The sequence below is a fragment of the Megalops cyprinoides genome, chromosome 12 (genome assembly GCF_013368585.1).
Source record: "Megalops cyprinoides isolate fMegCyp1 chromosome 12, fMegCyp1.pri, whole genome shotgun sequence".
NCBI classification, from domain to species: domain Eukaryota; kingdom Metazoa; phylum Chordata; class Actinopteri; order Elopiformes; family Megalopidae; genus Megalops; species Megalops cyprinoides.
Window position 1 is genome coordinate 18,825,347 of NC_050594.1, and position 288,358 is coordinate 19,113,704.

At 42.6% G+C, this 288,358-nt stretch overlaps 1 protein-coding gene across 1 annotated transcript; it reads left to right on the top strand.

Moving 5' to 3' along the window:
* The first annotated feature begins 8,793 nt into the window (after positions 1 to 8,793).
* On the top strand, positions 8,794 to 131,037 carry LOC118787531 (MAM domain-containing glycosylphosphatidylinositol anchor protein 1). Its single transcript, XM_036543122.1, has 18 exons — positions 8,794 to 9,076; positions 10,522 to 10,611; positions 44,837 to 44,976; positions 56,470 to 56,644; positions 82,059 to 82,255; positions 84,147 to 84,279; positions 91,124 to 91,393; positions 92,342 to 92,671; positions 94,816 to 95,112; positions 98,984 to 99,253; positions 100,264 to 100,409; positions 106,147 to 106,336; positions 106,706 to 106,729; positions 107,282 to 107,434; positions 108,122 to 108,283; positions 115,641 to 115,771; positions 125,556 to 125,664; positions 130,305 to 131,037. Exons 2-18 carry the CDS (start codon positions 10,545 to 10,547, stop codon positions 130,394 to 130,396), a joined length of 2,886 nt encoding a protein of 961 aa, XP_036399015.1. The 5' UTR covers positions 8,794 to 9,076; positions 10,522 to 10,544; the 3' UTR covers positions 130,397 to 131,037.
* Positions 131,038 to 288,358: the final 157,321 nt, after the last annotated feature.

Below are 288,358 nucleotides of genomic sequence, written 5' to 3' on the forward strand. Positions count from 1 at the left end.
TGCCACACATTCATAGCTCTAAACAGTCCTTGCTTTTTGATACCAGTGGGAGAAAGATTTGGCACAGACAGTACATGAGATCTTCAGGAACAGCTTGTGGATGGACAAAGAAATGTAGCTGTTGTCTGTGGGCCCTGGACTTTCCATTATTCCTGTACCCCATCTTCAAATTCATAGAATATCTTGTCTTGTTGATAATTTGCTTTATTTTTAGCTTGAGGAGTCATGCAGCTTCTTTTGAACCCAGCATGCTAGGGAAAGTCCCTCACTCATAGGGACAGGCTAGCAAGTTTGAAAGCACTGACCCAGAAAGGCAATTGACCCTTTGCATGCTATGTGTGTCATATACCACTTGAAACATATATCATGCAATAAACATATAAATTTATGATACATTAACAAAAATATGAATATGCAACCTTAAGTTGTGGGCCTAGAGGGCTTTGGAGGTCTCATTTCTTGAAGACAAAGAAGAGCAAACCACTTGTTTTGATGTTAATCAGCTGCTGATTGAGAGGCGATGATAATAATGGCAGGGTGAATACCTATCATCTTTCATAGCAGCGAAAGTGTAATTTGTTTCATCCTGCTGGATCGCGGCCCTTGAGGACCAAGGCTGCCCAGAACTAACGCGTGCGCACACACACACACACACACACACACACACACAGGTGCACGTCTCCAGAAATAGTGTTGAGAGTGTGAAGAGAGCCGGCTTAATTGCGGTGTGATGGGCTGGGATTGATTTTTATCACTCTCTTCTCTCTTGGCTGTTTGTACCTCGGATAGGGGAGATCTCATTGGTGGATTGCTAATTGAATTAGTGCTCATTTAACACATTGGAGTACATGCACCCACGGGTGTAATCGCTGGCCACTGATTGATGGAGCTGTTTGGCGTGTGCCAGGTGTTTAGTACAAAGGGTACTGCTCGAAGCCTCTAGGGCCTATTATCTTTTTCCATGTTTATCATTCCATCTGAGCCCTCATGGTTGTGGAATGAATCTACCTACCTCTCCTTGCTGGTTTCTCTGTTATCCTTCTTTATCGGTGTTCTGAGGCTGTGGGCCTGGCAGGCTGGGAGATCTGTGGGTGGGTCAGTCTCCCAAAGCCTTTAGTCAACATACTGCACTAAAATTTATTTGACTGGGTGAGTGAAAGACTGAAAACTCCAGTCTCCATCTTCGCTCCCAGTACGTTGATGTGTCCTACACATAATGCCTGCTATCTCACCCATTCAAACCCTTAAAAGAAACCTGAGATCATTTTAGACACTAATTTGCATTGGTATTGTAATAGGTAATATTTCTCTCATAAGTAAGGCTCATAGTTTGGCAGCAGCCCGTGTGCTATCAATATCAATGAATATCTTCAGGCACATTTTAGTCATACCCCCTGAGATAAAGGCAACAGCAGCTGTCAATCCATAGTTCAGTTTTAGTGCCATCTATAGGCTGAATTTGCCACATTTTATAAATAAATCAAGGCCTTCAAGCCAACCCATGTTGCCTTCTCTTTCAGTCCTGAATGATTGATGGATGTTTGCATTTTAGTCCACCTTTTTAAAAAGTGTAGCTATGTAAGAGACCGGTGGGGGGGGGGGGGGGGGGGGGGGTTGTTATTGCAGCCCTCTTGGTCTGGCTAGTTTGGCCAGCTGTGGACATGGGCCTTGTGGGGTTGAATCCTCAGTGGAAAACTGCTCTTGTTCCATTCCAATAACTTTATGCAAATCCAGATATGTAAATTGGTTGCAATATTTAAAATATATGAAGCTGTAAGAAATATAAGTGAGCCTGTATGACTGTGTCTGGCAAATAATTTAACAAAACTTTAGGTGCTGTGAATTCCCTCCTAACAATCTAGCTAACAAACTACCTTGTCATTTTTCCCCAGTGACAGTGGTGCAAGTCATACATTAACTTGGCACCCAGACAGAATCTCTCCCTGGCAGGGGTTGGAATACGAGTCACGATCATCACCGGCATCATCGTGGCCCCTGTTTAAAGTAAGCCATCTGAGCGCGGCCGATTCCTGAGGCTCCACACTGATGAGGCTGAATGGCACTCCCGCTTACAGCGGAATACTGATGCCCTTTATAATGGAGATGTTGGAACGCATCAGCTTCCATCACAGGGATGGGGTAAAGGAAAACTGGATGACAGAAGAAACACACCATGCCGCGTTCTTCCTGCCCTAACAGGTCTGGTGACACTGAGCAATGCTCCAAGAGGGGCTAATGGCACACACGCAATTTCACAGCCATTTATTGTGGGGAGCGCAGCTGTTAGATTGTGACATCAATTGCCTGGGATGGCACATTTCTCATGGGGAGATGGTGAGGGTGTGTGCCATACCTGGGTCTTTCTAGCTCCTTCTTTCCCCGGGTTCTGCCTGGCCCGGTTGGCCCTGGTCTTAAAACTGTCTGATCCAACAAAAGGGGCCTAGACACTCAAGAGTGCTAGAATCCTCAACATTCACAGGCAAATGGTGTACTGCGTCAGTGTGGTTCTAAAACCACAGCATTGATACGATGAACACCATGATTGTGAAAAATGAGATCACTTTGGTACTTATCAATACAGTGTAGTGTTTGCGCAACAACTTGAAGAGGGGTACAGCCACACTGTACGTAAAAGGTCTATAACGGCATTTATAATTGATGGGTTCCTTATTTTTTCAGATCAGATCTTGTAACGAGGAACACTTGAAAAGTAGAATGGCTGTTACTTGTGGCACAGCAAGCAGTACTCAACACTTTGGGTACATGAAGACAGTCACCTGCAAGGCAGAGAGGGAAAATCACGGTCTGGTTTATAACTCACTCTGAGGTGCAAACATCAGTCATAACAAAGGACAGCCCGAGAGATGCCAATATGCATGTAAGACCTAACATGTCATGAAAGGACATCCATACTGTCAGCAAAAAGCAGCCCATGACTGTATTGAAACAGCTTCTGCCTGGTTTGAGCAGATATCCCTCAGCACTGAGCTGAGGCTGGTTTATGAGGTACACAATCTAATCTTTGACTGGCTGTATGAGGCAGACAGTACTTGATGTTACCATGAGTGTATTGTGCAGTCAGTTGCTGAGCTGTCCACTTGTTAATTGACCTAATGAAAAAGCAGACCTTTGGGGAGCTATGGGGCTGACTGGGTAGGATTCTAGTTAGCAACTATGCTGCTACATAGCTTTTTTCCCATAATACCCTTGTTGTGTAAACTTCATTCCTCTGTTTATTCCATTTCCTGTTTGTACTTGTTTTGTGCATTTTGGTATTGAGTGGACAAGCAAGGAAGCTGTCACAGAAAATAGAACACCAGAGAAGCAATCACAGCTTATTGACCAGACATTGTACTTAAATTGATCTCATGTCTAACAGAGAAGCATAATTTTGCAGAAACTCTTATGCATTGCTCCTGTGAACTGTAAACCACAGGTCATTATTCAATTTATCATGACATGCCCATTACCTAGAAGATGTTACTAGTTGATGACTTTCACAGCTTAAATATTTTTACATGCTATCCATTTAGCTGTGTATTCACTGAGGCAATTTGGGTGAAGTACCATATCCACAGGTATCTCAGCAGTAATGTGAATCAAGCCACAAACCTTTGTTTTAAGAACCTTGCTCTTTATCCCTACCCCACCTCTGCTGCCCAAATTCCTTTCTGCATTTTCATGTGCTGTTTGGAAAAGCTGTTCTTCATGGGGGAAAGTATATAGATTTCACTGTACATCATGCCATTGCCTAGAGTAAGGTAGGTAAAGTATGTAGGATTTATAAAAGGTAATCTGTGTAGTTATACATTGTTACTGTGAATTACAATGTCCTTTGGGTACATTGTTTTACATGCTGGGTTGATCAGGCAAGTAGTGGTGAAACTGTCTATCCAGCCACACAAGCCACACAAATAGCTGGCTATCTGGAATTGCAATTGTTTGCTAAACTGCACGCTATTAGTATACGTTTTGTGGGCCAATCCATGTGACTGCAAAGTATGACATTGTAACAAAATGTGTTTGTTTTCTCTGTTGTAGCTTTACTTTAGATTTATCGGGATTTTATGCATTTTATGTGGTGAGACACACCTCCCTACTAGCTGAGAGGGGTGTGTTTGGTTGGGTTTTTGTACTTAGCCAAATAGCTAGTGCTAACTCTCTTATGTGAAAGTGAAATTAAAAGAAGATTAGAAGATTTTTTTTACTTTGTAGCTGTCTGCAGGATATCAGCAAATGACTGCTAATTTCACTGCCAGTGCCAGAGTGAAATGGCTTGTTAGTGCCTATGCGTTAAGTTGTTGTGACAGTAAATAGATCCCCAGTCAGGAGTAAGTGGAGCAGACTTTTCACTCTGGGGTACTGCTCACTGTGGTGGTTTAAAGCAATCACATTTGTCTGAGGCTCTTTTCTAAAAGTAATGGTATATGTGGCTGACTTGGTATTTTTGTCTGCAAACTCAATTATAAATACTCAGCCTTTGCTTATGATGGGCCTTGCTTTCATAAAATGAGGTTTCTTATCTTGAGAGGTTCTCCCCGCAAGCCTTTTCCACATCTTTAAATGTGCAGAAGACCTCTGGCTAATATGAATAATCCCGCTGTGCGCTGACATCTGTATTCACAAAGCAAGGCAAAGAGCTGACCCTCCGCAAGCCTGTACACAATACTAATCCCTAAGGGTCACACTCCCTAAATTTGTCCCCTCTGTGCTGCCTCTAATAGGCCTGGGCTAGTTTGGAAAGCTGCAGATAAGGGAAATAATTGAAAGTGCAGGGCTTTGGGAGTGTTAGCAGCGTGTTTGTGTGCGGGGTTTGCGATGGAAGCAAACAGGGAAGTGGGAACAGGAATGATGACGCGCTTCCCCTTGCTGAATAGAGGCTGTGGGGACACCCGGGGGTGCATGTCTGTACTCCCCCCCGCCCCCCCCAGGTCTTCTTGACAGATTTTGCACATTCATCATTCCATATATATTCCCCTGTGAGAACACAAACTCGCTGCACCAAAAGACCCAGATCTCTGGCGTGAGAGGCAAGAGCATCTCTGCGGACATCAAGGCGTTAGTGACAGTGCACACGAGGGGGGCCCCTTTACACATGTTACCCCAGGGGAAAGCTCCCTACCCAATGTTTGATGTCAAGACTTATGTGAGGCGGAGAGAGAAGAAGCCATGGTGAACTGGAACATCCTGTGAGAACGGAGGTGTGTAATGTGCGATAAGTAGGTGGTGTAAAAATTTCTGATCTGGCCTTGATCACGTAGCATGTCTGTCTTGGATTTCCCTTGGCAGCATTATCAGTCCGGCTGATGCCTTTTATCCAAGGTGGCTCACGACTCGCCGCGGCTTCACTTATCAGAACGCAAACATGAGGACTACTTCAAACTGGGCTGTGACACCACCACCTGGGATCACAAACGGAAATCAGGTACAAGTGCTTTCAGTGTCGGGGTGGTAAGTCGAAGCGAATTTTCCACAAAAATAGCATAGGTATACGGAGCAAGCTGCCCTGCCATGGTATTGAAGCTGCTGCTTTGGACTCCTTCAAAGAAATTGCTTTGATGAGACTCGTGAATCAATACACAACTGAGCTGCCAGATGACCAGACTCTAATGAATAAAATATATCTATATAAATTCCTGCTGTGGTGATTATGGATTTTAAAGATGTGCTTGGTAGATATGAGTACCTTGACTGCTGTAGTTTTCTGCACTTGAAATGGAATAATCTGAGACAGCTTTATATTTTTTGTTTGCTTGTTTATATATCAGCGCTCAAATAAAAACATTCATACACATCATGCACTCCTTCATACACAAACTAGCCAAAGGCTACCTTGTAGTATTTTGTAGTTTTATAGTCCTGGGCCAGGTGGACTACATACCTAACAGAGCAAAACATGAGAAAAAAGACAAGCTGGCAGACAAAAAATGTCAAGACATAAAAGTGATGGTGCCAATACAGAATGCTAATACACTGCCTAGTTAAGACTAAAATCATGTAGAGATTAATATAATGAGAAAGGGTGACAACTATCAGTGTTGTCTAATTGCAGAGAGAGGGGTGGGCCTCCATTCTAAAAAGGACAGGAAATAGGACACACAACAGCTGAACCCGGGCTTATCTTCCTCAGGCCCGCCCTGTGGAGGCAGCATTTCCTCGTCTGCTCCCCGTCCCTCGCCGGTGATGTGTGAGCGTGCTTGTCCAGCGGGCCGCCGCCCTCCCCATTACCGCGGCCCTCTAATGAGGATCAGTGTTGTTTTAAACATGAAACCGCCATCCCTGGCGGGAAGAATCAATACAGCCCATTACCTTGCTCTCTAATGACGCGCCCGTTCTCCACACTATACTGTTTCACACCATTTCGCAGCATCCGATATTGGATGTGAAGAGGTTATGAAATATCGAATCCTGGGACACTACCCCGGCCACCAATTACCCTGTGAAAAATGGCCTGGGCGTGGCCTGCTGGTGTGGGGAAACATTCTACCGCTCGTCCCCACCTGGGACAGGACAAGCTGCAGGCGAGTGACAGTCACTTTCTAGAACAGACATCTGGTGTAACTCTCAACTTTGGTAGACATGAACTGTTGATATTTCATGGAATTTTCATGCATTTTGGTAGGACTGGTACCAAAATCCTACATCAATACACTAGCAACCTAACAGCAGGGTGCAGCTCCGGCACAGCATGTTTTTTTGACAATCCATTCTGCAAGTTCAGATTTTTTCTCTCTCTCTTGTGCCATACTCACTAAAGAAACCTGATTCACTGCATCACTCTAAAAAAAATAAAATAAATGAATGTATCTGGGTCTACATGGTGGGCCCTGGATCAGTGTTGTCCCAAAACACATTGTTGTTTGGGTGATAGAGAACTGGTTTACTGCATCCTGGATAAATGATACTCAGCTGACACTGTGAATGCCTCTAACCCTCTCGCATCTCCTCCCCTGTTTGCAGGAGCTGACCTGTGACAAGAACAGCTATGAGCAGTGAAGGGACCTGAACACTGACCTGTTACTATTGGCCTTTTTTGTGCATTAACAACCCTCTAGCCACAAAGTTCTCACATCCAAACTTATCACTCTTTGTTAGAGTCACTGGTTGACTCATATTAATGACTAACAGACATATAACACGTCTTTTGATTACAGGAATTTACCTAGATCACGGTTTGCAGGGGGTAAGAGAATATTTTGTTGTTCACTTTTTTTTCTATTCAGCCTTACTTCTTTTTCCTCAGTTCTTTTTTATTCCCTCCATGGAGATATTGCACTACAGTGCGCTATACCAAATGAAAGCAAATAAAAGCTCTGATAGGTTTTGTGTCAGAATGATGACTCGTTTGACTAAACAACAACACCAGTTCTTCAGATATTCAGGTCATTCATGTGACCTCATGCGAGGTCTATGGATTAAGAGTCTAAGTGTGACTTTTGCATTGCCTACTTGAGGTATTGTAGACCTGGGTCTTTTAGTACCACTGAAAAGCAGATTTATGATTTATCCTATCATTTATCAAATATATCACCTCTGGCGTTTCTCCATTTGTATGATATGAAACCTTTTTAGAGTCATATTCAGCGATAATAAGCCTCTTTTCCTAAAACAGACCCATAATAACTAATCAATGAATGATTTGCATATGTATTAATGATTATACAACGATTTGTATAAACAGCCTTAAGATGTTTTAAGTATAATTATTGCATCTATATACTTACGATTAATACGCTTTTAATACGTGTCGTTTCTAATCTGTAATCTTTGTATTCGTGTTAACTATAAATCTGCTATAATTCTGGATAAGGCTACATAAATGTCACCACTAGTAATAATACCAATACTAATAAATAAGAAGGAAATTTTAAAATATAACAGTGCATGGGCCAGTAAACTAAAATTGGCTAATATACGCCGCCTAGTGGCCGATATCCAGAGTTTCAGTAAGTCTTGCAGTCATTCTGAGCGACACTGAAAGACTGATGGAGAGGGAGATGGAGAGAGGGGAGGGAGAGAAGGAAGGGAGGGGGTGACAGAAAGATTGTGATTTTTCTTTCGTTTCCTGGCCTCTTTCTTATTTAATTGGTCCTCGGGGAACTGGGGCGAGTCCTCTGTAGGCAGGACCCGTTTGCAGCTGCATGGCTTTAATTGGCTGTCTCCACCGGCGGAATCACACCAGCAGTATTCGACCAAAAAAAAAAACAATTAAAAACCAGGAACGCACATTCTCTCCCTGTCCCTCTCTCTGACTCAAGTCAATCGTCCGCACGCCTCTCTTGTCACAACTGCAGAACGCACTAACTTGTGAGCGTGAGCGCGTCCGACTACAGACTTGGAACAGCGGAGAAACGAGCTCTGGCTTTGGCAACCTGTTCATCGGGAAGCGCATCCTTGTCGTCCTCGTCCTGTCACGGTCTATAGCAGACGATATCTTTCTCAGTCTGCGCACACGGTACTACTGAAAAAACGAACTGGGAGCTGACGGACAGGACACCAAAAAGAAGTGCAATTTAATCGAGAGGACAAAACTCGAATTTCTACAACGAATGGTCTAATGTTAGTTCTGCAGTCGGGCTCTGATTTAGACATGCATTCTCGGGAGATACTATGATTAAAACTGTAAAAATAATTAGCCGTAAACTACGTTTTGTTTTTGACAGGATTCAGAGTCGAAAAGAAGGAGAGCGATCTGGGGCTGCTTGGCAATGAGGACGCCGCTTTTGTGGAACTGAGGAGCGGCTGCGAAGATTCCGCTCTAACGGCTCAGGCTTCAAAAGTTCTGTGGTCTTTTTGTCCGGGTTTCAGCCGCGGACGCCGTGGATTATTGAAACAGAGCGGTTTTCTGTGGAAATTCGAGTTAACATAATATTTTTTGGGAGCAATCGATAACTACGACTGAGACAGGATAAGTAAAGGATACTCATATCCCATTCTCTCTGTGCGGTGCTTTTGAGGGGGACTTTTCCAGGAATTACACAGCTCCATCGAAATAGTGAGCGCCGAGGGTGTACGGACTACCAGCATCTGGATTGACATCAGCGGAGGTGTTCTGCAGCACACCCCAAGGAGTAAGGTAAACCACTGCCGAAAGCTTGTCCTCTCAAATTTTTGAATCTATTTAAAGGCAACAATAAATTTTTAAATACTATGAGGAAAAATAAGCAGATTTTTGTGCTATTGAAGAAATGAACAGATCTCTGCTGATGGTCAGAAACTGGAAATGAATAACCGTAAACTTTAATTACAGACTAAATAATAAATAATACAAGGTTATTCGGAAACAACAACAGAACCTCTTGCACTATGTCAGTATAGAAAGTCCCATGACACACCTGGCTAAACTCTTAACAGAAGCAGCCTACTTCCCCGTTGCTTATCACCGATTAATCATGCAATTAGCATCAGTGGCAGCAAGATGAGGTTCACGAGAACCTCGGCCCTTCCGATTCTACGGTCTCTGTAAACTTTGGATGTTTGCCCAGATACTACCCTCTGGGTACCCAATATAGTATAAGACGTTTCATGTAAAGTTTATAAATATAAAGTTTAGCGAATTCAAACCAAGCGCCGTGGACGAGTTATCCCCAAGCGCCAAGTTCCCAGAAAGAGTAGGGAAAGGTTTAGAGTCGCGCGTGCAGCCCAGACACGACAAGGTATCGCAGGTAACGCTCAGAGGAATATAATGATGTTTAATGTTCATCCAAGAAAAACACAATGGTACTTTTACTGAAAAGGAACATGACCGATGACACAAAATGTTTTATAACCGTGTCATAAACGTTTTAATTAATTTGTAGCGTGATTTTGTTTGTCACATTTTACTGTACAACATCATGCACATCAAACTGAACTCTTGTTTGTTTAGCGAATTAACCTAATTTTTATGGTGATATGAATATGAATATGAATAGTCGAGCTGTTGCTTGTTTTCACAGGGGTACTTTTCACCTTTGTTGTAGCCTACACTTTGTTACGCGGATTTCATAAAACATAAACATTTGCATTCTCGTAGAACGCGACGCGTTTTTATGTCCCACACCAATATTTTTCGCCTCCTGACATCCCTTTCGGTAATTCTGTAACCGTAGTACCTTTACCTGTCAGTCAGCAATCTCGTGAACAACCGGTAATTACTTAGATCCTGTCAATCACAGGAGCAGTACAACTGTACAGTCCTGCAATCCTTTGATAATCCAAGGTTGCCAAATGCATTAGAGCTATCTGAAGCGGTTGCTCCCTATACTCTCAGATTAATACGAGTGAAAACAGTTAATCAGAAAATAACATTCTCCGTTTAATCTGCGGAAGAATGAAGCAGTACTTCGCAGCAGACTAAATATCTCTCTAAACATCGTGCACATGTCCAGTTAGTATCTTCTCCATCGACACGACGATCTGCTTGTTCCCTAACCGCGAAGCAGCGCACATTCGGAGGTGGCAGTTGGTCTCCGCGCTCCTAGCGTCCGCTGAAACATTCGTGCGGACTGAGAACGCCTCTCTTCTCGTTTGGATTTACAGGTTATGACGGATCTGAGCTGAAGATGGAGCTTTTCTGGATTTTATTATTTTCTGTCATCCACCCGTATGCGCGAGGGCAAGGAGTTTACGGTAAGGGATTTTGAAAATTAACCGAAGTGTCTGGCTGTCCGCCTGAGCATGCTTTGTCAAGATCACACGGGTGGATGAAAGTGTGTTTAAATCAGACGAATGCGCATATGCAAACTTGTATATGGAATTCGTCGTATTTGATGCCGTTTCATAGTTATCTAAACCCGCAGATTATGAATAAATGAATACAATTTTTAGTCTGTTGACTCCAATTATGTTGTACAACTTAATACTGCACCGTTAGGGGAAATATTAACACGACTTTGGAACAGTTGCATTTTCATGCAGCTACTACTAGGATAACAATATTCATCAAGAACATGACGAGCTGTGTCTCTCCTTTATATGCTTATTTCCACAAACCGACTTCTTATTCGCAGCGCCTTAGTTTTTTTTTTTTTTTTTCCCAGAACTTCTCTTTGGCCTTTCGGTAGAGCTGAAGTTAGCTACGCATCCCTAGCCTCTTGTTCACATGCTTTCTCCTCTCTGCGTCTTCTTTCAGCAGTTTACCGCCAGAATATCACGTCAGTCCCTTATTTTTCTGTATTGTGTTTCTGTGACACACAAATGGAATTTGGCTATCGCATTAATAAAGTTTGATAGGGATGTATTCAAAAACTCATGTATGCTGCCAATGTGAAAAGAAATCATCTGAGTTGCTAAGAGCAATGTGTTGTGGTTTTGTTCACGCAGGTAGTTTCTGAGCAGATTCCACCTAGGCATGTAAGGAATTATGTGATTTTTTCAGTGTCACTTCGGGCAGACCTTTTTTTTTAATGAACTCCAACTTAAAGAGACTAACATTCTCTGGGCCCAAATCATTTCACTTTTCAGAAAGAGATGCCGACCTGACATATACAGCGACTTTCTACTGGCGTGGGTATTATCAATGTTTTTAAGGGGTTAACTCATGTCATTCCACTCATTTATCAGCTTTAAACGTTAGCCACCAGTACTATCTGCCAGAGGTAGTAGTTTTTCGTACAGCCCAAAAATTTACCTTTCACAAAGGACTACCAACACATGCCACATATGCTGATTTTGTGGTCACACAGGCATTTTAGTTTAAGGGGTTAATCCATGTCGGGCTAGCTGTTAAAATATCCATTTCAGAAGTAGCCATAGTGACTTCTTCTGGCCGATAACATCGGTGCCTTGAAGCGTGAGCTAATAACAAACTAGTCTTGTTATTAGCTTCCTTAAATACATTGAAAATGCCTTTAGAACAATACGAAATAAGCATAGGTGCCAAGCTTGTATTTGACAGGTAAAATAATGTCAGGTCTGTAAAAAATAACTACCCCTATTACAGAATGTCAGTCTCTTCAAGTGGGAGTTGATAAAAACGCTTGCTTGACCACAAGAGATCACATGTACCAAAATGGTATTTGCGCAGAACCGACCTGCGTGAACACACCCACAATAAGGTGCCCCTCACATATAAAAACGCAACAATTTTATTGCAGTCGGCTTCATATCGCTGATCAATCTTAGGTTTTGAATCAACAGTTATTTCCTATGCAATACCCAGTTTCCATTTGTATATCACAGAAAACAAAGCGGAGAATACACAAACAAAACGTGACGTTGCGGCGTGAAATTGCTGAATAAAAACACTTCGAGAAGAAAGCATCTGATAATGAAGTTGCAAATACGAAACCAACCGAATGAGACACTGTGAATAAGAAGCCAATAATAATAATAATAATAATAATCATCATCATCATAATAATAAGCGTCCATAAGTACATTTCACGATGACTTCACCTCAGCGAAACTGACAGCTCTACTTTCGCACTGTTCAGAGATGAGCGTGCCGCTCAGTACCTCCCTGTCACTCAGCTGTACTAGGCGGGGAGCCTGGCAGAACGGAGGCACAATTTTATTTTAATTAGGGAGTACAATGCTTTTTATTCGAGTTATTCGTATGCAAATTCATTAAACACGATGAGCCTATAGGGTAGATGCGAATTACATCGTTACAGTATTAACCTTTTGCAACCCGCTACTCCATAGCATTTTACTGCGCTGTCAAGCACAGCAACAAATGAACAGATAACTTAATGAATAGCTGACTTAAAGTGAATGAGACTATCAATGTTCAGACAGGGGAGGAACGACAGAGTGCTTGTGATGAGACTAAACCACTTACACCACTACAATTAGGCTATTACTGCTCTACAATTATGATAAACCATACATTGATGAAATCATCACATTAATTCAAAGAGTAGCTTGCTGTTGTAATTTGGCAATTTAAAAATTCTAGGCTAATTCATGACCCCACCAGGGAGAGCAGATAATAACAAAGCTTTCCAAAAGGTGGGAAAAGCACCATTTCTGTTAATCGATAAGATTATTTTTGTGTGTAGCCATGCGACATGATTTGCATACACATTATGGGTTTTAACTGGCCAAGGTATTACCAGCAGGAAGACAGCTGCTGAAAACGTTTCTGGTGTAGGTCTCATAGGACGTGTTTCATTTTGTATTTGGGACCACGAATCGAGATGTCCGTAGTAGTGGTCTTGAAAACATGCCAACTCGCACAATCGTACCCAAACGACAAGTATTCCCCACCTCTCCCCTGATTCCACCACACCCAAAGGGGAAAAGAAAGTGAGAAGTGAACACTCAACATTAGCCAATGAAAACACAAACATGTTTAATCAGTTCTCTGTCCGCTGACGTGGGAAGAAAAATTACTGTAAAATGAATGAACCGATTTTGTGTGTGTGTGTTTTTTTTAACAGTTCATCCAGACTTGTGGTAGAGTACATTAAGTGATTTCAGGATAGATCTATGTTGGAAAAGTAAAGCAAAAAGGGAAAGAAATACAAATACAGAGAAAAAAAAAAACAAAAAACTTTAAAATGAAAAATTCTACTCATTTGCTTTGTCAAAAGCTGTATTGGGCCACACAGCAAGCTTGGGTAAAATAATACTCAGTGCGGTAGGCATTTATTATTATCATTATTTACAGATTTATTTCATGTTGTGACCAGTGTTGCATCTCTGTCGGGGATTATTCCCGTCACATTGCAGTGATGAGTAGTCTCGACTCATAATATGGATGAAGGCTTTGTCGCTCTGCGTCGCCCTGATGTCCGCTTCAGCCGCACAGAGGAGGGTTGTGGGTACATGCAGGCGAGCACATTCGTCCAATCAAACTCATAGCTGTCTATGGAGCGCGAGCAGCAGGGAAATCCAAAGGCAACAAAAAGTAAATATGTCACTTTGAACGGCTTCCTCATACCGCCTGGCACAGCCAATAAAGGGAGAGTGAGATGTATCAAATTTCACTAAAAAGGTGGCAGACATCTTCATGGTGAAAATGAGAAAGAAAAATATTTTCCGTTTTTTGGAAAAAAAAACCTGATTTTTTATTTGATTGAAGTACTGAGTATTTTCTGTGATTTGTTATTCTCCAGCTTTGATATGTCCTCTTAGACAGCTAGAATTGAAAAAGTTCTCTTTTGCAACTGCTTCCTATAAACGGCTGTAAGACCTGCCACTGTTCACCATGACCGCTCTGGAGGGCTTGTTTTTTCTGGAACAGCTGTCAGTTACACAAATGCGGTTTCAAAAAGTGGCAACAGTGGGTGAAACAATGTGTGAAGTATTGCTGATGAGAACAGGGGAGAAGCTGATTAGCTCTGTTTGAGAATAGAAATGAGCAATGCCGTTAAAGTACATATATTTCCTTATTTGTTTCCCTTTTGCACCCATTGGCCCATTTGTTTGGTTCTGTGACTCACTACCACCAGCTCTCTATAGACAGAAGTGCTTCTCTGTGAGCCCTCTCTGTAGACTCTGTGCACACAGAGTTTTCCAGAAACAGAAAAATCACATACTGACCACTAGGGTATACTGAGGGAGCTTAGACACTCGCAGCGGGGACAAGACAGTGAGCAGTCATCTGCTGGCATTATGGTAAACAATCGCAATGGCAAATGTTGGAGTGAACAACCATTTTACAATTCTAGTAGATTGGAGTATGTGCATGTGATTGAGCTGGCTAGTCAGATGATAAATCAGATTACTCCATACTTTAATTTAGTGATATTTCTCCAAAATAAGTTCTTTACCCTTCTCATTTTCATCAGCAACTTGTCAATTATCTTTTTTGTTTCCTTGATGTACCTTTATGTATGATGAAACCTGGTCCGTAGGACTCAGACTGCGTTCAGTACGAATGGTTTAACCACTGAGCTACTCAGCAGCCGTCTGTCATCCTTTCAAAGGACATTTGGTACCTCTCTCATTCCCATGATTGGCTGTCACTGAGATAGGTGCACATTTAAGTGCAGAAAGCTCTGCACCTCAATGCTTCCAGCACTTCATAGACAATAGAAAGTGATATACATTGCTGTATTGCTGCTTGCCTATGTAAACCCTGTTATAAATAGCAGAGACATTGTAGGTGATGAGGTATGGATGCTCTGCATATGTGAGATGGTGTGTAGACATTTATTTGCAGACCGCCTCTGGTTAAATGTAGCGATGAAGAAATCAGGGGTGGCGTAAATCAGTATAATAGCTGCCGTGTTTATTTTGATTATATTACATTGATTTCACTTGATTATTTTAAGTACCTAACTAATTATCCACCTACTTAGATATTCCAGATGTCATACAATTATGAAAACAGCAAGCTGGCTCCCTAACGTGATAGGAATTTTAGTGCTGTAATTTTAAACTAGAATAATGTCATTTCTGAGTACATCATGCAGGTCAGGACACATACACAGAGTGATGAGGTTTTCCTCCATCTTTTTTGTGTCCTTTGCCCCACTGTCATCTGATTGACCCTGTACACAGCTTTGGCTTTGGTGCATGGTGAGCCTGGTATTTATTCCACCACCTCAGCTCCATTGAAAGACATTTACCAGGCGAATAGCGCCTACAATGCCCCCCCCCCCCCCCCCCCGTGTCTATTGCTGGACACTGTGGGATCAGTGTGTCAGCTCACTGCAGATATGTGAGGTATATTTTATGGATCTGTCATTGTGCTAACGATGCAGAGGACAACCCCTGATGATTTAAAAAGCAACAACTTTTGTAGCTAAACTTTAAAAACAACTGAAGGTGGAGCTTAAGCTTTTCTTCTTAATTTAATCTAAATGTTGACACAGACTAGGAATGGTTCATATACAATTCCTTGTATATGTAACACACGCATGCAGCAATTGCATGTTTTCTTGTCCATCTTGTACATCGCCTTTTCTGCTTCATTTCCCTTGAGTAGTATAGTGCTGTTTGTTTAATCTCAGAGAGAATGTTAGCTGTCTCTAATCAATGTTTGTACACTGTACACAGCTGCTCACCATGTTTTTTAATCTTATATATGTCATTGACACAGCTTGTTGAGCATACACAGCAACACTGTAGTGATGGGTAACAGAAATCATAGCCTCTTTAACAAACATAGCTGAGAGACGGGTCCGATACCCCGAATTTTGTACTGTAGGTCCGGGATCTTGTTGCACACTTGTTTCGCAGTGGCAGAAGAACAAATGGCAAATCCTTTGTTGGGAAAAAGCGCCAATCCAGTTGGCACGCTGGGTGGATGTGTAGTGTAAAGTGGCATTCATTACTTTCTCCCCATGGGACTGGTGGAACTCATTATCGGGCGAACAGATGTAACTCACAGGCAATGCGATCACAGGGAATCGTTTCCGGACGGGGTTCACAGCGGAGGCAGCGTGCAGGATGGCGTGCACAGCCGCCGAATGAGGGCACTTCCACAGAGTCAAGGTGGGAATCGAGGTCCCACGCAGTGTAACGACCGAAAGGAAATGACCAGCGCCCGGCTGACTTGGCAAGGGTTCAGACAAGTTGGCCTCTTTTTTTTTTTTTTTTTTTTTATTAAAGTCTGAGACATAAGATAAACACTGATGAATGAGGATAATCATATAGGTTTAAATGTTGTTGGGGGGAAACAAAGTCAGCTGAATTTTTTTTATTATTATTTTTTTTTCCACACTTCTTAAAGGGGCCAGTAAAGGTAGCTTTCCACTTCAGACCATGGTAGCAGTTGCTCTTTATCTCAGTAGTTTTTGTTGGTTTTTTTGTTATTTCTCTTGCCTCTGAGTTTATTTTGGATGCTGAATATTGCCCTTTTTTAATAAGCATTCATAATTTATTTGTGGCTGTGAGGCAGTGGATAGAGAGAGAGAGTGGAGCTGCCTGAGCTGGTAATGAAAATCTTGTGGTGCTCTCTAGCTCCCCACCCTCTGTTCTCTCTCACTCACTGTTAACCTACATGCCTGGTATTTACACGCCAAAGCACTTTTAATACTCATTATTTATATTAAAGAGTATGTATCTGTATTAGCGTAATCAATGCTCCCACTATGAGAAGTACACCACATTAGGTTTCACCTGGGGGGCTGTGGGTTGATGGTTTTCCTTCCCGTTGGCCATGGGACTGCTGTCAGACATCTTCTGAGTCTTCAGAGAAATCCAGGTAATCTAGGAGAAAACAGTAAATTACCTGAGACTGACAAAATGTGATAGCAACGTCTTGTGAGTAGTGGTTGACAGTCCCTTTACCCTCCATATTCCATAGTGTCTGTATTTTCAGCTCTAGCAGATTTCAGTCCCTCACAGTGATGTCTACATCTGCCCCTACCCAAATACCTGGGTAATCAAACACACACACACACACACACACAGACACACACACACGCACAGACACACACTGTCTCTCTCTGATGAGCACACACACTTACACACACATGCGCAGACACTCACACACACACACACACACACACACACACAGACACACACTGTCTCTCTCTGATGAGCACACACACTTACACACACATGCGCAGACACTCACACACACACACACACACACACACACATAGACACACACTCGCTCTCTGATGAGCACACACACATACACGTACACACACACATGTGCACACACTCACACACAGACACACACACACACACACACATACCAGTTTTCTTAATAAAAATCCCACAATGCATTTTCTCACACATCAGTGTCAGGATTGTTCACTGACCTTTTCATTTTCATTATGTTTAATTAAAGTCCATGGAATTTAATTAAGTGGCATGGACATTTTGGCAGAACAGGGAAAAGTGGAGTAGGACACATCCTTTCACAACTTTCACACCTCTGATAATTAAGGATCAGACACCAGCGTAGCACATTGTTCTTTTTTTGGAGTGAGGAGCATTTTATTTCTTCATGGCTTTTCTTCCCCTTTATGCATCCTTATTTTGGAATTGCCAATTGCATTCAGGAGCGCTGAAGTGAGACGAACACAATGCTACGATACACTTGCCAGCGACAATTTTTCACACTACAAGTCACACAGCACACTATAGCGGAGTGGGCGCTCGTTAGAGGATATTTGGAGAATACTCCCCTACTCTGCTCATAGGAGCAAGTTATGGACACCCGACAAATCGCAGGTTACGTGTGAGCGGTGAGACAGGGAAACCGTGCCTGAGCTACCCGCCTCTATCCCTGGTGGAATAAAGTAAATTTGTTCTGCCTCTGTGTAGAATCCAGGCCGTTGTCAGCAAATGACATGGCTGGTTTTGGGCCATATGACACAGCTCCAAGTGAACACCTTGTCAACTGAGCCACTTGGGACCCTGAGTGAGTGTTTTCATGAGCTTTTTTCCATTGAGCGACAGCTCATATTTGATCAAGAGAAAGCTAATTTACATTTTGCGTTGAATTACCTCTTTGTCTGCCAAGAGTGTGAGGATTTTTCTAAAAGACCACTATTTTAAATGGTGCACTCATGCACCAATTGCAGTGCCTGAGTGGAGCAGAACCTCCTTTGGCTGTGCTAGAAGCAGTGCCTGAAGGCCTCGCCAGGAGCTCAGCTCACACCAGGGTTATTTATTTTGCTGGACACCTCAACCAAATGGAATGAACCAGAAAAACACAGGTGATGAAAGGTTATATTGCCTACCCTGTGCTCGGCAAGTACATTTTATTTCAGTTGTGATATCTTTTTAGTGCCGCTTTGTTGTTGCCGGGTTAAACAGTGGTTCAGGTTACCATGTCTTCTCTGCAGACCGTTCCTTCACGTTCACTGTTTCTCTCCGTCTCTCTCTCTTTTTCTCTCTCCTTCCCCTTTTCATTTAGATCCCTGGCCATCTCTCTGTCTGTTCTCTGCCTGCATGGCTCTTTTTTTCCCTTCATTTACATCCTAGCCCCTCGTCTCTCACTTCCTCTGGCCCATAGCTCAGTCTCCCCTTCTGTTTCTGACTCAGCTCCTCTGTTTCTCCCACGGTCCTCTCTCGGTCTCCTGCTCCTCTCCCCCAGCTCCATGCCCTGTTTTTATGGCACCGCTATATGGCTGTGTAAAGGTATACTGAAATCCTATTAACCTCTGGGTCAAAGTGAAAGGATGCGGTTGGCTGGAGTTTATTTTGGTTTGAGTGCATGGCTGAGGGCTGTGGGCAACGTGGTGCTGGGTGTCAGCGCACAGGGTGATTTCCCCAAGTTGCTACAAATCATTTTGTGTTTCTGAACTGAATGTAACTTCTGTGCAGTGAGGGGAGGAAGGAGGTCGAGTGATTTTGCATGTGTTTATGTGGGTGTGTGTATGTACATGTGTGTGTGGGTGTGTGTGTGTGTGGGGGGGGGGGGGGGGGGGGGGGTGTATGAGTTGGAGATCCAGAAGGGAAATTACTGTCAATTTTTCAGCTGCTCAAAAAAGAGTAAGGCACACTCCATGGGAGAGAGTGAAGCCACTTGGAGAAAACAGACACATAACCCTCAGATTAGAGCTGTCAAAAGTTTCTCCTTTCAAGTCAGCCAGTGTTATTAGTGACTGTACCTTCAGAACATTCCAAGTCCAAGGGGCAAAATAACAAAGAGCTCTCAGTGTGAACAGTTGGTGTGCTATAACTTATACATGAGTGCTACACAACAGCATGAGGAACTGTGAGGCTATGGTTGACATCAGAAGCCTCCCATTTCATCACACTCTAGCTCTCTCTTTCTGTCTCACATTCACTATCTTCCTCTCTCTGTAATTCACTTCAGTTCAATTCAATTCAGTTCAGTTCAATTCAATTCTATTCAATTCAGTTCATTTCAGTTCAGTTCAGTTCAGTTCAGTTCAGTTCAATTCAGTTCAATTCAGTTCAGTTCAGTTTATGCTGTTGGCATGACCATTTACAATACAGTTTTGCCAAAGAAACAATTTAGCAAACATGAACATAAATGTAAAACACACAAATCAACCATCCATAGCACAACAAATCACACATACCCACATATCTCATCTACTATCTTGCTCTTTCTCTCTTTCACTTTCTCTGTCTGTCTGTCTCTGTTTCTGTATCTCTCTCTTTCTCTCCCTGAGTGGACAGCAGACGTGCCTCAGGCAACTTGCCTTATTGAAGGGTGACTGGCACCAGTGCCATGCTGCCTGGATCATATTAAAGACACACAGACCTGCTCCTGCAGCTCCATCAATGCATTAAACTCAGAGCACAGGAGGTAAAGCCTGAGATGGATTAAAGTTGCTGAGGAACTGGAGTCCCAATGAGTGGACCTGGAGAGGCATCGCATCACAACACCACTTAACCAGCACCCCTCTTTGCACTTAAAATCTCTAAGCCTGGGGTGTCAGCCCAGTTGCCTGAGGGTTGCAGTGTGCGCTCATTCTTTTTCCAACCTCATTATTAATTACTCTCTTCACCAAATTATTGATATGTTTTAATATATGAAATAGAGACAAGATTTCATTATAAGCTTACATTATGCTCCTCTTGTTCTATGTAAAAATATTAACGTATAAGTATACTGTGTTCTTTCTGAGTGTGGAAATTAATTGAATGATTAGATGAATTAAGCCTCTGGCTAACTGCATGCAATAAGAAGCAGAATATTCTGTGGAAGCCCAGCAGGAACTAGGTGCTAGTCCTTTCAAGTCTGTGAATGTGAACAGAACTGGCATACTCTGTAGTAGGTATGAATTAATTGTGTCATACATCACACGCATCTCCTAGATGGAAATTGTGGTCATTGTAGATATTATAAAGTTATATAACCACACAAAGTAAAGGACCCTGCATTCAGTCTTTTGCAGGGAAACCATTGGTGCCTCTGTACCTCCAAGTAGGAGTCCATGTCCTCCACAAAATGTTTTTCTGTGCTTTCCTTCCTACAGCACAAAAGTTCATGTTCACTTGTTGAGCATCAAGTGGATTTTTTTTAGCTTCTTCCTGTGCCACGTTATGGAAATCCTTGCATTGATGTAGGGAAGCAGCAGCATTTTTTATGCCGAATTTTGAAGGCGGTGAAAGAGTTCCAGGCCCCCATGTTTATGTTGCTCCCTGGTTCTCTGCTGTTGTGAGGCAGATATTTATGTGTGGTTTCTCTAAGTACTAATTCCTTCCAGGTCCTAGGTCCTAAGTCCTATGGTGGGGGGCGTACAAGCCACTTAACAGGGAGGCTTTTTGCAGTCCTCACTCACCTTAGGTATTCCTTGGTGCTCCATGCCATGCTGATGGAAACGGGTCATTATGATTAGCCTAAAGTGCCCTTAATTCATGTTTGCAGCAGCAGGACTGGTGGGGAGAAATAGACTTCTTTTAAAGTTACCTGAAAGAAACTAGGTGCTTTTTATTAAAGGTTATGGTTACCTTCACGTGATCTCGAGGGTTCAATAAAAATCACTGTGAGGGTTCAATAAAATAAATCTTCAAAGCTCTCATGTGCTTTTTCATGGTAAGAACCATAGGGGCTGTGAGAGTTTTTAAATCAGAATCCTGGTGTTTTTTAGAGTGTGGTATCCCGTACGATGGAGTGCAGTGGGTTGCGACCCCTGTGACTGGCTCTGTGTCTGCCTCCATGCCTGCGTGTGGGAGTTTCTAAGCACTGCAGGTAACCGTCTGCTCAGGGCCTGCATTTCTCACCTGTCACAGAGCCTCATCCCACCCCTGCCTGTGCTGGTCGTTGCTACAGAAACAGCAATAAGCTCTGGAGCTCGTGGGCACTCATTTAGCTTTGAAAACCACAGACGGATGTTGTTGTTTCAGCTTGTACACCATCGGAGAGGCAAGTGTTAGGCTTCGCCAGTTTTCTCTGGGAGTAGCGCTGGACTGGCAGGGTGCTCTGCCTGTCTGCAGCCAGAACTTTGAAAGCACCGAGAGCTCACCTTGGAAAGCGTACCTCTGTATGCACAGTTAATAATTAAGCGCTTAGCTTGTCTGGTTGTTTTTCTTCTGCCGTCGAACATTTGTAAATTTAAAGTGGGTCTGTCTGTGTGGGTGTGTGTCCATGTGTTTGTGTCAGTGTGCATGTTTGTGTTTGTCTGATCTGTAGATATGAAGAAGCAGCAGAAAAAAAACTGAGGAGAGAGAGGTTAGAGAGTGAAACCCTGGGAATGGGAATGAAACAGCAACACACTAAAACCTGGACCTGTCTCAGGCCATTCCCCTTGTCCACTCCACACTTATCCTCCTTCAGTACTGGCAGTCCTTTAGTCATTTCTGCAGACATGAGACTATAGTTAACAAGGCCTAAGCTCACAGATTCAGAATGTCAGTCACACGGTGAGCTTGTGTGGTTGACAGCCAGGGTCAGAGAGTGTGTGTGCGTGAGCGAGTCTTCAGAGCGATGCCTTTTATGCAGATTTGAAAGCTCATGCACAAGGAGAGATGAGGCCAGACTACGGCTTGCATCGCCAGAGCTCCCTGGCCTTTTTCGGGGGCTCTCCGCATGGCTCCGCGCTGCCTCGTTTGTGCCTCGTCTCAGGGATGAAAGAGGGCCATCTCCTCTTCTCTCTTCCTCAGCTGTCTCTCCCTCTGCCATCTCTCCCCTCTTATCTCTCCACGTCGTTCCTTCTCGCCCTCTCTCGCTTCCAGCACACTGCAGTGTAAACACAACCTGTTCTGAAGGTGTGTGAATAATTGATACCACCCTGTCACTCCTTTTGCGGAACTGGGGCGCATGCGAGGTGGGGAAGGGGGACACACGCGGCACGGCTTTAGGTGCAGTGCACTATTGGCACCTCAGATGTATGGCCTTATTACGCCACGCTTATAATTTGTCTGGAAATAGAGTGGAAACAGCAAAAAAAGTTTTGGTGAATCTTTCAACGGATTTAAAGGTTTAAATGTCCCTGAACAACCTTATGTGTTTGCCTGTTAGGGGACTTTAACAGCCTGTATGTTTCTTCAAGTCAGTAGACTTGTTTACGTCATATCCACATTTCCTGGCAGCTATAATTTTGAATTTTGTTTCCCAGAACAAGAACAATCCCTGAAGGAATCATGACCCTCTTGGGAAACACTTTGTTAACCCTCATGGGAAACACTATATTAACCACAGTGTGCTAACCAATGTTGACATACAATGTGCAGGAAATGAAAGTATGTTGAAATCCAAGGAGTCATTTGCTAGCTGGATGCAGAAATCACTTTGTCCCTGTCTCTGGTCAGTCCCTAGCAGGGCCAGCTTGGTTCACCTATGGGATAGGAGCAATTGACATGGAGACGGATGGAGATTGTGTCAAAAGCAATTGTCCATTGTCAGAGATTCCAACACGCATATACAGACAGCCACACATTGACATATACATCCTGACTGAAAAGTAAAGGGAAAGCAATGCTCCGTGAGCCCCAAAATGAGTGGAGATTATAGCAATTTATTGCTGACCCTCAGATTTGATTTGGGTCTTTTGATTGGTTTAAACAAGTTGGTGAGATGCAGCACCCAGTAGCTCTGCCCGTTATGGGGTTCACAAAGCCTTCCTCTCCAATCACTAATTCAGACAATGGGGCAATGCAGTCTCTGTGTGTCATAAATCAAGTGACATGACGCTCCCTGCCATACGGTTAGTTAGAGACACTCTTCTCCGAGGGGTAGCCATAGAAGTCCCAGTGCAGGGCGGATTGACCCACTTTTGGAGCAGACCCGGTTCATGGAGCAGCGAAGCCATACATCCTCAATACCTTCAAGGTAACAAGCTGTAAATCAGACGGTGACTCTTCTGTTGAAATTGTCTAGGTACACTCTGTATAAATTTTTCGTTCCAATTTTTATGGCTATTTGTGTGCAGCATTAGTAGTGCAGATCAGTCCACACACAGATTCAAAATCATGGGTAACGATTAGCATCAGCAGTGCCATCTCAGTGTTACAGCACACTACAAACTTCCACCTATCTGTTAAATAGAAACCCTACCCCTCATGGCCCTGTTCACGTTTTCGCTGTCTTTGTGTTGACTGAGCCATTGACCCACTCTTAGCCGAAAGCATGTGTACGACTCCTGCTTGTTACCGGCGAAGTCAACGAACACGCAGGTGGCTGTGATTTATTCAGCCTTGAGGATGATCGCTCTCTCTCTGTGCCTGAATCATCTCTACACAAGCACTTTTCCCCATGCCATTAATCAATGCGGGGCTCTCCATTGATTAACTATTGTTGTCTGCATTTTTTGATGAATTAATGTAGATTAATTCCAGTTACACACCAATCACTTGTGAGGTGTAAATATTCTGCACCTGCACCTGGCTGTAAAATGAGCCCACAGGGTGTAAAACTGAACTTGATGAAGCTGTTGTCCAATCGGAGGCTGTGCTATGCTCTCTCCCTCTTTGTCTTGTTGGTGCGGCTGTAGAGCTCATAGACTGGGTGCTGCATTCCAGACCACTCCCTCAGCCCTCTAAATCCCTGAAGGAACATGGGTATATAACATATCTGATTGGACAGTGAAACAATTGCGTCCAGGGAGTGATTCAGTCACATGCCTCTGTCCCAATCCAAGGTGTTGCAAAGGGGATCTGAGAGTGGGCAAGGGCCTTTGATAGCCTCTTCATTTCAGTGTGACTGTCAAGGTGCAGATGGTGTTTAACATATAGCCTGTTTAGAGGAGTTATTTAAAAACTGAGTGGAGGATTATGGGTAATCCATCAGAGCGATTCCAAAGGAGTTGAAACATTTACTGTTGCCACATTTACTGCACTTTAATTAACCATCTATGGTCAGTTCAATCACCTCAACTCCACCAGGTTGCTGCTGTCAAAGTGCAACGCCTTAATAAGACAGAACATCTGTTTTCTGTTTAGAGGAGGCAGAAGATCTACAATACCCGCCCCCCCACCACCATTTCCTTCTTGCGTTTCCATAGCGAGCAGGCCGCTATCTGGGCTCCCCTGTGATCCTGATAACCAGCGCAGCTCCACTCTGTAGGGGCCAAACTCATTCCAAATGACTTTCATTTTTAATAGGGCACTTTGCATCTGATAAAGAACTATTTCAGTTTATAATTAGCTGCGCCAGCGATCGCTCTCACTCACCCTCAGCTCTTTTTTTGTCCCAGAGTAAAAATCACAGTTTCACCGGCAGATTAACTTGGCTCCAGTACTGGTGGTTTTTTCCATGTTGAGTTCACACTTGGAGAGCTCTTTGTGTGATACATGTTTCTAACTGCTGTTTCTAAACAGAGCTGGGGAGGCCACAAGCTGTGGATTCCGTGACTTGATTCCTCTTTGTCTTCTCCCTGCATGCAACTGGGCTCATTAATGAATAATGAGGCCATTACCACCACACAAACTGGTGAATTGACTTTTTGAAGCCGTTTTGTTGATGTGCTCATTTCCTATTCTTTACCTGGGCTTGCGGCTGGTTAGACACTTGTTTGTGAGAGAAGTGTTTTGCTCGGAATGTTGGCAGTGCTATAGCGACCATGGATTTATCTTGTGCTCTCACAGTAGTTTCCATGTCAGGTTGTCTGAAATGTCTATTGCGTATGACAGCCTAATCACACAATGAGCTACCATCACAGAGTAAAATGAACAAAGACATATTACAGCATCAAGCCTGTGTATGAGAGACTGCGCTTATTGTTCCTGTATGTGATGCGCGTCTGTGTATGTGTGTGTCTGTGTGTGCGTATCTGTGTGCGTTTGTGTTTGTCTCTGTGTGCTGTGTGTATGTGAGTGTGTGTAAGAGAGAGAGAGACAGACTGTTTCTTCTTTGGTGTGTGTGACAGTGCTGTAGTCCTGGCAGGCAGCAGGGAGTGACCCAGCACAGGGCTTCACTGATCCTCAGCCTGTGATGTCGGGACGTGTCAGACAGAGTGCTCACATGTAATCTCCCCGCCACACTTGTGTAAATCTGCTGTGTGACTGGCAAGCTGTCCTAGGGGAGAGGGCCCAATCCGGCAGCTCAGAGTTCTGTGCACATGCCACTGTGTCTGCAGATTGTGAGACCTTTAATGTGCTGTGATAAATATAAATATAAATAGGGAAGAACGTACAGCAATGGAACAAAACCTGTGACAAGATTACCCTTTCGTGTGCACAGTTTAGGAATGCACAATTCTGAATTAATAGCCTGTTTGCTATGCTTGAATTTCATATTTCACAAATTGATATGAGACACCGTTCAGCAATATTGCTTTTATCAGCATCTCCTAGAGGCAGGAAATGAGAGTGTAGAGCTGTGATACTAAAGCACAGGGATGAAAAATCTAGAATCCCGGGCCTTGTGAAGTATTTGAAGATGGGCTTTGAAAACAGTAAGTCATCTCAACAGAATCAAGAATCCTGTGCTGTGTTGAGCTGATTGCCACTGCTAGAGCCAACACAGCCTGCCCCTCACACCCCTCTATAGCTGTCTCTCTCTACCCAGATTTATTCCTTTCCTCGACTGCATGGCAGTCGTGTCTTATGCTTTCTCTTTTCCCAAATGTATACAAAGTGACTGGGCGGACAGCCATCTGAAAGAGAAATGAAGGTGGAATACTTACAGTGTGAGACCATTATCCTTTTAGACTTGATAACAATGGGAGCACTGTGGCTCAGAGATTTAATTTTCAGATAAATATTCTTTAATTTGTAAAATAATGCACAGAAACAAAGAAACAGGGGTAGTCTTGCCGCTCTGTGCTGAGCTGCACAGCATTTACCAGAACCAGGCTGCAGTCCTCAACTGCAGGGTATGAAGCAAATTCAGTTAGAGCGATGAGTGTCAGTGTTTCTAGTTAGCTCCTTTTTCACAGTGGTCAGAGACTAGCAGCATTCAGTAGAACACTGTAAATATTCTGTTTCACAGTGTTCACACACTCATTGTGCTCAGTTTTTCACACTGTTCTGTGACTCAGTGTGTTCAGCAGATCAGTCAAAAAGTAATGTGTCTCTTTTCGGTAGACTCAGTTCTTCCCATCTCTCTCTCCCCCTCTCTCTCTCCCTCTCCCTCTGTTAGTCTCAGCATTTGGAACCAGACAGACTATTTTTTGGCTGCTGTATTATTGCTTCAACAGTAATACATATTTATCACCTCCTGCAGCCCCCCTTCCCCAATGTTCAGCAGGCGTAAATCTAGTTTCTCTCTAACGGACGACCTCGCCCCTGCCACCGACACACAAACACTATTATTTATTGTTTGATTTATTTATGAATTAAGTCTTTTAACTTTACTTACATCAATTTCCTGGGGAAGGAAGAGGCTGATTAATTTCACAGCGGTTCTGCACTCTCTGTCTCCCCTCCCTGCGCTTCCCCGTTTTCTCGCTGCGGCTGCAGTGTGGAGGGAATCTGAAACAACATCACCCTCCGAAGGGATCCCGTCTGCACTGATGTTCCTCCGTATCACGCCGGGAGTCTCTGGAGCTCGGCGTCTCTGGAGCTCGGCGTCTGATCATTAAAGAGGCAGATGATGGAATCGTCTGCTTTGGCAGCACCGCACTGGGGCGTGGAGACAAGACAGCCCCACGGCCTCTGGGTGGGCCAGGGGCTAATGTTTTTGCCCCCGTGTTAAAAAAGGTCCGGACCAGAGAGGGGTATAGCAGGGAACATTCTGGACATAGTAGGTTGGTTATTCCTGCTGGACAGTGTGCCCTGAGTGGTGCAGCGGGTGGATGGGATTTGTGTTGTGCACATCGGAGAGGTAGACGAGCGCACAATCCTTATATGTGATTTGTCAAGTAGTGTTCTGGCATCATACAGAGCAGTGCTCGCAACCATTTATAAACCTTTTGGAATGCTCCTGTTGTTGAGCCCCCCGCTCTACCTGGGTGCTTCGGCAGATTTGCAGTTAAAAGAACTGTGAACAGTAACGCTTTGTGTTAAGCCTCCCGGTCACCCATAAAGAACTCAGTGCTTGGCGCTTTCAACCACAAGTATCATCACAGTGCATTAGGAATGCACAAACAGGCCGGTGAGGATTTGTTATATTGCAGTTGCGAGGATGGCACCAGAAAAAAAGGGTAAAAAAGGCCTCAGTCTTTGCTCGCAGCTCTCAACAAATAAGCTGATGGTGCTTCCGCGTGCATACACGAGCATACGTGTGCATGTATGCGTGCAGACCTCATGCACGCATGCACGCCTTGGCGCACGCACACTCCTTGAAGAACTCTTTATTCTTTCATTAGCTAAACTCTGTACTTATCGATCACATTATGTACACAAGCCCATGCCGCTGTTAAATAATTCAGACCAGTTAAATGGGGATATTTAATTATTCAAAACCTGTTCTTGTGTAATTAATATTGTAGAAATATGTGACAACCTGGGTGGCATTGGAGTCTGTGGCTCTGTCTTTCTTCCCCCTGTCTCCTGCTCTTTTGCTGTTTTCCCTGTTTCTCTCACCTTCCCTCCCCCTGTCTGCCTCTCAGTGAACCTCAGACAAAATGGACAGGAACAAGGGGATATCTGGTAAAAAGCCTGACCTTGCTGGCGGTTGCTGGAGGCGGGCTCTCCTGTAACAGGTTTATATTTAAAGCTCGGTCATGCGGGGCCCTCTGTGGAACACTTGCCTGGTTTTCTGGAGGTGGGAAAAGCTGGTCATGAGAGGATGTGAAACGGTGCACTCGGCCTGACCAGGGCGCTGCGCTGCGGCCTTGCGGTGCAGTTTGAATTGCAATGGATTTGAATTATGCTGCGCATTTCTTTCCATGTCCAACAGAGCTCTGTCCACCCCACACCGCCCTCTCAACAGATGAGCAAAGGTTGCTCGTGACAACCGTCAACGGCCCGATTATGAGGAGGGGGACAGCGCTCTCGGCCCATTGTGTGGACGCTCATGCTCTGTTAAAGCTGAACTGATGGGAGGCTCTGGGAAGCCAGGCCTGCTGGCAGATAGCAGCAGTCTTTGAGCGCTTGGCAGTGGACGGCTCATTTCGGCCGGGTCCTAAAGCACAGCTGATGCTCTCGCCATCTTTACAAGATCCTGCCCGAGCTGCTGTCTCCTGCTAGGACCGCTCTCCAGATGGATGGCGGGGCCATCATGAGACGTGTTAACTTTTAGAAACTTTTATGCCAGCTCTCCTTCATGGTGCACTGAGCATTCTCTTACAGAGTTATCCCGTCCATTTTAAAGCAGGGAACATCAGAAAAGCACCAAAGAACCCTAAAAACTTCACACGCAGCTTAACTCAGCAGTGGAAAAAAACACAACTTCTGAAGACATAAAACAACAATGCTTAGCAGCTGCAGGGTGTGTGTGTGAGTGTGTGTGGTATTTGGTGTGTGTGTGTGTCTGTACTATAATTCGTGAGCGTGTGTGTGTGTGTGTTCAAAAATTGGTATGTGTATATGTGTGTGTGTTTGTGTGCAGTAATTGCGGTGTGTGTTTGCGTGTGTGTGTGTTTGAACTAATTGATGTGTCTGTGAGCGCATTAATTGGTGTGTGTAGGTGTGTGTGTGTGTGTGTGTGTGCGTGCAGTAATCCCTGTGTGTGTTTGAGTGTGTGTGTGTGTGTGTGTTTATATGAAGTAATTGATGTGTGTGTGCAGTCGGTGCGTGTGCAGTGCTTGTGAGTGCAGCCAAAGCAGTATATCTGTTCACGCTGTCACAGCGATGTCTCAGCACAGAGTGAGGTTTACACCAGCACAGCACGCGTGTCAGGGCCGTGGCTCAGAGCAGGAAGCCCGCATTGTTCCCGCGCGTGTGGTGTTGACGCGGGGAGCGGCGGAGCTGGAGGCCTTATCTCTCTCAGACCGTGAGCTCCGGGAGAATGCTGGAGGTAAAGTTTGTGCTTGGAGAGCTCATTACTGAAGCTTTGACTCCAGGCGGCTGGCAGACAGTCTCAGGACTTCATTAGAGAGCCACAGACATCACAGTCCTTACAGATAGGAGTGGACCTCTCCAAGGACGAGAACACTCGCAACCCCCCCGCCCCCCCCACAACACTCCCCCATGCGCTCTGATGATGACTAAACCAATGGCACTGAGTGGTGTGGGATGCGTCTCCGCTGGCTCCCTTTCATCCCCGCTCCCTCCCCAGCAGCCCTCGCTGCCGAGCATAACGGCGGAATAAAGCCGAAGGGAACGGGGGAGACGGAGGATGCAGCCGCATGCGCGCGTGTCCTGCGGGACACCGCAGCTCTCCCAGCTCCTCTGCCTTTTATTTTTTACACATCTGTCGCTGTGGCAACTTGACTTCAGGAAAGGAGACAAAAGGACAAGAGCTTAGGAAGCATGCAAGCACCCCCCTCTCTCCTCCACTACTTGCCATCCCCTATGTTGCACAGCCCCCCTCAGTATTGCTCCTCCTAGTGTTCCTCTCACTGACTATCTGGCTCTCTGGTCTGTCTGTGTCACTCTTTTAGTCCCACAGATGCATGACCCTGACTTTTAAAAAATTTTTTCTGCCACCACACTCCATGCTGAGGACGTAAGGACTTGAAGGCTGCGTTATGTACGTGTGTAGATGTATATTATATATACATATATACATAGTACCCTCCCTCAGGACTCTCCACTCATCATGCTACATTATTTGTATCATGCTACATTATTTTATATCTTTCATGCAGATGCTCACTCACTCCATCCTCCACACCCTCTTTGAGAACCTTATTTGCTTTAGTGGTCCCCCTCCCCACTCCCCCGTGGTTTTAATTGGATATGATTGAAGAATACAGAGTACTAATTAGTGGCATTGTGCTATGATCACTAACACTGTGGGCAGTGCCGCAGATGTATTCATTAAAGAGGACTTACTGAAGGTTTCAGTCATCTCTATTTAACTTAACACAATTAAACATGTTACTCATTGTCAATGCAAGCACAGTTATTTTCATCAGCTTTGGTGAAGCTGAACTCACTAAGCTGTGTTTGCAGGAAAAAAGTAGCACTTACTATACATTTAATTGTGTGTTAAAGGCAAAAGTAGATTGAATTCAGGGGATAATCTCATGATTGTCTGAGGTAATGTTCTCTCTGATTCCAGCTTTGTTCATCCATTTTTTTCAAGACTGTTTTCTGCAACCCTTTCCACTTTAATCAGGGAGATTGCCTCATTGGCCCGTTCTGTGAGATTATGTGCTGAAGAGTCTATCTAGTGTCTGAAGATGCATTTTTTAGTAATGATCTTAATACTGAAGAATAAATTATGGAGACAGTTCGCTGTCAGTTGAAGTTTCCAATGTTCCGATTCCGTTCATTTTTTAGTTCATGTTGAATATTTGATCATTTTTAGGATGAACCTTGATTATTTTATCACAAAACCAGATTGTTTGGCCAGATGGCTTTTTGTAGTTGCTGTTATGTTAAAGCAGAGGAGATGATGGGAGCTGTAGCTTTCCAGTGTTGGGCTGCATGTGAGTCCAGTCCTACGCAGCGAAATTACTGCCAGGAGAGGCCATTTTGTTTTTTAGGAAGGCATGGAATTTATCAAAAAAATGTGAGAAAAGCAGACCCATCCAGCATGGGGTAGAGTTTAAGGTGTTTGGTTATTTAACTTTTAGCTTCCACTCTGATTGATCAGTGATGTAGAGGCTTGGACAATGAAAATATAGAAAGATTGCATACTGTGCGGAGGGTGGAATGCACTGGCATTCCTGTTGCTCTGTGCCGCGGCTGGTTTGAAAACAGCTCTCCGCTCTGTATGGAGTCCGTGACAATCAGGCTGCCAGCCACGCTGTCCTCTGACCCTCCCTCCCCTGCTGCGCCGTGTCAGCACCGTTATCATCTGGTTACTGTCCGTGACCCCTCCCACACCACGGCCTCGCTCCGCCGCCACCGAAATCAAATTGCCAATCTGACTGATTTATTCCCCCTTCCCGTGGCGGGGAGCGTCGGCGCCCCGCTCCTTGTGCGTTGAAGTGCCGGGGTCCGTGACTGCGGCCGGGCCCCCGTCGCAGGCTATTACCGGCCGGGGGGAGATTGCTGCCATAAAGGCGTGGCGCCTCTAATATAAATCCTGGCACTGCACCGGGGGCTCGCGCTTGTGTGAAAACTCCCCCGGCTTTATTGGCATAATGTATTCAGACCCGCGGCCTTATTTTCTTGCTGGTAATTGCCCAGAATTGGGCTTTGACCCATGTATTTTATTGCTTGTTAATATGCACTCCTCACAAACACGCGGCCGAGTGTGTTATTGCGAGAGCAGTGGTGGAGACACCCGCAGCGGGGAGTGATCGGAGCCCTTGTCGGAATCTATTGGGGAGGCCGAGCCCTGAGTCACAGAGGGAGAGCTCGTCACCGCTGAGAATGGTGGGTCATAGTTTGGTTTTTTTTTTTTTTTTTTGGCTGTGTTGGCCAGCTTGTTGAGATTTTTTAAGCAGGACCCTTCTAGGCCAGCCCTGACTGATGATTCATCTTAACTGATGTATCTGAGTTTCGAAGCCTCCTTTGCCACTCGGCTCCCAGAAAGTAAGCTTTAGCGGCAGTTCTGTTGCCACGGACAATGCTGCTGAATGAGGTAATGGCTGAACCCCAGTACTCACTCCAGTGCAGCCTCCCACACCCCCTCACCCCCGACACACACACACACACACACACACAAACACACACATACACACACACATACATTCTTTGGACTGCATTGGTCCAGAGTGGGCACTGTACCAGCCCACTATCTCCCGCATCTTACAATATTGTTCAGGTCCAGAGAATTGCACCCTGTAGTCTCCCCTTCTCCCATTCTGTGGCAGTTCAGGAATAGTAAATGAACGTTATGGCGGCACTAATTTTGGAGCAACCTTGTGACACTTCACACACTGTGGTTGATGCTTAGAAGAGCGGCGCGCTGCAGTTCACTGCCTGTACTGTCGGCCTTTCTGTGGCCTCTCGGCATGAGCTTCCTGTCACTGAGGCTGTTTGCTTGGGCACTGACGGTTAGTTGCATTCTCACTACGCAAGCTCTTATTCAGCTGCACAGCGGTGGGGCTTCATTGAGGCACTGGCTGTCATCCGGTCCAAGAATTAATGAGCTTCACTGTTTTCTTCTGTTAGGATCCACATGGAGAGCATCGTGGAATGTGATCTTGACTAACACAGGGCGTAACCCATCCCTCTTATGGCTTGTACACTGCCATCCCCCTCCAAAAAATCTTGGAGAATTGTTTTGAGATTTATTTGTGGGTTCACAGGTACTGACACTTAAGTGCTCAGAGCTGTAATGTATTATGTTCAATGTGTTGGTTGATTGTCGCTTACAATCGTATTCATTGAGACTGGTGCTCACACGTACTGCAGGCAGCTATGTAGCTTCATCACAGGCTGCCTGCAGTTAGTCCCTATACTGAACTCTCTCAGATTTTACATTAACACCAATTCTACACAGACTGGCAACCAGCTGTGTCTCACAGCTGCAATGGATGTGTGAGAGTCTGAAAGTGAGTAAAATAGTGTTTGTGTGTGTTTGTGTGTGTGTGTGAGAGAGAGAGAGAGAGAGAGAGAGGGAGAGAGAGGTGGTACGAAGAACTTTGGCGACAAAGTTTAATGACCACTTACATTAAACGCACACACATAATAATCGATTTTTAAGACTCTATTACACTCTGTATTGTTGATGTGAGTCCAGGGTGCTCACAATCACCTGGGAACTCAGAGTGAGAAATAAACTTTTGTCTGTGTAAATAATAAATAATAAAATAATAATAAAAAAAAAAATAAAGAGACATTTAATTTTTAATGCCTCCAATAGCTGCTTGTTGTATCTTACCATTTCCAAAAAAAACATGCACATACCCACAGTAACAAAAACAGCAGCAACATATTGAAGCATTCCATCTTTGGTCTGATATTGGATAATTGTATTAGAACGTTAGGGCTTGACTGCTGAGGGTATGTGTACCCATTTAAGTGGGCTCTGGGAATATAAAAGCCAGCCAGAGAGCTGATGATCAGATTCAGCCAGCTTGCAATCCCTGTTCATTAGATGTCTTTTCTATATCAATACCAGCTTCGGTTTTCCATCGCTGCATGAATACAAATGTCTTTCTCTGTGTGTGCTTCCACACCAAATGCTGGAGAAAAAGCCATGCTGTTCTCCCTTTAAATAGCAACACTCCACCCTTACTATCTAAAATATGCTTGCACCTTTTATAATGGAGTAATTTATTAATGTGTCATAAATATTGAATTGACCTTCAATAAATGAAATGTGACACATTAATAAAGCATTATTTATCAATTAGTAAAATGTTATTACGTTTCTTTTCCTAAATCATGTAAATGAATGCACTGAAGTGACATTCTGTCCTGACATCCCCACACGGTGAGCCACTGATCTCCCAGACAAAGAGCTTTCTTCGTCTCTCCGTACCCTGCTCCCTCCCTCCTCCTCGCTCCCTTTCTCTCATCCTCACGCCTTCTCTCTTGAGCTGACCTTTTAAATCATCTCCCACCATCCCGTGTTTCAACATCTGCAGATGTGGAGAGTCAGTCAGCTTCAGTTTCTAACTTTAGTCTCATCGTTTTTGCGGTCGCTCGCCGTTAAAAGAGGCCATGCGAAATCCAGCTGTTTCGCAGTTGCTCTGACAGGCGGACAAATGAACTGGATTCTGATCCTGGTGCCTCCCTTCACCTCTGTGTTCCCATTACCATCCAGCAGTGAGCAAAATTGATTAGAATTAAAAGCACATTTTGCACCTAAGGTGATGCATTGCCGGCTCTTTAAAGAAAAAACCAAGGGCTTCTGTTAGCAGCCTATTTTTACACAGACCAGCTGTTTCCTTCACCTGCCTCTGTTGTTTTGTTTGAAGCAGATGTCTGTCTTCATTGTGTGAGAGTGCAGCATACTTCAGGCTCTTGGTTAACTGTGTTAGGTTGGAATGTTTTGCTTGCATTATGTTTATACTGCTTCTATACCTGAGAATAGCTTCATCACTCTGTTGAAGGACCACCTGCTGCCAGTGGTCTTCACAGGGTTTGGTCAGCACAGCAGTACAGTCCTTGTGAAAAGGCATGCATGGTCAAATGGATAGATGACTGAAGGAAAAAATCTTTTTGGGAGAACAGAAGCAACCTTGTATGAAACAGTATTTTCTGCACTGCATTGCAAGCTAGGTATGACATGTGAGACAGGTTACCCTCATTGGTAAATGGACTTAGAAAGTTACAGACTTCTCAACATTTAACAGCTGAAATAAAGGCAAACAGCCTGTGTAACGTAGGCAGTTTATTCACAAAGCTCTGAATGAAGAAATGTGGTCCTGCTGGAATAGGTTTCGCCTCACAGAATCATAACCCTCTGAGCGAGAGGTGGGAGGAGAGTTTGACAGGAAATGACAGGACATGGGAGTGTGATGGGAGAAAATGGGAGTGTGATGTTGACAGAGCCAAAAAGCCACATTACAGAGAAAGTAAAAAAGAATGCAGAACTTCCACGCACTATGGACAAATTAAGTAAATAAATCAAATAAATGAATTACTAACTTCCTATTTATTGAACTGTGGTCTTTATTTGAGTGGGCACCATCTGTGCACTAGTTTATTGGCATATGGAGCACTTCTGTCATTGCATTTTGAACTCTGTGAAACTGCAGTATACAGCAGTAGAGAGGTAAAAAAAATCACACCATAAAACAGACCTGCATTGTAACACTGATCTATAAAATAATTTTAATATAATAGCAAACATGGCAACTGCTCATGTCCCATCAGGGATTGATTTCAGACTTGCGGTGCATCTGGCTGTGACATTGGCAGTACAGTGGTGAATATCTGATGGAGCAGGCTGTTTGAGTGTAACACACACAAAGAGGACGCTACTCAGATGTCCATGCGTTCGCCCCCCTCTCTTCCCCCCTGCTCTGTCAGTCTGAGGCTGAGATCTGAGGCTCAACAATGGGTTTCATCTCTTTGACTGCGGATCTTCTCTCCTGCATGTGAAACGAGTCCTGGGTTGTAGCGTGTGATCTGGTGTCGTGCCCCCTTTTGCTCTGTGTCACCCCCCCGATGTCTACATCACTGCCTGACCCTAGCGCTGGATTTCATGCTAATTTTAATCAAAGCACTTTGTTACCATTTTCCCTCCAAATTTGGTCTGAAGAGCTGTAATAACTGTTTAATTCAGCGCTGATGTCCCTCTGCCCCAGAACACCGGGGGAGTGCATGGGAAGGAGCTTGCCTCTGGCACAGAAAGAAAGAAATTGCCTTCTTCATACTAATTCACCCTGGCTCTCAGCTAAGGTGCCATTGAGCCCAGCTCAGTGCCACCAGTCCACACAGCCATTTGGAGACGTACAAAGGACAGCTTGGCGTGGGGTCTTAAGACTTTATCATGTGACACCTCATCAAGCACGGTCATTTGCTGAATAAATATTACACTCTGACAGTAAATGTTATGTCAGAAGGGAGGGGCGAGGTAATACTTGTTGGCTTGTGTTGATGTGTGAGGCAGGGCAATGTACTTTTACTGGTAGTGTAGTACCAGAAGTGCAAGTGGAAGTTGTGTTGCACACTCCTACACACACACACACACACACACACATACACGGGCCCATCACCTTTGTGTGCCCTTGTTGCAGGGTCAGCCTGGTGCTATGCGTTGTTTGAACAGGCTTGTCCTAATCCACTCAACCGCAGCCTGATTCAACACAGGCTGTTCATGGCTCGGAGCCGTAGGCCTGTGTGTATGTGCCCGCGGATTATCTCCCACTGCATGGAAGAGCTGCGAGAGCACGTGCAGCCAGGGTAAACAGACAGGTGAAGGAGCTCCAGCACCGCCCAGCAGGGACGCCAGCGAGATTGCTCAGTCAGATTACCACAGAGATCCTCAGTGCAAACACGCCCTTGCGCTCCTCCCCACGGATTCCCTCCTCGTTCTGTCTTCTCCTCCCACCTATCTGTTCTCTTTGCCGTCTCCGCCCTGCCTCTCTTCTCCTTTTTTATTTTTTTTTTTTGTTCAGCCCAAACACTCTCCCACCTCTCCCCTCTCATTCTCTCTCTCCCTTTGAATCTCTGCTCCAATATTCCCAAGTTACTCTTCCTCTCATCTCCCCTGTCTCTTTCCCACAATCCCTTGCTGGTTCCAGATGCCCATCATCTGAATGTCTGTGGGTTGTCAGCCATGATTTATCTTATTCTGACACCATGATTAGAGTTCAAAACACATGCCATAAGAAGGGAAAACAGGGCATCAGTAGTGTGTTGGCACACACTGCAGTTTTAAGAGAACAGTTTTAAGTGTCTTTAAATTTGTATCACTGCTAGGTATGGCTTGCTGTGTTAACTGTTTATATCTGTGTGAGAAATCATGAGGCATAGTCATTAAAAATTCATGGTGAATAAATTTAAAATTCATCACCAGCACACAGAATGTGTGAAATGTCTACAGTTCAGCAAGAGCACATTTGGGGCACTTGTAATACGGCAATGCTAAAGAATTCAGTAACAATACTGTCCAGGTGAGAAATCACCTCTACAAAGCCTTAAAATTAGCTGTAGTGCCTTCTGTACAGACAGGAATGCATATTGTCACAGCATCTCATAAATCTCTGAACCTGGGAGTTCAGTGCCTGCCCTCATACAGGAAGACCTTTTTTCGTTTTACAACATATCCATTTATATAGCTGAATATTTACTGAAGCAATTCAGGTTAAGTACCTTGCTTAAGGATGTAACAGCAATATGCCACCTTGGAGTCAAATCTGCAAGTGTTTGGTCAGAAGCCCAAATCGTTAACCGCTATGCGAAACTGCTGCCCCCTATGGGTAAAATAAATGAACTTCATGATTTCTGTATCAAAATATGAATAAGAGGACATTATGTAAAATGTGTGCTGCTGTTAGTTTATTTACAGGCTGATGAACCCAGGTCATAATGTGCCCTGCAATGCTGCCTCACCCCAGGGACACGAGAGCATTGACTGTAGAAGCAGTCCATTAGAAGAGACTGGAAGCTTACAGAAATGGAAAAATCTGTGATCCTATGCTCACAGTGTGCAAATGGTTAGATGGGAAAGCCGGTGCATTAATGAAGCCCATTGAACGGAGCAGCAATATCAGCAGACAGAGATGAATATGCAGCCAGTTAGGTGTTTGTGTGGTGCTGTCAGACGGTGAGTACAGCCTCACTGCGGGGACCTGCACTGGCAGAGAGTCCAGACCCATTAGGGTGGTCCCACAATGGGAAGCTGGAGAACCGCTCTTCCCTCTTTCTGGTGTACAGCGGATGAAAATCCAGTAGCTGCCATCCAGTATCATCTTGTGTCCTTGAAGGGAAGTTTAAAGGCCATTCGGAATGGACCAAGGCTCTCGTATATTAATTTGTCCAAGGAGGATTTTGCTTCTTCCTTCTTTTCTGTTTTTTCTATCAAGTGCATTTGCTGACACTAGGCAAGATTAGTATTACATACCTTTAAAGATCTTTCTGTTTTCCACTTCATGTGTGTAGTCTGTACACATGCCCACAGCAGTCTGATGTCACTCCTAGTGATGGTGAAGTACCAGTATAACACCTTGCAAAAAAAGGATATCGCTTAATCTTAAAAGCTCACAGAGGTAAGTTAGGTGTTAGGGTGGTGGCGTGATATGGTAGTTTATCCAGCATTCAGGTCCAGGGATTACAGATAATAGTAGTTGGTAAGAGTTTCTGGGAGAGGTTTGAGCTTTCAGGGTGAGGGGGTACTCAGTTACTTGGTTAGTTTGCCCCGTCTCCCTCACTCAAGAGCTGTTTGGTAGTTTCCCACATTAAGGCGTCTCAATTCAGAATTTACCACAGCGTTAAGTACTGCTGACTTTATAAATCTCTCGATATAATCTTACAAAATGATACCGCCCCGTGAGTATTTGTCAAAGGCAAGGCCAGGTCAGACCTCAGTGAGGATGGAGACAGTTCCCGGAGACTGGTTCACAGTTTCCACTGTTAATTCCGAGGCGGCAATTACCTTTTTTTCTTCACAATGGTCATTTAATCAATTTCTGTCAGAGCAGCTTAAAAAAAGTCAACGCTGCGATCCTTTCAGGGACTCACACTCCTGTGAGCTCCTAACATTGTTTATATGCTATATTGTGTCAGTAGCTTTAACCTGCAGACTCCCCTGCAATCCCAACATACAGGGTAAGATCAGTTCAGCTTCTCCATGACAGCCTTTCATTTTTAATACTGGCAAATGTGTGCCAAGATGGAGCAGTCAGTTGGAATATCTTGATGAAATCTATTGAACTGCATTCAGCTGGAGGCTGTGATTATGAGCATGCCCATGTATTGAGGCAATGACCATTTGTAAAATGAGCACATGGCTATCACACATATATGTCCTCTGTGTCTAGCGTACTCTATGGCTCTTGCTAAAATGAAGGTTCCCATTGGCTCACACTCCGTCAGCATAGTGAGACCTCTGGAACAGAAAATGTTTGTAAAGGTTCACTCGACGACGGACTGTTACCTCAGGGTAGTGGGTGTAGTGGGTTTCATTCTTATGTTGTTGCTTACATTTTGTGACTTTTCTTACCCTGGTGGCACTTCTCCAGACAGGGGATTTTCAACACTGGAGCGTTTGAAAGCTGTCATATCTGTGGTGAATTAAGTTAATCTAGGAAGGATCTGCATGCATCAGCACATGTGAGACAATAGGTTAAGGCATTGATTGTGGCCTGTGCTGGGTATCAGCTGCAGGACATATGACCATGAGGACTCAGTTTAACCTCTGAGTGTATAAACTGAATTTTGCCGGTCACAGCCATGCCATGCTTTGACATGATTGGCTTGCTTGGCTATAGACCCGGGTCTCTGGCAAAGGCAAGTATTCAGATTGAAGTTCCATCTCATGGGCGGACATCACATTATGCAGCAGACCCACATGCATTTTTAAGACACGTTACCCACTTGAGCTGCCTAAGCTATTCACTGATTTGTGTGCTGCAACACACACATATACAAATATATCACTGTCAAACATAAGGTATATCAGTGTACCTTCATCAATGATGCTTGCTGTGAGTCGATTGGGCAAGATACTAGTTAACAGGATACTGTAATGAAAACAGACTGGGATCTAAGAGTGGTCAACAGTTTAATGACAAAAGGCAAATCGTAGTCAGGGACAAAAAACTGGTCGTTAATGAGAAGCAGCAGTACAAAAAACAGATCCAAACACGAGCAAGGTCCAAAGAACAGGCAAGGGTCAAAAACGGCAGTCAAAACACAGGATGGCAGAGTACAGGCTTGGTAGCGTTGCAACAAATACCTCACAATGAGGCAACATAAACTGAGTCCTTATGTAGCCAGGACTTGATTGAAGAACGAGTCACAGGTGCATTTGATGAGTGGGTGAGGTTGAGCCGGGCTGAACTGGGCATGGCTGAGCTGGCTGACAGGGAGTGTGTGTGACAGATACAGGTCAATTGAAATGAGCTGTGCTCCGGCACAGCAATGGTTATGTTTGCCTCTCTGTAGATCTGTATTGAGCTGCAAAGATATTGACAGTGCCCAGTTGAATCTCTAATAATTCACCTCTGATCTTCATTAGTGGTTGCCAGAATGAATTAGAGTTCAGTAATCCCAGAGAACACATCATCACTAAATAAGATAAATTCAGTATTTAGAGCACTGAATATTTATGGACCAAAATAAGTTTGTAAATATGTCTATTTATGACTATTTTGGAAGAGGGACGGTAGTCTAGAACTAAATGTTTTAATTTGCTTCACAAGTGGATTGAAAGGAGTGCTCCATTTTAAGAGGGAATCTATAAATAATGGGCTTAGCATGGCTCAGTTTGGAGGAGGAATGGGAAGTACTTGGGAGTGAAATTAGGCTAGGTGGAGCTCCAGACGAGAAGCAGCGTGTCAGTGATTTATACCAAGGCCAAGCAGGGTCAGAGAGAGACAGACTCAGAGAACTGGAAGCGCTCTGGAGAAGGCTGGAAACTGTGGAGACAAAGTGCAGGACAGTCACAGGTGGGGAGAGTGCCCCAAGGAGGCAGCTGGCTCTCCATAGACTCACAGGTGAGTGCCTCCCCCCTGAGGCTGGGGTTCGGGAGAAGGGGGCACGGCACCTGCACCACGGCAAGCAGAAGTTTTGGAGGGAAAGCCCATTACTGTGCATAGCACATTTAAGATTTTATAAGCTCATCGTGTTCTCTTTTTCCACTTGTGGACAGCGAGCTTTTGTTTTTCCTTCTTTTCATTGAGACCATACATCACATTGAACAGGGGGGAAGGAGAGAAGTAGAGAGGGGAGAGGGAGGGAGAGTGAGAGAGTGAATGGGGGAGGGCAGGAGAGACAGCAGGAGAGAAAGTTGAGGAGATCATGGGAGAGGGAGAGACAAAGAGAACGCAAGGGAACAGAAAAGGGGAGGAGATAGTGGGTAAGGGTATTTTGTATTGTTGAGAGGATGCAATGCTGCCTTCAGACTTAATTTCATTGACAAGTGATTAGCTCTTTTCATTTTCTCAATCGTAAATGGGCCATACATATATATTTACAGGGTTCCTAACTTGTACCCACACAGACCTGTAAAGCAGCAGTTTCTCTCAGCTTTCTTTCAACTTTCCCTTTTCACTCCTTCAAGTCATCTGCTGTGACAAATCCCAGTTTCTTCCTCCTCTCTTCTCTCACATTCTGTGCTGTCCTCTCCTCTCCTCTCCTCTCTTCTCCTCTCCTCTCCTCTCATCTTTCCTCTCCCCTCTGCCATGCCTTTTCTCAATCCTCTCATTCCTTGCCGCTTGTCTCTGCACCCCTTTCCCTCCCTCTCTCTGTACGCTGTGCTCTACCTGCCTTCCTCTGTATCTGAGTCTCGTAACGTCAAGTCAGACTACAAAGCCCGCTAGCCGGAGGCGGTGAGGGGCCATGTGGCTCCCCTTCCCCGGGAGAACACCCTGGTGTGGATGTGCTAACAAGGTGAAAAGCGACAATTATTCTCCATCTAAATGCAGTGCTTCACCTCTGGGCTGAGTCAGCTCTCCAAATGCACTCCCCCCCGCCCCCCTCAGCTCTCCCCTGCTATTGCACCGGAGCCACAAAACACAAGAAGTGGTGCATCCCGGTCCATGGCCCTCAGAGCACCATTCCCACGGTCCAGCACTGGAGACCCCATTTGCTCTCGTATCCACGGTCTGCCCTTCAGGCAGCACAAGGGGACATTTGCAGCGAAAACTGATACGCGCAAGGGTTCGACCAGAATAATTACCGAGTGCAACGCTTGAATGGTTGAACGATGTCCCCAGTGCGCCGTTCCCTGAATGTGGGGGGACAGACGATCACTCAAGTGCATCTTTATTCAAATGAACTCCGCAGGAACCCTGCTTCACCGTCTGCCGGGTTGAGCACATTGTTGAAAGAACACTATTCAAATATGTTCTTTTATCAAGCATTTCTTCTCTACGATCGCTTTGGATTTCATAGCAGGATGAGCACATGCTCTCTCCAAGAGAGAGCTCTGAAACATCGAACCAGTTCTCCTCTTGCGGTCAGTGAGCATATATAGGTTTTGGAATCAAATTACAGATCCTGGATCGGTATCCAACTTTCTCAAGCAATGATCGGGTAGGTTTAGAGGTGGGAAAGCTGATCCTGTTAGGGGGAAGGAGGATGGTCAGAATGCCGATAGTGCCCAGTGGTTCAAGTGTGCAGCGGGGCGAAGGCCTGAGGAACGCGTGGCCGTGTCATACCGCACAGCCCCTCACCCAGCTGGGGGGAAGGCCTCCCGAGGTGCGCTAATGTGCTAATAAACTGTAACGACAGGGTAATTTATGCAGTTCGGAGCAGCCGGTTTGTGTGCATGTTCACTTGTTAACGCGTGCTGTAATTTCCTGCAGATGTTAATGCTCCAAATGCACACGGCTCCCTGCAGATCAATAATAATCGCATCATTCCGCTCTGCGTCCAGTCACCATCTCTCACAGGGCTCTCTATCACCCTGTGCTTTCTCTGCCCCCCCCACGCTGCTGTCCCTCTCCCTCTGTCTCTCCTCTCTGCTCTTCCTCACCCTCTCCCTCATCTATCTCCCTGTGCTCTCCCTCTGTCTCACTCCTTTTCTTATACTTTCCCCTCTCTTTCTGTCCCTCTGCCCCCTCGCAATGCCTGTGCTTTCCCACTTTCTCTTTCTTCTTCACCAAACTTTCTCCTCTTTTCCTCTCCTTCTCCATCTCTTCCTGTGCTCTGCCTGTCTGTCTTCTTCTCTTTTTGTCATTCTCTCCCTTTTACCCCCCATCTCCCTGCTCATGTTTGCATTAGCTGCTTGTGTGTGTGTGTGTGTGTGTGTATTTTGTTTTCCACTGAGATAACCTTGGTGTATACCTTAGGTGGCAGTGAGTCTGGTTTATGCCAGGTCACTTTCTAGCATGAAACTCTGCATAGCCACATACTGTACTGTTTTGTGACATGAGGTGGAACTTTTCCCTTGTTTTGTGGGATGGGGAATTGATATGTTTTTGTTTGAACACAACTCACATAAGTAAGCAATGGAGCAACAAAGTGCCTTTGCATTCATTTTATTATGCAACTGTGAGGGACGTTGCCAAGCGGTGCGCAGATGGAGATCTGAGCAATGCTTAAGTTTAATGCTGCCTTTTGATGTTGCTAGCTTGCTAATTACCTAATATTGATTTCCTCAAACAAGCAGACTTAAACTCATTTAAAACTAAGTTTTTGTTGTGGAACTACAGTTTTAATGCTGGCAGCCAAAACTGGTGTATAGCAGAAGCAGCAGCAAAAAGCATAACGATTGCATCTCTTTGGGTTTTTCTTAGGTAATTTTCAAACCACTTTGTAAGCAGTTGAATAAATATAAATATAGGTGTAGTGAGGGGCAGTTATTCTCTGATTCTACTGGAAGGAGTTCTGAGTCAGATATTCTAACAATAATGTGGATGGTTTTGTCAAATGGTTCCGGTTAACACTGTGTGACACTTGAATGTGGCCAGAAAACATGACATACTGTCCCCTGTCCTCCTCTTTCATGGTCTGTCTGTGCTCTCAGTTCACACAATGTCTGCCTTCGTGTCACAGACCTGTGTTCATCCAACTGTTTGACAGAAGAGCATGACAAAAAAAAAAAAAAAAACCCTTTAATTAAGACACAGACCATCTCACACCGTTACAAAGGCAAAGGCCTTCACCTTGACTGTACCCGACTGGCATGCATTTGTGTGTGTGTGCACGAACCTTTCTCTCTCTCCCCCTTTCCATCTCACTCTCAATTTCAGTTTCACTTCCAAGGTGCTTTGTTGGTATGACCTTAGCAGTATTGCTGGAACAGCTGAGAATAACTTAATAGCAAGAGCAACAGTTGTACTAAAGTTAACCCCCCTAAAACAAATAAATAAAATAAAGTCACTGGAATAACTTCCATTTATTCCTACACATTCCATTATTCTTACCATCCCTCTCTGTAAGTACGGAAGCTCAGTGCCTCTCAGGAAGAATGAGGATACCACCCTTTGTTAGCCCAATAGGTTTAACTCTCCCTGTCTAAGACTCATTCAGCCATTCCCTGTAGCTCTATGTTTGAGGAAAAATGAGCTTATTTTCACTAAGAATGCAGGCCTTTTTGACTACTCATTGGCAAACAGGATAAGGTGCTTCTCTTGCTCAGCCTCTCCCATCTCATATTGATTACAGTGATCTATTTTTCTTGTGACCAGCTTTGCCCATGTCATCCTTTTTAAATGGAAGAAAAAAACTACTTTTCACTGAGTGGATGTGCTTTGTATTTTTCTCTGCTTCATATCTCTGACGGTGAATAGATACCCTGTTCTGTAGCATTTTTAAAAGCTATATAAAGTGTGTGTGTGTGCGTACGTGCATGTGTGTGTGCGTGTGTGTGTGTGTGTGTGTGTGCGTGTGTGTGTGTGTGTGTGTGTGTGTCTGTGCGTGTGTGTGTGTGTGTGTGTGTGTGTGTGTGTGTGTGTGTGTGTGTGTGTTAAAGTTCCAAATTAGACTTTTCAGTTTGCTTTTGCTTTTTGTTTGTCTCTGGACTCTTATCAGTGCTAACTCTTGGGATGCAATGGCCTTATATTGGAGAGAATGTGGGGCACTTTTATTTAGAGGTCTGTAAAATGATTTCGCTCTGTTTCTGTGTGTGTGTCCACAGCCCCTGCCAATGCCCAGATCGTACACTCGGGTCAGGCCTGTGTGGTGAAGGAGGACAACATCAGCGAGAGGATCTACACTATCCGCGAGGGGGACACGCTGGTGCTGCAGTGTCTAGTTAAAGGACACCCACGACCACAGGTATACGCCTGACACCTGGCAGCACACGGTCTACCACAGTGTGACACTAATACCCCAAAGTACACTTTCTCCCACTGGCACGTAGCTGATGGTATGGTCCAAGATACTTGGAAAACACTGAGGTTCACACTGTCACATCATACCGAACACTTGGTGTTAAAACAACTGTGCTACAACTCGAATGACCGTGGATCTTGCCACAGGACATGACACCTGGCTGTCCTGTCTCTGGAAACGGGCTGTGTGACAGGAGTCCTTATGTGTGCCACCAAGTGACAGAAACAGGGGCTTTAAATTTCCCCCCTCCCCAACCAGCGATGCCCCTTCTCATAGCGGTTGTGGATTGCCTTTCTGTTAGGCTTCATTTGTGTGATGATCAGTGCTGTTATTACAGTTATTAAATCCAGCGTGTAGCCAGACAGTGCCGGAGTGAGGCTGCCAGCATGGGCCACCAGTCAGTATGACTCCCTCACATTAATATTCTGCCCCTGATTTCACTCCTCGTGAGAGAATGAATACAGAATGAGTGTACTGTGGGACAGGAGAGCAGGAGGATCGGAAGGTATGAAGCACAGAATCCCTATCCAGTGGCATTGGGTCAGGATGAATTAAACTTGTCGTGACCGCTATGCTTAAATTACCCCCACCAATACTGCTCCCAATCCCCATAGTGACTCAGTGACACCTGAACCATCTCACCCCCCCCCCCCACCCTTCTATCCGAGCTCTCAGTGATGGCTCATTCCAGCTCCCGATTCTGGTATGTTGCTTGTTCAATTTTCTCTCTCTTTACACATGCTTTCATTTGTAGTTATGCTAGAGTCCTTGCTGAGGTCAGGTGTGGGGGTTTAGAGACAAATGTTGAGGAGGACAGGTAGGAAGGAGACTCTGTGATTGTGTGTCCTCACCTTTGACCTTCACTGAGACCTCAGTGTGACCCCCATGCTCAGAGATCCAGTCTCAAACTTTACACAAGGTCATGCTCTCTTGAACTTGGGGTAGAATGAAAAATTTGAATTCAGGTTATGAACAACAGCAGCATCTATCTGGGTATGTACTGGAAATGTTATGATTCAGAAATACGAAACAACATTTGTATGTACCCTTTTCGCTTCTCTTCATGTTCAGCTCTGAATAATGATTATACAGTGATACACTCAGAATGTAAAGCATATAAACCACAGTGCTCGGCTCCACTCAGTTGCACTGCAGTCTATAGCCACACTGATGAAGTTACTGTGTGTATACATTTTACTTTCATGCTCCCCATTATCATTTTATATCAAATGAATTAGAATGTTGTGTTAAAGTGTATATGTGTTTGTGTGTACATGTGTGTGCACATCCTTTCTAGGATATTTTGAAGACTTTATAAGGCTGCTGTTAGCCATAAGAATGAGAGGGAGGCCGTGCTTTGGGTGCTGGGGTAGGAACAGAGACGGATTGGCTTGTATTGCTGCAAGACTACTTCCATTCGCCATCACTCAGCTCCAAATAAACAGAAAAATCTAAGCGATTCTGTCATTCTTAAACCTTTTATGAGCCTTACTACAGTTTCACACCAGTAAGATTTTAACTTGTCTGTCTATCTATCTGTCTATCTACATGTTTGTCTATCTGTCGATCTGTATATTTGTTTGACTGTCCACCTGTCTGTAAAACCATGAGAGTATAAGATTAGTATGTGCATGGCTGTGAGAATGTATATATTTGTAAGAGCAGTTTCCGAGACAGAGGAATCTGATAGAGGAGATTCCAAGAGGGGTGGAAGTGTGCACCATGGCACCATGGCGACCGTTCCCCCATTCAGTGCTTCTCTGAGCTTGGCTGTGCTTGGAAGTGCGTTGTCATGGCGCCCTGGCACAGCACCTGCCTCCCATTCACTCCGTGCCCTTGGAATACCAGCCCATACACACACAATCACACACACACATTCACATAGTGGGGTTGCCCCCTTTCTAGTGCACCCAGCCCCCTTCTTCACCCCCCTCTGCTTGAGGTTGTTAGGGCTGCTTTTGGCTCTCCCAGTGGACAGTGTTGGAAATTAAGGCGCAGACAAGCAACGGCCTGACATGCATCAGTTTGTGGGAGAGACCGTCAGAGAGGAGTGGAGGACAATCCAAAACCCCTACACAGTTTGATGTAGAAGAGATCACAGGGCAGTGATATGGGGTAGAGCTTGTGGGACCATTTCACCGTGGTCTTTGAATCCTGTCTGGGGCCTGGCGTCTGTCACCAGGGACAAGCCTGGAACTGCATCAGAAATAGTTCTGCTGTTTTAATGCATATAAAAATGCAAGCAGCGTAAGAACCCATGGATTCATAAGCATGGAATCAAACGTAACTACTTTAATGTGTAGTGTTACTTCTTTTTAAGTACGTTTTTGTGCAGGGTTTTTGGCAATGAAAGAGACAGGCTGTCCATATAGTTTAGTGCAGTGTAAAATGCCTTCTGCAAGGCACTGTTAAATCCTGATCTGATGATGGGCAGGTGGCTGACTGCTGTTCTGCCCATGGGGGATGGCATTGCCAGCAGAATCTGGCTGAAAGAATGTGGTATTGCTGTGAAAACCGCAGTTGGTTTAAGTGAATGTGTGTGTGTGTAGGTCTGAGTGTCTCTGTGTATTTTTATATGACTGTGTTTCTATACATCCGTGTCCATGCATGCATATGAGTGATAAGTGTCTATATGTGTGTGTCTGAGCTTATTTGTGCACATGTGCGTCTGGTAGCCGCATTGGTAGAATGCGCGCTATGGTGACGGCAGTGTTGACGTGGTTCTGCAGCATATCGCACTCTGTCCCATTGGGGGTGCTGGGTTTCTCCTGCAGTGTCACTCTGGAGCAATTTACGAAAACATGATCCCTGATCCCTGATGCCTTGATTTGCCCCTGTCCTAAGAGTTGCGGTCAGCAGACTTCTCGTCACCCTGACCGTCTGAAAACCTCTGGACAGACAGGCACATGCAGACGAATGGAGAGGTGGAGCTGTATACGCTGACAGCATAGCTCTGTACAGACAAGCAGAACGTTCGGCCATAAATCTAAAAGCTATTTTCAACTTTGCGCTTATGGAACTGAATGTTGAGAATGTGGTTTGGTGAGAGAGTGGCGCCTTGAACACCACTACAAATTGAGCATTTATTTCTATTTACATTCACTTTGCAAATCTGTTCTCATTCTTCAGCCACATTTTTAGACTCAGAGCATTCTAAACCTATCCTGTGATGGCTTTTCTGTTATTCCAGAGCAATTTTAATCAGTCAATAAGGAGTGCTGCGGTTTCCGAAACAAATCTGTTTTGATTTCCCGATGTAGACAAAGGCATGTTATGGATCATGATCGCTGGCAGCATAATTTGAATCCGAGTGTAGTACGCTTAACGGACCGACTGACTGACTGACTGACTGACAGACAGGCATTTGGAAAGGGTTGTGGAAGCACCCAGGAAGGCAATGAGACTGGGGTCCTGGTCTTTCTGTCAGGAGGATCCAATTTAGAGGTGTGAGCCTCAGTAATAAAGGGTGCTTTGCAGAGAATGAGTCTGATTGAGGATTTATCCAATCCTTTATCAAGACTGATTGTTTACCTTAGCTCCAGAAGATTGGATTGAAAAAGGGGTTGTGCTGTAATCCATACAGAACAGAGTGAAATCTAATCATTTCTTTTTTTTCACCGGGAGACAAAGTGCAAAACTCATATATCAAGTCAAAAGCGGTTTAATTCACCCAAAGCGACCAGGAAGGGGCAGGCCTTCGTTGTGGTCGTTGTTGTTGTTGTTGTTGTTGAGGTGGTGGGAGGGAGAAATAGCAGCAGAGGGAAGGGGGTAGCAGAAAGATGGAGCATACAGCATAATCAGACAGAGCAGACCCATAGTGCTGCACTCAGCACTGATGGCCTGCAGCCCACTCCTTGGGAGTTCCCTCCTCTTTGGAACCACAGCATGTTCAAACAGTGAACTCACAGTGACTGAGTGCATCAATCACACTTTCATATATCTTAGTTAACCCAGAGATTGATTCAGTTCAGTAACTGGCACAATCTGAGGGCACAAACACTGACTTAAATGTGTCCTTACTAAAGATACAGTGTGGCTGAGGTTTGATTCGATTTCTCAAACACCCTCATTCAAGGTCAAGGTACAGCGCTGACTTTCACACATAGATTTTTTTTGTTCTGGAAATTCAGGTTAAATATTGTGGGCAATAACTCAGTGTCATAACCCCCTGCTTGCAGGTTTCATCCTAAGAGTTAGCTGCACAGTATACACTATCACATATCCCACCACATTCTCCACACTACCCACTGTAACACACCCAACACATTCTCCACACTACCCGCTGCCACACACCCAACACATTATCCACACTACCCACTGTCACACACCCAACACATGGGCACACTACCCACTGTTGCATACCCCAAACACATGGTCCACATTACCCACTGTCACACATTCCAGTGCCTCTTAGACCATGTTTTAGGGATGTCGGTTTAGATGTGTCGGTATCGACTTTGGGCAGGTGAGGTGTGTGGGTGTAGATGTGATGTGTGGAAGGTGAAATGTGTGGATATAGATGTGTGGAAGGTAAGGATTGAAAGATCAGATCAGACAGTCTAAATGAACAAATAACATAGAGGCTAACAAGGCTAGAAACTGAGATGACAGACACCAAAGCAATGTGACCTGATCCTCTCCATGGTGTCTATCTCTGAGTGTGTGTATTTACACAAAGACCTTCTCTATGGGCCTACACAAGCCCTGCATGCCTTTATAATCTCACCTGCTCGCGGCCTGAATCGAGCACGGGGGCAGTGCCTATATGAAAGCTTGGAATTTGTTCGTGCTCAAACGTTTCTCAGTGGCTCTGTTGCATTCAGTCATTTCATAGAGCTCTCACGGTCAATGTTTGCTCACGGCAATCACCGTATATGGGCAAGGAATAGCAAATAATGACAAAATGTTGAGGAACCTTCTAGAATGTGGGCATCTTTTGACGTTTAATGTTTGAGCGAGTGCCTTTGTCAAGAGAAGTGACACAGTGACCTGCTGCTGAATGATGCTATCAGTGACCGGAGGGTTTTAAAGAAGGGCTGAACAATATATTTTTTTTTCTTTGTAAAAAAAAAAAAAATGTACGGTAAGGTCAGACTGAAGGATTTTTTAACATTGTGCAGAGTTGCGGTAGGGCAGTGCTTTTAGTTAACTTAGCGGAATGAGCTGATTTACTGCATCCTATAGCATTTCTGTCCAATTGCTCCTGTCTGCTGCACGGTCCTTTAGTAACACAATAGGATGGTAAATGGCTTTTCTGAAACCGATCTTTTTCCCTCGGATTATTAATTCATGGGACTGGTCACTGTAACCTTGAGGTCTGCTGGGTGGGCTGTACGGCTGATGCAGGGAGAGCTGGGGGATGGGGTGACAGGGAGGATGGGGGACTGGATGGGGACGGAGGACCGAAGGGGCGGGGGGCGGGTCAGGTCAGATTTCCCTCTGTCCTTGAGGGGTGAGTGGAGGTGGATCGATAGAGGTCTGAAACTGAGGAGGATCACATGCCGGTGAGACTTGGGAGAAACACTGACTGCACCAGGCTGAGACACAAACAAGGTCACTCTCTGACCCCTACAAAGAGTGAGAGGAAGCAGGGGGTTGGGAGTTCGGTGCACTCGGGTCACTCAGTATGCTCGGTCACTCTGCGTTTGCAGTTGAGAGAACTAGACTGGAGTATATGTAGTTCCACTCACTGCATTCAGTGTGTTCAGTGATGTGCTGTGTTTAGTGAGGGGTTACTGTGCTAAGTGTGTTCAGTAATTCATAGTCAGAGTGCGGGACTGTCGAGCTTGTATTCTCACAGCTGCGCAATGACAGGTGAAGAAGAAAATAAGCAAGGGTGTGTAGTATGCCATGCCAGTCAGCATGGCATTGTCAACTTGGAGCACTGGGGTGGGCACGGTGAATGGAAAAAAAAACCTGGTTATAACAATGCCATTGATATTTGGAGAGAAACAGAGAGACTGAAATGCATATCTGAATATACTAAACAATAAAACATAACAGACTTAGCTTTGAAACCCATTGGGACCCTGAAACAAACACATGAATAAAACTTGACTACTAGCGGACCCAAAGACAAAATGACACATTGGCTGATGTATCTGCATTATCTGAGGTATAAAAGAGAGGCAAATCTTGACTAATCTCAGTGACCACAGCACGGCCATTATATATAAAGTTGTAGCTGCCAAAAGGGAAAACCTACATGGTCACAGGTGAGATGGAGAGTATTCTCTTAAATTGTCACACTTTTTTGAAACAGAAAAACAGTTGTTTCAAACAGAGTAAACCATATGATCCCCCTTTTAAAAAAATGAGAGAGACACAAAGAGTGTGAGTGCCCCTGGGAAAGACACACAGCCCCAGTGAGTGCATGTTATATGAGTGAATGTCACAGACTGAGGGACAGTACAATAAATACATCAACTGGGCCCAACTTAAGTCATAACTTTCATACGTCTTTGTTGGTTTTTATGTACCTTCATGATCATTCATGTATTCATTTAATTGTGTGATTATTGAATATAAATCATATATAACAGAGTGAAAGGGAGAGAAAGCCAGCTTTACTGAGCTCTCTCAATTGGCCCTCTTCTGTCTGCTGCCCCTGGTAACACAGCAATCAGCTGGCCTTCCCACAAGGGCAGCCTGGTATGCCCTCCTCTCTAATAGCCATGGCCCTGCATAGATGGAAACACAGAACAACTTCAACTGCTGAGCAGAAATCTACTCTGAAGACAGAAAAGGTTCAAACTATAGCCAGACCGCATTCACTGAAAAAAACAGGGCAGGTTTTTTTTTTTGTACCAAGTTGATTTTTCAATTCAAATCAACTCATATTTCTGAAACGCTGAAGCTGTATGAAATTCCAATAACCATAAATGGAGCCCTCCTGACCCAGTAGAAAGTATCTCATCAACCATAGGAACTGGAGTTGAGAGTGGCGGAGGTGGTACAGTATACAAACATAGGTCTCTTCCCAGCATGTGTAAGAATACACGCAGTACTGCGTCACACAACGCCCGCTCCAGAGGGAATTGAACAGATCCAATTTTGTTCGCTTAGCAATCTGCAGTTCATCTGATCATCGCTGACATCCCCCCCATCTCCTCTTTCAGCCAGGCTTTCACTTTGTCCTGTTTATGGTTTCAAAATATTATGTCTAGTCCACACTCCGCAGAGCAAATCAGGTGATGAGAGGGACTAAGAGAATTGTATTGATCCAGGTTGTCAGGTGTGGATTTTATATCAGTGCTTAAACGTGTTAGTGCGGATGATGTGAAGATTGCTTCTGTTGTGTATGTCCAGAGGTACTGATATAATCTGTCAAGTAACAAAATAAAAATGAATAAGGGTGGTGATCTTATTTGGAGCTGTTTATACCTGCCACAGCTTCCTCTTACTTGTGTATTGTGTCCCCATAGAAGTAGTCCATGGGAGTAATCCCAACTCATCCCAAACTCACTCATCCTAAGTAGTCTCATCCCCAACAGATCCATCTCAAATTCACACATTCTAAACTGATCTATCCCCAGCTAACTTATCCTAACCAGACTCATCCTGAACCTAATTATCCCCCAGCTAACTCGCCCGAGACCAGCTCATCCTGAACAGATTCTCCCCTGACTTACCTGTGTCCTGCTATCTTTCCCTGCTGGGTTTGACTCGGATTTGGAACTTTTCCAGCCGAGGTTTTTGCTCTTCCGTTCTTCCTGTGACTGCCGCCATAAATTACTTCAAGCTGAACGACACCAATTCAAGTCAGGATCCATAAGGAGACATTTATTGCTTAATGTCTGTCTTCTTCACTTTAATCTTAGAGTGATGCTTTTTTCCCAGAGACAGATAATGAAAATGGTTATTGCCACAGTAAGTTTATTTTAGCTTAGCGCAGGATTTTATGAGTGAGTGTTTGAAATGGTGAAGAATGATTATGTGAACACAGCATTGCTCATAATCTCTGCCGCCGTTTATTAGGATACACTGTGGTCTCCACCTCCTCCTGCATACAGTACCTCCCCGGCTCAATGGCTACACACACAAGACTGTGCCTGTCTCAATTACTCATTCTAAATACTTTCACATAATTAACGGGTAATGACTGCAACTCAGTTTCTTCCTTGTGGTTCTGGGAGGTGAATTGCTCATTGGAACAGAGTCGCTTTTTTATTGCATGCCGTCATAAGAGGCTGTAGATGAAAGCGCATGCTAGAAATGCAATGCAAGGAATATCATGGCTGTTGCTGAAGAGGCGGCAGATCAAAGTATGCATGTCAAATGTGCGATGCCTGCACTCTCAGGGATGAAGCTAGTTAGCAAAGTCTGACTGCCAAGGTGTTACGTAAATGTTCAGATTGTTAATGCTGCTGAGACTATGACTTATCTGTGGTCTGATGCCACTTGGTTTCAGGAATGCTTTTGCCAGTTCAGAGACCTGAATGCACGTAATTCTAGTGAGCGCTTTCGTTTTTTTGCATGACCTTGATGTCGGAAGTCTGCGGAATGCCCATGTCACAGCCATTAGGGCTGCTTTCCAAACCACTTCATCTGTTCCTGCTCCTTCCTTACCACTGCTCTGCAAGTGAGCAGATCAGTAGCCGTTCCCTCTACCCCTCACGGCGGTGCCAGTGAATCCTTTGGGTGGCGTAGCCCCACCCCCAAACCTTCCTTGGTGTGTAAGCCATTACTTTCTTACTACTTCTATGGTATGCCACTCACCATTTTAAAGAGGCACCCGCTGACCAGTTTGTGAAGGAGCGTCCCTTTTTTGCTGAATCCATGCCTGAGGGTTGTGCTTTTAGATCAGTTCTCATCCCCTACAGCCGACTTCGTCTGAGATACAGTAGATCAGTGTGAATGGGGCACCGGGCAAAGGGTTGTAGGTTCAGATCCTAACTGATGTTGTACCCTTGGGCGAGCAACTAAAATTCCAAGCAATGCATTACTCTCTCAGTCTGTGCCCCTGTGCAGTTCTAATCAGCCATTCTTCACTTGTGTCTTAGAACTGTGAACGTCGCTGTAAGCAATACAGTCACATTGTAATGGGCAGACAGGAGCATAGTCCACAACAAATACATACATACAGTGTGTTCAGAAGTCTGCTAGATGGGGAGGTGCTGAACAGCTGTGAGCCCCGTGCCCTCCAGTACTCTTGAAATGTAAACGCTTGTTAGCTCCGCAGACGGCTGCTGGGGTCAGCGCCCCTCTGAAATCCAATTGGCACCATGCCTGTTTCTGTCGGACAGATGCTGAACCGGTCCTGTTCTAACAGGAAGCTTGCCTTTGAGTTTTTGCTTGTTGTAATTTTTTTTTTCAGTGCTCAACCTGTTTGCTCAACATTCACCTTTGCAGTCTGCCTGAGATGGCAGCAGTCCATAACAAATATGCATAACGAGTTCTTGCTTCCCTAGGTCAATGCAGTTTAAATGATCGTATCCACAGATAAGTGAACATTATGCAGGGCTGCTTTGATAGATTTGCATGTTAAATGAAACGCTGTCAGGCTGGCAGGGTGAACAGGCTGAAGAGAACTTTCTGGTGACAACGCCCTCTCACTTACTATGTGGTGACATGTCTGAAGGTTCCCCTCAGTGATGACCTCAAGTGATCATCACCTCAAGTGATGAAACCTAAGTTCCCAGACGTTATGCCTAACAGCATCTCACTGTACTCTTTCAGCATTTCAGCCTGATTGTTCATTTTCGAAACATAGCAGTAATTTTTCTGTTTTATGTAAACCATATGATCCTAATTTTTCTTTTATGTGAGAGATGGGATTTCCTTCTGGTTTTTACTGGTTGAAGTTTATGTTTTTGCATAAGTCTAAATATTTACAGGCCACTGCACTAATGGCCTGGCTCCACTTGACAGCCTTCCGTTCAACAGGCATACTGAAAACATGTTCTCAGTCTAAATCAATAGTAACTTGCATTTCCTCTCCTGTCGGTTCGGGCAGCGAAGTGTAGAATCACACTGTCGGCTTGAGAAAGCCACGAGAAGCGGATTGTCTACAGTGCGGGGGAAAAAACATGAAAAGGGGAAAAAATGAAGTGAAGAAAACACAACTGAAGTGAAAGGGGTGTCGTTAAGCAACAGCCTGTGTCGGAGAGAAGATTTCTCAGCTCTCTCTTTCATGTACCTCATCTTCTCTCTCGATCTCCTTCTCTCCTTCTCTCCTTCTCTCTGTCTCTGCTCACCCTCATGCGCACGCTACAGCTCTACCAAAGCTCAATTTTCCTCAGTAGACACAAAATTCTTTCAAACCCCACGCAGCACCACCTGATTTACACCTCCCATCAGACACTCTTCCCACGGCCAGATCTGAGAGCGCCCTGTCACGGCAGCACACAGCAAGTCAATAACAACATGGTGTTACATGACCATTTCAATTTCTCTCTGCTACTGTGGTCAGAGTGCAGCCCTGGTTATTACAGTCATGCAGTGCCCATTTTCAAGTAGGAGGAGAATATGAATCATACCTCCAAGCACTACAGAACTCCAACACCCAGAATGCTCCTCTTCCAGGTCTTGATGTGTGACATAGTGGTCTCAATTATCTCGGCAGGACCTGCGGCATGTACAACAAGCATTTGCTTGAGTCTCATCTGGTTTGTTTTTTTTTTTTTTTTTTTTTTTTTTGGTAATGACACAGACTTAGTTGCTCAGGACAGATCCATCCACAATTTGTGTGTCAAAGTCCCCTGGCCGGTCCTGCGACAGACTTGCATCGCTGAGAGGCTGCAGTGCAGCCAGCATTCGTCAGGGGTTCATCTGTATGCAGGCCGCTCAGTTTTCCATTCCCCAGACCTCTCTGGAGGGAGTCGCTAACAATTGACAAGCCGCACTTAATTCTGCTCCAACCCAGTCTGATCAATGGGAGGCAGCTGTTTCTAAATCCGCCAACAAACAAACCTGAATAAATAAAGTGCCATTTACACAAACTGGGTAATCCAATAATCCCAAATATATACGTCCTCTCCCCGCAGCGCGCATGATAATATGTGTTCATTCAGTGGACGCCTTTATTAGAGGCGACCTTTTGATAATGAAATGTGGTTAATCATTGCTGGAGGTTAATTGCTGACGGGTTAATGAGCCTTCCTTAATGTTGTTGTTGTGATGTTACTGTACTCCAAGGCAATCAGCCGTGGCTTATAAGTATCATGGCAAAATGCTTCATGCTTGCATCACAACGCAGACAGTGAGGTTACAAGGAGCGGTAAGTGATTGAATTACAAGGGAACGGTGCTGGAAAGCATTTGGTGGAACAGATCAGGAGGAGAGAATTACATGGGCGACATTTCCCGTGCCAGTTATGTTTCAAGTATTATATAATATTTAACGCTTTTTTGGAAGGTACCATATATCCTCTGCACCAAACCAGTTGTGAGTGATGGCGGCTGAGGATAAAATTGTGCATTCGCTTCCCCCCTACAGGTGCGATGGACCAAGACGGCGGGCAGTGCCTCGGACAAGTTCCAGGAGACGTCCATCTTCAATGAGACGCTGCGGATCGAGCGGATCCAGAGGGTGCAGGGCGGCCGCTACTACTGCAAGGCTGAAAACGGGGTGGGGGTGGCTGCCATCAAGTCCATCCGGGTAGACGTGCAGTGTAAGTCACAGGTCCACGATCCCTCCACTTCCCAAAACGAGCCGCTCATATACGAGGAGACCAAGCTCCGCAGGAGTATCTTTTGCCCCCCCCCCCCCCGTGGTCGGTCTTCTGCGGGCGGGTGACTGGAGCAGGTGGCATGGCTGTGGATACTCCTGTGGAGGGAGGGGCTGTGAAGTGGGAGAATCGAGCGTGAGTATTGGAGTCCGCCCAGGCAGCGCAGGCCCTGTGTGGACCTACGAGCTGTCGGTCACCACTGTCCCTCTGTCCCTCTGTGTCAGGGGTCAGCTCAGGGGCCTTTGCTGGTCCCTCTGTCGCCTCCTCTGGTGCCCAAATAAGTGGTTTCCGAACACATCCTCAAGCTTTTACTTCCAACACGCTATCACTTTCACCCGATTTCACTGCTTCAGCACTGTCTCCTTCCCCCTACCCAATCTCACTGCTTCAGCACCATTCGCCCCACCCCCTCCTACCCAGTTCCATAGCCTCAACACGGTCCCCTCTCTGTACCCATTCTCACTGCCTCAACACTGCCACCTCCCCCTTCCCATTCTCACAGCCCCACTGGCCCCTGTACTGACCCACTCTCATCTCTGCAACACTGCATTGCACAGTAAATTCCAGCCTTATCTCAACATTCTGTAAATTCCCGTCTTGTACTGAGGTGTCCTCAGGACACTGTCCTAGCTTAACTTCAAGGACTGCTTCTTACAATCAAAGCAGTTTGAGCCCATTAAGTCTTGTCTTGTCTATGGTTATAGACCATTAAGTCTTGTCTTGTGTATGGTTTATACACTGCCTGGCCAATGTAAATTTCTCTAGGGTCTTTTCTCGTCATCAGCGTCTGTGTTTTTCCATTTGCTTTCTGTTAGATTAACACATTCATACAGACCCAAGTTACAGGAAATGAAAGGCAGGCTTTATTTGGAACATGTCTTATTAGGTTAGGCAAGAAGCAGGCAATCTGGTAGCAGCAGGCTACCTCTCATAACTGCGAGTATAATTTAGCTGTATGAAATTTTCTGATGCCTGTGATTTAGTGAAAAACGGACACCAATTAACAATGCTGACGTATGTTATAAGTATGAGGGTTGATTGGAGGACAGAAATAAATAAAAAAATGAGAGGTGGATAAGAATTTCCCTGGCAGTAAAGAGGAATGGACTGGATTTGAATAGTCTAAGTGCCGAGGGATCATGGGAAACAGAGGAGTGGAATGAAATGCTGCTAAATTCCTTCAGTGGGAGGGTCCCAGACAGAGGAGACAGTAGGGTGGTGAACAGGAGGCTGTGCACAGGCGTTGTTTTGGCAGAGTGCCGTGGGGAGTCCCCGTGAGTGGGGGGTATGATTTCGTGCGCCGTTAAAGACAGGTCTAGCGGGGTGGTAAAGATGGGTCTGCAGGGACCTCGCATAGGGCAGCTGCTGCATGCAGTCTTGGCCCGACCCTGCGGGACACTGTAATGGAAACCTATTGCTTGATTGTGTTATCCCTGCCCCCCTGGGGAACAGTAATTGCAGAGCGAATAAACAGGAATGGCTGACAGGGGTCTGAGTGTAACCAGTACTGACGGGTAACGCTTGTTCAATTTTCTCTGCCGCGCTGATCGTGCTCCTTGGGTGACTTTGGCACTGGAGCTCCAGTAATTAGAGTGGGTGCATAGCTTGCTTCCCCCCTTTACCCCACACCTCATCCTCAGAGAGTGGGGAAGAGAGAGAGAGGGGGGGGAGAAAGAGAGAGGGGGTAGGAGAAAGAGAAAGAGAGAAGACTCAGCGAGGGGAGAAAGAGAGAGTCAGAGAGAGAAAGAGGGTTAAGAGAAAGAAGAGACACAGGGAGAGAGAGAGAGAGAGAGAGAGAGAGAGAGAGAGGGAGAGGGAGAGAGAGAGAGAGGGAGCGGATAGTGTAGTGGGGGCACCTTTGTAGGCCAGTGAAAGGAACAGGCGAGCTTTGTGACCAGAACAAAACGGCTCTTGATGCCTGTCTTGTTCTGTATGACAGAACTGGAGAAAAAACATGCGTAGAATTCTTATTTCTCTGTTGGCCAAGCCAGCAAATTATTCTCTTTTTACCGTCTGTTAAAAGAGGTCTGTTTGAAGTTATTGACCAGTTTTTTTGGCCCTATGGTTTATCCTGGCTCCGCTTTTTGTTTGATTTATTTTATCTGTTCCACATGCGTTTAACCTCTTGCTCTGATATAGAAAGAAACGGCACGCAGACTTCAAAGCGGAGCAAAGGAGAGCCAACTGTGAAGGAAAATCAGAGAGAGAAATGGAGAGATGGAAAAACGACGTGGAGAAAAAGAAAGGGAGGAGTGGTGGTGAGGTGGAGAAGGGAGGGCGCGCAGGGTGAGAGACAGAAAGGGAATCAGACCTTGAGGAGGAGAGGCAGCCCAGGAGACAAAGGAAGAAATGGCAGACAGTGCACAGGCGGGGAGGAGCGGATGGGAGAGATTTTAACACACTGCGTGTGTGTCTCTGCCACCCGTCATTCTCTTCAAGTCAGGCTTCTGAGTTCAGCTCAAGCTTCTTACAGCTGCTTCTCTGTCTACCAAACCCCCCACTCCACCACCACCACCATCACACGACCCCAATGGAAGACACTCTCACACTCTTTTCTTCTCAGTCTCTAAAACATGGAGGTTGGCGAGGGCTGGCTGACCTTTGACCCTGACACTCTGACCAGAGGGACAGTGGGTAGTGGCTGGGTATGGGCACGGTGAGACAATGCCGCTACAGCTGGGATGGACTTGGTTCAGAGACCTGATGCTCTGTGCTGATCCTGCAACCTGCCCCATCAAAGGCTGCGCAGGATATGGGTTGTGGTAAAGATGAGGTAAAAACATGGTAAAAAAAAATATGACGTTCAACTGTGCTGGCGCAGAATTATGAAAGGTTTGTTTTGGAGGGTATTGCTGAAAGTGATGGGGTGCGGTGTTAATGATGTGGCACACATGGCACAAAGTGGTAGTGATTTACAATGCCAGATGGGATGGCAGCGCCCCATGTTGGAGCTCTGAACAGTAAGCATTCTAATGAATTCTATGATATACAAGATTCTGGAATGTGCAAGAACAAACCCAAGTACTGGAAAGGCTCGGTCACACCTGGACTGGTAGGGATATCTAAAATGGCTAACAATTTAATTTAATTTAAATTGTCCAGGTTCAAATTAATGACCATTTTCCACATCATAACATTACCTTATAAAAATAACCTTGAATAATTACGGTAGCTATTGCTGTATGAGAAAGCCATCCCCCTTTTCAGTTTTACCTTGAAAAAGAGTGAGTGTGCTCATCCCTCTCTTGAACCAGAGTTCATGGCAAGGACATTGATTGGCATGTGTGTTGAGCAACACAATGACCTTCAAAAAAAAAAAAAAAAAACGATATAGTTATCATTATTTTTACAGTTATTGTTATCACTCACAAGTGTGACCGGGGCTTAACTCATCCTGGATAATTCAGTAATTAGAAGGTGAAGATAACAGAAATGACTTGCAGGTTTCCTCCGCTGTGGAAGCCTCACTGAGCTGAGCTAATCCATGCGAGATTCTGCTCCTGGTGCCTGCATTTCCCCCGTGCTCACTCTGACTCTCGCTCACAAAAGACCCTTGTGCCAGACGGTGATGCGAAAGCACAAGAAAGGGACTGTTGAGTCTCATACAGCCGTCCGTGTCGGCGTCCCTTCCTTCCCTTGCTGTTTCAGAACAGCTCAGAATCCCTTGTCCTCTCATTTAGTTAAAACGAAAAAAGGCAACAAAACAACCATGCCAAACACAACATCCACCACTAAAATGAGTGGTGGTCTGCAAAAAGCCACAGGGACTTGTGTTTCGCTATGGGTTAAAATGGACTGAAAGTCAGTGCAGGTCAAAGCAAGATTTTTGATCAAATTGACCAAAAAGACAAGACAAATTTTTGAAGATTTTTTTTCAACAATATTTGATAATTCCATAGATGTCTCAATCAAGCAAACAATTATTATACTGAAAAAAGCAGCATATGTGGGAGCACTCAACATTGTCCTCTGCACGTACCCCTATTTATCTCACATTGATACAAAGGATGTGAAGGTCTCTATAGTCCAATTCCCGCTGCGCATTGATGCCCTCTGAATGTAGTATGCATCTCATGAACAAACACAGTTCTCAGGATGCTTGTGTATTTACTGACTGCTCACTGTTTAAATGAGTTAGCAATCTTAAAAAATTAGCAACGTTACTCACAGTTCTCTCTTTGAAGAGCTGTCTCAGAAGAGCTAGAGGAGGATTATTTTATTGCAAATCCAAATGACGGGGATAGGGACCGATTTCGACACTTAAGATATGAAGATTGAAAGGAATAGTGATGATGATGCTTGTGCATAAAAGCCAAGCTCCAGACTCAGGGCACTATGTGGTTTGTGGAAATACTAAGTTTAAAGAGTCATATTTTAACAAAGTAAAGGGTCTTCCCTGGCTACCTCATGCATGGTTTATACCTCCAGTGTACTGCTAAAAGATGACAGCCTGACACTGAACACGCTGACCTTTCACTCAGACTCCCATTAAAGCAGATGTTGAGTCGAAGACCTGCACTTAGTTAGCCACAGACCTGCAGAGAAATAAGAATAGATTCTAATCAAACCAAGCTGTTTTTTTTTTCTTTTCAATTCCCCTCAATTTGTTCTCGTGAAACATTTTGATTGAGAACCACCAATTAGGGGCAGTTTGTATCTCAGACAATGAATATAATGAATGGATCCCTGTTGGAAATGCCAGTCTGATTAAACACAAGGAAACACTTTGATCAACCGTTTTAATGAGAGACAGAGAAAAGGAATTTAACCCACCTCATTCCCTTGCCCCTCCACTCATGGATGGATAGGTGGGGAGGTCTGAGTGGGTGACCTAAAAGCAGGGGTGTGACATCACAAAAAAATAAAACAATGAAACAGGTTTGGATGCATCACTAGTTTACCATCACAGCTAGGCATCAAGTCAGGTAAAACTTTCTCTCTGTTGACATTCCACCATTACTGAGTCAATGTACATATAGATGCTGTACGCTCTGCATTGAATAGTAAGCGAAACGCACTCATAAATCACGTCCCAGAGGAATTAGCCTCCCTTGAAGGAGAACAACAAACCAAAACACAGTAGGCCAAAGAAATGACTGCTATTGTCAGTATTGCTCCCCAGGGCTGGTTTTGAATTTTCAATTACATTTCCACTTTTCTCATTCACAAATAAAGTGAAATTGACAAGTGCTCCGCGAGTGTGGCCTACGGTGGCTTGAATCAACAGGTCATCTCTGGTTTTCCGGCTACATGCATAAATTGGATCTGCATTTCCTCTCCTTGAATTGCGGCTTGAATTGAAATGCTCCGCCGTGCACAATATCTCACGCTCATGTTGCTGTACAAAGGGAGATGAGGACAGTGAAAGGTGAAGCTTTACCGTCGGTCTCGATCACATTGTCGCAAGTTCACGCTATGTGAACTGAATAATTTTGTCCCTTCTAGGCAACAGCAGCTCCAGTCGGCTATAGAAAGGACTATGTCTGTTGATGTCTCATTGAACTAAGGTGAAGCCCATATGTGGGGCCCTGTTTTGAAAGTGGAGTGAAAAAAAAGGTTTGAGGTCTGTGAATGTGTCTTGGTGTGCTGACTGTCATAGTCTCTGTTGCTGTTTGATAGATTAAGGCATAATGTTAGTTAGGGTTCATAGTATGGTTGCTGCACTTCAGTGGAAATTAAGTCTGATGAGTACTGCCAAAGTGTTATGGACAGGAGTCACATGACCACGGTTGCATATGAGAAGGGTGTTTTCAAGGAGTTAAAGGAGTGGGGTGTTGGTCGTCTCACACACGCATATGTACATGCACGTGAGTGCATGCACATTCACATGTATGCCTGCAAGCATGTATGCACATATGTACAGAGGTACATGCATAAAGCACACACGTACGTGGATAAATTCAGACACAGACACACATCCTGTTTGTGCCAGCGTGAATCATCTTGCAGACTCCCCGCTGACCTCCTGCCTTCCCTCTGGAGGGGTTTATCTGCATGTTTGTGAATCGTTCAGCACGCCGGTACAATGGCATGCGATAATTGGCTTCTGATGAGCGCCTTCGATTTGCCTGGCACCTTAATTCCCGTCTCACCTGAGAGGCTGCGTTCTCCCAGCATCCCTTCCCCCAAAAAAATGATGAGACAAATGGCGGCAGGGAAGCCTGTCAGAGATCGGCACAGATCAAAGCGAATGTTTTTTGCTGCGTGAAAACTTCAGATGAATAAATAAATGAGCAAACAAATAACTTTGTGCTTTGTTTCGGTGCCTTACTAAAAAAAGATTTCATTAATTATTTTTCACAATAATTGTGAGATGGATTATCCTAAAGATGTAGCTGTTACAGTGTACTGACTGTTTTAAACCTTGGCCAAGCACACGGCCTGGCAAGGAGACGTGTCCTTGGGTGAATGTTTTATTTCAGCGAGGGTCAGAAGTAAGCTTTGGTGGAGAGCATTAGCAGAATCAGCTGGATTGTGTGTGTGGGAGCAGGCAGGCTCTTTCTCTCTCTCTCTCTCTCCCTCGATCTCTGAAGCAATGAAGGAAAGGGCCTTCTGTGAGACTCACTGTGATTTGAAGGGCTAGAGCTGGACACTGAACACTGTCTGAGCAGAGGACCGTTCCTGCAGTAGTTTCATAAATTACATCTTTATGTCTCTCTGAGGACCAGAGCTACTGTATTTTTTACAATGAGACTCAAAAAAACACTTGGTCACTGTGTTTGCAGGGGAGCACGTGCATGTGCGTATGTGTGTGTCTGCACGTGTGTGTGTGTGGGCATGTGTCTGGGTACCTGCATGTATTTTCAATTTTATAACACCACAAACAAACACAAAAGGCAACGTTGTATTAAAATCTTCTATATTTTGTGAATCCACTCTGAACATCAGAAGAATACTTTGTAATTTAAATCTTTTGGAATTTATTGTAAGATTGCTGTAAGACCACATGGTTATGTACTGTTGTTGCTACTAAAGTGGCTGACTTGTATGCAGGATTGAGAGAAGTTCACTTTGGAAAGGAAAGCAACATCCCAATTAGAATTTTATAAATAAAATTTATATTTTTGCTGGGTGTTCATCATCTATAATAAACAACAAAAGCTACATTCATGATCTTGGATGTGTGTGATCAAATTAAAAGATGGGGATGTATTAGAAGTGAAGTGTATTAGATTCATCTGTAATAAGCTATAAAAGAATAGGAAAACAATAAGATTAAAAGAAGAAAAGAGTAAGATTAAAAGATGAAATAGAAATTTTTGCCTGTTATCAGATGATATTTAAAAAAAAATAATGCATTTTGTCCTCGAGACCTTAGATATTCATATATGTATTCCTCTAGGAGAGATCCTTATCTGCCTTGGTAATAAAATGCAACATTATGGGTCTTTGGCAAATTTCAAACCCCTCAAATGTGAGCAGAAATGGTGCTGTTGTCAGCCGTTCAGACAGGCCAAGTAATGTAATGTGATTCAGGCTTTGAACATAAGTTACTTTGAGGTCTTGGAGTGGGAAGAGAGAGATGGAACTGGGCCGGGATCATTCATGTGGATCAAAGCCAGAACCGTTTTAGACCCGTGAGAAAATGCGGAAATCAGACTGAAATATTTCATGATTGATTGATGCGTGAGCTCTCATGGGTGGCCTGACCCTGGCGTGCTCTCAGCAAACCTAGTGTGGGGTGTCTCAGGCCTGTGATATCATTCTCTTCTCTGCATTTTTAATGTGGCAGGACCTTGGGAAGGGTCACTACAATAGGAATGTTGTGTCATGGATTTTTGGTGAGGATTTGTTTTCAGGTAAGAAGAGAGGTTGGTTAAGGACCTAATTCTGCATTTCTGATAGGAGATTTTATATGAGATAAGAATTTTATATGAGGTCAGCCAGTATGTGGGAAATGAGTGTAAGTACACCAGGGTGAATTTGTATGGTGGTGGAGGATGTGTGTGTGTGTGTCTGTGTGTGTCTGTGTGTGCACATCTGCACGTGTGCATATATATGTGTTTGTATCGCTGTGTATTTCTCAGTATATCCTCAATGGTTGGTGGAATAGTCCCCCTCCTCTTCTCCCAAAACAAGTGTGTTTAAGATTTACATGGTGTTTGCAAAATTTACATGGTGTTTGCAGGGTAATCCAGGTGGTATAGTGTTCCTCCTGCCCCAGTAAAGAGGGAGCAGGGAAAGGGCTGGGGTTTGAGCTATCATTACATATGTGCTGCTTTCTGACTGCAAGTTTGAGTATCAGCTGTGACCCTTGAACACTGGATCCCCCTCACAGCCCAGTGTGTGGTGAGAGAAAGGCTTATTTGGTGTGCCATGTGGAGCCACTTTGTCACTCACATTGGCAAAATTGTATTTTTGTCCAATTGTTTCTGAATGAAGAGCAGAGGAGCCAATTTCCCTCCGCGTGTTTGGAGAATGTTAAAGACCTTTGTCACTGCTACTGTTTATGCAGGTTTTAGCATCTGGCATTCAAGAGCAGATCCCGCTCTTAAAATTGCATCAGCACTTTTCCGACAAGCTGAGTGACAACACGACTCCGGTGTCTGCTGCACTTGTTCTGACCATTACCACTAGAGCTGCATTCCATTCTGCTTTCCTGTCCTCATGTAACAATGTATCAGCCCACTGCACTGGGGACAGAGCACAGCTCAAGCCCAGTGGAGCACGGTCTTCCCTGACCCTCTGGTACAACAGCTGTGGTAATACCGTGGTGCAGCACTTTGGTAACAGGGCTTTCACGCAGAAGGTTTGTGGGTTTCACTCCTGAGTGAAGCATTTTGTTTCCTGCTGTTGTACCATTAGTCAAGGTACTTAACTTGAACTGCTTCAGGAAATATCCAGACATACGAGCGGTTAATAAAATATAAGGCATGTAAATTGTTCTGGGTCAGAGTATGTGCCGAGCATTGCAGCGTGTGTGCGATCTGTATGGTGTGCAGTGATGTTTTATGCTTCTTTCAGCTAATGTAAAGGGAGCGTGTGTGCCACCATCATAACTTCATTTTTTGTAGTCTTTAAGGGGAGTGAGTCAGTCAGGAGATAAGGGAGGTCCACTGAATGTAGTGGGGACGGCTGTGTAAGTCATGAGTTTTGTAAACGATTGAAAGAGTGAGTGCAGAGATGGGTGAGTGAATGGGTGAGAGGGTGAATGAGTGAGTTGGAAAGACTCTATGCTTCTCCCTCCCTGTGAGCTACATGTCTGTCAGAACTGAGGATAAGAGGATAGGCTAATATGATATGACAGAGGATAAGCTTCATTCAAGCGACATTCAGTCAAATTTGCTTGGACTCGTGTCACATTATTAGTTCATCATTTATAATTATGAGTGCCTCCTTCATGCCGTTTAAAATGGCATTTAATAGAAATGCAGAATAATGTTTTAATGCATCAGATCCTTGTTTTCATATCTTGCTTGAATGCATCTTGAATGCTCGGCTCTCTTGTTACCATTGCTGGCTATGCTGATTTCCCTATCCTTTTCTTCCTAAAGGCGTACTTAAGGTGTCCGTGGGAATGAAAAAATGTGGATGATTCTGCAAAGCATATTCTCAGCACACATGTCCTCAAATGTTTTTTTTTTGGAAGATCTAGGTACAATTTTGAAACATTATGAGGAGTCATGTTGCAGGCAGAATGTCAAAAAGCAAATGCATGCATGAGAGTGTTAAACTGAGCCTCTGTGCCTGTTATGCATGCCAGCTCACCTGAACTATTTTTGCTCGTCCTGCTCCCCATCTCTCTTTTTTTCCTGCTGTCTTTAATCACGATTATGGTTATGGCCATAAACAAGCACAGTGCTCCAGTTGTGTTTCAGCCTTTGCCAAGTTTATTCCATGCTGAGCATTGCGGTGATTTTATGCTTATTCAGGTTTTCAGCAATAATCATCCTGTAATTCTGTTTGTGCATTCATGCACCATGTTAGACTGACATTTATGAAAAAATCATAATGCACTCCTGTACTTTAAAGGATGTTTTTTAGGTTATGACTCTGGAACCATATTACTTTCTAATAATTAGCTGTCTTAAATCTTCAAACCTCGGCATTTTCCACATCTAAAAAATCTCTTTTTTAAACACTCTCACAAAACATTGCTGCAGACTTAGATGACAACTGAGAATAATTAACCTTAAACCCATTGTTGAGTACAGTACATTCAAATTTTCCATACAGTTTAGCCACAGCTATGTTTTTTTAGTTGTATTTTGTGATTGTACCTTGTGGGTACCTTGAGTAAACGAAATTGTCAAGGCAACACTACAGCATCGGTAGGAGGTATACGGTTTTCCATGCTGTAGGGCAACAGCACATCGGATATCACATGGCAGAGAAATAAGCAGCGTGCAAAAAAAAAGTGTTATTGAAAGGGAGGGGTGAATTCTGAACAGCACTAGTCTTAAGTTTTAGGCACTGTTCACACTGTTTTGCTTAAAAAAATTCATTTCACCTCACACAATGTTAGGTACTGGTATTTATTTTCAGTTTTATCATTCATAAATAATTCATCATAGACTGTTAATTTTGGCAGATGTAACACAAGGTGACTGACAGAGACACACAAAGGGGTCTACCCTTCCCGTATGTCGGAACATAGAGATAGTGATAATGGTCAGATGTTGTTGGCGCGTATTCCGAGCAAATGTTACAGGAAAAAGCACTCTTGTACCTCCTTTGGTAGGCTCTTGTTGATCAGATGATGAAAAATGGCATCCAGAGCGTTGTCTCTGCAGAAGCACGCTCGATTACGGCTTTCTGACAGGATGCCTCTGGGTGGTTACAAATCCCTCCAAATTGCCTCTTAAGACACATGTGGTAATAGGGAATCCAGTATTGATGTTTAAGGGTTTGTTTCCCCCCAGTGCGCCCATAAACCATGCATGTTAATGTGTCTCTGCATCGCAGACGCAATCACTGTCTCACTGGGGGGGTGAGGAGGGAGGGTGTCCCCCATCACCCCTCCCCCACCCCCCCGAGGCACGTCTGCCTCTGAGTATCGATCGGCATTGATTGGGCAATGACAGGCCAGGCGTGGGCCATGAAAAACAGGCTCTGACGGTGAGATAAGTCATGTCGTGGGGGTCTTAATTAGCCCGCGGCACGCTGAGTGTGCTTTTCCTCCTCCTGTTTAATCTGCTTTAATTGGTGCATCAGGCCGTGGGGCTGCCCTCGTCCAAGTCACCCCCCCCCGCCAGCCACCCCTCACTGTTTCCCACTGTTTATGAGCTTTATGGCCGGGATTAGGCAGCTGCCACCAATATAGTGCACTATATGTGCTGACTTGGCTTGTTGACCCCCCACCCCCCCCCACCCCCCAACATTAGCCCACTCACACCCTGTACCATGGGCCTCCCCCACCCTTGCCTCTGTCTCCCTAAACTGGCAGAATTGCATCTCCCCGTTGCAGGGCTGAGAATGCTAAGTATGGTTATGTGGCTAAATTAGTTGTGCACTGAGCTCCAATAATTACCAGGGTATCATTGAAAGCAGTGACTCTTTACCGCTTTATAGTAAACTATGCTAGTGCTTTTTTAACACGTCTTTAGCGACAAGGCTAATACTATCAATACAGTTGTAACCCAACATCAAAGCAGGATCGGTGCATTTAATGATCAAATGTGAAAACAAGACCATTGTCCCAGATGAAACAAAAAGAGATGAAATCCCTGTGGATTTTTCTGATTTTAGGAGCTTTACAGATTATTTGACAATCTGTAAAAAATGTAACATTTTATTAAACAGGACATTGTCAAGTACTGTTGAGTTCAGTGAATTGTTGTTGACAACTTTATTGGACTAATGAAGGGATGAAAATGTTTCATTATGCAGTAATTTTGAAAAACATGCAGGAAATGAATTCCTCAGATGATCCTGTTCAGTTCAATCTGGATTATAGATGTTGATGGGGGGATTGTCTTTTTTATCAGTATGATTACATTGTAGCCTGTAATTAAAAAATGAAAAAAAAAACAAACAAAAAAAATGCAGACACATGTACATATGAGCCAGTGCACAGTGCACCAAGGGGATGCTTTACTAAAGGCTTGGAGGCATTATAAAACTCACAAAAGTGTCACCCCGAGCAATAAGCCACTGAGGCATATCTACTTATCTGGTGCACTGAGGTTTACACATGTTAAATGTGGAAGATGCGCGAATCGTGGCTTTGTCCTGGTCCATGTGCATGAATATGTAATGTTAGTCATCCCAATGGGAAAGCGCAAAACAGTGGGAGGAGAAAGAGCTGATGGATGGTTGTGCAATAACTAAGGCTCAAAGTAAAAAAGCTCAAAGCAATTGTGGGAAAGGCAGTTGCACACATATAATAATAGGTAGACTGTTAGAAGGCAGACAGCAACCTTAACATTAATGCAGGCTGTTGGAAGTATGTTCCAGTATGGCTACTGGAAGTCTAGTGAGAAGGAGACATAGGTGCAATCAAAGAGTATGATTTTCATCAGAACATATCATTTGTGCAGTGCCTCAAATCTTGCTGTGTTGTTTTTTTTTTTCTCTTGCATCCTCTTTATTTTCTCTTTATTTATATTATTTTTCCCCACAGCATTTACCTTCCTGCAGATCTGCAGATACAAATTGCATTTCTCCATGCTATGCTGGAATTTCCATGCTGTAGCACTGTGACGTGTTGGTTCACCTCTTCTCTTCCCTCATTCTCTGAGCTGCATCTAAGTTTGAAATCAAATCACTTCACAAAATCACCTCTGTTTGTAGATATCATCATTTAGGTAATTACTCTTGGTAGATTACTTGCAAAAAGGAAAAAACATTGCATGTGCAATTTCTTTAATTGTGCCTACTGAACAAAAGAGTAGCTCTTATCAGTATTCTTTGAACATCAGGTCCTTAGAGTGTAGTCAAATAACCTGTCCTCACTGGAGCTCACTGGAGCCATAGGCTGCATGGAGCGGTTTGCCTCAGGTAATCCATCCCCATGCGGGCTCTAATCGTTGTGTGTACAGCTCCCAAAAGAGCCAACTGCCGTTTGGACAATAAATCCTCTGCCCTCCTGCCAGTTTAGCCCCTCCCTCTCATGACCGTAAAAGGGACTCAGAGCATGAGCATGGTTTCCATTGGATCAGGTGCTACTGGGCGGCTGCTTTGGCCAGCCTTCTCCAATACGATGCCTAAGGCTAGTATAATAGGGATGGAGACTGGCTGTTTTAAGATGTGCTGCCCATTCACCATGCTATGAAATTTTCTTTATACAGGCATACTGTGGCATCGGGCCCTGCTGCTTTGTCTTCATAGAATGGGCTGTATGCTTTGGCATGGGAGCCCATCCTACTGTTACCCTGTGTAAATTGAATACATGCTCTGTCACATCTGCTTTCATAATGTCCCTGTGAAAACCCTGGACATCCTTTCTAATCCCATTCCCCTGTTTTACAGTGTGACTCCAGTCAAACTGGCACACGCTCTCCCCGCCAGCACATTCTGCCCGTGTGACGTACGAGCGATCGGCAGTGACGTGAGAAAGCTTCCTCACATCACACGCTGTATGAAACAACACCGCGGCTGTCTCGCTCACGCAAGGAGGCAGCGAAAGTCCTGTACATCTTAGGGGACAAGGGAGTGGAAGAAAGGGAAAGGGATGGGACTTTTTTTTTACTGTGCTCGCTGTAAAGCAGCCGGCAGGGATCCGCAGTGTGAACAGCTTGCGACTCCCTCCGCGGTTGCCGGTGAACGTGAGCGCGCGAGACATTTTGGGGTCGCCTCCCCGAGTCCTGCTTTTCCCTCTGAGTTGTTTGAATTGTTATTTAAAAGTTCTCACTCGAGGAGAGCTGGAGGATCTTTGTGTGTTTTACTGCCGCGGAGCGCGAGGCCCAGCTCAGTGTAAATCACGCGTGCAGGAGACGGGCAGGGGACACCTACAGCACAAATTCCTATTTCTGCCCTGTTTTACTGTCACTCCGCCCGCTGAAAAATGGCATTTTCCCTGAGCGCCGCGTGGCTCCGAGGTCCAGCTTGACTTTTTAAGTGCAGTCCTATTGGTTTTAATGTCATTCAGAGCCTCGGCTCAGGATGGCTTAGAGTTTATGAGTGGAGGATTTATTTCACCTGCCAGCCAACATTGCAATGTAGGAAGCTGGAGTGAAGGACTCCAAACCGGAACAACAAAGCAAGAAACAAACTTGGTGTTTTTTTTCTGCCAATCTTTAAAAAAATCAAGCCTTGCTGCAGCGCCTTAGTGGAACATCAGCTACATTATGAATGCTTATGATTGCATTTCTGGCCTAATTAAATCCACATTGCCCCAGGAATATTATTGTTGATTATGTATAAGCTTGGAGGATTTAGAAATTTATTTTTGAACTGTACTTCACTCTTATTCATGACAATATTTACAGCTAAATCTATTCAGATGAACCCAATAAGATTTGCTCTCACTAAGAATGAAAGTGTTTTGCTATTTAGCGTTGGTGCAGAGATAAAGAGCAGCTCAATGTTTATTTAAGTTGTTCTTCAATGGAGAAAAATAAACAATTTGAATGTGCTTTTTTGATAAGAAAGGCATACTTCATAATTAGAAAAGCACAATAGAATTAAAGAAGCATTAAAAATAATTAGTTAATTATAGCTTTGAAGGGAGGTGAGGCTGGCAGAAATATCCGTAGAACCTCTCCAATCCTCATTTTATTTTTAACTTCAGTGAAAGCTGTCTCTTTTCAATTGCTACACATGTACACAACATGCAGACAACCAGCAGACACTGCAGGCTAGGAAAAGAACTGGTGTGTGCATGCGTATACATCTGTGCATATGTGCCTGTATGCATGTGCTTGTGTTTGTGTGTGCATGTATGCACGTGTGTGGTTGTGTGCATGTACGTGTGTGCTTGTCTGTGTGTGGTGCATGTGCTTGTGTGTGCGTTAATGTATGTGTGTGTGTGTGTGCATGTGTGCATGTGTGCGGGAGCATGTATGTGCACAGCAGCCGGTCCCTCTCCCTCTGTGTCTCCTCATTACAAACCCGGGCTCTCACCCGAGGATGCTCCGATGGACGGATGGTGGGCCATGTGCTTAACCAGCCCTCCTGGCAAGCACCGCCGTCTCGCCAACTGTGCGCCGCGTACGGAATCAGAGAGGAAGCTGTCCACTCCATGCGCACAGACCCTGCACCGCCTTATCTGCCCAAAACCCCACCCCCTCATCCCGGGGGTCTCGTAATGGCCGTGCCGCTGCTTGTTCTCCCGCAAATCAAACACACGGCATCGCGGCCCACGGCCCTGCGGGACTCTGGCTCTGCCGTCTATTTGGTTGTCTGATGAAGCCTGATTAATTCAGGCACATAATGAAGGATCTGGTTGTACCTGCGCTGAAAGGGGTCTGCTGGCCTGACATTTGAGTGCCGGATGAGTGGAGCTCCGTCGGCTTGTCGTGTGGTGAAATTTCGCAGGCCGCTGCTTCATGTCGACAGGCATGGGCGCAAGAGCACAGCGGGTCCTCCCAGGAGGGGCAAAAATGAGCCTGCACACAAACCGGGCACGATAACAGGGGGAGGGGGAATGGGGGGGCTCTGTAGCAAAGAAGAAAATGTGAAAAATAAAACCCAGCCCCAGTCTAGACGAGATAAGATCTGCCCACTTGTCCACATCGTTTTGCTGGATTTATCTAAAATGTGTTCTATTACTTCTTATAGTGTTTTTCCCTCGCCCATGAAGGTTATGCGATACATTACAGGATGGAACTGAAATAATATTGACCTTTTAGGCAACTTTTGTTTCTTGCTGTTGTTCGGGTGAGAAGAAAAAAAATAAACTAAAGCAATTCACCACCGAAAAGAATTTCGTCCTCAATCCAGCGCAGGCTACATGGAACTCTGGCATTCCTGTAGGGTTGGCTTTAATAATATGATGCCCCAGCCAGAGACCTGGAAATGATAAGGGTTAATTGACTGGTGAGCAATGGATTGTTAGGAGAGGTGTACTTGTATTGTCCTTCAGCTTGAGCCTTTGCCAGGCTGCACTATTTTCGGACTTTCTCTCAGTATAATCAAACCCTCCCATTGATGTAAAGGCTTAGTAGCCATTTAGTGTCATTATTTTTTAGCATTTCACGGGATAAGCACGTCACACCCTCTCCTTCATTTTCAAAGAGAAACTCCAGGGGGGAAAAGACCCCGTTTACTTCGGCGCAAGACTGAACAAGTCTTAATGTTTTTTAATGGCTTTGACATTTTTCACTTGCTTCTTCCTCTGTAGCTCTTGATTTACATCTGACATCGAATCCTCTCTTTGTCCCTCAAGGAGCATTTGGAATATAGCTTACTCACCTCGACCACGAGCGCCTCTCCCTGTTCCCTGATCCCATTTTTAATTTACAGCCTGTGGAGTGTTAAGGAGTCAGGCTGGGTAATGAGGAAAGGGCCGAGGAGAGAGGAGAGAGAACCAGAGGGCCCCTGAGGCTCCCAGGCACTCAATGAAAAGGAGGGAGAAAGGAAAGGGGGAGGGGGTTTGGCTTATAACATGTCTCTCCTCTGGGATAGTGGCCAGCTTCAGTCTGCATGCACACACACACACACACACACACACACATATATATACACAAACAAACAAACTGAATGGGAAAAAAATCATAATCAACTAGCACAAGGGCCGCCTTAAATTGTGTTAACATTTACTGGCTTGCTCAGCACTTTCGGGGGAGAGAACCCGGTGCAAATCAATAGCAAAAAATATGCAATAACCGCCACAAAGGCACCACGAAAAGCCCTTAAAGCAGCCGTGTACCTTCAGAATGAAATCTGGTTACCGCTTGGCGGGTCGAACAGCGGTCCCAGTGCACAGAGAACCAGCTCTTATGCCACTGTGTAATCACTCATCTTAAGAGTCTTATTCCACAGCATTGGAGAGAGGGAGGATATGAAGGGTTTGTATACCAAGGCCGAAGGCCCCAGGTCTGGGCAGGAGTTACGGCTTCATTCCCAACTGCGGATTACCAGACTATTGTAGTACAGGCCAGGGATCAGAGCAGACAGCAGAGGCCCCATCTCTATTCCCTCTGACAAAGTACAATTTACATACGCTGAGGCTAGTAGGATCTGACAGCTTTTGTGGAAAACTCTGTGAATTAAGTGTGCATGTTAAGGTGTAAATGTAATATTCTGAACGTACTTCACAACCTTCAATACAAGTCTTCAGCCTGCTGTGACCAAAGACCCTGACACTGGGCACTGACACAGAATGCAGTCACACCTCTAATTCACTGATAGGGGTTAACATTACTAAATGTGACTTATTATTACACAAATGAGATCCCAGTCATGAGGACCACACGGGCTGCACTGCAGAGGTAACATTTACCAAAGTGATAAGTAATATCCTCATCTACTCTGCTAATGAAATGAATGCAGGATTTCATGCAGTCATTAGGTTCATTTGACAAACATGGATGTGCAAAGATTGCAATGTGAAGTAAGCAGTCCACATGTTGTCTAGCTGCAGTGTTTGTATGTTTAACCAAAATCCACTTTTATTCTCCGCCCGACCCAGCTGATTTTTTTTTGTAATGCAGTGTCAGGGAGTCTTGGTTAAGGCTGATGAGAATCGGTCCCTCCATTACCTTGATGGTAACAGATTGGTGGTCTTTCCGTAGCTCGTTGGGGAGACGGACGCAGGGTTCATTACTGACTGTTTAAAGTCAATATGGGCCTGCGTGTGACTAATAGCACGGCCACCGAAATCTCTCCGCAGCATTAAAAACGTTTAACTGCAGCAATTATTCTCCGCAGCCAATTAAACGGGAGCCGTCCTTTACTCCCCGGACTGCCGACGAGCCCTGCGAGCATCTGTGGTGCCACCGTACTGGGGAGAATAAACGCAGCGTTAAATGGGAAGGGAAACGTGGTCATCAGCGGTCCACATTGCAGCGCAGACACGCACCCCCTTGGCGTGTTCAGGGCGTGCAGTGTGCTCATGACGGCGTGCACCAAAGGAGGCCTCACAGCAGGGACTGGGCGGGGCCGTGTCTCCTTTGCCGGTGACAGGAGAGGAGTACAGGCCTGGCTGTGTTTTAATTAAAGTCAGCAGTGAGGTAATGCAGATTCGCCATGGCGGGTCAGCGCTGTAGACTAAATAACTCATTATAAAAGCGGGAGAGATTCGTCGTGCTTCGCGGCGTGGGCTTAATTAGGCAGGAGGGCAGGAGATGCTTCTGTGATGGAGGCCTCGCGGGGCCGGGACGGGGGGGCTGACTCTCAGCTGCGCTCCTCGGCCGTGACATCACCGCCCGGAGGCCTGCGGCCCACCACCTGACCCCCTGACCTCTGTGGACCGTCACAGGAGAACCCCTGTTCAGCGCGCTCATAATTGAAGGGTAAATGAAGTTTCAAAGGACCCTGATCGAGGGGCCTCTGGAACTGTACATAATTGATTATACTGCCTTCTTGCCTACAGGCATCATTTGAATACACCGTGCACGGGGTAGCTGTTTGCCAAAGGGGGTTTGGGATCTGCCGCCAAAGGGCATGCTGGCTGAGTGATGATAACACTTTACTGCAGTAATTTCAAGAATCCTGAATAGGATCCTTGTTGATAGGAGTGTTAAGTATTACGCTAATTAGTAGGGTTAGTTAAATAATGTCCCTGACTCCTCTCTCTGTCTCTCTCTCTCTCTTTCTCTCTCTCTCTGTCTCTTTCTCTCTCTGACTTGCACACACACTCTCACAGAAGCTCAAACAGAATACAGAATGAATTATTGAATATACTGCATTTGCTCCAGGGTAGCTGGTGCTTCGGGTTGCCGTGGTATGGATGGAGTGCAGTGTCAAAGTGCTCTTGGGGAAAGCTCAGCTCCCTGAGTCAAAGCCTGGCAAAGAGCATCACTGTAAGCCCACTGGGGCACGTGTTTCTCACCCTGCACGGATACAGTTAAACACAATACTGACATGCTGATTTAGCAAGGGAGTCTGACACTTCCCCCTTCAGGTGCTGTCCCTCTCTCACCGTGTGGTGGGGTGTGAGGTGAGGGTATAAAAAGCACTGGCTCATCCAGGGCTAATTACATAACTTCAATATCGTGCATCCAGTTATACAGCTGAATGTTTTCTGGAGTGATCCAAGTACCTTAATTGCTATGACCCACCTGGGAATGCCAAACCTACAAACTTCAATTTGCAAGCACAGTTCTTTAAGCACCACACATCGGCAGAATCCCTTGTAAGTGGCCGTCCTGGACAAGTTGCATACATTGGTGCTACCCTACTGATGTCTGAAACAATATGGAGCCAGGATTAGGACAGTGTAACTGTGGTCAGAGGAGTCATGTGGTTGTATCAAGGGCTGCTGCTGTATCACAGGCTTTCACTGGGTGGCTGTGTATTTCCAGTAAACACCCACATCCAGATATTAAAAGAACGCCGAGTCTATGTAAGATGAGAAATAGGAGGAAGAATACTATTGACCGAAACATGATGTAATGTAAAATGATATGATGGAATGCAATCATCAGGTTATGTGTTACAGTCAGTTCTGGGCAGCTGGTCTATTCTTGTTAGTCTGGAATGACTCGGTCAGCTCTGAATTCCCTGGTTAGTTCAGGGTATCAACTGTGACCCGGTCAGTCCTGTGCTCAGTGCTCTGTGCAGTGTATCAGCTATGACCAGTCAGTCCTGTGCTTAGTGCTCTATGCAGTGTATCAGCTATGACCTTGTCAGCCCTGTGCTTAGTGCTCTATGCAGTGTATCAGCTATGACCCTCCTGTGCTCAGTGCTCTGTGAGGGTATCAGCTGTGACCCAGTCAACCCTGTGCTCAGTGCTCTGTGCAGTGTATCAGCTGTGACCCAGTCAGCCCTGTGCTTAGTGCTCTGTGCAGTGTATCAGCTATGACCCAGTCAGCCCTGTGCTTAGTGCTCTATGCAGTGTATCAGCTATGACCCTCCTGTGCTCAGTGCTCTGTGAGGGTATCAGCTGTGACCCAGTCAACCCTGTGCTCAGTGCTCTGTGCAGTGTATCAGCTGTGACCCAGTCAGCCCTGTGCTTAGTGCTCTGTGCAGTGTATCAGCTATGACCCAGTCAGTCCTGTGCCAATTGCAGTATGGCCTGGGCAAAGAAGCTGCTCTGAGGCCTCGTCTCTGCTTTGCTGTCCTCTCTACTCCACTGCCCTACTTTCTGTGGAATGGAGGCAAACAAGCAAATCTTGATTTTATACAAAATCAAATGAGGATGGAAAATATTGATTTCAAAAGCAAAACACATAAATAAAACTTTACTTCTTTATTTTGCATTTTAAAAACTCACAATGTCCTCATTATTTTGGAAATGTAGGACTTGTGTGTGTTTTCTGCTCTGTCTAAAGCAGCGTGTGGAATTTTAAATTATTGATGAAGCACTGGATGGATCAAAAGTGAGGACCGCCTATATTTCTCTGTGCACAGCATTGATACTGGTGTTACATATTACACACACACGCACACACACACACACACACTCACACACAAGCACCAATGCACACACAAACACACACTAGCAGAAACACGTACATGTACACACAAAGTGTATATTTTTGGGATCTCTCATTGACTCAGTACTTATACTAAATCAGTACAGATAATAGACTGGTACAGATAATAGATCTGTTTTGTCTCCCCTTGGTTTGAGCTTGAACGTGGCTGCACCTTTGTCCACCTCTGCATAATCAATTTGCTTCCCTTCAGATTAATGATCTGCTGGAAAGTTCTAGAGAAAGAAAGAGCTTTAACAATGAATTCAGAGAGACTTTTCCCAGTCCTGCCGGTGACATATGCACCTCTCCACCTTATCTCTACGTCTCACTCTCCCTCTGCTACCTCCCGCCTTTATTCACTGTCTCCTTGCTCCACCTTTCTTTACAAGGTCTGTTTCCTTTTCCCCTCATTTAGTTCTCAGTCGTAAACATTTTAATGCACGCACACACAGTCTCGCGCACAGCAAAGGTGAATAGTCATTGTGCATGTTATTATCATCATTATTTATAATTTATATTATTTATTTTGCAAATGTTCTTATCCGGAGCAACTACAAGGTCATCTTATGAGATCATCAATAGAAATTAAAATGCATGCCACAGCAGCAACAACAAAAAAAACAATAAAAAAACATGAGAGAACATCTAGCAACACTGTAAATTAACATCAAGCTGAAAATTAGTGATAAAAATGCACATAGAGCCTAAAAATGGTCTATAAGGTCAGTATTACCTCATACAGGCAGTATTGATATGGTGCCAAATTATCATGTATAGGAGCAACATTACCTTGTATTATTACTCTACCCTTTTCATTGTGCACTGTCATTCACACTGTGGTCTACAAGCTAAGCTAGCACAGAGATGAGTCAGAGGAAGACATTTTGTATGCAGCTTTGGCACGTGGACCACAGGTGCCCGATCGACGAGCAGGGGTCGCTGCTGCTAATGGGACCGAAGCCCCTGCCGACGTACCCACCCCTATCCCCAGCAGAACGAAGCCAATATGTTCCACCTGTGAGCTCCCGGGCACTGTCGGCTAGTGACATGGTTGGGTTCGAACGTGGGCCATAGCACTTAGTCTACACTCAGAATGAGTGCTTTCACTGACTGAGCCACTCAGGAGCCTGTAGAAAATGATGACTGATATATAACTGTTCTGATCATGCTGTGGAAGAACCTGCAGGACTGGTTCACCACATTAATGTAGATGCTGTAAATATGGAGACAAAATGTCCTCACAGATCCGTGCTTCTTGTCTCGAGGGTTAATCAGTACAAGGTTTCTGGACTTCCCCGGATGATGTCAAAGGTCAGGAAGTGGGAGAAGTCAGGGTTCAGATATGATACATGACTGTCTAACTGGTGTTTATGACTTGATTGTCCAATATGATATGACTGCAGAATAAGGAGCCCTTACTTCACTTCCTGTCCAGTGCCCCTCTGTCTCTACTTCCTGTTTTGCTCTCTCACTGTACTTCCTCGTTTCCTGTGTACCTCTCTGTGAGGACAGATAGTGCCCCTAAGCTCTCACAGTGGACCAGTTTTTATGTGATGTTTGGGTTCATGAGGAATTTTAGGTTTCACCGTTCCTGGCTCAGTACTTGTGAACACTGTCTCCCCATACCTTGGCCTCTTTCTGTGTTGCCTGTGCTCCCACCCTGTCCTGCCTTGATGGTCCCACTGGTGCGGTGCAGCAGTACTCTCCATGCACAGAGCTATTAGAGACACGCTTGTTTATCGGAAATCAAAGAGGATTTGAAAATCAAGCTTCCTCCATTGGAGATTAGACAGATCAAAGGTCACTGCGTGCTATGCTATCGGATAGATTTCCTCCTGTCCTCTCCCTGTCTGCGGCTAATTACGCTTGGATCAGCCATGCAGAGCTCGGTGCAGGAGGGCCCCCTGAGCCGCAGAGAGACAGCGCTGTCTGTCTGTGGGGCTGACGGTGAAATTGTTTGTCTTGCTGCTCAAACGCAATGCTATGGCACACGCGCCTGAAATCACAGCAGCTGAAATTGATCCAGTTACAAAATAATGTGCTATTTATGCAAACAGAATGTGGAGATGGATGAGTGGCTCTCCATTATGAGTTGTTTATTTTTTCTAACAGAATTAATTCCTGGTACAGCTCATCCTTCACTTGCTTATGGACTGAAGCTCAGCAATGTGTGTGGCCTTTACCATCATGCCAAATGCAATCAACTTTCCCTGCTTCACTGCATAGTGACAACGCCCCTTATAGGTGATGTAATCACGCTGAAATACGAGTCTTCCACGCTGTTTTTAGGAGCGTACTGTAGACTATGCCGTTATTTAATGCGGTGCCATGTTTAGTGCATCCACCAGCTGACACTGCCTTTTATCACAAAGCCCTGCCCAGTACATAAAACTCACTTGCGCTTTTCGCTTGCACTTCTGTGCAGATAAACGCACGAGATGACGTGACGCTCTCTCTATCGCTGCCAGAAAACATCCTTACCTGTCGGGCGCAGTTTGCGGCGGAGGTTGACGAGCCTTTGAAGCCGTGGTAGGGACAGAAATACCATTATTACAATCTAATCCAAGGCCAACTGAAAACAAAGGCAACACTTATGTGGAGTGAAACGCAGGCGCGAAATATGTCTGGGAATATGATAAAAGAAAGCAGGTCCATTGGCAGAGTCTGAGAAGGGAAGTGTTCCAAAGGACCAAGCTGGTCCCACTCTCTCTTTCTCTCTGTTGCTCTCTCTCTCTCTGGCCACAGGACCAAACAACCAGAGAGATCAAGCTGGCAGGGTTCTCACCGGTGTCTCTGACATGTCCAGGCACTACTCTTTGAGAAGTGGGATGTGAGTGTGGAGTGCCCAGCATGGACTGGGCACAGCTGCCAGGGCACAGGATGTTTGATCACTACCCAGGAGCAGGAGACCGCTGCTCCAGCATCTGTCCATTGTAAAGAGGAGGAGTTCTTGTACTTCAAGAGGCGTTTATAGTTTGACGCATACTTGAATAATATAAAAGACAGCGCTCAGTAGATGCTACAGTAGGTCCTAGTTTGGCTTGTCATATGCACTGACTTACCTAAATGTCTTTTGCTGATTGGGTGATAATCAGTAGGGTGGGGAAGTGATTTTAACAAGTTCTGGCATGTCTGGCATGATCCACCCTTGATCAAGTCCTGCAAAACACTCGGTCCCCCTTTTCATGGGTATTCAGGGTTGTTGACTGATGAAACAAAATCATTCTGACTCTGACATGTGCTTTGGAGCTGAGAGCCTTCTCTGTGTCCTGATGGAGAGTAGAGAGCAGTGTGGGATTGGGGAGGGTTGTTTTTTTGGCCATCCATAACTGTTTCCTCTGCGTTGTCCCTGCTACTACACATGAAGACCGGGTGGGGGACGCTTTGCCTAATTCACACCTCTGCACAGCTCCGCTAATGTGGCAGGCTTTGATGGCTTTGATGTTGCCATTAGGGAAACGTGTCCCATCTAATCAGTCTGGGTTAGTGCGTGAGTGTCATTCACGTTGCTTCCTGTTTATGTATCATTTATCATGCTTTCGCAACACGTTGCACTTAATACCCATGCTGTAATTAATAGCGCAGCACTGTATTAGGGAAGGTTAACAAGTGGGTGCTTCAGCTTTTCAAAATGCAGTTCCAGGGTCTACAGCAAGCACTTGGAGATGCATGGGTGCAATAAAGGCGTATAGCTGCACTTTGTCACCATGTGACACTCCTGCATCATCATTAATTGTAGGGATCATTTTTTCAGCCCCCTCTCTTCAGAGCTGAATTGTCAATCAGTCCGATCTCTTTAGCTGATGTGTTTCTTTTGCCCATCAGCCTTCCTTCCAGTGTCAGGAAATGATGATGCTCTTAGAGGGCGAGTGACGTGTCTGTCGGAGAGAGGAGCGGAGCAGCCGGGGGAACTGCAGCAAAGGTTTCTTTTTTTTTTTTTTTTTTGAGCGGATGGGTCGTCAGCATCCCAATTAAGCCGCTGTGAGCCAATAGCCCCCTCCAGGGGGGAGCGGAGTCCCTCTGCAGTCCTCTGAGCCCCTGTCCCAGGCACAGCGCTTCTCATCTGTCAGCTTGTCTGTGCCCTTCAGCCCAGGAGCTGCTCCGAAGCTGCCTCAGTCTGTTTAGACCTGTGAGTCCTTCCTCTAATAAGGTGACAAGATACCCCCTCTCCAACTCAATCAATGGCTTTTTCAGCTGTTAATGTCGGTGTATCGATGTCCCAGAGTTTGTGACGAGAGGAGGAGATTCCCCAATTAAAACGGCCAGGATGGCGGCTTGAGATAAGATGGATAACTAGCAAGGTGAGCCGGGGTGCACGGGCCCATGAAGAAATAAGCCGCCTCCACGTTCCTCCTCAGTTAATGTCCCCGGCCTTAAAAGGTGGCTGGAAATTAAACTGAGGTTTCAGACCTCATCCGTGACCAGCCACCTCTCTGTGGTCTGAGCCGTTGCCTCTCCTGAATCAATGAAGTGCACAGTGGTCTAATGCTAGAAGACAACCACAAGCGGTTTGGTGGGGCAGCTGGAATGACAGATTCACTTTGTTAACTCTGCTCCAAGCCTGGGAGATGGGGCGGAATGGGGGCACAGAGTCCCTGTACACTCCAATACATCTCTCTGAAGTGTGGGATGGGGGCTGCGGTAGTGGGCAGCAGGAGGAGCACTGTGGACAGTGTCAGGTTAATGGAATGGAAACTCACAGTCAGGAACACAGTCTCTTACATTGGTGCATGAATTCGCAATGGTAAAGTTGACAGAGAGAGAGTGAAACGAAGAAATCAAAGGTAACGATTTACTGTTACACATTGACATGTCAAGCCCTACTCTGTCAATGAATGGCAATGAACAGGCAAAGAGAATTGTAAGGCTTCTGTTTGTTTGTGTGTGTGTTTCAGACCTGGACAAGCCCCTGCTCACCGTACACCAGACTCTCAGTGACGTACGCGGGACCTACTACCAGGAGAAGACCGTGTTTCTGCGCTGCACCGTCAACTCCAATCCACCGGTGAGGTTCATCTGGAAACGAGGGAACCAGCCCATCGAGCTGAACAAGGACAATGGGGTGGACATATATGAACCTCTCTACACACAGGTATGACTATAGATGAGAGACATCACAAAATACTAAGAACACACACACACATACACACATACACAAAGGCTAACACACATATCTACACATGTACATACACATGAACATAAACACACATGTACACGTATACGCAAAGGCATACACATGCATACACATACACACGCATGTACACCCATACACAGAGGCACACACACACATACACACATGTACACCCATACACAGAGGCACACACACACATACACACACGTACACACATACACAGAGGCACACGCACACATAAACACACACACACACACACACACACACATACATACATATACATACACACATACACAGAGGCACACGCACACATAAACACACACACACACACACATACATACATATACATACACACATACACAGAGGCACACACACACATACACAAAATTGTGTGGAAGCTGAAAGGGACACAGAGACAGTGAGGAGACTTTTAACAATGTGGAATAACATGCCAATCAGAAGAGTTGATTCACCAGGGATGCCATCCCCTGCTATCCCTGCTAGTCCTGGTAACCACCTTCCTCCCCTCACTCTCTGTCTCTTTGTTTCTCTTGCTCTCTGTGTGCATCTGTCTGTCTGTTGTGTCCTTTTAAATCTTTTATTGAAGAGAATAGCATATTTTTGCTGAGGAAATCTAGTGAGGCGCTCAGTGCTACTACAAAGTGTGTTTGTGCACCTGTTTGTATTGATGTCATAGTGTGTTTGCACTTTTGTATCTGTGTATTTCTGTCTGTATGCATATTGTATGTATACCTGTGTGTATTTGTATTTTTGTGTATATGCGTTAGTGCACTTATGCTGTATATATTTATTAGCCATCTATGTTTTTTTGATGTGTGTATGTACTTGTGTGTGTGTGTGTGTGTGTTTGTGGTCTGGTGTGTATGTGCTTTTCTGTCTGTACCTGTGTATATCTGCATCAGACTAACAGAAAACGGTGTTTCTTAATGATTCATTGTTGATTGATCCTGAGAATGTCTGGAGAAATTGGATGTTTTTGGAAGGCTTTACAGATTCAACACTGTAGTTTTGCAGCATGCAGCTCCTCTCTATAGGTTCTGCAGGTCCATAGCCATTACTGTAATTGTTCTTCTACTTCTATTGAACTGAACTACCTCAGCCCATACACATCCTACAATTTCAATTAACACAAGTGCTGTTCCAATGAGTAACAATTGAAGAATTAGTGGAGAAATCCACTTACCTATGCAAGCAGGCAGGCAGGTAGGGAAATGAAATATGCATTCATAATCTGAAAACCATTATTAAAGCATAGTTTGCACAGCATGGAGAGGAGCAGAGAGAGCAAGAGGATTGATGATTTTATAATTTATTATTACAATGATGATTATTCATTTCGCTGATGCACTTACCCAGAATTTTAAATTCCGAAATCCATTCATCTGCTGTCTGTTTTTGGTTAACTTTTGTCTCTAAAGCTGAAATCTCAGGGCAGAATGCTCTTTCAGCACCCAAGATGTGGACTCACAACTGTTCTTTCAAATGTCTGTTCACGTCTGTCCCCTCTATCCATTTATTTCAATCATCAACTGTCCTCCTTAACCTTCGTCCATGAATATAACCATACAGAGAAAGAGAATATATGAATAAAGCAAAAAAAAAAAACTTGTCTATAGTTTCTGTGTGTGTGTCTGTCTGTGTTTCTGTATGTAAATATTTATGTGTGCACACACACATTTCTGTATTTGTGTGTGTGTGTGCATCTATCTTTCTTTATTTGTCTGTCTCTGTTTGCATGCGTGTGTATGAGTCTGTCTATCTCTGTGTGGTGTGTGTGTGTGTTTGTGTGTCTCTGGTTGGTTTGTCTGACCATCGTTTCTCACCCATGCAGGGAGAGACGAAGGTACTGAAGCTGAAAAACTTGCGGCCGCAGGACTTTGCCAACTACACCTGCCAAGTGTCTGTTCGCAACGTGTGTGACATCCCTGATAGTTCCGTTACCTTCCAGCTCACCAACGCCACCTGTGAGTCAAAGTGGTACTGCTAGCTCTGTCTCTCTCTCCCCCCCCCCTCTCTCTCTCTCTCTCTCACTCACTCTCCGCTGCGTGACTGTGTCTGTCTTGTTATTTTCTTCTGACTGCATCTTAGCCTGTCGATTTCAATTTACCTGTCCCGGCCTTTCTTATTGTCTCTGTATCAGTTTATGTGTAACTGTTGATGGTGCTGTCAGGATGGCCAATAGGTGTACACCCACAGGCACCCTAGAAATAAATCACACATATCTAGAGTGCGTAATTTTTTTTCAGTGTTTTTGGGTGGTTTGAAATATCATCAAGGAGCAGACTATTGTAGGATTAACCTGTTAATCCATTCTATTCATGGAGTTTTTTTTTATAAAACTTGAAAGACTATAATTAATGACAGGGATTAAGATAAATGGAAGATTTTAGCCTTTTTGACTTTCCGTAAAGATCAAAGGTCACCCACATGCATAATTCATTAATGTAGAGAGAAGTCAATTAGGAGTAAATAATGGGGAGAAGCATAATATAGTCACTTAGGAATGTAGGCCTCTGTGGTGGAGCAATGTTCCGGAGGTATGTTAGGAAAAATATAGTCAGACCATAGCTGAAAGAGGCACTCACAAAATGTGAACAAGGATGTTGAAACAAAAAGGAAATCAACAAAAAAAGAATACACCTTCATAAATAAAGAGTGACGTTTGTTATCTCCCTTTCTTCGATGGTTAGGTTCTTTAATTTAGTACAATGAAATATTAATGTGATGTCTTACAAAATAGACAGTTTGTTGCTGGATTTAAACAGGGGGAATGCGAAGGAAAAGGACCACACATTCTCCCAATGGTTTACAAAGCTCTGTTAGCTGCGAGAGTGCATCCTCCTAGATTTGTGACAGTCTGTGTGAAATTGTGAAGGGAGGCACAGAACACTCCCAATCTGGGGCTCGAACTCCAGCAAGGACGCCGCAGGCATGCCCTTGAGAGAACTCCCTTTCAGATTGTACCTGCGAGAGAGAAAACACGGCATCGCAAATAGGAATTTGTAAGCTGCTTTGAATGAAAGCGCCTTCCAAATAAACGAAAAAAAAAAGTGCGGCAGGAAAGAGATGCTGGAGTGGAAGAAATTCAGTACTGATTTGTTTTTTTTTGGGGGGGGGGGGGGGGGTGAGAAAAAAGGAACTTGAAAAGAAGGGAAGCAGGAAGACTGAGTAGGGCCTGGCTTGGGCTGAAGGCTGGGGCAGGACCAGCTGATTGGATGGGACCAGGTCACGGTCAATGGTCAGACAATTAAGGCACCACTAATTTATGTGTATCATTTTTCATTCCTTAGTGTTGCTCAGTTACACATATATTTTGTTCTGGAAGGCCTTCTGCTGTAATCCCCCATGTGGGCACTGCACATTGTTGGGGGTTGAGGTTAGTTACTCTCATTATCACAAAGTGCTTTGAGATCTTAGAATGTGTTAATCCTACAGGTGCTATGCATTTTCATTGAAATTTGATTTTCATGTATTTTGGGGGATGCTAAAAGACACTGCAGGTTGTTTCTTACAGGGCTGAAATTTGTCTAGTTGTACAGTAGTTTTTATTTAATCTAGAATTCATCTAGAATGTCTGACTGTTTGTTGAAAGGGAATGACATCTTGAATAAAGCCAGAAAGAGCAAGAGAGAGAGATTAAGGGAGAACTTGAGGGAGTGTGAAAGAAGCCATGAAAAAAAGATTGAGTGAGAAAGAAGGAGTGAGAGGGGGGGAGAGGGTGCAAGGCCCACTCTTATTACACCCCTGGTCGATAAGCAGTGGTATAGCACACCATCAATACAGACTGCTGTTACGCGCAATCAATGCAGCATGGCATTGCGACAGGCCCGGAGCCTGCCGGACAGACGATACGTCTGGGCCTGCAAAGCAACACACCCAGAATAACACTCTTCAGGTGCTCACAGAGTGGAGTCCACAGGGCCTCGGGGAGAGGAACTTAAGGGGAAACAGCTGGGACAGAGACACGGGGCTGTTATAAAGGCACAGCAGAAGAGCTGTTTCTGTGGCGGGCCTCCCCACTGTTCCACAGGGCTTAGCGGCTCCAGAGTACTGCAGGATATGGCTGCATGTTCAGCTTGGATATACTGATCCCTGACCAGCTAAACACAAAATGTACCTGGAGGGTAATCCACAGGCTGTTGGTTGAGGCTCAGTGTGATCTTTTCAGACTGATGTCTGGGACCTAAAGCCTGAGGCTTCTGTATTCTTCTTGTTTTATTTTTATTTATTTATTTTTTCTCCAATACTTTTGTGGTTTTATATATATATGAAGAGAGAGAGAGAGAGAGATTGCCCCTTACAGTAGCCTGCATAACTGATTATATTCTTCAAAGTAGGTCAAGCCATCGAATATTTTTCAGACAGAGGACAAGAGATATTGATTCATTTTATATCATAATCCTCACCCTGGATTACAGCTTGTTTGCGTGTGTCTGCTCTGTTTGTCAAATCCGCCAATAAACCTACAGGACAGCAGCACAGAACAAATGATTCCCTGTCGCTTTTCTGTCCTCCACCTGCAGGCGGAAGTATTCAGGGTATTTTTTCCCCAAATAGAACTCCTAGGAAGGTATTTGCTTGGATATCACAAGTACTACTCAATCAGCCTTGATGTTATATGCCTGGTACCTCATACTAAAGAGCTGCCATTTATATAATACAAATAAAGAACATTTTCAATGTTAATGGAGTAACCCTGGGTGTATTTTCAGTGCCATAACAGGAAAATGGAGCAGTTTTCCACATTTGTTAATGAAGATCTCCATATGTCTGTGCATGAACCATCACAACATTTATGAGTGCCTCAGGTCTAACCTCCCAATAAATATATAGATAGCACTGACAAATGAGAACAATCTGCAGTTCCTGAAACGATCTGCTGTTGCTTAACAGTGCCGTATTTGAGGGTTAATGACACTTGGTGAATGCTTGCCTAATAAATGGCTAGTTAAGAGGCCATCTAAATGCGTAATTTTCTGGCGTTAATCTGCAGGCTTCCCAGTCATTTCTAAGCGATTAGCCAGCATTAATTGGCTACACCTAATTGCCCAGGCTTGGTTCCCCAGGCAGTGGCCTGCCTGGAGTGTCACTGGTTCCCCCCTCCCTCCAGTCCCTGGTGACAACTCAGTCTTTTCTAAGTGACAGCAGCATTCTGCCTAATGGCAGCCATGGTCCTGCTTAATCTTCCCACCCCTCTGTGTATTCTCTCGGGACTGGCACTCATTAGCCAACAGAGCTCTCCCATTGACAAAGGGCCCCAGCTTCAAATCACGCTGCCACTGCTGGCACCCTTGCCACCCCCCCCTGCAAAGAGAGCACAGACCCCTGTGGGTGTCTTGACGGAGCGTCCCCTGACTGATCGCAGCCCCGCTGCTATAGAGTAACAGGCCAAAGAAGTCAAATCCTCATTCTACTTTCTCTAAAAATCCTCAGCAGTGTCAGTGAAGGAAGGATAGGAATTTCTTTGTACTGGGAAGGAACATGAAGGCAGGGCTCATAGCTGTTGGTGACCGCCAAGTTGACCCTGTCAATTTAAATAACTAGATTATGTTATTGAAGACCTCAACTCATAATTGAATTATTTAATCTGTGTGACTATTAAAGTCATTGATTAATTAACTTAAAGACTGTCAATCAAATTCTCATAAAATGATGAATAGGCGATTTTGAAGGCAGTGCACAAAATGCACCAACAAATGTACCAATGCTCTTATAGAATATATTTGCGTTCATGAAACACAGTTAAATATCTGGTTATAAATTGCTCAGATGATGCTGTAACTGTAGTCATTTTCATATTGTTTTGTATTAATTACATTCCTCTGTTTCTGTGTGTAATGCCCCCCTGAGACCTTCATCAGCTGCAACTATTTCTGTTCTCATATCACAAGTTAAACATGGCTGAGCTGGGTTCCACACTGATTTAACTCTGCTACTTGGTTTTGTCTGGTCTAGAATAGGTGGTCAGAATCAAGCACACTTGTGAAAAAAGAAAACTGACATAAGGATATTTATATCTTTTCAATTCTTCATTCCATTACACAGACAGATATACAGAAAGGTACGATTGTGAGGAGTGATTATGGACCAAGTCCCATCACAGGGGGCAGGTTCTCTGCAGATAGACACAGGAGACAGACAGATGTGTCCCTCCTGTTGAGAACAGGAAAGCCAATCTAATCCCGCTGGTGTGCGGGTCTTTTAACCCTGAGAATACTCATCAGATACTTCCATTACTAAACCCCTGTAGAACACATCAATCCCATTACTTTGGGACACCCATAGCCTGATCCCCACTTCCCTTATCCACGGAGGAAATTGAAGCAATAAGTCTTTTTTCTCCCTCTTTTCCCCCTCTCTCTCTCTTTCTTTTTCTATCTTGTCCTTTCCTGTTCACTGCAATCATTTTTATTTGATCGACAAATAAGACCCTTGTAACATCACGAAGACTAGAGATGCTGCATAGACTCGAGCAGTAGGTGACGGTAGAGAGGGACAGCTGTTTACTTACAGTGAATGACTTTCAACAACATTTTCTCCAGCTGGCCTTATAATGGAGGAAAAACCTTCAGCTGAAGCAGAGTTCCTGACTTTAATGTTATCCCATCCCAACATTACACTCCCAGAAAATGGACAAGGACCACAGAGAGCGGTAGCACATAAAAAAAAAGTGAAAGAGGGAAAGTTCTTAGCTCACCACTATTTTCTCATGGGATTACTTAGAGGTCACAATTAGTTACTCTTTATGAAAAATTGGGCGAGCTGAGTCTTTCAAATGAAATTAACTGCAGCGCTCATGATAAGGTCCCCTTCCTCCTGGCTCTGCCAGCACTCTGCCCCGTGGGAGATGAACTCGGCCCCTCCGCTGGAGAGCCGCACACACTCCTCCGCACTGCGGCACACCTGTCCGCTTACCTGGAGAGTCTCCTTTTCCAGCCATACAGGCTCTCCCAGGCCACATGTTAGAGTCTGATCTGAGTTTCATTAAAATCCAGTCAACCAGACTGTGAGGATCAATGCCAGCTCCAGTTGAACTGTGTGTGGTTTTCAGATGTGGTACTGGTGTCAGTGCACCTCTGAAGGAAAGCTTGTGTGAGGTGAGCACTCGTTGAAGGTACTCGGGAAAGGATGGGGGCAAAGTGGTGGTGGTGGGGGGGGGGCACTGCACCATGCATCAAGGAGATTGAAACCCGATGAACTGGAGATTAGAGGACCCAGTGTGATAGAGGGCTTTAATGAATCAATTCCTATTTTGGGCCCTGAGATGGGATTATCCTGATCTCGTCTCAGAGCGATCAGGGCGTAAAAGCTGGGCTCAGGCCCCCGTTGCTACCGGTGTGCCAGGAAGCATATTGAATTGGAGCAATGGAGGCGAGCTTTATTATGAGCGTTCACCCCTGTTTTCATTCACTTACCTCTCAATGCATTAAGGAGGAGTGCAAAGGGGCACAACTGTCCAGCATAATGGCGATATGTCTATATGTCTCATTGCACGGCATTGTGAATGCTGTTCCCAGAACACATTACTCGCGGAAAATACCTACTGTTGTTGATTGGTTTTTCTCTGTTTTAAGGACAAAACTCTGTTTTAAGGACTCCTCTTGACCCACACAGTAAGATAAGATATTGTTTTACATTTTCAATCAAGGATGTGCAAATTCCACTCTTCAAAGTGGTCAGCTCTTCACTGAAGATCAGGTATTTGAAACAGTCATTCGCAGCTGAAATGAAATTGTTCCAAGACTTTTCATCCCTATTCATTCCTGAATTCTTAGAGATCTTTTCCGTCTGTAGTTTTTTGTCTTCCCATTGTTTCTCATGTTAGTCACTGTCCATGGTGCTGAATGAATTTGTGACTGGCCTCCTGAAAAGCATGGGCCAACATAATACCACAAAGATTGAACTTTGCCAAAAAGTACCAAACTGGAGCCATTTCAGATTTTATGAAGTCATGCTTGTACCAATATAGCAAAAATATGAAGCTTTTTATGCTATTTTATGCTCATGTTTTAAAAATTCAGGTTTCCTGGAAATGTGTCAAACCAAAATATTTTGAGAATGCCTGGCTAGCCTACAGCCTCAGCATCAGGTTTTATCAGCAAATCAACAGTTTCTGTATAATGTGAGAGAGCACACCGGCATTGTGTATGTGTATGTCTGTCACTATGATGAATCGTTTCAGGAAGGACTGTGGAAATAGGTAGGCAATGGGGTCACAGAGGGTCCTGCAGCACACAGGTCATGTCAGGATATGACCCTGCCCATTAACAACAAACTGTTCACCTCATGCACTTGAACCATGAATCAAGCGTCAATTTTATAATCACAGCTGTCCATAAACAAGCGGATCAATCAATCACCAGTGTTTCTTGTTGTTCAACACTAGCCATGATATTTGTCTTGGTTGATTCATTCAGTAAGATGAGAGTTACATATGGGGGGTCTGGGTATAATTGGTGTTTAATACCTCACCATTGAGCAATGTCAGCTAGAGACTGCCCTCTGTGTCTGAGTTTAGACAGAAGTCTATAATTTAGGGATCCGGTAAAAGATGATCATTTCTTTAGTTGTCAATAGAATCAGTCTCAACGTGTCAGTCTGCTGCACAGTGGTATAATAACCAGTGCTATACTGATGTAGGATATTTATATTCGTGTAAAACGAATGATTGGAATTTGTGAAAATTGTAGAAGTTTCACTCATTATCTGTGGTAATGATTTTGTTTCAGCTGATGAGTAATAAATGACTGAAATAACCGTTACAGAATGAACATATGAGCGATTTTTCCCCGTCTCCCCGTCTCTCAGGCCCTCCTGCCCTACGTCTGTCTGTGAACGAGACCCTGGTGGTGGACCCTGGGAAAGATGTCACCCTATCTTGTGAGGTGACAGGCGGGAACCCCACGCCCACGGTGTCCTGGTCGCGCTACCCCAGCCCCCTGCCCCAGCGAGCTCAGATCCGAGGGGGCTCCCTCACGCTCTTCGCGGTCACCCCCGCAGACTCGGGCTACTACAACTGCACCGCGGTCAACAGCGTGGGAAATCCCGCCAAGCGCACTGTCAACCTCATTGTCAGAGGTGGGCAGTTTGTGAGTGTGTGTGTGTGTGTGTGTGTGTGTGTGTGTGTGTGTCTGTATGTGTGTGTGTGTGTGTGTGTGTGTGTGTGTGTGTGTGTGTGCTTACCAGTGTGTGAGACTGGATGTGATGCCTGTGTGTTTTTAACTGACTGTCTGGTGTATGGGCCTGATTGTGTGTGTGTGTGTGTGTGTGTATGTGTGCTGCACTGCATGCATGGGTTAGTGTGAACATATGTGTATACACAGATGTACATATTAATATGAGTGTTCATCTGTGTTTGCTCATGTGAGTGACTGTGTGTGACTGCTGTTGATTCCTGTTTGACTCTCAGTTTTATGCTGCTGATATAATCACATCAGTTTTAGAGGTTAAGTATGTCCCTGTAATGATGTGCTATTAAATCAAACCTTTATCAGTGACCCATGAATATTTTTATCCTTTTTAATCATCTCTATTTACTCAAATTAATTCAACTGGAAGGGAACTAATTAGACTAAGACAGATTTTGCTCAATGACACAGTGAGCATGTTGGATCTGTTTTCAGCTTTCAGTGGGCATTACCGTGTCACGCAAGCACAGGTGGTTGAAGTACTGTTGATTGCATTCACAAAGGCAGGTACACCTGATAGAAGTAATTCATTTGAACGTGGAACAGAAACCATATGGTGTAGTCACTCCACCTGTTAAAGAATTTATCACACTGTCCTCTTAAAGCTTAGGCCTCCCTCATCTTTGATCCCTATCCCACTTTAATTCCACATTGAAATTCAATGGCCTGTTTAGGCCCCATATTGGACAGGTGTCCCAACCTGTCCAAGCAAAGCGAGCAACTGCACTGCAAATATAACAGCTTTTGTATGACAGTTGTTAAAGGATTAAAGTCGCGTCGGCCCTCTGTTTCATTTGATTCATCTTTCCTAATGACCCAGTGACACGTCTCTCCTCAGTCATGAAGAACCTGACGTTCCAGATCACCCCAGACTCCAACAAGGACAGCGAGAGCATCCAGATAGGCCGCGACCTCAAGCTGTCGTGCCACGTGGACGCCCAGCCACAGGACAAGGTCAACTACTCCTGGTACAAGAACGCCGTGCCCATCGTCCCCTCCGAGAGCCTCATCTTCCTGCGCAGCGACCCCGACATGGCGCCGGGCACCAGCAGCCTGGAGATCATCGACATGAAGTTCCGCGACCAGGCCACCTACAGCTGCGTGGCCAACTTCCCCGGGAGCAGGGTCCCGGAGCTGCGGGTTGACGTCAACATCACGCAGAGCAGCGGTGAGGGCGGCTTCCTCCACCTCTTTTCTTGTTGGCTTTTCCTCTTCCCCCTCAGGCTCCTTTTCCTCCTTCCTCTTATCAGTAAAGGGTGCAGCAGTCAGGAGATGCCCTCCCACCCCACCCCCTCTCTCGTCTCTTTCCATCCATTTCTCTCTTTCATTCTTTTGCCTACATCTCCTTTATTTCTCTTTTTTCCGAACACCGTCAAAAGGGACAGAGACCTCTGTGTGGGTGGACTGTTTCCCCGTGATTACCCATCATCCTTCCCTGGCATGATACATGCTTCCCTAAGCTCCTCCCCACTCCTACCCTTACCTGTGTCACAGTAAGAACATTTTCCTTGTCACATTCACATTGTCAAAATGTATGAAAGAAACCTTGAAGTCTGCCTACTCAAACATTGTGTGAATATGGAACTGAGCCTTTGACAATCACTGAAGCAGTAAGTTTACGGTTTCCAGCTGTGGGTTTCATAATGATTAACTGAGCGCTTCACTATTGATAGGTCATCAAAATGACTGGTTGATGTAGTTAAGGTGAGTCACCCATCCTTCACAGATTATTTTTCTTGTCTTGTTGCAAGGACACGATGACAATACAGCATTTAGTTATTACTGAAATCTGTAAATTTCCACAGACTATGTATTTCCCATTTCTAAAGAATTTAATTATCTAATGGTCAGCAGGATGAAAATGTGTCTGAAAGTGTGATGAAAATACAACATTTGTACAGCAAAAGGTTGTTATAACCAGCAAGACTTCATATCTGTCTTGATCTTTCCATTAAAAAAACGTTTGAGCACTTGTAATATACCATAATCCTGAGCCTACCTACTGATGCCCTTTTTGCCAGCGAGATTGAAATCTTGTGGCACCATCTCCGTGTGGCTTTGTCTTTCTGCTCCAGATACAGCCTGGGGAAGGTCACTGTACTGAGCTGCTGCAGGTCTGCTTCTGCTTCTGAACAGGCCATGCTTTCTAAATAAAACTCAACATTAGATATTGCTGTCATGCCCTTATGCTATAAAATATTGTAAAGCCTTCACACTATTCTCCCACGCAAAATAGAATTTCAACTGTGAGAGAAATTAATTTGGTTTTGTATAAAAAAATCTGTTGCTTTGTTTCATTTACCGTTTGGTTATTTTTTCCAGCCCAATCCATACAGTATCCCAGAAAAGCTGAAATGTATAAGATTTGATGTAAAAATGGAACATATGTTCAGGAAGCAGCGTCTTGAAGCCTCCTGCAGACAAGTCTTTAAACTGTGGCCTAGTTTGTCATGGAGCTCGACGGCTTTAGGGGAAGAAAGGCATTCACAAAGAGAGTGATTAAATATGAATCGAAGAGGATCTGATTGGGTTTATTAAAGCCCCAACATTGACAGCCACAAGTTGGGCAATAAATAAAACAACAGAGAGAGACATTCGTTCAGTTCAGCTCTTCCTGGATCACGCCTGGAATTCCGTGCAGGGGGTTGGTGCGGGACGGGTCAGCGAGTTCGAGCGGGCTGGGCTCCTGCCTCCATCGCCATGGTGGGAGCTTTCGGCGGCTTTGATGTCTCAGGGAGACGGTGTGGAGGTCTCGGGGATCAGTGCTCCCCCTGGGGTCATGGACTGGCCGGCGTGATGAGAAGGGGTGCCCCATTGCGTTTACTGCCGCTGTGATCCTTCCCTCTCATCTCCCTGGGAAGTGGATACTGTTTTCCACTGTTCTTCCCCCTAGATGTGTCCAGTAGGAAGGGTTCTAAGGCACTGTGGCTCTTAGGGTTGTGGGACACACTCTCTCTCTCCATCTCTCCCCCTCTCTGTCTTTCTGTCTGTGTCCCTCTTTTTTCTGTCATCTGTCTCTCTCTTTCTGTCTCTCGCTCTCTTTTTGCTTATTCCTCTGTCCTCTTTCTCTTTACTTTCTCTCTCTCTCTCCCTCTGTCCATCTCTGCCCACACCTTTGCCCCCCCCCCCCCCCCCATTACAGATGCTACAGGGCTTTGTCATCTTCTTTTTTCAACATTGTGGGTGAGGCCCTCTGGCAGTCAGTTTGTCCATTCCTGTCATAATCCATCCCACAATCGCCACGTAGTCTTTAAAAGAAGACGCTCGCAAATGTCAGTGACCGCTCCCCCTTCCCCCGCCTCTGTGTTTCAGTCATTCCTCCGGTGCTGACAGTGCCCGCTGGTGGAGGAGTGGTGACAGTGCGGGAGGGGATGCCGGCGGAGCTCGTGTGCCTCGTGGACGGCAAACCTCGCCCACCTGTTCTCTGGTCCCGGGCTGACAAGGACCTGCCCATGCCCTCGGGCGACTGGGTCGTGGAGACCAGAGATGGGCGCCTGCGGTTGAACAACGTGACGCGGGACCTCGGCGGGACGTACCGGTGTCAGACGGCACCCTACAACGGACTGAACATCAAAAAGCGCGAGGCCCAAGTCCAGCTCCTCGTGCAGTGTGAGTACAGCACAGATTTCAGCATGATACAGTTAAACATGCTGTCTAAACACCTTACATCCTTACATTGCGTTAATCATGTATTACAGAATGTACATTAACTTATACATTAAGTGAAATACGACATTAACTAAGGTTGCTGATGATCTACTTAAGAACTGATCAAGCAAAGTGATTTTCTCCTGCTGTAAACAGTTTAGGCTATTCACTCTGAAGCAGTGTTGATAATGCATTCAGTTGTTCAGTGATACCACCATTACAAGGCGACCATAAAGCCTACTTTGGAAGTGCCACGGCTAAGTGGTGCTGAATGCATTTGTCCACTTATGCTTATAAAGAGAGGTTAAATGCCTGTTCATTTATATAATGTGACATCTGCTTATATAAAGCGTTACAGGAAAACTGCTTGAGTGTGGCACAATTTGCTTCTTACAGATAGAATACATCAAGTGTCTCTTTGTCAGTGAGGTTTTTTTGGGCGAAAAACCTTGGGGTAATGGGATGCTGATCGTGGGTTTACGGCTGCGTTTACTCCTGTGAAGATGAGCACAGTGTTTTTTACACTGCATTGAGAGTTTAAATGTGACAAAGCATGCAGGAAAGACAGAGAGGTACAGCATGTTTAAAGGAGTCATGTGATGTATGTGCAAGCCCAAATGTATAACAGCTTCATCAAAGACCAGTTTTAGCAAGGGGCAGCTGTTTCCTGCATTGTACCTGACTTGCTAATGCGGCTGAGTGGAAGTGTGAAGCTTCCCGCCCACCGTCTGGTGTCACAGTGACCTTGATTTATGAGTCGGGTGATGACCTCACTCTAGCAGAGACGGAGTGAGGGACTCTGCCACAGTAGCGTGCCGGCACCTGGCCACTACAAGGAATGGAGATAAGCAGCATGTCTGTTTATTCATTTTTAAATCTGGTTTGTTTTCTTGCTTGTGTTTTTTTTTATTTTGTGCTTTATTGATTTGGGGAAAAAAGACACAATAATTTTTTATGGGAACATTATAATTAAGTGTGCCCCTCCCCCAGCCTCCTGCAGCCATGCGGTTGTTCCCCAGCTGTGTTCCCATCATCATCAATCAGCTTAGGCCTTACCTTGGGACCAGCCCCCACCCCTGTCTCTTTTTATCTGTCTGTTTTTATCTGTCTTTTTACCAGTCTGTATGTTTGACTGTCTACCTCTCCCTCTCTTTCTCTCTCTGTTTGTATCTCATCCTGGCTTGTTCTCTCTCCCTCTTTCTCATTTGCTTTCTCTCTCTCACTTGGACTGGCTCACTCTTTCTCCAGCTGTCCCTCACCCTTCTCATTCCCTCTCTCATCTTTGCATTTTCTTTTCTTTTCCTTTTCAGTCTCTTCTCCTTTGCCTCTTCATACTTTTGCAAATACATAGGCTCTAGTGAATGGGGAGATGTCTAAGACGGAAAGTCTAACTTATTTATTAAGACTATGGACCGCTAAATCTGACAGAGAGTTATTGTTTAGTCATGAGGAGTAATGTGCTGTGAAATCTAAATATTGTAGTATGCATATGAAGGACCATTTATGATGACTGGCTTTCATCTACAGGCTTCCACATCTCCAGGCAGGGTCTGCCTCAGACCACTGCTGTTCCACATCACCTCTCCTCCCTTATCTCTCTATTTCAGTTTTTCTCCCTCTTCTGCTCTTTTTCTCCCTCTCTTTTTACCCCTGTTGCTTCTGGTGACTGTGTCAGCAGTATTAAAGCACCATGAACATGACTGAAACACAGTGCTGTTATAGAGACTGATAATTAAGGATAAGGATGCGCCCCCTCGCCCTCCGCCCATCCGTCACTCAACAGACAGACAAGGGAGAAATTGAGATGTCTTCACGCAGTGCCTCTATGCACACTTCAAACCCACAGCGCACAGTCAACAGTGCTTTTTTATCCCATCTGTCTGGCTTCCAGATCTCATTTTCAACAGCCTGGAAAGATATGGCATTGTAAAAATGTATTTGGCTATTTGCTTGAATGGTCGCAGCCTTTCACAGGGCCTGGTTGCTTCAGTGACATGAAGGGACCAGGTGTGAGTCTATGGTTAGTGGGCAGGCCGTTGAAGTGCTGTTCTATAATTCCAGGACACTGTAACTACTGAATAATGTCACCAGAATGTGAATGGTTGAGCAGTTTTTGCAAGTACTGTTTAGTGTGTTATCCTGTGTCTTCAAATTATTTCAAATGAATGTGTAATTTATGCATATCTTCCCCACAAGTTATTTTTGGTATGTGGGAAGCTTTAATTTATGGAATGCTTCAGTAATAACTAAACATAATTGCATATGCACAGCCCTACTATTTCTTTAAAGCATTTGAAATTGTGCAAAATTACATGCTGTAGTTTGTATTAATGTTGAGGGAGAAGCCCTGAGCAGAAATCTGACTGTATGAATGGATAAACCAGGATTCTCAGAGGTTTAAAAAGTAAGGCCTCTAATGTGAGAGATTAAGTAAAGATTTGCATTTAGTCCATCCTTTGGTAATGTGCTCACACTATATCCGTATCTAGTAATGTGGATTTTCATAATTCATAATGGTCAGTGTAACATTTGATGAATGTACACCATACATCTCATCATATATAGATTATACAATGTTCAGTTAATACAATTATGATTTTAAATGATGTGTAAGTGTGATTTGCAGCAATGCAATTTCATGTGTTGCTGAACAGCTGACCTCTGGCTAATGGCATATAGTCAGTCATTAGAGGAGGTTAGTTTCTGACAGGTTAATTACACTCGATTAGCACTGGCAGCTCATGGCAGAGTTGCGTTGTGTCTGAATGGGCTGGAGCGGACCACGCGTCCAGGTAAATTTCCATGTGCTCTTGAAAGATGTGTGAAGGTTCTATGTCCTTCTCTTAGGAACAGTGATAGGATCTTCACTCAGGGGTTGAAACCCACCAAATCACGTGGAAAGCACACGCAGCCACCCAGTCACCCAGCAGGGTTTTTCTGTTCTTCTCTTCAGAACTGCATTCCCTGGGCAATGGCACTCACTACCCCTATCTGGAAAGCAGATTTTTCTGTGTCTGTGTTCCCCATGTTCCTTCCACAGTTTTTTATATATATTTCTTCATTTCTTTTTATATTTCATGGTATTTGATGTTGAAAAGACAGGAGAACACATCAAAACAACATGTCAATCCCAACCATGTGACAGTCAGCCTGCAAGGAGATGTGGATCAATGACACAAGCACGTGTCTATTTCAGGCAGACTCTGATGTTAGCATATTGGTTTTCATTTTCATTTTGACGTGCGCTGTCTTTGATTGGCATTAAGGTAGTGCGTCTCGTATGAACGTGGTGCAAGTAACCAGTGCATCTTTAAAAATAGCTAAAAGGCCACTTCTACGAGTTCATGGTGTTCTCCCTTATCTACTTCTTTTATTGGAAAAGTACTTCTGAGTAGCCTCTTGGTCTAAACTGAGATGCCAGTCCATTTTTTTCATTTTTGTTTGTTTCACCAGAGCTATTTGAGTTAAATAGCTCAAAAAGGGGCAGCCTTGTAGCATAGTGGGGAAGGAGCAGAACTAACCAAAAGGTTTCTAGTTCAGCTAGTTGGCTGGGGCACTACTGCTGTACCCTTGGGCAAGGTGTTTAACCTACAATTGCCTGAGTAAATATCCAGATATATAAATGGATAATATGTGAAACTGTAACCTATGTGAGTTGCTCTGAATAAGAGCATCTGCTAAATAATGTCATGACAATAATGTAATGTAATGTAAATACGTTTATTGCGGGAACAACAGCAGTGTCTAAGTCTGATGTCCAGCTCTTAGACTAGTGCCCTGACTAGTGCCCACCTTCCAGCCAGCCTAATCAGAGCACTTCTCCCCCTTGCAGTCGCCCCTATAGTGGACCCGGTTTTCCAGGATGTGCGCTCGCCGTACTACCAGCCGGTGACCCTGCGCTGTGCGGTGCTGAAGTCCAACCCCCCGCGCATTGCCCGAGTCTCCTGGCTGATGAACGGGCGACCCCTCCGGTCCGACGCCCCCGACACCCAGGACGCCCCGCAGCTGCGCATCGAGCGGCTGGGGCCCGGCAACAACGGCACCTACGAGTGCCGCATCAGCAACGGCGTGGGCGTGTCCTCCTGCGTCTTCAACGTGTCCGGTCAGTGCCTTCATACGCGACACAGACCAAAAGCCCTTTGACTGACTCTAGCCTCAGTGTTTTTTTATCATAAACTCAGTGTTATTCTGTCAGATGCTGTTTTTAAACAGTGCAGAATTATATGCTAACCTCTCAAGCATGTCCCCCAGCTGCAAGGTATATGCTAGGTCTGTCTAGGTAGGTCCAGCTGAACAGTCCTGTTGGGTATTCTCTTTAGTTTTGTCAGTGGGCTTTATGCTTTTTAATGCATATGCTCAATTAGCTAAAAAATACTGAAAACGCTGGCAACATTTTATAATACAATCCACTTATAAATACACAATAAAGTATTAATAGCTGCTTTATAAATAGGTAAATATGTTGTTGATGCTTAGTACAATAACTATAAATAGTACAAAAACTATAAATGTTATTAAAATATGTTATCTCATCTCATCTCAACGGTGCATATTGACCCCTTGAGTGAAATTTTATTTGGAATTTATGAAGCATTTTAAAGTTCCCCTCTTTGTGTTGTAGGAACATAAATTTTGCAGCTTCGTAATCATATGCATATTTTTTACTTGATCCAGAATGCTTTAGCTATGAACTCCTCAAACAGGCAATTATTATGGCCTCACTGCCTCAGAATATTTTAATGAAAAAGGAAAAATCTTGAAAACGGCTCAATTGTAAAATAATAGATCAGATAGTGAGTCTGTCAGGACGTGTCACCCGGATTATATGTCTTGCATTTATGAAGTTAAAATTAATGGCAAGGTACTTAACCCACAATTGCCTCAGTAAATATCCAGCTGTATAAACATTTTAAAGAATTGTAACCTATGTAAGTCGCTTTGGATAAAAGCATCTGCCAAATGAATAAATGTAAATGTAAATGTTAATAAAAAATGAATAACTAAATAACACCAAGTTGCATGCTTGTAACAGAGGCTTCCTTGGTAGACATATGGAATTATAATCAACCAACTGTACTTTCTCTCTCTCCCCCCAACCCCCTCGTTATGTAGGTCGACCATACAACCCAGAGTTCTACTACGACACACCCAACCCCATCCGCATCCTAAAGGACAACAACTACTCCTACAATTTGCAGTGGACTCAGAAGGAGCCTGCAGCTGTGGACCGCATTATTGGCTACAGAATCAACTGCCAGGTGAGGGACATGATTGTGACATATGACATATCCAATATAACAGTAGACACACAGGGCACCTGGCTGGCAGACACCAGACTAATTTGCGTACCTGATCAGCTGGTCCCGAGTTGTCTGCACATGACCATGTGCAGCTCCAAGGCAGCACTGATTTTGACTGTGAGTGGACAGAGCCATGCTTCCCTTTCCTTCAGCATTTGTCTTCCTTCCATCTCTCTGGCTTGAATTTATCTTGCTCTTTTCCTTTCTCTCTCTCTCTCTCTCTCTCTCTCCCCCTCCCCTCCTCCACCCCTCTTGGGTGATCCTAGTCTCAGTAGGCCGAGTCTTCCCCCTTTCCCTCCATCTCTTGGTCGCACACACTCTCTCCATCCCTGGTATTGACTGTTTGTGCAAGTGAAATAAGTGAAATAAATAGACGTGCACACTCATAATTTGAGCCGGGGGAATAGCAGGGCTGTGTTGGGAGCAGACAGCTGATCGATTGGAGCTTGTACTGCATTAACAAGGCTCCCTGAGTACTCTCTCTCTCTCTCTCTCTCTCTCTCTCTCTCTCTTTCTTTCTCTCTCTCCTTCTGCTCCCTTCCTCCTGCTCCCCCCCATCCTGCTCTAATTGATCACAGGAGAACCAGTGGTTCACTCTGTCTCTCTCTTCCCCTCGCTTATCAAAACTCTTTCACATTCAGAGACAGGGAAAGGAAGGACTACTGCTACAAAAAATACTGTTATATATATATATATATATACATACATATATATTGTTGACATATTCAACTAAATCACCCAAACTCCAAATGTTCTTTATTACACAAAGAAAAAGTTGCATGAAAACATTTTTTGATTAAAATGAACACATACCACTTTATGATTAATTATTCTGGAGCAGAGGGCCTATCAGAAACCCCTAGCTATGTTGTAACAGCCTGCAATAGTCTTCCTTGCTGGGTTTGATTAGCTGCCTTGTCTCTGTTGATTGGATCCCTTACAGTGCCAGCTTGACAGATATTGTTTGCCAGTTTTTTATTATGTTTCAGAATATACTATCCACACTGTATTTTTAAAGTGTTTTTTCCTCATACTGTATCTCAGAACAATATTCCGCAGCCACCCTAACGGCAAACCTTTTTATTTGCTATGAAAGGGGACTTGATGGCACGCCAGAAGCATACGATCACAGTTGTTGTTGAGCTGCAGGCCGCCCCATAGATGTTTACCAAAGCTCCACCAGACACATCAAAAACAAACTCCATGACTGGAGACCGTTTGTTCCTGTTCTCAGGTGTTGTTGTTGGCACGGTCATTGCATGTGCGCCTGCCTCTAGAACACAAGAGGAATGAGAGACGTGCGCTGCAGTCTTTATTTTCACTCAAACAAAGGCATCAGATATTCAGAGAGATCTGGCCACCAGCGAATAAAGTAAGAAGGGGGGGAGTATCTTGATGAATTATACAGGATGCAAAGGATTCAAAGGGGAGGGGAGGATTAGCACAACTTCTTTTGTGTGTCTGAACAGCTAATCTCCCCCTCTTTAAAAGTCTACCTTAAGTACACGCCTGCTGGGACACCGGCGTTAGCACCCTGTGGGACCCCTGTGATGCATCAACTTTTCAACATGTGGATTTGTTCTTGGGGAAGACGGCTTGTAGTAGTAATGTGGTGATACTGATAAATGTTTTATGAATACAGCCCAGAGAGATAGAGAAGTAAGGGATAAATGTGAAGTGGGAACGGTATTATGGTTACTCTATCAGTTCCGAAAACCGTAAGATGGAGGGAAATTCGTGGCTTCTCTTGGCTGCAGTGAAAACCCAACAATATAAATGTTTTGCTGACTTTAGATGTGGATTCGGACCCCTAATCTAGATAGCTGAATAAATGAACAAATCCATTATGTGCATGTATTTTTTATTCAGGCTTCGCCAGGAACAAAAAAAGGACCTGCAAATTGCTTTGCAAGCACGTCAGTCCAAGTCCCATCTAAAGGATAGCTGTGAAAAGTAATGGTCTTTGTCACTTGGCGGTGTCTACTTTTGCTCTTTCCTGTGTGTGTGGTATGTGTGCATGAGCGAAGAGCTAGCCAGAACAGAATTGGCAATGCCTGCCACCTAACAAATTGCAAACTGTGGTAGCCTTGCTGTCCTCTTAAGCACTTGGCCAGATTCATCACTGTGGAGCTCATTTATGTGATCTGCACCTCATTAAGATTGCATTAACACATTTCTGTTATTTGACTGAGCTGTAAACACAAATATTTTCGTATGGAAACCTGAAAATTATTGAAATATGTACAATAATATTAGCATATACCATGATATTTAAAAGCTATGTGGTTTATATTAGGATCTATCACTAAACCCTTACAAATAACTCAAGGAAAGGTACTGCAAAACTAATCATTTATAGTGGTAATTGATGTTTGACAAGCATGCATGAGGTATTCAGAAGAAATGATGAGTCTCCACTTTAGGACAGGCACTCCAAAGCAGTTAATTAATGCTAAAAGCCACTGCACTGGATGTTAAAAATATTTTATTATTTGTTAATTGGGAGCCTTGATATAAAATGCTATATAAATTTATGGTTTTTTGCAATTAATCATATTTATCAATATGGATGCCCTTTAAAAAATCATAAGCACATATTGATTTTGCAGTATGTGTTCACTATTGGCAGCATCAAACTCATAACTTATCCCTGTTACAGGTAGCTCGCACAACCACTAGTGTCCATCTCTTTCCAAATCCTGAAGTGTGAGCGGATATAATTAAAATGTTGCAGATCGATGCAAATGAACTGGATAAAATGAATATTCAAATGCATTCCAGTGAAAATGTGTTAAATTCAAATTTGCAGATCTTTATTTAGCTGTGGCCCCAGGGGGAACCCCTGTGGAGAATCTGAGTTCACACTGTCTGTCGCCCTCGATGCTTGGTTTGATGTGCAATGTGTATATTCAGATATCTTTTAGAAACAGATGCACAGACACAAGCTCGTTTACTGTACACACTGAAACCTCCACATGTGCACTGTTTCTCTGGCACACTCTTTCGTACATCACACACACACACACACACACACATGCACACACACACACACACACGCACACACAAACATACACACATACATGTAACACACACTGATACGCCTCCATTCTGTGGACATAAAGCCATGCTCAGGGCATGCACTCACACACACACCTACACACACTCAGTCGTGCGTTCACACTGCACGTCACAGTTCTCTGATTTCTGTACCCCGCTCAGATCCAAACTCCAGTAATTACATGCGTCATTATTGTGTCGCACTAATTCATGAGGGTTCAGCCTTACACCAGTCCACTGTCTCTCAAAACCACAGCCTATTGACGTGAACACGGCCTGTAAGTGAGATATTGACTGTGATGAGTCAATCTGTACTGACTCCACAATGGCTTTGAAGGAGTGCAGGCATGCGAGGGCTGTCATGCGAACCTGGTGTGACCTCCCTCCTCAATACACACACACACACACACACACACACACGCCCATGTCTACCCCCTACCCAACCCCTGCTCTGGTCAGCTCAGAGTAGATGTGTGGGAATGAAGGCAGAGAAGGGCTGGTGGAGATGTCTGTATACAGCGGTGCAAACTCTGCCTGTATCTCTGCCAGAGACATACTAGCACAGAAATACTGACAGCCTCCCTTATTCACTGGCCTGCTCAAATTCTGCCCAAACTGAGAGAGACAGAGAGGAGTGCAGCCTACAGAGGTGGGGCAACTGCTCCTGGTGCTTCTACTAATGATAATGATGATGACGATGACAATGATGATGATGACGAAGATATTAATGATAACAATGATGATGCTGGTTATGAAGGTGGTCATCAAGACTAAGAACATGTTTTAGCTCCTATTATATACTACACACCCTGGCAGATCTCATCAGTGTGGACCTTGCAAATCAAACAATTTTCAGATCAGGATCAAACAGGAATGCAATTAATTCCACAGGAGCATTCATGAGTCAGAGACCATTAGGGAAAATCTGTCAATCAGTGAGCTCTTAAACCAAACACGCAAGTGGACACGGACACACACACACACACACGCGCGCGCACGCACGCACACACACACACATGCATGTTTTTTTTTCAAATTATCTATTTATACAGATGTACATCTGAAAGATTTCAGAATAATATCTGAAAAATTTCCAATTAAATAACTGAATTTCTATGTGAATTTAACATGATCTCCGTGATGCCTGACTGTGTGTCCAATTGGCACAGAGTACACAGAGTGTACTGGTGTGTTGTTTTACCATGTATCTGGAGTTCTATATATGTTGCAATGGCTGATTTTTTTGGGCTTGTTGCTGAGGAGTCCTGTGTGATGGGAGTCAGACAGGCAGAGCTGCAGCTCCCCGAGGTTCAGCCAGGGTGCCTGCATGAGGCCTCATTCCGCTGTCTGAAGCCTACACTTTATCACAGAGAGCCTGTCTGCTCCCACTGTGCAGGAAATTAATGGCACGCCGCTGTCTGAGGGAACGGCCAGCGCTGTGCGGTCACACACTGATGAACACTCGCGTGTGCTCACATGCGCCGATACACACACTCATATCCCCCACGTGTTGGAGCTGCGCTGTGGAAGGCAGATGCTTGTTCAGTCATTTGTTCGTTGACACAATATACGCCTTCCGAGGCGACTGTACATACAATAATAACCACAGGGACCATGGTTAAAAAGACACCACCATACCAACTGCATGCGTGTGTATACATGGGTTTATGAGCGCATATGTGCGAGTGGATGTGTGTGTGTGTGTGCGCGTGCGTTTGCATTTATGTGTGTGTGTGTGTGCCTTTGTGTGTGGCGCATGTGGAACGGTGGATGCGCTGGATGACTGCGTGATTGTTAATTGAGGAGAGCGCTTCAGCGCTGAAGTCCTACGCACACTAATGTGTTTCTCTGCCCTACTTCCCGAGCCCATGGCTAAGAGCCGTCTTTGCTGGGGACCCAATTAGACACATAACAAATGTGTTTGACCCCACCAGGCGGGTTAACAATGTATCCGCTTCACGCCGCCGTAATCCTCAGCATCTTTTGCTGTGGGCGAGGCGCGGCGAGAGTGCAGCCGCAGCGAGGAGGGGTCACTCACATGTCAAACCCTCCCGCTCGCCAGAAAGCTTCGGTGGCCCACGCTACTGCACAACATCAAAGCAGGCCGCTGCCTTCCACCGCTGCCAACATTATATCTATTGACATGATAACGTGGCTCTGCCTGCCGCAGAGGTGACGGATGTGAGACCCGTGCTGCACGCAATGCGCAGCGCTACTGGTTCACTTAGCACAAGAGTGGCTTCAGCCGTACCATCGCTATCCCATACTGAGAAGTACCATTACACATTGACTGCATTGCATTACATTATTGCCATTTAGCAGATGTTCCTATCCAGAGTAACTTGCATACAGTAGGTTACAAGTTTATTTAGCTGGATATTTACTGAGGCAATTCTGGGTTAAGTACCCTGACCAAGGGTACATCAGCAGTGCCCCAGCAGGGAATTTAACCAGTAACCTTTACGAGCACTGCTCCTTACCACTATGCTACACTGCTGCCCTGTGTGTGTGTATGTGTGTGTGTGTGTGTGTGTGTGTGTGTGTGTGTGTGTGTGTGAGTGTGTGCGTGTGTGCGTGTGCATTGATCTTTGTGTCTCTGACCCTGTGTGCCTGCACTCTGCTCCTGTTCCTGTCACAGTCGGCATACACGCGGGGGAAGCAGACAGTGATTTCAAGACAGATCAACGTCAACGAGCCCCAGAAGGGGGTTCTGATGTCCTACACATTGACCGATCTGCGCATCCCCCTGTCCTACGAGGTGTGGCTCACCCCCATCACCTCGTACGACCAGGGCGACACCGCCTACCGCATCATCCAGTACTCTGAGCGTAAGTACCAAACCCCTGCCAGCATGGCTGCTCTGTGTGACAGAACGCTTGATCCCCGACAGCATGGCTGCTCTTGGTATTTCTCACCACAGTTGCAAATGGTGATTGTCTGTCACCTACAGAACCTTCTCGAGTATGTGATGCATAGACATGATATGAGTAACACATGATTATATTACTGTCGGGCCTTGAAAACATGTTTCAGATCTCAGAGGATCAGTTCCCCGGGGTACTTCTTAGTGTGACTTTACCTGTGTTTCCCTCAGAGTCATCAGATTATCAGTAACACAGATACTGGAATGTGTGAATTGCTCACACAGTAGACTGTGTTGCATTTTAAAAAATGACATTTTTTTTTTTTTTTCATAGCTTACACTTACCTCAGACCATCAGGTGAGTAAATTTCCCTCCCTCTCTTTCTCTTTCTTTCACTGTTTAAAGAAGATTTAAACAGTACACCAATAGAACAAATTAAAACAGTACAACAAAGGTGCACATTAATTAACTGGATACATCACAGTAAGATAGATTATTTTAGATCACTGTCTTTATAACATTTCAACTGACAACATCGATATGGTCTTAAAGCTCAAGATCTGGTAGAGCTTCTCAGTGTGGGTTTGTTCTCTTAGTGTCTATGTCTGTGATTTTAATCACTCCAGTTTGTTCAAAGTTTTTGGCTCTTAAGTCTGTCCTACTGAAGGACAGTTCTCCTTTTCTGATGACTTCCCTCTGTCTCTCTTTCATGGCCTGCCCTGTGCTTTCTTTCTCTTTACCTTCCTTCTCTATCCCTCTCTTTTCTGGTCTCCTCTTCTGAACTTCTTTCACCTACTTCTCTCTCTCCCCCTTCCTTTGGATCTTCTCCTCCTCTTGTCCCCTCTCTCTTTCTGTGTCTCTCTCCCTTCCTCCTTTCTTCCTCTCCCTCCTATCTTCCTCTGATCACAGACCATGTGTGTGGCTTTGAGGACGAGAGAATCTGTGGTTTCTCTCAGGATCGCAGCGACGTGTTTGACTGGACTCGGCAGAACCATCTAACCCAAAACCCTAAACGCTCTCCAAACACTGGGCCAGACACAGACAGGAGCGGCACCAAAGAAGGCATGAACATCCATACCACCCGTGGCCTTTTTCCTCCATATCCACTCCTTGTAACCCTACTCCTTTAACTCCGTAAAACTCAACTTTGTGTTCTATTGAGTAATTCACTGAAAAATATTGCATGTATTTGCCCATACACAGAATGGGAGTAGTGTGATATAAATATGGAGAACAAGAACAGTGGCTGAGGTGGAAAAACCATCTGGTGCTGAACATACTCATCTAGACAGTATGTTGATAAGATATATTGGAAGTGGCACATGCATACAATATTAAAAATAACCTCAGGTCAACCCACCTCCTTGTGACATATTCTGCTCCAACTAAGAATGAAGTTCAAGTGCAGTGACTTCAACCTCCCAATTTTTTTTATAAACTTTCAGTCAGTGCACTTTAAAAATGCATATCTTTACCTCACAGTACTTTTGCAGAGGCTGAACAGCTGTGCCATTTTCAATGGCACATTCTCACTGAGTGTCATGTTTCTATCGCATATGGAAATGCAATGTGTTTTTGAATAGCAAAAGGTCAAAAAATTGCACTGGTTATCGTCCCCCCTGGCATGATGTCAGCGAGCGTGCTCATGCTCCTGCGTCCTGCACCTGCCCCAATCTTCCCTGTGTGACTCTCTGTACAGTGTGCCTCTGATCATCACCATCTCCTGACCCCTGATGTGTCCGTCCACAGGATACTACATGTACATCGAGGCGTCACGGCCAAGGGAGCCAGGGGACAGGGCACGCCTCCTGTCCCCTCTCTACAACGTCACCGCTGCCAAGGGACCAAAGGGATCCAGCCGTGTGCCCTACTGCATCTCCTTCTTCTACCACATGCGTGGGAAACACATCGGTGAGCGATGGCGTCACTCTCGGAAAGTGCCCTCCCCCAACCTCCTGTACAATGCACAGTGTGTTGTTCTTTTTTTTAAAGCCCCCCTGTCTTCCACTGAGACAGATCCCTGCCCCATAAAAGCATCTAATCACTTCTGAAGCTTGGCTGGTTCCATTGTCTGAGTGTGATAGCAGCTCCCGGGTACAGGAGTCCTGGCACTGCTACATGCCTGTGAACTCTCTCTGATCTGGCTGTGCTCTCTTTTACCTGATTAAATCCTCACATGAAATATGCTAAGCGAGCTGATAGTAATTCAGAATGTCCAATTAATTAATGATGGCTTGCCAATCAAATCGTTGAGGGCCTCGTTTGAATAAAGATGAGCATTCGCCAGGGAGCTCCAGGACCCGGTTATGGAACCGTGACTGTATTAAAATGGTCGGGGAGCTGGACTCCTCCCAGGAAGGTCAAGGGGTTGTGTATCCAAATGGGACCTGAGAGGATGGACCTCCTTGGCCCCAGTAAAAAAAAAAAATGTTCTGTGTTTTAAACTTTTGAATTACTTTGAATTAATTAGTCATTAGGTGTCAGAAAAAAAAGTTTAAGCTGTTGTAAACGGCAGCTGTGTGGTCTCTCCGGTGTGGTTCGGATGAAATGGCCCATTTGATCCGCTCAACACTTCAGTCGTAAACATGTTGAGAGGGCTGCTCCCCTCGTCCCCTCACGCTCCCAGAGCAAGCGTGGCACATCTGTCGCCCTCCATGCAATGCATGTGACTGTGTGACCCTGCAGGCTTGAGAACCCCCTTCAGCGCCCCCCCACCTTACCTCTCTCCCAGCTGCCCCCACCCCCACACCCCCACTATACATGCACTCTTCAATATTTCATGGGCAGCTGGCTGACAGCCTGATCTGCCTGTCCTCCTGCACACCCTGACTGGAACTGCTGGCAGCTTCCTCCTGACACACCCCTCCATGCCCAGTCGTATGGACTTCTCTCAGGTGGCTATCAGTTATTTTAACTCTAGGGTCATTGTTCCTATTGAAGGTCTTGCCCTTTCCAACATAGACTGTTAGTTTTATTTAGGTACAGGCTACTAATAGCAGTCACTGTATTTGAATGATGTTCTGTTGTCATCATAGAGTCTAATTATTGGAATGCTGAGATGAAGGCGCAAGAGCTGTTAAACCCCATAGTAACTCAGGGGCAGGGGTGTAAGTCTGGGTTTGACCACCAGCGTAGTTCCTGGGGGATTTATCAAAGAAGCTACGCCAAGGGTTGTCTTTCCTTCCTTAATAAAATGCAGTTTTAACAAGCTGTCCGTCTCCCTCCTCGCAAGGACCGTGCAACTCTCCCTTTGACAGCTCAAACGATGTGCTCCCCATGCCTGGGAAGAAATGAGACCTAATGATTTATGAGGTGGCGTGATGCAATCAGTCATTTGCGCACTGGTTCATCATTGCATGGGCTATCAGACAGCTTTATCGAATGAATAGATCTTGCCATACATTCCATCCACGCCAACAGTCCCCAGATGATTTATTGGTCTGTGCGATGGCTTGAGAGGTCCATGTACCTGGATATCTTTGAAACAGTCCCATAGTGCAGATGTTACACAGCAACAATGTCATGCCATACATCACTATAGGAGTCTGCGCAGTGAGTGAGTGGGAGAGGAGACAATGTCCATCCCATAAAACAGAAGGGCACCCTTCCTGTTTTATGGAGACTGAGGGGTCTGGAAGGAAGTTTCATTGTTATATTACCTTATTTGGCTGCTTAGCATATACCTTTATCCAGAGGAACTTACAGAGGTTCCTTTATAGAGCTGGGTATTTACTGAGGCAAACTGGGTTAAGTACCTTCCTCAAGGGTACAACACCAGTGCCCCACTGGGGAACTGAACCAGAAGCATTTCTGTTACAAGCCCTGCTCCCTACTGCTGTGATTCCATTGTGACTGGACTCACATGGCTGTACATTAGGAACCTTGGATTCTCTCTGTGGTCGCCGCCATTGGAACCTAACATTAAGCTTTCATTGTCTGCATTTTTTTCAGTTGTGCACGTGGATGTCTCTCAGACAGACAATTTTCAAAAGAAATGTTTTTGTCTGCAGGGCTTAATGGAGATGATCTTGCTTTAAATATATAATTGCATTTTTTAAAAAGTATAGCTGTATCATTGTAAACGTATGTATTGATAACTTGGGCCCAGGGCTCTTTCATGAAGGAATATGTTTTATCAATCTACCTGCAATTTGGCGAACTGTGAGCAGACACGGACACTTAATTAAAATTAAAATTGAAAGGCAAAGGCCATTTATCATAATCAAAATCCCCTGGCTCTAAAGCAGGAAAAGCCTCTATTGTGACACGATGAACAAAAAGCATTCCTCTTTTGATGTCAAGGAATCACCCTGTCCTCTGGCTCATTCAGCCGTGCAGTTGCATGCCTCCTGTTGATCCTCTGAGATTAGAGTTTTCATGTGGTGTCTGTGGACTGGGCATTGGTGCTGGATCTGTAATACAGAGGAAGATGATGTGTGCCCGCATATTGGGCATGAAGAATAATACCCTCTGACAGTTTCCCACAAACAGATCACCCACGACACTCTCTACAGAAGGCCTGTGTGGAATTTTGAAGCCACAGGTGAAATGAGCCGGCTGGACCTCCTCTGCCCCATGCCTGGGATGGTATGCGGCCTGGCTCAAACTCGGATCGGTTCCATGGGCTAATATCAGCTAATATGAGGGGTTCAAGCTAATCTGCTAAGTGACTGGGCTGGCGTTGACGGGTCCTGTACAGATGCCATGGTAAACGGATCCACAGCTGCTCCCGCCTAATTATATAGTGTCCTGCTGGGAGACACTCATCCCATTAGAAATGTACAAGACACTGTGGTCTCCTCAGTTCAGTAAAAGCATTAAACAACATTTAATGAGCTTTGGTTCCATTAAACAATATTTTGACAGGCCCAGTTTGCTAGGAGCTGGGAGATGGCTGCGGGGCTTGCAGTGAATCATCGTGCTGTTTATCCCTGTTATTAATCACTCTCAGACACCAAGAGCCTAATTGCACACAGCCGCTGCCATCTCTCCATTCAAAGGCAAGTAAAAAAACCTTTGGATTTTAAAAATAATTGTTAATGCATAATTATTATTAGGCACTTATCGATGGGGATATTAGCGGTGGCTTGGTGCGTCTGTAATAGAAGACCTTGTATGATGTCTTTTTTCCTTTCTGAAGGACACTATGAGGGCTAGTGAGATATGATGGTAATACTGAGGGTCTTTTACAGTACAAGTCCTTGTGACTGGAATGGATATTGGCAGGCAGGGGCTTCCAGTGGAGGTCAGCGCATTCTGCTACCAAATTCTGTTTATTCACAAAATGTCATCTGAATTAATTTCCTGGTGTAGTTTCTGACCAGCTAGCCACTGTGCATCATGATATTGCTATGCCTGGTGCAAAATTAATATACTGGTGAGAGTGGAATGTGTGAATTTTAAAATGAACTAAGGTGAAGCAACATTGGAGAAAATATTAAGGAGGTAATATAAAAATCGAGAAACCTGTAGATGACCATATTTGATAGAAAGAGGGGGGGAGGGGGGCTGGAGGAGATACCAAGGCAAAACAGAGAGACATGGACAACTTGGCATCAAAGGCAGCAAAAGGAAGAAATGGAGATAGGAATCAGAGGGTCTGAAAGACTGACAGTCTAATGACTGAAAAAGAAGAAAGTGTTGTGAAGAAACAATTAAAGCTAGAAAACATGTGAACTAATCACAAAGACTTGGTGGGACCTGCACCATCCATTCACACATACGCACACACAGACACACAGACACACACACATACACACATCAGTCATTTAGTGTGCTGTTGATCCTTGCTCACTGACTCATGGCTGACTTTGTTGTCTCTGTGTTGGGCATGTGAGTGTTTGTGTTTCCACCACCGCGTCGACAGGTCTTGTAATTTTGGGAGTCAGTTGACCTTTTTAGCACAAGCAGAGGATGAAGGCAGCTGCACTTGTTTGCATGGTTCTGGCAGGCTTCCTGTTGACAGTTTGGAAAGACAGTGTGGTGCTACAGAATGAAGAAGGATTTACCAGTGCTGTGGCACTCCTTTTACGCCAGCACACTCCCTGTCTCCACTGTCCTGATATTGCTCATAAAAAGTTATAGATTATTGTGTCAATTTTTGATTTCAAACTTGTCCTCGTGTCTATCCTCATTTCCTCTACTTGGCCATAGCTGCCGTCACTTAATCCACATATTTCCACCAACAACCATTGCATGGAATTGCTGTAGTAAACATAAATCCATACAAATGGGTGCTATTTACAAGTGACGTGAAGTTTGTCCGTGCAAGCGCCTTGCAACAGCTAAACAGATTCATCATGTGGAAACGTCCTTCGTTAAATGGACCTGGAGTATTTAAGTACATTTGTGTGTCAGGCTCGATCCTGCACCCACCCAGCCAGTTTTCTGTTCTCCTGGGCAGGGCTGATAGAGCCATAGCCACCGCTCTTGCAGACTGACGTTTCCAGAGACATGCTTTGCATTAGTTATCTGGATCGATAAATCTTTAACTACGCACATCTTCTTTTGGAAACATAAAAAAAAAAACAGAAGTAGAGAAAAAGATCCTTCCAGTTATCCTCCTGTCCTCCTGAACCAGAGCACTGAAGAACCCTGATAAGGGCTGCCGGATACTGGCGAATATAGACTTAAGGAGTTAATTAGTTTAAAAATGCATGTTAGAGCTGAGTGAAAGGAGAGGCAGAAAAGGAGACACTGAGGGACATTCAGTGAGGGGAGACTGGCAGGGCTCATGCGATGGTCACGTCTTCATGCCCTCTGCTCGGCACACGTCCTTCTCCAGGTGCTTGTGTCACGTGTTCGAAAAAGCTGGTGATTTTTGCAACTTGCGACGTGCATTATCATTTCTCAAACACACATCATCTGATTACGTGTAATTTCCGTGACTTCAACTGATAATTAGTCTCCAAGCGGTACATTTACCGGTAGAACCCGCAGCCGCTCGTGCATGAGGTGTAAATAGCATGTGTAAAAAGTTGATTTGCCAGAGCTGAAAGATCGGCGTGCAGCGTGGCAGCTTGGCCAGGTGGTGCATTTTAAACAGGGGGAAAGGAGGCTGTGCTGCGTGGGATCATCGAGCTCAGCTGGAGCTGTTGCGCCGCACTGCGTGGTCGGATGGAGAGCTGTTCATATTGGGGGGCTCCACAACATGGCAGAGACACAATGTTCCAGAGCATAAATGCGGCCTATTCCATTGCTGGAACCTTCACCTTTGCATTATTCCGCTGAAGGGCCGCTGGAGTGCTGTCATGTTTCACACATACTGCACGTCCTTCAGCACAAGTACCTCTCTCTAATGATCTGTCCTTGGTTATCCCTCTCCTGCCAGCCAGCTGCAGACCTGTCTCCGGTAGTCCCTCCTCACTCCTCTTCCCTCGGTCCCAGTGCGTTACCCATTGGCTGCTTCACTCTGGGTCTCGTCCAGCCCGCCCCTCATTTGAGTTGCTCGGCAGAGGCCCACAGCTGGCGTGGCTCGCGGCGTCTACGTGTTCCGTGACCCATTTATCAGGCTGGTTTTTCAGTGGAGCAATCCAGGTGAATGAGCTTGCTCTAGTGTGCAATAGATTCCAGTGATTTACACTGTACCTCTCTGCTGCCCTGAACGTATCCAGTCCTATACCACATCCCCTACTCTTTTTCTCTCATTCCTCACTTTTTGTCTTCTTCTCTTCATGCACCATCACACCCCCCCCCCCCCCCCCCAAGCCTCCAAGCCTCTCATTCCAGAGCAGAGAGTGCTATCAAAGGTTCTCTCTCTCCTGTTGCTCCTTTTCACACTGTTTACAGTGCAGGGTAGAGTCCGCTTTGCAATAAGAAAGGGATCACTCATCTTAATATTGAGTGCAGAGCAATTTGCTAGCTGCTAATAATAGCCCAAACCCAATCTCCTGTTTATTAAGTTATTAATGGGCCCATTATCCTATTCCCCTGCACTAGAATGTCATCAACCCGCCAGTGCGCATTTGCCGAAATGGCTTGTGGTATTTGTGACACAATTAAGAGGCGCTTATTTTGGTTTGCCTTAATCAATTAAGAAGATGCATAGATTAGCTGTAGCTTGGATGAGTCAGTCCACTTTGAAAAGACTCGGTGTTCTGTTTTTTTAGAGTTTCTGGGTGTCTGTAGCTTCAGGCTGTCTGCTATGGTTGCAACACATCAAAAAGCTGATTCTTTATGGCAGACTAGGAGGACCAGGTTTTTGAGGAGCTCTTTTTGTGTGTTTGACTACAGCTTAGATCTACAGCATCTTCAGCTGTGAAGAATTCAGATACATGAACATCCAGAAAAGCAGTGACTTTATTACACAGCTCAGCCCAGACAGTAGTAATGATGTCACCCACAAAGTCTCTGAGTTCCACTGGAGCCCAGGTCCAGCAGGGTGTTTGATGGTTGGAGTACACAGTGTGTTCGCAGACTTAGCTTTCCATTGACAGTTTACTATGTTATTCCTTGACTATGACCAGCAGACACCAGACCTATATCTATATGATACTGTATGGGTTTTATGTTTGCAAGTTCAAGCATTGCTTATGGTTTTCTTGATATAGAAAGATCCAGTCATTCTGAAAACACGATACAATACAATATTGTAGTTATGTGAAAACAAGGAGTCAGAGTACATTGCATCTGTTTGATATATTTTACTCTTGATATTCTTTTTACAGAAACTTATGAAGGTGATCAAGTTTCTTTTACTCTTAGTAGAAATCACCCTGGTTTGCTTTTCCATTCAAAAAACCAGCAGTGAGTTTCTGACTGCATTATATATTGGTCTCCTCCAACCACAAAGAACAAACAATAATATAATGCATGAGTCAGGCGGGTTTGATGTCTCTCTCCACAGAATTGATTTCTTTCATCCGCGCAGCAGCAAGTGGGTACCCAGACACGCACACACACGTATGCAGAAACTTACAAAAATACATGTGCACACACGCACACACAGACAGTACACGCACACACATGGAAATCTACACACACGTACAGGCACATACACACAGACCCACAAACACGCATAGGTGCCACACTTACAGTGCGTGTGAAATAGACACAAAATACCCAAACATGCAGATAAAGGCACACACAGACTGGTACTTTGGGACCCCACTCTTCAGATTTAATACCAGACTGTATGGCATGTGATGAAATGACTGTGGAATTTTAGGCTTTCGCATACGCGACTGTTCTCATCCAGTGGCACCCCCTGTAGGCCTTGCAGAGATAGTGGCAGTGGTGACAGTGTCTCTGTGTCTGCGCTTCGTCCTAGGCTCCCTGAATGTGCTGCTAAGGGTGAAAAGCATCGCCACAGTGGACTCCCTGGCCTGGACCCTCTCCGGAAACCAGGGCCCTGAGTGGAAGCAGGCGAGCTTCATAGTCAACCCCATTGGCCCTTTCCAGGTACAGTGCTGCATCAGACACACAGCAGGAGCATAACTATCCCATCAGAGACCTAGTGGAGCTAAAGTAACAACTTTATGTTTCACCCAGGTCAGAGGGTGGTTTTAATGATTGTGGTGACAAAAGTGTCACCCGACCTGCATGACACCATGACCAAGGCTAGGCAGAGGTCACTTTAAATACGTGTGTGTGTGTGTGTGTGTGTGTGTGTGTGTGTGTGTGTGTGTGTGTGTGTGTAGGCATTCATGTGTGTGTGTTATACACTGCTTTTCCTATGATAAAAGTAATCTGTGAGAGGAAATTGGCAGAGGGATGTTTAAGATGAGTAAGAGTCATTGGGAGAGAAAGTACAATGTTATCTCACCATTAAACACTAATAACCCAGTGTAAAGGTCATCCTTGCTCCTTGCCGTAATTTAATGGACGGTAGCGGTAGTTATAGACTGCTGCCTCCTACACCCATTAAATATTTAGGTAGAGCAAGATATTGGAAAAACTAAATTGGGAGGGGGGACGGGGCTCAGACTAATAAATCAAAAAAAGTGTTTGCGTAAGGTTTCTCTGGTTTGCTGTTTGTGGGTTTGTTGGAATTTAATCAGCTGATCTTTTTCCCCTCTCCACATGTCTCACATCACTAGAATTATCACCACCTGCACCGTTATCTCCTCTTCATGCTGTTCCTGTTACCCCTTGTGCCTTTCATACCTCCTTCAGTCACTTGAAAAATCTGCTTTTAAAATTTTCCGTGCAGTCTTATAGAAGCTAGCTTCCTAAGCAGACTAGGTAAGCTTCTGAGCTGTCAGCCTGCATTTCACTCCAGACTGCTCACCAAACATTGAAGAAGATCAGTGGGCCTAGCGCTACACAGCCCTGAGGGGTTTTAGAGGTGGCTCTTGACCAACTGCCGCTGGAAACGTGGAACAACTTCTCACACCGGCAGTAACTCCAGTGCAGAGATTAAGAGTTGAGTTGAAGTGGACGCCGCTGGTTTAGGTTCAGAGACAAGGACGTTTTTAGCAGGTTCAACTTAAGGATGGCTAGATGGACACGCTGAATATGCATTTGGCCAGGACATTGGGAAACACCCCACTTCTATACAATAATTGCCATCAGGTCTTAAATGACAACCGTGAGTCAGGACTCACAAGCCGCTATCCAGAATTGCCCCTTAAATAAGCAAGATGTCAGTGAGGATGTAACGACTCAGACAAGGACTCAGTCGCAGACCACGGGAGCTTTAGGTTCCAGACGGGTTTATTGAAAACACAACACAAAGCGAAACCAAAAACGGGCAGTGTCGATACCAGGAAGGCAGTCCGAGGGCAGAATCAGGTGCAGAGAAGAGGAACAGACAGGGTCAGGAATCAGGAAGGCAGGCGATCAGGCAACAGGACAAAGCGGCAGGCAAAAACGAAGTCGAGGCGCAGGCAGGGTCAAATATGGGAACTATCAGACAGAGAGAAAACGGCAGGGATGAAACAGGCGAAAACACACTGAGACGAACTAGCAAACAAGACAGAAACAAGAAATAGGGCTGGGCTGATGAGGGAACTGGAAACAGGTGTGCAGGCAGGCCGGTGGAACTGATCAGGAGGGCGGAGACAGGGCGGAGAGCGGGGCAGGGTTGGAACACAAGGAGAAACAAACAAAAGCACATGGACAGGGGAACAAACAAACAAAGAGAAACAAACAAAAACACTACGGCTAGGGAGGCAGAGTACTGACAGAGGGACCTTACTACATGATGTCACATCTCCAATTAAACATTCCAGGGCCAATATGGATCAAAGGAGTAAATGGTAGGTTATGGAACGCATCATAAAAGATTTGATGACTGCTCCCCATGGTGTATGTTGGTCATAAGCATTTCTGGCCAAAAAATGAATTTAATTATTTAATATTGCACTGTGTCAGGGAACAAGACAATAGTGACATCTGTTCTTTTCAATGAACTATTTGAACTTTTACAAGGCCAGTCAGAAGATTAATCACAACTTAGTTATATGTTGCTTTTTCATTTATTCAAACAACACTTGGTGCATGGCTGCCACCTCCTGTGTTTCCTGTCAGATCAGTCTGAAACAAGGTGGTTTGTGGGATGTGAGGGATAATTTGAGGGATACTTTTTGAGGCACCTCACCACACTATGAACGAAATTAATGCTGGGGGCATATCCTTTTTAAGGGGTAACTTCGGAATGCAGCTTTGGATGGCTTTCATAGCAAAGACAGCATAGTGTCCCCATCATTGCATTGGGGCATTGTCTTTCTACATAATCACTGCCCTTCATCACTGAAAAGTCACTGCTCTTTACTAGCCTGTTAACAACAGCTGCTGCAGAAGTAGCATGGCTTTCCTTGGAGGCCTCCCATCTAAGCACACACCAAGCCCAATCAAACATGTCAGCTATTTTGTGAGGAGAACAGGGTGATATGACTGCTTGCTTTGATGTTATTGACTATTTAGGGTTGTTTGTAAAACTGTTGAATCAAACTACCTGAGAAGTTATAGTGCCTCATAAATCCACCTAAGCATGAGGATTTATTATGAGTTTAATGCCAATCTTTATAATGCCACAACATTTGAGTGTTCCTCATCTGGTGATAAAATGGGGAAGAACCATGAATTATAATGCTGTCGTTATTCCAGATAATACTCCATAACTGCCTCCAGCCCCCGGAGACACAATTGGGTATTCCTATTCACGTATCTCCTGATCCAGCCTCAAGGAGCAGCATGGATGGGGAGGGGGTGAACACAGGCCCCTGTGCCCTCAGCAGAATCTTATTTTAGTTTAAGTGCTGCAAAAATTGGGACTGATGCTCCTTCCTTAATGAATAGACATAATAAAGTTAAAAAAAAACAGCCGCAGACTCCTCTCCAATCTGAGGTTCTCATTAATGAACCACTGAATCCTTTCAGCGCTCATCAAATATTTATCCCCACTTTTGCTTTGGCGATGGTGTGCAGATTGGTGTACCAGTGTGACACTGACGGCTCACAAATCACACACGCAGTGCTCCCGCATTCTCAACACTACACCCCTCTCTCACGGCCCCCTCTCCTCTCCTCTCTCTGCCCCTTCCTCCCCCTCACAGGTCTCAGCTTCACTGAGCCCTGTTTCATCTGTTTTTGGATGTGTGGACACAGTCTAGTGTGCCGATGTGTGTGGTAGTCAATTTAGCAAGGCTAGAATATGAAGCTCACTATGGCAACGTAAGGTTGTACAGAAACCTACTGCAAAAGGGTGTGGGTGCACAGATTAGTAAGCTTTAGAGGCACAGATGTGATGTTTCTCTGATGACTCCTGGCACAACTAGTATTCTGTCTGACTTTCCAAATGATGTGTTTTGTTTCATTTGATAATTAATGATTAGAGTGAAAAAGACATGTCAGGAAACAAAGTGCAGAAACTGTATCACTGTCCCCCATGTTGTTTCATATAATTCATTCATGCACTGCCATGAACAATTATGGTTATATCACAAATTAATGTTGCGTTGGCCAAAGCTTACAGACTCCAAACAACTGAAGCATTAAAACCAAAGAAGCGATATTTTCCAGATGATAGTGACACGAGCCATATCCAGCCACTCTCATTGTAATTCAAAGACAGCTGCAGATGGTGTTGTTATCAATTTGCTGGAATCATTCTAAATTGCATTTTAAACCAAACATAGCAACCAGCATATTTTAAACATGCCAAACAGTGCCACCTTGATCTGAATGCCAGCATGATTCTCACTCTCTCCTGCACACTCTGAAATGTCTATGGTCTCTTTAAATGGAGTTTATCTGCAAAGGGGCAGTGTCTCCTGCACATTCTCTTCATTTTCAGTCAGGACACTTTTTTGCACCAATCAATGGTAATGACTGAGACGGTTTCTTCTGACAGTGGGAATTACAGAGCCGTGATGTTGTTGTTTTCATTCTTGGCTGGCGTTTTATTTATCTATTTCTCCATCGATTGACTTCAGTGGTAAAAGTGAACACAGAGCTCCCAAGGTTTGTACTCACCAGGCAGAAAAAAAAATTCAATCACAACCTGTTTGAAGATTGCTTTCGGAATTTCCCCATCAAATCATATTGCAAAAAAAAGGCTGTAATACACAGGTTAGTGTAAGCAAAATTTTTCCCTTTGTCATGTTTGCACTAAAATTACCTCAAAATACCAACAAATTCCTCAATTGCTGGAAATAACTATTTGTCAAGGTTAATTGCTTCTCAGTCAATAAGGCAGCAGAGAGTTCTAAAAAATAATGAACAAATAATGAATTTTCCTCTTGGGGGTTTGTTGGACATTTTGAGGGAAGCTTCAAATCTTCTTTTCAGGTAACATAACCACAATTCTGTTTTATTACTTGAAAGTGCAACTGTTATAAAGGTAATCCATATGTGACATGAAAACTAGGGAGGTTGAGAATCTTTAAGAACACTCTTTTTGTGCAGCAAAATATTCCATGTTAAATCAACTTAAGCCAGCAGGGCTCAGATGTGCTCAGAGCTAATTTACCAATGAACATGTCAGTGTGTGGCAGATTCATATTCACACTTGCACAAATTTTAAACTCAAAACCACTTAGTATTATAGCTAGCTTCATTAGTTCAGCAGGACTGTAATTTAGTGTGGCCATATGAATCCATTGCCGGTGGTGTGTGTACATGGCTTCCCTTAGTTTTTAGGCTATCTAGTCAGGTTAGTACAAGTTATCTTGTGGGAGGGTTTGAGTGGTGTTGTGCTCACAGTGACCGGTTTGGGAATATTGTTAGCCTGGTCTGACACTATTGCTCATGCAGCTTGAATGGATACACTTCTGTTCTCTTGTGCTGGAAGTCTGTCTGGATAAGTGCATTTGCTAAGTGAATGTAATTTAATGTAATGATGAAGACACATATGTTTATCGTTGCAACAATCTATGTAGTGCGCCATACAGAAATATAACATGTCAACAGCAATAAAGTTCAGAATACACTTGGAGACTACATTTTGATTTACATAATGAGATTGTGTAATAAAATGAGCTGGGTCTGTCTGTCATGGCAACCAAATGTTCACACAACTACTGATGTTAACATCGGCTGATAGCCACACAGCTTGTGAGGTCTATGTAGCTGCTTTGAGCGTAAAAAATCACTCCCACTGAGTTAGGCAGAAGAGGGCTCTGCAGACTGCTGAGATACTGCTGAAGTGTGTACTGAAACTGTCAATGGCACATCTATGTTATGTCAATATGAAGAAAAAATGTAATATTAAAAGAGAACGGGGTTGGCTTTGAAATACAGTAAACCTTTAAAGGTTCAAAGGCTTGGACTCAGCCCACAATAAATTGTAGTAAAATAGGGTGAAATAATATAGCTGCCGAAGAAAAGTGTCACTGTTGAAAATGTCCACAGCTGTGATGAACGAGTGTTTTCACTGCGTTGCTGTCGGCGGCGCATCAGCTGCGCCTTGGGGCGGGGCGGGGTGTTTCCCTGTGCGGCAGGGAGTGAAGCCATGCTCCGAGGACACACTGGACAGCGTATTGATTAGCTGATGAGGGATGTCTCTGCCACTTCTCTAATGTTTCACATTAACGGTAGAACATGGCTGCTGCCAGCAGTGGGTCAGCGAGGCTGAGGCCGTGCCGGGCGCTCTGAGGTCTTGCTGAAAAGGCTGACTTTCAGAGCGCCCTTCTCTTGCCATTACTGTGGATTGATGCACATATAAACTTCTCTGTCCACGAGTAGAGTGCGGATCCTGTGGTCAAGGGAAATAACTGACTCGCCTCCACTTACTGCTCTTCTTACAACATGGTTTTTGTTTCTTTTAAGTAATAAATATAGGCTGAGGAGAATGGACATGAAAGAAGCATATTCTACTCATATTTAAGCCCATTTTCAGACTGTTTGTTCACTGATTTATAGCTCAGAGCAAAAGCATTGATTACTTCAGCGTTTTAAATATCTGGATGAAGGATTGTTGAACTTTGTGACCTATGTACTTAACGGAGCTACTAGTAATCAATTTCTGACAGACAATATGTACAGTAATTTCTACAAATTACTGATATTTATTTAAAAGCAAGTAGATCTGCTACATTCTTATGTGGATAGTTAATGTCATATACAGCACCATATGGTATATACAGCACCATAGAAACTATCCATCACCATGGGCAGACACATCTCCTAGCAACAACTACTAGTAGGTGTAACATAGTAATAAATGCCAATCACCAATACTGAATTAGACACACATGCGTTTATTGTATTAATAGTTATAAAGACTGAAAAAGAATGTGTCGAGACTAAAGTGTCTTCAGATACTTTAAATTTCTAGTCATTTTTCTTGTCATTTTGGGAATGTTTTGGGAAGCTGCATGTTCTCCATTCATGCATGGATTATTGATTATTGGATGCTTGGCAAGTTTTTTGGCACAATCTTATTTATCAAATTGCCACTTGTGGCATGCCTCAAAAAATTGAATTAGTTTGGAAAACACAGCTGAATATCCTGAAAAATCCCCTCATATAATAAAAGAATGTTTTCTATAAATGATAACTAAAACCAGTATGATGAATGACATGTAACACATCCTTGTAAAGCTGTAAATGCATCTCTCCCTTAAAATATAGGTTGAATTTCTTTACATTATTGGCATTTAGCAGATGCTCTTACCCAGAGCAACTTACATCAGTTACAATGTTATCCATTTATACAGCTGGATATTTCTTGTAGAAACATAATACTGAAATTTGTGGTTCTTTGGCTAACAGTTGCTAGGCCAGTTGTCGATCAGCATAGAAAAACTCAAGGGTCGATCCATACTTATTTACACTGCTCCTCTTGACCTACTAAGCCAGAGTGTCCATGCTCTTTTCGTTAAGTAATGTGTCCCCTGTTATTATACAGGGCTCTCCGGCTCGATAACATGAAAGCAGTCCTACTGGCCATGTCCTGCGGCAAATCTGAGCAGAGAGAGAGGGAGAGAGATCAATGCATACATTAAAGGTTACAAGCTCCAATGAAATGCCATGTTTCAAATGTCTATTTCGCTCGCCTTTAGAGAGGCAATGCCCCGCGCTGCCCAGAATGCGCCTGGCACATTAATGAGGCAGGTTTCATTCCATAAGCCAAGGCAGAGATGGCATCAGGGAAATGAAGAGGATGGCAGTAGTAGTGGGGCTGGAGGGGTGTGTGTTGGGGGGGCTGGGATTCTAATTAGCTGCACTTAATTATGATTCTCTTTAAAAAGCTCCTTTCATTATTCCCACTCTGCACCCTGCTGGTCCCAGCTCAGGTTGAAACAGATTGGCAGCCACAGTGTCTCTCTATCTCTCTTCTCTTAGTCTCTTTCTCTCTGTCTGCCTGTTTCTCTCCCTCTCTCTCCCTCCCTCTGTCTGTCTTTCTGTTTCTACCCTTTCTTACTGTTCTGCTGTTCAGCTTGTGCTTTCTTCTCTTCCTCTTTCTGCTTTATGTACTGTATCTCTCCCTTTTCTCCATATCTGTAATGGTCCCCATTGTAGCCCCTTCTCTCTCCGCTGGTCAGTTGGGGCTGACATTGCAGGTGCAGGGGATTCCTGGGATTGGCCTGCTGTGCTGAGGACACACAGCTTGTTTATCGCTTCCAGCAGCAAGAGTTCCTCTGTGGAGTGGGGAGCAGGCTATAATTAAAAATCATACACATACACACACACACACACGCGCAAGCACGCACGCACAAACGGCACACACACACACACACATGCATACACTATAAATACAGCAATCCAGACACTCACACAACCAAAGAGATATGTTAATCAAGGCTTAATTCACATTAATACACACAGTCACACAATCACAGACATGGAAAAAAAACTAATTTGCTTCAAAATAGTATTATACATAAATTTAAGATGTTTTGTACTTTCTTAACCTAATGTTCTCAGGGCTTCTGGTCAAAGTCAGCCATTCTGTAATGACTCTGCCAAATGCCACGTATCACACTGGACTCTCTTCATTAGAGTGCAGAATTTAGACTAAATAACAAAGTAAGTGAATAAATAAATAAGAGAATAGAGCAAATCACTGGCTGTCCAGGCGCTGTCCCTGCAGACTCCTCTGGGCACAGCTTCTGTGTGTGTAATTGCCGGGTTGTGTGCACGTTGTGGCAGGATGCCTTAATGACTGAGCGCGTCCACTGTGATCCAACCACCAATTAGCATGTCAAGAGGAGTGCTGTGTTCTCGGACAGACAATGGCATCAGACAAATTGAATTACCCTGCATCGCAAACAAGAGGAGCATGGATATCTATTAGGGGGCTTCTGCAACATACACCCCCTCCTCGCCCACTCACCCACCCACCCCCTCACCAGCTTTGCTGTCAAGCCACTCTCCATTCCTTTACTGAGTTCCTCTTTTTCAAAAGCGATTTGGGGGATTAAATTAGAGAGTAGTTGGACAGAATGAGATCTTGCAGTTGGACTTCTCTTTGTGCATAATTAAGGCACTTGTCGGGAGAAGCTGTTAAACAGAGCCCATTCTCATAGGCCGCGCTGCAGACAGTCGTCTTTTTTACTGGGTGGAAAATTCTGGTCCTTCTTTGTCAACAGTCTCTATGGTGACCCTGTGCACTGCTGCCATTGCGCTCTAATGTCTGCACTTCCTCATACTTGTAGAGTCTGCACTTCCTCATACTTAGTATGGCAGAGTTTCAGCCAGCATTAACTCACACGCATATACACACACACATAGGCACTCACAATCATGCACACACATCTACACTGACACACATGCATGGGCATGCCTACACACTTACATACACATGTGCATGTACTAAACACACACACACATGCAAACAAACACACTCATTCACAATCATACGTATGCACACATTCATGTCCATACATGTATACCCACTACCCCCACCCCCCACACACACACATACACAGACACAAATGCACAAGCTCAGAGACATGCCACACTCTTGTATTCAGGAGGCAAGCTGTTTGCTATGCACTTGAACTGCTGCTGAGCTCCTTGATATCAGGATATGATCCTTCCTTGCTCCCTCCATCCTTGTAAACTCCTTCAGAAATGATTAAATGCGTGAGTGTATGTAGTGTGTTAGGTCAGTGTACCGGTTCAAATACGTTAACAGTCCTCCTGACCAGAGATGCGTGGAAGTTGAAAAGCCATTGAAAGCAGATGTGTAAGACATTCAGAACATCTTTACTATCCAGCGATGCAGGAAGTGCTAAGCTCCACTCTTGCATCTGGGTTTCTCATTTTAGTTGCAAATGTATTAGTATTAGCCATGTGTCTGAGGAGAACTGCATGCGGTGGAAAACTTTATTTCTGTTTTTTTTCCCTCCAATGGAATATAGACTTTGTTTGATTAGCTTTGTGGGATGGGGTTTAGGCCCCCGTTACCAGGGTAATTAAACTGTCAATCAAAGTGGGGACTGCTGTGCAAGGGGAAGCACAAATTTCTCAATTTGTTGTTGCATAGGGGTCCATGGCCAATGGGTTTATGGCAAGAGGAATGGAACTTATTTACCTGTTTTTTTGGCACATAGATAGTCGTCCCAGGTTTCATTCCCTGTTCTTCATTCTCTGCTGCTCTGTTCTGTTCAGCACCATCAGTCCCATTTTGTGGATGACTGGATTACCTTTACCAGTCAGACAGATTATGTCACTGTCACAGGGTCTCCTTCTTCTAATGAATAAAACAGACGCGTGCATATTTGTGAGGGCTGTGAAGCAGATGTGAGCAAGAGAACAGACTAACCAGTGTCCTTAACCGCTTCTCCCCCTACAGGTGGTGTTCGAGGGCGTGCGGGGCACAGGATACGAGGGGGACATTGCCATCGATGACGTCTCTGTCACCAAAGGAAAGTGCAAACAGGAAAACTCCGTCTCTAACACAGGTGCGTTCTGTGTGCCTCCCAGCTTCATGGACTGGGGGTGTCAAGTGCTGAGAATGTTTTGGAAGGAGACAGAGAGAGAGGAGGAGAGACGGAGGAAGAAGATGAAAGAGTGAGACACAGGGAATGAGACGGACCAAAAGAGAGAGGTACGGGGGTGGAAGAGAGGAAATGAAAGGAAGAGAGGGGGAGGAAGAGAGAGAGGGGGCAGCGGGCTTGGTAGGGGGGGAAAGGAGGAGGAGAGCAGAATCGGGATGAGATGACGAGAGATGGAAAACAGGGAGCCGTGCCAGCCGTGGCAGGGGCACTTCTGTGCAGGGCTGAGGCGGCAGCTGGACTCTCTGCCACGGGGATTGGGAGGTTGGCAGATGTGCCCCTCTGCTCCTCAGTGGGCCTAGTTACATGCCAAAGCCAGGGCCTTCCGTGCTTTGAGCCTTGTAGCACAAGGGCAAGAGCTTCCCTTCCAGCCAGAGCAGAGCGCACGGGCACTGTGTCCAACATTCCAGAGCAACACATCTGACCCACTGACCACTGCCCATTGTCCACTGCCCACAGTTATACAGTTAAACAGCTCTTAATGCAAATGGGTATTTATGCCAACTGCCTTACACAGAGAGGGATCACGTGGTTTAAATCCCCCTCCGATTCAGCCTGGGGGAAAGTGGGATGACTGCTTTGGCATACCTTCGCTGTCGGGGTGAAGGATTAAGGGGGACAACCGCGCAGACACCCAGATTAATGTGGTTTTCAGCCTTCTGAAGTTATGCGGGTGGCCACTGAACCAGAACTTTGGTTAAACAACAAAGGAGCCTCATGTCCCGGTCTGCCTGTTAACCCTGGGCTGTGGGCTGAGACCGCTTAGAGAGTATTCCTCTGGTTGTATCCATGACAACACCAAAAAGAAAACAAAGGCAGAGATTATGAAATATTAACAACAAGCCATTACCTTTCAGACACCTCATCTGAAAATGAAAAAGGAAGCCAGTGGGAGTTATTGCGAGGATCCTAAAGTATACAGTGAATTATTTATTGAGGTATAAACAGGAAGCCTCGTGCCGCTGGGTGTGTGTGTGTGTGTGTATGTGTTTGTGTGTGTGTGTGTGTGTGTGTGTGTGTGTGTGTGTGTGTGTGTGTGTGTGTGTGCGTGTGTGTGTGTGTGTGTTGGAGAGGGAGTATTCTGAGTGAGGCAGACAAGAGTGACGGGTAATTAGCGCATGAGATACAGACAGAGGAGCACTGAGACAGCCACATACACAAGCACACACACACACACACACACACCCTAATCTATGTTACTGAACAAAAGAATGTTGCTTTCAGATAAGTTACTTCTTCTTCCTGTATCCAAATAACAACTTTACGGACAGGATTAATGTTCTGGATTCCTTTGTCAGCTGCTTTTGCATATTGCAGCTTGAGATGGGCATTAATTTGTCACACAGCTGTGTGCTAAATGCAGGATCTACCCGTGTTAATCCAATTCAGTCAAATACTCTCAATTCAATAAGGCCTGTCAAAGATTCATCGAAGTACGCTTTTACTTCTTACGATAACATTAGGCAGTACATCACAGCTTAATCAGAGATGCGTTCTTTTAGCAACAGGAAGGTGAAAGCCCTGAAATTACAGAAACACACACACGCTCACATGTATACACACACACACACACCAATCAATGTGATCAATGTCAAACATGAAAATATGCACCGCTATGGTGAATGGCAATGAAACATATTCAGAAATGCAATAGCTTCACTGAAGAAAACAAACATGTAAAGCTAAAGGAGAAAATAGGACAAATTAACAATTGAGATCAATCGTAGAGATCATAGTCTGGGTCAAGGACATCAGTTTTAGCATGCTGTGTTTCTGTGTGTGTGTGTGTGTGTCTGTGTGTGTGTGCATGCACTTGCATGTGTGTGTATCTGTGTGTCTGTGTGTATGTGCGTGCGTACGTGTGTGTGTGGCCTGCATTCCCATGAGCCTTTGCTTCCGCGGGTCTCTCACGGTGCGGTTACCGAGTGTGCCCAGCTGCATTACCCAGCTGATGTATTACCTGCCCCCCACTTGGCTGAGCGTGGAGTGCAGATGCGGCTACGGTGTGGCGCAGCTCCCCCCCCCCTCCCCTAAAATGAATGATGATTGCCTCTGACGTTCTGTGTACAAGTCTGCACCCATAAATCAGGGGCTGACTGGAACCTGGCCCGGAGAGCAGGACAGGACAGGGATGAGGACATTGGGGAACCTGTTGCCGCTTGATGCTGGCTCCTCCTCTTCCTCTTGCTGCTCCCTGCATGCCTTGCCCTTGTCCCTCCTGGTGAGAGCAGATGTGGATGCGGAGCCGGGGGGGCAGGGGCAGAGGCAGCTCTGTCTCCAGGCTGCTGACGCGGTTCCCGACCGGGTCGCGTTCGCTGTGATCGCGTTCCTCGGTGCTCTGAGACACGCTCCCCCGCCCCAGTCAGACACAGAGCGCTCTGTCTTCTGTAAACAACTGGGCTCCCTCGGCCGTGGTGGCGCAAAGATAAAGGCCTTGTCGTTTTGTCATTCCACTCTCAGGTTTCGAGAAGAGAGTTGGCAGGGTTACAGGGGAGGAAGGGAAAGGAGAGAGAGAGGGAGAGAGAGAGAGAAAGTTGTTCAAAGTGCTCTGTGTCCTTACAGAGATTACACGGAGGTGGAAAGGGAAAAAAAAAGACCTGCCGCATTACACTGTCTGAACCCTATCCCCCATGGCTGGGTCCAGGCCTTCTTAAAAGAAATCTATCATTACTTTCAGTATCCCTCCAGTATGCTACTCCACTTCCTCGCGCTGTGTGAGCGGCAGTGAAGCTTGTGGCAGGCTGGAGTTCAGCACCTGAGAGGAACCACAGCAACCACACAGAGAGCAGTAACTGCATGCCCCCATGGGGTTCCGTGAATGGACAGGGATACAAATGTATCTCTCACCACAAGGGGGATTCAAAGAAAAAAAAAAGGCAACAGGTTCTTGGAATGACAAAAATTGTGCTGGAAAGGAAATCAGACTCGAGAATAGGTAAAAAAGAAAAGAAAGCTACAAGACTGAGAGTCCAGGGATCAAAGAGTGTCTCTCTTGAGTGCCCCTCTGAAGGGTATGGCGTAGATGGAAATCCCTGACATGGAGCACACTCCTCGGATGCGGAAGATATACAGGAGAATCCCCGTGATTGACCTCCCCTCATCTGAATATGGCAGGGCACTGTTTGAGATGAGCGCCCGTGATATCCACCCCCCCCCCCCTCCCCCCGGAGTTCCCGCGCGGTCACAGAGAGTGCCCTGCTGACAAACAGACGCTGTAATCGTGCATACATTACAGGTGACAGGGCCCGCGCTTTCTGTGTTCGCCGTAAGCCCTTGACCTCCGCGTGGCAGAGGCAGCTGCGAGTCCGTGCGCAGATCTGTCTAAATAAACAATTACACTAATCAGCGGCCTGCGAGGGGCTCCTCTTCACTTGCGCACCCAGCGACGTCACATGCTCCTTTGCTTCAGTGTGGCTTTGAGACAGCTGGATCTGCAGGTAATGCATCCAGCTAATTCCCCTGGTCGGCAGCGAACCAGAGAGAGGACAGACCTTCAGCACCCACCCCCCTACCCCCCTCCAGCAAACTTTCCACCCCCTTCAAAAGCCCTTGAGAGAGACATCACAAATGGAATGCCAGGCACTTAACTTGTTTTTTATTGAAAGGGAAGAAAAAAAAGCTTTATTATGAATACATTGATTTTCTGCCAGCTGGAAAAACCCTTGACATAAATTCATATTGATCTTTTAAATACAATATCTGTTCTTTATTTATCAAACTCATTTGCAGGCAGCTTGCATGCCTAATGTGCAATATATATATATTGTGTGTGTGTGTGTGTGTATTTGGAAAAAGAGGGAAACCTCCTGTTTCCTTATCTGGGGAGAGGGACTGTCATGGCGGCTATTAATATAATGAATATCCCAATGTCTTAAATCGCTGCGTGGTGATTGGCCTTCATGACTTTCACTCATTCCAGCATGGTTACACAGTGTTTGATTGGTTTAAATGTAAGTATCATAAGTAGAAAAGTGTTTTCAACAGGGACAAAGCTATTTAAGAAAGCAGTCACAGTGAACATGTTATTGAGCTCAAATCTCAAAGCATAAGACACACATTTAAAATATGGAAAGCTGCAGGTTTAAAGCAACTCGAGCAAAAAGCAATTCCCACACATATAAATATCTTACTATAATTGCTTTTTAAGAAGGGTGTTTAAATCAAGCACAAGGACATTCCACAACAGAGAAAATGTTAGACTACTTTAATCATTTCAATGTCTCCTAACCATGTCTGCAAGTTATTTTGGATTACAGTGAAGTAAGATAGTGGACACATTTTGTAACCACTGTTCCAAGTAGTAACTGTCCAGTGTGGGTTCACAAACCCAAACAGTACTGATCAATCATCTGCTTGCAAGTACTGTGTAATTTGAACCAATCACAGTGTTATGAAGTTGGAGTAAGTATTTTGATAGCTTCACATCAGCCAGTGATGAGCAGCACATGCCAGCCATTATGGTGGGTATAAGCCTCACTGTCTAGTCTCTAACTGATGGCATGTTTACCTGATCATTATGTGTGTGTGTTGTTGTGTTGTTTCGACAGTGCTGGCTGGAGGGGCCCCTGCACAGCGGTCTCTTTCTCTGGATGTCTTGCTGATCTGCATACTCTCCTCCCGTCTGCTGTTCTACAGATGATGAGCAAATACAGCCTCCCTGCATACAGAGGCAGGCACTGCCCAATACGCTCTCGAGCTCTCTTTTATCCCTGCCACCCCTTCGCCTCATCCCTCAGTCTTAATTTGGACATGTGTATTACTCCTCTCCCTGCCTCATCCCTTTCTTTTCTGAGCTGTTTTCCCTGTTTGCAGCTCTCTTTCACAGACCCCACACGCACCCGGAACCCTTCAGTTCTTCTTCTCTGTGCCACGTCTCATTCTCCCTGCTTTTATATCTTTCCAGTCGCCCGTCCCGCCCGTTCTGATCGTTTCTGTCAGATAGTTTCCTCGTCATTTGTCACCCATTGTCACTTTGCTTCCATTCCCAGACTCCCAGGCTGTCTCCCTCTCCTTTTCCCCGCTCCCATGTTTTCCTTCTGTGGATCCCCTCAGTCTCGCTCACCCTCGCCCTCCATTCACTCGCCGCATTCCCTCGTCTGCCCCAGACACACCAAAGTGTCGAACAATCTACCAAAGATGCCGAAGGACCAGAGGATAGAGGGAGAGGGGGTAGAGGATTCCCTCAGAGTGGGACAGCGAGGAGCTGTTGGATCAGAACTGCAGATTGTGATCCAGAAAAAAAAGAAAAAGAAATGGATTTTAAAAGGGAAGGAAGAAATAACGGAGACTGAAGTCCTTGCCTCTTGTTTTTTTTTCTGCTGGGACAGAAGAATATGTGAATGGGATTGTATATGTACACGTTTATCTATATATAAAAATATAAGATAATAAACAGTAACAGAAATCAGTTACTTTACATATGAAAACAACTGTGATGAGTTGAAAGAAAAGAAGCACAAATTTATACAATGTTTCTTTTTTCCGTTTTCCTCTGTGGTACTTTGTTGTCTGATTGAACTTAGCATATTCCTCTCGCCTGCTCAGACTCTCTTGTTCTGAGGGCCTTGGACTGCTGTGTGGGACAAGGCGCAATCAGAGAAGGGGCAGTCCCGGTCTAACTCTTTACCTGCCCTGCCAGAAAACCCAGGTTTGATACGGTCACCGCCGCTCCACCTGTACCCACATCCCTGCCCCACCCGGGTAAAGACAAGGCTTTGCTTTCTCTCTCCCCCTCCATCTCTTCCACGCTGGCAGCATGTTGTACATCTCATTGTCTGCGTCGCAGAGCTCTGGTTTCCTGCTCTCGCTATCTATTGATTTAGTCCTCCAAGTGGACAAAGAACCTTGCATCATTTCCTCTGAGAAGGTGGAAGATGTTGGCAGGTGGTGGAAAGACGGGATCAATAAAGGAAGCACAGATGGAGGACGTTCAAATAAGAAAGCAGATCCAAGACTGAAACCCATGTGACGTATCAAAAGGGGTGTGTGGTGTATCAGATCACATGATTCTGTTTCACATGATTCCTGATATTGAATGTCATGTATAGAATTCCCAGCTCAGATCAGGTTGTTTTTACATGTCATATTGATTGGGTAAATCACTGTAATGCATATATTTTAAAGGCAATATGTTCCAGAAATGAGATGCCTGGTAAAGAAGAGTGTTGTTAATATCATTTATTTCAGAAATACTTCACAACACATTGAAGACATGCACAAAGGATAAATTCTGTATGTCAAAAACTATCCATAACCCTTGTGACATATATTGGCTTCAACTTCATTCTGGCATAGAGTGCAAAGCCACATCTGCAAATGTCTGGGTTTGAAACATGCCTCAAGCTTGTAATTACACAGATTTATCTGCGATCATTATATCACCTCAACCATAGCACCTGATAATACAAAACTCCTAATTGATTTACACTTGAATTGTTTCCTTATCATCTGTGAAAGCGTATGACCGTCTCTTCAGAGTTACACAGCAGCATTTGTTTTCTGTGAGGCTCACTTTGCTCTGTGGTCATCAGCCAAAATAAATGAGAATGTGCTTTCAATGTTGAGGAAAGCTGAACGGAGGGGAAACGAGAGGAACAGCCAGATGTTGGGCACCGTTTTTCACACAGCAGCTAGCATTCACAGAAGAGGAGAAACTGAATCACTAAATGCCTGGATTCATGCATCATTCCTGTCCACGCTAAAATATTGATAGACATGATTTACCTTGAAAAGTTCCACCTGGTAAAGGTATTAATATCACAGATGTATTACTATTCTAATAACATGTATAGTATATCAGTGAGGTTAAGAGGTAGCATTCTGTCTTTTTACAGGTCTAGCATCTGCACATCCCAGGCTGACTGCCACTCTGCTAGATGTCATTTTGTGGGATGTTAGCGTGCGATACCTTTTCCCGGATCTGTCTCTTAGTCATCTTGTGGATATATGCTATAGCTAAGGGACCCGGCCTGTAATAACTGCACATCCTTGCTTGTAAAATTAGCTTAAACACATATATCTCTGATGAATATTTGGCAGTTGGCATTGTAGCTCATGTCATATCTTTACAGTTTCATATTTGTCTACAGCTTGCATCTGAGTTTTTTTTTTCCTGAGTCTAACAGACTACAGTAGCTGGAGTCAGGCATCTCACTTCTGTTCCGGTTGCATACAGCAACTACAGTGGCTGTCACTGTTTATCTCAGTTTCCGTCCCAAAGTCATGTGAAAGTAGCATTATATGTAAGCATATATGATAATCCGCTGACTCCAGCACATGGCTTTATAGCAGATGTTATACACACACATATTGTAATGTACTGTATAATCAAGATTCAGTGTAAATATTGATCCGAAGTATTTGCAGTATGCATACATGACCTAGGACTGGTTAATTGGTTGAAAGCAACAATGAATTAATGAAAAGTTAGCACTGTTATTCGTGAAATGTGCAACTCGCAATAAGATGCAACCAATCATGCTGATGCAGCATCACAGTCCGCTATTTTGAGAAGGCAAAGTGAGAAAAATGGGGCCTTGTAACAGAATGTCACATTTTCATTGTGCGCTTCCTTTTGCTTCCATTAGCTGGCTAGTGCTACACCTGTGGGGACCTACCAAAGGTAGAAAATCTACAACTTCCCAGGACGTAGCTAAATTCATATGTTTTGCTTTTTTTGTACAAAATGTTGTCTAATTTTTACTGGATGACAGTGACGTGGTAATGTTTCACAGCCCGATAAGTATTAGTTTTGCTTATTAAGTAAACATCAAATCCAGGTGAATTTATTTCAACAGTTTAAAGGCCCATTAGCAAAATGAGCACTGCCTGCTGGTTATGCTGTCCCAGGTCATGTTCAAATACTGATGGACTGAGTGAAATGCATTGTGTTATAGGACATTTTATTTCTGTTGTAATCATCTCACTGTAACTCAGTTAGAGTTGGTGTGGTTTTGCCATTACTGAAGTGCATTAAATAGAGGACCTGGTTCTCACCTGGAGAACCGGCGCAGAAAAGCACGGTTATTGAAGTGGACCTTTTCCCAGATGTGTAGAGTCATCTCTAGAATGGGAGGGGTCCACACCCACCTACATGCATTTGTTTCAGAATATCCATCTTTGTGACTCTGCTGTAACCTGTGACAAATTGGAGTCTATCAATGTGCAAGGAGAATGACCGGTTTCAATGTAGGCTGTATGTGCTGTATCTTACCATACCCTGTATTCCTCTTTTTTAAAAAAACGTGTTTGAATGTAACCACCAGTGCAAAATAAGGTGAATTAGACTGTACTTCAAAGTACAGTTTCATTCATTCAGCACCAATGGCTGGTAAATGTATTGGAGAGTGGAGAGTCAGAAAACTTAATAATGATGTGATTTGCAGTACCTCAACCACTGTTCCAACAGCATTAGCTTAATTCACCTCATTATAAACACCCTACAGAGAAATCACATGTATTTTCAAAGCTCACTGCAACACCACTAGAATTCACAAACTCACTCTGAATTTAAAGTTGCTTTAGCCCAAATGAGGGAAGAAACTAGAAATTAAGAAAATTAAGAAACTAGAAATCTGAAAACCTGTTGATTCTAAATAGCCATAAAATGCCTGAAAATTTATTTATATTGTGTTGACAAATCAGCAATTTGCCTTTAAAATGTGCATTATAGATTTTTGTGCACATCCACAAGTATTTAATCTAGCTGAATTGTGTCATTCAACGTGTGGCTTATTCATGCACTTTAAAGATAAATTATGTTTAGAAAATGAATTATGTCCTGAATGCCATTCAATTTCCAGCAACTCAATGTTCTGTTTAGGTACCTATAGTTTTCACTGCATTCTCATATTGAGGTCCTACACAAAGCCAGGCTGTCCACTGCATTCTCAAGAGCACTGTCTGTTCATCCAGGAGACAAAGCACAGTCCCTTTCCATTTCACAAGCTTTAGAGCAGTGTGCCCACCCCAGTCAACATGGCACACGGACGGGACTCCCAGAACCACATGGCTAGCACTCTGCACAGTGGAGTTCATCTCAGCCCACCACACGTCTACGGAATGACTTTGTGTGAATTGATTTTATACCTGGGGAGTTAGAGAGCTGCTGCTTAAAAAGCATTTCCACGGTTTACTGTACCTCAAACAGCCAATCACAAATACAGAAAATGACACAGCTGTTTCAGTTTCATTACTATCTGCATACATGCATCACAAAGACTAAAACATCAGATGAATACACGTTTCTGTTTCCATGAAGCTTTGTATAGCACCCACATGCAAAGACACTTGCAGACATACATAAACACACATACACCAGTGGGAGCTCTGTGAACGCAGAGGTACTGACCAGCTGCTATCTCTTCATGTTTTTATTGGCCCATGTGCAGCCCGGTGCAGATCTTGCCATGCGTTCTCTCTCAATCCTCCCCAATGCAGTCGGACTGGTCAGAGTGCTCAGTCTGCTTGGCAGTGCAGAAGGGGCACTCCCAGACACTCCCCACTGCGCAGACGCAGACACAAATGCACTCAAGCGAGATGGTGAAGAATGAATAAGCAGTGCTGGTTGTTATATATTCTATTATCATGTAATGAAATATTTTAGAGGAAAATATATTTGAAATATGAATTTAAAATGTATAAATAAATAATCATGAAACAAAACAAGTGTGTTCCGAGTTTAAATCGAACGTTTTGCTTGTCATCGGAGCCTCAGTCATGTGCCCCCAGGACCGTCTCACACCTCACATGGAGACTCTTGGCTCCAGTCACCGAGTGTCTCACACTGACTGCATTAGCCAGTGGCTCAGTCAAGATGTGTAGTGAAAGTGCCATTTCAGAGAACTCCATGAGACAGGCAGTATTCGTTTGCCTCACACTACAGAGCTCCTGAAATTTGAAGGCATGTTCTATCCTGATGTGAAGTCTCGGCCACTAGGGCAGCACAATCAGCTTTGGAATCTGTGTCTGATTTCTACTGTCTGAGTCTGTGAAGTGTTTTCATGAAAGTACATTCTGTTTAATCTGAAAAGCACACATGAAGTGTTTTCCCTGAGTCAGTGTGTTTGTTTTTCTTCCTTGTACCTTTTCTCCTTTATGCAGCACTATTTAAGAATCCCCAACTGTACATTAGGCTCATATTCCTGTGACAACCAGAGTGCTAAAGCATGGACAAATGACCTAATGCACCAGAACACCACAGTGAAGTGGGTGTTCATTGGAGGATAGGTGCGATTCCGCTGACATCATCCAAGCAACTTGCAGATGCCTGAGGAATCACAGGGTGCCTGAGAACAGTGTTTGTTGTGCTGATCTGGGTTCATTGTCACCAGAAAACATGGCTACCTTCAAGCCCAGACCATAGGGCTCAGCCTGCACTCTAGACGAGCGCCTTGCTGACTGTGCCGCTCAGTAGCCCTCAGCCAGTTTGAAGTGTGTTCCTTGCGTCAGGTGTGTTTCCTGAGTCAGTGTGTGCCAGGTGTGTTCCTCATGATCAGCTCGTCTGAAATGCATTCTGCTGATTCAGTTTGTACGTGAAGTGCATTCTGGGATGGCAGGGAGTGAGCACTTCACTTGGGATGTGAAGGCACACCAGCCCAGAAACAGGCACAAACACTGCACCCCTGCTGCAGAGCTACGAATGCTGACATCACCAGGGACGCACTGTCAGCGCGGAGGCAGATTTGAAAGGCCAGGCAGAACGAGGTATCTCGGAGGAGTGACGCTGGCACAGTCATCGTGTTTACAGCCTTGCACTCAGCAGAACTGTCAGTAACACTTCACTCCAACACGCAGGCCCAGCTGGGACCATGTTCTGCACTGTGATTCAGTTTCACAGGCAGGAGAGGAACGATCAAGTCATGACAGCTTTTCCCACTGTCTGCTCCTGAGCTAAAAATCAGCCCTTAACATAAGCGCTTGATTGACTGGCTTCCTTTTTCATCTTTATATTACACATATTGAATGATCAATTGGACCGTAAAAAAATAAATAAAAAAACACATTTGGACCTGTGTGCATGATCTGTGACATGATTAAATGTAACTGAACTAATCAAACCTCTGTTGTTCACCTGTTTGGTTGGATGATTTCTACTTATTGAGAATACCATCTGTTTGCTTTTGTCCCTCAAGGTTGCATTGATGGCTGTTCCTGTGTACTTCACTGGCAGTAAGTCCTGACACTGAAGTCCTGAAGTTTTTTTTTTTTCCCATGAATCTCAGAAAAAAGATGAGCAACAGGGAACAACCAATGAAACTAAGGTAAAACACACCATGCTCTCTAAAACTTTGCTAGTACGGCATTAACTCCTGGAAGTTTGATTCTGTCATAACTTAATATTGTCTGAAATATTATGCACACATGCACACAGGCATACACACACTGGAAGAGGATATCCATTTTATTCTACGATAATGCAGGTACTTTTCTAAATAATGAAGTTACATGTGAAACATTAGCTAAACACTACCTAGAAGTTCCCTTCATGTTAGTGCATCAGCAGCCTGAGGAGTGAATTGAATTGAAAGACTGAATACTGACCTCAGGCTCATTTTCTACCTCCAATGTCTTATTGTTCCATAACATTCCATACAACTCCCCTAAGTCTTATTGGCTGATCCACCAAAGTATGGAAATAAGGTGGACACACAATCTGCCAAGGTCTTTAGCACTGATAGTAATTGGCAATGAAATACACACATGCATCAATGATATACACAGGTTGAAAGAAATTTAGATTTTTTCTTTCTCACAATGCTTATAGGTGTTTTGATTATTTATAAGCTGGAAATCCTCATTTTTCTGTTTCTTTCTTGAGGCATTTTATGCTCTAATTTGCAGTATGTATCTCTTCTTGAAATGAAAATGATTGAGTTACATTCAGAGCTTTCTTCTTGTCAACCTTGTTTCATGCAAAGATGTGCTTTTGAAATTATTTTATTGGCAACTGCTTTAAGCCTGATAAAACACTTCAGACAACTCCACTGTTGCTAGCTTTCAGGTCAGTGATAACAGAGCTGGCCAATTTCCTGAAACTCACTAATCTCTAGGCTAAACTACTTCTAATGTTGGCTATAAACCACAATTTTAATTTACCACTTAAAATCAGTGGACCTTCCCCAGAGTTACGAGTTACATCCTACAGAACAACTAACTCTTAAAAGCAAGGACTCGCTCACCATCAGCTGTGGTTTAGCCTGATCAAGTGAGACTAGTGACAATTACCCTACATCTAGGAATCCCTGTAGTCCATGTTGCATGCTGTTTAGGAATGTGAAGCTACAGTATCATGCACTAATCCAAGGTGCTTGGCTACCAAGTTTGTGACTTTTTTTTTTTACACACAACCTGGGCACTCAGTGAAAATGCCTCTTTCTTGTTTCCCAAAGATGTCTTCGTTCTTCCTAGTATCAGCTGAAAGTGTGTCCAATCACTTAGACCAAGGATGTTAGACCAGCGGTTTTAAAAACTCTTCCTTCACCCTTTCAATTTCCTGTCTGCTGTGTGACAATTGGATGTGTCTTCCTCTTCTCAGAACAATGGTTCTCAAATATCTGACACTTTCCAGCTTACAGAAGGCAAGAGAGAGAAGTCAAATTCAAAAGCAATAGTTGTGTGGAAGGAGCCAGACATAATAACATTCCAACATGCACTGGATGTGATCTTTGGGTGGCAGGTTTATATTGCAACGTCCTTAAGCAATTCAATTATTGACTTCTCAGTACAGATCTGCATGTGACTCGACCTATGTACCAAAGATGATGATTGGGTGGGTGGGAATATGCATCTAGCGTTTCAGAAACAAGCACAAATGTGAGCACATTATGACACAACAAATTTCACACATAATAATGAAATTAAATCAAAATGACATTCAGCTGCTTATGTATGTCAAAATTAGCTTACCAAAACCTCTCCTCTTTGGTGGAACGCAGTATCGTCAGAGCATAAAGGTTTGTACTAAGAAGTAAATTGCACAATATGTAACAATCAGCAGCTTAACAAATGAACATAATACAGTTTGTTGTTGTTAGGAAAATTGCGCACTATACAGTAAATAAAGTCTGCATAAGTAAATAAAAATTTTGAAAATTCAGCTCTACTGTATACAAAACAAAGTATCCTTTCATGAAAAATTGAGAGTGCTTAAGAAAAAAAATAGTCCAAATAAATAAATCCTCAATTCAAGCTTGATATATTCAGTAGCCTTAAAATGTTCATTCCCTTTCTGTGCATGTCATTCATTCAAAATGAAATTTTAGCCCAGATTTGTCTGACATCCAGGAACAATGAGCCTGACCTGAACTGAACCCGAGTAATGCAATCATCGGCCCATTGGCCCGAACCAGACATGTTTCACCTCATCCGGGTTTTGCAGGGCTGTCCTTCTCAGCCTTTACCACAAATTATTTTTTGTCTGCCAACTGGAAGAAGGATACCTTTGTGGGGAATACCCTCTTCAAAACGTGCTGAAGATGTTGGTGATGTCTTCACTGCCAATGACAGCTGCCATAGTCATTGGAAAGTTTGCATGTTGTATCTGCATCTAGAATCGCTATCCTTGAGAAGTTCTTAAAAACTTAATGTTAATTGAGAACGATAAATAGCGATGATCCTTGTGAATTGGATGCACCATGTAATGAGCTTCATTTGCATACAAACGAATCATTTTAGTGCTTAAATGCATATGGGTAACACAAATTAATTATTCATGAATACCAATGGCATGCCGTGTCTCTATTTCATAGTGTAGTTACATGCGCTATCCACCCACCATTTTTATGCCTCTTGTGATGGTTTCACAAGTGCAAAATCTGTGAAATCCTTTTGTGATTAGCCCCTTAGCACGTTGTACGACCAAGTATTTACATCGCACAGACAGAAGATGAAAAAAACATAGAGTTCTTGTACCATACACTATTTATATGCTATGTATGTGTAATACTGTATGATAACCTACTTATATGTAAAATTATGATGCATGTAACAGCTGCAAGATATCTTTGATTTATTGTTTTTTCCTCTGCCAGGCCTGCTTGGAATGTTCAGTTTCTCTGGAATGTAAGTCGGTCCCTAATGTTTGCACACTGATAACATAGAAAGAATGTATATGTATCAGGTCTCTTGGTATTTTGTCTAATTTTTGAAGTAAACCTCTTGAGCACATTCAAAGTGTGTAGCTAATTGACTATGTTATGTCTCCTCTGATGTAATGATGCATCATGAAAGCAATTACCTTTGCAGTATCCCTGGCAAACCTGATCTTACTTGAGAAGCAAACTAAAATCAACCAATGGCTGGCTTCTGCAAGCAGTCCAGGAAATAAGAAATTACCGAGGACTACTTGTCCTTGCCAAGCGTTGTGTATTCAGCTAGAAAAGCAACTGTCACTTATCACTGTGGCTACTTATAAGAGCCAATTAATTGTTAATGCAAAAAAGGGCCATGAGTTCTATGGCTGTCTTGCCTGCAGAAAAGCTAAAATCGGAGTGGCAACCTGCAAACATCGCAGCTCACACTCACAGATCCATGAGTCACAGCATTGCTGAGGACACCTTTATTGATATTGGGACTGTCGTTGTGTAACCTGATCTTAATGCTAAAATGGCAAAATATGATATTTGTCCTGGGTGACAAAGCATCAAAATGAGGGGTTTTGGGGTTACGTCACACTTCAGTATTAGACCTTCGTGTTATTAAAAAAAAAATCTCCTGCATTTTATTCATTTTCACATTTGACTTTCATTAGAGTCCTTTTACATAAAATGGCAGCTGATCAGATTTATGAGAGAGAGTATATGGTAACAGATCTGCGGGAAGGCACTGCAATGACCACTCCCCTCTGCACTACTTTTATGCTTTTTATTCTAGATAGTTGCAATCAAATCCATTCTACCAAAAAAAGCTCATATGAGGTCATTATTTGTTACTCTTGCTGAGTGTTTATAACTGTACAATGCCTGAGAGGGCATTCCATAGTGCTTAGATTTTGCTGTCCCAGAATGTAGTGGAGTGTTCCCTTCTGTTTCCTTTGTCTGAGCATTTGTGAGACAAAAAACTGTAGATTGTAGGTATATAGATAATATATATATAGAAAGAACAGACTATAGATGAAACAACATACTGTGTCTCCAATCATAGCTGGAGAGATCAACACACCAACCATTCAGCCCTTCCCCAAAATGTCTCAAAGTACAGTATTTACAAAACACTCCAACAGGAATCGCTAACGTACCCAAAGATTGTACCCATTGACTTTGCCGCTGACATTTACATGTGTGTGCATTCTCATGTGAGCATTTAATTGCTTGTTTCCATCAACCGCATTCACCTACTGTTTGATGGTTGCTGAGCTATAAAGACTGTTTCCACTTACAGCCTGCTGTAGGTTATGTGGGGTTAAAAGCAGATCTCTCCAGGGGCATTTAACAATCAATCTGTGACCAGGGCATGATTATATTTGGCAGAAGGTGTGTTTGTAGAAGCAACATAAGAGGAAGTAGCCTAGCACAATGGCTAATAAATCATGGGATATGAAGCAAATAAAAGTGGTTTTTGATAATGGTAAAGGAAACACTTGTTGTGTGGGAAATGGAAGAAAAAAATTTGTTTTATATCACACTGCTGCCTTTTCTGAACTGGCTAGCTACAAGTGAATAGAAACAAAGGGAAAAGGGAACTGAGGATTATTCTAATACTACAGACCAAACAAGGCAGTAGGATGTGAAAATCTATCAAGTTGGACATTTTTCCCACATACTGTAGCTATCAACCTAATTGCTAGGTAGTATATTTTTATTTTCTTTCTCAGCTTTTTATTTTAAACGAGGTAACTAGCAGCATCACTAGTTGCTACTTGTTGTGCACCCTGAGAGAACCAGGATTAAATAGTGGTGCATACAGTATCTGGCATTCTTCTGTAAATAATCGCACCTAAAGATAATAATGAAGTGTAAATGTAAGGAACTACCGTTTGCTTTTTAGATGGACACATGTCCATTGAGGTCATAAACCCAGTCAATATGGTTGAAATGCATCACCATCTGCTGGTGCACTGGTAGGGACATAGCTGCAGTACAGTCTAACACAATGGTGCATTATTATGAATCTTAAGGGGTTCATGTGGATGGACAATTGAGTTCAATGTGTGAGATACACATTTAAGAGCCACAGTTGCAAGTATGCATAATTACAAATACATTGAATGAGCATTCATTACGCCGCATTCAATTTTCTACTTTCATTTGTGATTTGACTACTTGACCAATAAAAGAACTGTAATGTCTTGAGATGTACTGTGCTAATTCAGCATTACTGTCCTCAGATGTACTGTCGTATCGTGTTGATCTGAGGCGCCAAATGGGACAACAATCGATTTCTCTGAAAGGTTTTGTTCCCTTATTGAAAGTCTTCATTTGTTTTCCACGCAGGGTTAAAAACCATAGCATCTACAATGAATGCCTGAAGACTTTCTAGATATCACGAATAATGATTGCATTTCCCTGTTGTTGAATGAATGTTATAAACCTTGCTCTGAACGTTTCATTCTGAATTGAAACTAATAGTGTATTCTAGTAAGTGAAATCAGCACTGCTGAGTTATTCAAAAAGATTTGAATAATGCATCCCCACAATATCGATATACCCATTATAGTTTTACGTTTTAAGCCTTGAGATAAGTGTTTAAATCCTGCCCTGTCCTTGATACCAAAGCAAAGCTATTCCAGTATTCTGCTGATAGAATGCTTTAAGCCATTCAACTTTCTATTTGCCCTTTTTCTATTATTTATAGAGTAGAGGATAGAGAATGTTTTAAATAGTTATATTTCAATAGAAACCAAATGTGAAATATTTATTTATTTATTTATTTATTTAAAATATGTGACTTGAGACAAAAATCTATTTAAGTCCTTGGAATACACTGCATACTGGATTCAGCTATTGCTGTTTTTCCTCTTTGCATATTTCACATTTCATACAGAGCAGACACTAAACAGTGTTAGCTTTCCTTTTTCACTCTCTGGCACCACAAGCCCATCGTGTCAACCGACATGAGAAATAATTGCTATTAGCTTATGTTCAGTAAGTCTGCAATTGTTAAGAGATTTTTATTTAGTTTAAGCCTTTCACAAAATGATTTTACAAGTGAATCTTTTTTTAAAGGTCTTGTCCAGATCTGGCAGTGCTATCTGGGCTACAGCAGGTCGATACAGGCTCAATTCAGCTGAGGTGCCGGTCCCTAATCCGAGGATATGGATGCGCAGAGAGGAAGCCCTATCGATCTATTGATCACATTTTGTCGAGCCTGTTCTCCTCTCAACAGAAAGAATCACAAAGGTGTCTGGGGAAAAGGAACACAGGAAGATGGGGTGAAGAGGAGAAGGTTTATACAGCATGAGAAATCAGATATGGGTGTGTGTCTGCATGTGTGAGAGAGACGAGAAAGGGGATTTGAATTTCAACTGTGATTTAAATGGAAATTCTAACACTAAATGCCAAATTTACAGAAGGATAGCACAGCACTAACAATTGTGTTTGTTACGATCACTGACCTACTTATGCACACGAGGTCATTCTGCAGTCAATCTAAAGAAACTCCCTATTGTTACAGATAGTGGGGAGAACTGCTTACCATCTCAATGTATTTTAAACACATGAATAGCACTTTACCTGGTTTAGTTAAGTACATTGGAATCCAATGTTACAGATTACAATGGCATTATGCAGAGGACAAATAAAAAAGAGACCCTGTTTCATGATGTTCTGGTGCATGGTCGTGTACTTTTACGCAGACGTGAGGGCCACCTTTAGGGCTGAAACACATGTCTTTGGGGATCAGTGGGGACTGACTCCTGAAAGAAACTAAATAACTTAACCCAGGACATATTGTCAGTGAATGTCTTGTACTCTCACCCAATTTTAGGAGTGTGTGTGTGTTTTTGTTGTTCTGACTATCAATTTGTCAAGCATATGAGAAATATACATTGTCAAGTCTATTTTCTTCTCCAGAAGTTGTAAGAAAGTGATGTTTGAATTTATTTCCTTTATTTTCCAAAGGAGAGAAAATAAAATGAAATACTCCCTCCCCACCTCTGTTCCCTCTCTCCCTCCTTCTCTGTCTCATTCCCTCTCTCCTTGGAATATTTGTTATTGTTTCGGGAGATTTCCCCCCCCCCCCCCCCCCCCCCCCACACACACACACACACACACACACACAGGTTGGGCTGTCATGCACTGCTTTGCCCTGATTGGCCTCAGGGTGTGAGAGGCAAACATGAATGTCTTAAATTGCAGTACATGTATACAGAAATACAAGAAGTCTCCTTTGGGGAGAGAGCATGTTGAGCTGAGGATGCATGAGGATGGATCTTTATGCATTTATTTAGCATTCATAACCATGCTCTCTTGCACATATACAAACACTCCTACATGGTCTCGCACACACTCTTCACAGTTTTGCTCACATTTCCCTCACATCTGCATCTCCACTTAAATGTGATTAAGAGATGAAAAATATTCCAGTGTGCTTGATTAAAGTTTATTCACATGTTATAAACAGGTGATGGATCATTTATTGTAGTGTTACACAGAATGAATAAAGTGTGGTTATCTAGTTCATTAATTATAATATATCCTGCTTTTGCTGATAAATTTTGTCAATCTGAAGCTAGATAAGTGCACCGTAACTATTGATTACATTCAAAGAGTGATCAGCTTAATGAAGACATATGTTTGGAGATCCACAAACAGGATCAGCTGTTGGATCTAGAAAATGGATTATTACAATTATTACAAATACCCCTGTGATGTATCACTCTCAGGGCCCTTTATACTCATATATTATATTCATTACATTCAAAGCAAGATACACACAATTTCACAACTCCAAGGAAACTGGCACATTCTGTAATGTGTTTTCTTCTGAAATACATTCATATTACAGCTAGGATTTATAACAATATTTAAAAACATCACCTAAGCTTGTTTGCATGCTATTGTAATTTCTCTTAATGAAACGGCTCATGTTACACTGAGAAAGGGGGAAAGAATAACAGCAACTGGGAAACAAATGTTCTTAACTTCACCCCCTGAAGTGCATGTAATGGAAATCTCTTTGATAACCCCCCCCCCCCCCTATTTTTTCTTTTAAATAAAGCACTGAAAAATGAGGGCAGTCTTGGAGAGCACATTAATCTAGGCCTTCTTATGATAATAAATGCCCCATGCTTTTTTTTCTTTCTCAGCTGTTCTGTGCAGTGCAAAATAACTGTTGCAACTTCATCATCCAAGAAAAATGTTCTAGACCTAATAGAAGCTTTATAGCCGGACCTGTTTGGACTAAACACCACTCATCTGTCAGAGATTCTCAAGGATAAAGAGTCTTTTTGCTTATTTATTTATTTGGTAAATTTTTCCATGAATGTTTCATCCCATGTATTATTCAATGACTTATTTCATAAGGAGAGATCCAGACTCACTACTAATGTCACAGCCACAATAAAACAGACCTATATTGGATTTTAAACCTATTGAAGCTGTTTATGCAATTTTGCTATACTAACAATTGTAAGCTGTAGTTTCAAATAGTGGAGCGAAATGTTTGCAGGGCCTCCTAGAGTTTTATGATGCTACTTTGGCCCTTGTGTCTCAATAGCAGCATGGGGCAATGTATATTTATCTGTCCTCCTGTATCCTTTGCAGTTAAAACAGGGACAACTGTGGTATAAAATATATGAATAAGATGTTTAAATATTGTCACAGAAGGAAAGCACAATGAGATGCTTTGACCTGGCCATTTCCTCAGACTATTGCTGGCTTTCAGTTTCCATGCTGTCTGTGTCAGCAGAGCACAGCCTCACTTTCTTCCTTTGACCTTGCACTGGCATCACACTTACCTGTTCCAGATCATTGCTCTTCACACATACACACTCACACAAACCTTTGATTTGGTCGCTGCTGATTGTCCTTCACATAGGATTGATATCACATAAACGTTTTAACACGTGTCTGATTGCATTGCCCTTCATCTCCATGTATGCTTAGCTGTACGTATATATTATTGACCATTTCACATTTGGCTGATACCACAATAAATAAAGCCCACCAGCTGTTTTTCAACAGACTTACAGTTACTTGCTGATAACAGGAAATACAATCACAAGAAAAATGTAATATATCATTTGACCTTAGCAATGACAGCTTTTGGTACACATGACATCAAGAAACACAACAGGCATTGAAGAGGGGAACCCGACATCCTTGATGAAATGTATTCAGAGCTCCTAGAGCAGAGTTACACCTTTAGTATCACTGAATTTTTTTTTTTTCAATGTGAGATATGTCTCTTCATTTTTCCACATAAACTGTAAAATTGTCTTTGTCTGAACACATGTTTTCCGTGCACTCTGCCGGCATGCATGGAAGTGGAGTTTGTGACCAAACAGACATCTTTGCTTTGCTCTAGATCTGCCATCGCTCGTCCCAGAACTTTATTAACTGAGATTTACTCCACCAGGCCTCCGGAATCCTGACTTGCATCTCAAACGTGGCACAGGCTCCCCAGCTGCCTGCTAAACGCCTGGCTGGAACCGCCTTTGCAGCTCAATTTCAGCAACAAATACCACTAACAGGTCTGGTTAGGAGACTCCAGTGAGTTGGAGGTGCTAAATTGAAGAGGAATTGAGTTTCTAACAAGACTCCAGAGCTCTGGTTAGCATTGACAAGCTGCTTAAAACACAACTATTAAAGCCCACCGTGGGCAGCATGCGCATTAAACAGGGTTTGTGGTTGGCTCTGATAACGGATAGAAATCAAAAAGCCAAAACCCTGGCATAATCCAACCTGCAGACAAACTCGCAGGGACCTAGAGGCCTCTGACCCTCAGTCTGGTAGAGACTGTCTGAAAGACAGGCTGCTGAAAGCTCCCACTGAAATCCTGTCTCCTCTGCAAAAAGCATCCTAATAATAGCAATGCTCCCTATTTTTGAGCTTCAGTGTAAAATGGAAGGAATGGTTCAGAATCTTTGACAGTGCGGTCACTCTGACCTGGGATGGGGTTGTACAGGTATGGGGATGTTACTAAAACAAGGATGTTTTCAGTTGCATGCAAATCTGGTCCATGAGGGATCCATGGACACAAGACAGCATGGACAGCTGTCTTGTTTCATTTTAAAGGTGAAAAATTCTGCATGTTAGCGTGACGCAGTTTCCTCAGGCTACACTCCTGCTACAGCATCGGACTTGGCTCATTAGCAGGTACACACAGTACCCACACAGCCATCAGGAACACCGCGCTGGCACGTTAAACATTGATCAGCAAGTGTGACAGTGATATGGGACTTCATGAAGACAGAAGAGTGAGAGAGACTTACCCACCACAGGGCAGAATTCAGACATTCAGCCTTTTTTGTGATGTGTGACAGGGACAGATAGGAGAATGAGGATGAATCATGAATCTCTCCCTTGAGTTTCAATTGGAAATTCCTCTTATCAGTCTCCAGGTGACCACAGATAAAGAACAAGACTCTGAAACACGATACCCTAAAGAGAGGTCTGTTACCATGGTTATTCATTTACTCATTCCTCACCATTGCTTTGTCTTTGCCCTTCACTCTTGCCACAAATTGAAGGTGTTTTATGTTGAATTTCAGTAGCACTTGTTACAGAACCATTTCCACTTGAAATGTTATTGTCAGTCATGTACAGTTATACGTGTGCCCATATCTTTAGCTGCCTGTTTACCTCCTCATAATTGATAATATTTATATGGTCAATTATACTGTGATTATAAGTGTTCAAGTAATCTCTGTTGACCCCATATTAAGAGACAAAATTGTCATAAATTTGAATGGTTTAGATTGGTGGTAACAGGTCCATAGTTGAAAAAAGTCACCTGGCCAGAGCCTTAGTATTTTTGACATGAGACACTGATCCAATAGGCCCCCGCAGAAATACAATGACCGAAATGCCAATTCAAATGATCACTATTGTTATCTGTACTGCCAAGGCTGGTATTAAACATAATAACATGTTGCTTTTGTAATGACTGCATATTACTTTGAACTTCCCTTCTTGAAAAGTCATATCTCATCTCGGGGTTGAGAGGCTGACAGAACTGGTTGAAAAAGAATGTGGACCTGATTTTGAGCCCCTAACAACAGAGCTACCGAGACCCTCGCCATGTGAATGTCACAGACGACAGTGACTCATTGGCCCTTCCCACAGCTGCTTGATTGAAGCAACAATTTCATCCATGAGGGCTCTCACCATACCATACGAGAGAGAGAGAGGGAGAGATAGGGAGAGAGAGAGAGAGAGAGAGTCACCAGCAAACCCACTGCTAAAACAAGCACAGGGCAAACTTTTTAATAGGCTCTTAAAGAATCGCATTTGAACATCTGGGTTTTAAGAGCAATGTTTCTTTTTGTGAAACATGTCTTATGCATTAATTTCTGCCTCCTCATGCTATTCTACATCTATTAATAAACACACTCTGCTAATATGTCCTGCTAATATATCCTGCTCAGATATATTTAGATGCATGAATTACATCACTCTAATTTACAGAAAGAAACAGGATCTGACAGAATTTACATCTCCTTGGCAACACAAAATGCATAAAAATGATATGGGTATTTATCAAATGCTACTGGGGTATTGTTTGGAGGTTTAAAATAGCTACAGAGGCAGTTCAGGTTCCAGTGCTTGAGTCAGAAGAAGAGTGCTTGGGTTGTGGAGGAGTGCTAATACCGGTTTGCAGTGAAGGAAACTCACGGATTTGCGCTGCTCAGAAAGTGCATCTCGCCCCCAGACCTGGAGGAGACTGGGTGGTGAAAAACCCTGCTAATGTTTTAGTGCACCGCAGTGGTGTCAGTGATCCCAAGGCACAACAGTGCACAATCTCCCAATATCTGGGGGGGAAAGGTTTTTGTGATCTACATTGACAAAGGGCCATTGAAAAGAACTTGATTAAATCAGTCAGGTTTTCTGCTGTTACAAATTTAGTTAGGGTCATTTTGACATGACTTACCTAAATGATGAAAAGTATGTATTTCAAAGTGATGGGAAAGATGTAACTGTTCAGCAGTGAGTTTCCTGGACTTATTGCATGAACATGTACAGAGAATGTCAATTTTACTTCATTAGGGTCATTCATCCAATCTTTCATACTATTTTCTGAGAGCAAGTTTTAGAAAAAAAATCCTTATCAGGATCAGATTTGTAAGCAAAAGTGTCCTGTCTTGATCTGCACAGTTCATTACAGAGTTGCTTTCCACACACCTCTGGTGTGTGCAATGCGCGGGAGGACAGCCGTGATGTGTACGGCAGCTTCTTCTGAAGGCCTCCTTTTGGGTTTTGGATTTACCCCAACACAAACATCTCCCTTTTAATGTTTTTTTTACATTCCTCCACTAACTTTGCCAGAAAAAAAAAACTTTATGCCTAACTTTAGTTAGGTTTACACCGACATCCATATCCATAGTAGGGACAGCAGTTAACAACTAAATTATCCTGAAGATGACCAAAACAAAAAATAAATAAACCACAAAACAACATATATAAATGGCCATGATCTGCTTGATTTCAGACTGGGATTAGAGATAAAGGCAAATTGGTCTGGCTAAACCTGTTATATTCATTTTTTGTAAGATTTTTGGGCATGAAACGTCAGGGGGAACTGAGACCTGAAGTCTGTGTTGACTTCAGGTTACTAACCAAAGAATGAGCATGCCCACGAGGGATGTGGCCAGAGGCTGGCAGCGGGGGCGAAGGAGAAGGAGAGAGAAAGGCAGAGAAAGCTTGGCGCTATGAGCCTGAGAACCACTGATCAGCTCACCTCCTTTGTGCCACTATCACTGCTGTCCTCCCAGGGGAGCTCAGACGAGCGCCCAGAAAAAGCAGCGCATCTGTGTGGATGCTCTCGCCAGCCTCCGCTCTCCCGTGCGCTTTCAAACCGCTGCTGGCAGCGCCGCTGCCATCTGATTCACCACAGAGGAAAGGCACAGGTGGCGTCCACGGTTAGCGCTTTCCCACAACGTTTTACGTCAGCCGTGACGACTGCTCACCGGGTCGGGCTTTGTGAGGATGACAGAAACATCTATTTATTTTCCTCTGAGAAATAAGCATAAACAGCGATAGAAAATGACAGAAACAACAGAGCAACGTCTGCCAGTATTTAAGCTGTGTAGGTAAGATTAAGCAAATTGTCTAATTGTATCAGCCTCTCCCTGGCTGCCTGAGGCCTGTTTTTTTCTTCATTTTTTTCAGTTAATTTTGCAACGGGTAATGAATGAAGAAATCAAGCGCTGCGGCTGGATTCCCGAGATGGGGAGAGCACAGACACTCAGGGAGCCGGCTCTATTAGGAGTGGTGAGATAAAGTCATGCGTGCTAGCCAGTCCTTACGAGGGAGACAGGGAAAATTTCTCAAGCTTTAATTCAAAGCCCTCTAAAACAAAGCATCCTTAATGAATTGGAAAGTGTACTATTCGCCAGAGCACATAAAAGTAAATACGGTGGAGCCTGCAGTCATGCAACATGGAAATTACTTTTATCATGTTCGGAAAGACATGATAGCATTGGAGTGCAAATGAGACTTTTGAACGTGCATTTTTTAAATGTGCACAGACAAAAGAGGTGAATTGACTTTCCTTCACGAAAAACAAGACTTTCTCACAGGACCAGAGAGGACTTTGAAGTTTAGTTCACTCTTTGATACTCATCACAGCCTGGTACTTACAATAGAGACCTTCTCCCATTGTAGCTTGCTAGTGGATGAAGCCATGAGAAAAAGTTGTTTTGTACGTGGTGAAGTTGTGGATAGTTCTTTACAGAGCAGTTCTCAGAAAAAGGCCTGGATAATTGATAAATGGGGATGAGCTCTCATCTGAAAACAATGTGGAAATAGGCTCATCTTCCTCAGAGAATCCAAGAAACTTGATTCAAACACATAAACCGACGCAGTCTGTAAAACTAGATTGTATTCTACTATGAGTGTTACCCTAATTTACTGTCTACCTGGGTAATCCAAGATTATATAAAACTTCCATCTTAATAAATCAATAACAATGACAAAGATAAACAATGATAAGGAGGGTTAATCAAACTTATGCATATTTTAATGAAGCAGGAAATTATTAGGAGGTCTGAAAATTAAGCTTTGTTGATTTAAAGGTACATTCATTGTATAATGGAAACATTTAAAAATGAGAAAAAGAAGAAGAAGAAACAGAAAAAGTAGAAAATATCAGAGGGCACCCATATGCTGTTTATTTCATCCTGAGAAAAAATACATTTTTCTCTTTTTTTTTATCTCTTTTGCAAAATGAAGGAAAGACGTAGCTGTGCATTTAATCCTATTACAGAGGCTAAAATAAATGTTTCTGTTTGTCATGCATGCATGGACAACTCATTGTCAAACTCACAAAAAAGTCCCTCTCGCAAACTGAGTAAAATGGGTCATTGACAACTTTCACTGGGCATTTTACTTTGTGACACTCAGGAGGACAGTATCCAGATTAGGGCATCCCTCAGACCTGCAGGCTGCAGTCATCAATATCCATCCAATGACTATCCACCAAACTGGGTTTCAGTCGTCAAACAAAACAGGTTTACAAAAGGTGTAAATTCTCAGATTAGAGTTTCAGTGTTCCAACCAGAACTCAGTTGTAATGTAAATGTAAATGTAAATGGGGGTTTGAGTTCTCAAAGAACACTGACCTTATTTCTTAAACCAAAAGGTTTGGTTTAATAAATGTGAAAGGTGGTGCTTTCTTAAGATTAACAGACTGAAATCTAAACACCATCGCAATTTATCACTCCCCTGTGTGTTTTTCTTTCCATCCATATTTTGCTGTTTGAAAGATGAGGTATGAAACATGCAAGTAAGAAAGGAGTTATGCTGAAATGTTTGACTGTTAAAATAGTTTGTGATCAGACTTTACTGAATGTTTTAGCTAAAGGTGTGACCAACAGAGCTGTACTTCATATTCCCTCTTTCACACACAGAGCAAAGCCTTGGGGTAAAAAAGGAAACTCTTACAATGAACAGTTTCATGAAAAGAGTATTTTAATTCACATATTTCAATTATCTATGTCTAATTAGTCTCTAGGGTATGTGTTCATTTATTACAGAGCACTTAAAAGAGGTGAGTGGGATGTGTGCGGCAAGCACATCACTGGCTCCTCATCACAGGATTCTAAATGTAATGACAGCAGAATAAAAGATGTCTTTTTTGCTTTTTGTTGGTTTTTTTTTCACTTTCTGCACAATTCCATCTTATCTGTTAATGAGCCTGTTAATTTGCAGATGACAACGAGATGTGCTGACAATTCCAGGAATATATTTGGAGACGAAAAACAAAACTCAGGTTATAGTAAACACAGAACATGGGTTCAGCAAGTACCTGATTATCTAACACACAGACACGTACACACACACACACACACACACACACACACACACACACACACAGACAATAAGCCCCCTGCATGCCTCTCAAGAGCCCTGAGCGGCCGATGTCTCCACAGTCCACTCTGGATGGATTTGATCTGTGATCTTCGAAATGCTCAGCACCGTTCTGACCCTCTACGCTAGCCCGTAACCCCTGCTCTCTGATCATTTATTAATGAAGGTGGTGAGGAAGAAGAGTCCAATTAACGCAAAAGGGAGGAGACGGAGGGCCAGACTGCCACACAGCTGCCTCGCCATTAGCAGCCGCTCTCTGGCCTTAATTGTCAGGGTGAGAGGAAACACACCCACTTTCGTCTGGGCTGCTGCTTCTAACCTTTCACACGCCGCTTCAAATGTCAGCGCTCTCAGAGTCTGGGAGAAGGGAACGCAGAGAAAATACGAAAAAAAATCCCTTTCTTCTGTAGTTGAACTGCCTGGCTTTTGCTCCTGCACATCTTCAAATGAGCTGGTCCTCCCCCCACTGACATTTCTCCCTCTGCTAATAAATGGAATAAATAAATAAGCCCTAAATGCATAAATAACCAGGAACCTGCTCATGTCAACTAAGGGAGAGGTCTTGTGGATTTGGAAAAAAGAGGAGGAAGGAGGACTGGAAGCTCCATCTAAATACCAAATGTCTACCTATAATAAAACCACACGCTGATTCAACAGCTCAGTGTAGACACTGTGCAAGTACACTTCACGGAACAAACGTGACACTGCTTCACAAGCAGTCAGAGCACTGGAGACGTAACCTTTACCCTTGACTTGTGTATGTTTAGGTGTCAAGTCTGATAACACTATAGTGACAGTTATTAACATTGGTGGGGCAGTACTGAGCAGGACAGATGGGGTACACTATTAAAAATGTGTGAAGTTTTGAAACTGAAATTGCAGTATAGGCATTATCATATTCATTTTTCAAAACTTTAATTAGAATTGTTGCTGTGTATCTCTTATTTATCAAACAATTAGAGATAAGAGGATAGTACGGCCTGGATTGAGTTAACATTCTTCCTTAATTTTCACTCATAATTAAATTCAACTGTTGAAATTGAAGTGCTTTTTTCCCTCAAACACCTTTGTGACCAGTAAATTAAATGGCAAACAGTAACACTTGCATTTAGTTTTGTTATAAGGCCATTGAATCCAGGCCCACATGTAATAAGGAATCAGTGGCGTGAGAGGGGGATTAGTGAGTAGCGGGACTACCAATGGACCCCACACAGGTGTGTTCACACGTGGGTCAGGAACAGGGGTGTGCCCAAAGCTGCTTCCAGAAGGCAGTGAAGCTGGCATGTCGGGGCCCTGACAGCGTGTGGCAGAGACAGGACACCTGTGTCATGGGGCTTGCATCCGCTTGCCTCCTCCTTTCTCCCTGGGGTAGGGCCAGCAGGTCATGCAGGCATGGTAGAGTGGAGAAATGAGCTGCAGCTGTCACCTTATTTTGTGTGTGCGTGTGTATGTGTCTGCGCATACGTGTGTGAGTGCATATATGTGTGCACTTGTGATCTGTGGACAGCATCTCCTTACAGAACGTTTATATGTATAATAGTGCATGCAAAATTGGCACAGGTGATTTGTCCTATCCTGCGCTATTTGAAGAAGCAAGGACCTGCAGATTGGGAGCTGTAAGCAAGCTCAGCATGAATTGACCATGTTGGCGAAGAGCAACATATCCAAATGGTTAACCAGTGTGCGTCTCAACTTTGCATACCACAGTGAGTCTATGAACAGACATTCGCCAATTTCATTTAGTTTTCAAATCTGGTTCACACTGTGCCTTCTGGCCTGCCTGGAGTGACCACTGAATAACCTTACCTGTCTCAAGGTCAGAGCATAATCTATTAAACTTCTGGCTGTGCTCCAGACCAATCTAAAAACACAGCTCCTCTTCGTGCTGGGTGTTCATGCTGGTGTCGTCCTGAGTCTCACACCTGGCCAAGCACTGAGGCACGTTTCTGTGATAATATATTCCAACTTTATGTAAAGGCTGGCATGAAATAAATTGTATGGCTGTAAAATGTATTATCTTGGCAGTTTCCAGGGCCTGTAATGTTGCTCTCACATCTGGCACTTCTGAAATGTGGATCTGAGATCATTTGGGAAGGTACAGTGGACACATGTGATGGTTTGTTTCATTTCATACTGCCAATTTTCAAGCGCCCCAGGGTTTTAACATATCCACGTGATGATCCTCCCTGCTATTCTCCTGGATATAGTAATTTCAGGATTTCAGGATTTCACTTCCTGTAAATTGAGAGGATAACTTTTACACAAGTGAAATTTCTGGATGAACCGAAAACTGCCTTGTTCAAGTGTAGTTGGATCCACTTTTTAGGTCCAAAACCTGAGTTTGAAAAAAGCTTTCACATCTGACTAAACGAACCAAACTTTGGGAATGAACAAGCTTGGGTCTGGAATATCCCTGCCAAAAGAACAATGTTGTAAGTGTAATATATAGTATATCTGGTTAACTATAATTCCCAGGGAGTTTGTGGTCCTGATAACAGATATCATAACAGATATTCTGTTGCAAAATCCACACTGAATGACATGGGAGGATAATGATTCTCCATATTTTTTTCTATTCGACCACTTTCACACTCTGCTTCGCTTATTTCGATGACCTGACCTTTTTCCCTATGCATCTCATTGTAAAAAGTTGATTGAGACCTGTGTTAAGAAGTCCTATTCAAGCAAATAAAATAGACCTTGGTGAATACACTGATTTTCCTGCTGCAGTAATTAAATTTGCTTTGGTAATTCAAAAATAAGAGGAGAGCATGTGAACATAACACAATGTGCAAATCGGCCATTGGCAGATTGCATTTTGATTTAGACGATAAGCCGAAATAAACCTGTCGCATTTTCTGAGTATGTAATGAACTGATTGCTTTTTTTTCCCACACGTTTGTTTTGTTCTCCCTGATATCAAAATGAGCTTTTCTTGGACCGCCACTCGACTCTTTGTTTTCTTTTCTTTTCAGGGCTCCAAAATAAATAAGTAAGCACTGATGGAAATGCAGATATGGCATTGATGAAAAAGCCTAGGCACAAGGCCCTCACAATGGAGAGCGTGAAAAGGCCTGAAGACTGAAAGGAAAGCTCCTCCTGAAGGTGGGTGACTGATGAGCACAGCTGAGTGCATGGTGGTGGTGGTGGTGGTGGTGGTGGGAGGGGAGGGGGGTTAGGGTGGTAGTGTGTGTGTGTGTGTATGTGTGTGTGTGCGGGGGGGGGGGGGGGGTGATGTTAATTTACTCGTCGAGGGGAGTGCAGTGGGTGAATCTGTATTGATCTCCATCAGCGCCATGTACCTCTCAGATAGAGATATAAGGAGCGGGAGGGAGCGATAGACAGAGCACATCTTAATCCACTTCCCCACTCCTTCTCCCTCCCCGCATGTCCGTTTCCAATCACACAGCTGAAGCAGCAGAGGAGGAGCATTGCGTTTAATGGAGGGACAGCCTGCGGTGTGAGTCCGCGGCAGAGTGGAGACTGAGTGCAGTGATGAGCTCCCACTCAGAGCTGATGCACAGCCGTGACAGAGAGGACCCCGGCTGCATTACACTGCTGTAAGAGGGAAGTAATTGAGGGGTACAGTGTTACAGCATGCGCACACAGACACACAAAAAAAACTGGCAGTGTCTGCTTATCTATCAAAAGAGATACAAATGTGGATCCGATCAAACTCTAGGACTGGACCTTTTAAATAAAACCTTACTGCTTGCACGCACACATGCAATGGAACTGAAAAAAGATGCACTTTTGTGAAGTAAGAAACCAAACACAATGGAAATAGCGAAAGCTGTAGTGCTCGGGTGTGTGTTTGCAGAGAAATTCACAATCCGGAATGAAAAATGAACACAGACACGTGATAATTCACCAATAAATAAAACACAGAAATGCAGCCAGCTCTGAGTGTGACCAACTTTAACATTAGCCATGTATTTGACTGTGAGCAGAAATTTAGAAAACAAAAGGTTTTTCTCCCCTTGATTCCTCTCTTGGTAACATAGTACCTGGCATTGTAGTAAATTATATGAAAAAGTAAATTGTAGTAAATCTAGCTGCACTAAAAAATGATGGGCATTGTTTTGTTCTTTATGATCCTCAGGTCCCAGCAGCAGGACTAGCGTTGCGGTGTTCCTTCTCAGTTTTATTCCCACTTCTTTCCGGTCAGAGTAAACAGACCTCTCATTCACTTCCCAAATCTCCTGGAGTCTGCGCCCCCTGATTTCGCCCGGCTCCAGCCTCCCTTGATCTTCAGTAGGACCGCAGTGATGACCCTTCTTTGATTCCCTGCAAAGCTGTGGGCCTCACCGGCTCTCCCTCATTCCCCTGCTCCTCCCACGCCTCGCCGCGCTGACCATGTGATCAGCTAATCAGAGTCATCTTGCTTTTAATTCTCTTCCTATTAACCTTCTGCTATCATTTGTTTCACTATTAGAGAGCACGTTAATTGCTTTCAAGACTAAATTGGAACTTTATTTCCAAATCACGGTAGACGTGTCCTCTGCTAATTTGGGCTTCTAGACTTTCAGCACGACACAGTGGAGGACGTTCAGGGGCTATTCACAGTAGATGGATGAGAGCGTCATGGAGTGAGGGGTGGGGTGGGGTGGGGTGGGGTGGGGGTGGGGGGGTGTTGTGGAAGTTGGTTGGCTTGGTTATAGCAAAATACCATGAATGTGCCTTTTTTAAATGAAGGGGATGATATAGCAACAAGCCATCTATGAGATCCATATGGATATGCACATTAACATTGTTTCAAATTATTGTGATGCTCCACAGGAAGTAGTTGATTTCAATTAAATAAGGTATAGTTAAGAAGAAGGATAAATTGAAGTCAACAATCTGAAAAACAGATCAGATGAAAATATGCAGCCCTACAAAAATATTTCTTCGGCATTGTTTGTAGTGTATGATTTAATTAGGTCACAGTTGGAGTGTAGATGTTTGTTTCAGATGACTAAATTGCATTTTGATTAAATATTAATGGAACACATTGCAATACTGACACTCAGTTACTATTTCTGACATTCCTATGTGGAGACAAGTGGAGCATCATGGTCATATTAATGAATGAGGTGAGCATATTGAAACATTGAAAATGTGCCAAAATGCAATTGAAAAAAGGCACTGGGTAATTTTATGTACTACAAATGGAATTTCACACGATCAAGCCGACTACATAAACAAAAGGATCTAAAGCATACAAAAACACTATAATGTAATATACATTTTTCTGTCTTTCTGTCTCTATCTCTCTCGTGTGTGTGTGTGTGTGTGTGTGTGTGTGTGTGTGTGGAAAGAGTGTGTGTGTACAAGCTAAATGCCTGTTTCAAAAACACAAATTCTCTCTCTCTCTCTCTCTCTCTGTCTCACACACACACACACACACACACACACACACACACACACACACACACACACACACATTGCATTATTAAGGTCCATTACTGATGATAATACAATAAAAATAATTTACTTATATTGATAATGTTGAGGAATGATACTATACATTTTCAACTTTTAACACTGACACCAAATACAAATAACACTCAAAACACAGTCGTATTTAATTCAGAGGTTTTGAATGGAGAGCCAGCAACAGTCTAGCAGAGCACATCTGTTAGTTAGATTTACACATAAATAAATAATACAAGCTCTACTTAATACTGTTTCTGTCAACTGGGTCATATCATCATCCAGTCTGAAGAAGTCCATGTTACATTTGTATTGTTTTAATGAGATAGTTATTCATCAGGAAGCATAATTACTGGCAAAGCAGTTGCATAATTGGTAATGTATACATGAATGTAAGTCAATAGGAAAAGAGTAGCAAGAGAGAGGCACGTGTCAAGAACAGTGATGAGCACTGGACTGTACGAGGGCTGGAAGTGATATGTACAGTATTTTTCAGTATACTCTCCAGCATACCTGACTGGCAGATGCTTATTTAAAAGTTGGGTAATGAATGGTGAAAACTGTATCGCTGATTATGTGTTTAAAATAAAATATTTGACCCATCTTCCATCCATATTTGGCAAAAGCACTTTCTGCATACAAAAAAGGCAAGTTATACATACAAAGTATATGAACTGTATAAGTCAGTAAAATCAAAAATAGGCCTGCTATTAAAATGATTGAGGCCACCCCATTTGGGCCACATTACCTCAGACAAATACTATTCCAAAGCAATGCTACCCAATGGTTCTTAAAGAACTAATAACTTTGGGGAATTTTTTTTCAAGCTAATAACACTCCAATAAGGCTATCAATAATAATATGTCTGATTCTTGGATCATAAAAATTCTGTTTTTTTTTTTTTTTTTTTTTTGACTGTTTGACAGGAGGTTGGTCCCAATACTTTAGAGATGTTTCCTCATGTCTCCTTCTCAGTTTCTTGGTGATACCCATTGAAAAGACAAGGAGTGAGGAAAAAATGCACTTTTGGTTACATTTAGCAAGAATCCCTCCTTAATATGGAAAGGTTAATTTGACCATTTTGCTAACCAAATGTTTCATCCATAAAATGACATTTTGGATAAAAAGCCAATTCAAAGTGTTTTTTTAAGGTAGATTTAAAATATTGCATCATGGAACAGAAGATGCATCTTTGAAAGCATTTCAGACTAAAACAATCAATAAATAATAAAATATACTAGATCTGACATTGCACTACGGCTGCTTGTATGTTGCATACATATTTCTGTAGTGACTGTTTATGTTATCTCAACAATATAAAATGTATATAATATGACAAGGTGGTTTACATCACAGACCCTTGAAAATCTCTCCTGCATGAGGACGCATTAATGCATCCTCCAAATCAGGACATGTCTTGCTTCTTTCACACAACTCCTTTACAGTTGGAATCATTGTTAAGAAGGCGACCAGTTATGGATTTCCGGGTCACAGAGAATGTAAGGTTAGAGGAATCGAGGAAAGGACGAGAGTTAGCACTATTGGGACACAGCCAAGGACTGTGAAACAAGAGCCAGGTCCAAACCGTCAGTACCCCTGTGTAACAAATTTCAGTTCAAATGGTTAGCTTCATCCATACTTCAAAATGCATGGACACAATACTCAACTGCAACCGCAAAAGCAGCAAATTGAGCCCATTCCCTCATTCTCTACTGAATAACCCAGTCATATCTCCATACAGAGAATTCCTGTTTGTTCTGCCATGTACAGGAGACTTGTCACTTTAAATGTGTCAAACGTATCATCAGTGGACATGAAAATTAGCTCCACAATAGCAGTGCAAAGTATGCCGTTATTTTTGCATCAACGACGGTTCTCTCATTTACTTCAAAAGAATCTCTAATTCATCTTGGTTCAATATCTCAGTCATTTCAGGACATAGAAACATTTTCTTTTCTTGCTGTAAACCAGAAATATGGGGCTGGCATGGTGTTCAATCAGATGTCATTAAACAATACAATTTTATGTAATGAAGACCATCTCCACCTTGATAGCAGCAGTGTATTCAGATGCACATCTCTCTCAGCTCATCTGACCAGACAGACAATGAGATCTGATTTGATCATTACTGAAAGCAGTTTTTCTTTTTATTTGAACAGAATTATTTTATCTATTCGATTGCAATAATGTAAAATTTATAGTTAAGTATAGTTGTTTTAAATCGATTTTTTATCATTATTTATGAAAATAGTTATTTATTGTTGTAACCTATAGTTGTTTTACACCTTTCTTCCCTGAATTTCATATTTCTGAGCATATCTTCACCTAGCCTGGGACTTAATACTTTTGCACATTACAAAGCAATGGAATGTCCCCCTGTTATGGTTTCTATATTTATGCAATCCAAACAATCTATATCACTATTCTCTGGTGATGACATTTGCTTTTGGATGGAAATTCAAGTACATCCTGTTTTCAACAAAAGAAAAGTATTTTACTTCATTTAAAAGGGCATATCAAATTTCACATGTCATGGTCAGGGCTCCTGATGACATTTTCCATCAGACAAATTAGTTTTGAACAAAATGATATATGGCATGTGTGGATGGCTATTACTATGGAGTCCCTCAAAGGAAAAGGTGGAAAAATAAAAAATCCTGCTAGTAATTCATGCCATCAGTTTATTATTATTTTTAGTAATATTACCAATTTACCAATCTGTACCCACAATTTAGTCATGTACAACCTCAATTCATAAATCCGTACCTATGGTTGACTAAATCGAACCCTCAGTTTATCAATCTGAACCCATGGTTTAGGAAATCACACCCTAAGATTAACAGGAATTCTGAGTTAGGGAGATTCAGAGCAAGATAGTTAGAAACATTGTTTTTGCCAACAGAAGTTCCTCATAAGTGATGATCTTGGACCAGATTCCACAACCACAATTCTAACCTTCACCAACCTGTTTTAATCTCAACAGCAGAACTTCTCCTAGATCAGCATTTATGGGAAACTTCTGCTTGTAGCTGTCAACAACAAAGCATGTAGTCACTCTCTCCCAAACTCCTATGATTCCAATCCATACCCACATTGTAGTAAATCATCTGCCTAAAACTGAGGGGAGTGAAGACATTAAGAAGCATCAAAAATAGGGCAATGTTCACAGGGTTAAACAATGCTGAAAATTGAATTATGAAGACACTCCTTACTCCTGATCATAATACAAGAATGAAAAACTGGCTTCACAGTTGTTGAGATTCTCACCCATATCTTTTATTGATCACTTTTATTTAATGCAGCAGAGTCTTTTGAATAATTTTCTTGTGCCTGTAAGCTATGCCGTAGATTAAACTTGTAAGAGATGTATTTTTTGGCTGTGTATTGTCTAGCAGATCCCTTAAACATGAGAGCACTTAGTCGGTCTCTTTTCTCTTTGAACTCACCCTCCACTCACCTTTGAGTTGGGGTCAGACTGTCAGGGCTCCGCCCCCTTAAGCCGCAGTGTTGTTGTTTTCCTTGTCCATGTGCCTTTGTTTTCCTTGTGTTCTAGCCCTGCCCCGCTCTCCGCCCTGTCTCCGCCCACCTGATTGCCTGCACCTGCCTGCCTGCTCACCTGCTTCCCATCTCCTCGTTACCCCAGCCCTATATCTTCCCTGCGTGTCTCTGTCTTGTTGCTAGTTCGTTTCAGTGTGTTTCACCTGTCTCGTCCCCGCGCTTCATTTACTTGAGAGTTGTTTGTTGCATTTCCGATCCTGCCTGTTTCCTGACCTCGATTCCTGCCTGCCGTTTTGGATCTGATCGCTGCCTCTCACCTGCCTGATTCCTGACCCTGTTCTCCCTGACTCCCGATTTTGGATTTGCCCCCGGATTGCTTCTCTGTGCTTCGAACCCTGCCTGTCCCTGGATTTACGAACTGCCTGTCCCTTTTCTATTCTCGCGGTCCGCGTTTGTGTCCCGACCACCGGCACTAACAGAACGAACTAGCCAGCATGGACACAGCGGACCTCCCACAGCTGAGGGCAGCCCTGGAGCTTCAAGGCGCCCTGTTGGGGGGGCACCAGAGCCAGTTGGACTCCATTAGCCGGTCCCTCAACGGCTTCGCCGCCAGCCTCGTCGGGGTCACTGCTCAGTTGCAGCAGTTGCAGCTGAGTCAGGAAGATCACCCTTTTCCGCCCGCTGCTGCCTCTTCGCCGGTTCCGCCCACGTCTCCCTGTCGGGAGCCCTGGCTGCCACCCCCCGAGTCATATGCGGGGGATCCTGGTACCTGCCGCTCATTTCTCTCTCAGTGTTCCCTGGGGTTCGAACTGCAACCATCCACGTTCCCCACAGACCGGGCGAGGATCGCCTACATCATCACCCTGCTGACAGGCCGCGCTAGGGAGTGGGGTACTGCAGTCTGGGACGCCGGCGCTCCCTTCTGTCAGTCCTACGCAGCCTTTGCTGAGGAGATGAGGAGGGTGTTCGACCGCTCCCGGCAGGGCCGCGAGGCAGCGAGGGAGATGCTGCTGATCCGCCAGGGGGGCCGGTCAGTGTCCGATTACGCCATTGACTTTCGCACCCTGGCCGCCACCAGCGGGTGGAACGCGGAGGCACAGTTCGACACCTTCCTCCACGGTCTTGCGGAGCCCATCAAAGACGAGCTGGCCACTCGGGAGCTGCCTCCCAGCTTCGATACTTTGGTGGACCTGGCCATCCGCGTAGATCAGCGCCTGTCGCAGCGACGCCGGGAGAGAGCGACTAGCAGCCTGCCCAGCCCTGTCCATCATCAGCCCCTCGTGACGGCGGCCAGGGGCCCTGCACCGCCATTTCCGGATGCTCCAGAGCCGATGCAGGTCAACCGCGCCCGCCTGTCCCCCGCGGAGCGTCAGCGGAGGATCAACACCCAGTCCTGCCTGTACTGCGGGCAGCCTGGCCATTTCGTGGCGACCTGCCCGGCTAAGGGCCAACGCTCACCCGTAGCGAGGGGATTCCAAGTGAGCGTCACCCCTTTACGCCATTTCCCTCAGACCCGTCCTTTGCTTTCAGCCACCCTGCTTGTCGGAGGTCAGAGCCACGCTGTCTCCGTCTTGATCGACTCGGGGGCCGATGGCAGTTTTATTGACGCCGACCTGGCAGCCCGGCTACACCTGCCCCGCATCCCACTGCACTCGCCGTTGGAGGCCCACGCGATCACCGGGGCCCCTCTGGTCCGCGTAACTCACGCCACTCCCCCGGTGAACTTCCTCGTCTCGGGCAATCACCGCGAGGAGATCGTGCTTAACGTCATCAGTTCCCCGCAAGCCGCCGTGGTCCTGGGTCACCCCTGGCTAGCCCGACACAACCCCCACATCGATTGGGAGGGCAACCGGATCCTGGGCTGGAGCCCTTTTTGCCACTCCCACTGCCTTCGGAACGCCGTGGCCCCTGTATCGCCGGTTGCGTCAGCGCCCGAGGATTTCCCGGACCTGTCGGCACTGCCGCCAGAGTACATGGACCTGAAGCTGGTCTTTAGTAAGTCCCGCGCCACCTCGTTGCCTCCTCATCGCCCGTATGATTGCGCTATCGACCTGCTGCCCGGCTCGTCCCCCCCCAGGGGGCGCCTGTTTTCCTTGTCTCCACCAGAGACGGAGGCCATGAATAAATACATCCAAGAGTCCCTTGCGGCTGGCCTCATTCGCCCTTCTTCCTCGCCTGCAGGAGCCGGATTCTTCTTCGTGGGGAAGAAGGACGGCTCCCTCCGTCCCTGCATTGATTATCGGGGCCTCAACGCCATCACGGTAAAAAACCGCTACCCCCTGCCGCTTCTGTCATCCGCCTTTGAGTCGCTACAGGGCGCCACCATCTTCACAAGACTCGACCTCCGCAACGCCTACCACCTGGTCAGGATTCGAGAGGGGGACGAGTGGAAGACGGCATTCAACACCCCGTCTGGCCACTATGAATACTTGGTCATGCCGTTTGGTTTGACGAATTCACCAGCCGTGTTCCAGTCCCTAGTCAACGACGTCCTCCGAGACATGCTGAACCGGTTTGTGTTCGTCTACTTGGATGACATCCTAATTTACTCCCGCTCCCTGCCTGAGCACGTACAACATGTCCGCCGCGTCCTCCAGCGTCTGCTTGAAAACCACCTCTACGTAAAAGCGGAGAAGTGCGCTTTTCATCAGAGCACCACTTCCTTCCTGGGCTTCGTTATCACGGCAGGAAGTATCCGTATGGACCGGCAGAAGGTTCGCGCTGTCGAGGAGTGGCCTCGCCCCACCTCCCGCAGAGAACTGCAGCGATTCCTTGGGTTCGCTAATTTCTACCGCCGCTTCATCCGGAATTACGGTACGGTAGCGGCTCCCCTCACCGCCCTTACGTCCATTAACCGAGCGTTCACCTGGTCTCCGATTGCCGAGGAGGCGTTCCGCGACTTGAAAGCTCGGTTCACCTCAGCGCCTGTCCTGACCCAACCCGACCCTGCTCACCAGTACGTGGTGGAGGTAGACGCTTCGGATGTGGGAGTGGGGGCTGTCCTGTCCCAGCGTTTGCCTGCCGATAATAAGCTCCACCCCTGCGCCTATTTCTCCCACCGCCTCACTCCCACCGAACGCAACTACGACATCGGCGATCGGGAGCTACTGGCCATCAAACTGGCACTCGAGGAGTGGAGGCACTGGCTGGAGGGGGCAAGTGTTCCGTTCCTGGTATGGACTGACCACAAAAACCTCGAGTACGTCAGATCGGCCAAGCGTTTGAATCCCCGACAAGCCCGCTGGTCCCTGTTCTTTTCCCGCTTTGATTTTACCCTGTCCTACCGTCCGGGCTCTAAGAACGGTAAGCCTGATGCCCTCTCACGCCAGCACGCCCCGGCCGAAGACTCACAGGAGCCCAGCACCGTCCTGCCAGCAAGATGCGTTGTCGCCGCGGCGCTTTGGGACGTCGAGACCGCCGTCCGCACCGCCATCCAGAACGAACCGGGTCCTAGCTCTTGTCCCCCTAACCGCCTCTTTGTTCCCCAGTCTGTCCGTTCTCAGGTCCTGCAGTGGGGGCATTCATCCAGGCTCGCTGGCCACCCTGGAGCCCGGCGCACGGCGGCGTTCATTGGCCAGCGGTTTTGGTGGCCCAGCATGACGGAGGATATCCGGAGCTTCACCGCCGCCTGCTCGGTCTGCGCCCAGAGCAAGACCTCCACCCGACCTCCCGCCGGTCTGTTGCAACCCCTGCCTGTTCCCAGACGGCCCTGGTCTCACATCGCCCTGGACTTCGTTACCGGCCTGCCCCCATCCGACGGTAACACCGCCATCCTCACCATTGTGGACCGGTTTTCCAAAGCCGTGCACTTCATCCCCTTACCCAAACTGCCCTCCGCCAGGGAAACCGCTCAGCTACTCATTAGCCAGGTGTTCCGGCTGCACGGTCTACCCTTCGATGTGGTGTCCGACCGAGGGCCCCAATTCACATCTAACTTTTGGAGGGCATTTTGCAGGTTACTGGGGGCCACCGTCAGTCTGTCCTCTGGTTTTCACCCCCAGTCCAACGGCCAGACCGAGCGGGCCAACCAGCAGCTGGAGACGGTGCTACGATGCCTGACATCCCGGGAGCCGTCGGCGTGGAGCCAGCACCTCCCCTGGGTCGAATACGCTGTTAACTCCCTTCCCTCTGCTTCCACGGGGCTATCGCCCTTCCAGTGCTGTGTGGGCTACCAACCTCCCCTATTCCCGGCCCAGGAGGAGGAGGTGGGGGTCCCCTCGGCAACGGCGTTTGTGCGGCGCTGCCACCGCACCTGGAGACGCGCGCGCACCGCACTGCTCCGCTCCTCGGCTCGGGCGAAGCGGTTTGCTGACCGCCACCGCTCCAAGGCACCCCGCTATCGCCAGGGTCAGCGAGTGTGGCTCTCCACCCGGGACCTTCCCCTCAAGGTGGACTCCCGCAAGCTGGCTCCCCGCTTCATCGGCCCCTTTCCCATCGCGAAAGTGATCAGCCCCACGGCGGTCCGGCTGAAGCTCCCGCTCTCTCTTCGCCGTGTCCACCCCACCTTTCACGTCTCCAAGATCAAGCCCGTCGTCCGCAGCCGTCTCTGCCCAGCTCCCCGGGCTCCTCCGCCGCCCCGCCTGATCGACGGAGCGGTAGCTCACACCGTGCGCCGCCTGCTGAAAGTTCGGCGTCGGGGGCACGGTCTGCAATACCTGGTGGACTGGGAGGGTTACGGTCCCGAGGAGAGGAGCTGGGTTCCTGCCAGGGACATCCTGGATCCGGCTCTGATCCGGGACTTCCACCGCCGGCACCCTGGCGAACCCGCTGTGACGCCCGGTGGCGTCCGTAGGGGGGGGGGTACTGTCAGGGCTCCGCCCCCTTAAGCCGCAGTGTTGTTGTTTTCCTTGTCCATGTGCCTTTGTTTTCCTTGTGTTCTAGCCCTGCCCCGCTCTCCGCCCTGTCTCCGCCCACCTGATTGCCTGCACCTGCCTGCCTGCTCACCTGCTTCCCATCTCCTCGTTACCCCAGCCCTATATCTTCCCTGCGTGTCTCTGTCTTGTTGCTAGTTCGTTTCAGTGTGTTTCACCTGTCTCGTCCCCGCGCTTCATTTACTTGAGAGTTGTTTGTTGCATTTCCGATCCTGCCTGTTTCCTGACCTCGATTCCTGCCTGCCGTTTTGGATCTGATCGCTGCCTCTCACCTGCCTGATTCCTGACCCTGTTCTCCCTGACTCCCGATTTTGGATTTGCCCCCGGATTGCTTCTCTGTGCTTCGAACCCTGCCTGTCCCTGGATTTACGAACTGCCTGTCCCTTTTCTATTCTCGCGGTCCGCGTTTGTGTCCCGACCACCGGCACTAACACAGACACGTCACAAGTGGGCATGCACACCAATTAACCTATAGGCCTATTTACGGACCGCTTTAACTACTATTCGGCTAGCTTCTTGTCATACCTGGTTAATCATACAGCTTGAGTGACCTTTAAATGGAAATGTTGCTTTGCAGCCTAATTCGCTAGTACATGGCCACACTCTTATCATACTGTCTGGCGTTGAAGCCTTTTCCAAAGCCTTTCCTGGTCTTTTTTCATATGTATTAAAATTAAAATGAGGTTAAAGTTAGCATAATGCAATGTTCTTGCCCGTATGTGCCCATATGATTAACAACAGTTCATTGCTTGTGTCATTTGCATTACCAAATTGGAAATTAGGCTCAAAGTATTTCCTTCATCGTCTCTGCAATACTGTAATTACATAATAATGTTGCTGTAATGAAGCAGGGAGCAGGTGAGAACAACATGCAGGTTTCAAAAAGGGAGCCCAATGTGCAGGATTCAGACATATTTACAGATTGGGAGGGGTAATTCTATACGATCATGGAGGAATATGCATGAAAGGTGGAGCAAAATAATAATGCTGCGATGGCATTACATCACTGTCACAATGGTACTATCTCTGTGGAGTGTGCCATTGTTGTAATTTCCTACTGATACAACACAATTGTTTCCCCATATTGTTTGTAAATGCTGGTTGCATTGTGGAATTGTATTGGAGTTTAACTTGAATTGCCTCAGTAAATACCCAGCAGTAAAATGGATAACATGTAAAAATATAAATTGTGTAAATTGCTCCGGATAAGAGCATCTGCTAAGCAAATGTCACATAAAATGTAATGGTGTCCACTCAAAAAGGTAGGACTCTCTACTCATGCTGTGAACTCATGTCTCAAAGCCTCAGTATTATCATAAGTGATTCATATAACACATAAATCTTACTCTACTCTCATCAAAACAGCAGTGATTAAAATACAAGCAAAAAAGGACCTAAAAGCCTGTGTTAAACATGAATTCTTTTTCATTTTTAAGGAATCTTTTACAATGGATTTTTCTAACTTTTGTTATTCTATATTATGTATCTTGTTAATGTTGTGTATGCTATTTACCATCCTCATGACTGGAAAATCATTCATTGACATCCTTGTCTGAGGTAACATGCAGTATTTAACATATTTACAATAATATGGGAATATTTCATATTTTCAAAAGAAATATCTTATTAATTAGAACACATTAATGCAATTCATCACAGAATTAGAAAACACAAGCCTTGTTCGTCCATCCAGCCTCCCCCCACCCCTTGATGGAATTCTACAGAAGGGGTCTTCGTATTGAGGGATGGCCAGGTGAACTGAGGCATCAGTTCTGGAGTCCTCCACAAAATGACAGGCTGACCTGTGATTCAGACGGGAGCGCTTCACCCTGCTGCAGGCATTTTAGTTAACAACACCCATTTAATTATTACTAAATAATTATTAACAACATTGATGATGATGATGATGATCATCATCATCATCATCATCATCATCATCATCATCTTCATCATGTTATTTTCCAAGTGATTCCAGTTTAATTTAGTTTTACTACCTAAGTGTAGAGTGGATCCCTTTCAGTTGTGTTTTAAGATCCTTTAATCAGTTGTGTTTTAATCCTTTGCAATGAGACTTTTTGTTTTTGGGTACTTCTTCAAACATTTTAAGCATATGGTACAACCAAATACAGTCTATATAGTAAAGATGAAGGCTAGAAAGATGTGTGGCTGGAGGCTTGCAGGTTAGGATAAGTCTTAAAGCACACAACTAACAATGCTTCATGGATAGCATTACATGCACGTACAGGTATTATTTGTTTTAGCATTGAACATGATACGCTTTTATTGCCAACACTCTCCAGAGAGCTTGGCCTGGTTCATTCCAAGGGGCAAACGTAAGCTCTAAGTAAATGTAAGCTCAGCACGACCTTAAAATGTGTGACTTTATCTGTCTCTGTATCAGTATCAGTGTAAACATCGCCATTAACTTCCACTGGGTCCACCACTCTTTATGCTAATGCAAACAGTGATTTTAGCCCCGATTTGCCTTGTTTGATAACCTTTTTGACTTTACCATGATTCTTGGTGGAAGTCAAAGTGCGCATAGTGAAACTGTACCTTGCTGTAAAAGGCTGTGTGGTATGTCCTGAAGTCCATGCACCCTACCCGATCCCAGTGGATGATGTGTGGAGGTGTGGAGCAGTGTTGACATTTTTGCCCATTCTTGCTCAAAACATAGCTAATGAAAATTAACCTATAATAACAATGTGATGTGGAAAAAAATGCAAAAAAATGGTCAGGTACCTGATAGAAACAGTAAGCTAATAAGGTTGTGTGTTCTGGAGTTTAGGGCAACCTCACTGATCAGTTGGGTGGCACCATATTGCTTCAAAATTTCTAGACACTAGACACACAGTACAATTCCCCAATTTCATAATTTGTATGGCGTGTCAGCCTTGGTTCCCCAAAACACATTTCACCAGAGATTTTCAAGATTGAAAGTGCACAAGCTCATTGGCTCTTTTGTGCCACATGCTTTTAGTAAAGAGAGGTCTAATTCTGGGAGAAGGCTTTCACTTTTAGGTCTCATTTTCTCCATTACCATGTCAACGCTCTGCTGCCCTCCCCAACAAGCACCGCCCACAAATCTGCACCAGCACTCCCCGCAGAATCTCAGACAGACACAGCAGAGCTGAGGTCAGAGAAGCACACCTTATTTTCACTGAGCTGACACCAGCACAGAGCAGCTCTGGGGATCATTTACTCAAGAGGCCATGCAGTGCTTGCAGCAAACACCAGCCCTCTAAAGCACACAGAACACTGTTTAATTTGCGGACAAAAAGATATGGTTTAAAGCCCATAAAATCCATTTACATGCCACTGTTTGGCTTCCAAGGACCCTGAATGAGGCCACTTAACACAAATCCTTTTTAATACAGTTGCACTACCTCATTAGAGTGGCTCTTGTTTGTTTTCTGAGAGTGTTTAATTGCGATAACCTAATCAATCACTTCTGCAAGCACGCATCAAAGGGGGGTGCTGTTTGCCTGCTGCTCCCTCATGCCTTTCCCACCTGCTCTCAACGTGGCGTCACCACAGGGAGTCATCCAGGTTTTTTCCTCCATTAAGATTAATGACAAAAGGTCAAACATGGAGAGTTGTGAACTGTTAAGGGCAATTTAAGGTGTTCGATATAAATGGAAACCGGCATGTTTCGCATGCACACTTATGGAAATGGATTTACATGCATGGAAAAGTGCACTGGGGCATTGTATTGACTGGGGCGACAGGGCAAAAACATTGCAAAAACAAGCATTTCTTCCCGTACCCAATAATCATTTCAGCTCCTGCTTCCCATCGATGCTCTCTCATGCTTACAGCATTACACTTCAGTGACATATCCTCCTCTCTTCATGAGGAAATGTCACAGACCTCTCACAGAATTGAGGTTTTAGCCTACTGTGGTATTAAAAAGATGAGCTCTTTTTATCCCTGGTCAGGTGTGGACAAACAGCAGATTGCCAACATACCACAACACCAGTAACTACAACAGACTGGTAACACAAAGCTGTCACAGACACACAGCTGAAGAAAGATATAATTATGGTTGTCCACCTCAGAACCTGATGTCCAGAGCCATCCAGACCTGATGATATTATTTCTCTAAAACCCTAGGTGAGTTTCTCATGTCTACAGCTGTTCACCAAGACTGCCCCTATTAGGTCTGGAAAAAAAAAATCAAGAGAGCCTTGGCCCTGAACGCTCGACTGAGATTTTCAGCAGACAGCAGTAATTAGCAAGTTTATCAGGGTTTCCAGTCCAGTGTCCTGCTGTATATGAATACCAGCCTGTTCCTGTCTGTTTCGGCTGTGTTGCTGCTGCTGAGGAGGGGCCCACAGGGGAAGGTGGACGCTGTGGAGAACCTGTGAGAGGAATTAATAACGAGGCAGGGCTATGTCTTCACCGCTGACCCACACCCTCATACGTGCACTTCAATCACACACACAAGTTTCATGACGTCTCCAAAAAATTCTGTCTGAGGAAACAATTGAAAGCTCGTGTAACAAGGGGAATCGCAAGAATATAAAAAACATCATCAGAGAGCCCTATTCCCTCAGTTTCCTTCCAGCTGCAGTATTTTTTTCCAGAATCTTAAAAGTTACTGTGAGAATGACTAAGGGTGAAATATTCTGCATGTTGAGTACTGGTTTGATATGGGAGGCAGAGAAACAGAAAAGAGGACATTACTTTGTCATTTTTTTGGATCCTGTTTAAGATGACTCATCTGTGACCATGCCTGCTGTTTTGGCCGGTGGCAAAAAACCAACACAGATTGAGCAAGGTATCGGAGAGGTTGAGTTTCTCGTCTGAAATTAAATTAAATGATAAAATATGGACCCATATTCAGGCCCAGCAGAGGCTGTCATTCATTCATTCAACCTCATGTGACCTCATGAATTGGACCAGGAAATGTGCTGTCCATTGCGTTCTGTAATGTGTGTGCTACTGCCTGTGACAATCAAATGTTTGTGAGTGCATAATTAGCTGCCTTACTTAACTAGTGTTAGTAAAATGGTCATTAACTTTATGCTGATTGCGCTGAAGCCACATTTTTGTATTGTGCCTATCACCCATAGTAAATATGGCCTTCAGTGCTCAGCATTATGTTCTCCCTGGTTTAGATTAGACTTAATCTCTGACCCACAAGCTAATTACAAATTATAACCCTGACACTGATACCATCTTTTTCCACCCTCATTTACCACTCTTAGTCCTACACTGGAGACAAGCTGCCACCGGGATACAGAGCATGAGCAGAACATGCGATTAACCAGACAGTCAAATCCATGATTCCGGAAGGATTTGAACTTTGACTTCTATCATAGCAACAGCACTTACGTTATGAAAATAAACAGATGAAAATGCATATGAAATGACGGGGGAAGATTTAATTAGCAGGCTTCTGGTGAAAGTTTGAGTCGAAAATGTACAATAAATAGATTGGACTTTGCCTAAATCCCAGGTGAGGGCACTAACTAAGCCCTTTAAGTCTCAGAGCAATTTAATGTGAATAGAGCAGTGCGGATAACAGATGACTTAGCGCCGGCTTCCCAGACACCTATTAGCTTGTATCCTTCACTCCTTCCCCCATGGCAGCATGAGGTAGTCCAAGATAATTAGACTACATTGTGAGAAACACTGAACCCCTCAGACAGATTCCTCCATAAACAAAAGCCTGTCATTGCTACCTCTCTCTACATGAAACGTTACTTTTTAAACTGATATGCCAAGACAGAATTTATGAACTATCTATACAAAATCATAGATCAAATCATGCGCCATGGTATTCAATACCACAGCATGTGGAAATGTGTTTTTGTTTTGCTTGTTCTGGGAGTGCTGAAAAAAGATTGTATTTGTAGCATGGCTATCCAAAGACACAAAATAAATTCACCTTCTAGTCACCCTGTGGCCATCTCCCTCCTCAATTTGAAGAGTATAAAAATACCATACGTGTCCGTGTGTGTGTGTGTGTGTGTGTGTGTGTGTGTGTGTGTATATGTGTGTGTGAGAGAGAGAGGATGAAGAATGAAGCTTCAATGAAGTTTCTTCTATTGCTCTAAGGGAGCCTTTGAGCTGAAATACTGGGAAAACAAGCAGCTTTTTGAAGATTTTCCTCACATTTTCTCTTCGAACAAAGAGAACATTTATCATCTTGTTGTGTATTCCTTGGTGGTTTGCTCTATAAAAAATGTTATCCCTGTGAAATGTAGTATACACATAATGTATTTTATGGAACTGGCACAATTGATAGAGCATTTGGCATTGCAGCACTAACTATGTTAAAACAGAATTTACTAATAATAATGAACTGACTGTTGGTCTTGTATTTTATTTCCAGGAAGGTTGGTTTCATATGAGCAGTGGATTCAATATATCAGCAGTTATACTACTACTACCCCTACTATTACTTGTAATAATAATAATTATATTGATCATTTCATCATAAATGTGTGTTTGAATCAGATGCCTTGCCTTGACACAGCTGTCAGGTACAGCACTTACACGGGTGCACATCTTTAGACAGACAGGGTAGAACTGAGAAATCGTGTTAAATGTCAATAACAACTGCTCAGTCAGACACAGGTGGTAATGTGCTAGGCCGACATACCAGAGTAGATCAGATTTCTGTCTTTAAATTGCAAAGCAAAATCAAATCACTGCTCCTCGGCAGCGGTAGCTGGGCTGGATGTGTATAAGGTATATGATTCCATCAAAGATATTTTTGTCTTCATTTCTCCAGTCCCTGTGATAATATCAGTTTTAATGCAAAAACAAATCATTAACTTAACTTTACAAGCAGATGAATAAACAAGTCTGCTGAGTAAAATATTCAGCTTTTTAAAAACAAATTTTTTAACTTTTTCATTTTTTAATTACAGTTAAAAATTAAATAGCAGAGCAGTTAGGATTCAGTGCTTACAGTATATTTGTGTGCATAATGTGTCATCAATAAAGAGCCATGGAACTCACAACATGGAGGAGGAAACATAAAAAAAGATTATATCTGTCGGAGTGTAGTCTCAAACAATCAAACAAACATGGGTACAGAATTAGCTGGTTAGTTGAAAAGAGGGTTCTTTACATGTGAAGGGGTCAATGAAATTTAGGATAGGCACTGACTGCAGTTATTCAGTTAACTAGAGACCACCTGTGTTTTAGGCTTTACAGCTCATTGTTGTCGTGCAGTGTTAGACAGTAATTCCGTGTTTTCATTACGAGGTACATCCATGTGTACCAGACATTTTATTTGCAAATGAAGATTTTCATTTTATGGCATACTTATTCTGCTTGTGCACACTGCTAATATTGCATTTGTATATGAGAGAAATGAAAAACAGCAGCTAACTATTGGAAAGTTTGCAATCATTTATTTATTTGTTAGCCAGCTAACTATCACTTTTACCATATGCTCATGTAGCTAGCTATCTCGGCTAACTAACAAGGTTTCACCATCGTAAAATAATTGAAATTTGGTATTGATAAGCAATCATGACAGCAAATAGCTGAGATACACAGGCCACTTCTTTTTTATAGAAGGGAATCCATAAAACAATTTAAAACAACATGCTATTTGTTTTCTGTCCTCAAATGTGAAGCGATGAATTGCCATGGGAATTCTTTCACAAAATCATTGAACTCAAAATTCTTAGACTCACATTCTGCATATTTAGCACTAATGGAAAACCTTTTGAAGTTGCTGTCCTGTTTCAAAGAGGCTAGTGTTCGGATGACACACGTAGAACCTTAATGTTTAGTGGCACTGCTGTACAGTAGGCATGACATAAGCCTTGCACAGGCCCTGTGTACAGGTGCACTCTTAGGCAACAATAATTTCACATTGAACATAATTAATGTTGCAAAGCCACACATTTGCCACAAGGAAAAACACACCATTGCAATATTTCTTGAGATTATTACCAAGTACAAAAAAACATGGGTATGCTGTATTACCAGGTAATTAAAAGTAATTGGAAGATGTTACTATTTTTCAATTACTATATATGTGGTATTAGTAATGTACTGTTAATTTTCACAATGATTAACCAGGTAATTGAGTGAGTTCAGTAGGTAATTTTCAATTGAAATATTTTACACATATACTCATTACAATACAGTAACATTAAAATTTTACAGTAATTGCTAAGAATCAATATCGGAATATCCAAAGGCCATGTTGCATTTTCATATATGCATATATGTCTCCACACGCTGAGCATTGTGCACACTGAGCATGTTTGAGATCCCATGGCACTGGGGAAAAGCTGACACTGGGGTCAAATGCACAGCACTGAATGCTTCTTCACCCAGCAGGTAAGCATGTACTAGCTTGACCTACCACAGAAAAGGGTGAATTTTCTCTTCATACAGTAAATATTCTGCTGCACCCCTCGGAGCACAGAAGAGCTATGCAGAGCTCATTGTTGCAGACTGTGTGGAACACTCTGACAGCCCCTTGAGAGCGTCCCAGTCTGGCTTACTCACAGAGGTGTGGAGAGCCTGCGTACCACCCATTGAAATTCCTCTCATTCCACTATGAAGTCTTGTCAGCAGCCATTTGTAATGAGAAAATGAGAAACAGCAATCGAAAGGCAAAGCAGAGAGAGAAAATTAAACAGAACAAATGGAAATGACTGTGAAACATGGAAGGCATTCAATGCCTCAGAAAAAAGAACATAGTGCCATTTTAAAAGATGGCGGTTACTCTGATGGTTTATATACTGGAACGTGGATATATAATGGGCATAACATTAAATATATAAAAACAGCAACCATGGCAATCACAACAACTTTACAAGTACAGTTTAATCCATGGTTTAAAAATTATTTACCTGAACAGAAATAACTAGCGCTGGAAGTGATTATTTGAGCGGATTAATTTCTCTCCATTCTCTCATAGTGGGAGCAGATTACAGTTATTATTCCTGTGGAGTGCTTAAACATTATGATCCTTCCCTCTGACTGGTTGATGTATGACCTTCTGTGAGCCTATCCACTGATGGGATGTGCTGATGGTGGGGTCACTCAAGATCACAGGACTGATCTATATTTGATTAAACAGATTGGTGGTTCTTGGTGGCAGTAGCAATGGCAAGGACTCAAGCCCAGAGGGACCTGTGATTACAAAGGGCTGCAGCTGTCCCAGTTAACCAGATTTTGAACATAACCTATACTTATTAATATCACCAAGACTTCACCTTTGCAATGCATGTATACCTGAGGGGTGGGAGGGGCTATACATTTGAACATTAAAAAACATAAGTAAATGGAAACCAAAAAATATATCTTGAATTCATGGAATATCTTTCTTATTGGAAAAAATAATCCTGTGTGTACTGTATGTAGCAAAACATTAAAGTTACTCTGTACAATAACACCAAGAAGGTAGAATTGCTAAATGAAACACAGCTCTACATGATTAATTGTTCTTGAAACTCAGTTATTGAACTACATCGTTCAATATCTAGCAGTCTCATTGTGTAGTATTAAAAAAGGTCATGGCTTGTAACAAGAAAGTTGTGGATTTGACTCTCTCATGGGAAACACCATTGTATTCCTTTGGTTTACACTACAGCTGTAATAGATACTATTGATTTACTGTATATTCTATATATAATATGTATTAATATAATATTACATAATACTTCTTACTATAATATTTATATCTCTATAATTTGTCTCAGGTAAGAGCGTTTGCGTAGCAAATATCCCAAATAATAATTTTGATTCCAAGTAAGCTCGCTAATTCATAAAATCATCTTCATGAAAACATTTTGGAGGCTATTGTATCTCGTTTAACGTATATTTAAAATTGTCAGTTGTCACCAAGAAGCTCCATGATATAAACATTCATTCTGCAGCCAAATCAAAGAAAAGCCACCACAAGAAACCTGCTAGTGCAAATTAATAATGCAAACTGTCACTCTGTCAGATTTATTATCATAACAATATTAACACATGCAGGCCAAATTAAGTTTTATATGCTGGGGGAAAAAAACTCATTTTGCCAAGCTAACACACCAAATATACACACTGAAATATAACTACATTGATTGCCGATAAAGCCAGGTTGCTAGTCGGAGCATTCCCACTGCTGTTTTTGTCAACATAATCATGGGTTCATCATCAATTATGTATATGAAAAATAGCATTTGATTGCTTAAACAAAAGTTTTATTGAATTTAGTCTGGCATTTTTATATCCTTTTTTAAAGCTAACCACTAACAAATAGCTAACACCTTTATAGTTACAGTACGTTATCTTAATGCTGCATTCACCTTTAGGACAAGAAAATTAAGGCCTTGTATGCACTGCACTTTAAAACACTTATTTAGCGATGTTAATTGTCCTTTAGAAGTTACTACAACTTTACAACGTTTGCTTACAATGCTTGTTGAACAACTCCTAGCTGAAATTGGATTCAGTTCAATTATCATTGAAATTGCACTCTGAAATTGTAGCTAACACTTGACACAGTGCAGTGTGTCAGGACCTATGAGCTGCAATAATTCCTCTTACAAGCATCTTAAGAGGAGTGAGAGGATATGATGCAGTGTTGAAATTTCACAGCTCAATGTTGGGTTTCAATAGAAAATAACCATTTGATAAGGTGACACAAAAATGAACAAAGACGTGTGAGATGATAGTGTTACCTCTAGAACCATGGGAAAATGTCTGTAAAATAAGACCAATACAATGCAAAAGTTGCAAAGCTGAAAATACACGCTGGATGCCTCTGGACACATGAGGGAAATGGGGAATTTATTGAGCAGTGGTGAGAGCAGGAGAGTTTATTAAATCCATCCACAAACAGCTATCACTGCAAACAAAGGAAGCATGAAAAATGGAAAGAAATAGCCAGGCAGCTTGACAGAAACAGCTGGTGACTTTGTATGTCCTGGTGTTATGGTAAGTGCTTTATAACCTGCAGCATCAGTGATCAGTGGGCGGCACCATATGGCCCTACAATCTTTTTCGAGTTCTGAGTGACATTTCTAAACTCATGTGGCGTGTCAGTTCTGACTCCTCTGATTCCACAGTAATGCACTCAATGTATTTCAGGTTCACTTGCTGTACACTCACTTCTAATTTCAAGAATCAGTATTAAGTGTGCTTGGTTTTAAGGAAGATAAGGTAGTGCTTAAGTTTTGTAGATGATATTTTTTGCTCAGTATCCAGAGTTTCTGTCAGGGCTCCCGCCCCCTAGCTGTTGTGTTTTTGTTTTTCCCTGTCCATGTGCCTTTGTTTTCCTTGTGTTCTAGCCCTGCCCCGCTCTCCGCCCTGTCTCCGCCCACCTGATTGTCTCCACCCGCCTGCCTGCACACCTGCTTCCCATCACCTAATCAGCCCAGCCCTATATCTACCCTGCTTGTCTCTGTGTTGTTTGCCAGATCGTTTCAGTGTTTTCTGCCTGTCTCGTTTCCCGCCTGTTTTCCTGTTTGGATTTTGCTGGTTTTTGCCTTGCCTGTTCCTTGACTATGTTTTTGCCTGCCCTCCTGTCCTGATTGCCTGATCTGCCTGCCTTCAAGGTTTGACCCTGCCTGTTTCTGGTTTTGATCCTTGTTTTTCCCCTTGGACTGTCTACCTGGTATTTTTGACCCTGCCTGTTTTTGGACTGCCGGCTTGTTTGACGATTCTGCTTATAAACGCCTGTAATTGGAGCTCTTGTGGTCCGTGCCTGAGTCCTGACAGTTTCATGTCTCCCAGTACTGCTTGTTGACCATACATAGCAAAGCCGATCTGCTTACTATATCAAAAAGTGTCACTGGCCCAATTTCAATCCCTGAACTTTTCCAAAAACTTTTCTGTCAATACTTATGCAAGATCTGGAGTTCAGAAGGTTCCTGAAATTCATTTAAAATGTTGTGTGAGGATTGAAACGATGTAACACTTGCTTTAATTTGCCCTGAAAATTAAGGACAAAAATACATTGCAGTGGGAAGGAATCTGTGTCCTTGATTCTTGTTTTGTGACTTTTCAGAACCCAAAAGACCACCCTTTATTAGGACACACAATTTCCCATGATCATCAGAGAATTTGAGTGAACGACTGTCATCTGATTTAGGAGTCCCAGCTCACTCATTTTACTGGTATTTTGACAGATTGTCATCTGCCAAGTTATTTGTTAAAGTTTTATGGTGGTCTCGGACTTAAAATCATACAAGAAGGCTGCAATCTCTTCAGAATAGTGTGAACATGATTCGTACCTCAGTCCTTTGTGTGCTGTAGAGTTGATTGATGTCATTATTATGAGAAGTGTGTATGTGTGTGTGTGCGTGCAAGGGCCCTGACTGAACTTTTGTTCTATACAAGGGGCAGTCTAAAAATTCTGGCCTCATCCAAATAGCAGCCTTTGTGTAGCACTTTGGACTTATTACACAAACTATCATATCTTGCATGGAGGCACACTTCATTATACACTAATATCTTTATTTATATTCAGGAGAACCATCAAATAAGCTGACAACATGAGGCCTTACCTGGGAAATAAAAAATGAAATCAAGTAGCATTGAAATACCTGCAGAAAACTGCTGCCTTTGAGGTCTACCACCACCTGACTTTCCGCTCTTCACTAAGCTGAAAACTTACTCTTAATTGGAAGACTTCTTACTAGTGTTAATCGAGTGATCAACGCAGCTGAGGTGTGTGGAAGGAGACATAGTGAAAAGTCCTGAAGGGACATACAATCTAGAGAACCGTTGAAATAAATTAATTGAAATTTCAGAGGGGATTATAGCTGAAAACATTGTATGAACATTAAATTAACATTTATCTCTCTGGTAGACAGCTTTGTACCTTTTGATCCTGTCTTATAAAATCTCATGTTGCACTAGATTAAAACAAATGTATGTATGCATGTTTTTGCTTTTGGTGTTTTCCTTTTTTTTATTTCATTGCTACTTGCAGTAAAGAAATACTTCTGTGTAGGCGAAGAAGTGTGTGTAGTGTTGTAGAGTTAAATTATTACTGTAGCTTGAATCTCTCTATGTCTCTGTCTCTGAGTTTCCCGCTTTGCTCTTGTCTGGTCCCAGTTCACTCAGACAATGACTGTTTAAAATTGTATCCAAATGTTTTGTTCCATATTACATTCAAACTTCAGGCTTTAAGATAAGATCATTTCAAGGTCAAGACAACCGACAGGCTTAAATCTTTAGCCAAAGATCAATACAAAATCCACACTGTTCTGTATTACACTTTCTGTAGTTTTTCATAATATGCCTCATTACTTGTTTTCAATATTAATTAAGCTGATAAACATGCATTGCAAATGTGGCAAAGTGATGAGCTTCCATGTGATTTTTTTTTTTACTCTCATTATTTGCAGCATACTGATTTTGTTCTGACTGATAATTGATTACAGGGTTGGTCAAAGTTCTGATTAAATTTGGTCCTAATTCTTAGTGCCACGCACAGATTACTTTCCTGTCAACAGAGCTCATGCTAGTCTGTGGAATGATGCAGTGATGTGTGGTGTTGTGGGTGATGGCTGGGTGGGGTGCGGTAAGGCAGGGTGGGGTCTAACCCCCCCACACACACCACAGCTTTGTAGAGCTTTTACTGTCTGGCAGTCTTCACCAGCGATAATTACTCAGGTCATTGGAACAACCCAGCCGTGAGACGTCTCTGCTCCTTCGCCAAGGTTCAGGGGTAATTTATTAATTTCTAAATTGCTTTTCCTCTTTATGCCAAGAGATATTAATCCATTCTTCTTTTTTTCCAATCAGACAAGAACATTAACATGAAAAAGGACCATCTCGCCCTTCAGCATGTTTTTTTTGCACACCAAGACAGAAATATAGCCTGAAACACATACATACACACATGCATGAACACACACACACACACACACACACACACACACACACACACACACACACACACACACACACACACACACACACACACACACAGTATATACAATGCTGTGTATATGCTGCTGCAAAGTGTGGTATTAGTCATGTTTGGACAAATCATTCAATAAAAACACACTCATACTTGATCAGTTCTACTTTAATTTCTAGTCCATCACATTTCTGGATGTAGGAATTACTTTTTTGATGTTCATATAGATTACCTTAATTTATCTTAAATTTATTATCTTAAATACTTTGATTTTTGAGTATATCTCATATCTGAAATCATGTATCATATAATTCAGAGAAACTCACACAGATAACTTTTGTAATTGCCCAGCTCAGTTTGGAGAGGAGCTCATTATGCTGTAATTTACAAAGCTGTAATTCTCATCACAAAGCTTGCATGTAATGAGAATAATTTGCATTTGACATTTATGGAGAATGAAACCTGTCATAATTACATGTTTTTAAATCAATCACTACATTAAAAATCAATGATAAAAGTGCTATTAAATGTTCATTAAAATAAACAAATGAAATGTAAGATGCATGAACACATATATTAAAACAGAAATGAAAGAATAAATAGATAAAGTATAATTAAATAAATAAATAAATAAATAAATTACAGAAAGCCCCATTCCCAACCCTGGCCCTGAAATGGTTGCATTTTAGAATGTTGGAATGCAGGTTCCATTTCAACCCCACAAGGAACCTATCCTTCATGCTGAAATCAGTGTTCCTTTTGAGAGCATTGGTATGGTACATAATCACTACACATGCAACCTCATAGCAACATCAATAACAACAACAAAATATATTACAATTCTAATATGTCATGAATTTTCTTCAACAACTGCACTTGCCAGCAATTCATTATTTTACATCCGCAGCTCGGATTGTAAAGGGAAAAAACAGAGCACAGAGAATTCCTACTGGAATTGATAAAGCAACAGAAGCCTGAAGCAGCCAATGTAAAACCACATTAGGTAAGTGATAAAAAATATAGAACTCTGCCATGATACAAAGTAACTGCTTTATTCATGGCTCACTGAACTGGACACAGAATAATTGGAGTGAAAATGACTCTTCATTCCAACGAGACATTTATAGCCACAAGCCCAATACAATCATACCCTGTGAGTTTGCTTTCTGCCACTTTTGAGACTCATGTTTCTGGTCATCACGATCTGGAATCACAATATTAAATTGAAAACAATATCATATAAATACACAAATCAATCTGATTGGTGCTGTAAAAAGTGAGGGAGGGATAGAAAGAGTGGTCAGTTGATGGAGGTGACACTTGTCTTTGCTCCAATTAAATAATTTAAAATATAAATTAAATAACAGGAGCTTGTGGAGTTTTCCTATACTTGCCTGACTTCAGTTTAACCACAGACCTATATATAGGCATCAAAACAGCAGATCTGCAGCTGAGTTGTAATTAACTGCGAAATTTGCAAAAGATATACATACTGCTATGATTTTTTTTTTAATTAATGTCCACAGTTATAATGACTTAATTATCATGGGGTGATGGGGGGAGGCAGAAGAGAATTAGTTTAAAATATGGAATGGTGGGCTGATTTTCCTAAGTGTTAGATAAATTGTTAATTTTGCATAAGACTCCTGACTGTTTTTAAACATGGACAAAAACAGTGAGCAGAGACATGGGAGCTTTTGATGAAGCCCCAGGAGTGCTCCTAATGAGGCGAGTTGCGAGGAAACGGCTCTCTTCCCCCCGTTGTGAAAAAGCTGGTGCAAATTCAGCAGCAGGACAAATGACAAAACCCAGCTCTTCCAGATTTAAACTATTCCATTACTCTGGCTCAAAATTCGAACACAGTCTCATGACTACTGCATGGATATTATTATAAACTGACTGATTTACATTAGTAATGAGGACTATAAAACCTGTTTAAACATCATTGCAGATGTTTTTGCTTATTTTTTTTAAAGGTAAAGGTAAACCATTTCCTTTTGCTCACAGGTTTCTGGCAGCCTAATCAAAACAGCCGCTTCAGGTGGCAAAATAACAGATGCAGGAGACCACAAGAAGTTCAGTGCTGTCACACTGAATACATGGTGTGGTGTTACATCTTGACTTGAATTTTCATACATTCAACACTTCCTCTTCATTCTTATCAATGTATATTTTCAAAAATATTGTGATAAATAATCTGATTGACCAAGGCTTCTGCTGGAATCATGCTGAAAGGAATGAGACAGAAATGAGGCTGGAGAGTTGATAGCAGGGTGAAATTCAGACAAACCTCAAAAATCAGGGGTCACCTTGTAAAGTCGTGTAAGTCGCTGATTGGAACCAATGTCAGTGCCAGGGTGGGGGAGTGTATGTCTAACACCGTTTAGTGTGTTTGTTCATTATCAAAACTCATACCTAAATTTTCCTTCTTCTCCTTCTCTCCCTGTTTTTTTTTTTTTATAAATTCACAATAGACAATTTTCTGCATCATCGCACAGGCGGTGGCAGTGTAGAGACTAACAGATCAGAGATAGGGCTCCTCAACTATTTGCTGCTTGACTGGCAGGCCCAGATTAGCATGCTTTATTTGCTGTGGGTAAACAATGCGGTAAATAAGCAGGGAGAACAATCAATCAGCATCCAAGCGCTCCGATCTGCGTTAATAAAGCCTGAGAAGAAAGAAACGAAATGACAGCGTGTCTGTCCAGAACTTTTTCTGGTTTTATTTTTCTCCCCAGAAGCCCTGTCATATTCATTGTTCCATCACTCTCATGTAATCAGTTCTGCTGCAGATATTACAGAAAATCCTGGAAAATGATCAATCACCCTATAGTATGACTGTATGTCTTTCTAACACCAAAGGCCCTCGCTACTACAAATGCAGCAGGGGTTCCCACCCTGTTGATATCAGCTTGTTTTAGATGTATACAGGGTGAGAACCCCTGCTGCATTTCTATCATCTCTGATGTCTGCTTGAATTTGAGCCAGTTATTGTCTCTTCCATCACACATAACTGCATGAAGGCAAGCCAATGCACATGCATTAATGCACATTGACTCTCATACTCCACCTAGCAAGATGAATTTAGGAGGTCAACACTCAAACTAGAGGGCAGCTATTTCCATTGAGCCTGTCACACTTTTTTCACTTCTTGTCTTTGTAAATAATAGCAAAGACAGTTTTGTTTCTTAGTATATAAATACATATTTAAGCAAATTCAGTCTTTATGTCCAAATCCTGTTTGTACATACATGCTGTAAGCCATCCGATATGCTGAAAGCCTTATCTGCTGTTCTGTATGAAACCTCTGTGTGGCTTTAGGTTAATCTTGCGGTTTATGTGAATGTTGGCTACATGTTATATGCATATAATTTGTCTAATTAGTGTCACCTTTTTATGTGGTTTAATTACATTACCACATATTGTGAAAATTCAGAGAATGCAAATTATTTCACGAGGTTGAATGCTTTCACTGGTTAAATTCACACTTCATCCACTTATAATTGCCATTCCACACAGCATACCCCTTACCTTAACGCACAAGTCCTAAATCTTTTATAAGAAGAGTTCTAAAACCAGGCTACCTGGTTTTCTCAAGGTGGGCCTTGAAAGGTTTCAGATTACTTGCCCTGTCATGTGGAGCACTCATGTTCCATGGCTCTGCTAGATTCAAGCGCTTGTCTGCAGAAGGCAACGATTCGCACTGAATATGGTAATTACCTCTAACAGAGGCGACAAACACATTTGCACATCATGTATTTTATGAGCGCTGACACGTTAAACTGTTCCCCCCACCTTGCTCTACCCTCTTCACAGGAAAAAAACCTAATCAGATGGGACAGACTATGAGTAGTTCTCCTCATATTCCTCCTCTTCCTTCCTCCTCAGGTTGTATCATGGCGAGCTGCAGATAGCTGGTGGGGTAGGGGGCCACGGAAAGACAAGCTCTCCATCTCTCTGTAGCTCCCGTACTCATACTCTCACACACTGCGGGGTGCCACCTGGTCAATCAATCATCTTTTCGATGGATGTCGTTTGCTCTCTGCATTTGAGAGTCGCACTGCTTTGAAGTACTCTAAATAAATGCTTTGTAGAGAATGGCTTTTTCTGAATTTCTCAATGCAGACTTTTTGTTTTAGGCACAATTCAGACTGCAGAGAGAGAAAGGCTAGAAAACATTCTGGTTTGATTCTTTGATGTCTAAAAGGAAGCACTGATATGATTTTGTTAAAAAGAGGATTGTCCTAGAATTGCTCCACTCCTTGGTGGTGATATTGCTTAAGCTTTTGTATGGGTCTGTAAAAGGGGCACTTTGACCATCTGTACCCGGATTCCCATTGCAGCATTCATACCAGAAAACTTTTCACCAGAGACTGACTTTGCATAAGTTGATGGCTCTGTCAATAACAGGCAGAGGATGATTCATGAGACAGAGTCGGAAGGGCTAAGACAGAATATGTGCCAGTAATTGTAGGTTTTAGTGACTCAACAGGTGGCTAGGCCACCCCACAGATGTGAAAGTGTGGTTTCCATGGTGATGTCAGTTAAGCGGTGGTTTAAGACATGGACGCCAGCTGTGTGCAGGAGAGTGAGGGCTCTCTCTCACACAGCTACCTGTCAGGTTCTTGTTGGAACTCAGTAGCCAAGACTCCATTCCCATGAAAATACAACATAAATGACAAGCAAGTTAAACCAGATAAAGCATATTTCAGGATCAAGCACAGGTGGAAACACAGTCATGTGCCCTGTATCTGTATTGTTGTATGTCATTATTTAAAATGTTTTTCACCAGAGAGGATCCTGTGTAGATTTGTTAATATGATTGATACAAAAGACACAATCAACCTGATTCTATTCTTACATTGTTCTATGTATTTACCAAATGTTTGCAACTTAACAAAATCCTCTGGTGTATTGCAGGGGTATGTTGTATGTACGTTCAATTATTTCAGTATGATGCTGCACATATAAAGGGGCAGAGGAAACATGAGACTGAATAGAGAAGCCTGTGTTGGCAATCACAGGTAATGCTACCAGCACCACTCCACCAATCAGCATCATCTGCACCCACCCACAATTCACCAATCAGGAAGATGCAATTATGGTCAATCACAACACCTAGGTACATTTGCAATGACAGGCCCAATCATAAGAAAGTCTAATCGTTTGATCTCTCCACAAGCTAAAACAAAGCTTTATGCCTAAGTTATCATATATAAAAGCAACTACTATTACATTTGAACCCATGATCCGATCACTTGTCTAATCCAGAACTACAGTACACCACAGTATACTGCTGAAAGCAGTATCCATTGTTACATATTTTTATTTAACTACAAGATGCCGAAATCTCACAATTTGGAGAAAGCATGTTAATAACTTTAGTTACAATTAGTTACAATATAACACAGAAAAAAATCCTTAAATTATTGTTCAATTAGTGCCTTGGCTAAATGTGAATATGTGGGATTTGCAACATAAAACAAAAAGAAATAGCTGGTACTCTCATCTGTTCATAAAGCAGGTGTTTTGAACAGTGCAGGGTACAGGCAGTGAGAACATCAGTAGCTTGTTAGAGTAACGGTGGCAAACACAATCTTGCTGTTTCGTTACCAGGGGTGTGAAACAGCTGCAGTGATGTCACAGCAGAACTAACTGTCAACAGCTTCACAACAACACGGCTCACCTCAGTGATCACTACCCTCAGTCTTTTATCTCTCACAGACACCCCACCACTGCAAAACCAAAGCAATAAGAGTGATGACACAGGCAGCGTTCTGTATGTATAACATACAATATCCCAGCCTGGGAGTTGTTGATGCAGTTACATTACATAATTGGCAATTTAGCACATGGTCTTATCCAGCGTGACTTACATAGGTTACAACTTTTACATGTGATCCATTTATACAGTTGGATATTTACTGAGGCAACTCTGGGTTAAGTACCTTGCCAAGGGTACAGCAGTGGTGCCCTAATGGGGAATCGAACCTTCAACCAATGAAACCAGAAATGAAAAAAACTGAAAAGTGGTCTGGTCTTACTAACTACAACTTGGGTGTTTTGAAGTTCAAATTTGAATCTGGTTCTTCAGTTAATAAAAAGTTTTCATAATGGGACATGGTCACAGAAATACTCTTACTTTGGCAACATGGTCTTCCTATTTAACATAAGGGCTGTCGTATACCAATTGACATATATTCATTTGGATTTATTCAGGTGATTAAAAACATTTTATGTGGTTTTTGCTAAAGTGGCACAAGTCACATAAGTAAGAGGCACTGAAAATGCGTCCTTGCTCTGATATGACAAGAAATTGCATTTGAGGATCATATTTCAGTCAATGTCATTATCCATGGCTCGTCTGTGGCACGACTGAGGTTGCTAATTAAAATCTAGGCTTTATGGCAGCTTTATCCGAACGCACCATTTCACAGACAGCACGAAAGTTGCTTATTTTAATTACATTTTGTATGCTAATTCCAAATATAAAATAAATATTTACCAGGAGGGATACTTCTTCATTTCACGCTGGGGTGCTCCCTGCTATTTATGGAAGTTTCTGTTCTGTAAGTACTTTAAACAGGCATGATGTGTGTCTTTGCCCAGACACTTAATTATTTTTCCCCCTCCCTGAGTTGCAAACACAGATGAGAGTACCTGCTGCTCTCCAGAGACTGACAGCTGCTGTTCTTCATAAAGCTGCCTATGGCTGCGCACCGCCCAATGGGAGCAGAGTATTTATGGGGTCAGAGGGTCACACACATTAACTGTTTTTATTTTGAGGCAGAGAATGAAACAAAGAATACAAATGGAACCCAAGAGCATGTTGCACAGAGGATTCACATAGAGGCACTTTCTCCTTACTTTGGTGGCGGTCTTTGCTTTTTTTTTCCAAAAGGAAATGACAAATGCTGCATCTTGCAACCTTATAGTGTGGTAAAAGGTGTGTATTCACCACACGTCATGTATGGGGCCATGTGGTTTTATATGGGCAGGGCAATAAACCTCTCACCCAAGCACTTGAGACTTATTCAAGAATTTAAGATCCTTAAAGAATGAGCTTCTTCAATCAATAAACTACTGGCAACTGTTACAGCTGCATCCATTATGTCCTATGTCCACTCCTGTTAGTGAAATTACTAGACTTCCATTTGCTTTAATTAATTAATTAACCCTCCCTTACATTAATTGACCCCAGAGATCATATCGACAAAGGAGGACAGTACTGGGAAACAGTTAAAAGTACAAAACTGGGGCCAGGTCCCTAAGGAGAGCTAATTTTCATTTTATCATCACTTTCATGTGTCTGTTACAGATGATCGTGGATCATGTGAAAGTGTAGAACAACCTTGAAATATTCAACCTTTTGCCATAATCTTTTTGAAAAAAAAAAAAAAAAAAAACTGGATGTCAACTTTGATTAAAGGTGAACAGTGGCAGCTGATTATCCAGCAGCTCTGAGGCGGCAGACCTTCCCATTTTGATGCTGTTTTATCTCTGCGATAGCCAGTTGCCTGACTGTAGTTCTCACACCCAGTCTGAATCCGTTATCCAGATGTCAACAATGTGACAGCTCTTGCATTGAAACCGATCTCTCTATGTGTCATCCCCGCACACTTGCTGCGGTGTTGTGGGTCAGATGATGATGAGTGTAACTATCTTCAAACTTCACAGTCAAGGCATTAAAATGAACATTTTACATCGGCCTCTAATTTCAAAAAAATATGTGCAGTTCAATGGAAGCATTGTGTTTAATTCCTAAAGTCAATTTTTATCCAGTTAAGAATGTCAGAATTCACAAGCAGTCATTCAAAGAAAAGTCATTGAGCAGGATTTGCTATGCCTTTGTACAAATGATATTGTGAATATAGTGTGTATGATTAATCTGAGCATTTTGGAATTCATAATTTCTTTCTTAGCTGAAATTTGTATGTACTTACATATTAATTTTACAACTTTTCCAGACAAACCACATATGCAAGCACATATGTTTGAGCTAGACTAAATTTTTTTTGGAATTCTGACCACATTGTGCAGCTATCAGATCTCAATGTAATTTACTGTATATGGTCTGGGAATAAAAAAAAGTCCAAAAGAAATAAGGTAAATGCAGTGCCCAAGTGCAGAGGGCTAAGCCCAAATTAGCAAACATTTTAGTCAAGCAACCTTTATCAGTGCTATTCTTTTGCGTACAATGTGATGTGCTGAAACCTTGGTTTATGACACTGCTGGTCAATCCACACACTCCACGCAAAGTTTCATTTTAAAGTCATGCTGACTTACATCACTAATGTCTAGGATACTTTACAAAATACTACACAACAAAAGAGATGGAATAGTAGTAAGAATAGTTTTTCTGGCATACACCTTCACCAAAATTGTTTACATTCCTAAATCAGAGCAAATATCTTCCTTTTCCTTTGCATCAGGAGTGCCTATACCTGCAGCTCGAAAGTCAGAATGTCCTAATGTGGGATTGTTGGGATGTTTATCTACGCTCATTACAGATAACTTTCACAAGTGTCTAATTTAAAAACAGATGGGATTCATCATCATACACAGAAGGGTAATAAAAAAAATTGGGTGGAACGAGAAAAGGATAAAGGTCATTTTGCTGTCATTCTTGCTTGACTTTCAATCACTTTCACTTACTGTATTTGGGGATTGTAGGATTGTAGCTTTTCAACTAAAATTCTAAAAGTCTAAAAAGGCCACAGTGAACTGTGAGCAGTAGAGATCTGTGAGCCACACCACTTTTGGGTTTGCTTACCTGTGTACCTGTATCTGCCAGCATCTCCTGCTCAGTCATGCTGATCCCGTGGTATACATTATGAAAGGTTTTTTGATGCTTCTCCATTCAGGCTAAGTTCATAGCATTTAGTCAACTGTGATGTGCTGTCACATATTACCTTGACTGAATGTAATTAGTTTCAATGAATCCAGCCTTTGAGTTTCAACTCTGAGCAATGCCACCAAAATAACATTCACATTTTATTGCCGGAGACAATTATTCATTCCAAGAAACGCACACATGAACATTTATAGTACACATCAGATGGACATGAGAGGGAGTCGAAAAGGGGTTGTAAAATGTGACTACCGATGTAGATGCTGGAGGTGTTGTATTGTCAGCTGTGTGAACCTGAGATTATTTTCTGTTTTACCGTAAATTATGAGGATTACTGGCTCAAATCACGACTCACCTCATAAAGCCCATAATTTATTTTTCATCTAAAAACATAACTGAAACTAGGTGACACACGCTACCAAAATCTGCTTGATAGCGGTAACCTTATGGTATAGCTCCTCTAAGAAGGCACAGCTGCGGGGACATGATAAATACCTCTGCAACAATGATACTGCTATTTCCAGTGGATTCCCAGCCAGGTTTGACACCTCCACACCCTCAGAGGGAATGCGAATTGTGTCCCTGTCATTTCAGTGCCACCCTGTGATATAATGAATGTAAGAAAAGCAAAAGCATGTTTGATGCATTGTATGTTTGAGGTTCCCAAGCCTCATTTTCACAAAGTGACGTCTCTCACACTTTCTCCATGTGAAAATGAGGATTGTGAAAATAGCCCTTTCTCTCTAGTGGCAATAAAAGGGCAGTTAATTGTAGGGAATGTGGCTGTTTGTCATCATCTTTTAGACAGTAGGGGACCTAAGTGGCAGGACCCCGCCATCAGTCAAAGTGTTTGATATTTACAATCTGGAATGTAGGTAAGTGCTGTTCTGCATAATGATTTACCAAATTAGAATACATTAGGTATTTGCCTAAGGTAAAAAGTCAGAAAGGGTTGTAATTACATATTTTTGGGAGGTGGTTTCAGGTGGGAGGATTGTACCTGGAAATGCCTTTTTGAAAGCCATTCTATCCATGTCTCATTAGTCTAGAGGATACAGGATCAGTTTTAGAAGCGTTTCCTCAGTAGGTACAGTTTAGATTGTACGTCCTGTGTGCATGCAGGTATGTGTGTGTCTGTGTGTGTGTGTGTGTGTGTGTGTGTGTGTGTGTGTGTGTCTTCCTGTGTAAGCCTAGTAGTTTCTGTGCTCGTGTGCCCTTGTGTGGCTGCACCTTTATGACTGCATGCAGCACAGGGGCCCTTTTTTTGGACACAGTATAAGCACCTCATCCTGCTTCTTCAGTGTGGCAGTGACAGATGCTCCATTCTTAAGCTCTGCCCAGAAATATCCCTTCAGCAGCTCACAGGACCACAGCACACGTAAATCACAGTGAAAGCACTCTACTCGACTGACTGCTGTAATGTATGGGGTTATACACATACATACACTGCGAGGCACCATGTCTGACCTGCTTTATGGCCATTTTCACCAATGTGTCTTTAAACGTAAAGGGCAATACAGTAACTCGGGTGAAGAGGTCATACCCACAAAGTTGTGGTGAGCTTTTCCCACACATCAGCAGTGAAGTAATTTCATCCAGAGCAGGGTTCAAGTATTTCATAAAGAGCTGCTCCTAATGAGTGTGTGTATTAAATTGTAACAGAAAAACAATACCTGTAATCACTGTGTACCTTGTGTTAGGCAATGGTGAGGTTGTGTTTACATTGCTTCTATTCAGAGTACAGATCTTGAACAGAATAATTCATTTTTATTGCCTCTGGACATGAACTCTCATTTTCTGTCAATACATTTACATATAAATAACTCCCATTTTTCCAGCTTTTTGGGGGAGCTGTACATACAGGCTGATCGGACAACTTTAGCTGGCTATATGCAAAAAGAATAATATCTTGGGGAACAAGGCCTGCTGGATTTCTGTCAAAGACATGAAACAAATGAAATGGAAATGTTCATGGAAATGTCTGAATCTCTAATTCTGACATGCAGAGCTTCACACGCCAGTTTGAAAAACATCTCTCAGGAAAAGGAAAAAAATATATATTTTCCTGGCCTCAAAAATATTTTAATGACATTCAACACCTGTGGTTGTCCAACTATATGTTTCTTTACCTGTGGTGTGTTAAATAGGTGGAACTTGATGCAATGTTGCGATTACATTTTGCGATTACATTGCCAATTTGCTCAGAGACGTGTGCATTGTTAATCATGCCTTTGTGTTGGAAGATAGGTGGGCTTGTCAAAATTGCGCTGGAGTTCTCTTTGTCGTGGCTGTCGGCAACAAAACATCATCAGAGAATGTCACAAATAAACTAAAGATGCTAACTAAACTATTGATTAAAGAGCAACAGCCCACTGCCATCAGTGCCAGGGCCAGTTCCCAGCATAAGCAGAATTTGCCAGCTCCTGGCATATGCAGTAGTTTGCTGGCTTGTGGTATATGCCAGCATCTGTTTTATCAGTCCAAGTACTTTTTTATTTTATGTGCTCTTCATTGAACATAAATCCTACAATGGCAAAGGGATAAATAAAACAGGTACCAATGTTCTCTGACTTTCCACCATTGACATGCAACCTAGGATCAGTCCTCCCAATCCCAGTGGTAACCTTTGTTAGTATGATGAATTATCAGATATGTAAAAAATGCCCCTGGGCCAGTTATGAGCTAAAAGTAACTGTAGCTCCCAACAGAACCTTACATAGGGCTTTAACCAGGGCTGATCAGAGCATCACTGGTTCTTTGCAGTTTAGGTTGGACACAATAACATATGAGCAACAATTTAACAAAAGAATTTAAGTTGAATAGCTTGATTACCAAGTCATATTTTTTCTCCATAATTTCTCCATAATTCACAGGTAAATTAAAATACCATATCACTGACTTGCCATTACTATGTGATTTTCCAAATGTATGGCTGGTATAATAACTGTAATATCCACAAGAGAAGAAAAAAGACATTCTGGGACACACCAAAACAGAACACTTAAATTGGCTGGAAGGATGCAAAGTTCAGTGAACACTGCGTTAGAACTAGGAATAAAAAAGTAAACTGCCACTTTATAAAGAAGTATCCATATTACTATGCACATTGTTACCGGCTATTTAAATGCAGCAGAGTTTCTTTACTCATCATTATTGTTCTTAACATAAAAAGAGTATATATTTTTGTGGTATTAGCAGACTCAATGTTTTTTATTGGAAACACTGCAAATTGTTGAAGCTGAGAGAAGGCTTTGAGGTATAAAGGAGTGTATAAAAGAAGAAAGAAGAAAAAGAAGTGGGGTGGGGCTATTTGTCCTTTCTGGAAACTAGATCCTGAAATAGCAAACTGTCCTTCCACCTTTCTTATCCTGAAGAATTATACAGTCCTCTTCAACAACAGAATGGCAGTGGTCTATCTATATAGTATCCCTCTGACATTGCCTTTTGAAACTCTCAAAAGCTGGGACATAAAATCTGTTACTCTCATGCCTACAAAAACTGCTCTCACAAACTCACAGCCGACGATATTGTTTGAATCAGAATCAGAATTTATTGATCATCCATGCTTCTATACATACAAGGAATTTGACTCCGGTTTCCAGTGTCTCTCATAGTGTTTGCATACAGTGTCAAAATTGACATCAACAAACACCAAACAACAGTCGTGTTACAACAAACAATAACAGTAGTGCAGGACACATACATGAAATGGATGTTATAGCTGCTTTGGATGGTATAGCTGTACCACAGCATGTTAACAAATGAATCAACTGCCAGTGCCTGCCCTTGGTGAAGATACTTGTACATTACAAATCTTGTAGGTGTCTCTATGTCCTCTTAATGTAATGGGGGTTTGTATTGAATGTCCAGAATGAGAAAGAAAAAAAAGCCTTTCACAGAGAGCAATCAAAACTAAAAGCATCTTCTGGTGCTGGATGTCAGTTATTTTTTGACAGATCTATAACACTCAAGGTTCTTCCTCTTGTGAGTAGTTGAGAGGGCTTCTTTGTGGTCAGTGATAGTAATGGAAATGCTAAAAAAGCACGAGTTTTAGTGCTGGTACTGTGTGAAATGGCGAAGGTCAAGGCTGGCAAGGCGAGAGCTTTCGGACTCTGAGCTCAGACGCTGGAGCAGACTGGGCCGATGCAACACCTTATTAACACCTTATTAGCACCGAACTCTGGCCCTGCCTGCCTGCACCCACTCCATCAGTAGGCCTTTAGCCTGACAGCCGTGGCACCATGGAGCTCCTGAGCGGCGCAAACAGATGGCATCAGTGATGGCTCCTCACGCGAGTGGAGAGAGGACCAACTGTGTGCGGACTGGCATGCTGGAGACAGAGAGACTGACCATGATTCCTCAGGGTCACTGAGCCCACAGCCTGTTTGTCACAGCCAAAACACCACTTAGAGAGCCTGGCACCAGAGCGAAACGAGTACCGTCTTCAAGCACATTTCACTGTGTCTTTTATCGGGTTATTTTATTATATGATAATAATATCAGTACTTGCACACCACTCTACCAGAATACATTTACTTGCTAATGAATGTCCTTGTTTGTATTCTGGAAAGGTTGGTGGTATAGTGCATGGTAGTAAGAAATGTGATGTTAATGTTGGTAGTAATCAACTGACTATATTATTATATTATAAACATGCCATATCATGTTTAATGTGAGCAGCACCGTAGAGTGTTTGTTCTCTGCAACAGTATGACAACATATGCATGATTATCTTCAACAATTGCATTGTGACAGAAGATTCTTTTTAAATTATGACATCCACCTAAATTAACATTTTTTTTCTCTCAAGGAAAAAAAAATGTCACGACTCGAGTGTATTTCAGTAAAATATTGTGTAACATTTAGCAGAAGTCTGTGTCCGTTTTAGGAAATGCTTCATATCAGAGCAATGACTCATAGAATGCTTGTGTTCTACAATCTACCAACATACTTCATAGAATTGTATATGTCTGAAGTATACTGATGTTGCCCACTCTGATCTGCTATTTTTCTCTTTGGTATTACGCTGCTTCCAGGGAATAGATTCAGATCCCATTCTGCACACTGCTCTGAGGTAACAAATTTACATAATTTAAAAAATGTTGCAAAATTTGTGCTTATATGTGTTTTTATTGCTATCTTTTAACATTATCTTTTCAAACCCTCCAGCTGTAAGAAAAAATGCAAATGACTACTGATTTGTAATTAACCTATGACATTCCATATGTTTTTTATGGCCATATGTTGTGAGTGAATGTCCCATGTTTTTAAATTAAATCAAAATGATCACCTTTTCTTGTTAGGTTGTAAGATCTGCTGTCTTATGGCATCAAAATTAGAATATTAATATAGGTCAATGGTGACAAAATTCTAATTTGCTTCCTTAGGGCAACAATATGCAGTAGAGGGTTACAGGTGAAGCTCTTTGTAGATAGAGACAGTTCTAATTGCTGGAAGCTGCAGGCGGAAAATAACAAAGCTCTTCTATTCATTCATCTCATTGCAAATTTTACAATAAAGGCCCGCTTTGCTCTGGAATATAATGAGCTCAGTGTCAATGCAGATGCTCTCACATAGCGAATGCAACGGTACAAAAATCACCAGCTCCCTGTCACAGAGGTATACACTCCCAGCTCTGGGGAGGAGACTTCTGACCTGCCCACTTAAAAGGAACGGAGAGACACATTTGCTCACATTTCTGTATCTTTCGCCCACGGTGCAACTGGTCACCCCCCCACTCTGAACATCAAGGGCACTGTAATAGTGCGCTGCATGTCAGCAAAATGATGAAAACAATTTAAGCTGAAAAATATGTGAAAGGGCAGTGGTAGACTTTGAGGAAACTTTGTTTTTAAAACCTGCAATCCAGATAGTTTGATATAAATTTCTTTTTTTTTTTGTTCTCTCTTTTGGCAATGCTTAAATTCCGGCTGTTTATCAGTGCATTTTTTCTTCAATAGATGACATTTATTTTTCAGTGTTTTTGAATTATGGTTTTCACAGGGGGAAAGTGGTACTTGGGCGGATATGTTAATTTGCAAAGGCAATTAATGCTTTACACCCAGAAGACATTTAACTTTCTGAGCCTATTAATTATGCACTTTGTACATACTAAAATATCCTCTTATCCTAAAGAAAATGTACTAATTAAGCCCAAAATATATCAGTGAGTTTTGTTGTAAAGACCTTTAAATAGGACAAGTGCTGCAAATAAAATATTTGAAAGGGAGCCAAATGTCTTTTTTCTCCCTTCTCGCCAAAGATCATAACCTTCTCTTACAGCACACATGCAAAGTGTTTTAATATTTATGGTGTGCCATAACGCGGTCTGTCTGTCAGTATTAAACAGAGACAATCTTCCTATCGTGTGATTGGTGCACCACTTGAAACTGATCCAGTGGAAATACTGGAATTAGCGCTCTGAATTGACAGGCTAGGCTTGTTTCCTGTAGCTTGTAATAAAGGTCACACTCCAAGAACAGGACGTGTGGGAATAGCCTTTCACACATTAGAATTCACATTTCAGAGCGAATATTTCAGCACAAATCACACATGAGCTGTCACAGTTGCATCTGTGTGTGTACTTTGGGGTGGGACATGATCTCACGACACTACACACATCTGCATCATATCACATTGTAAACCTATTTTCATTTCATGAAAAGGTAATACTAAAGCATCAGTGATGTTATGGTGATGCATTAACAGCAGTGTACCACATAACAGTGATTTGTTTTCATGGGAACTGGCTGCCATTAAGGTAGATTATGTGCCAGGTGGCTCTAGAAGGCAAAAAAGGCTGGCTGTTCAGTGTTAACATTCTGATATAGCAATGTGAACCTTATCAAAGCCATTAAGCAGTTAAAGACAACTTCATTGCATGTTCACACATCGTTGAATCATTCATGTGTGATGTGTGTGCTGAAGTCTCTACCTTCCTGCTGACCCGCCCATGCTCACAGCTGAGACCCTGACTCTAATCATCTTGTACTAATCGTTGTCACCTGTGCATCACCTTTTAAAAGGTGGTCATCTGTTAAAGGGATCTCTCTGTCTGTGCGCCAGCAATTCCTTTCACAGACTGTTTTATTTGTGTGTTTAGCTTTCCTGGTTTTTGTTGTTTTATAATTTTTTGATGGCAAGCTGGTGGGTGGCACTCCTTTTTCGTGGTTTTACTTTGTTTTAGTCTCTCCTTTAGGTGAGAGAGACCCCAGGTTGGACACTCTATTGCAGAGTGGCTTGGACTCTTTCTTTATTTGCCATCCCTGTCTGCATCCATCTGTTCTCATGACATTTTTTTCTTAGTTTTGTTTAATGAATTAGCTCTTTATTTAATGGTAGCTGTTGCTTTTTGTCTCCATACCATTGTAAGATGGGGGACTTTTGGGCTGTAACAGTCTGATTAGCACACTTGAGTTTCCAAACTGTGGCCATGCTGATATGATTAGGGGGAGGTCCAAAATGGAGACCATCCCTTTGTTTTCCCCAATGCCCTGCACATTAGCTAGTCCATTCTTCCTCACAAATATAAATGGTAAATCCTCAGGGAGAGCAAAAGTAACACCAAGTGTTGCTGTAATAGGTTTTAGGAAGGCTTAGCCTATTGCCCGTATGACCAACAATGACAGGTAGTAGACTCCCTGATGTATCCAGAGACAGGGTGACCTTGATTTCAAGGAATCGTATGATGGGTCAGAGCATTAGTGTGTTTGCCTGTATGGGGCTTATTGAGTAAGTGGTTGCCCTTTGCCTTTACTTCTCAGGATGAAGGGGTAATAGTATGGTAAAATATGTAATTACCTTAACCCCCAGAGTGTGCGGCTGGTTCCACAAAAATAGAGCAAAGTAACAATTACGCTGAAGTGAAGTGGTGTCAGAGACGTAAAGTGCTGCCAAAGTTAGAGCATGTGCATTATCCTGCACACCAACAATGATTCATAAATTTTATATTCTCACTAAATATAATGAGTTAAACTGCATGCCCACTCAACTTAAGTGTTCTTAATCTGTTTTGTTATTCATGCTTGAGTCAGATGTACTACAAATCATAAAGTCATCAGACTAAATTCCTAGTATTATCACTTATGAATGTAGCAGATGCCCATCCTATAGCGCATTAGAGGATACAAGGGCAAAACACAGCTTGCAAATAAGCATGCATAGAAACAACAATGGTGTAATTTGCAGTTGCAAATCATTACAAATCATTTTTACAGTTATATTATCAAACAAATGAAAATGAGTCTCAATTTCAGGATGCAGGCTACCTGTGATTATAACACATCATCAGTGTTTCAGTACACTGGCACCCAGAAAGTCTGCAGAAAGGAAGATGATGAGTGATGTTTCTCTCCTGATTGAGATTGGTATAGGTAGTCCCAGGGTTATGGATCACTGGACATATGAAAGCTTACCTTTATGTAAGCTCTCTTGTATGTTTACAGAAATCATAGATGCATAACGTCTATGGGATCACTACTCAGCATATTTATGAGATGAGGATGTGCATAAAAATGGTGCAGTATTAATACAGTAGCACACCAACATAAGATTATGAGGGGAAGGGTATTTAAACATACGGCTCAAGTTAAATCTGAGTTACAGAAAAACACATTACATATTAACTTGCAGAACATAACTCTTGTATGACTCTTGTAACTCATGACTGTCTGTAGTTCATTCCACCACTCAGGGACAGAACTTTACTGGAGTAAGCCCTGTAAGATTCAAGGAAAAACACACACAAATGGCCATGGACAGATGAGACTACCACCACTGCTAGGGTAATAGAGAGTCTGACATGGCAGTACCAGGCGGATACAAGCAGCAAACGGTAACTATTGTGGTGAAATTTAGAGAGGGTTGGCCTGAGGGTCTGTAGGAAAAGAGAAGACAGCATGAAGGGAGATCAGAGGCCTGGATGAGCCGGTGAGGTTGGATAGTACTGGTGCAACGCTTCAGTACTAATCATGAATTTCATAAGTTTATCATGAAGAAAACTCTTAAGCTTTCATTATAAAGTGTCACCATGCTTTTGTCTTCTTTGGAGAACAACCCAAGCTTGATCTAAATAACATGTGGGCTGTCGAATCAGAGGCAGATGGTGTCTGTAAAAGGGTTAGGAAAGCAAAACTGGGTGCAGAGCAGATCAAACTGTGAGTAATTGCAACTGTGCTGAAAACCCAGCATGGAGGCTGAGCCCGACTGCAATTCCCCCTTATAGGCCACAAGTGATCTGAGTTCCACTCACCACTGCAAGGACGAGGCAGCACATTGTCTCTCAGATTAATGATGCGCCTTGTCTCCAAGGTTGCAACCTTTCCAACATGAAAGAAAACTGAAAATGTACTATGGAGTGCAATTTTAAGGAAAAAAAAATGAATAAGAGAGTACTCAAAAGACATTTGATTGGATATTTCAGGACAAAGACTACTGGGTTTTGCTAAATGTGTTCTAAAGAAGCAGGTTCTGATTATCCATCTTGGACGTAGCTGCGGTTGATGAGTTCTACTCTTTTCACCACAGGGTTCAAGCATGCCTTCTGCCCAGTTCTGTCCCAGCACACTCCTGAAATCGCTCTTTCTAATGTGCATTTTACACAGGAAGTCACAACATTTGTCTCTGCCAGGTGTTTCTCCCTGTCACACAGCGGGAAACCACTAAAAGCCTAGACCAGAAAAAAAACCCATACGAATGGCTTGATACTGTCTTACCTGCCCTTTCAGTGCTGAAGCAGCATTGTGCTGGAAAGATGCAGATTTTTTTTTTTCCTCCATAGACATAGTGTGCAAGTATACTTCATTTCTCTTCAATTCGGCTGAGTTTCCACAAACTCAGTATATTAATGTAAGATATTTTATTAATCTGGATAGCCACATGAGGTTATATGAAATTATTTGAGAGTAAGACATGCAGTCAGTTCTGCCACATGACAATTCTTTGTTTCATGAATGTAGCATATCTCATGTTAAATTGCATACAGTTCCAAAGACAGACCCCTCATTTTTTCAGCTTATTCCTCTTTTTACCCGGGAATCTAAATGAGCTGGCACCTTTCAGACATTTCTTCAAAAGTACTATGTCTTTGAAAGTAGGCTTCTAGTCCTCAAGGATTTTCTTGAAGCCACTTAAAAACCCTGTTCCAGTGAAGGGAACAAATCAGAGCAATTGTCACCAAGGAGTACTTACCTACCTGTGCTAGTAACACTATTATATTTTGAGTGGCAACAAGACTATCACAGGAACCAGGAGCTCTGTCCATGATCACTGCAGAGCTTAAAGGGTCAAAGGTCAGCTTTATTTACACAGGTATTCATCATTTGTCATTGAATAATTTTATTTTGGGAGTTTTTGGTTTTTATTTAGTCTATGCCAAAAAGAGATGAATGTTGTAGAAATTTAGTGTATGCCTCAACGTTGTCCTGTTGTAGAAAACTGATAGCATTGCTGCAAAGTCAAAGAACAACTTGACAGAACTCAGCACATGTTAACACGATTGGGGTGAGTATAATGGTTTGCACCTGTTGGCCAATTGGCTCCAGCAAAAGGAATATGGTTTAAATTGGCCCCGAGATTTAGTTCTTTTTCCAGGCTGATTTGGATACAGTTGCCTTTGCCTTATGCACAGGCATGACATTGGATGATTACATCTGAGTCAGTCCTCTGGTGTGAGATTCCGGCCCTGCACCTGGAACAACGGGCATACCCTTGGGGGGGTTCCATGCCTGCTGATGAAGAAATCAGGTTGGGAGGTGCCCTGCTGGCACAAGCTGCTTCTGTGTGAGCAGGCACCAGGTCCAGCTAGTCAACAAGCAGGCAGCAGGCACTGCCAGGTGCCTGATTAGAAATATGCTTTTCACAGGCTGCAAATCTGGAGCTCTTTGGGATGGCAAAGAGAGTGGCTGGGAACCGGTGTGGGTCGAATAAATCTTTTCATTTGTCCATTAGCTCTGGAAGTCTGTGTGGGAGCACTTGAATGGGTTTAAATCGGAAACAGAGGAAGTGTGTGGTCAAGGTACAATGTGTGCATGTATGTGTGTGTGTGTGTGTGTGTATGTGTGTTTCAAATGTTATTCTAATACCCTTAATGAAAAGGTGTATATATAGAAGATTGATTTTTTTCTCTCCATAGATTCATATGGGAGACAAAAGGTAGGATTGTGTGTTTGTAAGTTTTATCTTATTAAATTATATCCATCTTCTAACTGCTGTTGCTGCCATGTGAAAGCATATGATGGGCTCTGAGATGAAAATGCCTTTTTTGGTACTCCTAGGACCCTGCAAAATTAATCAATATGCCCAGGAATTACTTGCCAAATTCTGTAACTTCAGTCATATTAAATTCTCTTTAACCTCCACAGTCTTCACAGTTTTGTAAAGTACAATTCAGGGCATATTATTCCCAGCACAGTGCCTGGCAAAACAATTAGCAGGCAGGTATGAATAAATGAACAGAGAAGCTACAAAGAATGAGACGTCTGCTTTGGATGAAAAAATGAACAGTTTCAACTGCTGTTTTTTTTTTCTTTTTTTCACAGTGAAAGGACTGATGGAGGAATAACAGTCGCCTTGTCAGATGCCATTCATAGTTCAGTTGACATTTAGTTTGCAGAACAGACTTTATAGCCATTAACATCACTTCCCCAAAGTCTGCACAGACATAAAACTCTGCTGGTAAGGACAAAAAAGAACCCCCCACCCACCCACCTCACAGGGTACAGGAAGCTGGGAGCATGGGTGTGTGTGCTGCAGACATGATTTCCCAGCATTGCTTAATTATATTGTGCAGCGCAACGTGAAAAGGTGTCAGATGCCCGCAGAAGCGGATCTGTCCTAATGAATGAAAACAGATGGGAAGGACTGGGAGCAAAGCTGCTGCCAAGATCTGGAAGGCGTGCAGGGGGAGAATGAGAGGGAGACACAGAGAGAGAGGGAGCGACAGAGAGAGAGAGAGAGGCTTGGTGCGGGGGCAAGGCCGTCCCTGTAGAATTAGGAACCGTAACAGGTCCCAGCACCTCTGTCTGCCTGCCTGCCTGCCCTGTGTCTGAGTGGGAGGCCAGGCCACAGAGGCACAGAGAGGGCTGTTCCAGAGATGAAATTCGATTTAGATGAGTGAGTGCGGGGATTAGCTCGCTCGCGAAATGAAGTTGGTGTTTAGACAGGGATATGCTATTTAAACAGTGTGATTCTCTGTTAGGGTTCTCCCCCCACAGACGGAGAGCTCGTTATTGATTTTCGGATTTTCTGCAGGGATAGACACGCGCTCCTTTTTTTGAACTTGACTTCATTGTAAGGGCGTAAACACACACAGGATGTGACAGTGTCAGGTGCTGTGGCAGCTTTGTCTGATGACAGAAGGGGGTGGCGGTCCATACAGTGAGCGTTGCCACAAAGAGAATCAACAGTCGTCACCGTTTATACACAATCAACTGGTAATTGAAGCAATCTCTCTCCCTAATTCCTGGTCTGAATCCTGTAGACCCACTTTGGAGAGCCATCTTAATGCACCTCATAAGGAATGACAGCTCATTTCAACCGCATGGCACCTTTGTCCTGCTCAGTCGTGATTTAGATAGTGTAAAGATTGAGCTTTGATGACTGAAAAGGAGGTCGGGATCTAAGTACTGCATAAATATGTTGTATAAACATACCGGCAAATTTTTGCATCTCATGCTGTAAAAACCATAATATTGGCATGGATTTTTGACGATGGGATGTGTTGTTAAATCAAGATGCCATTTTTGTGCTGTGTTCATTTTAATGCATCATCTTGGTGTGCTACACATTGAAAAGTACTAAAATACTGTAATTACATAAACAGCCATCCTCATCCTGTCAGAACCACGTCATGCCTCACAACTCTTTCCCATTAACGCGGTATATCCAGTTTAAGATATCGCACATCATTTACAAGAGGAATCAGTAATCAAAATGGTGACCCTTTGGGGATGATTGGTAAGGAATTCTGTTTGATCCTGTTTGATCCTTTTATTTATTCACATCCAGAATTTTCTCATCCTATGCTATTCTGCCTCTTGCCCTGTAAATCCTGCTCTGGTGGTCAGAATATTTCCTTACACCAGAAAATGCAAAGTGAAAATATTCTTTAAATGAAAAGGGAAAATTCATCCTCACTGTGTGAAAGACACTTCTGAAACCCCTTTAACCTTCACTGACAGGTAAAAATGTGTCACTTTGATATTAATAACAGTACTAGCAAGAATAAAATGAATAATTTCTGCTCAGTGATAATGGGCAGAATTTTCCAGTGACTCTATCATGAAGGTTGCACAGATAAGCAGAATTGGCACATAGATTATTTTTGTGGGCTTTTGTTTGTACTGAACAAATGGCAGATTCATGTGACTTTAAACAAACATGCTTCCTGCGGAGCCGAGGATGCCCAGAGGGGAATGAGGAGTCAGGGGCCTCCTCCCCCATGTGGCTCCACATCAATAACCAGCCCTAACCCTGGGAGCCCAACCACAGAGAAGGGCGCCCGCCCTTCCACAAGGCTTCGCACGTACCGTGATTCCTGCTCCTTCTCCTTCATTACCATGCCGTTGACTGACGAATCGCCTCATTAATTAATATTAGGGGCTAACCTTGTGGAACATCATCTTTCCCAAGCAGAAATTCACAGGCTAACGACTGGTGTGCAGGAGCCGAGGTCTGAATGTTAAATGTGTGACAGAAAGCAGACAGAGGGAAAATCACAGGCTACGGCAAAACGGCGTCACTCTCTCATTATGGGCCCCAAGGAGCAGAAAACCTGAGAGAGTAATAGGACTGGCGCAGGAGAGAGGGCCCGCTCACCCCTTTAATGCCCCGTCGATTGCCAGAACTTCACTCTGCTAATTCTCTGACTTAATCTACCCTGCTTTTCCCGACACTAAGCAAATGAAGATACAAGAGTCAATATCGCCACACTGCTCACAGCACTGATCAGAGGAGAGAGGCTTCAGCAGGCCAGCTATACCTCCATGAAGAGGTGATCCAGCTCACTGGGCCTGAAGGCTGTACAAGATGCAATAATATAGCTGTGCTTTCACCCTCTCCTGCTCATTCTCTCTCTCCCTTGCTCGTATTTCTGCCTTCAATCTCTCCCTCCTTCTGTTTCAGCGATAAGAACCACACAAATTTAAAAAGGACAGAATTGCTTGGACATTGACCACTATTCTATTTATAATGTAATGGATACTCTAAGAGTGCACTAAGCATAGTTGCCATGTTTCCCCATCTGCTTCCATATTACACAACATTATTTGTTTCTTAAGAACTGTATCAGTGAAAGAATAAACACAACATTTTTAATGCATCTCATCAGACCAAGTGATCGTCACCTGCGGACCAGTAGTTGCAGTATATTTGTACATTTAAAGAACATCATTTTTGTTTTTTAATTCATAATTTTATTGTTATAAAATGGGTTTAGAGATCTTGCTTTTGGGGTAATATGTATGAGATTCTGGGTAATACGTACAACCTGTTATGCCTTGCTTATCCTTGTTTTTCACAATACCATGCCACCCTGTTCATCGTCTTTGCTTTGATACAGCTGACATGATGGAAGAGGAAAGATAGGCCAGTGATTTAACAGAAGGATGCGGTACTTAATTTGGAGTAAAAAAAAAAAAAATTCTCCATCCTCCTTCATTTACTTTTACATATATTTTTTCCAGCCCTCTTCCCCACCAGGTCCAGTTTCCATGAAGCTGTGTTATTACCCATCTCTTAAACCACAACACATACCATTGCATAATGCAAGCATGTAAATTAAAGTGACTGCACCTTCCTCCCAGTGTAAAGCATAGGATTGCCTCTGCAGCTGCTGGAGACAGACCAAGAAAAAAAAAATTTCTGAAGGTTCCACATTTGTAGTCATATTTTGGTCTTTTCAGAAGCCATAAATCCGATAGGTAAAAGAAAAGTGCCCGAAGACAGCGTTTGTCAACTGGATTTATTGGGCCTGTGTTATTTACCGGGGAAATGCAGAGCCGGAGCACAACTGGGTCACCCGTGTCTCTGCAGCAATATTCACGACCCAGAGAGCTCTGGGGGATAAGAGGTAGATTGTATGTTCCTGTTTCGCCACAACCACCTGCATCATACTCTCAGTAATTATAAATCTGGCATGTGTTGTGACCCACGCAAGTCTCCCCCATCAGCCTCTCAGGGAACGGATGCTCTGCACAGCCATTGATTGCCATTTAAATCTCTCTGTGTCTGTGCAGTTCTCTGCTCCCCATCAAGTCGGCCTTGCTTTCCTCCCTGAATTGAGTTCAACAGTAATTTTCTATATTGTCAGATGTAATATAAAGGCCATTCCTTAATGCATGTGTGTTTTTCTCCTGTTAGATTGTTCTTTGTCCCATTCTGGGCCCATTTGATCTATGCCTTGCCTGGTGTAATGGGCACTCAGTCATGAGACAAGTGTTTTGTCCTGGCACTTTTCTGGTGATTCAAAAGATGAGCAGTGCGCTTTGTGGGAGAATTTTTGCTCTTCAGCATCAAAGCGTACGGCTCAGAGCAAGAGTGTATTACATCAGGGCATTCAACATGAAAAGCAAGTATGGTATGGTCAGTCTATTGTTCACTTCAAACTCTGACCGTGGCCAACAGTGATAAGAACCATTTTTCTATTACCCTGAATAAGAAATGTATTTTCATACAGTATTTTTGATTACTTCAAACTAATGCATTCCTATTTCCTAATTGTACAGAGTGAGGATAGGTGAAATTCATAACATTTTGTTTAACTCATTTTCACATCGCAGGTGTCCTTGATAGATTGGAATTCTCTGTCTGGAATTACCAGTATCTTCTTCAATTTTACTCTACCCAATAATCCTGGTGAAACCAAATCCTTTTTTTTAAACTTTGCTTCAAGTCAAACATCAACTTGAAGCTTCATTACTTGGCCATAATACTACTTCTTCACCAGGAGTTCAAAATCAGCATGACAGCTGATTGGCTCCAAAAACTGTCACTTTACCTCAGGTCTCAAAATCCAGCCATTAAAAGAGGGGAAGTCCTGACAGCCTCGAAACGTTTCCCCCTGACAGACGCGTGTGTGGAATCTAATTTGTCACTCACATCAACGCTGGGTAATGAGACGCAGTCAGCAGACCCCTTGTCACGGTGACCCTCGATGGAGAGTGGGACGTGGAAGGGGAGTGTTAGTGCCAGGCTGTTCCTCTGATTGACTGGCACTTTTGAGGAGCTCTTCAGACACTCAGAGGGCCCCAGACTCAAAGCAAGTGAACTACCCTGGCAGGCGTACACAGCTGCCACTGCAAACACCATGGTGGCTGCCTGGTGTCTAACACAGCTGCAACACTGCCTTTAGCCACAAGCAATTTGTAAAACACCTTCACAGAATATCTTATAACCACATTTAGTGTGGTTGTTGTTTTTTCATAATCGTAATACCAGATGCACAGATGGCTTCATACATGAGAGCAATGATAACAGCAGATTATTTATTCTGCCTAACATGGATTATAACTATATTCTTTCACAGCACCCTGATATGATACATAACCCAGCTCTCTAGTTGGGGAGGTACAGCCCAAACAAGACAAAGCAAAAATGTGTGTAGGAAGTAGGTCGGGCTTAGCTGAGGATGTAGGACTTTAAGTTCTTTTCTGAAAGCAGGCTTTCATGCACTTCTAGTGTCCCTGTTGAGGGGCAGCCCTCACATTCAGAACAGTGGATATATGAATGCGTATATACTTTCAGCAGAAGGCTGTACAAGAAAAATAGTACAATATGTGGAAAAAATACCAAAACCTTTGTCACCACAGTGGAAATGAGAAAATCTTATTCGTTCGTTCATTCAAGTTCACTTGTTAAATATCAAATATGTGATTGAGGAGGTGTGTCGAAATGAATAAGCCACAATGCCCTTTTAGCTAAATCCCCTGCCGTCAACCAAACTGAAAAAAAATGCACCCGAATTCTTGGTCAGCCATGCAGCCATCTTTGAGGATTCAGTCTTTCAGAAGGATGTTCATCAGGGGCTTCTCAGGGACGCACATAATTTTAGGGGTAAAATAGTCATTGTGATCCCAGGTCTAATGCTATCACTCTGAGGCCTTGTAATCTCCTGTTTCCAATCTCCTATATGGTGCCTTGTGACGACACAGTGGGTCGCTCACCATCCACACACACTTGAACATATTAATCTCAGTCTTACACATTAACCAACATATGGAATAACAGGCTCTCCCTTCAAAGCCTGCTGATGTCATTGTCTGGACTTTAATATCCCCGTTTGGAAATAATATGCATCCTTCTCTGAATTTTACATAGAAACACATTCTAGTGCCCCCTGAAGCTCCTGGATTTTTAACCACGTCAGTGGTTTATCTCCCTAAACATGGTACGTGGTAAGGCTGTGATTACAGGTGCTTGCGGATTTGGCCGACCTGTAAAGTAGGTTCTTTGAAGTCAGACAGAGCTGGGGGTTGTGGGTTATGAACCAGAAGAGACCCAGGTTCCATCTTACTCTAATTTTTTTTTTGCTTACAATACTCTCCCACAAATCTCACAGCATGTATCTGCACAGACACAGATCAAACAAACTCTGATCTTGCTACATCTTAAACAGACCCCAGGCCCACCAGTAAAGGAGTTCCCTAATTAGCTGTATATGTATGAATGCAGTGTTATATTTGTAAGGTTTTGCATTATATTAGGCACATGTAGTAAAGTTAATTGCTCAGCTATGCAAATAAAAAATATGATTATTGCAGTCCATTATATGGATGCCCTGTTCTAGGCCCTGTTGTTGTAGATAAAAAGAATTACACTAATAGTCAGCCCATGTACAGTAACTTGGAGGCCTAGTAATACATCCACTGACAATACTGCCTTACCATAATTATCCCATCTATTCTGTGGTAAACCCAAACTTAATACATCAGCAGAAACCCCTCTAAGTCCTGACCCAGGCAGTTGTGAACTGAGATCCCAAAGCCAGAATTGGGGGAATGACAAAGTGTTTGCTGTAGGCCTGGCCTGAGCGATTGGGTAAGTGGGCCATGATACATGGCAATAATGGAGGCCTGCAACTTGAGAATAAATCACTTTTACCAAATGGTAGGAAATTCATTATTTTAAGTGGTTTCTTTTTACTTCTTCATTTTTTTCTACCCCTCCTCCCCACCACCTTTCCCAAAAGCGTTCTCAGATAACAGAACTTTATTGATTAACTGAGTTAAAGCATTGTGGCTTATTGATGAGAGACACTCACTCATGCCACGTAAGACTAGTCCATTTTCGTTAAAATTCCAGCAGGGTTCCATTGCGTATCCAATGTCGACAAGCGCATCTCGGTGGAATCAAAGTGACACCGAAAACCCTCCGGCACTTGTAAACTTGCTGTCTTACCTGAGCACTGGTGTAGGCGTTGTATATGACTGGCAAGCCCTGTCAAAGCGTTGTCATGGTGGTGTACATGCAGTGATTGGCAGCCTCTATTTATCTCAGTGTTAGGCCCTGCAGCACTGAGAGAGGCGCGGTCGCTTGGGACCCATTGATGCCCACTGACCCCTGGAACCGGGCCATGGGTACATTAGCACAGATCTATCAGTCTCTCTTCTGTTTTTTTTTCAGCTTCACGTGTCAGTTTGTATACACCTCAGCCACTTCTCGCTCGGTGACAGGGGATGCAGAATTGCATATTAAGTACTTCAGGCTTCCAGACCTGCTAAGCCCTGTGGTTGTTTTGGTTAAGTGACTTTGTTTGTGTCTGTGGGTTGAATCCCACTCCTTCGAGGTTCTCCGGCACAGATAATGCCTCAATGGCTCATCTCATGTGACAGATGAAAGGGGCCCTAAAAAAGCTGAAGAGGGGAATTGAGGGATGGCAGAGACCTTCCCCTGGGGGTCCCGGGAGAGTGATGAGTCTCCATCACAACACAAACCACAAATACAGTGTGCAGTGTGCCAAAAGCACTTCCACCAAATCAGTACACACCAAGTGCATTTTCCCAAACCCAGCACTATAGGAGGTCTACGAATATGAGCAATAATGAAAAATGAAAAAGTCTGTGTCGAAGGAGGCACTAGCATTTGCATTCCTTTGTGAAATTAGAGCTACTTTTGAGGAATTCCTGAGTAGGGTGACGGAAATAATTTTTGATATCAAGATCAAATTTCCGCATGCGTGCACTCAATCTCTCTTTTTTGTTGTTTTCCAACAAGCATAGGAATAGGGGTATGATTTCCTGGATCATGGTGAGATGTAATCTGACAACGGAACAGCTTTGGTCAGCATGCATGGCTCATTGAAAGTGAATTCATATCAGCTGGAGAAGCATGGTGCAGGCACCCCTCTACACCCCCACCAGAGTGTCTGCCCCCACAAAGGTTAATGTAAGCAGGGAACTGCATGGTGCTGAGTAACACACACGCACACATACACACGCACGCACACACACACGCACGCACACACGCACGCACACACACACACACACACACACACACACACACACACACACACACACACACACACATAGAGCTTCTGCGCAGATAATTGTGCAATCCTCCCTCCTCCCCTCTCTCTGGGTCATTGATCAATCTTTAAAAAATTCATAGAAGTAGCTTTCTCATTGTTCTCATTGGAGTGACAGAAAGGCGCGGCTTTGATATTCCTCTGTTCAGGCAGAAATTGAAATTAGCTGCCTCGCCCGATCTGCCAGCTGAATGTCGAAGAGAAAGGAAGAGAATTGAAAAAACAAAGAGAAAACAAACAATACACAACAGCAGGGCTGTCTAATGCAGTGGAGATACGGTGCTGAATTCACTCTCTTTAGATCAGACAACCTTGTAAAACAAAAACAGGGACAAAGAGGCACCTGGTGCACATCAAGAATTGTAATCAGTGCTACCGCAACTTACACCCACCCCCTTTGAGACAATCTCCCTCTTTTACCCAACATAACACCCATCTGAGGGGCCAGTCCAGGTCCTCTCCTTATTATCCGTGCTGTCTGAGCATCCTCACCTGCCCGGCCTGAATAATAACGCTGGGTTTTGCAGCTCTTGACGTGACAGGTGCTCGGACGTGCCATCGCTCTGGATGCAGCAGAGTTTTCCCAGGTGGCTCTGTCATTTGCCGAGACCAACCCTTCTCTCCTTCTCACTTGACCCAGTAAACAGCATCGAATGAGGGCACATGGGAGGAGGTTATGGGCAGGAATCCTCACACTCGCACTCTGGGGTTCACATGTGGCGGAGTAGCTACTTGTCCAGTCCGATCACCATCCACAGCGGGCAGCTCTGCATTATTCATGCAAGTGCGACTGGTCTAAATCTATTGCGTTCACAAATATAGACGCAGTCTCTTGGTAACATGGCAAGCCCAGGGTAATCAGGCTAATCACGTTGGCATTTGATGAATCATCTAAGTCTGAAATTAAAATGGACTGCATTTGTTTACATTTGCTGGCGTTCCTTAAACGTTTCTTTTTCAGTTGCCTCTACGCACTCAGAGTCCAGATGGCCAAAGAAATCAAGCCCTTATGATGGTTCTCAGTGCACAAGGCACCTATCAATCCAGAAATTTATTCTGTGGCTTGAACAAAGCTGCAAGTCAGACATAAACTATTACCCAATCCTTCTGCCTGTACCAGTGCTGTTAAACGGATCTGTGGGAGTGTGTCCAAGGGATTAATGGTTTTTAGCACTTGCAATATCAACACAGTGGACACCAGCTACATGAAAGGATGCATAGGAACGCTCAAGAATACATGTCAAGACAGATTATAACTGCTGATTGTGACAGCTTATGCACCATGCATACACCCTGATAAAGCATTTCTGATAACTGGTATCTCCCTTGGTAAATTGGTAAAACACAAACACCCCGTTGCCGGAAATCCAATAACCTGAGTCTTATTGAAGGCACAGCAGGATTTATGGCATGCTAACTGCCACAGCAAATAAAAGAAAATCTCCCTCGTGGGGTGCATTACAGGGCAGAGGCTCTGCTCTGCAGTCCTGCTTTTGGGTGCAGTAGGTGTTGCAAGTTCCAGTTACTGCCTGTAGCCCATAGTAATCCTGCCATTGCACCATTGGCAATGACTGCCAGCATTGTGGGCTGATCTTAAGACTCAGGGGGGACAAGGTCGTCTTTAAACGCGGGCATAAAATCACTGCTCATTGCAGAACTAGTACTATGGTGTGAGGCCTGCGATTGGTCACAGACAGCAAAGAGGATGAGGAGCACTCCTGGAACAGATCATCACGCCACAATATGCGGGAGTCACTTCCGCAATGTATCACCCTAAAACAAAGCCCTCCCTCTCAGCATCCCCAGAGATGAATCTTAATGAAGTCTGACTGTGGATCAAACAGATGCCATGGAAATAGAGACCTGCTGTCGTTCGCTGCTTTCTCTTCTTCTCTGGTGTCACATTCTTTAAGCTCTGCCTGTGGAGCGCATCACTGAGTCAGAAATGTAATCCGGTACAGAAAGCGTGCTGTACACCTCTCCCCCTCAGAAAAATGCTCTGTTCCTGTCTGTTTACCATAATGCAGATTAAGAGAGAAGACAGATCATTTAACCTACTGTGCTTTTGCTGCAACAGATTTATTTTCCAATTATCTGTAATTGAGTAAGATATCAAGTAGGCAGTGGCTAAAATATATATATTTTTTATGAGCAAGTACTACCAGTATCAGATTTCTGCCTTATTTTGTGATTCCCTCCCTACCTCACAGTCTACGATTAACATGAGAACACATATTAGTTCAATAGTATAATTTTCTGATGAATGGCATTTTGCATCGTTATCTTGATCTGTCATTGTGACCTACAGGCCCATGCAGACACTAAATCAGGTGACCACTGTAACAAACATTTAGAAATTATCTAAATTTTTCCAATTAGTATCCAGAAAGCAATGCGTAGCCAAAACTATAGAAACGTGGTAGATGTCTTTCTGGGTGGCCCTACTGTCAAACAGAACCAGGGACATCCAATGTAACATGCATAACAAACACAATCTTTTCCCATGTTTTGTTGCTTGTTACCGTATGGATCAGCATGAACAAATGACCTTCCTCAACATACAGCAGCACTGTTCACCACCAGTGACAGATAGTAGGCTTTCCACAGATTACATGACATCAGCTTCCTCTCTGGGAAAACTGAGAAGTCCATAGAGCCCTGCTTCCTCCAAGGTTGCCAACCCTCATGCATTCAGCCTGACATGCTTTGTTGAGGCTTATTCTCAAGCTCTCAAAGCACGAGTGTCACTGTTAATGCATGAGAGCTGGAAACCCTGTTCCTCTAGCAACCCTCCAGCAGGAGTGTGGTGATTGGAATGCTTTTGATGTGCTCAACAAATTTCCAAGAAGTAGCAAAACACAGAAGAGGTTGTTTACATCAACTGCGCATTACGGGATGATCAAGTGAGAAACTGGCTCGCCATCTTTGAATAAAGCAAGGCTAGACGCCGTTGACAAATCATTTTACGCCATCCAGGGGTTTCAACCACTGATATTTTAATTGGACTGCCCTAACAATAGCGAACGGCGACTGCTTGAAACATATTTCCTCTGAAAATTGATGTTTTTCTTTGTTGTGGTTAACACTCCCCCACCTTACTCTGTGGAGAGGACACATGTTCCTGTCACAAAGTGTGCTGCAGATAAGAGCGCCGCACACAACCATGGAAACTGGTAATGAATCACTGAATAACAGTAACCTGCTGTGAGCAGAGGGGCACTGTCAAATAAAACTACAGTAATGGAATGTGAATAAAACAGCATACAAATGAGTTTTGTGACAGCATTTCTGACCAGTGTGGAAGAAAACAGGGGAAAGAGATATGGTATTTTTACAGCGGAGGTGATAATAACTTATGCATCCAACTTCTCTTGGATTCGCAGGGGTTCATCTGCTACATACAGAAAGATGACATGCAAGGACAACAATGCACCCTAATGTTCTTTTTTAATGTATTTTTAAGATGATCCAATAAGCAATTGGATTTAATGAAGAAGAGAGCCTAGCATACTGGACTTCGCAGCTATGTTCGAGTGAGATCTTTGTGTTGTCACAGGTGAGTATGGTGCATGGGGAATAAATAAGATCAAAACTGTCACTATACTGGTGGCCTGCTATATCTGAATTGGTGGCACAAGAGAGAATACACACCACTCTGGGGTGTCCCGTGGCCAACTGTGCTTTTGGCACTGTCTCATCTGTTGCCAAACTAATAATAATAATAGTAACCAAGACAATAATACTACTAATAATAACCAATACTCATAATGAATTATCCCAATAACCCTGGTTACATCCAGCCATAGCCTCTCTTTTGGTTATTCCTGTGGTGAGGACTTCAGATATCATCTCTGATGTGTGTCTCTGCCAGTCATTGTGTTCTCATGCATCTTTGGAACCATGCACTGCAGAGAAGCCAGTCAAACACAATCAACATTGTAGGGCTCATATTCATTTACATGTTATAGTGCAGAGAATAGCTGAATGAAGGGAGGCAGGGAAGGAGGGAAGGAGGGAGAGAGGGATGGGGAGTGGGTGACTGTTTCAGTTTGTTTCTCTTTCTATCCTCCAAAGACCATTCCCTTTTCAAAAGAACACCAAAGACACATGAATGACACATCAGCAGACAGCAAAGAAAGTGATCTTCTCCAGACTGAACCCTAAACACTCCAAAAAAGAATGCTTACATATAGAGGGGCACCTTATAAAAAACAGAAATAGAAGGGTGCTCATTCTCTGTCTTCAGGTCATACATTCCACACTTGGCAAACTTCCCAGCTAATTAATTTTACACAAAGGGAGATTATGATCTTAATGTCACATTGTGTATAAAGCTGCTAAACCTGCTTTAAAGAATCTCATACTGCAAACTGAACGTTGTTATCATAGTGGGGATGATCATAATATAAATTTTATAATCCACTGTGTTAACGTGATAGAGAACTTGTTATTTCAGAAAATGTTTGTGTATCCGTTTCATTCTTGTAAGTACTGAAGTGACATTTTATTTTACTTATCAGGCTTTGTTGTGTGACTCCTCCAATAAACCTTAGAGAGAGTATAAGTGTGTGTGTGTGAGGGAGAGAAAGAGAGAGGGACAGGCACAAGTGTGATAGACTGTGAGACAAAAGAAGGGAAGAGGAATTGTGACAAATGGATGAGTGAAAAGAGAAGAGTAGGAGTTTTGAGAGAGAGAGGGTAGAGATAGAAATATATGCAAAAGAAAAAATTATGGAGATGAACAGAGACAAGAAGAGAGAGAGCTGGAGAAGTGAGCTGTGTGCCTGAAAGACAAAGTCTGAGAATGAATGTAAAAGTACATGAACTGGATGTGTGTGAGAACAGAGAGAGGTGCCACAGGGGGCAGGAGGGGGGCAAAGTGGCCCGGGAGGAGCAGATCCCAGCCTTCGTACTGGCTGTCTCGTTCAGCCACAGGGCTGGAGCTCTGTCTGTTGAGCTTGACAGGTCAGATGCACCATCAACTCACAGAGACACAGCATTAATAGCTTACCTAAATAAATAAATAAGAAAAACCACAAAAACAGGCACACATCCCTCATTATTTATATCTGTTTCACTGTTGTTTTCATGATAAGAACACGCAGCGCGCAGGGGGAACCCACTAGGAGGTCCTTCCTGTCAGACTGCGAGACAACTTAGTCTTTCGCAGCGTGGATCGTGTTCATGCACAACCAATATAGTGAAACAACAAGCTGCGGTGAGTTCCTGAGGGGCACATCTGAAAACACCTTGACCTGTGTTCTAGACTATTGCTTACAGTGTCTGACTGCATAACAATCCTGGCGGTTGAATGTGTCAGACTATAGGTTGAAATTCAGCTTTCTTTTTGGGTGGATGTGTCTTTGTGTGTGTGTGTGTGTGTGTGTGTGTGTGTGTGTGTGTCTCTTCGACATCATGCACTAATATACTTTTAATTAATCCTCTGATCAATTTCAGTTCAAAGAGAAGGTCAGGTTTTAAGGTCCACCCCATACAAATTCACAATATTATGAGTCAAAGCACAAAGCCAGGAGGAACAGAAAAGCTGTTCACAAATTATAGGAAGACATAAAATAAAGTGGCGGGCCTCATATATTCACACAGGGGCTGAAAATTACTATAACAGTTTTAATTGCTGCACTCGTCCAACTGTATTATACATTACAGTTATTAGTTGTTAGTTACATAACCTTTATTTTACCATTTGAATATCTCTTTGGTGCTAATCTATAGTGGCTAAATGAGGAGAACATGTGAGTGCTCCTAGGGAGCAAAAAATGATGAGAAATATTGTAAATAAAGCATTGCTTTTGTTGTATGCATTACTTTTAAAACGCATTATGAATTCAGCAGTCTCTAAATTTAACAAAAATGTGTATAAAAGGGATAAGGTTGCTTCAGTCTACTACTCAGATACTCAAATACAAAAATATACAGTGCGCAAAATGATTTAATGTTGGTTCACTCAACTAAAAATAGCGATGTGCAAACAAGACTCCATGGAGTGCTAAACCCAGTGGTGACTGTATGATCAACTGCACATTTTTGTTACAGCCAGATATTGTGCTAACATACATACATATCAGCCTGGTGGTTTATACCTTGACTTTGGCAGGCTAACAAAAACTCATTTAATATTATCATATGCCCAGTAAGTTAGCATAGCAGGCCCAGGCCCTGAGTGAGGAATAAATGCGCTGTGAGTGTGAGAGCTTGCTGGGCAAGGAGGGCACCATCGTGCCACATCGCTGCGTGCTGCCCAAGTTTTCCCCACAGGGCTGGCAGCAACAGGGGCATGCCAAGGCAGTCACAGGGGATGGGGCGCTGCACTCAAACAGTCATCTCACATTAACCCAGCTCCCTGTCATGGCCACCACAGAATAGGTCACTATCTATGGGAAGGAGCAGAGCTCTCTATTCCTCACTCTGCGCATGTGTGTGCAGTGATATATTACCCATCATACGCGCTGTCACCACACCTGGCCCACGCAGATTCAACGAACCCTCCGATCAGCGTCAGCGAGCCGTTGACCTGGGAACTGTCTTAGGCAAACTCCCTGCGCAGCTAAGTGAATGCTTACTGTGCCATCACAACATTCACCATATTCTATTCATAGTCTTTCTGAGATGCCTCCTTTAGGGGATGTTGCAAGAGGAAACTGGTCACTGACTTCTTGAGCCCAGGAGGGAAGGAGACAGAGGGGTCGGGGGGGCGGAAGAAAATGTATTACTGTATATCAGTGACTGCAACCTGAGAAAGCATGTCTGACACACATATTGGAAGTATGACACTATGATCAATGCCAACGATTGATGGTAGAAATTTTGTACTATTCCCCCCTCCCCTTGATTTATACCCTCAGGTCTCTGATTCATGATTATTATTAGGCTTTGTATGACATTCTCATGAATATGTAATTCAACGAGGAAAGTTCCAGTGAGCAGTGTGCATGTTGACAGGTCCACAGGGGTAGTCAGTGACATCCTGAAGTAAGGGGAAATACGAGCATCCTGGAGACCAATTGGTCTGAATATGGTCCACTTGCCAGTCTGATAACCTGCTCTGCCCTGTCCCCAGCATCCTCCTCAATGTTTCTGTCCCTCTCAAAAACGCCAGAAAAACTCACCAAAGCAAATCGCCATCTTCGAAAATGTCATGGTCACCGCACCTTCTTCCTAACCTAGCCATATTGTTAATAAATGATTAGATGGTCCCCTGTCCCAGGAGCACCCCTCTGTGAAAGTGATAAATTTAGCAGGAGAAGAAGGCACCCTACTTTGGGCAGGAAATGAACACCTCACAGATACATGGATGGGGAGGGGGAGAAACTAAACTCTCAAGGTGTGTGTGTATGTGAGGGGATGGGGTAGGGGGGATCATACACAAGCAAGGAACAAGAGCTCACCATGAGCACTGCCTTGCAGAGCACAATCAGTTTTCATTCAGGTTCAAACATTTCTGCATCACATGCAATATATATATATATATATATATATATATATATATATATATACATATATATATATATATATATTAATAAAGTAAGGTGATTTTCAATATGCAGAGTGTTGGCACTTGGAATGAACAGCATGTGGGTTGGAGCTTGAAACTGACAGAGTAGGCTTGGTGAGCTTGAAATGAGGCAGGCAAAGCACCTACCTTCAAATGGCTGTACATTCTGAACCTTCTGAATTCTGAATTGTTATGCATTCTAAACAAGTAGGTAAATAAGGATCCCTTATCTGAAGCTGCTTCCTTTCTGACTTCACTTCACGCATGTTATATGGTAGCACTACTTTCGGACACCATTTTAAAGCTAAAACTTTAGGTTATATCAACAAATTTTGTTATAGCACACAGATTGGTCTTATTGTAGACCTCAAAGGTTTATATAAGCTCACAAATGTTACAAAGGTAGACACAAATCAGGTGCTGATGAGTTTAAATCTCTATTTAAACTGGTACACTTGTTGCTCATGCAAAACATTTAATACCAGGTTCACTATGACAAATGATTATATTAAACAGGATTTTAGCCTCCCCAATGTCAAGGCTTTACTGGAGTGCGGTGATTTTAATTCTTTGCAAAATCTATCATTGACACACCTTTTCATTGACAAGCAGTCTCAACCCAGACTATCGCAGTGCATGGCTGCGTGCACTCTAGGTGCTGTGCACAGGAGAGCTGCATCATGGAAGACGTTCCATTCGGAGGTTCCCATTGCTGTTATTGGTGTTGCTGTCATATTTTGGCAATGTACTTAGCAATGCGCTGCATTGCAAATACTGTAAGACATCTGCTGTGAATACAACAGATTAGGGAGTTTCTATGCACAGAGTCTGCCAAAACCTCTCATTCTCACAAGAGCCCTCCCACGTGCTACCGAGGAAGACACCTGGTGACCCACTTTATAAAAGTTTCCATCTGCCCATTGCTGGAGACTATAACATCAGGTATGATCATTTTTATATGCTTAATGACCTTGAGCAAGGGACAGCATACGCAGCGAGATGCGGAAAGCTGCTTTTAAGTACTCCGAAAAAAAAAAAAACGCTACATAAGTCTAAATGTTTCTGAGGGCCTCTGTGGCATTTGCAATACAAAGTCACCTTGACAGCAATGACTGCAAGCCATTACTTCCAGTACAGGTGCATTCAATATTCAAACTGCCTTCTCTAAGTGCTTGTGCTGCCAGTTTTGCACTGTTCTCTAAAGGAAAAAAGCAAACACAGAACGTATGTAGAGACCTGCATGTGTGCCTGTTCTAATACATGACACAATAACGGCTGCTGTCCATTGTTTCCCCTTTATTCTTACTTGCCCTTGCCACATTGTGTCAGTCAGTGTGTGTCCCGTGACAATTATTCTGTGAGTTGCCTGTCTTTCGTCAAGTTCAAATCTCCAGCTCTCAAGGTTATGAAGAACGTTTTCTTCAAAAGAGAACTAAATGCTCATTTTTTAATTTTTTTTTTTTTTTTTTTGTTTCACTATGGTTGAGTGTTGAAGATGGGCCCTGCTTTGGAAACAGTGTGCTACAGCCTTTGTATGTCTTAATTGTTCAGCTTTTCCCAGCAGACTTTCTTCGGCAAGTATAAATATCAACATACAGAAACAAAGTCATGGTGAAAACTGCAGGAGATAAATTTGCCCTCGCTATCCCTATCAATTACCCTGGTTTGTAAAGTGCAGGCAAATCCCGCAGTTTCTGCCTATGATACCTAAAGCCCTGGTGGAATAACTAAATAGGCATTGAAAAGAACTGGCAGATACTGTGCGTGACAGGGAGTAACGGAGGATGCAGGAGCAAGCCTCCTCTCCTCTCCAGTGACGCAGTGTGGTGCTTCGTTATTTCACATCTCCAGAAAAGAAACTCCGGCCCCCAGTACTTGTTCCTAATGAAGTTACTTCATTAATGAAAGTTTTGGCTGATCTCCCCCCCACTCTCCCTTCCAAGCAAGTCTCATGAGAGATACGCAAATGCGATGAAACACCAGTTTTACATTCTTTTTTCTTCTTTAGTCAGTTCTCCGCATAGTGAGGGGTTTGTTTGGATGGTTGCAATGGAGCATTCCCTGAAGGCCATTGCTATAGAAGGTAGTTTTCCTCAATGAGCTGGGTGAAAACGCCTGGCACATGAAAGCATATGCTAACCTGCAGTTTTGCAGAGGGTAGAGGGGGCAAGCCCAGAGATTTCTCACCTTGATCAGGAATGTCTGACAGTGGTTACCTGGGTGAGGCAGATGTGGAACTAAGGAAGAATTAAAGACCATGTGCATCTCCCATTCATATGTCTCTTGCTTTTACGTACTTGCCATAGAGTATAATATGATTTTATGCATTTTATGCTAATTTGTATAATGGTAGCTTTAATCCAAAAGGATTTATAGTAATCATTGATAGTAATGTAAATTGTTGTATAAGAAAACACAACAATAAATAGTGAGGTTATTTTACTTCAGTTCTCAAATTCAGTGCATGATTCCAATTAAAATATATGTCTTCATCGCTAAATAGTATTGATGGGGGAAAAATCAGCCAATTTCTTCATCATTGTAAATTAATGTATAGTCCATAGATCCACAAAGTGCATCTGGAATAATATGTACATGTAAAGAACTGTGTTTAGTGCAGACTGATCTTACATCTTTCATCTCAAATTGAAAGGATTTCTGTGTCCATTTCGACATTTCAAATAAATATTCATGGGTTTAGGCCTTCAATTAGTGGCTATGTTACCACTGTCCGTGGGTTGATAAACACTACTTGTTTCTTGTGCATGTTGCAAAATGAATGCCGGCACTACTGTGAAGTCCATACAATATTTCATTTCACATGATTCTGAGATGGCTGCAGAGTGAACAACAGTATTATCTTTTCGTTTCTTTGTGTTTTCTGTAGGAGCTCTATCATGATAAAGCGTCCTTGTGGGACAGTGATAACCTGTGCTCTTGCTTTCATGTGAGCAATGTGTTGATGTGGTGGGCCTCTGGCAATTATGCAAATCCTGCAAAGCAGGCGAGGCAAACAAGGCTGGTGGAAGCAGCCTCTCCGCTTCTCGTCTGACTCATCAGATGGGCTCCGTGTTCATTCCTGAAGGTTGACTCTTGGGGAAATTAAACTTCCATGCTTTAAAGTGCGCCTTCTTGTTCTTCCTTTGTGTTGCATTTTTTAATTTTTTTTTTATTTGCCGTGTTTTCTTGTGCCAAGAAACACTCAGAAATGCTGCGGAATTTGTGCCCTTAAATACAATGTTTTGGGGCTCTTGAGTTTAACACTACATTAGCTACGAGGTCTATCAGTTTGTTCTGGCGATCAGTCTGAGTACCAGCCTTGGCTGCTGGTCTTGAAATTCCAGCATCCACTATGTCCCTCACAATGGCAAAAAATGGAGACACTTTGGATTGGAGCATGAGTAGCTACTACTGTATGTTAAGGGTATTATAAAACAGAATGTGTAAAAAAGTACTGGCTTTGTTTGACATTCACAATGCAGAGCACACTGCTACACTGATCCAACTTTAGAGTGGTTATCTTATGGGATCTGGGATCATGAACAAAGAATCCTCTCTCAAAAGCCCAATCATGCCAGAGAAGGCATTAGATGTGACAAACCCCTCAAAATTAGACCAAACCTACAGTTTCTAGAGTTAGCAGAGTCCGAAAAATGACAACATTTGATTTAAACTCTTTTTGGTCAGTACCAGGCCAAGTGTCAACATTTTCTACTACACATTTTGTTATGAAAATATTTATACAATTCAGGGTTCTTGTTTGCCTTTTTGTTTTTGAGAAGTCACAGATATTTTGGATATATTTGTATGTCTTGACCCAATTATATGTGGCACCCCTATATATACAAAAATCATTATTGGAAAACTGCAGTAGGCATCATGTAAAATGTTTAATTTCAAAATGGTAAGTAGCACAAGGAAAATATGAGAAGACTTTGAGATTAAAACTTTCCATTTTTCTTTCATGATAGTGTTGAAAATTACACCTTGGCAGATATCCCCCAACGTGCTGGCTGCAATATGTTTTAAATGAGGTGTTTGTGTTCAGTGGACTCATATGGTATTACTTTAATGGTCTGGAAACCACATTGCAATATAGTGAAGGATTATTATAGCATTAAATCACCTGCAAGGAAGGACCCAACTGCATGGGAATTCCATTAATCATGCTGGCTAAGTTACAGTTCACCCAGATAAAAAGGAAAGATGAAAAAAGAAACCACTAAAATCTATATTCCTGGGAAAGATATAGATTTTTGTTGAATCCAATTTCTTGAGAAATGGAAACTTCATCAAATGTATTTTCAACAGTAATTTCGTAAGCCTCTATGCTTTGTTTTTCCTCGTCCATAAAATTACCTCACAAGAGCACCTTGAGTGTCCCTTGACCTCATATTGACATTGCCCTGTTTATTTTAACATTCAGACTCATAAATTACGGAAATAACAGCTAACAGTAACAACAACAATAACTGCACATTTCATGCACAGTTTTGTAAGTTCATGCAGTCAAAAATAATTAAAAAAGGTAATCAAACTAATAAAAAATAGTAAAATAGTAAAACAAATCACACAAGAACATACAAAATGGAAGCATAGATGAAGACAATAATAAAAATATGTTATTAAATTATGTGTTCTAATCCTGATCATGAATGGGTAAAATTTTAGTTGCTTTTAAAAATGTTCAATAGATGCATAATAATAATGGTGCATAATAAAGATTACCCACTTCTGCTGTAACATGCCTTAGGAGTATCAAGAAGGCCAGACCTAAGGAAGCATTGGGGCTAGTATCTGACTGAAAGGTCAGTCATGTATTCTGTTGCTGAGCCATGAATTGCTTTAAAAATAATTAAAACAATCTTTAAATCAATTTGAAAACTCCCTGGTAACTAATGGAACAAATTTAGTACTAACCTGAATCAATATAAATATATAGCAGTCCTAATTATGTGACTTTTCAAACTGTTTTTTGAAATGAGGAACATATACTTTATGAAACAAAAATAGATAAAATAACATAGCCTAATAGGGAAATAAAAGGCGCTACTCATCACCACCATCTGGTATAGCTCATATTTCTCACCCAATTAGAGAGAACTCTGAGTGTTTCCTGGTTAAATAAAGGATATTACATAAATATGTGATCCAATAATCACATCTTCAAAATTATGCACAGAAAAAGTTTGGTTTACAATACCAAAATTTTGAATTCACATATTGCAGTGCTTCCAGATTGCAATTTTTTAAGTAGGGAAGACCCTGGGTCTGATGCTCTGTTGCAGGGTGGCCCAGACATTCACCTTTTCTTACTGCGAAAGTGCTAATCACTTACATTTATCCAGTGCCACATAACTGTGTTTAATAAAAAAAATCCAGTAGCTGTCTGGTTTGGTGGCATATCTTGTGTGAGGTTTTATGAAGGTTTAGTCTTCACTTTGTAGGAACATGAGAGGAATAACATCACATTTAAAATCGTTCCAAAATTGTGGTAATGATTGAACATATGTGCAAACTGATGCTCGGTTTTTGCATAGTGTGTCACACTTTTCACCTACAAGCTGTAATTATTTACCTTAAGCCAAAGCCATATTGATGCTGAAATATTTATTTTTCTTTTCCAGTGAACTTTGGGGTAACATAACACATATTAATATGAGGCACCACACCATCTGTGTGAAGACAATGAGATAGGGGTATAATGGTCTTTGTGCACCTTTTTGCAGAGACAATGGAGGGAGTTCAGTACTTACTGCAGGTAGGTGGTGTGCTGCTGCAAGCTTAAACTTAATGCTTTCCTTCAAGTCAGAGTGTAAAGGGGAAAAACATGCAAACAAAAAAAGTCATGTCTGCTGAATGATGACTACCAGACAAGCATGAGCAGTGAATTTTGGGGAAGGTAAACTGTGTCTTGAACATGGATGATTTGAGATGCAAGCTACAGGACACAGCTAATGCAGTCCAAGCTGGTCTCATGGTTTACAGTTATTAAGATTGAGCTGTTCACAGGGGGGCAATAAATAAACACTCCAATCTGAGGTATTTAAGAAACTGAGACCCAGGCTGGCGTGTTGAAGGGCAGACTTTATTCCTTCTGTGGGCAAAGATGGGCAATCATTCTTTGTTTCAGTGAAGCTTATTCAATGTTAAATATTCTGGACTGCTTTCTGATGGAATGAAAATGAAGCAAAATGTCTGTGTGATCATGCTGCACATTAATGTACTTTGAGTAGAGTTTATGGATTGCTAGTCCAAGCAATGTGAACAACATGCTCAGAAGAAGGGTCAAGGGATATTTTCAGCATGTTTTGGGTTTTTCTTATTATCTTATCTGCCCAGACAGAGACTATTGTCTGGCCCACAAAAGACTGGGAGCCAGTGGATGTAACATCTGATCAATCTCAAATGAGAAGAAAATTATTTGGTCAAAATACCATCTGGAAACCACGTCAAGTTTCAATAAAGCTGTTGTTTTCCCCACTGTCATTTGTTTCTTACAAACAACACCTTTGGATCTTTTAAAAGCTCACAATTTGACAAATTCTCAAATAATTATATATTTGACCTAGGTCTGAGGCCAACCATAAACAAGAAGGTTGTGAATAAAGTTCATATGATGTCAATATTTTTATTTCAATCCTCTATATGGGGCAATCAATCCTAAATTTTGCAATGAGTAAAACAGTAGAATTTTTTACAAGTCCAGTCAAACAAAGAGGCAGCATTTTACAGTAGTGAGTTGTAATCTGTTGTCAGCAATTAATATTGTGTTGTGATCTCATATCATCATTCAAGCAACTTTGAATAAACATAATTAGTGTTCTTGTTGTACCCCAACACTTAGGGCGTAGGATGCAGAACAAGTCTGACGGTGTTAAATGAAGGGGAGCCCTTCACAGTTACAGTGTGCCCCTCCACAAAGTTCTCTAATGAGATCTTAATGTAGGGATTTACTGTGTGCCTCAGGTCAGTGGCCAGGCCTCTCTCCCTAATTGCCTGTTCCAGTTGGGGACTCTTGCCGAGAGATGGGAAATTACATATTGGCTGGAACAGCGGATGTGTCACAACGGCAATTAACAGCCATTGTTATGGATAAGGGTTCAAGTGAGAGAGCTGCTGGGTGTGGCTCCTTCAATGATTTTCCCTTCTTGTATAGAATTCACAGGGGATTAACACCAATCAAAAGATGGAGAAGGTGGAATGTCAGAGCTAGGACAGTAAATGGTTAGACAGCCTTTTACAGGTTTTTAAATTTCAGTTTGGGGGGTGGGGGGTGGGCAAGTTATCCACCTACATCCACAAAACTCCTAAAGATGGCATATTTTATATATATTAATTTAATAGAAAAAATGTGATTGTAAGAATACAATACACACTTTAATGTGTATGAGGTTCTTATTATTGTTATATTTTAATCATAGCGTGATGGTTTGATACCACTCTTTCCCCTATTTAAATCTCATGGGTGTGCTGTTATAGCACTAGCATGTGGTGTTTTCACACAATTAAATCCAAGATCTGTTCCCAGAGGCATGAATTCCACTGTGATAGCAATGATAGGAGACAATATAATTCTTCTCAACTGGCCAAGAGAGCAGATGTAATCATCTGCATATTGCTGGTGGTGCAGTTGGCTTTGTTCTTCATGATTTCTGATCATTGTTGATTGTTGATAAATTAAATTGTCCCAGTATAATTATATCATTTCCTTCTTACTTCCTGTGTTTACAGTTTAGAGTGAAATTTTTAGAACACCCACCTCCTGTGCATAGGTTCACAGATCACCGCTCATTACACGTTATGCAGACAGTCATTCTAAGGGTCTGAGGTACACTGAACAACATACAACATATTTTAGAGCATCAGTATGGCAGAACAGACCACACTTACATACATGACTGAATGCAAATAAGGTTTGTTCCACTAGATATGAATTCCAGGGGCATGGCAGAAACTTGTAAATAAAAAAGTGTTTGTGATGTATAATTTGTTAATGGATAATTTATTCTGATATGACACTATTTATCATAGTTGTTTATGTTGCTTTGTTCAGTTCAAAAGTTCATTTCCAGTGGAACAAGTGAATTTGCAATAAATGACTTCATGAATCACATCTTTTGTCTTTTATTTTGAAAACACTGCCAAATCTAGTCAAAGCAGTGTTTGTAGTTGTCCTAGGTAGGCTGCCTGTAAGTGTTGAAACTAGCCATTTTATGCCTTTTCAACTGATTTTAACAATAAAGCCAGAAATAAACAAAGTCAAGGTCTTATTTTAATCTGTCTCTTGGGAACAAAGGAGTCCACAGAATGATATATTTAACCGAGGAAGTAAATATTTCACAGAGAAAGACTGTTCTCACTGTTGACATTCACATTTAACCCTCAAACCCATTGCTACCCAGGACTACTGTGTTCTCAGCCTCTGTGTTAGCCTTCTCACCTGCCCCCCTGTGCTTTTGGTGACAAGGGTCAAAAGCCTGCATCATCTGAACATGGACCTGGGAGACACCATGCAGCTGCCTGCTGAAAAGCCTTCAGCAATGACCTTTTTCTTAAGAGGACAAATTACTCATACTTATTTCTTTACAAAAAAAAATGAGAGAAATATTTCACTATACTTAATGCATGATCAATTTGTCATTCAGATGGGAAACACTTAAATATACATGACCTGTAAATCATTACAGATAATAAGTGAACTGGTAAATAGTTTATGTCAATGGGATTTTTACAAAGTGAACAGAGTATGTAAGAATATGATTATAAATGCAAAAAGTATGTAAGATATATGTCACAGCAGACTTGCTCTGCAGGTGTCGGAATAATTTGAGCCAGTTTTGCATCATAATTGACATATATTCGCACATAACTACCAATATGGCTGGTGAACTTTTCATTACACCATGTCTCTCTTTATTTTGGTGATAATACCTTTAATCTGTAAATTGAATGATAGTTGATTATGTGAGAAGAGATGGCACATGCAATAGATGAGATACTGTGAGCCCTGGCTTTCAAATGATAGCAAGAAGGATTGAGAACTTTGATCTTCTTCCTAATGGGGACTAGACGTGTATCTGCCAGTTTAATGACCTGTTATCTTTTCCATTTTAGTGCAAGACTGGTCTATCTGTTGCTTTTTTCGTCTGCATAGAAATGCATCACAGACAGAATTAAGGCATGATTTTGTGTTTTTAACTGAATGATAAAGATTATCAAGTTTCAGGTTCTGTATATAACATTTTAACAGTGTAGGTTTTCAAAACATAGGTGAACCTGGTCACGTTTTGTCAATATTTTGACAATAACTTCAGTTTTATTTCCTGACATTTCCTCTATGTGTGGGCAATATACAGAGCAACATGATTGCCTAAAACACCCACAATGCTCCACTCACAAAAATGCCATTTTCCAGAATTCTGTGTAGTTACTGGATTTTCAGATGCATATTCTTTTGTGATCAATTCTTCTAGTTCATTTCCATTTCTGAATTATTCTGATATATTATGAATCAAAAACAAAAACCAGCCTTTGTTTTCAATGTAGGAACCCAAAGACTGGTTGTTTTTTGTATAGCCAGCAAGCCAGCTAATGCATATGTGCAATGTGCATTTGGGGATTTAAAATAGCTACAGAAGGCAAACCATGTCAGGCTATGTCACCTCGTAGTACTCAAAAGCAACATTTTCAGCATGACTTTTTCCACAGAATGACAAGATAACCATATTCAGGGGGATGAGAAGTGCACACATCAAATGCTGGAACACTGTAATTTTCAGACTGGAATTTCTTGATTGTTACATTGTCAGTGGTCTCCCTTTTATTGCTAACATTGTCACTAGTATTTATATATGTATGATATGTCATTCTCTGTTTTTAATGACTTCATTGAATGCAGATGGATCATACAAATATTTAAATTTTTCCTCGTTAAATCCTTGTTTGTACTAATTGCTTTAGCTAATGAAGCAGTGTAAATTATGCACATCAGCATTTAATTGGATTTCATATTTTTTCAGTTTAGCTTAATTTGAACATAAAAAAGATGGTATTAGAGAACACATCATTTTCTCAGATACCTTCATTTCAAATTTAATGTCATTTTTAAAGCATCCGTCATGCTAGTATAATAGTTCAGTGTTAAACAGGAACCATATATGCAGAGGTTGTTACCCACGCACAGATCAATGCATGAAAAATATTGCAAAGGTTTGCATATTGATGATACCTATTTGACTGGAAATTTATATTAATTTATTACCAATAATTTAGTTCAAGTGTTATTTGAAAACCAGAATTAGAGCTTTTCAGTTAAAAAAGTAATAAAAATAAAAGTATGTTATTAAAATAAAAAATGCACACATGCATACTTTGATGTATACAAATTTATGCTAAATATTTATTTTAAATGCATATTCAAGATTTATTTAAAGTATATATTGTGTTCCTAAAGATTCTTTTTTGGAATTGTAGATATATGATATTAATGAAATATGTAATTATAACCGTTTTTGTGTAAATACATTTAAAATATAAATGAAACATATAAATTTAATCACAGATGTTGGATGTAAATTAGAATATGGATATTTGTCACAGTTAATTTTGTTGCACTAAGCAAAAAATTACTAATGTTAACATCCTGTTTGGATTTATAAATGAAATTATTATATTAATCAGATTAATTATTTATTTTAACAATACTTGTGAAAAGTGCTTAATCTAAACCCAGGAAAGGCTAAACTTAGCCTAAATTTGAACATAGCATATGAAAAACTGTCACCTGACAACACATGCATGTGTATGTCTGGGTTTGTACAGGTCCTCATACATTGGTCCAACCAGACACTTTTCTGGTAAATATAGCTTTGTATTTAGTACTTCTTGAAACTGAAATGTGACTGATATGCTCCATGATACTTATGCATGGAAGCTATTGACTTTGTGGTGTGAAAGTTGGTTCTATGCTGGTCGATATTAGACAGAGAGGTATTCAAGAAAGCATTTTTAGCAGCACTTAAGTCTTTTATAAACCCACAGTCCACACTGAGCCATTTTTGCTGAACCCCAGGACTTACAAAAGCTTGCTGAGTTTTTCATTTGCTGTTGTAAAATGTATTTATCCACAAGCACCCTAAATCTTTGAAAAGGTATACACCTCAGAGCTGAGCATGAGTGTAACGCTTTTTAAAACAGCACACAGAGCTTTCACAGTTATGACAGGGCTCAGTATTAATGGTTTTCCTATAGAACACCACAGATATTAGAACAAGACACATAAAAACCTGAAAAGAAGGGGGCACTTGCCAGAGCCAGGCAACTTGATTAAAGTAGTGTTCATTATTATCATGGGGACAGAAATTTAATTTATTTCCATGCCGTACATGACCAGTGAAATGTCATTTTCTTTATTTCACTTTAAAAAAGGGACTGATGGCATCTCTCGCTCTGCAGTGTACAGCTGACCCCAGCTAAAGTAGAATGCTATTGCATTTATTTTTCACTGAGTAATAACATAGTAAGAAGTGAGAAAAAACACTGCAGTCATTTTAGAAACTTGGTGATGTCAAGAAAAATATATACATGTTTATATACATGTTTGCGGTCTCCCATGCAAAAAGCAACTCTCAAACCTGAATACTGGCATGGCATTTGTGGAACATTATGTAACCATTGCAAATTGAAGTTGCAAGCCTGAATGGTTTTGCTTACAGAGGGGTTTATTTTGTAGACTATTCTTCTAGTTTTTTCTTTTTAATTCTTGCTTTTTATTATTTTTTGGATGAGCTGATCCACTTAAACATTGTTTTAAATTTGGATTAAAGATGTAAACAGTACAAACTTTTCAATCCTAAAGGGAGCATTAATTTCAGTCATGACTTGGGGGCTTTCCATAGATCCCAATTAATATATATATATATATATATTCATTTTCAGCAAAACTATGGTTTTTCAAGAGAATGTATAAATTCATTAACTAAGAAGCAAACATCATTCAGGAGATGGAAATATCCTTTTCTTCTCATCCTTTCCAACCTCACAACCAGCTACATTAGAAAACAAGAAAAATAAGCATTCTCTGCCTAAAACAGACAGGACTGTTCAAAGTAAACAGCCACATGGAGGCAGAAGCCTCTTAGGCAATACCTAATGCTCTTGCTGTGTCTGTTGGTGTCTGGTATTTCCTCGGGCTTAGGTACAAGAGAAAATTTCCTCTGTGCATGCAATGCTGTTTTGTCTCATCAGAGACTAACTACTTCTTCAATGCCACAAATGAGAAATGCAGCCAGCCAAACCACACTGCACACATCTTTCCAATGCTCAACAGTTACCTTTGGTACACGCATAAAGATTTGTCTTGGTCTGAAATACCTGCAAAAGCAAATATAACCCTTGAATATGTCACATCTGAGTCTGTGGACTTAAACATAGGTGTACAAGGGTAGTGTGCACACTTATGTCTTTATGGCATACAGAAACAGAGGCTAAAAGAGATGATGATGTTTCAATGACACTACTTTTTTCTGTGTCATTCTCTGATTGCTTTTGAGATAATTTTCAGACATGTATTGTGGTTGCAGATTACCAAACATTACATTATAGTTGCTTTGCAGATGCTGGTATCAAGAGCAACCTTTTTTTTTTTTTAAACAACCTTTCCAGCTCAAGTCTGTGAAAAAGACACTGGCCGATAATTCGCATGGCCTTTTCCAAAACTGTGTACATGTCACATGTCTGATACATATGATAGATTAACTTTGTGCAAATGGCATCTGAAATGTCTCACTGTCTTTAAAAGAGCATAAGGTCAGCATTAATTGGTGGCCGAATTTCATCTTGTTGGCTTTGCGTTGTATAACTGAAAAGCTTAGTGTAAATAACTACAAATTAAATACATTATTATGTATTGTATTATTGTATTTGCACAGACTGATTATGTGGTTGTTCTCCCTTTCCATGTTCTTAGTTTGTTGGTATTTATTATTGTTATTGTTACAAATTGATTCAATGGAAATTATGTTTTGGTTAATGTAAGTAATTTATATTAAGTTGCCAGTGTTTTAATGCAGATAAGATTTTGTAAGTGCCCTCATTTAATTGTTTTTTAAGCAATATATGTGTAGCATGGCTCTTCTTACAAATACACAAATAGCAACCATAAATTTAGCTGGAGAAATGGTTTCTAAACAGAGGTGTGTTGTGTGCAATATGTGCTTTTTGACACTAAGAGAGATACATGGTATTATGGATTCAGCATTGTGCTGAGTGTGAACATACTATACTTATGTCAGCCTGTGAAATCTAAATAATTTATTGCAACCATTCAACACATTCAGTTCATCATTGCTTTATAATAGCTAAAGCAAGCATTCCTTCCACAAATGTGCTCTGAATAGTAGTGTTTCCACATTCAAGCACTACATTTTCAATGGGGTATGGCCATTAGTTAGCAACCATCAAACAATCAACATGCAACATACCAATACTGCTGAAATTCAGCTAATTGATTGTGGCTTCAAATATAATTTGTCAACCTTAGTAGCATCTATATCAAAATTAAATAAAAAACACCATATTACAGCATGAACATATTCCAAGGGCAGTGAGGGAACATTCCTGATTTATACCTTAATTTCATCTATCATCTGCTGTACTGTATAGCATGACTGAAGTGCAAAATATGACAGATACATTGCTTATTACATCATCAGTATTATCTATTCCTTTGGAGTTCCACTTTTAAGAGTACGCCATTTATAATCAGATCATCTGCTGAAAATTGACAGAGCTCTTGTAATTGTAAGAGTGGTGAGAAATGATTATTTTAATTTCAGACAGCTAACTAGCTAACCCCTTCACAAGTTAGCTAATGTGATAACAAAATGTATGAAAAAAATATTGCATCCCAGTCCCAATATGCAGAGATCCAACATTCACAGGCTAGGAAGTCATAACTAAACACCCTCAATGACAGGCAATTATGCAGTCATTCATATAGTTAATGCATTAATTTATATGCATAATATTATCCTAACTAATAACATTAAGTATAAATAGATGGTAAGCGCAAAATATGCAAAATTGATACACAAAGTATTGATTTTCTGTAAATCAGCAGAAAATCTTGCAAAAATGCACATAACATTATAATTACTGATATCAAAACAAGGTCAGGTTACACTGAACAATTTGGACCACATGACCTCATTCAAAAGAACTAGCAGTTTCAGATTTTACCATATCTTACCTGCCCCTGGGTTTAATGGTCTTTCTTACTGGATCTGTCATGTCTGTACATGACATCTCCTCTGTTCATAGGCTGAGCTTGAAAAGTTTGAAATCAATAAATCAATAATATATGTTTAAATTAGCTTGTAAAGGCACCTTCATGTAATTTCCCATCTTCAGTTGGATACAGAAAAAATATAATATCACTACATATGAAGGCCACATTTCTTTACCCATTACTTTAAGTACAGAAAAATAATGCTTAGAACAAAATGTCTCTGAACCTTGAGGACCACAGTTATTGCTTAATCAAAAGAATTATCCTAATCCCTCTTTCAATCATCGTGAATATTTCTCAAGTGCATTTATCTTTACATTTTTATAGTACCACCTCTATTATTGTGAGGAGAACCATATCCAGCACTGGGTAGCATTTGTTAGAAACGGTTCTAGTGATTTGATAAGCTGATACCAAGAGTACCTTGGTGGTTTGTACACTGATAATGTTTCTTATGGAGATTCTATTATGGTAAATAGCCAGTAACGTTTGAGGTTAAAATCTAGAATGAATAACCCCGGCGTCATACTCTGAAAGCTTTTAAAGTAAATTGTACAGTTTGCATAGTTGCCATAGTAGAATGACCATAATTACATTTTGAAATATAACCAAATAATGACACAAGCATACACATACACACAGTATAATGAGATACTGAAAACAGTCAGGTCATGTCATTTGTTCTTAAAAGAAAAATAAAACTGCAGGGTTTTGGTCTTGAAGGCTTTCTCTGGTGTGGCCTTTGACTTTACATACTGCTAATGAGATAGTTAGCTATATTTTACATGCATGTAGCTCAAACTAGGAAAATATAATGATTAACACTACCTTTTAGAGGCATCTATGGTCATTTTGTCATCAGAAAGTTTCGTAAAGAACACATCTAGGCATGTATTCCTGCAGTCATGGACAAGACAGGAGAGATGAAATAATCCATAAAATAAGATACGGAATTACATTCATTTTTTCAAAGCCGAGTTGTGTTAAAAGCACTGAAAAAGATCAGTCTGTTTTTTCCAGATGTGAGTGAATAGACATCACATTACCTTATTGTCATTTAACAGGCGTTCTTATTCAGAGTGACTTCAATTTCAGTTTTTACTTGTTACCCATTTACTGTATACAGCTGGATATTACTAAGGAAACTGTGGGTTAGGTAACTTGTCCAAGGGTACAATGGTAGCGCCTCAATGGGGAATCAAACCAGTAACCTTTTGGTCATGAGCCCTGCTCCTTACCAGTATTCTACACTACTGCCCCCATGACACAATGGTAACAGAGAGGTGTCATCTGTTTTGCTTATAGGCAAAATTGGCATGGGTCAGTAAGACCCTGGATCTCCTTTTAGAAGTATGTGAGCACAAGACACTCAAAATTCTTTATCATGACCGATGTGAGTGCAGCAGGGTAGAAATCATTAGGGATGACTTTTCTTTGGTACTGTACAGATAATGGAGGATTTCCAGAGTGCTGGCACTGTGTGCTCTCTCAAAGACTAAAAACAAATCTCAGAAAACATTGGGCAGTTGTCTGTGCCAGGATTTCAGTTAGTAATTGTTGATGTTATCTCGGCTCGGCCATACAGTCTTCAGCTTCTTTACATAGTCCAGTCGGCTTGGACATCTGACCAGGTTTTCTAACCCTCCCAAGCATCTCTCAATTGTCCATTTTCGAACAGCCTTTCAACCTTTTCCTTATTCATCCACTTGAATGCTTAGTTTGTTTATCTTGTTTTGATTGTTAGCCTTAAGTCAGCCTTGTTCTCAGAGGGAGATGATTGCATTTTCTCAAAGTGTTGTTTTAAAATTTTTTGGTTATTTGGCACTTATTGTTGGAATACACCTTTACTAACTTTGAGCGGACAACTGCCACTTCACAGAAGTAGATGTAATCTGTCGATGCTTCCACAGCCTCATGTGGAAACTTAGCGGCATGATCGTCCCATTATCCTAAATATATGTATATAAAATGTAACCTTCCTATTGAATTTTGGTCGGGTATGAAAGTGTATGGTAATGTGGTCTGCTGTACTCAGGAGCAGCTCCTTAGGAGAACTGTATGTATTTTTAAAACTGCATAATAAAAAGTTCATTGGTTTTTGTTCCCCTTGTGGCATGATATGCATTGATGATATGAGGGAAAATACTTTGTTTGATTTGCAATTGTTGAATTCGCTAAGATTATAAACACGGTTCAGATTGGTGATTTTGACTGCTATTCACAGGCAGTTAAGACTGGTGCAGTTACTGTTTTTACAGTTTCCTACAAGTCTAAACAAAGGTCCAGACCCATCAAGACACAGATCAGAGTTCACAATTGTTTTGTCTAACCATGTCTCAAAGAGACAGATAAGACTCGCCTCCCTGAAGGCCCACAGAAATATCACATTGGTGTGAAGCTCATTCAGTTTGTGTCTGAAGGACCTAACATTTGCAACGATAGGGTAGGAGAACAGCGGGCATACCTGTTTCCCATTCAACAGCTTGAGTCTCTCTCTGTCTCCCCATTCCTTCCACATTTTTTTGGCAGTCACTGCTTGGGTTGATGCCCTTGTGTTTTGCATTTTCACTGGAGGTGCGCCTGAACGTAGCTCTGTTGCCGTAACACCAACAGACTCTCCTGCCTGTATTGTATAATCCTCCAGCCTTTAAGGATGGCCCTGGCTCACACAGGAGAGGCTCAACAGCAGAACAAACAATAGCAGTGGCATGATCCTCTTCATGGTTAAAACATTATAAGTTATTATAACCATCACTTGAGAATACTATGCAGACAATTTCTTACACAGGTATTCACATAACAAGACAAACATGGAAGCACTGTGTGAGACATTCAGTCCAACACCTCTTGTCGCCATTACATCACCATTTAGGGTATGTAGTTAGCTGGATAAACTTTGGTTGAGGGTTCATAAACTCAGGGTTGTGGATCATTGATACAGCAACATTGAAGGCAAAGGAATAGCACAGAAATGAGCACAGAATGACCTTGCTAGTTGTTTCTATCCATGTGAAACCAGAGAGGATTTAATTTAATCAGCTTATCTGACCAAGAATGGGAACAGTTAAATTATTGTTGTACTTTGAACAAAACTAAAGTGGCAGCCACATAGTCTGATGGCGTATTTTCTAAAGCAGGGCCTACCCCATAGCTCTCCTACATCATATCTGTTAACAACAGGTCTAAGTGTCCCTGTTATTTCAACCATAGCACACTGTAGCTGCTGTTTGTCCCCTGCAATACACACCTTGGATCTTTTTTTTTCTGGATCATCTTTTCTCATCTTTTTTTTTTTTTTTTAATCTTCTATTTCTGTCTCCTCTGTTTCACTGGTTCTATGCTCCTCACCTTTTTGCTTTTAAAAGAATTTCAGTAATCTCTGATGAGCTGGAAAAGGAACTACCAAGCTACCTGTAATTGTGAGCACTAAAATATGGCTGTTTAAGTGAAAAAGATCTTTCAAAAAATGTATCCATGGCAATAAAGTTCTGAGTAGCAATTTAGACAAAGAGGGAGGAAGTCCCTTAGTTTACATCATACTTCACTGGCTGATGATTGCTTAAAACATTTCAAAATAGTAAATAAGTAGCAATTACATAAGATTAACTACTTCAAAATGTAAATGTAGAAAAAAAATAATTTCCAGTAGTGTTGTACCATAATTATAAATTGGGCACAGTTAAATTTGTCTGCTGCCTGTAGAACAGTGTGTTGCTAGTAGTAATTTGTTAGGAGAAATATAAAAGTACACCACACTTATGAGTTGAAGTGCTGTTACCTAGAATACCTATGTATACCTATAATAATTTAAAATTTTATTTAAATGAAAAAGTTTTTGCCACTTAAAGCATATAAGGCTACTTTTACAGGTTTACCTGTTCACATATAATTTGATTTAACCTCAACCAGCTTCTCATTAGATACAAACGTGATACTGGTGGCTGTAAATAAATTAGCGCTAATCAAGTAACCACTTCTGCCTGTATCAAAGTATATTTTTAAAGCTAACGTAAACCTAACGTAAACCTATAAAAATGCTGGCAGAAACTAGACTTTTATTCCCAGATGGCCCTCCATTTGCATTCCAGTAATTGAGGCATTTTACGTTGAATGCTAATTGCTTTTTGAGGGCAGCTCTCTTTTTTCATATTATTTGTTGCTGTTGACAATGTACTTGTACTGTACTTGTACTTGTATGTACTGCTGTTGTTGCAAGTATGTTGTCAAACATGGGGAACTCTTTCTGTGCTGTGCACTGTTACATCAGATATTCAGTGCTACATATGGTCCCTTGCAGTGAATGCATTGTCCTTTAAATAGACTATTATTACTCCTCACTTTTATCATGGTGCTTAGCATCATGTTTCTCCAGCTGCATGTATCCATACACTCAGCAGAGGATTGCTGGCTAAGCAAGGGCCCCTGTAGCCCGTACCAGAACCTAAAGCTAGCTAGTGGCTGTAATGGTGTGGCAATCACACGTTCTTTCCAGCCCTGAGCCATCATGCTTTATAGGTCTCTGGTTTGTTTGCGTTAATTTGAATAAAAAATACCACACAAATAGAAAATATGAAAAAGCAACACAGTAATATGTTGCAAAAACAAATCCCAGGAGCTCTCACATGAGATGCTTGCTCAGAATTACCCAGTCAAAAGCATTCATCTAGCAGCATTGGTCATTAGTACATCTCAGAATGAAAATATCAGTGTTTTTTTTTTTTATATTAAGTGGAATTGATGAACAGCGCACTCACTAGCTTCAGATCTGGGATGTCCTGACTCTCCTAAGGTTTCTCAGATTGCCCTTCCAGGGCTTTGGGGCCATACCTCATCAAGGCAGATTTGCATTTCATATACTTCTGTGAGATGGATTTTATTTACAGGTGCAACATTTCATTATGGTGGTACATTTGAAAGCATATCATAAAGGATTACCTCTATGGGAAAAAAAAAACAATAAATTGTTTGTCCCATATTAATCGTGGCTTATCTATTGTAGAACTAGATTAAAACATCATTTTCTGATTTTATCCAATTTCCTGGGTTCACCAGCAATGATTGAATGCCCCTATGTGGATTTGATGAATTCCTGATGTGATTATGAATGTGGTTTTGTCATTTCAGTTTTCTTTTCCAGGTTTAAACAGATCACAAAAGGACAGAAGAAAATAAAGATGTCACCTGTTTTCTTTGTCAGGAGAGTTTATTGTGACTGGAATATATTGATTGTGTGTTAGGTCTGAATTTGAAAAAGTACAGCATTTATTTTCCAATAGCAACTAATATGGTTGTTTCTATCTAAAAGCTCCTCTTATAGGTTAAGAGAGCAACAAAAAAGTATTTGCCTATGTTAACAGAGACCACCATAACCACACAAGTTGCAGGTTCAATATTTAACACATCATCAATTAGGTACAAAAAAATATTATTTGATCCCTTAAACAAAGGTTTTATTAAATTTAGTCTGGTTTTTGTATGTTGTATTTTTGTAATATTTAGAAATATTCATTTTTATACCAAAATATTCCTGGGGATGCTGTAGGGTAGCTCTTGTAGGGGTAGCTATAGTGCCCCCTAGCACCCCCCTTCCAAAGCCCCTTTATCTCAATCAGTCTTAATTTGGACCCTATCTGTACAATTACATTACCCTGTACATACTGTCATGAAAGGGACAGTATATTTCAATGTACATTGATAATTGTTTGGTTCATCAAGTGTAATGCATTTCTATAATGTATGGTTACAGTGGTCTTTGCTGAGTGACAGAAAAACCAAGTGCCAGCTGATGACTCTAAACAGACAAGGCCAGTGTCTATGGAGATAGGGAAGACAGCATGAGACAGGAGAGGGAGTCAGTGTGACAAACACACCCATCTCACAGCAACAATATGACCAGGGAGGTTTCAAACAACTTTCTGTGTCACCATGTGTCTACCTGTTCAACTAAAATCCCAGAGAGCAAATAAATAAAATATATGCAAAAGTACTGATTTTCTTTTCAAAAGCAACACTTACTCATCTCATAAGGGTGCTGTGAGCTTTTACAGGAAGTAGAGGAAACAAAGGAGTATAACGGTTTGCACAAAAGTCTTTCTCCCCCCAAATGCATTTGAATGAAATATGATAAAGGAGAGGGAAAGAGCAGTGAAATTTATCTGCTTCCATTAGTGGCTCTGGGTCTGCCACTCAGCACTGCCTTGCTGTGGAGAGGTGGTGAGGTGTCAGAGTGGAGTGTCTTGTTGTGGGTTCAGCCTGTTCCGCCTGATGTCCCAGCTGTTCTCCCGTCTGCATCTCTACTTCAGCAGAGCGGCGTCTGTTAACCGCTACACATCTACAAGGATTTTTACGCTATATGAGTTATTTCATCATGGAAGGTCAGATATTAAAAAAAGATTAAATCTCTTTGAAGGTAAAATGTTGAACTTCCTCCCGGAGAACCCCTCTAAGGGGAAACAATGAATAAATAATACCATTCTTTACAGCTGGTGTCCAGGCAAGTCTGTGCTGAAGAGCTAATACTGTAGTTGACTCAACTTGCTCTATCTACAGTGCCAGATAGACTGAAGATAAACTCTTGCAGGGAGACAAATATTTGCTTGGACTGACTGCATAGGCAAGTGCAGTCGCACACAAACACAATCTCTCTCTCTCTCTCTCTCTCTCTCTCTCTCTCTCTCTCACTCACTCACTCACTCACTCACTCACACACACACACACACACACACACACACACACACACACACACACACACACACATACACAAGACACATTCCCCTCCAACAGATATAGACAGGGATATAACATCTACACCCACCAACGCATTCGTCACCAGTAACGCGAGGTGAGAGGGAGAGATATGAGAGACCAAGAGATTGTGGTAATTAGGTGCTATTAGCATGCACTTCATCAAGCACTTATGCATTTTTAACAAGCATAAAATTAACCCTGAACAAGTGACAATATCTCAGTGATGCATTATTAATGGGAAAAATATTATGTTTACATAGTCCATTACTCTTCAACGATCAGCCAGAGAAGGTGAGAAGAGGGCTGTGTTAAAACCAGACAGCAGGATATCAGATGAGCTAAAGGCAACACCCATCTTTTCCAAGCTTCTGAAGAGCGCTACTGAACTAGCTTTGTGTGACCTAGAAGTAAACTTAACTTTGTTTTGTGTACTGTGTGCAAAATCTGGGTGGAGCAGGAAATACATCATCATCATCATTTTGATGGCATTGTTTATTTCCAACAATGTCATCTCCATAGTTCCAAGTGATGGCTACATGGTTATTGATGTTCAGTCGCCCCGTGTGTGACCAATGTGTAATCCAATTTTTCACATCACTTGTGGTGATGAGGTGGACCAATGGGAAGCCTCATCAGAAACATACATAATATACCCACTGTGTGATGTAGACAAGCCGCCAGATGTTCCTCAGCTCTGTGATGCTTGGAGTAACTACGGGAGTTTTGCAAGCGATAATCTGGGTAAACGTTTCTCATTAGAGGTACAGGGTCACACAAGAATAATCGCACATCTAACCTTTCAGCAGTTCAAACTTTACATTTCTTTTCGGCATTTGCTTTCTATGCTCTTTTTCTCTGTATCAATTTCAGTTTCTTTCCCTGCCATGAATGCTCTGTGTTCTCTTGCTTGGTATCAAGCAAAATAATTAGTTAAATCTCATATATAGCCCATTCCCTGAAATGCCTGCTGTATCTAATACTCCAAAGGAGTTTATGGTGTCTGTACTGCAGCACACAGTTCAAAGAAGCACATAATAGGAATCGCAAAATGCATTTTCTAAGACCCATGTTACTGTACACCACATTAGTGGCAATGGCAGAGCCAAATAGTGTCTACAGAGAGCTTACTTTTGTTTGGGAATTATATTGAACCTTTGTCTTTGTTTTGACAGCACTTGTATCACCCATACACACCAAACTCCAAACTGTTGAATTTTTATTTAACTATTTAATTAATTTTGACTTCACTTCATGGTGTGTCATCTCTTGACAACAGGTGAATCAACCCCTGTAAATGACAAAGAAGCATGTTCAACTAAGGCAGAATGAGAATTAGGAGGATTTATTGTCCATAATACTGACCAATGACACTGAGTGGAACAGGGATACATATGAAATATCCTACTACAACATGACCACTGGTGTTTTATATTCACATTCATTCACAGCTCATAAACCTATTAACATTAAAAGAGAATGAGAACTAAATTAAACATAGCAATTCATTTCTTAAGATTACTTGAGGGTTTGAACAGAGACATATTTGGCAGAAATTATATATTTTGTACAGTTTAACAAAGGGTGTTGAAAAAAGTATCATTGCATAAAGCAGTCTGCCCATAAAAAATGAAATTTATGTGACACATGGGTATTAACCCATGTGTCATCCAGGATGGGGGTCTTAAGTTTCCTCTGTGGCCTTGGATATCGTAAAAAAGAAAACAGAGCCCAGGCCTGCTACAATATTTAGAAAAGAAAAAAAAATATTATCTTGCATCAGCTAGGTCGATTGAGCTTGTGGGAGTTATTATCTGAATCTCTCATAAGGATATTTTCAGTGTTCTTGGTCTCTTTGTGCTTTATTATTTGTGGCGATTTCAAAGAGCAAAGTGGCTGAAGGATCACAGAATGGACAGACAAGAGGGGAATTTAACATGTGAATGACCTTGGAAGAGGCACTATTCAAGTTCCTCTGGATCATCTTTTTTGATAAGGATACAGATGTAAAGAGTGAGGGAGCTTGAGCTGTTTAAGGAAACCCTCAGACACAGTGAACAATTCACAATGCCCCCTCATATCAATCAATAATAAACATACACCCATACATGGTATATCGCCACCGGATTGATATCTGTAATGAAATCTGGGAGTGAGCACCATTCCTCGAGCACTCTCTGACTGTCCACTCTGCCTGCCATTCAAATCCGTCATTCGCCTTATTCGCCTTCCCCCAAGGGGTCGACCAATCATTTTCATTTAAGATCACTCCTCTCTTATCTGTACAGACTCTGAGGATGGGCTGGATATGGGGAAAGATAATTCTCCTGGGAGAGAAATCTTGTCATTCCCCACTGAAGTTTAACAGATTATTGAATGAGAGAAATGTTAATAAGATCTTACAAAGTTATTTGGAATGGTTAAAAAAACTTTATCAAGGGACCTAGCACTCTTTAGGGAGTTTGAGCATGACCTTTGTAACAGATAGAAGGTAATTCCTCTGCAAATATACCACAGGTTAGAAATTTTACGGAGACTCTTCTAATATGTTAATTGATCTTTTATTCTCCATTAATATTCTGTAACTAATTCATGTCTCATGAATATTTACAAGGTATTAAAAATAGAATATGACTCTTTTAACCCTCAATCAAAAGACATTTCTTCAAATCAGAATCCATTGGTCTTATCTAACACTGTAATGACCGTGGAAGCAGCAATGTTTAACTATGTTGCACAAGGAAATCCCTTAGAAACTACTGCTGGTGAATCATGTTTCAAAGGCCTTCATGTTGCTGTGTAAATGCTGCAGGTATGATTTCTCTGCTCGTCCATTCAGCTGAGGTACAGTGCCGTGGAAAATTGGAGGAAAAAACATGTCTCCCTCCTGCCTGTTTCTCTCGCTCCATGAATAAAGCTGACAGTCACTTTCTCACACTTCACGGTGTCAGAGCATTAATTCCTCAACTCCACTGAATTTGTTTTTCTAATGGAGTCAGGATTTGAGACAGTAATTAAGCAGACTTCTGAAGTGCCTGGAATGCCGTTCGCGCCACAGAATGACACATTCCACATCAACACACACGCCTCCGTAGCAGCCCTGTGTGTAGAGTTTTGTTCCCCGAACACCAGCAGACTGAAAGCATGTCTGTGGGTCTTTCTCTGCTACGGCAATCAGTGCAGGCTCACGTCAATGGATTAGTACAGATGTTGCTTCATATCTGAAGAGAAATGGGATCGAAAATGTTTAATTTTACCACAAATTGAAGAAAAGGACAACACCTTGGAATAACAGCCAAACATGACTGAAATTACTAACAGGTATAGTTTTTTTCCAGCAAGCTTACTGACAGACTATTTAAAATGGACAAAAGTTCAATTTTAGCATTGACAATTCATGCAACAGCAGCAAAGGATTTTTTTTGTAGTCTGGCTGATGTACAGAATTAGTATGTAATATTGCAACTGCTGGGGGCCACAGGTGGTTTGTGTGGCACAGTCAGGGGGCTTGGTGCATGTAGATTGAAACTCTCAGGTAGGGGGAATACTATATGTAATATGGTCTGTATGTCTTCCCCAGGTTACTGAAACCAAGCTCTGGGCACTCATCTCCAGCGCCAGCAACAGCACCCTGCAGTTTGTTCTTATTGTACTGTCTGCTCAGGAGGCAGGCACAGCTCCACAGGTGGAGATGAAACCTTGCAGTCAGCCATGAACCTTCGAAGTGCACACATGCATAGGCTGCACATGCACACTCATACACATACACACGTGCACATGCAGTGTCACGTGTGTATATGCATGCACACGCGCGCGTGCTCACACACACATGCGTACACGCACACACACAAACATGCAAGTTTAGTTACCCGCATGGGCAGATATATTACATATAAACTTGCATGTTCGTGTGTGTGTGTGTATGTGTGTGTGTGTGTGTGTGTGTGTACATATACACACACAAACATGGAAAAAAAAACACAGAGAGAGACATACGCAAACACACAGACACCAAAGTGCACACACGCACAATCCATTTAGGAGTGGTTGTTAAATTCTGGAGTGCTTAAAAGATCTGGAGACCCAAGCTTCTGGATTCATAAAGGTCAGCATTGAGGGGGAATGAAAAGAAAATGAAATGTTTTGAAGAGGCTTTGAATGCACTGAAAGGGGGTTATCAGGGAAGCGATGAATGCATCACCTTTCCAACTCCTCAGGGAGCTGATTGCATTGCAGCTGTAGCGGGAGGCAGCAACAGCACACACACAATATTGCTTTATGTTTTTTTCCTTAAGCACAGCCTCTGTGTGTGTGTGTGTGTGTGTGTGTGTGTGTGTGTGCGTGTTTGAGGGGGGATCCTTGGTTCTGTATGTTGTACATTTTTGTGGAAAGCAGCCAAATGGCTCTGAGGTTTAAAGACTTTTTTCCCAGACTAAATTTCCTTTTAAGTGCCCCTCCTTAGAACAATGCTTCTCTGTTCATTTTTCATTTTCTTGAGGGCTCTGACAGGCCCACTCAGACAAACGGGGTTCTACCCCCTTCTTTTTTTGTCAGAAAAAATTATTCCACCTCCCTCTATTCCTCTCTGTTTTTTTTTTCCCGTGATTATACTGTAACATGTGCCGATCAGGCTGAGTGGGGTCTACCACTGTCTCTGCACCTCATGTTACGGGTTCAGCTCGAGTCAGACACCATGCAGACAGCTTAGCATGCTATTGCGTGGGGGGACGGGGGTGGGGATCTCTAGGGCACCTGATATCATCCACATGTTGATGAACCCGGACAATGTAATTTCATTTTTGAATATACTCTTATTCCGGGGTATGCACGTTCAGAAGAAAATAGGTGTCAGCCCTGTTTTGCATGCTGTCCTATCCAATGGAAAATATGACAGATCTGCTGCCCCTGCAATCACAGATTTTGCCAGACATGCACAGGATTCTTAAACCCACAGGATAGGAAGATAGGTAGGAATAAAGATAATCATATTTACATCATCATCTTCGTAAATCATCAATTGGGTACCCAGGTCCACTTGAAATGAAGATACAAACCTTCCTTCCTGCATGGATTAGGATTTTAATTATTTTCAAGATGGCAGATAAACAAGCTTCTTGACAGAAAGCCACACACAGCCGAATTCACTCACAGACACATATAAAGACACTTGGGCTTCAGAGACCTGACTATTTTGGCTCGTCCCAACTGCCCCTTCTGTAAAGAGCTGAGATCACCGTGTGCTGTGCCAGCAACTCCTTACAAGCTGTAGGATAATTAAAAACATTTATTATGTGGAACACCTAGAGTGTTTACTTCATTCCTCCAGGTACTTTTGAACAGATTGCAATCTGGTAGATGAAAGTAAAACACTGAAAGAGTACAGCGGTACCTGCAACTGAAAAAGATTATTTGGAAGCCGCTTGCGAACTATATGATTGAAGGTTAACAAACTAAATTGTTTTGATCATGAGAGCAAATCAGAACATGAAAAATATTATATTCCAAGCCAATTCAGTGAGTCCTTGTGCAATATTAGTTGTTGTACATCTTGGCAAAGACAAAGACCAAGTAGTTTTCCATATGTTGATTTAATGCATGTGCCATGTTTAATATGTACAGTATATGCACATATATGTATTCCCTATATGTAACATATTACATATATACATTACATATACTATTATTACATATATATGTATTCCCATTTATATGTAATCCCTATCATACTTCCTCCCTATTGTCATGTTGCTACACTAAGATTAAAATTTATTTTATATTTACTGTATATCTTTCATGACTATGACCTCAGTTAAAAGGAAGTGGCTCTCTCAGTATTTCAGTCCATCAAACCTTCAGGTGTTTACAGCTTCCCACATATTGCTCTGTACTGAGTTTAAGTTACCTTTCTAACATACACTTAAATAACAGTGAATACATGAAAGGAGTAAACCATACCAATATCTGGTTCTCAGTGGTGACCAGCCAGTGAAGAGTCTATGCATAAAAACAACAGAGTGGAATTAAGTAATTCATCTGATTATTTCATGCTTGCAAGACGCTGAGCTTCCAGTTTGTTCTACTGATAGGATGGAAGAGATGTTAAAAAATTGAAATGGAAAATTGAAATTGTTGTATCATTGGTGCTGAGGATTGGACAGAATTGTAATTAGTGCCCATTAGATTGCCAGGGTTAGCTAAACACCTGATCAATGGTCAGCTAAAAAGCTTTCATTTGTCAACTAACTAGATAGACGATTAGACATCCCACTAACAGAATCTAGCCAAGAAGCTCTCTCCGACAAATGAGGATTATGGTAAACATGATGTCACACTTCCTCTCCATCATGATTGCTTCCTGGTAATCTCTAAGGGAATGCAGGTGAAATGCTGTTACACCTAGTATACATTTTAAGAGGTACATAACAGTTAACAGAACAATCTGTGGAAGATCTCTGTGGTTCATACAGCTTCTTGTTGTTTCTGATGTCTGAAAGTTCTTTGTGAACGTTCTTAGAGTAGAAAGTTCTTAATCTGTTTTTATCATGCAGAATTGTCAGGAAAGAATCACTGTTCTCTTCCTGTCCATAACAAGTATACCCGTATGCCGAGCCAGTCATTTCAAATTCCCAAGATCATCCGAAGTAAATGAGAGGTGTGATTCTGGGTTTCATGCTTGCCAGCTTTCCAGAACTACTTCAGTACTGAAAAAAAAAAAAACATTCCTTTACATTAATAGTTTGTCTGAATGAAACAAAGTTTTTGGTCAAGAATCTACTTAGTCCAGCTTTCAGCATTATAAAAAGTAAGTTCTCTATACTTTCAGATGTTAAGATTTTTCTTTGAGGTAGTCCTTTAAGACATTTGTTGTCCTGAGCTAAAACTTTTTTTTCCATTTGGAATAAGGTGTATGAATTCCAAAAACATCTTTTATATTCATACTTTGAGTGATATTTGAGAGATAAGGACTATGGAGGATGGTTATGCTTGCAGAGAGGTATTACTTATTTCCTCAGTGATCCGGGCAAAAACAATGGGGATGCTTGCATTTCATTTTAGCAGGACCACTGATTGCCCAGTGCATACCTTGATTTCAGTGACATAGCAATAATGCCCCACCAGTGTGCACCACTCAACAATGATATTAAGGGTCAAATTAATCACAGCCCCACACTGCTAGTACTAATGAAAGCTACCCATGCACCTGTGCAGTTGAAGTAAATGCTGATGTAAGTATGTGAGGGCACTGCAATTTTTTCAAAAGAAATTGAATAGAAATCAAGATGTTAGGCCATTGTGTCATTTTCTTGCCTTGTATTATGTGGACTCAAAATTGAAAAGAACATTGGCTATTTCAAAAGAACATTGTTACATGCAAAGACATCCCAGTATACGAATCAAGACAGTGAACACCTGTATTTCAAACTCTCTTTGTGTCTTTTAATTTTGAACTTCCAGGCTTTTTTGTTATTGAGGGCAGACATATTTCTTAGACCTCACTTTGAGGATAAAATGCTTATGACGTTTAGCTCAGTGGAAAATTTGTTACTGTATCTAAAAAAGTCTTATCTACACTTTACATTCAGTTGCACTATACCAGTATAGTTACAGTCTAGGAAGCAATTATATTATATAAGCATTATAGTTACTATATAATGGCATGTAATTAACTATTGTTGATGAACTCTGTAAACAGCAATTACAGAGTGGTTAATGTGTAATAGCATGGGGGTTTCACTACTCACAGTGTAACTACACTGGTAGGCATGCAAAGTGACAAAAAGTGATAAAACTTTGAAATGCTCCACTTCAGAATTGGGACCTCTGTTCTTTTGTTGTTATTTTTCATCCTCAGTTCTACTAAGTTTGTCCTTGTTAGCAACTATCAGCATCTAGGCCTTCAAATAAGTCAAAGTAGCACTGCACTACAATGACTATACTCAAGGTTAGCAATAAAAATGTCCATTTATAACAGATTTCATTTTAAGCAAAGTTCAAGTTCCAGAGATCTGGTGTCATCTATCCTTGTTTGATCATAAGACATTAAACTTTGTATAGTGACAGTGCTAACATGTTTTTTTTTCCTGATATGGAACTTAATGTTACAGTAGCAATGAATATGTACTTCAAACATATTTCCTGGGAGAACATGGTTCACCCCTCTAAAGGAATGGTGTGCTCACTGTCAGGCAGATCAGTCAATTCATTCATAAAGTATAGAAATACAGTGTTTGTATTGTGAGCGGAAGGTTCAGCGGCTTGTTCAAATGAGTACCTTGTTGGACCATTAAAGAAACTCCATATCAACACACTCAAAACATAAGCAAAAACAAAGAAGTAAGCATGTCATAAAAAATGGAAACCAACTCCACTCTGTTTTATGATTATTACTTCTCTGATTAACTCAAATGAACATAATTAAGCAATCACAAGGCACATGATCATGCCAACAGCAATCCATTCTTAGGGCTTTTGTCTTTAAAGTCGTGGAGACTTAAAGGTCTACATTGAGCCTTGGCAATGATGTTTGTTCTGTGTGTGGGTGTTCTAACATGCTAGGCTGATCGCTGCTACAGATGGGGGCCCCACGTTCATGAGGGTTTGCGAGATTGCACACCAGATCGGATGCACACTTAACCTCGGCTTCCTCGAGGACGGAGTGCACAGTGCAGGCTTGGTCAGACATTTTAACTCAGGAGACATTTTTTTTTTTTGTAAGCCAATAAAGGCAGTGAATATTCATGTCGAGGCCCCACCTCGGGAGGGCATTCCACTCGGCTGCCACCGGGAGGTGAAGAGTGAGGAGACTATCAACCATTGTGGAGATTAGCCAAAGCATTAATCACGCAGGCATCCAGACGCTGCTCATCTCTCATTGCAAAAGCCTTAAATCTAGTCATACCGCACTGCCAGAAAAGACCTTTAAAATGAATCTGGCTGTCATGAAATGAATACCCTAGATAACCATATTGGTGGGGGTATGTTTAAAGAGAGAGAGAGAGAGAGAGAGAGAGAGAGAGAAACTTTTCGCAGTTTTGTTGTTTTTTTTTACAAAGAGATGTATGCACCTTGCTGTCTAAGAGGAATATTAACTTTGAAAAGGAGGCATCCAGCCTCTGAAAAAGATCAAATAGATGATTTATTTCCTTGTAGCTCAACAGCTTGTGGAAATTAATTGGGGTTGGTTCAGGCTGTGAAACTGGAAGAAATACACTCTGGATGGAACCAGTGTCACCATTTATACTTTAGAGAGTTTTAAGTTTACTTCTTTATGCCTGTTACTTTCCGAAAGCCTACCATATTGAGGGGCTCCTCAGGGGAATGGTACTGTTTTGCGACAAGACACCCAGGCGCTGTGGTACTGGCATCATTATTCTTTTGTTCAGCGGCTGAGTCGGGCCTTACGTGAGACTAAATGCTGCACCAGATGGACTCATTCTATGATTCACTCTGATTCTGCTGTGCTGTGCTTGAGCACCACTTACATATGTCAAATTTAATGTAATATATGTCAATTGGTCGTGTCATACACGTTAACATTATGCTTGTATTTAAAAGAGACATATTAGGTGTATAAGGGGTACAAAATATGAACACTGACAAAGGCACAAGCTCATAATAGAGAATAGCTGCACATTGTCTCAGGAGAATATATTTTGTTGTGTCACATTAATGCAGTCAGTCTTCGGAGATTGGGCTCTACAGAATGATCAGTCTTGCATGTTAATCATTGTGAAAGGCTCAATTTGAATTTAACAGCCTTTTCTCCATCAGCTCACTCCCAATTACCCCCCTCTCCTCATGTAAACACAATCAAACATTCACTTGCAACACATTCCTGGGCTGTTAATTTAATTAGTCATATGGCAATATGAAATCTGCTGTTACTAATGCAAAGGTATGCATTCTGAAATAAGCTCCTGTAGTAAATTAGTTGTGGTGTATATACAGTACAGTATATATGCAGTGTCACCCATATTTATTCATACCCCTGATTAAATAGAAACAAAAAACATGCATATTGGATTTTTTATGTTACACTTTAATTTTAGTAGCACTGCACAGAGCAACTTCAGATTTTTCATAAATAATTAACTTTAATGCATGAAGCACATATTTATTCAAACCTTTAAGTAATATTTAAAAGAATATCTGCCAAAAAATCTACTGGCAGTTTACAGAACTATATAGCAGCATTCTAAGTCTGCCTCTTTCCCTGTCTAAAAGGAGGTCACACCCAGACAAGATTCATCAGTAGCATCAAAGCTCTCTGAAGACTGCAGGTAAATGGTCATTGATCTCCACAAGCTAGGAGGGGCAATAATGGAAAAGGTTGAATCTACCATTTTCCATCATGCATGTCAATCTTGCCACCATGGGCTGTGAGGCAGGTGGTTCAGGAGACAACAGTATCCCAATCCAGAGGCAACAGTTGCAGATTTCCTAAACAAACTGGCTTCTTCAGGCTACAAAGTTACATAAAGAACTACTGTGTTGAATCACATGCATACATGTTGCATCCATGGCCGCTTGAAGGGAAGAACCTCTTTTGAAGGAAGGTCACTCAAAGGGGCAACCTGTGCTTGCCAAACTATATATGAATGACAGATGGAAGCATGCCTCATGGTTAGATGACTCATTGTGAGTACAATCAGTATTGTTTCCTGTTGGTCTTCTCCACTGATGTTCTTTTTTCCTAAAAAAAACCCTCTCTGGCGAGCCAGAGGAATGTAAATAATCCTCTTGTGGTTGTCTGCTTATCTTCGCCATCTGATGCTCTGTATATTTTCTTCTTTTTGCTTCAGTTCCACTCCAAGTCAGGCCTTGGCTTCCAACGTAGAGAGAGTGCTGCTGTGAGGGAGAGATCAGGCCGCCAATCATCCAGTGGGACCTCAGACTGCTAATTAATAAAGATAATTAGGCGAGAAGAGGATGAGGCAGCACAGAGAGACACTTTTAAGAGGGAAAGTGCCTGGAGAGCAATTTTTTCCACATCCTGTCACTTTTCTTTTTTTTTGGCAGAGGGATGGGGTGGAGGTGGGCATGTTCTTGAGAGCATGCCTGCCTGTGTGAACAGAGAGGGAGTGCAGAATCTACTAGCAGCCCTCTGCTTAGAAGACACTGCTGTTATAGTCACCCCCACAGGGGTAGCCCTTGCTCAGATTGGAACAGAACTGGAATTGAAGGAGTGTAAAAATATCAGGGGCCTAAAACCTTACCACAGGAACAACAGAGGCAAGTTAAAAGCGGAGTGAGAAAGGTTCTGTCCATTTAACTGTGCAGTTTTTAGTCTCCTGTAGTTTTCACAGGAATTAAAGGCTGCGGTTTGAAAAGGTCACTACTCACATGGTCCGAGGGGTGAGTTTTTTTTTCGCCTTGATCTCCTCTCCATAGTATGGTTTGGTCTTGTGCAATTTGCGTTCTCTTTCAATCCTCTCATTTTCCCAGCCTGTATCAGGACAAGCTATCCAAACACTAGACTGCAATGTTCCAGCTCCTGGCATTAACCGCAAACCCACACTGCTGTCCCAGAAACCCGGAAATTGTTACATACTTCATAAGCAAAGAACTTTCAGTCTCCTAGAGACAGCACAGAGACCTAAAGAACTGAACAAGCACAGTTTGATAGCTAAGACTACTTAACCGGCCTTTCACTCTCAAGTATTTAAAATTGGAGAAGAAAGAACATAGGTCTGTTGCTCTGTGAGTGTTGGAGGACCATGATAACAGCATTGATTTAGTGTAACAGAGTTGCTTCAGTGCAGAAATGAACGCTGTAGTATTTTTATGATTAAGAGAGGCATTGAAAAGTTGTTCATCTCCTCTGGGCTCCATCTGAGAAACTTCTCCAGTTCCTCAGTGGCTCTGCACTGCTATGAAAAACTACTCAATGAGATCACACCAAGCCAACCCATCATCTACTGCACCAATGTAGCACTGGGGCAGCAGGTTGCTGATGATGCCTAAAAGCAGTCAGGACACGATAAGTGCATTTGTATTATAGGCTAGTCTGGTTAGTAGGTGGTGGTTAATGCTGATTACAGAACGGGCAAATAATGAAGTCAGTTTTTAGCTTCACTCAGTACAGTCAGACTTTCTTTTCATATCTGTGGCATCAAACATGGCACTGGTTCATTTCAGGACCTCTAGAATTCTCCTCCATAGTGCAAAAGTGACAAAAGATTTTTATGCCGTTATTTGTTTAGTAAAGCCAACTCCAGGCAACTGGAAATGATGGAATGGATCTAGGTTAAGTGTGCTATTGTTATTTGCTTTGCAGATACCCTCACAAATCATATTTTTATACGAGCTGAATATTTACTGAAACGATGTGGGTTGAGTAACTTGCTGAAGGGTACCTTGCTCATCATCAGTAGGAATCAAGATTTCAAACTTTTAGTCACAGGCCCTGTTCCTTACCACTTCATACATTTTTCTGCCAAGGAAGTGTGGTTTCTGCAATGAGCAGAACACGGATGCAGCAAATGACTAGGGGACTAGAGGGCATTATCACAGGAAGGCTCGTCTCATCTCGCCCTTCTTCACACAACTGAAGACAGTGCTCTGCACAACAATTACAACAAATGATTACACACATGCACTGTTTAAAATATCAAAGCACATGTCATTTGAAGTATATTTTTCATTGGCTTCATTATTTGCATGTATTGATTTGCGCATTCCTTTAAGGACTTCTTAGTGTAGTCACATCCATGTATAAGCAGCTGAGGAAACGTCTGAAACCACTGCAGCACTTAACTATTGAACAAGGATGATGCTGGAAGTACATTAACGGAGCCCAAGGGACACAGCTCTGTCCGTCAGACATCCATTCCCAGGGAAACACTGATTCCAAGTGAATCCTGCCAGGCTGGAATATGCAGAGGCTTATTATCTATGAGGAGAAGGTTAATAAAACTTGCAGGCAGGTCCCCATCGGTTGTCATGTCAATTAACCAAAATCTCTAGACAGAAGTGACACAGAGGTGGCTGATGCTGAAGGAAACAAACAGAGCTGTGTTCACATGCATGGAATGCTACGCATAGCACGCCAGATCCATTATGCTCTCTCATGTATCTTGTCTTTCATTCTTCTTTTCCTCTTTTTCCCCCTCCTAATTATCCTTTAAGATAACAAAAATGTCTGAAACAAAAAAAGCGCAGGCTCTTAATGAACAATCAAAACGCTGTCTGGTATTCAGGAGACATTTAATTGTTCGGGGGCCACAATATTTGAAGTGTCTCCCCTGCCCGCGCTCCTCTGAAACCGTCCCCGATCTCATCATCATGGAGAGAGCGTCCAATCCGCAGATGCCAACGGCAGCGTTCCGCGTCCCATTGCAGAGCCCAGTGAAAGCTCTTGATTAGAAACTTAATTAAGGCCAGACGGCTCCGTAAAGTACCACATTAATAGAGATCCCATCAGCTGGACCAATGCAATGCTTTTTTTTTTTCTTAAAGACGAAATACATTCCTGCCCTAAGCTCCAAGCATGTGTACCATACTCCCTCTAGGGTTGGTTTAATTTATGTGTCGCTCACTACAACACAGGCAAAAGAACATTGTGTGGTGTGGCACAAGTAGGTAGGTAGATATCTACTTTCACCTCCCTTTACCCCCCTGAGACCAAATGCAACATACTCCTATTGAGGTCAATGTCATCCCATTTGGTGGGATTTAGCACACATTGCACTTAATCTAGTTTTGATTGGGGATTCGCTTAATGTATTTCATCAGTTAATGTCATCCCTAATGTTTGCCATCCCTCCATTCCTGAATAAAGCTTTAAAGTTGTAAAGCCTGCTTTCAAGGTGATTATTTGCTGTAGAAAAGCAAATCACAGTTCCCTCACAATGATGCTGGAATGAGTGATGGGGCTCCACAACCACATAGCTGTAATATTCAGTGTGATGCAATGATATTTTTTGCCAATTGTATTTGATCACTGGAGCAGCTTCCCTTGGTTTCCCACTCAAGTCTGTGGGTGTTTGTTAATGCGTCCTTACACACCACACTCAACAGTCCATTGTTATGGAAAAGGCACCTCGTTTAATCTGTTATTTGTTCAATATTAAAGAGGTTTTATGCAACAAACAGCCTTATGGAGGGCTGCATTCTAAAACAGCAGTAGTGCAATATGGTGACTGTGTGGGCTGACAGTTACTTAAAATGAAACCCTGCCTGCCATTAGCAGGGAATTCTCTGGTTCTGTCCCAACTGCAGGATGATCCTATGCCCTGTTTCTTCTAAGAAGATCCCTGTTTCAGTGTCAATTTACTGCCCCAATGTATTCTTGAACATGAGTACATTATCCCATTATCCCATATTTTCTGCCTTCCGCCTTTACAGACTTAACATCAATTCCTGCAAAGCAACTCCTGAAAAAAAAATATGGTCGAACAGGCTGAGGTCTGCAGTTCCAATGCAGTAGATGAACTATTAAATCACATTGCACCTACAACAATACACCTGCTGTGGTCATGGCTCAGCTCAACACAGTTTTTGTAGGCAATTTTTGTAGTAAACATGACAAGGCTCTACCAATGTAATACAACAAAAAGGCAGAAAAATGTTAAAAATGTTCTTTTAATGATGACTTTCAAAATGATTTGAATTTTTGGAAAACTAAAAAAAAATGAACACCAAGATTATCTGGAATGCATTTTTAAACTGCTTATGGAAGCCATAGTGGTGTATCTCTGGAGAAGAAAAAGCATGAGGGCACTGAACAAATCAAGTTATTCAAGATTTTTTTGTTAAGGAATACCAGGAGGCTCAGAGAGCACATGGCAGTTGATGACTATGTGTGCCTTTTACTGAGCCTGTTTCATATCTGGTGATTCTGCATCCTAATTGATTACATTTTGATTATGAGCCTAAGATTTCAATTGTGGATAACAAATGCTATTTGGTGATTTGCAATGCATTTGGTCCATTGACAGCAGAAACTGGGGCTAATTTTGAGTTAAAATCACAAGAAGAATGCAAACAGGTAGTCTTTGGAAAGCTGATCCTAAACAACCTGTTATATGCAACATAAAAATCCACCTCACACGTTCCTTTACAGAATATGGAATCAAGGAAAATATTCTCAGTAGACATGGTGGTTGTTTTGGACATCATTTTAGACACCACTGTTTGCTCCAAACCATTTCCCATATCTTAAAAAAAAACATAAATTCCAGGCAAGTAGCCTGTTAAGCCTTCAGACATGTTCCATACACAGTGGATATTTCTGAAGGCTTAAGGGGCTACTTGTGTGCAGCGCAACAGAGGATGCTCTTAGTGCTTTACCTGCAGTGTAGTGCAAGAAGATCTTCCTGTTCTACATGAGATTCCCCACGCACACATCAGATTCCCTCAGTCTAATCCTGTATGTAGTGATGGAATATTTCCCCATGAAATATGTATGGGAAGTAGTCTCATTCTGGGTTCCGAAAGTACCCAACCACAAGAACAAGGCAGTTCTTTCACAGCTGGGGGCAGTCTCCAGGTCTCCACAGCTCTTGCTGGCCTGCATTGAGTTTTCATTTGGACCCGATGAAAGAAAATGAATTGCCGGCCTTAAAGTGACTGGGGTGATTGTGAGCTCTGAAGCCAATATGAGCTGAAGTGTTTTTAAACTCCATCGGCCTTCCATTTTTCTGCCTCTGTGCACAGCCTCATCTCTCTTCACTGGCTGACGTATGTAACACTCCCACTGGATTCACTGTACAGTATATGAGTATTTCCCATCTTTTGTCTCAACAGCACAATAAATCAGTGATTATTATTATTAATTATTATGTTTTTTATTGTTGTTGCTTTGTTTTTAAGCCACAAGCAGACACCATTATCCATAAATCGCATTAGTCATTAATTACAGTAATGAATTCAGTATTCAGCGTAATCCAGTGTTACAACTGAAAAGCATTTCTGGAATAAAATAGGACATGTTGAACTGAAACACATTTAATATGCAAGCAATTTAGAGCACTTCAGGTTAACAACATCCCCAAGAACAATAACTGCTAGGGGGGAAAGGAGTCATTAGAGGAAAATCATATGGGTTATTAGACAGACACAAGAGTTGAGGAAATTGAAGGCACTAAATGCAGTGTGAATGTTAGAAAAATATGTGAGTGGGGAGAATGCAAATGTGTTGTTTAAGTGCTGTTTTTATTCCTTAGCTGAGGCACACATGTTGCCTGTGGTTCTGTTTTGTCACCAAGATCTGCAGTATGGTAACACCAACACCAACACCAACACCAACACCACACTCTTCCTGTTTCTGTGTTTTGCCTTTCCCTGCCTTCCTTCTATCTGGCATGAAAAAACAGGCAAATGACACTCAATATCAGGTATAAAAATCTTCTGAGTTTGTATTTGGTATAAATGGGTTTAAAAGGGGATCCAGGGACCCATTATTTCCATACAATACAATCCTCACTTTTTGACTTACATTAGAATTGTTGTTTGCCCCTACACCTCCTACACCCCTACAACTGCTGTCATGAAGGACAACAGAAAAGCTCTGCTCTTGTGTAGATGTTGTCACTGACTTTGAGCTCAGCTTCCTCTGACAGAATCTCTCACAATTCTATTCAATCGAGTAAGATGAAAGTTCTCACACTGGGAGACAGAAGACTGCAGGTAACTGCTGTCAGATTAGCGTCATAAAATAACTGACAGGGAATAAAAGGACTTGTTTGAGTCCTGTACAGCACTGTAGCATTGTATGCTATAATAACCCAATATTCCATCAGTACTGAGAGCACAAAAATTGAATCTATCAAGCTAGCTAGCTAGTTATCAGTCTAGCTAAGCAAGTTAGCAAGTTTGTGAATAGTCTTCTAAAATAATAACTTTGTCCACAAGGAAATAAAAAGGATGATGAGGAAAAGGGAGAAGGATGGGCAGCAGATGGGATCTTTAATTCTAAGAGCCCCAGAAAAAAAGGGAAGAAAAATCACATATTTATTTACATGTCTTTCCTAAAATTACTTAAGTGAACTCAGTTAGTAATATTATGTGGAATGTCTTCAGACATTTCGTTGCCTTGCAAACCCAGGATGAGGGTGGTCTGGCATCAACAGGGTGAACCCAGGAAATTCCTGGCTCCACAGTCTGATATGAAAGGGCCATAGTGGGAAAAACCCAGGGGCTCACAGGCAGATTTCTGTGCAAAATTGGCTATTGAAAGTGACAGTTCGATGTTCTTGCCTTGGCACTGAGTGAAGAAAAAAAAAGACAGGCATAATTGGATTTATGTAGCAAACTGTTAGCATGAATACATCTGAACCAAATAATCTGCAGAGAGCAGATTAGAGCAGAAGAGTATAAAAAGGAACTAGGTCCCCTGGGAAGTGTAAATTAAAGAAGTGGAAGTGTTCCTTGTCATATATATATATATATATATATATATATATATATATATATATATATATACAGGTGTCTAAATTGATAATGCAGGTGACAATAGAGCATTACATTACCTTAATACAATTATGTTACAATAACTTTTACACAACATTCACTGTGGTTTATTATACTGTAGGCTTGAGTAGATAATGAAACTCGCTATATTACATTTTTTGCAGAATTTTTCATATAATCTGTCCATTGTGTTGGTCACACTGGAATGGAATATGGGAATATGTTCAGTCCTGTGCCATTAAAGTAGACCTTGCAGTAATATTCCTGGCAGTGCAGAACAGACATGTCCTGTGCTGGCATCAAGGAAATGCTTACTCCCAGCAGCCATTTCTGGTTTGGCAGCTACGAGGATCTGTTGCTGGCATTGCAGAGATCGTTTGTTATCTAAATCACCAGTCTGTGCGCCTGTATTGAGTGTGGTTTACATGTCCCGAGGAGACTGGTGAGGGAGACTCGTAAGTGATGGCAGTAAAACTACAGCAGCTATCCCCCAGTAAAGCTGCCCACCAATAAAGAGCAAACACAACTCACTGCAGTTCTATAAATTCTGCTGTCTCTGATGCATCAGTTTATGAGTCTGCGTGTCTCTGTTTTGCAGAGACTTTCACAGCACCTGGAGCACAATGCGAAAAAAGCTTCCGAAATGGCAAGGTGGCACGCCATAAAACTTAACTGCAATGCACCGCAATAAAGCTACAGCAAATTGTAAAGTCTCGATAAAGCTCCATTTTGTGTTTGAAGAAAATATAACTTAATTTATTTACCCATATAAAACATTGTGATGTTCATTGCTACAGAGGAAACTGTGCTAAAACATGCATTAATTCTGTTTTAGAGGAAAACCGTCTAGTCTATCCTGTAATAATATCACTGGCGATACTTTTACATGCCCCCGCTTAGCATCTCCATTTTTTGCACATGCTTTCCCACGGTTTGGTGAAAAGACAAAAACAAAGAGTATATCAAAATGCCATCAAAGACAGAAGAGTCATGGTAGGTTTATCAGATGGGGTGTTTTTTGATCAGAGACAAAAAAAATCTCAGAAGAGTCCCAGCCAAGATGACATCTACAAAGGAACAATAAAGAACTTGCCGTCCTCCCCGATCCACCAAAGCTCTTCCCATGTGAAAGCGTGTTGCCTCCAGCTCCTGCTTGTTTTTGTTCCACTTCCTCAGTGTCTGTAAGGGTCTGGCTGCCACACTGTGCCTGCCCTGCCGGGGGCCAGGTAGTGAAGTTATCAGCCAGCATTTCTGAGCACGCTCAGATACCAAGCGCTGTGCACTGTTTATAGAAGATGGTAGGGGGGCAGTACACTAGCTCCACTTCATTACAAGAAAGCTGATGCAACACCCAGCCACTAACTTAACACAGCAAACCTCATTACTCCCCTCTGAAGCCTTGCAGAGACAAAGGACTGATCCAGGCTGTCAGTGAAAGCCAAGGGAGAATCAGGCATTTTTTTCCACAGGAGACTGACATGATGCTGCCCTGACTGACAGATGGGCGTTCAAAGCTTTCACACACACACTGAATTGCACTCTTCTTTTCCCTGCCCTCTAAACCTTTCCGTCTTAAAAGTCTCTTACAGTCATCTTTAATTCATTTGACAAAGGAAACACTCTGTTTCTCCTGGTTACTACACCTTCATTGTCTGAAGCTCTGTGCTTGCACTGAAAACGATTCTATAGAGTGCAGCTGACCTTGCAGGAAATGCTCACAGCCAAAGAATTTGAGATATTGTAATTTGGTACCTTCAGAAGGTCAGCTGTAATCTCCCTGAGATTGTATTTAAAATGCAATTGTAAGGTAGATCTATTTGCCCATGACACTAGTTTTCTCTGTCAAATATATAATTTTTGTCAAATATATAACATAAAAAGGTAAAGAGGACATTATAGAATGACAGAACATAATCATGCAAAACTGTAATACTATCACATCAGAAGTTATCATTCTCATTATTTTATATCTGTGACACATTTTATGTTTCACCAATAGAATGCATTGTGTGTGTATTTTACTCTTAAGGTCTTACACAATTTCTAAAGTAGATGCAAAAATTGGTTGCATACCCAAGAGATTTATGTTTTTCACTGTGGAGTTGTCTTTTTTGCTTTCCTCTGTGTCAGATCATTTTGATCTCATACTTGTATTGCCTCACAGTCTATAAGGAATGTTTTAAGTATATTTTCCACACTTTATAAAACCAAGAATTTCCATTTCAAAAACCTATTCTATTTGCCAGTTTACCACAATGATGAAATGCCCTGACTGCCACAATATTTTAATGATTTTGCATATGCCTGTGTCTTTTCACCTTGGATTAAGGTGTTGTCTTTTAGATGAAGTTTTAGCGGACAGCAAGGTGACTTTACTTGAGATTATTTTTCATACACACCGCAGAATTGTGTCATTAAAAAATAAAATAAAAAACAGGATTAATTTTAACCTAGTCCCCCCCCATCCCCAGTTAATGAAAAAGTGAATTGACTGTGTGTCCTAAACACCCCCTATTAAGGTTATGATTCGTTTGAGTTCAGTTTGGAAACTACAATGTACGACAGTAAAATCTTATATTTCAGCTCTGTATATGTATGTTGTTGACTATATGAAATTAAAGTAATCCCTGCCTGTGACTTTCTGTTTCATTCTAAGTCCTTCAAAATGAGCATTCCTCATCTGTGTCCTTTCTGCTAACTTTGCATGCTGCAGGTGACATAAACATTGCTGGAACCCCCCCCCACACACATACTCCATAGCCTCCCTTGCCACCCCCCCCCCCCAACCCCCCCCCAAGTCCCATCCCCAGCTCTCCGTATTAAACTCTCCCCAGTCGGGATTATTTACCGCGGATCTGCACTGAACCCAGTGCTCGCCCGAGGACTGCCTGCAGCCACGCAGCAATCAAAGCAGGATCATCCGCTCCACCTGACCCCCGGGGACCACAGAGAGAGGCGGACGATCCGGAGAGAGTACGGGAAAGAGATGGACTGTCTGGGAGAGAGGAAGGAGTGAGGGATGGCAGGGGGAAAGCGAAAGACATATTTTACAGAAAAAGGAAAAAAAAAAAAAACGATCGATTAATGCAGAATGCGTGTTCAGCCCGAGTTGTGTCATCGGTGGTTATCAAACCTCTTCCTGTCCAGAATACTCCCAGTTTTATCTTCTTCTGAATTAATGATCTCCACTCTTTCTAGTCATGAATGTAAATTACGCTGTATATAATGTACATCTCATACATATTCAGTTTTGTGAGAGAGGGAGGGAGTGGGGTGTTCCTTCTGAGTTCAGCTCCCATGTTGCTGGTAGAGACAGCCCTGGATTAAGACAGCTGGACTGAGCCGTCTCACTTGCTGACTGCACAGTTGTCCAATGGGCTCTGCTTTTTTTTCCCCCTTATTCTTGGCAGCTGTTGAACGGTTTGAATTTCAACACCGATTCCCTCGACCTGCGAGAGACAGCAATCCTGCGAGCTGGAAGGAAACAGAGTGGCAATGCCAGCACCTTGGCGTTCGCTCATTTCGCCGACGCTCTTGGAGCGTCTGTGTTGTCGCTGGGAGCAGACGGTGCCAGGGAGGCCGTGCCACCTCTCGCCACAGAGTGTCAGGATGTCGACTCCTGCCCTTTTCGCTCGTCTGCTTCCGTGGGCGTTTTATTAGAGTGCCTCCGTGCTTTCATTACCCATTCTAATGCTTTATTGGCGATGCGACCGCTGCCGTTGCCTGTGTGCTTACTGCTTTATGAAGAGAGTGGTTGGAAATTTTTAAGTTTAACTCTCGAGTTTTATTGAGTGTAAAATTCAGCCTGGCCGGGGAGAGTGTGTGGGAGGCATCAATATCTCCCCGTCTTCCTGATAACTGGAGCTGTCGCTGCGAGCACTTCGCCTCTGAAAATGGGCAGAGCTGAGCCCACTTCATATAGTGTTGTTTATCATTGACAAACAAAACTTGCCAGAGGCCAGCGCAGGTGAGTGCACTCTGTGGTCACAGCATCATCATCTTACGCTGAAAATATGAGGCTGCGTCCGATAAAGTGTGTGCCAGTTGGCGTGTGATTGGCTGTCGGAGATAAACAATGCTATCTGTAGCTGGCCCCTGTCCTTATTCCCCTTCCCGGGTTCCTGCTGGAAGCACTTAAAATGAGCACGCACACAGAGACCTCACCTAAATATGGCCCTGCCAAACAAGCACTAACTCCACCACTACGATGGATTCAATAAATACATATATTCAATTAATACATATATTAGCACAAATATACACATGTACAGAGAGAGTATCATATATTACATTATTGGCATTTAGCAGATGCACTTTTCCAGAGAGACTGACATCGATTACAGTTTTTTATAATGTTATCCATTTATACAGCTGGATATTTACTGAGGCAATTGTGGGTTTAGTACCTTGCCTAAGGGTACAGCAGCAATGTCCTGGCAGGGAATCAAACCAGCAAACCTTCAGTTACAAGTTCTACTCCTTAATGCTATACTGCCACCCTCTCAGAATATCATATACATAAAAATCACCCTGTAAATGTAAATGAAATTACAACACTCTCACACTGGTCTGTTTTACTGGCACCAACAGTAGCATGCATTCCTGGGCAGCGCCATCTTGTAGTACTGAGAGCTGTGCTCTAGACTCCCAGCACAACAGACACCAGCTGGAGCCTTTGCTGCCGCTGTTGACAAAGCAGTTATCAGACAGGCCACAATGTGTCCTGTTCTTCGGAAGGTGGGGGGGTGGGGGTTGATCCTGGCCTGATAAAATGCAAGGCAGGCGGGAAGGAGCTGACGGGCGGAGAAGGGCGCGGCGTGCGCGGCGAGCGCGGCTCTCAGATGTGAGCGGAGGAGAAGTGCAGTATCGTGGCGCTTGAAGAGGCATCACGGAACTTGTGATGATAATGCCGCGCGGATGATTACCGCCCGGGCCTGTAATGAGAGCCAAAAATGGGGCTGCCTTCCACGCGTTCGGCACTGACTCTCCATTTATAAAGCCCTGTCAGATAACGGCCGCCGAGACGAAAGCTCATTTACACTCTGTTTACTCTGATTATCAGCAGGCAGCCCTGCTGCGTGACGCCAGGCCTTCAACTCCAGGGGGGTTTATTATTGCCCTGCTTCACATCTGTCTGGACGGCCGCCATGGAAACCTTCGAACCTGCTAGGTCAAGCTACCACCAGGGTACCTCTGGGAGCTTCTCTTATTTTATCTCACCCATGCTGTTGCTCTCTCATTTTCTGTCTTTTACGATACTTCACCTTTAAAACTTAAAGATAATGCTCAGACTGGAGGTCTTGGTTTTATTTTATTCTTTTTTTCATGCTTGACTCAGCATGCATCAAATGTCTCTGTATTCACCGTTGGTTCTCGCTTGCACTGAGCGTTTCAGGAGCAAATCGGTCCCATAGTAGTAAAAAAAAATTCACCTGATCCAACGAAAGCATGCCTCACCACTGGTCCCTACATGCATGTCTGGGGTTGAATCGTATTCCCATGAATCATGCCCAAGGTGCCCACGGTAAATAAGGAATTACCTTTGACAGAGACCACCGTGAAGGGGCATCATGCACACTTTCGGTGGCGGTGTGGTCGATGCTCTGAAACCCGCACAAATATTTGAAGACAGTGCCGATGCCTTGGAGAGAAAGCCAGACGGCGTGCATTCATGAGAGTCTGCACCATGGCGCACTGCTTGGAGGCTGAGGATGAAAGCACCATTGACAAGCACCCCCTGGCATTATCTGAACGGGACAGCTTCTCACATGCTGCTTCATGGCCCTCCCACGGAATGTCCTCTGTCTTTGAGGATGAAAGTGTTGTTGTGTGAACTGTGCGTGTTGTGTGATGTCTCTCTGTATATGTATAGACTGTATGTATGCATTATATATATATATATATATATATATATATATATATAGTATAGATAGATAGATAGATAGATAGATAGTAGTGACACACGTATGTATAGTCACATTGTACATACATATATATATATATATATATATATATATATATATATATATATATAGTCACATACTGGCAGTATATATACACAGAGAGAAAGAGAGTGGTAGAAGCTTATAGACACAGGTCTATAATACACACATGCATATATGTATTATGCAGAGTCTGAGGGAGTCAGAGCTCTGTGCAGTAAATCAATAAGATCAAATGTGGGCCCTCTCTTTTGTGTCTGACAGAGCCCCTCCACGTCTGTGCGCCTGGTCTGGGGTGGAATTCCAGCTGAATCCTCCCTCTGCTGTCAATCTAGCCTGTTTTCGGATCCACCGGCTATAATGAGCAGCCAGGGGGATTTTCAATGAGTTTCGCACCACAGACAAACGTCCTCATGTCCTCTCCACCCCAGACCATAACCGTCCATACAAAGCCTGATCATGAGCCCCAGCCTGATGAATAAGTCAACCTCACAGAGGCGGAAGCGAAACAGGAGTCAGAAGACACGTGCTCTGCTCTCTGTTTGACATCCTAAACCCTGAGAACTGAACGGGTCCAGGGTGGCTTTGATCTGTGTTTTGAATGTTTTATTAGACGAGTTCACAAAATCAGGCAAATTGCTTTGAAAACAGTACCTGCCGAAGAGGTGGGTATGCAGCACGATAATGATGTTTTAAAGACATGTCAGCTCCTATTGATGTTGCCTTTCAACTCATCTTTTTAATGGATCTTAAAGACAAAGTAGCATGATGATGGCAGATGCAAAAATTAGAAGAGAGGCCCTCATATAGAAGTTTTATAATGTTTATTTATTGTGAGATTCTGCAAATCTCTAAATAATGAATCGACTGCTGTTTACCTGGAATATAGGGAATGGGAGACAAGGTTTTCTCTCTCACGACCTGTCCTATGATGGCTTTGGCTTATGCACTGTCTGAGATTATTCTTCCTCACCCGAGTTTATCTCAACCCTCCTCTCTAGAGCATGTGGAGATAAGATGATGTGTTCTCAGAGTAGGTCACACTATTACTGTGGGTGGAATCACTCACACAGACACATGGGCCATTCACTCCAAAATAGAGGGGTTTGTAGCAGACAAATCGAGAAAGCTTCTGCTTGTCATCTTTCTCTCTCCTTCAGGACTGATTAGAGCCTTTCGCTCCCTCTCTCTTTTCACCCCATGGGGCTGAACTGGAGAGTGTGTGGAAATTCGGGCCACCAGGGAAAAAAAAGAAAAGAACAAGAAAAAAAAAAAAGACTGGGGCCTCAAATCTGGTGTGGTGCAGCCATTATGCAGAAATGATATCCAAAAGAGGCGGTGGCAAATTAAAAATGAGAGGTGGGGCAAAACGGAAACCGCATCCCGCCTTACAGTGCAGTAGCGATTCCTTCCTTTTTCTCACCAGTAAATGTGTCAAAAGCTGATGACATGGAGGGGAGGGGTTAGAATGGGTGGCAGGGGAGCAGGAGAGTGTAATTGCTAAATTACACTTACAGAGAGCTGAGTGAGTGAGCTTCCCCGTTAACTAGCCAGCTATTCAGCGTGGCTGACACATAATCAAGAGAATATCAATGGGAAATGCGTCAGATCAATTTGGAGACCCGCTGCAGCCGGGACCAAGATGCTCCAGACTTAACTGACAGTGAAGTGAATGATGAGGGACACGCACCAGATCAAAACATTGAAGCAGTAGTCTCTGTAAGGGGACTGCTGTTTAGATACCTTCAGTGTCCAACTGTCCTCCTGCATCTCAGGCAACTCCCCTTTCTAATATAAACTTGCTTCACAGAGTGTGCAAGATATAGGAGGGGACCTGGGGGGGGGAGAGGAATCTGCTCTGCTGGCAGCTGTGCTCCCTCAAATATGATTAGACACAGTCAAAGATGGGGTTAAGAGTCAAAATGAGGAGAGTACTCCCATCTCACCTTCTCTCTGACCCAAAACCTCGGGGAGACTGTTTTGCTTTCAAAGCAGATCTGCCGCAAGGACAAAATGCAGTCCACTCCTACAGTACAACCTCGCTGCTGGGTAACACTGAAAAATAAAACAGCCATCAAAACACAATAAAATATGTTGGGGCGAGATGGGGTGGAAGGTAATTGCATTGTATTTAATCACATACCCTTGGTGGTTTCCTTGAACGATGATATCATCAACGCTATTGTTGTCCAATGTCATGTTTTAAATCGATCCAGTGACGGATTATCACTCGTTGAGAGCTTATTTTGTTTGTTTCGCTTTGCTTTTCTTCCATCCCCAGCATGACATTATTGATGCTTTTCATTGATTGGTCAATTATGGCAATGCATGAGACAGTTGAGCTACTGGGAGCTTATGGTAAAATTCAGAGTGTCCACCACAAACCCTCCATGCCGTTTTTTTACAACTCTTCTGCACCTAAAAATCCACTCCCTACTGCATAAGTAGTAAATACTGGTTTAACATGTTGTAATATGTTGTAATATGCAGAGCTCAGTTTTGAAAAGAACCAGCCCTGAAAAATAAATGGAAATATCCAGGTTTTCTTTCTCTAATTAGTCTCTGATTATCTTGATATCTCTGAGTCACTGATCTCACTGACTTAAGGGGACTGTAGAGTGAAGAGTCAAACACACCAAAGGTCCTCAAAATCACTGATATGCCTGTTTTTCTGCAGCGAAAGCACCATTTAGCTTGGATTGTACTGTATAATACGTGTCATAATTTTTGCATGAAAGAAAGAGACATCATTGCTATTGAACGAGTGTGCTAGCTAAGTAATGAACATCCAGAAGTTCTTCAAAAAGATGGTACCAGACTGTTCCCATAGAACAGGAGAACAGGAGACACCTCACTAATGCAATCCTGGAATCCCTCCTTTCTGGACCCAGTATGCAGCTGGTACCACTTTCAAAGAGCGTCTTTTCTTTTGCTAATAACCCATAGAACTGAAACTCACACCTTTTTGACAAAAATTAAAGTACTTATGCATGGACCATTTTTTTAACAATAAAAAATCTATCACTATTATCACTAATTTATCACTATTGTTTTTCACAACTATTTTTTTCATTAGAGTTTTGAAAGCTTTTGAAAAAAATTCTTACAAGTGGCTACCAGATGAAATTGAGGACATTAAAACCATGTCTCTGACATCTGCAGCCAAAGCCAAAAACAATGAGTTTTAGACTGAGAAGGTCCCTGCTTACACACCTTTTCAGATCTGAGTGGCCATGCTCCACATTCCAGAGGTAAATGATTTTATTGAGTGGGACTTCTCATTAGAGAATAGTACCTCAGAGCTACTAAAGGAGAGAGACAATGGCCATTTGGCTCCAACAAATCAGGAAGAGTGCATTGGCAAAAGATGGAGAACATCAGAGGTACTATACCAGGTGTTCATTTTCATCCAGGTCAGCAGTGGCTCTGGTTCTCCAATGCCAGAGCTGCAGCTCGATTGATGTGCTCCACATTGCCATAGAAACGGGCATGCGATACCATCAGCATATAGTGTGTTGGCCTCTTTGTTCTCCACAGGGAGACCAGGCATTGGAAACTAGGGTGGATCACTGAGAGTTGCAGTGCGTGCTGCAGATTGTGCTGTGTTGACTGTATTGTGTGTCATACAAAATCACCTGCTGTTGAAAACATTAGAATGAACTTTTGGCACTGAGTGCTGCTCTGTCATAAGAGTAAAAACTGTGAAGACATTCCTCCAAAGGTTCTTCAGTTTCTAGGACAGAACTGGCAATTAGTAGTCTTAAATGTGTGTGTGTGTGTGTGTGTATATATATATATATCTTTGAGAACAATTCTTCAAACAATGTAAGCACTGAACAGAAATTATACCAAATGTCTATGAATTTAGACTTAACTGCTTCTGTAATGATTATGTGATTATTCACCAACACTAATTGTAATACAGGTGTACACCAACTTGACAAATATATGAATGAGGGATTCTTCAAATATTCCTGGGTTACCAGCAGGAGCTCAAGTAACTCCTGGAGTTCAACTGATTAATGCATTCGGAGGATAGCAGTGTGGATGACTTACAGTGTACGAATCTCCCAGTGCTCCACCTGTAGTCACAACCCCATCCCCCACCCACTCTCTCTCTCACACACACACACACACACACACACACACACAGAAGCAGCAGCGGTAGTCCTCCACACTATGAGAATTCAGCTCTCTGACAGTGATGAATTGCAGACGCATCCAAGCTGTAATAAGTAGGTCCTGTGTGTTGGGAGGGAGCAGGGCAGAGACGAGCGAGGCTGCGAGTTGGGGTCCCGCATGAATTTAGAAGGGGGAAACTCCTGAGTAATCTGCACTCAGCTCAGGAATCTAGCAGGGAGACTAATGCAACAGGCTCCGAGGGCCATTTCAAAGGAAAAGGCAGCTTTCAAAACAGTTTATAATGTTTTATAAGAGCATAAGACACAAAAACAACACTGTGAGTGCCTTATTGGATGCTCTCAAGGTGAAAACTGTAAAAGAATTGGGCTCAAAATCATCACACCACTGTCTCCTGCAGGACTGAGAATTAGTTCATATAGCTTATTTAAGCATTATATTATTTAAATAATTCATTTCTCTAAGGGAGAGGACCAGCCCATTGTCTGAGTACAGTAATCAGTAAAGGGTGCCCTAACCTCAAGTGGTCTCCTTTTACAAGACCAATTTCATAATAGTCTGTTAATTCAAATGAAATTTTCCGTTAGTGCTGCTCATGTCATGATTGGTTGCCAGGGAAAGGAAAAGTGACACCTATTTATATAATATGCATAAATGCCCCTTGTTTTCTCAGGAATAGATGCACTTAATTTTCAGAGATAAAGAGGGCAAGTGTAACCCTTTCTGTTAGATTTACAGTGTACGCTTTACAGAAAATTGGAGTATCATGAGATTACACATCTTATTTCTTACCTTAGGAAAATAAAAACTGCACAAATTCTGATATTTCAATTACCTGGAATATCTATCCTGTCCACTGACCCCCCCCCCCCCCCCCCCCCCCCTTCCATTTGCCCGGGAGAAGCAGGTCAGTGAAGTTGTGCAGACAGTTGTTTTGACAATCCTACGTTCAGTATTAATAAGCAGGCTTTTCAAAAAGAAAAAAATACATATATATATATATATATATATATATATATATATATATATATATATATATATATATATATATGTGTGTGTGTGCGTGTGTGTGTGTGTGTGTGGACTTAACATCATCTGCACTTCATTGTCACTTGCTTGGGACACAGTGGACATTTAATTGTTTAAAAACTCTCAGCCTTGTCAAAACTTAATGTATTGGTTCCTGCAAATTGTTCAGCTACAACGTATCCTCCGCTGACACAAGTTAAGACTCCTGATTATAAAAGTCTGAGGGGAGAATGCCTCACTGATGTAATGTTCTTTGAGCACAACAATTAAGATGAGCAATGAATTTTGATGGATGACCAGACATGCTTCCTCAGTCTTCATGTAGGACAAAATTTAAACTGCATTTTAAATCTCATTTGTAATCTCAATTGTAATTTCTACACAATGAAATAGACAAAATGAACGAAACATATTATGGCAGGTTTCAGAACACTGAGACTCTTGACATTCAGGAAGAGCATTGGTACTGTGCATTATAGTATTGTATACTGTATGGGTAGGCATCTGTGGTTCAGGAATGGAACAAATGCCTCTGGTTTTGTATTATCCAAACATTAATTATGCAGTCAATATAACTGCATAATTAATGTTTGGATAATTATGCAGTTATATTGACTGCAAAATATCAAGTGGTCACATGGTAAAGGCACTCTGCATTAATTTATTAACTTTTAATTTACACACGTGGAAAATATGTATAATCAGATTAATACATATACAATAAACATGGGTAACAATATTTTTGTTTCAAGTCTTCCATGTAAACTGCCATGCTAACGTTTCATTTACATCACAACAAATGCATTCCTTAGCAATACACAATAGAAAAAAGACCTTGTATTTTTATTTATTATTTGTGGTTAAAGTGAGAAATACTTGCATGGAATCTAAATTACACTACAGTGGTTTGATAAAAAAAAAAAAATTACCCTTTATTTTTAAATAATAACATAAATTAGAAAAGCTGTTTATTTCTGAGAGCTCTATCAAAGCTGAGGTACTGTAGAAAGAGGTGTGTGTAGTTTGGATTTTGCATACAAATACTCTATGATAATTGTGTTTAGAAATTTGGATCCAGGTAAGTCCTTTGAAAATAAATTAAAATCTTGTGTTTCACCAATTGTATAAAATGAAACAAAATGACAGGTGAAACAGATGAAGTTCATGTCGTGACAAATACGAAGTTTAGGCCCACAATGTAGCAATGTCCGAGAAAAGGCTAATAAAAGAGCAAAAATGTTCGTTCATTTGTTAAATGAGTGGGTGAGCATGAGCATTTTCCCCTTTTTGATTGGCTCTGCATAATAACTGTAAGAGGCTCCTCTCTCATTTCATCCATGCATACTAAACCTATAATCAAAGCACTCTCTGTCCATTTCAAAGCCAGTCAATTAATGTTCAGTGCATGTGAATGATTAATTGATTTTTTTTCTGCATGGGCAAGTGCAACTGAGGGAGAGTACATGCAACTCTGAAGCACAGCAGAACTTTAACCCAATGGAGGTTGTAGCTGTGTGTGCATAAGTGAATTTTAAAACTGTGGTGGCAATGAAAAGAGAAGGCCCCTTTTGTGTAAACCCTATTCAGCAGAGCTTCAGCTTGGAGCCCAAGAGAGAGAGGGCAAGGTCGAGGGTAAGGGGTGATGTTCAAAAATCCTGCATTTAAGACAATTTCTTTACCGAGGAGGGAGAGCGAGCTAATGAAATGAAGACTTGTGTGGATTGCAGTGAAATTCGTGCCTGACTGCACTAGCTGCTTGGGAGACAGTGACCCTTTACTACGGAGAATGGTCTTCACCAGTACACAGCACGCAGGAGATTTGTAAAGCAGGATCAATTCATTAGCTAGAACCAGGACATTAACCAGGATCTAGTCAATCAAATCACTTTGATATGATAACAAAACAGTGGCATTTCTGATGCTTTATTTTCATTTAATTTCAGGTTATTATACAGTTAGCTGAACCCAATCTCATTACAAACAACATGAGTGGCATTGACTATTGTGTGATTTCAGAGGGCCCATCAGCTTTCACGTTGTGTGTATTTGTCTGTTTTCTTTTTCTAAACATCCTCAGGGTCTTTCCATAGTCACATGAACTCTAGTGCTAAGTTCCACCATTGGTCTGTTCACTTTTTGAAAATATGCTTTTTTAATTTTTTTTTTTTCCTGAACACATCCTGTGGCCTTTCCATAGTCAAATTCAGTGCGGTCCTTCCACTCCAATGGTGAACAGCATGTTCAGACCTTTTTCTCCCAGTTGATTTCTTAGGGCTGTTTTTAAAATATTCTGTGCCCAGAACAATCTTTTCTGCATCAGCTGTGTGGATGGGCATGGCAGGTACCATACCAACTAGCTTCACAATGTTAGGGAACAAGTTTCTGTGATGCTTGAATATGACAGGAAAAAGCCACTGGGGTAATTCTAATTCCTAACCAATTTCTTCAGCCGTAACTACTCAGTTTTCATCTCCTGAGGATCAACGTGAGTCTCGTGTTCTCCTGTGTCCTCCCAATACCTTTTAATGAGTACATCTAGTTGCTCTCTGCTCTGGCTGTCCAGCTCTTCAACTGCAATGACCTGGACACCTGCTAGTGCAAACACTGAAAAGGCAAATACACTGTTGTTTTTTCAGGGACTCTGTTATCAAGCTGACATTCGCTCCTTTGTACTGGCTCAACCTGCAACCAACTTCTTTTTAGAAAGTTCTTGGTGTGAATGGTGGTTTAAATTGTTAAATTGTGGTGATGGAACGTTTTAAGATATACTACAGCAGGAAGTTTAAGATGGAGAGGAAAGAGCATAAGAAATTTGAAACTGTGTGAAAAGTTTATTTAGCGGCCATGTGAGATTGCATCCAAATTTAGTTTGTTTAAATGAGATTAGTTGATATAGAGGTGAATGTTTGTAATGAATCAGTCATCAGGATCAGTGGTTTCTGTGGGAGACTCCCAATGGTGTATGGGCATGAAGCTGATGGCATACCTGCCATTCCAATACATTTGACATCAACCTGTTGCTTCTTCTAAATTGACACAAATTAGCTTTTTAATTTTTTTTCTTGTGTCAAAGATGTTTACACTTTTCCATTGTGTATCACAGTATGCAACTAAAAGTTGCAAAGTAGTATTAGTTTTTAAGAGACATTGATGGCTGACCTCTTCAGTGATTTATGCATAGGAGTCAGACTGCATCCAATTCCAAAGTTCTACATTTTAATTACAAGGTGAACAAGGTGCTTTACAAAATCCTCACATGACTATCAATCTTGCCTCCTCACACAGATTAAAATGCAAAGAGAGACACTCTGGAATACCAAGCTCTGTGCTATGTGTAGCTATGTTGTGCTTTTGTGTGTATCATTTAAGATCATAATAAAAAAAAAAACATGGTGGTGTGGTGGGAGAGGTGATGGAGGAATAAAAAATAAGGCTGTAATCAAAAAATGGAAAACATATTATTTATGCCCAATTTGGTTAAACCAACAGCTGGTAATTACAGGTGGAGAACTAGAGAAAAGGATAGGAAATCAAATGAGAAATGCCCAACAGTGATAAACAGCACCGGGTGACCCTTTACATTGCTCAGAAACAGGAAAGAAATGGGAAGGTATGCACCACCGAGAGCTGTAACTTTTCATTAACTCAGTGGTCTAAGGATGAATCACATCATATGAAAGTCAAATGAAGCAATTAAAGGACTCCCCTCTCTGCAGAGAGCCTGTGCCACATCCACCTCTCTTTCTGCCTCCCTCTCTCTATCCCTCTCTCCTTGTCAGTTTGTCTGACATTCTCTCTTGCAGCCTCTCTCTCTGCCCCCCTCTCTCCTTGTCTATCTGTCTGGTGCTTTCCCCCTCTCTCTCTCCCTTGTAAAGTACAGGTGTAGGCAGAGTGCAGCTGATGGTGAGCAATCATCAAGACCCAGAGACTGGACCAATTAATCATATAACCTTATCTCCCCGTTGCCATGCAAAACAGTTGTTTTTTTAAATCTCCAATAAAGACAAGCACAAAAAGATAATCTGAGGAAGCATCTGAAAACAGGACAGAGAGGGAAGTATAGCTCAGAAAGGCAAAAGGACAGCTACAACTGCAACACTACAAACTAGAGTGTCCCCTTCAAGCTTTGTGAGTAAATGCAATGCTAACTTCTGGCAAAATAGGCAGCTGGACATGGTTTGCCCACCTGCTGCCTTAGAAACCTTTTTTCTTTAGTCAATAAATCCTTGTCTCTAGAAAAGTGCTTCTCACAACCCCACTAAGGGCGCATGATACGTTGACATACGCATGGCCTGAAGTGTGCTGAAATTGACGAGTGCTTGCTAACATTAGTAAACAAATGTAAATTTACCTATACTTGTTGCGAACATTTTTTTAATCAGTATTTTTTTTATTTTTTAACACTCCTTAAAATGTTCAATTAAAACACTTTGCTGCAGGTGATTGTTCAATTTGAACAGACGTCAGGAGAGTTACACACACCTTCCAACACCAGCCCACCACACCACACCAGCCCACTTTGTGACCTTTTGGACCATCATGGGTGGGGACAGCCATCATTATGTTGCCAGCAAGCTAGATAGCCTTCCTGCATCTAGCTATGTTTACATTTACATTTATTCATTTGGCAGACACTTTTATCCAAAGCAACAAAGTGAGGCAGAGTACAACACAAGCACAAAGCCATATAAGGAGTCAATAATATTAGATGTGCTGCCTGACCAAGCTTCAAGAGTTGGCCAAACAAGGTACAAGCTAGATGGTAGAGGTACAAGTGCATGGAACCATTATATTTTTTTTAAGGAAAACAAAGTTTAAAACATAAGAAATTGCTGTAGATGGTAGTTCTTCAGGTGCTCAGGTGATCGTGGAAGAGCTGTGTGTTCAGATGGTTCTTGAAGATAGTGATGGACTCAGCAGAACGGATGAAGTCTGGAAATTCATTCCACCATTGGGGGACAACGACGGAGAAAGTTGTGGAAAGTGATTTTGTGCACGATGTGACGGCACCAACAAAATTTAGCTGGTCATCAAACACTACCTCAGGTTCCTCGCAGACCGGGATGGAGTTAGTGTCACTGAGCCAAGCTGTACAGTGATGTCGTGCTGAATTGACTGGCTGGCTGGTATGACGAGGAACTCCGTCTTAGATAAGTGAAGTCGAAGAAGGCATGCCTTCATTCAGTCTAAGAGGCAGGCAGAGATCCGTGCTGAGACCATAGGGTCCTCAGGTTGGAATGACAGGTAGAATGTTAGCTTGCTTGCTATATACTGTGCTGTGTACTGCAGTCAGCCAAACCTGTAGCAAGGATGTAGCATGGGGGCACAGCCTAAAAAGTGTGTGAAGCAATGTTCTAGACAACTGATTATCCAATTTGTCCTTAATTCATTTATATAAACCACTTACATTTTTCTGGACCCTATTTACTGTAGTAGTCAGATCAAACAGTTGTATCACCACTGACTTGGATCTTCAGCCCTTGGGCTTTGAGTCCAAAAAAATGACAGTTACCTTACTGCTGGGTACAAGATATTCCAGTGTTTTTTTTCCCATGCCATATTTAAATATAGTCTATCTCCTTATCTCCTCCATCTGGTATCCTGGCTCCAGATACATTCACCAGACTTCCTCAAATGGGCCATCTGGGCCTCTGTAGCCCCACTGAGGACAGTGTTTCCTTTTAAAGTGTTTGGAGAACATAAGGATGTAATGTTATTTGTATGCCATTACATCATTTCTTGCACTGTACAATTTAATGGGTCAGCTAATATCAGGCTGAAGAATTGTACATGCAAGCAATAAATCTGGCATTTATAAGTAAATATATAGCTGTATTTGTTATCTACCAACAAAATATGCATGCTAAACACATTGCAATTACCAAAAACAAAACCTATCCTTTAAATTACTTTTTTGCTTCTTCCATATGCAATAAAACTATTTAATGAAAGACATCAAGGAGTGTCTCAGAGGCTGTTGCCAGTTTTTTTTTTACATGGAAATTAAGTTATTTCCTTGATGGTACTCATTTGAAACGTCTTCTATGGTTGTAAAGGTAATTGTTTTGTACATACATGTGTACTGTGTTTCATATTGTGTGCTCCTTGTTGGTTATTAAAAGTACAAATTTCAAATTTTCTAAAATGTCTAATTATCTATTGATCAATATATTTTGCAGAGTGGATCGATAGACTCATTGAACTTGATTAGACTTGACTTGCTATGTCATGTATAATCAAGTCACGGAGGAGGTAAATACTATTTTATTTCAGCTGGACCTTCCTCCTGGTGACCTATTATCTTTAAGTGAGGCTTTCAAATGATTTGTTATGCTTTGTGGTTGATGGAGGCCATGTGTGTCAGTGTAAAAAAGGAGACCTTTGAGCCGAGAGGCTGGATAATTCCAATGGGTTTTCAGACGTATCTGGAACCATTTTCTTATACTCACAGTTCTGTCTGCAGTAAAGTTAATTTCTTTTTTGTTTCTTGTTTCTTGTTTTTTTTTTCTTGGTTTTTCTAGATACTGACTTCATGTAAAGCACTTTGAGACATTTCTGACAACATTAATACAATACCCTCATTCAAGTGTCATTGGTAGAATAACATTTCCCTCTGAGCTAGGCATGTGTATGACTCTTCTCCTCCATCCTCATCTAATCAAAGATCTGAGGGCATTATCTGCAGTGTGTGGGGAAAAAACATGCAGAAGACACATGAATAACAGTCTGTCACTCAGGAGCAAGGAGTTTATCCAGTACTCTCTAATGATTAGAAACTTTCCAGCTTGTCACAGAGAAAGATAAATGAATGCAACTTATTCTTGAAATGCCTGAAATAAATGTTCTTTTTTTCTTTGGTGTTTTATAATGACTGAATACTGGCATATTAATATGACATACAGCACCAACATCCTGTACCAGTATGTCTAAGAGTGTCACTAATAGGGGTCCCGTGACCACAAAACCCAAGGAATTCATTAAGATGGTCAAAAATTATGAGCTCAATCAGAGATAAGCTCAGGTTACTACTGAAAACAAACAACTGAAACCTTCGTAAGCTGGAAATTACACATCATTCTGATATGTGTTAATTGTGGAAAGAGATCTATGAAAACCTTGTGTAGCAATCCCTCCCACCCTAACACTTTGATATCCAACACATCTGCTTAACCTTGCCTCCCATTTCCCACACTTAGCAACATCGATAAAGACATAAAGTTGTAACAACATTGGAGGAGGACGCTAATTTAGAAGCCACGCAGTCCTGGCCACAAACAAATATAAGTGCTGTAATTCAGACTCAGTAGAATGTGAGCATACTTGTCTTTAGTGAGTTGGTTAGTGGGAAAGACACAGCTTAATATGTTGGATGAAAGACAGTGATGCATGTCTGACAGCACGAACCCTCACTTTGCAACACTTCCCGTGCTAGTTCATAAGCATGCCTCAACGGGCATATCCCCATTTGCATCGATGTCTACAGGGTTCTCTCCCACCACAAAACACCCCACCAACCCCTCCTTAAGCAGTCACTGTATCTCCCTTTCATTAAGCCAGCTCACTACAGCTTGTTAGCAAAATTAGCCTTTATCAGCTCCTGGAAGACTCTGAAGGGGCTTAAAGTGCATGTGCCTGGCTGTTTAATTATTAACAAAAGACTCCTCCATTACATCTGAGGCTCTTAATTGCAGCATAACAATCACAAAGGAATTAGGCTCTTTTTTCTTTTTTTTTTTGTTATTCAACACTTTATTCCAAAATGATCGACTTTAAAAAGAAAAACTGGAGGTTGCCGGTGCCGACAAGTATTCAGTGATTTATTCTGAGAGCAGAAATAAAACTGTCTAACACCTTGTTTAGCTTGTAATTAAGGAAAGTTTTATATCTAGTCGGTGTGGTTGTGAAATAAAATCAGCTCAAAAAGGCTGAACACCTGCTACTTGTTAAAGAGGTAACAGCCACACATGGCAGTGAGCAAGGTACATATGAGATATGTTCAAAGCTTTGTCAAAACACTAGCATCATGCAGCAAACGACTGGGGTATTTTCCGAATAAATTGGCAGAACCACATCACAGCTTGCATGACGGCATCAGGTTTCAGAGAGTGTACGCCCCATAAGCTCATAGCCCACCTCGACCCTTGTTCCCAGGTTGGGGGGTGTGCTTGCTCACTGTCAACATCCTCTTTGCTGAACTGCTGATCTGTTGAGATGGAGATTTATCTCACTTTTTCTCTGGCAGGGAGCATTTGAATCGCATTCTTATAATGCCACCATTGTGCGTGACAAGGGTGTTCAGTGTGTGGCAGAAGCCATCGGGAAACAGGATTTGAAGTAATGGAATGGAAGTAATCCAGCACCCCCCATGTTGTCAAAAAATAAAAATAGAAAACGAAGATTTTTCTATGTAGATCCAAGAGGAACCCTTTTCCTTTCTATAGTTAGTAGTAGCTCATAGCTTAAAAAGTAGAAAATATGTACATACTTATAAATGGCAAGGAAAAAATGGAGGCGTGAGACATGGCTGCTAATAGGGCCGGTCGGGGGCGGGAGAGGTCTGAGCACACGTGTTGAGGTGTATTGAGGTGAAGGCCCATTAGAGCTGTAAACAGATCGATTAACTGATTCACCTGAAATGAGAGAGGAAACAGACCAATATCCTCAACCCAGGGAACCTGTCTGTTAGCAGACATCAACAAAGATGTACGTTTACACATGAATGCATTCATAATATTGGCATTCCAGTAAAATAGGTAGTGCGATCCTGAATGTTTTTCACAATGGAACACCATTATAGAGGTCAGTATTAGTGCAGACTAGTGTATCTTAATGCATTGCATGCTCTACTGCAACCCGGATGTCAATGTTTTATAATGATTATTGTTTTTTATTGTTATCACAACAGCTATTTTAATCCTTTTTTGGGCTGTTGAATAACTGAGATGATATTACAAGCAATAATATAATTGCAGATCACTGAAATATTGAGGGAAGAAACAAGTTCATGAACAGACAAAAACAAATTATTGTAATGCATATTTTCTGTGGACTGTGGGTCAGTTCAAGCCTGTTTGTACAGCAGTTTCTGCCAATAGCCCCATCCATAGAAACCATATGGCAAAAACATGGGAACATCATTATTGATTTGGGAGATTCTGATAATACACAATGGGATAACAGATTAATAAATGATATATGAATGAATCAATGTATTTTTACATAAAATATATACTTAATGTATACTTATGCCCATACAGTCAATTCTATAGTTGATTTTTACATTTTAAACTGTCTAATGATACTGGTAGTTTTATCTGCTAATTCACAACTCATTCATTAGCAATCTGTCTTTTTTCTGTTTAATGTAGTTTTGTTTTTGTCCTGTAGTTCCCTTGTATGGATGGGGTTCATTAAGAGTGAGGAAACCAGAGGATGAAGGTACTTAAAATCTAGTGTCTATAAAGCATAGAATAAATGATTTTTCTTCTCCTCCTTTAAATGGCCTCATAGACTTTTTCACTAATTAGTTAGAGATGGATCTTCTGCAGTCTCCACTTTGTTGCTGTGGCATCCTTGGATTCGGTGAGACCGGCTGGCAGAAATACACTGCAGAGGGCAGGCACTGAAAACTTAATACACACGGAGAAGTATCTCATTTGGGTATAGTCCCATAGGAAACTGCAGGAAGGAAAAAACAGGATCTTCACAAGAAAGAGGCAACTGGAGGCAGGCTACAGAAATGTGCCCCTTTCAATGGCTTTCTCCTAAAGTGTAACAGGATTACAGCCCTATGCTAATGAAGCCAATTCACTCAGTCACATCTTATATTTTAGTTTTGTGGCATCCATATGTAATTTTCAACTACCACTGTTACTTTAAGACCAAACTGAATGAACGCCCCTGAAACCAGTTCAGGTACTGACTCCACAATGGCAATAAATGCAGTTAGCTTGCTAGCCAATGCACCCGCAACTCTTCAATGGCTCTAAGAAACAGCTTGAGGATCAGCCAAAAGATGATCAATTCTTGGCATGGTATGACCTCAGGGGAGGTAAATTTCATTCTGGCAGTTGGAATAACTTTGGCCATTTTTTGGATGTCTTCAGAAAAAAGATACCTACAAAATTATCAAAATAGCTTGGCACACTTTAGGTTTATTCTCTCAGATGTACTTATCAATGGACAGTGTATGTTCTGTAAATAATCATTTGACATTAGTCATTAGTTGATTAGAGATGTTGCTTCCAAATACAAATGTACTTCAATATTAGACTGTCTTATGTTGTATGACTGTCCACAGGATTACAGCCTATCCATGCTACTATGCTGCAATAAGTTAAGATGAAGACAATTCAGACTTCTGAAATATTCCCAAATAATTACCATGGAAACTGGTAACTGTATGTTTGTTGTTAACATTTGTATTGTATGTTGATAATGCATTTATACTTCTCATGTCTTGCATACAAAGACAGATTTTGTCAGTTGCAGTACCAAACTGATTGCGCCAAATCAACACAGATTAATCATTACATCATTAGACCACTGAAACCAATATATAGCATCCACCTGGGTGCCAAAACACTTCACATGAGCTGTTTTGAAGAGGGATGTATTTGTTGTAGTAAACATGATGTCAAGATTGAAAAAGTCATAATAGAAAGACAGCTGCTCCTACAGCACAGAGTCCCAGCCACTGCACAGGGTCACTGGTTTTCTACTTGGACCAGAGGAAAGACTTCCTTACTTCCCTACTAGTGCATCCAGCAGCACCCTAATTTTCCTGGGAAGACTCTAATCTAATCTATTGACTATCCAAATCAGCTCCACTTAATTCCAGTCATCAGGCAGGACAGAGTAGTATGGCTGAAATAATACAATTATAATATCAGCAACATACTGAAATATGTGACCATACAGCCATATCTGCCCAATTTATAGTTATAATTGTACAACTGGCTGACAATTTTAACACTATTGGTGGTACACTTCTACTAAAATATGGTGCACACAGAGTAATGTTTTTTGTTTCCCTTGCCTATTGTAGGCAATGTAAACCCTTAGTGAATGACAGCTTGCCACAAAAAGAATCAAAGAATGCAAGCTACATCAAGTGTGTATTGTTTTAATATGTTTCTTGTGGCTATTTCCCTCTCTCTCATCATGCTGTATGGAATGCACTGATGTAAAAGCAAATAAACCAGACCTGATGAGTCTTACTGCTGTCTGTATTCATACAGCACTAGTCTCATTGAAAAGGAACCTTATCATACCCTGTGAGTCCATGAGAGCAATGTTTTATCATTAAAATGAGCATACCATAAGTGTAAAGTGATACTCTCATAAAACCCTTTGAACAAATCCAGACTCTTATCTGATGTGTGGCCCAGTCTCCAAGCTAACATACCTACCTTTGCATCAGCTTCATCTTGTTTGATCTTCTCCTCGACTCTATTCCCTTTTGGAATCTCTGAGGTTTTTCCCATTCTGTAGCTGACAAACAAATGGCTTCCTGAGCAAGAAAGACAGCAAGTGAGAAGCAGAAAATGGAACAAGACAGCTTGGAATTCTGCGGAACGAACACCACGAATGCATTTATAAGGACAATGCATCTGTAAGGACAGGTCTCGATGATGAATGAGTAAACAAACAAACAAATAGCCATTTGTTTTCTGTGGCTAGACTACAAATCATCCCTCAGAGGAAAGTGAACTCTCGTGAAGACAGCATCAGGTGGAAAAGCAAAAACAAAATTAGCATCAGCCCTGCACCACACATCAGACTGTGTAAAGGTGACGGGTTTTAGAAGGATGAGGACTTGAGCTTGTTATGGAATCATCACAAATTACTTTTACTTATAAAACATATACAGCATGTGTTGTGATCCACCTTCTGTATTCCATGTTAAGTGTCTTCTTTCTTTAACTCTCTTTGACCCTTTCATCATGAATTCTAGGTCTGTCCTCATATATTTGCAAGGATTTCATTGATAACACTGTTAAAGCAAATGTTACAAAGAGCGTTATATGTAAACAACATCTAAAAAATCTAAATAAATGAATCCCAGTCTGCATTATTCTGATTTAGAATGTTGTTTTTAAAATCAAAAATGAATTAAAAATTGAGTCCCAATGATGCAACTTCACCACTTCCCCTCAACGTTAAAAATGAGTCAAAAGACCTGTCAGGGGCTTGGAATGCAGGGACAGCATGTGCTGTTTGTTTTCCAGAAAGAGTTGGAAGTTGAAGTATTGACAGAAATCAACACAAGGAATCATGTGGTTTCAGATGACAGGCTTCTTTTGACACAATTTTGAATTGTTGATGTGTTTGGACGAATTTCATATAAAGTACCTAAACAGTGAATGTATTACTGTCTATCATCACCATTTCACGAAATTTATGCACTACTCAGAATGACTAACTAGCCACCATACTCTCCCTCACACACATACTCATGTGCAGATTGAGCGAGTTGTATGTTCTCATCCTAACTCCTGGCCTCCCTCGCTTGAAAAGTCATTAGCTTTTAGCTGATTTTCTATTTAGTATTTACCTACTAGGTTGCATTAGGAAAATGCTACCTCTTTCCAGCAGCAATATTTTTCCTCTATCACAGTATCAAGACCCCTGCTGTTTTGAGGACCTGAAAAGGTCTTATCAGGAAAGGTCAATGAAAGCCAGGAAAAGCAATGGAAAACACTGATAAAAATACAAAGTAAAAATATTGATAATTAATTGAAAGTCCTGTAACCATACAGAATTTTCCAGAATGTTAGAACTGGTTATTTAGCTGAATGTGTCCTGGTAGTCTTGTTTCGGTGAATGATTTCTCTTGATATTTTAATGTCATGAATATACTCCTCCACAGCATACTGTGGTGATGGTGGTGGGGATTGAGGTTCCACTAACCCTGCATTTCCCATCAACCCTTAGTGCAGCACAGTGCTGAGGGTTTTCAGGAACATAACCCACCTGCATTGTTGGTAAGGGATTAGTATATAATAGGGTCATATTAATGACAGTACAAAAAGAAACCACATTTGAACAAAGGTGTCAATGTGACACAATGCAACGGTATCCAGTGGCCTAATTGAAATAGACTACATAAAATGCTGTAATAAAACATCAAGGATAGCCTCTCTGGTATGACTGTTTTCAAACCAATGTGAGTCACTGCCAGTTGTCAGTAATGTGATAATATGTGGGGAGGTCATACCAGCCAAGCTGCAGTGCTCCATAGGAGCAGCAGAAGTCTGGTAGTACAGCCAGGGAGACCAGTAAGGAGTTAGAGTGGTACAAGTGAGAGAGGGCTGGATCAGGACCTCAGGCGTAGAGAGTGGCATGGAAGGGGCAGATTCTCAGAATGTTATTGTGAAGGAGAGCCTTCACCACCTCTTCCGTGGACTAAATGTTAATTGTAAACTGTCAGTTGTGTGTCAATCATTTGTAATTATGTGCAAATGTTGGCAATTTGTTTGGGGAGCCAGCCTATTGGTTAACGCGTCACACCTGATTAATTGAAATGTGATTAAATGCACGTGTGGCTGGGGAGCAGGAGAGGCTCACTTTGTCCCTGCTATGGGCTTGCATAGGCTGGTTTCTTTGTGTGTTTAAAATAAATTATTGGTTTTTAAGCTTTTGTTTTTGGTTCATTTATGAGAGAAGTGGTGGCCAGCTTCTCTACAGTTATATCAGACAAATCTGCAGGCCCTACTGAACTATTCTGTAGTCTCGGCAATGGGTAATGTGAGGTGTGCACCAGCGGGTGGGCCACAGGGCCGTGGGACTGCTCTTTCCTGAAGATGCATTATGGGTGACACCACTGCGCAGCAAGGCACACAGAAGAGATACACATGAACAGGTGCTGTCCTTATGCTGAACAAGCCAACAGCTGTCACGTGTATTTCAGTTGCACACCCGCAGCTCATATACATGATAGCAGACAACTGTTGAAACATCCAGCGCATCAGATGGGAAGTGGAAGCCATGTGAACTCCTCAGCAGACCCAGATGCCTCTAATTTCCTTTCTGTACCCTGTCATAACAGACACAGAGGACAAGCCGGCTGGTCCTCCACCAAATGTGTCTGTAATTTCAGATGTGACTCCATTCCTTAACCAGACTCAGAGCAGGCTCAGTGCCAGGAGAAAATACAGAGGGGTGCAACTCTAATCCACGGGGTGCAGATTAAGTCATAAATTCTATGTAGACATCAGGATATAAGGAGACAACTGGGGGTACAATGAGGTCCCTTAAGCACCCCCATAGCGCCGGGCCTGAATCAGAGCCAGCTACCTCTGCATATAAATTGTGGTTATCTACAGAAAATAAGTCACACTGTGCTTCTGAACCAAGAGGGTATCTAAACTGTCAGGACTGTAGGTCTTTCATCAAATGATCCTACGTAAAAGTCAACCCACCACAGGGCCACACCATGTTACCCTGGTTCATTCAGTTGTTGTAGTTGGATAAATCCAACACAATACACAAAAGATTAAAATCAAGAATGCAAAGCAGAATTTTTGAAATGATCTTACGCCAGTGCATTGTCCCTGTGTCCGTCACAGCAATAGAGCTGCCTATGATTTCCACAGTTTTGCTGAAGTTGGGCCTGACAGATTAAATAAGTTTTGAAGTCGGGGGGCCATAGCATCACCTCCTCCAGTCACAGCTCCTGTTTCTGAGCCACTCTGGGATGCCAAATAAACAGTGGATCAAGCAAACACTGATGTTCTCATCACAGCTCAATAAGCTCCTGATGCCTCTGTCCAGCATGCCATTTTTTTGCTGTGATGGTTGGGTGATGCTGCTATTATCCATGCTCTGTGGCTGTTTCCTTGTTGGTGTGCATGAAGCAGTTTGCCAGAGACAGCTCTTGGGACAATACACCATTGAATGTTTTTGTGTGTTTGTTTTACATTGCCTGTTGGCAGTTCTTCTTCACTTGGCATGTGAAAACTGGCATTCATTGCAATTCTGAGGAAAAAAAAACAAATCACAACCTGATTCACACCTAGAACGGTGCATCCTGGTATGTACAATTGATATACGTCACTTGATATACAAGTACTAAAGGATCAGCACTTTTAAGTCAATGCATGATTCCAGAATGCAGCCCTCAAGAATAATCTTCAAGTTCACAGTGCCTATTATGAGACATAACAATTTGTGTTAAAATCATTCTCTGCTTTAGGCTTAGGGCAGCATATACATTACTACCATCTTAGAAGAAGCCGTTTCTGTGCTTAAAATGAACAAATAATAATTGTAGTTGTATAATAAATTGTAGCACAAACCACAAGTCATGTTGTTACCAAATGACTTATTTTATTCCACAAGCCATGAGAGCTGCATTTCATTTTTTAAACACTGTAAGTACAGTGCTCCGAAATGCTCCAAAATAATATCCCTTGTTTGACCTCTGAATATCAGCAATGTTACTCTGTTTCTCCTTTCAAAAACAGCTCCCGCAACTAGGCAGTGACACAAACTTTAGATATTTCACTCTAAAGCCGATAGAGGAAACTAACCCCATAGTACCTTTTTTAAGCTTTGGAGCTATTGGTCAGTGCCCAGAGAAGAGATTTTTCAATTAGCTTCACAGCTGTTAGGTTGCCACCATCATCCACATACACATACACATGCTCATACACACAAGTGTATATGCATACACACGTACTCCTCTGGATCAAATGAGGAAAACTGCATTGAGCTCTAAGCTCAGTGTCTATTGTCTACTGAATAGATTCATGCAACAAAAAAGTTTTCCATGTTAGATCACTGTTAGAAAGGAGGATTAGAAGTTCCTAGAAAAAAGGAAATAATGAGAATAATTATTTCAGCAATGCATTCTGTAACACAAGCAGATTGCAGCTTGTGGAAGGTGTACTGCATACAATTTTGCTATATTTTCATCAAAGAAACGGTTGTAATAATGTCCTTATTAAAGTTCATCTTTTTGAGAATGTGAATGTTGGAATAGGGTCATTCATCCTTGCATATCTTCCTCAAACACTTCAGTAAGAGGAACTCAAAAAAATTCTCTGCCTTTAATTATATATCAGTGCAAAGCTGCACATTTATTTGATACAGGCATGCATTGAATTTTTAAAGATGTGTCTTAACAGTAGAAACAAAGACATGAAGGGTATTCTGGAGCATTATATATATAACCAGTGAAATACCAATCTCTTGAATGTATTGTTACCCCGGAAAATATTATTTTCTCCCATGGTTAGTTGTCATTCATGGTCTATTGTTCTTTTCTTACAGTTTCTTTATTAGTCATGTATATTTTCTGTATGTATATTAGAAGAGAATGTATACATGGTGTTGGATTTTGAAAAGATGTGCAAGTGATGTGCAAGATTTGCAAAAGACAGCAAGTGATGTAGGTAACATAAAGTTTTAGCTGTTTCCTACTGGCCTCTTCAGAAGTGGTCTAATGCCACATTGCATATCTGTGAAACGTTGGCTAATCCAGCTACTTACTGTAGATACCAATGGTAAAAAAGAAATGTCAATCACTTTCCGATCTTAGTAATTGAATCATTTCCAAATTACTCTGAAGGCTGTAAACTAGCATAACCATGCAAATGAAATCATGAAGGCAAATAAACAATAGACGATATTAACACTGGCACCACACTGACTAGCTAGACAGCTATATACATAAATTAAATCAACAAATAAACCACACTGAGAAATCATTTTAGTTATCTAGCTAATGTTATTACTGTACCAGGGTAGCAAGCCATTTGTAAAAGTGGCACATTAAGATTCAAGTGCAGTAACAAACAAAATGGTTTGTGTTAGCCACTATTAAACAGGAGGCAAATTATACAAATTGCACCAAGACTTACCCTGCTTTACTCCTTCCTCTTCCCCAGGTAATGCCATTGTTACTGAACCAGTGGCCCACTGTCTAAACTAGCCACTTTTGGGTAAATATGCATCATGAAATCCTAATTCTGCAGCAAATGGTGTTTTTCTATATTTTTATTGACAATGTCACTCCCTATATACTCTTATCAATAATTATTTCAGATGACATTGCATTGTTAATTTGTTAAAATTATCCACAAGAAAAAATATTTTCACAGAGAATGAACCCTTTAAAATGTGTGAATCTCTCTCTCATCCTAGCTTCAGCCACTGTGCAAGCATTTGTGTAGAAAGGCCAGTGCTTATACCTAAATGGAGATTTAATACAAATAGAGATAATGAGATATTAACAGAAAAAAACTGGGTTGTGGTAATCTTACTTTGACTGTCACAGGCAGGTACAGCAGGTGTTTAAATGCATGCATAACCCACAAAACCAGGAGAGAGTAAAGAAAACTGAGGGCAAAGTGCCTACTCTGACTGCCAATGTCTGCCTCTGCACCCCCCCCCCCTCCCCCAACTCCCCCTGTGTACACTTTCCCTATTAACCTAAAACTCTGCCCTGCAATCTCTGCTGCACCGGCCTCAGCTCCCCACTTTGCAGCGTGCACCACAACCCGTCAGAAAGAGAGACAGAAGGAGTAAGAGAGAGAGACCTTTAATTAGAGGGCTCTCCGGGGAACATCTGAGTCCTGGCTCTAATAAGAGCACTGGAGACCATGTTCATTAAGATTCCTCTACACCTCTCCTGGGCCTTTTCTCACCGGGATTGTTGGAGAGATGAAATGGCAGTCCGATTTTATGGAACCAAATAGCCCCACCCAAAAACACTCCACACATACATACACATGTATCACACTCACACATACAGATGTGCATATACACACATGCACACACATACGCACAGGCAGACACTGGTGGTCCTTATTAAGGGAGCACCTGCAGTAAGAGATGTAAGTAATAACCAAGGGCACAGCATTAACTACTGACATGTATGAAAAAAAATCAATCACCTTTCTCAAAAGGAGTGGCATGGCAGGATATGTTTTGTTGGCCTTTCATGGAAAAGTTCCTCATTAAAATACTCCCCCTGGTTAGCAATCAAAGCAACATATAACCCTAGGAATTTTGTCACACAATTGCAATCTCAATTGTAACCCACATCAAACTTTGCCAACCTCCTCTTTTCCCTCCCATAAAGCCCAGCCTCTGGCACTTCACTACTGTTGTATTTGGATGAACATGTAAAGGAATATTCTGGAATATGTGAAGTAAAAGTTTTCTACCTTATTATAATAGCTTGAGGGTTATTTGATAGAGTTGAAACATTAAGAGGAAGCCTCCTGTAATCTCGTCCCCTTGCCGCACTTGATATCAATTCTTCGTCTAACAGAGCAGTCTCTCAAGGACCTGTTAGGATCCCAGACGGCAAACACAGAAACACTCTGCTCTGGTGTTTGGAAACATCGCTTGTAAACAAGTTCTAATGTTTGGAAACATAACTCATAGAAAGGTTATATTGTCCTTGTTAGCACATATTTAGCTGTGCTAACGAAAAAATGAAGTCAGGGATTACAGATGAACAATGATTTGAAACGTGGACAGGTTGTGATTATCAACCAGTTTTTTTTTTCATTTAAGTTCCAGAGAAGGAGATGGGTTAATCCTTGTCTTATGAAATCAAATTGCAGTTTGTCTCCAGCTCAGGAATCTTTGAATCTTTGATTCCTTTTTGGACTGCAATCAATCACTTCCAAATAAATACTACAGTAGGTAAAGTTTTATCTTGTTCTGTTTCCCGTGGGTCTGTTGTGAGGATAAAACATCTTTCAAATGAAGAGGCGGTTGTGCATGAACAATTTGTAGTTACTCCTTCTGATTTAAGCCTGTGAAGGCCCATTATCATTTAGAAACAGGCTTAGTGTGTTTTCTGTAATAATCAAGGGAGGTCAATGGAAGGAAGTTATGCAACTAAGCTCTATCCTGTACTGCTTCAAAATGCCATACATGCTAGTTCATGTTTTTGTCTCCAGAAAGATTACATTACAGTACATTACATCATTTCGCAGACGCTCTTACCCAGAGCGACTTCCAAATAAGTGCATCACTATGCTAAGAGTAGTTATCGAGAAGTATTACAAGAGGTACAAGAATAAGATACTGAGTTAAGTGCTAAACTAGTGTATGAGAGATGAGGCCACAACTGTTAGGGCATGGCTGTGTTGTGAAATAAGGAGCAACCAAGGCATCAACTGTATTTTTAGCACCCCAAATGGCATTGAGATCTTTAGGACCAAGGACACCCATCCAAGACTCCTCAGATTGTATACCTGAATCACGCTGCTACCAAACAGCAGCAGGCCATTATGGTGGCTGTCATGCTGTTGTAGGAGAACAGGGGGACGGGCAGGTTGGCTGCTGAAATCTCTGTACTAAGACAACCAACAACAAAATATGGTACAAAATAAGGGTTTATTAGATAAAGGGAAGGGAACTGAGTAATACAATAAAGCATAAAAAATCAAACCCTGGACCAAAGTTCTGAAGTCTAACTGCACTCACATTGGTCACTCTCTTAACCCCGGGTCACTAAGCAGCTTGCCAGTTCCAACACTTCCAAAACAGTCTTGTTCAAAATCCAAGATCAAAAGTCAAATTCCAAACATAAAGTCAAAGCTAGGCATTTTACCATACACTCCAGAGTCAAAACAAATCCTTTACTCATTTTATGAACTCCTCCTTCTTTGAACAACACGTGTTGTTCCTCTCCACATTTCCATACTTTTCCCAGAACTGGTTCTGCACACAGCGGTGGCTAAACAGTGTGGTAATGGCTTTAAGATAGATAGAGTATGGCTTGGTAAAATGGCCTTCACATTTCCATTTTCACATGGGAAGGTACAGGTATATGTACAAAAATGAGAATCAGTAACCCTGACAGATAACAATAATCAACATGTTTCACATGCTGAATAATTTGATGAATCAGCTTGTGGACTTAAGAGAGTAGAAAGATCTGTCACCACTCTTGTGTAATGCTGTAATTCAAACTGTGATATTTCAAACTGTGGCTATTGCTGTCACTTTCCCATAACGTTACTGAGTAAATGAACAATACAATACATTTTTATACATATACAATACAGACAGTTTTATACATTCAATATGTTAACTTCTGGGTGTGCTATGTGTCACATGGGTTCAAAAGTCAAATCAATGTCCTTTTTGCACCATATGTGTTTGAGGAAAGAACTGGAAATAAAGAGATCAAAAAGGAAATCTGGTGCAGAAGACTGGCAAAGGGATTGAGTACTTTGTCTGCAACCAAACATAACATAGCTGCAATCTAAAATAAGGCTGGCAGGAACAAAAGGATGAGCTCTATTTGTGTTGATTCCCCCCTTTTTGGCTCCATAAGAATATATTGGAGCACGGAGCATTAGCTTTCCCATCTGTGCGAATACATTATCAAGAACAACACAATGGTTAAACAAAGTCTCTTTGCAGTATTTGCATTGATAGAAGTGACATACACCACAGAAACATAAAGGCTCTGCTTCTCGCAGTGATGACTAATAATATCAAAGCTGGTGGCGGTGACGCACTGCTGCATTGCTCTGTTTGTGGAGACATCAATGAGACTGGCTCAACTTGAGCGAAGGATGAATAAAAACCCACCAGCTCCACAGCTGCGACTCCAGCGTGACTGTGTTTATTCAGGTAAACAAACGGGGGCTGACTCGCCAGAGAGGACTTTTGCGAATTCCCTCCTCGGCCGCTTAGATTTAACCTGCTGCTGCAGGATATAAAATGGAGGAGCCTGAGTGAGGAAGTGTGAGAAGCACTGCAAAGAGGGGGGAAAAAAGGAGAGCACATCACTATTTGGGTGGCCGGATCCCGAGCCCGCGAATACTTCAGTACGGACATGCGCGCGACAGAGAAACAGGATTGCTTTCTGTTTCTGGTCTTCCAACCATGTGACATGATTTATGTCCATGACACCAAGTTAAATGTCCTGCAGCCCCCCCTACTGCACCCCTTCCCCCCCCACCCCAATCCCTCCTTTCCCTACATCCCTGTCTCAGCCAGACATCGGAGCGACAAAACAAATCAGAATACGGGGAAATAGGGGAGTGTCGCTCCGTGTTTGGAGTGCTGCATATCAGCTCTGCATGGAGGAACCGGAGTGGGCAGGGGCAGCAGGGCCTGCCACAGTCAATGTCTTCAGGTGGGGCGCTGATGGCGGCTGGCAGACCTCGGCCACGCGCGGCCGGAGACGCTGAATATTTATGGGATGTGCTGATGAGGCAGAGGGGGAATTAAACACGATGGGGTGTCTCCTCCACCAGAACAGGATGGCTGCCCCCCCCCCCCTCCCCCAACACATGCCCCAGACAAAAAAGAAGGTGTCAGCGATTTAATCCGATTAAGCAGCCACTCTTAACGGTTTTATTTCCTGGTTTTATTATCTTTTTTGTCATCACGGGCAGCAGAACATTGCACCGTGGTTCTGTGCATGGGCTTGCGCAGTGGCTTGGTGGCCAAAAGAGTGAGAATGCAATCAAAAAATGAAAATGAGGCATGAACAGAATGGCTGGATGCATATTTAAGGGCATGGAGTGCAGAAATGTCTGCATTGCCCAGGCATAGCACCTGGCTGGATGAAATGATACAGATGTTCCTATTTGGTGCTGCCAGCTGCGGCTGTGGAGAAACTGGAGAAATAGGCACCCCAGGTTAAAAAGAATGACCCCTCTCACTCACCACGTTTATTGCTCACTTTTCAAACGCAGATCACTATGATGCAATGGTGCCTTCTATGAACAATTAATGGTGAGTGGTTATTACAAATAAGTAGGGAGGAAATCTTGCACTGCGAGCTTCCTCAGTGCTGTTGAATGGTGGCAGGGTGTGCCGGGGAGCTGATTGCAATGAGCAGACAGCATGGTTAAGACTGAGAACAGCACAAGTGCCTCATTGGTTGAGATCGCAGAGGCAGTGGGTGGAGGAAAGGCGTGAGGGACCACTCAGGAACTGTAAAGTAGGTCTAATAGCCGAGGAAGAAACAAGAGAGGAGGATCAGATGTATTACTGTTCAACAACTCTCCTCATTTTGAAATATTCTAATGACTGTATATGAAACATCTGTACTCCTTACCACATCTGGTGATTAACTACCTCAGAGGTCATAAACACCCTGTACGGATTACACAGCCTGAGATGCTTTCAGTTAGATTTATGTCAAACTATTGGTAAAAAATTGAGAAAAAAATGTCACTTGTTTTTATTACCACGCATTCATTAGCAATCAGGACTCTCAATACAACAACATATACTCCGGACGCTTTTACATGTTGAAAACATTCAAGACTGAATTTCCTCTCCTCTGCAATAAATCTACGTTCATACACTTTTCATGCTCCAAGAACTGTGCAAAATGACAAAACCGTGCAGGAGTTTCCATACGTGTTACAGTGTCACTGTGAGCAATAAATCACTGAGGTATATCTACTGATCTGGTGCACTGAGATTTACACAACTGAAATGTGGAAGATGCGTGAACTGTTTCGCAGGTTCCCAGGCTTTTCCCAGGTTCAGGTGAATGAATACATTGTTACTTTAAGGCATTCCTATGGGAAAGTGCAAAATAGTGGGAGGGGAAAATGCTAACAGATGATTATGCAAGAACTAATGAATTTACCAAGGCTCAAAGCAATAGTGGAGAAGGGAATTGCACACAGGTATTAATATGTGGGGAAGGGAGGTGTTAACCTTGGCACTTGATAACAGCCCACAACGTGGGCTGTTATAATGGCTGCTGGAGGAGACATCATCTCTTGCCTGTCTTTTTATTTCATCTGCTGTTCTTTTTTATTTATTTATTTATTTAAATTCCCCCTGTTACAACTTATTGCAGAAACTTTTTTCATACCTAGTTTATTCGTGCTCCTGGTATTTCACTGTTGCAGCTCTGCAACATGTTGGTTCACCAACCTAAAGTCCAAGCTGTGGATAAAATTTCGCTTACACGTATTCTCTGTGCTGATACCCAGTTGCAGATCTAAATCTGTCAGAGTTCAAAATGAAGTCACTTTACAATACGCAAAAAGAGTAACTCCCTATATAATTACAAAATGCAATTTGTGGTGCAATAACGCAATTTGGTTAATATAACCTATTCA

Excerpts from the sequence above, each read along its gene's own strand:
- LOC118787531 (XM_036543122.1), top strand. The coding sequence starts at position 10,545 with ATGGAGCTTTTCTGGATTTTATTATTTTCTGTCATCCACCCGTATGCG. Across the intron at positions 106,730-107,281 it reads CACTTACCTCAGACCATCAG|ACCATGTGTGTGGCTTTGAG; the intron begins GTGAGTAAATTT and ends CTCTGATCACAG. Across the intron at positions 107,435-108,121 it reads CAGGAGCGGCACCAAAGAAG|GATACTACATGTACATCGAG; the intron begins GCATGAACATCC and ends GTCCGTCCACAG.